General features: G+C 41.0%; 4 protein-coding genes across 23 annotated transcripts; 3 read left to right on the top strand and 1 right to left on the bottom strand.

Annotated features, from left to right (window-relative positions):
• Nucleotides 1–1,835: 1,835 nt before the first annotated feature.
• Nucleotides 1,836–17,340, top strand: nyx (nyctalopin; the record flags this gene model as incomplete). The annotated part of the gene is made up of 4 exons (XM_084361397.1): nucleotides 1,836–1,908; nucleotides 12,784–13,070; nucleotides 14,698–15,002; nucleotides 16,512–17,340. The coding sequence occupies 4 exons, from the start codon at nucleotides 1,836–1,838 to the stop codon at nucleotides 17,338–17,340; spliced, it is 1,494 nt and encodes a 497-aa protein (XP_084217523.1).
• An 8,230-nt stretch (nucleotides 17,341–25,570) lies between these two features.
• Nucleotides 25,571–187,282, bottom strand: caska (calcium/calmodulin-dependent serine protein kinase a). 19 transcript variants are annotated; one of them, XM_084361599.1, is made up of 30 exons: nucleotides 187,016–187,282; nucleotides 121,521–121,633; nucleotides 100,416–100,521; nucleotides 96,432–96,509; nucleotides 96,221–96,293; nucleotides 79,578–79,680; nucleotides 78,310–78,485; nucleotides 76,620–76,742; nucleotides 74,862–74,945; nucleotides 74,312–74,411; nucleotides 73,592–73,609; nucleotides 73,209–73,330; nucleotides 64,595–64,672; nucleotides 58,540–58,587; nucleotides 54,334–54,414; nucleotides 52,115–52,303; nucleotides 51,898–51,976; nucleotides 48,682–48,767; nucleotides 48,380–48,448; nucleotides 45,729–45,797; nucleotides 43,829–43,864; nucleotides 43,275–43,325; nucleotides 41,879–41,920; nucleotides 41,147–41,343; nucleotides 40,905–41,020; nucleotides 32,553–32,633; nucleotides 32,387–32,467; nucleotides 32,080–32,282; nucleotides 31,917–32,000; nucleotides 25,571–27,226 (listed from the first exon to the last, which is right to left on the bottom strand). In XM_084361599.1, exons 1-30 carry the CDS (start codon nucleotides 187,072–187,074, stop codon nucleotides 27,050–27,052), a joined length of 2,922 nt encoding a protein of 973 aa, XP_084217725.1. In that variant the 5' UTR covers nucleotides 187,075–187,282; the 3' UTR covers nucleotides 25,571–27,049. The 19 variants fall into 19 exon arrangements, with proteins under 19 accessions (XP_084217725.1, XP_084217736.1, XP_084217739.1 ...); XM_084361610.1 differs by having other exon boundaries at nucleotides 32,553–32,618; XM_084361613.1 differs by lacking the exon at nucleotides 43,275–43,325.
• gpr34b (G protein-coupled receptor 34b) lies at nucleotides 81,478–83,900 on the top strand. 2 transcript variants are annotated; one of them, XM_084361415.1, is made up of 3 exons: nucleotides 81,478–81,733; nucleotides 82,183–82,789; nucleotides 82,882–83,900. In XM_084361415.1, exons 2-3 carry the CDS (start codon nucleotides 82,227–82,229, stop codon nucleotides 83,462–83,464), a joined length of 1,146 nt encoding a protein of 381 aa, XP_084217541.1. In that variant the 5' UTR covers nucleotides 81,478–81,733; nucleotides 82,183–82,226; the 3' UTR covers nucleotides 83,465–83,900. The 2 variants fall into 2 exon arrangements, with proteins under 2 accessions (XP_084217541.1, XP_084217542.1); XM_084361416.1 differs by lacking the exon at nucleotides 81,478–81,733 and having other exon boundaries at nucleotides 82,063–82,789.
• LOC311262853 (putative G-protein coupled receptor 82) lies at nucleotides 85,510–88,236 on the top strand (the record flags this gene model as incomplete). The annotated part of the gene is made up of 3 exons (XM_084362602.1): nucleotides 85,510–86,340; nucleotides 87,230–87,361; nucleotides 87,477–88,236. The coding sequence occupies 3 exons, from the start codon at nucleotides 85,510–85,512 to the stop codon at nucleotides 87,699–87,701; spliced, it is 1,188 nt and encodes a 395-aa protein (XP_084218728.1). The 3' UTR covers nucleotides 87,702–88,236.
• Nucleotides 187,283–231,945: the final 44,663 nt, after the last annotated feature.

The raw sequence follows: 231,945 nt of genomic DNA, 5'->3' as shown, positions 1-231,945 counted from the left end.
TAGATATTAGCAGAGATGGTGATGGCGGTCACATGAACATGAGGTCCTCTTGGGTATTGAGGAGCTGCCGGAGTTTATTCATGGTCAAACCATAACTGTAACCTGTACTGTACATTTACTGCCACGAGGCAACTTCACTGTTAACTTTCCCTCTGCTCTGATCAAGACCTGACTACATTGAGCACAGCCACCATGTCTCTCTCTGTCTCAACCACACACACACACTACAAGCCAAGCTTGGAGGATGATGCATGACTCCCAGAGTCCACTATATACGTCATTGTACGTCATTATAGAACCAGCTTAATGTGTTAAGTTAGTTTGACCACAAAATTAAGTGATTTATAATTAGTTTTTGTAGTAAGGGTGTGGGTATTAGAGACCTACCTCCCATTGAAAATGTGTGGTGCATTATGAAGCACAAAATATGACGACGCTTGGTGGTAAAAGAAAAGGTGATTGAACACAGTGGTATACATGCTCCTGTCACAACTGTTTTGGACGAGTTGCTTGAATCAAATTCATAATGATTGTATATTTACAAAAACAACAATTATTAGTTGAGCATTAAATGTATTGTCTTAGTACTGTATTCAGTTGAACATAGGTTAAAAGGGATTTGCAAATCATTGCACTGTTATTACTTACGTTTTACACAGTGTCCCAACTTTTTTGGAATTGGGGTTGCACTAGTAACACCTGTGTATTCCCTATATGAGAAGGTTGGCTTGGCAAGTGTTGCAGGAGTCAGACCTGGTGAGCTGAAACTCCCAGATGACCCAAATCTTCAGGTGTTGTCACAATGTTTATATTATTTCTTCCCATGGTAACCAGATGTGCAACCAAAATATGGTAAGATGTGCACTGAACTTTTAAGTGACATCATTTTTTATCTAGTGACTCATTCTGGCAAAGTGAGGGTAAAATGATAAATGAAACCTGACCTGTATTTCATGTCTATAGATGGACGACTCTTTGGCTTTCTCTGGGTTTTTTTTAGGCAGTACGAAAAAAAACAGCCGTACATATCTTTCATCCTTCATGAAAACCATGTTTACCCCAGTTTTGGGAGGTTTTTGACGTTACTCTTGAAAGGTCACATGGTCTCTAATGTGCTGAGTAGGTTTCATAAGCACAGAGCCAGTGACACCCATTAAAACCCTGTTGTATAATTTCTGTCATTTTGAAAATAAGGTTTTAGGGACATTCACGTCGGGTGAACCCAGCTATAGTGAACACATTTAGCTCTCTGGCGAAAAATGGAGCTTTGACAGTATGGTTATCTTACTCAACAAATCGTACTGATCGCCCCTCTCATCATGTCACACCAATAATAGCATGCTGATCTCCTCATCCATTTCAACATATGCATTTCTGATAAGTTCTATGTCCAACTTCATGCTGTGTGTGTGTGTGTGTGTGTGTGTGTGTGTGTGTCTGTGTCTGTGTCTGTGTGTGTGTGTGTGTGTTGGTAGGGTGTAATCTGTGTGTTTCTAAGTTACCACTCTGCCCCAGTGGTTTGATCAGAGCCTCGCTTTACTTCTGTAATCCTGCCAACCGCCCATCTCCATCCATCCCTCCCTCTATCCAGGGGATTTGACTGCCATTAAGAGATGGCTTTTTGATATGTGTGAGTGAGTGTGTGTTTGTGTGTGTATGACGGCACACACACACACACACACACACACATACAGAGTGAAGGGGGAAGAGTGAAGTGTAAAAACACAACCACATACACTAGCTGGAGGACTGTGTCAGGCAGAAGCATCTAGCAAGCAGCTTGCTCTGTTAGACAGTAGAAGGCTCACTGTGCAGACTGATATGGGATGGACACGATGGACACATACACGTATATTTGGACAGTGACCTTTAACACACATGGATGCAACCATCTGGGAAGATCTACAGGTATGTCACTACAATTTCTGCCAGTTGGTCTTTCTGTCTGCTCAGCTCAACAGTTATGATATATTGTATAAGATCGAAACTCTTTGTGATTCTCTGTTATTACCAGTCAAAAAAGCTAAAACTACGTCCTTGAAACTAGATTACGTATGGACTTCAAACAACTGGTTTTGTTACATATTATAATTCATAATAGTTCATCATTAAGTCCTGCTGTGCTCCTTTTATGCCATTTCAGGTCTCCGTTAATCCTGGCATATCCCAGATGAGAGACTACAGTAATGACTGTCATCACTTTCACTGGTCAGTTTCAATCCCTTCACTCCTCTACTGTTTTTTCCTCCTCCTCAGCTGTAAAAATGGTCTCACAACCTAGACTAGCTTGGTCAAAGAAATATTTCCTCTCACTGTGAATCCTCATTTAAGAATAATCAATCATGTCCTAACTCAGGTTGGTTTACTCCTTAACATATATATCTCTTTTAATGAACCATCCAGACATTTGGGTTTGCCTTCATCAAAAACCTTTCATCTATGAGGACTGATTGACTGATTGATTGATCAGACTAAAAGGCAAGACCGAACTCAAGCTAATGTGAACTGGATCGAGGGTGAAATCCCAGGCACGGACAATACCTATTGTTGTGGGGCTAATCTCTGATGTAAGCTGCTCTTTCTTAATCACATCATCGATTCACCAGCAGCTGGCAAAGAGACAGTTTAGCCCTCAACCTGCCATTCAACGTGACTTAAACATCAAATCATAACTCCACTAGTGTCCTTGTTGCTGCACAAATCATAGCGAGCATCTAGTCTTGGGAAACAGAGTAACCGATTTGCATGTTGTTGTTGTTGTTTTGTTTTTTTTGTGCTTTATGCTGCAGATATGATTTAGAGATTAACAAAAGTCTACACTGAGGAGGTCAAATCTTTTTTGCAGAATATGTGTAATTTGTAGTTATCTGAAGTGGGATGCCTGCATGACCAGTGGAATAAACTAAATTGAAACATCTGACATAAACAACATTATCAGAAGGTCCATTAATCAGCTGAAGGAGAGCATTTGATGATATCACTGACTGAAATGTTTTTCACAGCAGACATTACAACTTGTCAAACACAGGTGTCACTACAACTACACTGCTCAAAAAAATTAAGGGAACACTTTAATTACACATCATATCTTGATGAATGAATAATTCAAGTTGAAAATCTTTGCTGATGTATGTTGTATAATTTTTGAGAACAAAATGACATAACAACAGTCAATGGAAACCAAAATCATCAAACCATTGAGGGCTGGATTCAAAATCTCACCGAAAAATCAAAGTAAAAAAAATTAAATCACAGGCTGATCCAACTTGTGTCACATGAGGCCAGGCAGTGTCCTTGCACCAGGAGGAACCCAGGTCCCACTGCATCAGCGTAAGGTCTGATAATTGCTCTGAGGATTTCATCTGGGTACTTAACAGCAGTCAGGGTACCGTTGACTATGACATGGTAGAATCAGTCTGTGCAACCCTCCAAGGATATGTGTCCCCAGACCATCACGGACCCACTGCCAAACCGGTCATGCTGCATAATGGCAGCATAGCGTTCATGACAGTGTCTCCAGATTCTTTCGCACCTGTTACAAGTGCTCAGTGTGAACCTGCTGTCATCTGTGGAGAAAACAGGGCATCAATGGTGGACCTGCCAATTCTGGTGTTCTCTCGCAAATGCCAATCAAGCTGCACGGGGCTGGGTTGTGAGCACCAGTCCCATTAGAGGACGCCGGCCCTCATGCAACCCTCATGGAATCTGTTTCTGACAGTTTGGTCAGCGTTCCTCCTGTTCCTCCTCGCACAAAGGAGCAGATACCGGTCCTGCTAATGAGTTGATGCCCTTCTACGGCCCTGTCCAGCTCTTCTCGTGTACTGGCTGATTTCCTGGTATCTCCTCCATGATCTTGAGACTGTGCTGGGAGACACAGCAAACCTTCTTGTGACTGCACATATGGATGTGCCATCCTGGAGGAGCTGGACTATCTGTGCAACCGGATTGGACTGCAGGTACCGCCTCATGCTACCAGTAGTTTCATTTGTACCAAAGCAGTTGAAAACTGATTCACAATCACTTGTGCTTCCTAAATGGACAGATTGACATCCCTGAAACTGACTTGGTGTTAAACTGTGATGATTAAGTGTTTTTTTGAGCAGTGTTCTACTACTTACACCAGCTGTGTTTGTCCTGCTACGACTAGTCAAAGGTCTGCTGAAGAAGACTGCTCGATAAATCTGATTAATTTGGGAACAACAAGAAGAGCTAAACATGTAAACATGGTGGTTTTTATCGAGTGAAATTGGCAGTCAAATACAAAATACAAAGGCTTGAGTTTTGGCAGTGGGTCAACTTTAAAGACATTGGTTCTATACAGGAATATAGTTTTTAAAATTCCTTAATTTTATCTAAATTTTCGCTAAGCTCTCTCCTTTCAATAAACTAAAAAGTGCTGTCAACAAAGATTGAACTCCTCCTCCCATTTTGGTTTTTCTGCATGAATGCACAACCTTATATTGAGGTACTCAATAGAAAGACACTATCATCATTAAGCCATGATTCTGATAGATTGGGTTTGATGTTAATTTTTGGGTAGTTAAAGTGGAGAGTTGACACTAAACTATTAGAACTAATAGAAACTACTTATGAACACTGAAGTCCTCTTCAGTGTAATACTTGCTAAGATCTTGGGGCTTTCTTTAGTTGAGTAAGTTTATATCTGCATCAATGTACATCATATCTTTTCTGTCATTTAGTTTCTGTGAATAATTGGCCAAGTCGTTGATTGAAATAGAATTTGACTCATTTACATTACACATGACAGCTTCACAAAACTACCCATAATAATATATTCAGTGGTGATCTGTGACATTTGTAACATTAGACAGACAAGATTAACGATAGCTAGGGGAGATTTAACCTGATTGGAGAGGGTGCACAACTAGTTGATCATATTTCAGCAAGGCAATGTTCCCCTTCTTCCTCTCCTCTCTGGGTTGCGGTAGAAGTTCTTTGCATTTCATGCAAACATAATTAAAAAAGTCCTCATTGATGAAGATGTTAGTGCCTTTAGAAGACTTGGCTCTCTTCAAAATGTCCTCCCTGTCTTAGTATCGAAGCAATTTAACTACAGTGGATCTGGGACATCCAAAATTGTCATATTGAGATCATAAAGAGATCATGAGTCATAAATCTTTAAATTTCTATAAGCTTGGAATCTATTTTAAAGTAGTCAGTATTTTCTTTACCTTGATATCTGCCTGACTGCAACATTCAGATTTTGAACCAGGCACTCCATCTTTCAGCAGGTTGTTCCTTCTTGTCTAATTTCCCAAATAAACCATTTTTGCAAACAGATTATTTATGGAAGTTTGGTTATCAGCAAGGCTGTCAGAGATAATTTGGATTTATTTGGTGCTGCATGCCTGGGTGGCTTGCTGGAAAATTGGAGGCTAGCTTTAATGTCTTGAATATCTTTGGACATTTTCAGTACATCTTTAACAAGACTGTCCATGCGGGCAAACATTGAATCAACAATCACTTGTAAACATGATTTGTAGCTCTTATCTTGTTGCAAGTAATTCCATGTTAAATTATTTTGCTGTTCACGGTTTGTTGTTAAAAAAGTGATAAATACCCATGTTTACGGTCTTTATATGAAGTGAGTGAAGTTTTTGCAGGTATGAGAGTGGTATCAATTTTCTCATCTTACTCTCAGCAAGAAAGTGAAAAAGTCTATCCCACACCAATAACAGATTATATCAATAACAGATTCTATTTTTTACTATTTAAACAGACAGTTTTTGTTTTTAATATGTACATATCAATCCATCACTGTCACTATAAATCCTGCATAATATATGCATATAGTCTGTATAGACATGTATACATGCATATACTGTACATAAACATCCAACCCAACCCATCTACACACATATATCCATTGAATATGTATTTCCTTTGCACTAAATGTAGTGTTCATAACATACACTTGACTTGTATATAAACGCTTTATTAATGTTGTTGGTCACTGGTGCTTTTTATGATATATATATATGTGTGTGTATGTATATACAGTACAGACCAAAAGCTCAGAGTTTTCTTTATTTTCATGACTATGAAAATTGTAGATTCACACTGAAGGCATCACAACTATGAATTAACACATGTGGAATTATATACTTAACAAAAAAGTGTGAAACAACTGAAAATATGTCTTATATTCTAGTTTCTTCAAAGTAGCCACCTTTTGCTTTGATTACTGCTTCGCACACTCTTGGCATTCTCTTGATGAGCTTCAAGAGGTAGTCACCTGAAATGGTCTTCCAACAGTCTTGAAGGAGTTCCCAGAGATGCTTAGCACTTGTTGGCCCTTTTGCCTTCACTCTGCGGTCCAGCTCACCCCAAACCATCTCGATTGGGTTCAGGTCCGGTGACTGTGGAGGCCAGATCATCTGGCGCAGCACCCCATCACTCTCCTTCTTGGTCAAATAGCCCTTACACAGCCTGGAGGTGTGTTTGGGGTCATTGTCCTGTTGAAAAATAAATGATGGTCCAACTAAACGCAAACCGGATGGAATAGCATGCCGCTGCAAGATGCTGTGGTAGCCATGCTGGTTCAGTATGCCTTCAATTTTGAATAAATCCCCAACAGTGTCACCAGCAAAGCACCCCCACACCATCACACCTCCTCCTCCATGCTTCACGGTGGGAACCAGGCATGTAGAGTCCATCCGTTCACCTTTTCTGCGTCGCACAAAGACACGGTGGTTGGAACCAAAGATCTCAAATTTGGACTCATCAGACCAAAGCACAGATTTCCACTGGTCTAATGTCCATTCCTTGTGTTCTTTAGCCCAAACAAGTCTCTTCTGCTTGTTGCCTGTCCTTAGCAGTGGTTTCCTAGCAGCTATTCTACCATGAAGGCCTGATTCACACAGTTTCCTCTTAACAGTTGTTCTAGAGATGTGTCTGCTGCTAGAACTCTGTGTGGCATTGACCTGGTCTCTAATCTGAGCTGCTGTTAACCTGCGATTTCTGAGGCTGGTGACTCGGATGAACTTATCCTCCGCAGCAGAGGTGACTCTTGGTCTTCCTTTCCTGGGGCGGTCCTCATGTGAGCCAGTTTCTTTGTAGCGCTTGATGGTTTTTGCGACTGCACTTGGGGACACTTTCAAAGTTTTCCCAATTTTTCGGACTGACTGACCTTCATTTCTTAAAGTAATGATGGCCACTCGTTTTTCTTTACTTAGCTGCTTTTTTCTTGCCATAATACAAATTCTAACAGTCTATTCAGTAGGACTATCAGCTGTGTATCCACCTGACTTCTGCACAACACAACTGATGGTCCCAACCCCATTTATAAGGCAAGAAATCCCACTTATTAAACCTGACAGGGCACACCTGTGAAGTGAAAACCATTTCAGGTGACTACCTCTTGAAGCTCATCAAGAGAATGCAGAGTGTGTGCAAAGCAGTAATCAGAGCAAAAGGTGGCTACTTTGAAGAAACTAGAATATAAGGCGTATTTTCAGTTGTTTTACACTTTTTTGTTAAGTACATATTTCCACATGTGTTAATTCATAGTTTTGATGCCTTCAGTGTGAATCTACAATGTCAATAGTCATGAAAAGAAAGGAAACTCATTGAATGAGAAGGTGTGTCCAAACTTTTGGTCTGTACTGTATATATATATATATACACATATTATTTCACATATTAGTGTATATTACAGTCCTATCCACTTTTTGCCATTATTTGTTCAGCTTTGTTGTCATGAATGCACAACCTTTTATTGAGGTTCTGAATAAAAGACACTATCATCATTGAGCCATGTTTCTGATAGATAGTTCTAGATACTTTTTTTGGTAGTTTAGGTGGAGAGTTGAAAAAATATTGATATGACCTTGATCTAATAAAGTACTGGAGAACATATTGAACTGGTGCTTTTTATGATTTTTTCACAAATTGTGTATATAACAGTCCTATCTACTCTTTGCCTCTATTTGTTCAGCTTTGTTGTCTTTGTTCTTAGCTGATACAGTCGTGGTCAAAGTACATACACTTGTATAGAACAAGTATATCATGGCAGTCTTCAGTTCCAATGATTTCTACAGCTCTCATGTTTCTGTGATGGAATGAGTGGAACACAAACTACTTTGTCACAAAAAACCTTCATGAAGTTTGGTTCAATAATTAATTTATTATGGGTCTTCTGAAAATGTGACCATATCTGCCAGCTCAAAATTAAAAATGGCAAATTAAAAAGTTCTTACAGGTCCAGATCATACTAAGATACTGAAGTGAACTAAAATACTAATAGTAAAATGAAAATAAAACATAATGAATCAGTAAAAAATGTTTAGGTTGTAAAAACATACATAATAAATAAGTAAATAAAATAAATAAATGCAGCAATGAGTAAAAAAAAAAAAAGCAGCAATAAATAATCACCTGTGCAAAATATAGCTATGACTTATTCCTCAGTGTAATGGCTGCAGGGACAAAACTGTTCTTGTGTCTTTTTGTTCTACACCTAGAGATTGTAAACCTGCGCTCAGAGGGGAGAAGCTGAAACTCAGTGTGCAATGGATGGGAACTGTTGAACAACATATGTGCTGTAGCTGATTGATTGTGATTGATAACAGCTGCTGACTTTTCTGGGTCCATTTTAATAGGGCTTGTTTGATACAGCCACTAGACTCAGCCACAAACACTACAATGGGAAAGTCTAAGGAGCTCAGCATTGATCTGAAAAACACAAGACAAGTCAGGAGAGTCACTTGGAGCCATTTCAACGCAGTTACAGGTCCCAAGATCAACTGTACAAACAACTGTTTGTATGTATAAAGTGAATGGCACAGTTGTGTCACTGGCACCATCAGGAAGAAAACACAAACTATCACCTGCTGCTGACAGAAAACTGGTCTGGATGGTCAAGAGTCAAACAAAAACCACCAAAGTCTTCAATGAATTAGAAGCTGCTGGAAGACAGGTGTCAGTGTCCACAGTCAAGTGCTGGGCAAGTAAGAAGCTCTTGCTCTGGACGGGGCACCTTAAAGTTCGACTGAAGTTTGCTGCTGACCATGTGGACATAGAAAAAACCTTCTGGAGGAAAACTCTGTGGTCACATGAAACAAAAATTGAATTGTTTGGCCACAATGACCAGCAATATGTTTGGAGGAGAGAAGGTGAGGCCTTTCACCCCAAGAACACCATACCAACTGTCAAGCATGGTGCTGGTAGTATTATGCTGTTGGGCTATTTTACTACCAGTGAATCTGGTGCTCTAAAGAAAGTAAATGGAATAATGAAGAAGGAGGATTATCACACATCAAAAGTGGTAAAGGAATGGCTAAATCAGGCTAGAATTGAGATTTTGGAATGGCCTTCCCAAAGTCCTGACTTTACCCCATCGAGAACATGTGGACTGTGCTGAAGAAACAAGTCTGTGCCAGGAAGCTAACAAATTTAGTTGAAAATCACCGATTCTGTCAAGAGGAGTGGTTAAAAATTCAGCCAGAGGACGACCAGAAGTTTGTAGATGGTTATCAAAAGCATCCAATTGACGTGAAAATGTCCAAGGGACATTTAACCAAATATTAGAATTAATGTGTGTGTATATTTGAGCCAGCAAATTTGGTAATATTTTCAGAAGATCTATAATAAATTCAGATTTGAACCAAATTTCATTAAGGTTTTTTGCATGACTGTCCGTCCTGGAAGAGGGATCCCTCCTCTGTGGCTCTTCCTGAGGTTTCTTCCATCGTCTTTTTTTTCCCCTGTTAAAAGGGTCTTTTTTCCATCAAGATGGCAAGTTTTTCCTCACTCGAATCAAGGGTCTAAGGACAGAGGATGTCGTTCACTGTACAGACTGTAAAGCCCAAAGAGGCAATGTGATTGTGATTTTGGGCTATATAAATTAAATTTGATTTGATTTGATTTGTGAAAAAATAGTTTGTGTTCCACTCATTCCATCACAGAAAAATGAGAGCTGTAGAAATCATTGGAACTGAAGACTGCCATGATGTACATGTTCTTTATAATTGTATGTAAACGTTTGACCATGACTGTATGTCCATTCCTGAGTAATTGCATTGATAGCAATGAAAACAGTTGAATCAAATTCATTGTATACTTGGCCAATAAAGCAGATCCTGTTTGTTAAACTATTAAGAAACATACCCTAAACAATAAATACGGTTATGTCAGACACACAGTATTTTTATATTTAAATATCAGCTGTATGTACATCATTACTGTACCTAAAGTCCCTACAGGACTGTTTTGAGTGCACAGACTGGCAAATGTTCAGAGATGCTGCCACTCAGGATAACAACATCAGTCTTGAGGAATATACTTTGGATCTTCAGTGACATCATGCATCACAAATGTAATGATGATGTGGTGATCAGAAAGGCAATTAAAAAATGTTCCCAACCAGGAAGCCAGAATGAATGACTACAAAGAGAAATATTTGGTCCTCTGCTGACCCTAGTACTTCATATGTGTGTGTCCCACTGAAATCATGGCTTTCAGGGACAGAGCAGAGGAGGTAAGCAGTGCTGGCTACAAGGTTGTCGGCTGTTCCATAGACACTTGGCATGGATCATCACACCAAGGAAGCAGGAAGGTCTCGGTGCAATGAAAATCCCCACTTCTGGCAGACCTCACCAAGGCCATCTCCAGAGACCACAGTATGCTGAAGGAGGACGACGGCAATGTCCTCCAGGGGTCTGCTTGTTATTGACAACAAGGACATTATGAGGCAGATCACCATCAGTGACTTGCCTGAGGGTCACTCTGTGGATAAGAGATCAGACTCTTCTTCCAGCACACTGACAAATATGGAGAAGTGTGCCCTGCTGCCTGGAATCCCAAGAGGACATCATAGTGCCTGATGCTGAACAGAGCAAAACCTTCTTCTCCAAGCAGTAAATGTGAAGGTCTAGTAGGTGACTTCCTAACACTAGCACTTGCCTTCAGATATGAGGTGTCCCTGTAAATGGTAAATGGATGGTAAATGGACTTGCATTTCTATAGCACTTTTCCAGTCTACTGACCACTCAAAGCGACGACAACACTGGCTGCTCAGCTAACTGAGCAGTTAACAGTTACTTTAGCAACAAAGCTACCGGTATCTGTCCATCAGGAAAGATCAGGTAATTAAAACCATCCAGAACATCATTGATACCCATCTACCAATCATCAGTGATATCACTGAAGTGAGGTGTCTGCACAGAGCCCAAAGGATACTAAAAGACAACACCCACCCCAGCCACTGTTCACCCTGCTGCCATCTGGCAAGTATCTGCTGCCATACCACCAGACTACCTTCTTTCCTCAGATTGTGAGACTCCTCAATTCATCCTACACACTCCACCACAAATAATAGTTTTATAATTTTATTTTGAGTAGCATAAAGGGACTACAATGAAAAAAAAAAAGTACAACCCTGTGTTGTTTAATAAATTGAGCTTGTATCTTGAAAACCTCACCCTAGACTTAGTGTAATGTTACTTCTACGAAAGTAATGTAAGGGGGATATCAGTTCAGGGCACATAAATGGTCAAGTGAGTGCAGAGCCAGGTCCAAAAGTGCATCTCGGAATGTCTGCCAGACATCTCCGCTTGGACAACTGTGCATCATCTCAAGCTCAACCTTAGTAAAACTGAACTCCTCTTCATCCCAGGGAAAGACTGCTCTTATATGGACCTGTCGGTCACTGTCAGCGACGTCACGGTATCACCTTCATCAACTGCGAGGAACCTGGGCGTAATCCTCGACGACGGACTATCCTGCACCTCCAACATCACGCCGTGGCCCGATCCTGCAGATTTGCCCTCTGCAACATCCGCAGCATCCAGTCTTTCCTCACAAAGGACGCAATGCAACTCCTGGTCCCATCGCTGGTCATCTCCCGCCTGGACTACAGCAACTCGCTCTTGGCTGGACTCCCAGCCTCTGCAACTAAACCGTTGCAGCGTATCCAGAACGCTGCAGCGTGCCTTGTTTTCAATCTACCCAAACTCTCCCATGTGACCCCCTCCTCCGTGACCTCCACTGGCTTCCTGTTGCGGCCTGCATCAGATTCAAGACCATGGTGCTGGCCTTCAAGGCCGTCAACGGAACTGCACCAATCTACCTCCAAACACTGGTCAGACCACATGCCCCAGCGTGAGCACTTCGCTCTACTACATCAGCTGGCCAGCTGGTACCGCCATCGCTAAGAGCAAACAAAGGCCGCTCAGCGAAGTCTCGACTCTTCTCTGCTCTGGCGCTCCAGTAGTGGAACGAACTCCCGACCAATGTCAGGACAGCAGAATCACTCGCCATTTTCTGCAAAAGACTAAAGACTCACTTGTTCAGACTTCAGTGACATGTTGTGATTTCTTTCTTGTGACAATTTTGTACTTATTGTAAGTCACAAAAGCGTCTGCTAAATGCCCTCAATGTAAATGTAAATGTAAATGACTTTGGTCTCATTACAAGAAAAGACTTTGATATCATGTTTATGCATTGATTCCTCAACCGTACAGTATAAAACATTTGCTATTCCATGATAATGGATAAATAACTTGTGATTTTGAGAAAAAAATAAAATTGAACTGATTATCACAGGAAAACGGAGGAAATAATATGTTTGGTGGTTGATGGGGGTGGGGGTGGTTTACAACACCCATTTACATAGTGCTGAGCTCACCTGAGCGCTGGTTTTTGAGAAAGGACATTTCCACTTGTTTGTCTGGCTCTAGTGGTTCTTTGCAGTGAAATATTTAGGACTGACTGCTGTGTTTTCACTTCCATGTTGTCTGTGTCCTCCTTCTGTCCTGCTTTAAGTCTCTATGCTGTGCCTGCTGCCTCAGGCGGTGCTGGCACGGTGGGCATGTGTTCGGGCCTGTCCGACATCCTGCTCCTGCACACAGGAGAAGAGTTGCAGCGTCTTGTGCGACCGCTCTGGCCTAGGTGAGCTGCCAAAAGAGTTTCCGTGCGAGGCCTCTGCCATCAACCTGGAAAAGAACAGACTCAAGTTCCTGTCAGAGAGGGCCTTCGGCACCCTGCCCTCCCTCAAGTCTCTCTCTCTGGACCACAACAACATCTCCTTCATTACTCCTGGAGCCTTCAAGGTCAGCTGAGTTTTTGTGCATAAGTTTGTTTGCATTTTTTCTTTTCTTAGAGAGAGGAGGAAAAAATTAATGGCATGGTTTTAGGAATTTTTACTGAAAAAGAAAATCAAGCTATTGTCTGTCCCTTTTCAATTATTTGTATAGACCTTTTTCACAGCAGCCATATTGACATGAAAGAGAGGGTAAACACAGGTTTCATTAGTGAGAGTAAATGAGGGTTCCATTCCATTTAGTGTAGCAGAGACTTTCTAGTGAGCCAACATGCACAATAGCAGCACCTTGACTCTGTCTGACCTGAATGGAACAGAATCTTAATTAGTGTCATTGGTAACACCTGTGTTTACCCTGCTGTTTAATGTCAAAATGGCTGCTGTGAAAAAGGTCTATGGTATTTCATTTTACTTAAAAAGTAAAAGCAAAATTTTGGACAATAGAAATGAGGGAATACAATTTAGAAAAAAACTGTTGCTTGAGCTTTATTTTCTTGGCTACTGTTGACTGTCAAGTCATTTTTTTCTGTCTGTGTGTGACAGACAGGTGTCTGGAAAACCAAAAGCACATATCTGTCAAAGCTGCACATTCTCTAGATTTTGAATGCAAATAATGCTTGCAACTGCCTCGATGTAAATAAATGTATCCCAAGTAGTAATTATTTTCAGTCAATCCTAACCCTCTCCTTGCAGAGTTGCTCGTAGTAAGGGGTTAGGGTTTTATTTGGCTGGATTTTGAGATATTTACTGCAGAAAAATCTGCTGCAATCACAAAACAATGGAGGTGATTGAAATTAAAATGGTTGTACTTGGTCACAAAATTACATTTGAAAAACTAGGTCATAACTAAGTCATAAGGCAGTTTTGTATACCAAAGATGTAAATATTTTATTTTATTTTCAGTACATCAATTAGTAACAATGTGTCTCCATCCATATGTGCTATCATAAATAATGGAACTGGCACTCTGCGCCCACTCAAAGCCCCAAAAGAATACATTTGAGAAACTCAATAGCAATATCTTCTTCAAGAAATCCTGACCTGGTTACACAAGATCAGGGGTGCTCAATCGTATTCTCTTGGAGAGCCAAAACTGAAAATGAATGCTGCTCAAAAGCAAACACCTACCAAAATGATACAAGGATCCCAAGCTCCCATGACTGACCAGCCTCCTGCCTGGCAAACTCACATTATGTTATTTATTATAATTATTATTATTGTTATTATTATTATTATTATTTTGATAGAAGCATCTGGTGGGCCAAACTGAATCTTAAGATGAGCCAACTTTGGCCAGGGGGCCCCATTTTGGATAGCCCTGCTCAAAATAATCCACAGACCTTGTTGTAACCAATTCCATGTAGCCTGTGCGGTGATATGATTAATAGGTATTTGATTTCTGGATGGACTATCCCTTTCAGTGGGATTGTATTTTGGTATGAACTGCCTTGTTAGGAAATCCTTTTAAAACATTCTTATGTCCAGATTTATCGATACATGGCTCAAATTTACATATAAATTCATTTTAACCTGGCTGAAGATAGCTGTAGTTTGGGATCATGTAAATTAAATACTAGCTTGAGAAAGTATATATTCAAATGTGTACATTAACTCACAGCTGAACCTCTATCCTGCAGGGCCTCTCCAACCTAGTGGACCTGAAAATGGCGCACAACGAGTACATTAGTTATCTTCACACACGAACGTTCACAGGACTGAAGAAGCTGGTGCGCCTGGACTTGTCCGACTGTAACCTCTTCAACATCCCTGACCGCATCTTCATAGAGCAAACAGCGCTAAAGGAGCTGCTCTGCTTCCAAAACAACTTCAGGAGAATCCCTGGAGCCATCAGAGGCATGGAGAACCTGACTCACATTTATCTAGAGAGGAACAAGATAGAGGCAGTGGCCTACAACTCCCTGCTGGGCCTGGGTAGTCTCAAGTAAGTCACATCCTGGTAGTTGATTATGTATAGCTAACTTACTGGCGAGCAGGTTAGCATCATCTGACAAAGCTATTAGCAGGAGATAATTTATCAATAGTATACCTATGTGTAAAGGCCACGGGTATTGTTTTGTGATTAAGAATTATAAACAATTCATAGTGGGCTAACTACTAATGCTCACATGGTAGTTAGCTAGCCAGCTAGTTAATACAGTAAATAGCCTTGATCTAGGAACATGATGCTGTCATCCTCTTAAATCTGGACTTCTCAGTGGCTCAAAGGCTCATACATTTGTCTGGAATTTTTTTAAAAATATGACCTAACTAGATGAGTAGACCTTATTGACCTTACTGAGTGACTTTTAAGGGGGGAAAATTGCACCAGACTGATGTCAAATCACAGATTACAGAAAAGGCTTTTACTGAGAAAGGGCCCCATATTATGGTCCCTTATAGCATGCAAACCATACTAAATCAAGGATGTCTCACTGACTTCAGAGCACTGCTCAACTCTGCCACTGCTGGTTGATATACTACAACTATTACTACTACTAAATCAAATAGTAGGATATAGATTTTATACACAATACTACACATTGACTAGGTATGCTGTGGAGTGGAAGGAGTTTCAGCATCCGGGGTTCCTGAAGTAAAAGTCCCGTTTTGTTTCTGTGCAGACAGTCTCACTGTAGGTGACTGGCAGTTGGAGCACTTTGAAGACTTGAATGGACATCAAACTTTCATCAATACAAAAGACGAGGCACTCAATTAGACAACATATGTACACATTTTTTTGTGTATAATGTATTTGTACACACACACACACGTGCACACACACAGCCCCACTGTCGCAGGTAGTGAAAATATAAAGAGAGAAATCCACTGCAAACGTGCATCCGGTAAGAATTTGAGTCATTTTTTTTGTCCTCAATTGCAACTGGGCCCCTCTCATTCTATAAACTCTACTCTCACAGCAAACAAATGAGTATTAATACCAAGCAAATGCACTCCTGTTTCCTCGTATTTTAGTAATATTTGCTAAAAACTGCAGTATTCAGCTGTTTCAACAAATTAAAGAGGCTCTATTATAAATTAAATTATATATTTGTTTTTCACATCTTCAGACGGAGCAGATGGGCTTCCGCATTATTGGGTGTGTTTTCATGGGATTTGTTAACCATAAGAAAAATGTAGCACCAGTTCAGTCCTTGTAGCTACTACCGTGTTAGGGCGGTTGTACATCTCATTTTTAGAGCTTGGTGTTGTGTTTTTCATTTTCTGCCAATAAACCTGGATGCTTCAGCGCATTTATTATCCTCCTCCATAAGTATTCTCTTTTTGTACATTTTAGGTTTCTTTAAAATGTGTGATTTTGCTTTTGCGTGTATTTTGGCTTTAGTGGTCTCCTTACAACCTGATTTAGTTGCTCTATGAAAGGCTTATTGGGAAAAATTACCCCACAGTTTCTAGCTCAGTTCCTTGTAACATGTCTGTCTTCTTATATCAGGTACCTGAACCTTCAGGAGAACCGCATCAACGTGATCCATGATCAGTCCTTCCAGGACCTTGTGCGGCTGGAGAACTTCTACCTCAATGACAACTTGCTGTCTGATCTGCCCCGGAATGCCTTTAAGGGGCTCAGCCGCCTAACGATGCTCAACCTTGGGGGTAACCAGTTGACCAATGTGTCCAAGACCTGGTTTAGTGACCTGGTGGAGCTGGAGGTCCTGTATCTGGACAGAAACCAGGTGCTATACATCGAGGAAGGCACTTTTGAGAACCTGACCAGCCTGATCACGCTCCACTTGAACAGCAACAACCTCACCACCCTCCCCTTCCCTGTTTTCCAGCCCATTTACTTCCTGGGTCGCCTCTACCTCTTCCGAAACCCTTGGGAATGTGACTGCTCCCTTGAGTGGCTGAAAGAGTGGATGGAAAACTACAAGCTGGTGCGGGACATCCCCTGTGCCTCACCTTCATCTGTCACAGGGCTAGATCTCAGTGAGGTGAACTTTGCTAAGGTGAACGGCACGTGTGTAGACCCTGCAGAGCTGAACCTGACCACAGCCTCCTCTGAGATCATCTCCACCACAGAGAACCGCTTCAACAGCCTCATTTCCAAGTTGCTCCAGCAGGAGCTCAGAGAGGAAATGGGGAACAGTACAGAGAGCCTCCGCAATGGGACCCTGCTGGAGCCAGAGGATGGGCAGCTCTCTGCAGGGGTCAGAGGGCAATGGGCCATGGCAAACCAATCATTTCTCTGTATCCTTACAGTGTGGCTCGTCATTGGTCTGATTGGCCAGTCAGATGATAATTTCTGTCTCTCTTGCACATGAGAATCAATGAAATGGGGTTTGCTTCCTTACCCACAGAAACAAGGAGTAACTTTTCAATTTGCAGATGGGATAAAAGATGTTTATATTTATCCAAGAAAGCACCAAGGGAATACTCATCCTTGCATGTGTTGTTACTGGTGTGAGTCTGCCCTGCCAAACATAGTTTGTGGGTTTTTTTCTGCTGAAATGCAAGTGCGGTCAATTGAATATGTTTAGCTATCTTCAGAAAAAAGACTGACGTTGACATAGCAGCATTTATCTTGATATGAGATGTCAATATACAATAATCTATGATATTTATAGATGACTTATATAAGAGAAATCACAGCTACATGCCTGATACATATCTCTCCCAGTTCATAAACAGCTATGCTAAAGCTGTACGGTTGCTGGATTATTTTTCTGCAATTACAGAGACGGGTGTTGATTTCAAACTGTGGATTACTGTGGTGACGTGGTGAAAATGTATATGTGAACCTCCACCTTTTGTTGAATAAACTTCCATTTTAATTAATATTATGTAATATTCATAGCATTACAGAGTCTGTTACGAGTGTATTTTTTTTCAGTTTCATTCACATCTATGTGTTAAGTTAAAGGAGATTAGAGCTCCTGTAGTTATCTCCTAAACAGATGTCCTCTCTGCTCATTTCTATTCATTCAACTCTAAATGTAGCTTCTGCAGCTTTTCCATAAATGCATTAATCCTCTTATTGCATGTGGCTCAGTGTTGTTGCTGCCTCTATATGCTACACCGTAATGGAGGGACATTGTCATTGCTTTTGCCTCCTATGCATGGACTGTTTTCCTCTTATGGGCCTGATCTTTCTCTATACAGGGACAGTGGTGGGTGTGATTGCCATATGTCAGGTTGTGGATGGGGGAGGGAATAGTGTCAAAGCATGTCAGCTCTCTTTGGGATAAAAAATGCTCTTCAACATTACATTGCAATCAAATGAACATGTTGATTTACAACACATTTTTCATACTGCGAAGTTTAGAATGTGTCTTGCGATATGTGCACTGATGTTCTCTGTGTAGCTGAAAAATAATATCCCTGTTGTAAAACCAGCCACTGCTTTCTCTTCACCCTGATAAATGTAAGTAGTTTGGTCAGACAGCCAGTGATCCAATTCAGTGCTGTTGTTAGACAAAACGCTCTGTCACATGATTTATTTTTCTAAATAAAAAAATTGCTGTTGAACTTTCGACATGACTTCTCAGTGTTCCTTTCACTCCTCCTAAATAGACTCCTCCACTGAGGAGTCAACCTGTTTCAGCAGTGAACACCAGTTAATCTGCACACTGGCCTTTTGGCTCTTTAATGTGAGATTAGGCTGGGACTAAGACAAATGGGGTGGCTGGATGCTGCATCTCACCCCTCTCATTTACCATCATTTCATGCAGCTGTCCCCATGCTGTTATCCTGGATCTCTGCAGAGATGTAATAGAGGATGAGTACATGCAGAATGTCTGTAATTTATCTGGGCCAAAGTTGAAATGAGAGGTATTACAGAAGAGCTACTGCTGTCTCTGCAGTCACTGGTATACATTTGACACTTGTGCCTTAGGAAAATCTAATAACACTTAATTTTACAGGTCCAGTAATTTCCTTATAATTTTCTAGGAAACATCCTGGAGAAAGAAAGGAAACTTGGCTTCAGAGTTAGAGCAGGTGGTCCGCATATTGGAAGATTGGTGGTTTGATCCCCAATTCTCCTAGGCTTGCACATCGAAGGATTCTCGGACAAGATACTAAACCCCATTCTGATGGCTGTTCCATTGAGTTGTGTGTGCATGGCTGAGCATAGAGATATTGTGGGGTGGTTTGGGCAAGAAGTACTGTATTGTTCCTGATAAGTACCTTGCACAGCAGTCTCTGTCATGTGAGTATCAATTTGACAGGTGTTGTAAGCAGTTGATCACCTCCAATTTTCTCAAAAGAAATGCTAAAAATGTCTGAAAACTGACAGAAATCTATGTAAACCCAAATAAATATTCAGTCATTGTAAACCTTTTGGAATGATACACTTGCCTGCCCTGGTAGACACATTTTACATCTTGAAGAGGGAGAGAGGGACTACTTGGTGACTGACCCATAATGGGACGTTTGGGAGGAACTTGGACAGAAGCTTTCCTAGGGTTATTATTTAACTACTCGGTAGCTCTTCTATCACTATGACAGTAGTCTGACTTACCAGATGAAGACCGTTGCTCATTTGTCACCTATTCCCTCTTCCTTCCGTTATCTGCGTGTACCATTTTCAAAAATCCCCATCACTATGTGAAAGAACAATGAGTTACCTTTTTGCTTTTGTGAGAACACAATTTTGCAGGGGCACTGTCACTGCATCTCAGTTAAAGTATGGAGTATGGAACTTTTGTTTCCTTGTGGTGGCGGTTAAGTCTTTCTGAAAAAGCTCTATTAAGTGGTTCACCACCCAAGAGGATTGTGATTGGTTTGAAGACATGCCAACAGGCCAAAGCATTTGTTCCCCTAACCCAGAATGAGAATTAGTGCAGCCAGACCTTTCTCTAGCCCTGACACAGCACTGTGGAGGTCTGGCTATGTGAAACTACTATCACAGAGTAGGTGTAAAATTGAGCAAGACTCCATTAGAACCATTATATATATTTACTTGGAAATTTCTTAGCTCACATTTACAAATCATTTCTATTTTAAAATAGACATAATTTCCCCCCTATTGGTTAGAACAAAGACATATATATTAAGACCTTGAGAGTCTACGGAAGCCCTAAAGGGCCATGCAAACAAATAAAATTAACTCATTATCACGGGAAAACGGAGGAATCAAATCAAATCAAATCAAATCAAATCAAATTTTATTTGTATAGCCCAAATTCACAAATCACAGTTTGCCTCAGAGGGCTTTACAATCTGTACAGAGACGACACCCTCTGTCCTTCGACCCTCGATTCGAGTGAGGAAAAACTTGCCCCAAAAAAAAGCCCTTTTAACAGGGAAAAAAAATGCGGAAGAAACCTCAGGGAGAGCCACAGAGGAGGGATCCCTCTCCCAGGACGGACAGACGTGCAATAGATGTCGCATGTACAGAGCAGATCAACGAGATCACAATGTATTCAATTATAAGCGATGGTTGACAGGAGTGAAAGTACATAAAGATGTATTACAGCAATAATAATGAAATGCACATGGAAATGTGATTACTAGTGATAACAGTAGTAGTGATTAATGGTAAGGATGGTATGTAGTAATGCATTACAATAATAGTAGTGGAACGTATGTAACAGAGATGTGACTAATATTAGCGAAAGTAGTGGTGGGTGTCAGGCAGGGCCATAGCAGTAGGCGCATCCACGATCAGGCAGGGCCATAGCAGTGGGCGCATCCACGATCAGGCAGGGCCATAGCAGTGGGCGCATCCACGATCCACGACCCAGGCGTGGCCAGGATCCATGGGAGCCTGTAGGACTAGAAAGCACAAGGACTCCGGGGAAGAAGTAAGTCAGTGACATGCAGAGATGGGGCATGTATACAGGCATAATGTATACAGATGGAGAGGAGAGGAGAGGGGAGGAGAGAGAAGCTCAGTGTGTCATTGTCCCCCGGACTAGGCCTATAGCAGCATAACTAAGAGCTGGCCCAGCCCTAACTATAAGCTCTATCGAAGAGGAAGGTCTTAAGTCTACTCTTAAAGGTAGAGAGGGTGTCCAACTCCCAGACCAAAACAGGAAGATGGTTCCACAGAAGAGGAGCTTGATAGCTGAAGGCTCTGGCTCCCATTCTACTTTTGGAGACTTTAGGAACTACAAGTAATCCTGTGTTCTGGGAGCGTAATGCTCTAGTTGGGTGATAGGGTAGTATGAGCTCCTGGAGATATGATGGTGCCTGACCATTAACAGCTTTGTAAGTGAGGAGAAGGATTTTAAACTCTATTCTTGATTTTACAGGGAGCCAGTGCAGAGAGGCCAATACAGGAGTAATATGATCTCTTTTCTTAGTTCCTGTCAGTACACGTGCTGCAGCATTCTGGACCAGCTGGAGACTCTTTAGAGACTTGTTAGGGCAGCCTGATAATAGAGAATTACAATAGTCCAGCCTGGAAGTAACAAATGCATGGACTAGCTTTTCTGCGTCTTTTTGAGACAGGATGGGCCTGATTTTTGCAATGTTACGTAGATGAAAAAATGCAGACCTTGAAATTTGTTTTATGTGGGAGTTGAAGGACATATCTTGATCAAAGATAACTCCCAGATTCCTGACGGTGGTGCTGGAGGCCAAGTTAATGCCATCCAAACTCGCTATATCATTAGATAATGCATCTCTAAGGTGTTTAGGACCAAGTACTATAACTTCGGTTTTATCTGAGTTTAACAGCAGAAAATTGCAGGTCATCCAGGTCTTAATGTCCTTGAGACATGCATGGAGTTTAGTAAGCTGATTAGTTTCATTTGGCTTTATTGATAGGTATAACTGGGTATCATCTGCATAACAATGAAAGTTTATGGAGTGTTTCTGAATTATATTTCCTAGAGGGAGCATATATAAGGTGAATAGTATGGGTCCAAGCACGGAGCCTTGAGGAACACCGTGACTAACCTTGGTATACAGGGATGACTCATCATTAACATGTACAAACTGAAATCGATCCGATAAATAGGACTTAAACCAGTTTAATGCGGGTCCTTTAATGCCAATTAAGTGTTCCAGTCTCTGTAGTAGAATGTGATGATCAATGGTATCAAATGCAGCACTAAGATCTAGTAAGACCAGGACAGAGACAAGTCCTTTGTCAGAAGCGATTAGGAGGTCATTTGTAACTTTCACCAGTGCCGTCTCTGTGCTATGATGTGCTCTAAAACCTGATTGAAAATCCTCATATAAACTATTTTTATGAAGAAAGTCACATAGCTGGTTGGCGACTGCTTTCTCAAGGATCTTGGAGAGGAAAGGGAGGTTGGATATAGGTCTATAGTTGGCTAAAGCTTCTGGATCAAGATTAGGCTTTTTAAGGAGCGGTCTGATTACAGCTAGTTTAAAGGATTGTGGTACGTATCCTGTTAATAGAGACAGGTTGATCATTTCTAGTAGAGATGTGCTAATTAAAGGTAAAGTTTCTTTCAGCAACCTAGTTGGGATGGGGTCTAGGAGACAAGTTGTTGATCTAGATGAAGAAACCATTGAAGTTAGTTGGTGGAGGTCGATGGGAGAGAAGCAGTCTAAATATAAGTCAGAATTTACAACTGTCTCTGAGGTTCCTGTGTTTAAAGATACAATAGTGCCAGTTGAGGGCAAGCGATGATGGATTTTGTCTCTAATAGTTAAAATTTTATCATTAAAGAAGCTCATGAAGTCATTACTACTGAGCGTTGTAGGAATACATGGTTCAGTAGGAAATAAAATGTATGAATGCATGGCCCTTTAGGGCTTCTGTAAGAGGCTACTGATAAACAAAATCTTTTTTGCATTAATGTAATTACTAAGTAGTCATTACTACATTATCATATTTGTACTCAGTAGTCATTACTACATTATTATATTTGTACTCAGTCATTACTACATTATCATATTTGTACTCAGTAGTCATTACTACATTATTATATTTGTACTCAGTCATTACTACATTATCATATTTGTACTCAGTCATTACTACATTATCATATTTGTACTCAGTAGTCATTACTAAATTATCACAAAGCTACTCAGTAGTCATTACTACATTATTATATTGGTACTCAGTAGTCATTACTACATTATTATATTTGTACTCAGTAGTCATTACTACATTATTATATTTGTACTCAATAGTCATTATTATATTATTATATTTGTACTCAGTCATTACTACATTATTATATTTGTACTCAGTAGTCATTACTATATTATTATATTTGTACTCAGTCATTACTACATTATTATATTTGTACTCAGTAGTCATAACTACATTATATTTGTCTTCAGTAGTCATTAGTACATTATAACATCTGTACTCAGTCATTGCTATATTATATTTGTACTAAGTCATTACTACATTATTATATTTGTACTCAGTAGTCATAACTACATTATATTTGTCTTCAGTAGTCATTACTACATTATTACGTCTGTACTCAGTCATTACTATATTATTATATTTGTACTCAGTAGTCATTAGTACATTATAACAGTTGTACTCAGTAATCATTACTTCATTACACGACTACTCAGTATGGGTAAATGCCACATCTAGGCTAAATCAGAGCTACATTTGGGGCCCAAACCTAGCCTAGCCATGACTTAGCTACAGCTGTTGAAGGACTACATATATACATGTAATAGATGGCCACCAAAATGTCTTCATTGCAAATCCAGCCGCAGTCGGCCTATGTGTATATACTGTCTAAAACCTGTTTTATTTGGCCAGATCATTAACCTGTTCCACAAGTGCATGCATGCATGTCACAGTAGTAAGCGCAATATGTCATTTTACATTAAAGCTGCTGTATGCATTGTGGCAGTTTTAGCTAACTTCCTGTCCGATTTGCAGTCAGCAATCCCCTCCCTCCTCTTTATGTCACCACACTTTACAAATCCTTTCTTTGCCTCTTTCTTTTCCTAATTTTTTCATTACTTGGCAGTACAAGTTGTCACCGGTAGACCTGGAATTGGTGGCTTTCCCTGTTCCACCATTGCCAGTGTAGGTACCAGAACAGTAGGATCCTGCTGTCTGCATGTTCATGAGCAGACAGGGCCGTCTCCTTATGGCATTCTCTGTCCTTAAAATGTATTTTCTCTTTTACTGCATGAGTAGTGAGAGGAGAGACATGGGTTGCTGACCAAACAATCTATCACAGTGACTACTGTTAGAATATAGTTATTCAAAATGTATTTAAATAAGAAAATAAGGCTACAGCAGCTTTAATGTATAGAACTGTTCCCATTACAATATCCTGGAAGATTTTTGTTTGTGGCACACATTTCATATAGTTCCATATTTTATTACTTTTTATATGAAACATAAAATGAATTGAAATGTCTTCATGTATACCACAATCTGCCTGCCAATGCAGTATGACTTTGGGCAAATACCTTCACATTAATCAATATCTATCAAAATCTATCGATAGCCATACCATTTAAGAGGATTAAACAAATTTGTGTTTTGTGACACACTGATGATGTAACTGCATTAAAGCTGGCTGAAAACGGGGCAAATACGGTCTTAGATGTTCACACAGAACCCATCCAGTTTTCAACGCAAAATCTGTGTAAAATAAGCCTAAGGCTCATTTATGCTCCCTTTGTGTAAAAAAATAGATATGTCCGTTTCAACCGTTATAACCGTCAATGCCCACATACTTCCCTTAGTGATTTACTTAGGCATTGATGTTAAGCACTACAACCACTAGAGGGCGCTGTTCAGAGTCAAAATTGGCCTGGCACGTACCTCCACTTTTCCTTTGCCACCGTTCAATCTCCTTCCAGCTGTACTGTAGTGACTGTAACATCACACAGATGCTAAAAACTCATCTAACCTCTATAGATTTATATAGAAGAAATTAGATACCAGATGCCAAAAAAAGTTTACTGGCTTCCACATTTACTTCCTGGTTAAACGGCCAACCAACTTTATAATAATTTTGGCTTAAAGTAGGTCACACATAACTGACTAAATCGAACCCCGTAAATATGAATATTAGCTGGTTTTCTATGATAGTAAATTGTATATCTGCACACAAAAGAACTTGGTATTTGGGTTTTTGACTGTTAGACAAAATGACCTACAGTGTTAATTTGGGAAACTGAAATGGGCATTTTAAAAATTGCATTGTCACATTTTATACACCAAAGGATTTACTAAGAAAATGATCAGCAGATTAATCAATAATTCATTTCAGCATTAATAACTGTAATGGTTGCTGCCCTAATTTAGCTACTTTCCATCACTGCTTACGCATTAAAGCTTGTAGCACATACCCCTATGGAAGATAAATAAATAAATAATGAATTTATGATAATACAGCAAGTATATTTTAACCCATTAAAGGCCTCTGCGGTGGCTGATTTTGATGTGCTCATAGCTAGCTATAAAAACCAGAGTTAACAATCGATAAGCAGCATTGTGAAAGCAGTTATACAGTATCACCACTGTTACACTAAGTTGGACTGGCTTTGTGTGATCTGGCTCACAAGTCTGGATTTCAGGAAGGAGATATTGTTCAAGACATGCTTCTGTGCAGTGGAGAAGAAAACACAGACAAGCCACTCTAAGGTTAAATTTTCCAACACATAAAAGGAAATATATTTAAAAAACTGTTCATACTGAAGAACTTTGATCATTTACACAAGGGGCAGCTGTATGTCAGTCTGTCATATTCATGTACATGGTTAATCATTTTCACACACTGCCTCAATTTCCTTCTCTTGCAAAGTAGTCAGCAACACTTGTTCTGCAAACAGTTACACAATTTCAGAATAAAAATCAGCATTTCATCTCTCATTGATTTTTAAACTTGACCGCAACACTTACAATCTTGGACATCACATTTCTGAAATGGCAAAAGAGGAATATGGTGAAATTGTTCCTTTTTGTGTATGACAAATCAATAAGAGAAAAATCAAGACTTTTATTTGATTTTTTTTACAAACACATCTCACTACATGGTCAATATTTTTTCTTTTCTTTCTTTTTTTCTTTTTTTTTTTAATAAATCTGTGGTTTAGAAATGTCACCCAAAATGCAAGGGATGTGCATAGGTGTCAAGTCAACTCCTGGCTCCGTCCTGATTAGTTTTTTCTTGCTTCCGTTGGCTGAGTTCAGTCTTCCAGACAGCTGGAATGTTTTTTTAAATATAGATATTTGTCTTTTCTTTCTTGGAGGTTTACGGAGGGACACTGGGAACACTGACTGACTTGAAGCATGGAAGCTTGCAAATGTCCACATGCATGATAACCTCATTCAAATCTCAAAAACATTTATGGATTTATTTAGAAGAGACAGTACCTGGTTGGTAGGTAGGTAGGTAGGTAGGTAGGTAGGCAGGCAGAAGATGCATATGTGTGTGCATGGTCATACTATAACTGTACTTAAGACTGACAATAGGATGAAGTCATGAGAGGATGTAACCTAACACAACAGTTTAGAAAGGAACAGGGACAAACATAAAGTGAGGATATGACATGACCTATAGATGAGAAGACATTGCAGTGTGTTTTGTGTGCTTTTACTTCAGTCTCCTGATCTACAGAATGCCCACTGACAGTGTCTTTCTACAGATGATTTAGTAATACAACACCCAACAGGACTACAGTTTGATAGGAAGGTTGTGGTGGAGACATGGAGAGCTAGCAGTGCATCGATATTAAAGGACGGGTAACAGTACTGTCTCTTTAAAACAAACATCTACAAAAATGTTGCCTCCTAGCTAGTACAGACATGACAATATTCACTTTTATTTATTGTTTTTATACAACACTATGACTAGGTTGTCTGTCAGGGCAGGAGCCTAATAATTGGCCACTGCAGGTTGTTTGTGCAGCGTTTAAAAGGATCTGGTTGAATCCTGTGTTCGCTTTCACAGTAGACTGAAGGGGTTTTCCATCAAGTGCAGTGTAGGGAGAGGTTTGCCATTGTTAGTTGCTGTTTCATTGATTCTTATTTTGAAAAGGGAATGATGGGAGTTTGGCCAAGGTGTCGTTGCTGGGAGGAAAGGAGGAGGTGAAGGTGGTGGAGGTCAGGGCTACAGGTCAGTAGACCCAGGACACTGGAACCCACTGGCTGGTGGTGCACACTAGATCAATGGCCTCCTCCAGATGCCTGATGGTCTCATCGATCTCGTTGTTGATGATGGTCTGGTCGAAGTAGTGGGCGTAGGTCTTCTGCAGGATCTCAGACTCCTTCTGCAGCCGCTGGAGAGACTCGTCCTGGAACAGGAGGAGGAACAGACGGTCTTAGATACTGACGAAGGCAGAGATGAGAACACGCACATGACTGAAAGAGAAATTCTTAAGGCCCCTATATAGTATGTGGTTGAGCCTAAGGACAAGAGTTGTTGTGAGACAAACATAGTGAAATCTTTGGTCATCAGTCCAGGACTACAAACCCAATTTAGACCCATTTTACCTTTAATCTTGAGGTCTAACAGACCATTTCAATGTTCAATGAATTTCCTTCCTAATAAAACATTTGCAAAGCCAAAGTATTTTAAATTCAGCATTGTTTACATCCACCCATGCAGTCTGCCACCCTCCCTGGTTCCACCCAAACAGCAACCGCCAGGGCTGAAAAATGCCAGTGTGGAACTGCCAAAAACTGCAGTTGGTCCAATCGCCACACAAGGCTGGCTCTCAAAGTGAGTCAATCCCCATAAGAGCCCATGTTAAAATGTCAAACTTTACAGCAGAAATAAACATGTTTACAGCCTCGTAACAAAAGACAGCTTTAGCCTCTATAGCTAATTTCTCCTTTCAAGACAGCTATTTAGGGGGGGTGAACTCACTCATTTAAATGATATTAAAGGTCAAATTGGTAATGTTTTTATGTAGACATATCCTTTTTTAAAAAAACAAAAATTAATACTTTTAAAGATTTTGTCAGGTCCAAAATGATTTTATGTATTTGCGTGTCAGAATTCTGACAGCTGGTTCTAGCTTCTAACAAGGTTTGTAAGCCACTAGTATAACACTGTTAGTATCACATGGTATCTGTGTTTCGTCAGCGATCAACTGTCCTGATAGTTGCCAGTTTGTGGAAAAAAAACAAACATGGCTGATTTCTGTATGTGCCCAGCATACTGTATTGCTCTATTGTCAGCTAGCTAGCATTGGCAACAATAGCTAGTGCAACAAACTGGCAACCACTTGAAGGGGCAGATGATTCACCTCAGATAATTCCAGTCACTGATCTCGACCTCTCGCCCTTATTTATGGTGTTGTGCCTTCTGGAGAAATTTTAATGCAAATATTGGACAAATAATATGGTTGTTATGCAATTAATTGAATTAACAGACTGGAGCGAGGGACAGCCACTGGTGTTTTGGATTAACGAGCGACCCTGTTAGCGGTGACTGGCAGATAGCAGCTGGAAACGGTCATGGGCAAGAGTCCAGAGCTTCTGGAGGAATACACACCAAGAGTCGAGGAGAGTTTACGTTGGAAGACTTTTGAGAAAAGCCTGTCTGCCTGTCTGTCAAAACCTGTCTGCAGCAATGAGATGTGGAGGTGCGGTTATCCACTGTAATGTTCTGTAATTCTTTATTGACTGCTTAATGGAGGGCAGTTTACTTACTTTTAATTACTGTACTTTACTTTATGGACGTGCAGAGAGGAGATGGGGAAAAAAAGATACTGCAGGATGACAGAAAGATCCAGAGTTCTGGTGAGTGCTGACTTTGGTCAGAGAAAAAACTGAACAAAAACACAGACACAAACACCGTCGGTGCCTGCTGTTGCTCAATATCTTGCAGTTAATGAACAGTAAAGTATTCTGGCTTTTTGGGACGACTAAACCCGCAGTGAAACTTAAATAAATAAAGTAAGGCAAAATGCTTTTATCTTTATGTGTGAACAAATAACTTGTTAGCCCTAGCTAGCTTGGTAGATTCCAGCTAGGCAGGCATGTTTCGTAACCAGGCCTGAGGTCACAGTCAAGCAAATGCAAAATCAACAGCAAATATTATCCTCCCATAAACTTTTGTTCTATGTGACTACCAATATAATGTACATCTGGTGGATAACAGTGGTGAACTTAGCCATTTGGGGGCTCCAGGCGAACAGTCATTTGGGGGCTAATGTACCTTATATCGCATAATGAGATACTCCATACAAGGGATGAACAAAGGTCACTATCCTTCCTTTCTTCCATCACACTCGGCCAGTGTAATCCATATGTGATTAAACATCATTTTCTATGGTTATTGCAAACTCTCATATTGTCCTAAGGCATGGATGTGTGCAAATAGATTTGAATTTGTTTCAGCTTTAGTTTTCCTGATCTTCTTCAGCCCCTGACTAATGCATGTTCTCACTGACAAGATAATCTTGACTCTTCAACTCTTAACAAAGATTCATATGACCTTGGTTATACAATATTAGTAAAGACATTTGTTATTCCAGGGTTAAATAAACATTTATTTAAAAAGTCTCGTTACTTGCAGTTTATACCTTGCAGACTGATTTATCTGGTGGTATAGAGCTATATACTGGTAAAGCTATGCTTGAGCAATCCAAATACACCTTCTTCAAGACATCTACCAGCTCACCAGAAGCAAATATTTTCCTTAGCTTTCATGCAACTGTTAATTATTTCATACAGGGCCGTGCATGATGTGCACTACACAAAGAAATGACCATTATTTACAGTAATGTAATATTTAACTGAATGTGTATGAACATATTTTTAAAACACTGATAGCTTTGGCAGCTAAACTCCTGCCTTTGGTCCCTCTTCTTCTTTTTCTGTGACCCGCTTTCGTATATTCGCTTCATTTCTCTCGATTTATCTCTTCTCTCTCTCTTACAACTATTTACTGTTTTGGATTTTACGCTGTAATCATTTCTGCATACGTGCAGCATGATGAGCCTGATGCGTAACATGGAATAGTCCATGTAGTACAGACTGAAGGGGGGTGCACGGTTGGCAGAAAGACCGTCAAAACACGAGTAACTGATCAAATTAGACATCCCGATGCTACTATTGTGAAGAGGTTTTTATAAAAACAATAAATATGGGGACAAAATATAAAGAGGGCATTTTGGGGGCCCCAAAGGGCCTTGTATGGGGCCCGGGGCTCCAGGCAAATGCCTGGTTTGCCTAATAGTACAGCCCGCCTCTGGTGGATAAGCAAATTTGCAAAGTTCAACATTGGCGTACTTTCACCGGTGAACTTGCAGCCACAGTCACTAGCAAAGACGTGTTTGTTTGACCCTTAAAACACACTACAAACCAGCAAACTGAGTTAAAATACATTTCATTATGCACACATGATTAATGAGAAAAACAACAACAAAAAACCTATTTCTATTTCATCCGGTCAAGATGGCTGTTACAGCAGTGTGTAAGGGCCTTTACTTAGCAATTAATGGGAAAACACACAAGGCAGCACAAACTCACTAGTACCATACCAACAAACATATGGCAAGGAGTACAAACATACAGTACATCATTAAAAATAACACTACATAGTCAGTATCCTCTCAGGTTTTACTTACTGGCAGTGTTCGACACCACCTCGGCATCTGAGGGCAGTGCCAAAGAAACAGAGGCATGCAGCATGCAAAAATATATGAGTGCAGAGGAATGAGTGAAGCAAATACATGCATGAAGAGCAGACAGAACGAGACTTTTGTACATGCATGCTGTGTCATGGAAGTGAAGTAAGAATGTAATAACTTGCCAGGATGTAAAATCGTGTCACTTTAAATGTTTAACACGTAATGCAGGTTAAAGGTGAAACCTTAGTTAAATGACTAGTTGGTCAACATACAATTTATCAGCTGCTATTTTGATGATCAGTTAATCGGGTCAGTCAGTCAACAAGTCAAACATTAATCTGTTTCAACTTCTTAAAAGTGAGGATTCTCTGCTGTTCTTTGTCATATACAATATTGGGCACACTTTATAATAACCATCATTAATAATTAAATTGCATCAACAGGTTTTTATTATGTATTTAAACATTAAAGAAACGTTTCATTGGATTTCTACGTTCTCAGTTTTTCAATTTTTATTCGAAAAGGGATTTACTGTGCTATTTGATTTTTAAATGATAAGGCTGGTGATTAAAGACATGTGTTGATCTTTCAGTGTTGTCTCACTTCGCTACTTTGCAGTGCCCATTTCTTCCTACTGAGGTAAATCTTATAAAATAGGTCAATTAAATAGTCTCCTTCCATTAACAACTGGGCACCATAGTTTTATAGTGCATTTCTGCACTTAATTACTTAATAAGTAATAAAGAATAAAATAAATCATGCAATCCTCAAGTAGTATTTTGTGAGGTTTAACCTCTTAAGATGGCTTGATATATTTATTTTAATTGTAAAATGTATGGAAACCTATCTTTAGAATTAGATAAATGCTGTCGAACAATATAATCTAGTCCCCGTCTTAATACAAATAAATATCCCTCAAATCCAGATAAATTAACAGTAATATTGTAGTAAAACGTGCTGTATAGATTACAAAATGAAGTCATATTAATTAGAACTTGCTATATATAATGTTAGGAGGATGTATATGGCTGTCAGCCTGTTAAGTAATTTCAATATACTCTCCTGGTGGAGAACATAAAGACTCCCCCTTTGGATTGTCCTAAAAACCAGTGCAGCAGTGTGGCTCATCGATTTGTTTTAATACTTTTTGGACAATTATAATAGTCTATGGCACAGAAGAAGAAGATATATAAAACAATAAGAAATATAAAACAAAAAGAAATATATCTGACTGACACATGTTGGTCAGATATATTTCTTATTGTTTTGGACTTATGAGATTTTAGTACTAATAAGTATAAGTAGTGTTATGTTATTAATAATAAATTAGAATATTACCAGCCTTATCCTTTCAAATGTATCACATTTTAAGTGTGTTTGTGTGTGACTGGTCTATTCCTACCTCATTGATGCCTGGTGTGATAGTTGGTGCAGCAATAAAGACAACATACGGGGCAAACTCTGCTGTCCTCAGGACCTTCAGGGCCTGTTGGTGAACAGAAATCAGAGATTAAAAGGTCCTTACATATACATAAATAGACATTCACATCTACACTCACACACACCTGAGGTTCAACATCCAGTATAGCTATGAGTCCCTGTTGGTGGATCTTCCGGATCGTCTCTAGCCGCGTCCCATACATGGCGTCCTCATGGCTGCCGTACTCCAGGTACTCATTGTTGCTGATGTCCTGCATCATCTGGTCATGGGAAACAAAGTAGTAGTTCTTCCCATTCTCCTCGTCCTTCTTTGGAGGTCTGGTTGTGTCTGTGGGAAACAGGAGACATAGGAGATACCATTTACATTTCCTGACATATATAGTGGTGCTGTTAAGTAAGTTTCTGCGGACTTTGACTGATGATTTGTCTTACGTGGAATGGGGTACGCAAATCTGTCAGGGTGTTTGGTTATAAGTGTGTTCTTGATGTGTCTTCTGCCCACTCCATGGGCACCTGACAAAGACACAAAGTCAATCAGTAAGGTCAGTTATGAAGGCTGATGTCCCCATTTCTTGCTGCTCCACATGGCAGAACTTACCTAACAAAACTAGTGTTTTCCTCTTGAAAGCAGGAAGCTTCACAACCTCTTCATATGTGACAAGATCTAGTTGGTCGAACACTGGAAGTGAGAGGAGAAAGAGTTAGAGGATGTAAAGAGGAGGGTGCTCGGACAAACAGCAGTTCGAGGGGCTCTACAGAGTTTGAGAGGAACAAGGTGTACTAAAGAGTCTCAACACATCTGGTCTCTGTGATGAAGACGAGAGGAAGTTGGGTTACATACCAAAACAAAGGAAATTAAAACTCTCACCAGGAACAAGCCTTATGTCAAAACAGTGAGTAAAAATGACAACTTGAGAGCAAAGATGATCTCTGAGGTGATCCTGTGATTTCTTACAAATAACCTCTGTGATCTCAGATGAAATAAATCTGATCAGGCAGGACTTTAGCTAGTGAGAAAAACGTTCATGTGATACAATGCAGAAAACATTTTTAAGAAGAGAGATATTCAACCTAAAATGACTAGTGTTGTGTTCAACACCTGTGTCTAGGTGTATATAGGGTGCTACAAGAGATATTATTTTCCAGCAAAGTTGCCATGTTAATCTATTTTTGCTCGTTATCCAAACCTCTTTGATTTCGTTATAGTGTGGCTCCAAGAATAGGATATGGAAAGGAGCTAAACTGAATTGAGCATTGTCAGATGAGTAAATCAAAAGAGCAGTGGGATCCAGCTTTTCAAATGTGAACATGTGAAGCTTTTTTGACTTCTCGTGACAGTAAACCAAATCTGAATATTCCAGCTTGGCCTTTGGACTATGATGGGCAAGTTTCAACCTTATTTACGATTTATGCACTGAATCAAGAAGATAATTGCCAGATCACTTGATAATGAAAATAACTGTTAGTTGAAGACTTCCTCTTAAGCAACACATGTGGCAACTGGACTTGTTTCAGTTCCTTGAAGACGTTTCACCTCTCATCCAAGAGGCTTCTTCAGTTCTAACTAACTGGAGGGGAGCTGCAGGTTTTTAAACTCTGTGTGGGAGTTAAAAGTTAAAATGAATTATTCTGCTATTTTTATAAAATGTCACAAAATAGTTAATTTGACCATAATTTAAATATTCTTATTTTGAAATGATTTAAGTTGAATTTGTGCAACTATTTCCTCTAAATCAGGGGTTCTCAAAGTGCAGCCAGCAGACCAATGGCGTGTCGCTGGAATGATGTTCTGTCATGATGCTTGTGCTGTATTTAGGTGGACAACTCAGCAGTTTAATGTGAAAAGTGCTGCTTGTAAATACACTGCTCAAGGAATTTAAGGTTAAATGACATTACGAGACATAATTGCAAATACTACAGCTTTGGGTTTTCCTCTGTAGCCCTCAATCACAGACTGGCTCCCTAAATTGGCTCTCAGTCATCAGAACAGAACCACTGTTCTAAATAAATCGCAAGGTTACTTCATAAACTACTTTTTTTTTAAAAATCAACTGTGTATAGTTTTATTTATTATCTTTTAATCCAAATGTAAGAAACAGAGCAAAAGGCATACACTGTAAACCCCAATCCATTCATGACACGTGTGACAAAATGTGTTGTTCAAATATGACATGTCATCACTTTCTTGCTCAATTAAATGAAAAAATTGTGTTTACATAACAAAAATACATCATTACAACAAAAGCTGCAGAGTTATGGTGGACAATATTTCCTGTCTTAACATAAAACTGACCGATTTTCATTGTTTTTATCAATCTTTTACTTTCTAGTACACATCATTTTGTAAATTTGTCAAAGCAACATTAAATTTGACGGTTGCATGTGACTTCCATTACTCTGTTTTTGTGAAACAAAACCTAAAATTTGTGTTGTGTGTTTGAGTCAAAGCAACTTAAATCCTTAATTTTAAAATGGCATATACTATAAGCTTAATGGGCAGCGTTCACTATGTTAAAATTGTATTAGTTGTTTGAACTTACAAATTGGTATGAAGAAATATCTATTCAGTTTTGAAAATGAGTCACTCTTGTTTAAAAATGTGTGTTGACTACATGACAAAGACACATGATTACAACATAGCTGCAGGGTAATGCTGGACACTGTCTTAACGGACATGATGTTTTGTGTTTTTATCAACTTATTATTTTTTAGTACACAAAAAACAAAATCTAAATTTTGTGTTTTATATTTACATCAATACACCTTAAATACTTAAAGTTAAAAATTGCATATGTTGTTAAGCATTTGGTTGAAAATTTGTGAAGTTCAACTGTTCGGTCACACAAGGACATGCAGACTGACGATCGGGAGCACCTGGGAGAATTGCAAATGCAAAACACTAAGTCTTGAAACTGAAGACAAGTAAAATATAGGTTACTGGCCTAAACAGTAGCCTAAACATTAACATTTGTAAATAATAATTCAACGAAATACTTTATATTGTAGCATGTTGGGGGAAGGTAGTCAGTTTCCCAGCATTCTTTGAGACAATGTGATTGGGGCCATACGCCTAAGGAAACTGTTTAAATGTCTTCTAAATGACCACAAATGTTACCTGGTACACAGTTATTAGTGTTACTGCACTTATTCTACAGATGTTCCTAATTAAAGTTGTTGGGTTATAAAAGACACCATGAATGATCTGCACAGTTAGCGACCTGTGAAATTTTGAATACACTTATGCAGCTCCTATAAGGTCATCTCCCTGTATGATTATTTTCTGCATAAGATCCCAGCAAAAGAAGAGAGCACCTGGACTGCTGTAACCATTCCCAGCCTGAAAAATGATCTAGCTGATTTAGATTTAGCTGAGTAATGACACAAATGTTGTTAATTTGACTTTAAATATCAATATATACAATTCTTGTTTGTACATAAATTGACAAAGTAATGACACAACAATATGATTGGGTTTAATAACCACAAAAATAAACATTCAGCAACCTGATCATTTTATGTCATGATAACATAACATACAAAGTGTGTTTTAAGCACCTAATGTCTGTCATAATAACAGGGAATATTATGACATAGAATTAAGTTCTTAAAACACACTTTTTGTTGTAGTTGTTTGATTGAAAACGTTCTGTTGAACTGATTTCCAGTCAGAAAAGGCTCATGTGTCACATGAATTTTGTGTCTGGCATTCTCAAAACTGTCATGTTCCTGTGCTGTACTAACCAAATTTTTTTGACTGCAAGCTTTTTCCAAAAAAATGTTTAAGTTGAGTGAGCGAGTTAGGGTTCACAGTGAACTGTACTTTAATTTAATGTCAGATAGGACTCTCCAAACACTGTGTGACAAACACACAGCCGAATACCTGAGGGAAATCGCAGGTTTTGCAGAGTGTATCACATGTTATAGCACAGCTGTTCTCTGTACAATGTGTTCTCAGCTTCTGCAACATGAGCCTCCATGGAGTCACCATCTCAGGGTGCTGACAAGCAAAATGCAATGCCCATAAGTCAGTGGGTCTCTTGTGCAACAGGCGGCTGCAGATCAGCTGCTGCGCAGACTGAATAACAGTTTCATGGGCTGAATAGAGTTATGTTATATGTTATTACCACACTTAAGTGTTTGGCTGTCTTCACATTACTGTCTGTCTGGGTCTGCTAATGAGCACACTCAATCAGACAAGGATAAAAAATTGGTTAAGATAACAACACAACACACAATGTCTGAAAACACACAAGCTGTTTTAATACCTACATGGTTTCAGTTTTGTGTCAGCCTTCTGTTGTTTGTTGATTGTATCAACAGAAACAAAACTGAAACACTAGCACAGTGACAGCTGATTTAATCTACAGGATTTATCAAAGAAACAGAGAAAAGAGAAAAGAAGAAAGAGAGTCGGTGTGTGGAAGAGAGGAACACAGAGAGAAGGACATGGCTGCTGTCACTGGTTGTTACTTACATGCAGAGAGGCCGTTCAGTAGGAGAAAGCGAGAGAGATGAACAGGAAGGGTCATAACATGGTTCGGTTACAACAGCAGAATTACAAAATGTTACATACAAACAGCAAGATACAACAGTTGGGCAGCTGTGTTGTTGTTGCTGTTGAATGGAATATTCACTTCAACTGGTGACATGTCACTGTGTGAAGTGTGGTGTGCGATCAGTTATGGTTAAAGGTTATCAGGGGAATATACCACTCCTTTATACAGCAGATCACTTTTCTTTTGTTCTTTTTCTTTTTTATAATTGTATAATTTAAAAAAATGTCTTCAAATGGGGTAAATTATACACTATATTTAATCTTTGTGATATCTGATCCTCTGGCTCTTTTAAGAACTCTTAATCTTTTCAGCACATCCCTTACAGTGTTGACCTGACATGCCAAAACAATCCTTTAAGTATTGTACAACACTACAGTACTGAACAGTAAATTATCATAGTTATACTTAATACCTTAGTTTGTGGACCATAAACATATTTTGGCCCATTTTCAGTAGGCAAATTATGCTACACTGCTTAAAAAATCAGTCTTTAATAAATTAGCCTAGATAAAATACAGTTAACATTTTCCTGATTTAGATTCCAAACTATTTGATTATAAAATAAGTCAACAAAACAGATATAGAAACATATTGGTTGGTACTCAGAAAGAAATGAGGTTGAGTAGTTCTGCAATAGGTAAGCTGTGTGCAGTGGCTGTGAAGGAACCGCAGGAATGAATCCTAAGACCCAGAAATAAATGATCAGTTTTGCACTTCTGGTTACCTTGTCTCAAGTCAATATGTTTATTAAATGACTTATCAATAAATAATGATAATAACTTTATTTACATACCATCTTTAACAACAGAGTTTACGTTTGAGTACTTTGACAAACAAGCAAAAGCAGGAAAACCTTTTTTGTCTGAAATAACTTATATAGTTAACACAACCTTAAGATACTTTCATGTTTTGTTCAATGACATAATATTACACCAGTCAATACGCCACATTTCAATTACCAAGCACCTACATGTCTTAAAAACGGCAGCTGGTAACAAGTGTCTAAATGAGACTTCAGAGGTTGTCGGGGACATTAAACATCATCACAGTGAACATGGAGACTGAAGCCATGCAGTTAATTTATACCCTAACCTTTCACTTACACTTAAAAAATTATAAACTTGTGTTTGTCATAGAGCTTATTTTCTTCAATAACCCAAAATCCAATAGAAAAATCCCATTCCCACAGACCCAGGGCGATGCTGGTGCTGCATTTGTTGAATTCTGCTCTGCAGTTGTGGGTGGAGGCCTACGTGTCCCCATAGTTTCTGTATACAAATTTTCACTCTTTAACACTAAAAATCATTAAGTATGGAATAATGTATATAAACACTGCAATAACTACAGGTTGAACCTATTGCTATGATTTTGCTTTGACTGTTGGCGGAGTTGATGCAGAAGGGAACAGATTGTGATATGTTCTGCATTCAACCCTAATGGATGCTGAATGAGACAATGGGATTTAACTGTTAACATGAACTGTCTTTGTACTAATGAATAACGAATCAGTCAATTAAACGGGATGAGTGAAGTTATAGAATTGACTATTTCAGTTTAAACTACTAACAATTAATTGCAGGCGACTCTGAATCCCATGCATTCATGCATTAATCACTACATAACTATGATGATATGTGTTGCATGCTATAGAATATTAAGGCAATCCCTTTTAAATGGACATTAACAGATGTGTCAGCCAAGGTGTCAAAAAGGCATGCTAATCAAATGGACATTCAGATGCACACATACTCTAACATACTGTCAGTAGATAATGTACGCTGCCAAGTACGCATGTAGGGTCAAACCTGCGATCACAGACACCTGTTGCTTGGTGCATATATCATACAATAGGTGTAAAGCTCTGGGTCCACTGACACCCCAAAGCCTGTGACAACGCTGCCCACCATGATGCATCTCCACCCTACACTCTTTGCACTGCTCCCTGCTCTAAACTCCCTCTCTCCAATACCTTATACAAGATTATTCAATTCAATTCAGCTTTTTTTTTTTAGAATACACAGTCTTTTCATCCTAAAATAGATACTCTAACTATTTATATTTTGATTGCAGGATTGTTTGTGTTCAGTTGCTTTACTCACGCAAAATATGTTTTCGTCCCAAACAGCCAGAACACTTTACTGTGCATTAGCCATAAGCTAGCGAGCATGGCACACATGGAGTGTGTGTATGCGTGTTTGAATTCAGTTGAGCCTCTTAATGGCCTCAACACTCACAAGAGACTCCGGTTCTCTCCCGTCTTTCCCTTCTCCTCTTTGTAACGTTAATGTTCATGAAGTAAAGTACATTTCCCCTCCAGCTCCAGTCAGCAATCAACATTACAGAACATAAACACCAGACAATAGCAATCACCTCCACAAATAAACTTGAGTAATTACTAATCCACTTTTTAATTCCAAAAGTTAAAGTAATCTATGAGCTCTCCTCCCTTCAATAAACAGCTCCAGATCAGAGCAGAAACCAATGTGACTCGGTCTGGCTCTGCACCCAACTCTATCCTACAGAACTGGTATATTGTATATTTATGATATCATATTGAACTCTTGTGAGAAATTAAATAGTTTTCCATTCAGTTAACATATTTACTGTAAAGCCCATATCAGGATGTGAGAGGAGGAGGGGAGAATCCCCTTTTGGGGTGAGGGTCAGGAAGTCAGACGAGAGGCAACTGTCTCTGTCTGAGGTGTTACAGGCAGATAGATGAGATGACATGACATTTACATTCTAATAAAGCATCAAAGGATCACTGTCCTGGTAAAGAGACGATCAACCAAACATCAGGGGGTCATTGTTTTTGGAAGAAATGTTGTAACCCCCACTCTGTTTGTATTTAAGTCAGAAACATTTGGAAGACGAGAGAGAACACTTGGGGTCTTCTCTCCATGCTGCATGTATTAAAGAGATCTGATTCATCACGCTGAGTCTACAATTCTTCTGAGATTTAGCAACTCTCAACCTCACGAAGGAGAATTTCCACTACACTCTATACATTCTGTATCTAGTCATCTGTAGTATTGGGACTGGATCAGCAAGACTTTGTGTTCTGATGTAAAAAAAGTGTTCTTGTAACAGGGAATGTGACCTTGCTGGTTTTGTCCGCTGATCAGCACCTGATTATTTAAAGAAACACCTGTTGGCAAATAAGCACAGAATGAATCTGATAAAGCAGAACGTGGTTTGCTCCTTGTTGTGTTTAATTCATCTGTTAATAAAATAGTGTCAATAGTATCCTGGTGTGCACTGGAATATTGATTTAGATCGATTGATTTTGGTCCATTGTGAAATTAGCGTATATTTGTGTCTGTTATTGACATTGCATGTAATCTAGATGTGCAAAAATTCCTTTCACTTTCGTGGGGAACACAGCAGTAGTCACTGAATTGATCAGTTGATCCACAAAAATAAGTAACTACTTTTATAATCAACTAATAATTAATAGAGATAATTTAATAATTTATCAAAGAAAAAATACAAGCTTTCAAATGCAAATATTTTGGGTTTTTGCACTGTTGGTTTGACAAAACAAGACATTTTGAGGTGTCACTTTGACCTTGGGTACTTGTGATAGGCATTTAAAGGGAAAGGGCAAAATTATTACAATGTAACATGACGACATTAAGGAGAAGAGAACTGACGCCTCAGCTTATTGCACCATTACAAATATCTATTTGGTTTCAAAACCAGCAGCAACCAAAAAACCTTTCCTGCTACCTTCCTCTGACTCAACTCTCACACAGACCACACTCCCCCTCCCTACCTCCTGTGTTCACTCACTCAGCTCTGGTTGCAAACACACATGGTGAGTTTTTACCACACAAACACTCAGCCTGGTCACACAACCAGACACATGGCAGTGATGTTCTAGTAGTGCGTCTAGGTGCTATATCTATGTCCGCACACCAGTCAACATATCTGCTGCTGATGCTACTTCAGGGCCTCTGCATCTGATATCACAATTGCTTAAGAGACAATTGGTCACATACCTTGCTACACACATACAGCACACACCCTCATGCAGACGTGTCATTTAAAAGTCTGCCATAAAATGCAGAGATTTTCTGGCTCAAACTTGCCCCCGTGCTCATGTTTCAGCAACACTGGCAGCCTTCCTGTCATCCCTGGCTGTGGCTCCGCCAGTGAAGATGAACGCTACAAGATCCTGTTACATACAAATTCTACCTGCACAAACAGACGGAAGGACAGACACACATGCTCACAGGGCCACACACGCTCATTTAACTGTAAATATTATGTAAAGTGCAAGCATGCATGCAAGTAGGGACTCATGGGACTGAGCAACACTGAAATGTCTGCAGCATGTTGTGTTGTGTGCACATGCATGTGATCAGGAGCATGTGGGTGAGTACACGGTGTACCTGCGTTGTGTTTTGCCAAATACTTGTCTTTGTACTGCTTCTTCTTCTTGCCAAACCAGGTACAGCTGGCCTGCTGCTCCTGCTTGGTCTTCTCCATGGCTATACAGGCCACTCGCCTAACACAAACACATACACAGAGTCACATTAAGCGCTGAGCTGAATGATTGTAGATGTGGAGGTATAGTTTCTCTATAACCTTGTCTGTTTGCCATAATCTCTCAGTGTGTGCATTTCCCTCTCACCACTCCTGCAGCTCTGGTGACGGGATGAGGCCTGCTGTGCCATTTTTTGTGTTCTCCAGCTTGCCCTGCCACCAGTTGTGGTCATCCTTGGAGATGATCTGGATGATGTCGCCCACTCTGAAGCGAATGCCCGCCTCCTTGCAGGGGATGAGTTCGTCTTTGGAGGGGTCATATTCAAATTGAGCCCTCACGTAGATCTGTGTCGAAAAGCGCAGAGGTTAGATGGGTGAGCTAACTCAGCGATGGGTCAAGGTGGTGGTGTTTCAGAAATAAACAGTGGTGTGATGAGTGAGAGAGGTGAGTGCTGGGAGAGGTACAGGGAAGATGAAAGAAAGAGAAATTAGACAGAGTGAGTGGTGTACTCTCTTCTGCATATGCTGACAGCTACGACTGCAGTAATGATCAGTGGACTCTCAGGAGAGGGGAGAGCATGGAGGGTTTTTGGTTGCCTGGCTGAGGAGTGGTTTCCAAGGGAGGGCCTTCTCCAGTGACATGAACCCAGACACAGCTGGTCTATTAAGGAGCCTCTCCACACACTGGTAATTATGGCACAGGCATTGTTTGTGTGTCAATAAGTTCAACACAACATCATCATTATCCTCGCAGCTTTTTGTTGCTGTTTTGCAATCTGCACTCTGTGTGAAAGTGAGCTGGTAAATATGTTTGGGACAATAGTGCAGAAGTAGTTACTGTGTTTTTCTATTTTAGGGGGTGGGAGAGGCTGTCTCTTACCTTAACAGACATTTTGTCCTTGATTGGAGGTCTGGATACAATCTAGGATTTGAAAGCATCATACACATCACGCAGCAAAATGGCTATGCAATGTCTAAACAGCAGTACGTACGCCAAGGTTGGTGGAGGGTAAATAGGTAGGGGTTGATGGTGGTGAGACAGGACAAGGAGGTAAAACTCCAATGTTGGAGTTACAGAAGGTTTCTCTTACCCATCCAATACTTTTTAAATATTTACTTCTACTAAACTATAACACAATTCAATGATTCTGAGATCAAGCTCTGCAACTCTGAGGCTGCTAAGCGTGTGGTATAAGACGATCTGTTGTGGACCCTACTGCCCTCTGCTGGTAGGATCTGCTGTTGGTGCAATCACAACATCCTTAGATGCCATGTTGCTGATACTTGATCCCGCAACATTAAAAGAGTGAGACATGATTCTGGTGAGTAATGTTGGAAAATTGATGAGGTATGTGTCAGGAAGGTGCACACACACATAAAGACTTGATAGGATGAGTTAAGTTGTGAAAGGTTGTTATGCTTAAAAATTATTTTAGTTGGCCAGAGTTCCTGTTCTCATAGCCATAGGTCCATACAACCATATCTGACTGGGTATCAGCGGCTAGAGGTGATCTCTAGGCTCTCCAGAGTTCAACAATGCTTGTGCCATTATTACCATACATACAGTTTAAGTAAAGCTAGTGAAATGCTACATTGTACGGCTGATAACACAACAGTGGTCAGTCATGTTGTTGCAGTGTCCAGGGTATTAGTTTAACATCAATGTCAGAATGAACAAGAAGGTCTCTGAAAAAGAGTCTGGCCAGAACCAAATCATATTTAGTCATAGTGAGTCAACACAGGATCCTGTTCCATTGGTCACTATTTCAGTATGTCGAATGCCTTAGTATAGGACTCAAACGATTAGTCGAGTGACAGACAACTATCTTGATAATCAAGTAATTGTTTTGAAAATGCCAAACTTTCTCTGGTATCAGCTTCTAACAGGCTGGCTACATTGAATTTGTAACATATGCGGACCATCCATGGAGTGGCTGCTGGGTCATAAAGTGTTGATGTTTTTGTTGAATGAAAGCACCTGTAAATAGGAAATGACACACAAATGTAGTGTCACACAACACTACACTGTATGTGAGCTGCAGTTGTAACCAGTAAAAAAAATATTTTGCTGCACATCAGCTGAATGGTCTGCATACGTTGCATCTTTAATACAAGTATTTTCTGCTTTGTTCTATCATTGTAAATTAAATATGTTTGGGTTTTGGACTGTTGCCCAGACGATTCAAGCAATGTGAAGATATGATCATGAGACATTGGAATGCCAAAAAGGTTACTAACAAATCAATTGGGAAAATAATTAGTAGTTGAAGTCCTACCCGAGTCGATCCAGGTGGATGTCCTGTCAACCTCAGATCACATACATCATGCTTATGCAGCACAAGTGTTTTTTGAGGAAAGACAGAGTGTTCAATGGTGGAGCATCATACTGCTGCCATGTGTTGGTTTTCTCTCACAGTGTTGCTCTATTTGAATCAACTACATTTTGGAAAAGGTCTGATTATCTACAGAACTGTCTCAGACTGATTCTTTAGCATTAATGTGAGGGCTCTGTGACCAAATAATTAGCTGCAGAGGTGGTGCTTCATCCACTCAGCAGAACATCAAGTGATCACTGTAGTGTGACTGTTTTGGTGTGTTTGTCTGTGGAGGGGAGGTGTAGTTGTTAGAGTAAACCCCAGCCTGAACAAAACAACTATCTTGTAAATCAATCCAAACTATACTGATACATTTTATAAAGTAGAAAGGAGGGTTAGGGAAAATTGAGACACATACCTCTGTATAAAGTGGAGCGATTGTATGCATTGTATAAGATGCTAGTGAGTACAGATGAGTGAGTGAGTAAGTGAGTGAGTGAGTGGCTTTTATTCACCTGTCGACCCTTGGGCTGAATGGTGGATGGCAGGTCCTGTAGAAGTAAACCATTTATGACAGAAAGGCATGGTTAACTGTGAGACACAAAGAGGCAGTTCACAGTTGGTATCGATATCCGTCCTGAGTTCTCTGATCGCAAGTGGACAGCTCTAAGTACAGATGTGAATGCCCCTGAGATGCATTGAGGACGCAAGAAGAAGAAGAAGAAGAAGAAGAAGAAGAAAAAGAAGAAGAGTAGAACGAGATGAAGAAGAAGAAGAAAAAAAGGAGGAGAAGAAGAAAAAGAAGAAAAAGAGACGAAGGAGAAGAAGAGGAAGACGAAGACAAAGAAGAAGAAGAGACTAAGGTGAAGAAGAAGAAGGCGAAGAAAAAGAAGAAGAAGAAGAAGAAGAAGGAGAAGAAGTAATGTAAACGACATGTTTGGTCTCTCTAACCTGTCTGTTAGCAGTTTCAACCAACCATTGAACTAATAACCATAATATCCCCTTACAAATCGCATGTTTTTAAAAGCTGCTGCGTGAACTTCACAAATTTTGTGAAACAGCTACAACAAATTCTAAATCATCTGAGCCTTCTACTAAAGTCAGCATTTCATGTAATACATTTAGTTGTTTGTTTCCTTGTAAAGTGTCAGTTTGTGTGTCTGCTTATTGTCTAAATTGTGTCTTACCTGAACATTTAGCAGCTGTTTGAACACACTGGTTCAACTGATTTTACCATATACATCAAATTTATGAAAGAAGACAACATTTTATTGACGGTAAACATGTAGAATTTTACAAATACGGTTACATGTAACAGTAACCAATATAGGCAACTTTGTCACCTGTGGAGAAAATCCCCAGACCCCCTTAAAAAAATCCCTCAATCTTGACAGTTGAGTTAGGAGAAATAACCTTTGTGAACCACTGTCTACAGCACATGCTATTTGGGCCTTCTTGTAAATTTGACAAATGTTATACATGAAGATATTTCTTTTTTCATGAACAAAACACTGTCTGTTTTTTCCAGTGATGTATGTGTATATTTGCATACAGAGCGGGGAAGTGAGATCTGACCACAGGTGGTCACTCGAGATGCATGTTAATGCCAGGTGCGGACTGACGGACCTAAAGCTGTCCACTTATTATTGGATCACTCAGGGCGGATGGTTACACTAGGTCTGAATTCCTTCAAATACAAAGTATAACAGTTAAAAAAAGCATTCAGGTATCATTTTGTGAAACTTAAACAATACATGCACATTCATCTGCAATCTGCTCTTGCAAAATGGACAGAGAGAAGACAGTGAAAAAAAGAACAGAGTAATTCTATCTCTTAAAACAGATCTGGCTGTGGAGCAAAACGCGAGCACAGAGCAAGCAAAGCAGCTGCAACATCAGCATGACCACAGTGTCTGTCTGGAGCCTTGGAGTAGAGACAAAGAAACTGCGCAACCTGATGAGGTTTAGTGTAATGCACAGCAGGAGCCCCGAGTGTGTCCCCTGCATCACTGAGACCACAGGACGCCTAGTGTGTTGTAGCAATGAGGCACAGCACGCAGCAGGTTTTATGAGGCACACCAATTTGTTAACTGAGATATCGGACCTGGGGGGTCTTTGGCTCAAACAGATGAACTGGGAGAATGACACAGGATTGACTCAGGAGATCTACGGTATGACCCGCCTACTGTTAATTCTACTGTTACTAATGCTTTAACAGTTACAACTAAGGAAATTAACACAGCTCACGATGAACAGACATCTACACGGACAAGACGATTAACTGACTGGAAGACAGAGACATGTAAAAATACCATGACACATTAACGTAACAAATGAGACGCACTGGAGGGGGGAGAAGAGAGAACTGGTTTGGGGTCTTTCTGTAGGGTTTTTTTGGGGGGTGGGGGTCCTTACCAAGATAGAACTGTTAATGCTGGAGTGGCCATTGGCAGGGGACTGCCTGGAGGTGGTGGGGGACTCTTTCTGAAATAAGACACACAGATCAGCAGCGCACAGCTTCCACACACACATACACACACTCGATCTCATACAAATATCCATGAGCTTGTGGCCATATACACAGAGCTCAGAGACGCGCGCGCGCGCGCGCGCGCACACACACACACACACACACACACACACACACACACACACACACACACACACACACACACACACACACACACACACACACACACACACACACACACTTACCAGACACACACTTCTGGGAAGCAACCACAATAGAGACCCACCACAGTGCTGACGTAATGAAATGCGTCAACAAGACATGGGTGAGAACATGATCAGCAGTCCTCTAGCCTGCACGTCCTTAAATCAGCACAGGGGGGCGGTAGACTTACATTTGCTACTGAGCAGCCAAGCCCATGAAGTCATCCCTTACACAGACCATCACAGCTCAAAACCACAAATAAACATCTCTGTACTCTGAGATATGTGTGTGTGTGATAATATTTATATAAATCTAGTGAAAATGGAGTAGAGGAGATTAATCTACCAATGTGTTTTAAAATCTAAATTGTATGCTGAAAATAAAGCTTCTAATCAAATGAATAAATCAAAAGTATAATGACAAATCACCTTTGATCACCATAGATAAATATAAATAAAAGTATTTTAATGATGATAATTTATACATACAATTTATTAAGTTATATTTGGTTATTGTTTTATTGTCTTCAGCTAAAAATTGCAAAAGTTTGAGCAGGGCTGTAGTTTGCACATCTGACCTTTTAAAATAAAAGCTGTGTTGAGTGGCTGTGGCAGCGGAGCTGTAACTGAGTTTTACCCTAAAGTCAGTTCAATTTTAGAATCTTTGGCACTGGTTTAAAAGAGTCATACATAGCTAGGTGCCAGACTAATAATTAAATCTCCTTCTGTCACAAAAGGTCACTTAGATATACTAGTTTAGCCTGTGAGTTGATCCAGAGTCCATTAAAAGGGCAATAAAACTTCCAGTCCTTCCAGTTAGTTTTGGAATGCTTATATTGTTTTGTGTCTGAATTATTGGTTTGTACACTTCACTTTATGCTGCTGCATTTATAGTACTTTATATCTTGTTTTTGGACTTGAGTTTCTCTCTACAGGGAGCTCTTTGGGCTCTCTAACTGAAGGATGCTATACACTGTATATACTAGAATCAACACCTTTCAGCTGTATGCCTCCGCGCACCAGTCAAGTTTACGTTCATGTCTGTCCAGACTCATAATATATTATATGTTGTGAAGAATTCGAATAATTTGATAAAGTGTAGCTCTGGGCTGATTGGCAGTTCTCACTATATGGACATGTATGATTCCAGTGAATATTTGCCAGTCAAGAACATGCTGTCTTCACTTAGAAACTATTTTTTTATAGAGGAGTACAGAGGACTGATTTTCCTAAGGTGCAAGAGTAAAATCACCTGAATCTCAATATCAGCTAAACCTGAGCTTATGGGGGACTACAATAGTTTAAATATGGATGTTGCTGCATTGAAGCTACAAATTCTAAAATGTGGATGCTTCACACACCTTCAACCCAGTAGCACAGAAGATCTCTACAATCAGCACAGTTTCAAGGTGGACACTCAAGATAACTGTCACAAATTCAGTATCTGGCCAAATGCCTAATATGGTCACAATCTCCCCTTCTTAGGGGGAGTTATGGTGTGTTGCATGTTTTTGCAGAACAAAATGCTGTTACAGTGAAACTGAACTTTGAACTTTTGGATATGAAATGTCTTCACTTCCTCACTTTTATCCCTATAGACATAAGTGTGAAATTTTGAGCGTATGAAGTCGTGAGTTATGGCTTAAAAAACAGTGGCCCCTTGACCATCAAAGCCTGATCAGTTTCAGTTCATCCCTGAATCCAAGTGTGCCGCATGTAATGAAATTCCCTCCAGGCGTCCCTGAGATATTGCATTCACAAGAATGGGATGAACAACCCAAAATCATAATGCCTCTGGAATCGGCTGTCATTAGTGCGGAACCACAATAAATACAACTTATCATACAACAATGTTATATATATTAATATATGCCTGTGTTTTTGTTGCGCAGTGCAGCTTCAACTTGATGGTTATTTCTGAGGCAGTGCAAAGCAATTTCCCATTGTGTCTTTCATCACATCATTTCATCACAAGGAGAGCATATTTTTGTACATTAGGTAAGTCTGCACTGTTTGCACAAACATTATGAGCCTCATACTGAATTTATAAATATTAAATTTAAGATGTTCCTGTTATTTGGTCCACCTTTGTAGTGCGTGAGAGTTTGTACAGTTGTGGTGGTCTGTGGGCAGGAGCAGGGTGGGATCACACAGAGAGGTGTGGCTCATTCCTGGACCAGAGGGGGAGAGGGAGGTTCCGGTATCTTCATTGTGAAATTGGTGTGCTAAATATCTGACCCAGCCCCAGCAAAACACAGCAAAACACATACACACACACAGCACACCCCACACACAACATCCTTGGGTTACACGCACACACACACTCAGTACGGCGGGCAGTTAGTAATATGATCAGCATATCACAATCAGCAGTGAAGAGGAGGAGGTGTTACCTCACACGAAGAGCCCTGCGTCCGGTAACTTGGCACTATTTTGAATGTGATGCTGCCTCTCATCTCCCTCTGTGGACACACACACACACACACACACACACACACACACACACACACACACACACACACACACACACACACACACACACACACACACACACACACACACACACAGTTTGGTCTATTTTAGTTCAGATATGAAGATATGAGATTTTACTGATTAACAGTATGTAGTGATAACAACATCGTAGCACTTACTAAGACATTAAAAGTCAGCAGCTTACACAAACACATGCACTCACCAGCATCTTCTGCAGCTGCTCGACAGTCTGGTTGGCTACACTGATACTGTTGATCTCCCTGATCTCATCTCCAACATGCAACGTTCCTGAAAGGAATGGACAAGTGAGCTTTGACAGAGAGACAAGGGAGGATAAAGACAAATGTGTGATCAAAATGTTTTCCTCATTACAGAGCCACATTTTATTTCATTAGGCTCTGTTGCTGTTTTCCCCCTCACAGCTACAGTAGAGAAAAGTGTGCTTTGTCATCAAGATGGCTTTCCAATCACCACATAATAGATTTAGTAGGGGTTAGTTAACGGTATGCTACAGTCACAAAAAAACAGCAGTGCCTTCAACCTCAAGAGCAGCTGTTGAAAAGTCTGGCAAAATGGATGCATGGAGTGAACTCTTGTCATCTTGTCATTGTTGTCTCCTTTTAAAGTGAAGATGAAGGAAGAGCTTCATTTTTTTAAATTCTCACTGTCCATTTATTTACCTTAAAGGTGCTATTTGTAAGAAAAGTTGATTTTTGAGTCTCATCCCCAGCCGATCAAATAATGCCGCTCTGGGATTGTAGCACGGGTTGGCTGCCATCGCAAAGCACCAGTTTTTGACGAGTTGGGAATAAGACTAAAAAAAACAACTTTTCTTACAAATAGCACTTTTAACAGAAGAAAATCTAAAATGTTCCAATCCCTCTCTGCCGCCTATAGATTTACATAATATTTACATGATGTTTCATGCAAACTTAAGCTGTTTTTCCAACTAAATGAAATATTGAAACAGCCATAGAAGTGATATTGTACCATTTGTCATAACAGACAAAGCTGTACCCTATAGTAAATGCTACTTAGAAGATAAAGTGTTGTCAATCTTCCATTATAATCCAACTTGAACTTCACTCCTTATGATTAAGGTAATTACTGTAGCAATTGAATTTTTAATGCTCAATTTTAGCCTATATTTATTATAGACCTAGATGCTGTATACACAGGCTTATGCATTGCCTATGCCACTGTCATGCAACTGATAGTTGGTAGGACATTAACAATTGCACATTGGAAGTGAGGTTATAATGAAGATAATTTTATTCTTCATCCGATGTGACAAAATCATCTAATTTTCTTGTGTGTTCAGGCTCCCGCGTTCACGCGACTCTCCCTCACAGCGGTTTGCACTACGGAAACTGCGCCAGATAAGATCAACAGAACTCGCGATAGATACACATTTACATTTACATCCTGCTGTGAGCGACCGAGCGACACACAAACACAAGAGGGATCTGCTGCACTAGTGATTTGAAACTTTGAACCTCATAGAGGGATGTAAATACTGGTGTGTATCTATCGCGAGTTCTGTTCATCTTGTCTGGCGCGGCTTCCGTAGTGCAAACCGCTGTGAGGGAGACTCGCGTGCACGTGGGAGCATGCCTCCAGGCAGATGTAGTATAGTGACTGTTTAGGCTGTAAAAATGTACTAAATGACGTTTCGAGTATTCGAGTAAACTCTGGATGTCGCCACTTCAGGACACTTGGATTGCAGCAGACGAGCAGTATGGAGGAATATTACAAAGTTTTTGTGTAGTTTTATGGACCTTTTCGTCTCGGGCACATTGACGCCCGTTATATGGATTTTTGCTGCAGGAGGGTACCCCCGCAGGTCTCCAGCTGCACTTTGAGGAATAAGAACCTACACCGGACTTCTCATCATTTTACATTTTCACAAACACAGGGAGGACTTAAGTAGGTCTGCATATATAGTTCTGTATTGCTACTCTATTTCTATTTATTGTAGGCTACTTCTTTTGTTTCTTAAATGCACCAAAACATGGCATCATTGAAATGAAAATGCAAAGTTCAACTACCTGATACTGAAAGCATAAGTAGCCCTCTGCAGAGTAGCCGCTTCATGTGAAAATATAAATGAATGCTCATTTAGGCCTATTAATAATCTTGACAAACTAATTAAAACTTTCTAGGCTGCGTTACCTTCATTATAAGACACAAATATGTTTTGCGGTTCCAGACAGATTTTTTGGCGCAGGACAGGGGCAAAAATGGTTCTTTTGATAGTAAAGGTTGCTGACCCCTGACCTACACAGAGGTGGCAATAGTGCACATGTTCTTCATTCAAATAAAAGTATAGATCCTTGTGTATAAAAAGACTGTAAAAGGAGAAGTATCGATTCAAGTACAGGCTCTGAAATGTACTCAAAGTATAAAAGTAAAAAGTATCGCTCTGAAGGACATTTCTACTGGCTATTTCTGTCCAAAGCTAACTGAAGCTCTCGTCATATTAATGTCATTCAAAGACTATTAAAGTTAAAGGTAGAATCAGTAGGATTTGTCCCAGCCGTTCCTAAACGCACCACAAAGATAGCTGATTGTTGAGTCTCATTTCCAGACGTAAAGATCGAGTCACATTTTGTGTTGGTAAAGCGTCCCGAGCAGCAACAAAGTGAGAAAATAAGAAACTCTCTGCAGAGACGAGACACTAACAGCCTTTTCTCCCCATTCCAGTCTCCCTCTCTGTCTGTTTACGTCTTCTCACGTCTTTTACGTCATTTAATTTCGCTGTGTCTGCCGTGTGTGATGTGCACTGATAGGTTGAAATCAGTCTTGTGATGTTGGGAAGGCGGCGTGCGATGACGCAAAACAAAAGGAATCCATAATTCCCCTCAAATGCATCAAACTAAAATAACGAGCCTGTTTTGAAAATAAAAGATGTGGTACAGATACCTGAAAAATTACAGTAACAAAGTATTTGTGCTTTGTTGCTTCCCACCTTTGCACCTAGCTAATGTCAATTAAAAATGTCAGTGTTTTTTTTTCTTGCTGCATAAGCGCTTCATCCCAGTGCTCTGCAGTGCACTGCCAGAGCTTTTCTGTCAGAATAAAATGCTATGGACATGGGGCCCAAGAGCGAGATTCACTCACATGGAATTGTAAAATCAGCATTGGATTAGTATTATTTTTTCACTATTTGAATTATATTCAACTCCTGAAATTTAGTACGACAACTCTCAAAGATATAACTGCTTTTTTTTTTTGCTTTTCAGCAGCACGTCTGCAAATGTGACTATTTTACAAGGCATGGCTCTCGGTTCAATTTTGGTTTGTTGATCAGTCAATGAATAGTCAACCTGAGTTTTTATAGATTGTAGGAAGCAATTTATGAAAATCCTCTTATAATGGTGTAGGCATACATGTGAGCTGTGAGAATGAACAAGTGTACCTTGTCTATGGATCATTCCTCCGTGCATTATCCTTGCAACGATGCAGTGGTTTGAGTCATTCATCTTCAGCGTGATACCCTGCATGAATTAACACACAAACACATGCAAAACTAGAACCAGTGGATGATACAGTGAAGGAGCTCTTAACAATAAGTGTTAAGTGTTATCTCAGTGGAAATGTGTGAGTGGGTGCAGCAAGTTTGTTTAACTCTGTACCATTGGCTCGTCTGTATTCTTCTGGAACTGGACCAGGCGGACTCTGGTAACGTTCTCCAGGTCCATGTCTCCGTTGGTGCTCTCTGGGGAGTCTCCGTTTAGGTAGGGCGAGGTGGGTGGAGGGGTCACCCTCAGAGCCTCGTCACTGTAAACCTCGTGGGCCACCACGTCGTGGGCCTGCAACAAGGCCTGTGGACACACATTAGAATGAGGCCACGCTCAGACTTTATATGGAAACAAATACAGTGGAGTGTGAGGTGGTCCTCTTTCAGAAGTCCAAGACAATGTCCTGGATCCGTCCCTTTATCTGGATTTGGACCAAAAATGAATGGGGTCTATTCTGGGCGAGACCCATCCTCCATTGAAGTTTCATGGAAATCCATTCAATAGTTTTTGTGTAATCCGGCTAAGAAACCAACAAACCAACTTGTTAATTTGTTTGCTTACATATATTGAATACACTCGTGAGAATGATGATGTGATAATCACAACACCAGCATCTGAGAGGCAGTGTGTAGAAGTATTTTAGGTTCTACTACAGATGACACAATTACAAACAAATATAAGGGTGTTTGCTGATACAAATCTGAGGACTCACCTGCCAGAAACAAGTGGAACGTCAAATGTACAAACTCTTCTGTATAATATGTAAATGCACAGATGAGAAGCCCTCTACACTTGTTATGTAACAGCAATAATTTTTACATTGACTCAAAAGTGAGCAGTATCCTGAACCCCGGAAATATTGCCTCACTTGAGGATAACACCACTGAAGAGCTGGAGGAATTTACATCACCACTTGTCTCTGTACTCTACTGTAGTTTAAGGTATTCTCCCTTTTCCACAGGTGTCTCTGGTCTGTAGCCCCTCTGACTGTCTGAGCTAAATCAGGACGCGCCTTGTGCCTCACATCCAGTGTTCCACTCTACTTTTCTGACAGCCACAGAAGCCCTTGAGTGGCACTATAACAAACCAGTCCCAGCTTCAGAAGACAGTAATCAAACCTCCACAAAGGGAAAATCTGTCAGTCTTCCAGCGTCATACAAACACGCACGCACACACGGTCAAGGAAAGAGAGCAGATCAGAGAGCCAGAGACATGAAGGCGATGGCAGCAACTCTAACTTCCATGTCAACCTACATCACACACAAAAGAAACTTCAAGTTCCATGACATAGAGGAAGTTAAGAACTGTGTGTGTGTGTGTGTGTGTGTGTGTGTGTGTGTGTGTAAGTTTGTGTGTGACTGCCCCCCAATGACGGCAGGGTTAAGGGGTTAACTAATCCTTCCATGCCTGGGGTGGATGGATTAAATGTTGTTTGTCAATGAATAGTTATGGAAACTAACTCCTCTTAAAACTACTAATTGTTTCTTTTTCTGTTTTTATTCAGAAGTATCCAGATATAAAATGCTCATTTGTGAGCTTCAGAGGAATTTTCTTTTCTCTTTTTTTGTTTTTTGTGATAAAAGAAATATTTGATATTTTGGGAAATACAATTATTTGCTTTCTTGTTGCTTCAAAGGAAAAGATTGACATCACTCTTATATCTGTTGGTTGAATATGAAGCTTCAGCCAGCAGCCGGTTAGTTTGGCTTAGCAGGTGCCGAGTAACCTCACAGTGACGACAACCCTCGCCGTCTCTGTCCAAGATCGAAAACCACAACTTAATCATTTTTACACCTGGGTTTTTGTTCAAATAAGCAGACAAGGTACATGTCTCAGTGAGCTTTAGCGTGCTGATAGGTTTGATAATTTTGTTACCTTTCCCCAATTCTAGTCTTGATGCTAAGCTAAAGCTAACTGCCTCTTGGCCTGACCTCTGCACATAATGCACAGACATTAGAGTTTTTATTAATCTTCTCAACTCAATCTCAGAAAGAGACAAATAATCATCTTTCACTAAATGTTTAACAATTTCAAATTTTTCTTCCCTAAAAGCATTCAAATCCACTAAAACACTCAGAAACAAAACACAGAATCCTCACATGCGTCATGTGGTGTTGCCTTCACTTTGCTCTATCTTGAACTCGTTGGAATGTAGCACACGATGGCGCCTCTTTTTCTCCCTCCCTATGTCAGTTTATGCTTTTGTAGCACTATGAGGGAGCCAGGCCTCTGACCCGACACAGCACATCGCATCAGACACGCCTTACTGACCTCCATCTACACCTCCATTCCTGTCTCACTTCACAGTCTGAGGAACTGTTTTTTTGACTCACCATGAAATGTGGCTGGGTTAGTATCCGTCTGAGTTCTTTAGCTTCGTGGTTCTCTGGGTAGCAGGAGATTTCTTCCAGTACCTGAAGGTGAAAGGAGAAAAAGCATCATAAATGTTTGTTCTTAAGCCACATTAGCTCTTCTTCTTCACGCCCAAATCACACACTCATACCTTTGCACCCTACTGTACCTGCCGCAGCTCAGACAGCGTCTGGAGAGTGACCCAACAACCTTATAGTCCCCCTAAAACTTCCCCTGACACCGCCTCCAACATCTTTACAGCCAATGTGAGACCAACTTTGGATGCCACTCAGTGAGTCAAGGAACTCGGTCAAGGCTTTGCCCCTCCTCCTGCCCTTTTGACGTGACTTTGTTTGATGTCAGCTCTAGTTATGTTGCGCCTGACTGGTGAATGTGGCATTGTCGAGGTGAGGCCTCTGAGGGGGTGTATGAGTACTACTGAAACCTGCATTGTGAAGTTATGATACACTCTCTTCCTTAAGTTACCCCGTCAGTCAGTGTTCACCTCTAAACTGTAACAAATTCAGCCTACTTGTTATGCTCAAGAGCACTCATTGGCATATCCAACCCATATGCTATGACCACAAGTGTGTACTGAACGCTGAAAGGAGAGAATGGGCCCTATTTAGATGTTCTATAGCGTTTAGGTGTGTTTAGGGCGTGTCCAAGTCCATTTTGCTAGTAAAACGGTGGATAATCTGGGCGCAAAGTGTGGTGCAAGTTGCAAAGAGGTGGTATTTAGACTCTGTATTAGTCATGGGTGTGTTTTGGGCAGAACATAAATCAAACCAATCCAAGTGTTTTCTCCCATTCCGTTTAAGAGCCAGGTGCGCCAGGGCCTGGCACATATTAAACAGCAGCACTCTTCAGTACGGGACAGGGAAGTGGTCCGTTTCACAATCATCTGTCCCATCAACAACTCACAGCGCTGCTGTGTCCCCCTGTGTGTGTGCAATTCTCAGTCTGTGGATCAGGCGGGACAGGTCATAAAAAGTATCATCCTGATCAATAACTGGTGGGATGAGAGAGGAGAAATACGTCCTTACTCCTGACTTGCTGACAGGATCAGTTAGTATTTCATGATAATTAATGTTGTTTGTTCTTCTACACATCGAAAGGTCACGCACACACAGTCCAGTTTCCTCTTCAGCTTTTAGTTTGGTTGATTAAATGTGCCATGATATTTGTTACAGTACATTACCGCGTTCATGAAATGTTTAAAATATTTGAAAGCAGCCTCTCAAATCATAAAATCAGAGTGTATGCATGGTGTGAACCTGCCTGAGTAGGCGCATCACATCATAATCCTGTCTGGGCGTGAAAGTGACAGCTGTGTCGGTCTGATACTAGCCATGACACTTGCCTTGGGCCGAGCGGAAGATAGAGCCCAATGTGTTTTATTCCCAGGAATCCATAATTACAGTTCTCACTTCCTTGTGATCCATACATGTAATGGTACTGGCAAAGAAATGGTCTAGTCTTTAAAATACCTGGGACAGCAGTCTCACCTCTAAACAGCACGTGGCACAACTGGCACAGAGATTCCTGAGCACATCTCAGGTCTGTTCAACCCTAGTTTCCCCTCAGGTAAATACTAAAATTGGGAAGACTGCCTTCCATTATTTTGCACCTTATAAATGCAAAGGACTATAGGATGTCTCCTCACACTGGCCAATTTGAAACGTTTTGCCTTTACGTACTTTCTTTGTCTTGTTTTATCCTTTCTCAGGTCTCTTTGGGTCATTCCATACTAACTAACCTAACCCCTGCCATTTCATTTCATGGATTTTTTCTAAAAATTTCAGTACAACAACTACCTACAAAATAAACCATTCAGCGTAATATTACAGTCAGTGAAAAATATGAAAAATTGCTATTTTAAAGCATTAGGATGATGATGATGATGATGATGATGATGATGATGATGATGGTGGGGTTATATAATATCTGCAATGAATAGCAACACTTTCAAATAAAAAAGTTTAAAAAACATTAAAGTAATCCTTCCCGGGAAAATCTACAGTCAAAATATCTTAAGAGGTGTGTTTTCAGGTCCGAAGCTGTGGCACTCACATTTTCATGTAGGACCAAATAACTTGATCAGATATAATAGAAATATATTAATACGACACAAAATCAAAATGTGGTTGCAACAAAGTGAAAAGTAGTGGAGACATGAATTTTTGAAAATGAATTATTCTTCATGATGATGATCAAAATGATTTATTGTGATTAATTAAATTACTGTAAATATTCGGCAATCTATATCCATAAATACATTTTGAACATTTTCTTTAGGGTTTCTTGGATGATCAGTACTAATTTCAGTGAAAAAATAAGCACTTGTCCGTTGAGAGTACAATCACAAAAATGAGGTCTTCTATGACCATATCTGCTGGGTCAAATATAGACAAACAGTAATTCTAATGTCTCTCGGCCATTTTCACCTCAATTAAGGGCACTTTTGATAGCCATCCACATGCTTCTGGTAAGTCATCTGGCTGAATTTTTAACCACTCCTCTTGACAGAATCAGTTCAACTAAATGTGTTAGCTTCCTGACACAGACTTGTTTCATTAGCACAGTCCACATGTTCTCGATTAGGTTTAAGTCAGGACTTCAAAATTAAAGAAAAAAATAAAAATAAATTTAAAATTCCCAAACCTCAATTCTTGCCTGATTGATCCATTCCTTTACCACTTTTGATGTGTGTTTGGGATCATTGTCCTGTTGGAACACCCAACTGCACCCAAGAGCCAATCTTCTGCTGGTGATTTTAGGGTTTCCTGAAGAATTTGAAGATAATCCTTTTCTTTGTTTTTTTCTTTGTCCATGTGATCAGCAGCAAACTTCAGTCGAACTTTAAGGTGCTGTGTCTGGATCAAGAGCTTCTTACTTGCCCAGCAGCCTCTCGGTTCATGTTGATGCAAAACATACTTGACTGTGGACACTGACACCTGTCTTCCAGCAGCTTCTAATTCTTTGCAGACTTTGGTGGTTTTTGTTTGACTCTTGACCATCCTGACCAGTTTTCTGTCAGCAGCAGGTGATAGTTTGTGTTTTCTTCCTGATGGTGGCAGTGACACAACTGTGCCATGCACTTTATACATACAAACAGTTGTTTGTACAGTTGATCTTGGGACCTGTAACTGCATTGAAATGGCTCCAAGTGACTCTCCTGACTTGTTCAAATCAGTAATGTGTTTTTCAGATCAATGCTGAGCTCTTTAGACTTTCCCATTGTAGTGTTTGTGGCTGAGTCTAGTGGCTGTATCAAACAAGCCCTATTAAAATGGACCCAGAAAAGTCAGCAGCTGTTATCAATCACAATCAGTCAGAAGAAGTTAAGAGGCCATGCTACAAAGAACATTTGATTCACATAACTTTCTATAATCACCACAACTGATTGTTCAAGTTACTGTATGTATATTTTTGATCAAGCAGATTTGGTCACATTTTCAGACCCATAATAATTTCAGATTTGAACCAAACTTCATGAAGGTTTTTTGTGTGACGGCCCCTGCTACTGGTGGAGATTTTGTGCAGGTCGGTTATTGTAACCCTTTCCCTGTCTCTCTCTGAGGTTGCCAGAGGAAGATTGCAGTAGCAGCCAGGTCTGGAACACATGGTCTCAGTGCTCTAGGGGATACAAAAGTCCGGCCTCTGACTGGGCTGGGACTCTTTCTTTTCTCCCATCGACTGCACCTGTTCTTGTTTTATTTAAACTATTGTTTTGCTCGACCAACACCCATGCCACACCATCTCTCCACACATCCACATTTACACCACTGATGCCACTGACATACACACCTTATTTAACTGTTTATTGTTTAGTTTCTTATGTTAATTTGAATAAATTACTCATGTTCATTTCGCACTCCGCGTCCTTTTCCCATTTTTTGTCATGGCCTAGAGTCAGGTTAGCAAAGTATGTGTTCCTCTCATTCCATCAAAGAAAAATGAGAGTTGTAGAAATCATTGGAACTGAAGACTACCATGATAAACATGCTCTTGACATGTGTATGTAAACTTTTTACCACGACTGGATTTAGAACAAAAGCTATAATGAATAACCATTTGTGTAGTGACTTGACTTTCAATCACCCTCAGTCCAAACCACCTCCAATTCTGCTCTACTCATTAGCACTGTAAACATGGCAGTGGTGTATTGAGGTCTTGAGGCTTACATATTCCAGATGTTTCAAAGCGCCACTTGCTTCATCTTGGGAGGAACTCTTAAGTGAAGGAAGACACAGGAAGAATGGTTATACAAGCTGCTGACTGTCCTTTTTTGAGAGCTCACACGTGAAGGTTAACTGATGACAGAGTTCAGGGGAAAGTGAATCAAAGATAGCCTGTCTGAATGGGCCTTGGATTAGGGCAATTTGTGAGATTAGTATCTACAGCCAAAGTAGGTATCTTCACTCCCAAGAAAAATTAGTTCCAAAACTCAGAGAATGTATTGAGCAAGTTTGGAGGTAGAAAGTGTATTAGTGCAGTAAGAAATAAACATTGTTGAAGTTTGAAGCACTTAACACTGCTCTGCTGGGTCAGAAACCCAAAAGAGTCCACTGGAAGCTGCAGTCTGATTGGTTCAAAGCATGTCAGTGTCAACCAGAGTGAATCAGTACAGACAGAAGTAAAGAAGAGGAGGAGGTAGGTGTAGTCCCTTAAGGCACAACAGAGGTTAAATGATGAGTTAATCTGAGGTGATACTGTACTGAAGCAGTCCTAGCCTAGTATTTGATCCAGTATCTCACAATGAACCTTACTAAAAGTTTACTTAGGCTTAAAATAAGAAAACTGAACACCCTGAACGGCTGTATGACACATTTTGATTCTAGGAATAAAAAAATTTACGCCTGACAACAAAAATCATCAATATCTTCTTTTAGTTTTTCACATTGATAATGTGATAAATACTGTACAAAATATTCAAACATAGTATTTCCTCCTTTTTCCTGTAATAACTAAATTGTATTTGTTTTTACAGATCACAAGTGATTCATGCCATTATCACGAAACAACAAATGTTTTCCCGAGATAACGTGATAATTAATCACGAGCCACAACTTGACAAGAGTGGACCATGACATACACACACTGCTCTGTTGGTTGGGTTTGGGAGTTTCAAAGCAAACCATATGAACTTTTTATGAACTAATGTCATCTGAATGTTTCACCTATTGATTTGACATGAGTATATTTACATTATGGCTACTGTAGGGAGAAAGTGTAACTGTAGTATTATTATGTTGTGCTTGTTTCCACACTGACTTTTTAAAGTAAGACACTTGTGAGGAGTAACTGGCTAGAGTGTTAGTTATGCCATTTATGTAAGTCTGTGACAGATAATAATAGTATGGTCATAACAGTGTAAACAGCTAAAATAGTTTATTTGTCCATCCTTTGTAGAGTCAGGAGAGAATGAAACAACAGACTTACATACAGTGATCAACTCAAAGCAGATGTGTTACTGTCCAGTAGGCTACAACCTCTCACTGGCCTGGGGAAAAGAATCTACCCACACTGGTGGGTGTTTGAATGGTACAGGCTTATAAAGTATGTACATCATTTAGTCATAATTTTAACCATTTTCATCTTAAAACAGTTGCTGCACTTGTCAGGACACCATCTATGAGTGCTGGCATGGCACTGCAGAGCTAAAAAACACTAGACTGTAAGTAATGAGAGGGATGACCTTTTGTTTTCTCATAATAACAGGTTAATTTGTCTTGTTAAATCGGGATAACAAAGGTTGCTTAATCCAAAAAATATATAAAAGATAAGTCAGACTGAATGGTATTTCTTTTAACCACATGATTGATTCGCTGCTCTGAGTTGTGGTAATGTTAGCCATATTGACTTGACTGGGGTGTCAGAATAAGTGGAAAAATGAGTTCTTGACGGTAAAGCAAGATTTTAGTAGAAACAGCTATTAAGGTATTGTTGAAACGATCTCAGTAATTAAGACAACACATCTTCTTTGTCGCATCCATGTTATTTCCACAATAACAGATAATAAAGCTAATACAATTTAAGAAAGTCAGAAGAACAACCTCTCAGAATGTGTGTTCATTTGTTCCATCATTTGCTGCTGGGAAATCAAATGAGTTGAAGACAAAGCTGAGCCCGTTCAGTCCTGGAGCAGGTATGATTACTTTCCTACATATAAAAAGCTGACAACATTTTTTCACTCCTGTGTTTTTCACTTTTAGAAGTTTAGACTGGCCAGGACAAACTTTCTAGTCTGAGATGATTACAGTAAGGCCCTGGTTTGCTTATAAGAGTGTAGCGTGTTTCTGATGCTGAGGTGTCTATAGGGCCTGGCTCTCTGAAGACACAGCAGAAAACTAATACACCACACAGAAGATTAAAAAAGTCTGTTGTACTCCCTCACACCCATGCAGACAGTGTCGCATCTGTTGTGGCTCCACTCTTGGTCCATCAAGACTGATTTAAGTGGGAAAATGTTAACCAGACTCTATAAGCAGACTTGAACCTCTTGGACACAGTCTACCAGAGCTGTGTTAATTAGCTAGGTCTCTTTGACATACACCAAAGCCACATAAAACAGAGCTCGGCTCCCCTAAAAGGCTTTCCCTGTCTTAAAAGTGCTGGGATTTAAGATGCCAGCCCTCACCCACTCCTTCACCACTCAGACTTTTTAATTGCTCCCTCAACCAAGCACACAACATAAAACACAACAACATTATGTGTAGCCGCCTGTATGCACAGGGCACATAGACACACTCACAATACACACCACTGCTCACGTTTTTCTCATGCCTTCTCTCCTTTCACACTGCTTGTTAAGCACCCGCTCCAGTCTGCATCCTGCTCGACTGTTAGAGTACACTGAGAGGTAAACAAACCAACCCAAAATAACAGAGTGTATGAGAACTCATCATTACCAGGGTCAGACCCTGGAGATCATAATGTAGCTCTCTGTACCAAAACACACTGTTAGAGCACAAATACACTGTTGGAGTGTGTGTGTTCGCTACATCCAGCAGCATCTAATGAGGAGGTCAAACACAGAAGCCAGATATCTTTATTGAAACAGATCTGTGTGAACAGGCCAGTGGGCTTTGGTTTCAGCAGCTCTAACAATGGGCGTGTGTCACAGTGAGTGAGATCATGAACAAATAACCCTCAAGAGGTCACTAAAGTTTGATAGGAAGCTTACAGAGGACTCAGTAACTGAACATAAATAAATGAATAACTCAATCCCTCTTTCCTTGATTCAATATCATTTCAGTGCAGCTGTAAACCAAACTGAGCAGCACAGTGGCTCAGTTAGCCAAACGCCTCAAAACATGAAGGTCTGGACCCCGTATGTTGGGCTTCCTCGAGGTGGTATCGCTGCACTCCAAAGACATCAAAGTGAACAGTGATAGACCCTCTTCATATTTGGTATTAACATCCATCCTGAGTGATCTGGTCACAAGTGGACAGCTACAGTATAAGTACAGATGTGAATGCCTCTGAAATGCATTTCAGATCTGATCAGTCAGACCGCATTCAGACGTGGTCTGGGCTACATGTGACCACATTCTTTTAGCAGTTTGTGCGCATGTGTCCTCGGTCACAATAAAGGACCGCCTACTGACATCCTCTGTGACACAAGGCAATATATGCAATACAGTAAGATGCTTTTTCTTGGAAAAACTGTCCGTTTGTGGCAGCATCACTGTACAAGCCTGTCTGCTTCTGTGTCTGAAGTGCCTCTTACCTGTCAACATTTAACAGCTGTTTGAACGAACTGTTTCAACTGATTTCACCTTTCAAATTAAATTTAAGACAGAAGACAACATTTTATTGATGGTAAACATGTTGAATTTACAGTATACAGTAACAATAACATTAACAAATATAGGTTACTTCTTTGTCACCAGTGAATAAAGTCCAAAGACTCAAAAATTGCTCATTTTTGTGAGTTGCTGAGTCAGGAGAAACTTTATGAGCTTTGTGAAACACTCCCTACAACACATTCTTAACTATTTGGGCCTTCTTGTAAATTTGGCCATTGCCATGCATGATATTTATTTTTTGTTTACAAGATATTTCTTACTTTGTGCAAAAGACATTGTGTTCATTTGTCCCACTATTGTAAGTATTAAATATAATATAGTACGGGGAAGTGAGATATGATAGCAAATGGTCACTCTAGACGCAGGTTAATGCCAGGTGTGAACTGACGAGCTGGAAACTGTCCACTTGTGATTGATCACTCAGGACGGATGTCAATATCAGGTCTGGATTCCCTAAAGGTAAAAGCCCAATGAAGAGGTGCATTAAATCTGCATTCTTTCTAATTGCCAGCAGGGAGCAACTACTGGTTTCAAAAAGAAGTCAGATTTTATGTAAGCTTATGATAAAATGACCCTGCCTCTTACTTAATATATGACCTTAGTAAACAGTTTCCCAACGAGTTAATAGTCTCATGATTGAGAATGTGGCAACCTTGAGAAGTCGCTACCACGTTATGTGCTTGGGTTCTCAGTCAGATCCAATCAGGATAGAGGTGTAGCAATGCGTATCCATCCTACCATCGACATATGGTCACTTCTGGCTTTTGAGGATTCAGAACATTAGTCGACAAACCAATAGGTGACATCATATTGACTCCGTTGTATATCACAGCTACCTCCACAACAAACCTTCTGCTTGCTGCGGCCTCCTCTCACTATCACAGTGAATAAAAGAGGACAGGGACAGGCCTACATTGACATTGTCCCTCTATATCATAAAGTAAATGAAAGAATGCAAGAGCTGCTGTAGTGCTATCACCGTGTTAAATGGAACACTGAAATAACAATCACAACCTACACTTTAGTTATCCATGGCTGGACTGCCATTAACTCCTTGTGTTAAGTATAATCCAGATTCAGTCCTATTGGACAGTGGACCTTCTAGAAGCCACAAAGCAAAAAAGAATCTCCAGTTTGGTCAACATTTCAGAAAATGACTAAACTGATTTTTTACTTCCATCAAATTTAATATTGGAAAATGTTTTAAACCTCCAGGGTCAGGATTACATTAAACTGATATTAACAGTATTTCAGAAAAGAGAAAGACATGATCACCTGTCCACTGTCCTAGAGGGCTGTATACACTTTAAAAAAGCACTCTAGTTATAATATATTACTAGTGTGAGGTCTGGATTTCTTGTAGGTTTTCATCAAATAGACCCTTAAATTCAAATATTATGACGAAGACAATACTGACCCACACTGTGTAGTTTTTGATTATTACATAGTAGTGGTATACATTTACAAAATCAAGATTATCACCAAGGTATAGAATTATAGTTGAAGTACTCTCCATGGCCATCTCGAGGGCCGCTGGTTGTACCCAGACCCCATACTGAGAAGCCCTAACTGAACAGAGCAGGTGAGCAGAAGGATCCACAGCAGCCATGAGTTAGAACTTTAGTGAGCAAGAGGCCAGAAGGATTAATTCAGCTTGAGCACTGACAGAAGTGTGAGAAGTGTTTTAAGAGAGAGTCAGGACAGACATGGCATGCATTGTGTATATGCTTGTGTTAATACAGATGCATATATAAACATATCACAAAAAGTAAGGAAATTTTTGGTTGGTAGATTATTTCTTTGCTGTAACGATGCTTCTTGGCAATAAATCTTATACCGTTGGAAAGCCTGTTTATTTCCCTTTTAAATGGTGCCACATTTGTAAGGAAGATGCATTTGTGGGATGAGCAGCAGAGCTGAGTATGTGGGCTGCGCCCATGAAAAAATTGCCAAATCTTCTCTGCCAAACAGCTTATTCTGCTATTGACTCTTGTTTGGTGGATTGGATGATTGAAGTCTGAAGAAACAAGACATATTGGCAATTTAACAATTTATTAATTTAACAAACAGGAGCCTCAGTAGCGTGTGGAAGAACCATACACAGCCACAACAGCCTGGCTCCTCCTCCTCATGCTGGTCACCAACCTGGTCACACACAGAGCAGGGTTTCTCAGAGACTACCTCCAGAATTTGGGAGTGGAGAGGATGGAATGGCCTGCTCATCCCACAAATGCATCTTCCTTACAAATGTGGCACCATTTAAAAGGAAAATAAACAGGCTTTCCAACGGTATAAGATTTATTGCCAAGAAGCATCGTTACAGCAAACACAAATTTCCTTACTTTTTGTGCAAAGTTTATTTGTTGTATGTATGCAAAGTCAGTGTGTGATTGTGGAAAGGAGAAAATGTGTTTTTGTGTTTATTCACCTCTTTGGCTCTCTGCACGGCATCACTGGGGGGGTTTCTGATCTGTGGAGACGACTTAGTGTTGATCTTATCGTAGAGCTGGAACAAAAGAGAGAAATTAGTCAATCAATCAGTCAGCAGGTGTAACTGTGAGCAGGGCAGCCCAAGTAAGCTTGCACAGTAAGTTCAACATGATCAGTGACTCTTCAATAACAGCTGACCAATCAAGTTTGTCAGATTAGAGAAATAATGGCTGCAAGTATTTTGAGGCACATTGTTTTTCAGATTTTGTTTGTTTTCCCAATATTCCTTCATTTTAACTTGTGTAGAATATAGGGATGGGATTCATTTGAAAATGTTCTACAGTAGTACAGTACAATGCCTGAGTATTGAATTTGATGGATTCCCAAAGTACTTTTTTTTAGCACTTGACATTGAGAAATAAACACAACCTAAAGTTCCTGCACAAACTGATATATTAGCACTTAAGCTAGATAAAATTATCTACAACTGGAAATTGTTTATTTAAACCAGGAACAACCTAAACCAAGAACATCAGTTTATTTAATTTAACCATGAGATGCACAGTTTATCTAATTATTTTGGACAGAATTTTGTTGCTGTATGAGACTGTAGACAATAATAGATTTAACAATCTGATTAGAATAGAGACCCCTGAACCACACTGCAAACAGCAAAAATCTTAGTTTGCGTTAATGACAGTCTTGCTCTGAGCAAGACAAATGTGAAATGCTGGGTGCATGAAGATGTAATCTGGTTGAAAATACAGTATTTTTAAGCTAAAAGTGGTTAAAAACAAAGTAGTTAGCCATATCTATTCCACTTGTCCTCAGCTCTTTCTCTTTATTTGGTTTAGTGTGACCTGAAAGCGTCAATTCCACTTTTTTTTTTTCCCCATGACATCTGTTAACAAAAAGAAACTGTTTTCTCATCTCTCGGATTGAAGGACGACAGACACAAGAGCTCTGTTTATTAAACTCCAAGCTGACTAATAAAGTGCACTGACTATGCCGTGTATGGGCCTAGTCAGAGACGAGTGTGGGTGTTTTGAAGAGACTGTACGTTTGTAGACAAATTGGCCCTGGAACACAGTCTCAACATAAGCAGTGGCTATGTGCTGCAGAGGGAGGCTTTTTTAGATACATAAATAGATTAAAACCACTGTGGCCATCTGAAACAGCTCTGAATAGAGACAACCAGTTGAAGAGTGATGAGCAATTTGTCTGGTGTGTTTTGCATTTAACTTGCTATACAGTGGAATACAGGAATTCTGCATCACTCACACACACACACACACACACACACACACACACACACACACACACACACACACACACACACACACACACACACACACACACACACACACACACACACACACACACACACACACACACACACACACACACACACACACACACACACACACACACACACACACACACAGTCACAGACAAACAGCGCTTTTGTACCAGACAGTTCAATGCAACCCTGAGACCCAACACTCACACTGTTTTCTCTCACAACAGCAGCAGCAGCAATGTTGAACATTATCACAGAACATAATGGATCATAAAAATAGCAACAACGTCAATGTCAAAAATCTGAGTTTTGTATTTAACAGTAAAGATCACTATGGTGGTAAGGGTTGCCTCAGTGTGTCTGTAGCTGTCCCAATGGTCATGCTCGAAGGTGAAGCTAAAAGCCTGCCATCATAAAGAAAGGTGAGACGTGGTGAATTTTACAAACAGGGAAAACTGTGCACACTTTAGAAATGTCCCTCCTGAAAGCATTTTTGTTGTTGCACTCGGTTGTACACATCAAAAATTGAGGGACTCTTTTGCAAACTTTGTCCACCTGCACCATCACTGCATTATCTAATGGAATGGACTGTTTGTCAGATGTTGGCATGCTGTTAGATGATTTGACAATCACTTGGTATGAATCCTGTTGAAGACCTCTGAGTTTGTGTAATTACGGTGGAAGAATTCAATTTTTACCATGAAGATATCTGCTAGTAAAATAAAAAAGAGGACCTCTTGCACCAACTGTGGAGATCGACGTCATGAAACGTCAAGGGCACTGAAGAGGAGATATAAAGAGCACTGAAAACATCAGCTGTCTGTGAAATTCAGACTAAACTAATCACAGCATCAGCTGGGTCTAAAGCATTGATCAGGAGTCTGCCTGAAAAAGATCATTCCCATCTGAGACCAGAGACCACCTTTGAACAGAGAATTCATGCACATGTCATTACGTGACCAAAGCTGAGCCTGTTTCAATCACTAAACACGTTCATGGGATACAGCAGAAAGCTTTGGGAATAGCTAAGTGAACCTCTTATCACAATTTGACTTTGACTTTGCATTCCTAATATCTGGTAGGTAATTGCTGGCCTATGGACAGCCAGAAACAGGAAATGACAAGTACCCTCTGAAAATATTTACTGCAGCGTCACAGATTCTCAGATTCCTGAGATGAAAAGATACTAGACAGAAAGTATGTGTACATTGCAAGATGGACAAAATGTAGGGCTGCAGGATTCGGTAAAAAAATCATGTGATGATTATCTTTGACAGACATTAAGATTGCAATGTGATTCATGACAAGTGGGAATGATCATTTATTGCATCAAATTTGCATTGTCACTGAACAAAAAAACTATTTAATTCATGATGATGTGAGATGTAAAGTGTTGGGGTCTGTACCAAACAAACATGTTTTACGTTCATACTTTTGCAGGATTTTCAGGCTGTTGTATCAACTACAGATTGCTGTTCCGCATTTTGTATGCTGCATCCAAGGACACAAAGAGTATAGTCAGTTCGAGAGAGATGCCGCTCTGTCTCGCTCTCTTGGATGAGGGATATCTTGCTAAACTGTCAAAACCAGGCAGTGCTGATTAACTATAAACCAAGATCCTGTTACTACACTGTCTGTTTCTCAACTTAAATGTTTTTCAGAAACACACTTTAGTTTCTGTTTAGCTGTACAAGAGAAGGGTTGCGTCCTCCCTATTGTAAAAATGGAGGCTGAAAAAACTCTAATCAAGCTGTAAAACAAGGCAGTGCTGATCAAATATAAACCATGATCCTGTTCATTGTCAGTTTCTCTCCTCATATTAGTGTACTGTTTAGGTACCACCAAACCAAGCACTGCCCAACTCGAAGTGTGTCACCCATAAGTAGGAGTCTTTACTGGTTGGTTGTTTTAGGTTTTCAACCTTTTGAGCAAAAAGAATACCACAGCTTTCTTCTCTGTTTTTTTGTAGCACCAATTTAATAATATTTGACCTTTCTACTGCATAGACAGCCCAGCTTTGTGCAAGGGCCAGCTTTACAGTGGTGAAACACTTCTTGAAGTCTCTTTTAACTTGTTTTCACTGTATGCATTGCTTATCATAGATAATGGAGCTGCATAAATACAGATGTCAGTGTTTCCCACGGATAGACTCTACATGGGCGGTCTGACAAGGTATGTTGATGTCCAGCCAATTATATTTGGCAACCTATTTTATCATTTTATAGTTTTATTTTTCAGATCAGTCTGAGAGAATGCCATCCACAACTGATTAACTAGTGGACAATCTGCCCTCACTCTATCCCTCCTGTGTCAATCACACATGCTCTGCAGAGAGACAGACGCTCTCTGTTACTATATCCCTCCTGTAAAAACACTGATTGTGATGCAGCCTCTCCTATTGAATATAGGCAACCTATACCATTGTTTTGTAGGTGCACCTGGTTGTTGCAATGTTGTTTGGTGCACAATGGTTTTAATCATCCTCAATTTACAACAAGCTTCCTCCTCACTTGCTGTTATGATCACAGATTCGCAGGTAAAACAAATCCTTAAAGCCAGGTGTGTTTTTAAGGCAACTTTACAAAACATACTGCTCACAAAGAAAGCAGATAACGTTGCTGATAGAGAGAAACAGACAGGAGAGAGAAACAGAGAGTCGAGGCAGCCAGTGTGCCTGCATTAAGCTGGATGATTAAAGCAAAACTATGTAACGTGAATGTAGGGAAACTCTTAAAGCGATTCTAAAGACATAGAGGCCCTAGTTGCTTTTTGAGTCACATTGTCAGGTCGTCAAATATCGATGCACGCACGACACTGGTTGTCCATTATACATTATGTTATCTTTGTGAAGAGTATGACTGGTGAGGATGTTCCTGTTCTGTGCTATTGTTTTTGCTTTTCTAATAAAACCTGAGGTTGTTAATTGGTATTTAAACGACAGTTCTAAAGGAATCATTGGGGTTTCCTTTACAGTTTGCTATAGTGGAAAAAGATCAGCCAATGCAAGAATGAGCAGTAAAATAAATCTGTTATTTTTCCGTAAAGTGATCTACTTGTTATCATGTGTAATGATCCAAAAAGCCATCCAGGGAGTGAAGGAAAAGAAAAGGATTGTGGGAATATATGCTACACCGTAGATAACATCTATAATAAATGGCAAATTTATAGTTAAACTTAAATTCTAAGTTATTTCACTGTTAACCAACAATCAAATGCTTCAGATGTTTGATGTATAGTTGCAATTGATATATATTTCCGTTCGGAGGAGGATGTTGCATCTCTCCTCACAGAACAAAAAAGTGTCCTAGGAATGACGACACAAACCAAACACACATCTCAAGTGCGCATCTGCATTCCCCCATATGAACAAACTCTCTCAGAAAAACAAACACAACACACTCCTCAGGAAACCCTCATAAGACTACCAAAATAAGCTACAAAGCCTGAGGGCTGAATCGTACGAGTGTGACCATGTACCAGTGTCCCAGTGTTCTGAGCATACATACACATTTAATGGAGAGTTATCCACATCTTTTTTGCCATTGGTGAGATATAAACAAAAATGAGCTGACATCTGCTGGGCTTTATTTGAAAATGAAATAGAACTAGAATTACAAACATACACATTTTCTGCAGCCCACAACAAAACAAACAAACAATATTAAGATCTTTAAAGATAAGAAATGTGTATCACATGCTTAGAACCAGGTAGCTAAATTTGACAGGCACAAGCATGGTTGGATCGAGCCTTTGTGGCTGGGTCTGTGTGCCGACAGTCTCATCACACACAAAGCAGCTCTTATTTTAAGATAAGAAACAGCATGATATCTTAATTTCCTCCTGGTGACAAGTACCTTCAGACACTGTTTCATTTAGGGCAAGTTATTGCCCTGTCTCTATGCCTGAGGAACTCTGGAAACTAGTACATGAGGAAAAGAAAGACAAATGCAATTGACTAAAGTACCTCATGATACATGTCAAATGGCAAAACCAACCACAGGGGGATGCCGGGCTGACTTCAAATAAGCTAGAGGGATCTCTTGACAAAACACTCTTCCTGCAATCACATCAGAAAGAAAAGACACTCACCCAGGAGACAGTAAGTGGTTTGTCAGAAGAACACAGCCAACAGAGTGCAAATGTGACACAAGTTATCTAAGCAGACTCCATCCGTTCAGTGTCTACAGGATTTCAGGTTTCCTCTGCGTGTTTCAGCCCTGTGGAGGCTACTCTCAGTCGCACAGATAGTGATGGAGGCTGTGCTTGAATGGCACCGAGGCCTGACAACAGAAGTCATTGTTCCTTCACAGTCTGAGGCTGCACTCTTCTGTCCTTTTCTGACTCCCCCTCCTCTCAGAGCAGGGAAGGGGGTGTGAAACTGAGGCTGAATGGGAGACATCTGCAGTCCTTGGCTCCCACTGATACTGCTGCACATACACACTTGGCAGATCCACTAGTCTCCTGAACCCACTTCAACCTAGTCAGCCTCTAGCGACTGGGAGAGCATTTAACACATACACACCCACACACACCCACTCATACCCACACACACACCTCTAATAATCCCTTGTCTGATTAAAGTGCCTGTCTTGGCCAGTATCTGCAGTGGCTTACTGACAGTGAGATGAGCTTAGGGGGTTTGAGTCACAGAGCCAGCTCTGCTGACAGTTTGGGCAGACATTCTGGTGTGTTATGCTAGTAGCAGCTAATGTAGTCTAGAGCCTGAAGCAGACAAGTTGGTTACAGAGGTCTGGTAAGCTCATTCCTAACTCCACATCCCATGAGTTTTTTCCATTTTCAAACTTGTAGTCTTCAGAACCAACTAACTCTGACTCACACGATTATCAGACTCATACAGCTCCCACTGGAACCACAAAAGGCTTTCTACAAAGGTTTTCACATATGCACTAGTACTCCCCAACACCTGGAAATACACTATGATGTTAAAACCAGTGCAGTTTCCATCATCCATCACCTGTGCATGATCCATTAAAACAGGCCAATCATGTTTTAATAATGTCATAGCTTGGCAACTTAAAGAAAAAAAAAATGAAAAAAAAAAAAAAAGTAATCCTTTCAAACACATATTTAATGTTGTGAAAGGGTCTATTTCAAACCAATCTATGTTTTCCTAAAAGTAATCAAGTATTTTAGTTCCCTAAACCCAACCAAACAGCAACAAGAAAGTGACAAGAAACAGACTCCTGTCTCCTGTGGGAGAGTCCGATAAATGACCCACTCAGCCACAACAGCTCACTCTAGATGTGGTATTCCTCTACTGTTCTGCAAGTAGAAATGATGGTCCTGGAGCAACATCCATTATGATGTTCCACGAACAACACCAACACTGCCATATCAGATACACACAAAACAACAACTTCTTACTGCTGCATCACTCTTCAGACGTGTCAATGGCAAGAATGGCCACACACACACACACACACACACACACACACACACACACACACACACACACACACACACACACACACACACACACACACACACACACACAAGTTTTTCTCATAATGTCCTCGAACATGTGCGCGCCTGATCAGAAGTATAGATTCTCACTGTATGTTGGGTTTTTTATGAATACCAATGTGGGAAGTGAGCTGAATGGGGGGAAGAAAAGCAAATTTAAGTTAAGGAGTATTATCTTTTATTAGCCTCTGTGACTTCTGATGGACTTTTTTACTCTGTAAAAGACAGGGGAGGAAACTGTCTCATTAAAGAAAGAGACATCCGGGTCTGGTTCAGTGCACAGAGCAGAGGTGATATTACTGACCTTTGAACTTGAAACATATAGCATTTCACCGAAATACAACCATTTACCATGTAGTTTGGTTTTGTCTGTACAAGTATAACAGCAGGTAGATTTCATTTAAAAAATCTTAACAAGTAAGAAAAAACTATAAGATAAGATGTTCTTAATAACAGCATCGCATGCATAATAATGTGCAGAAGACGTCTAAATTCATATATGAATATGAACGTACAGTAAATTGCTGTTTTCTAGTAATTACAGATAAAATCATCTGGTTTTCTAAATGGTCCTGTCCTTTCAACTGCTCAAGTGTCTGCTGATACTCTTGCGAATTCTCTTGTCCTGCCAACAGATCTTCTGTTAACACTCAGAGACAGACACAAACCTCAGAGAGACTGGCCAAGTAAAAACACATGGGAACAGAAAGCAGAGACACCTACAGTAATAACAACACAAAAAGACTAAACGATGCTCTCAGAGTGTTAGACAAAGTGCTTACTTATCTAATATGCTATTTGCCTCTCCGGTAGCTGCTGGTAACTGGGATTATGTGACCCTATGTAGCACTGATGTGGTGAACCAGTTGTTGGGCCATAGGACATGTCAACAGACTGCTGCTGTGAACTACAGCTCAGCTCTGTCAACATAACCGAGTCACAGACACAAGCAGCACAAGACCATTAGTCTAGTTTTCAGCCGTTTGTGTTTAAAACACACATACAGGAGAATTAGGGGAGGAAATTAATGACACATCTAAAGATAACATGACCTTCTGACACTGTACAATGAGCATCCTTGTGTGTGTGTGTGAGAAAGGAAGCTATTTGGTCCAAAGCTCCTGTGCTCGCAGCATAAACACCAACAATCCCCTGGTACACTGAGCTCCCAGTCCCAGTCCCAGCAAGAGTCATCTAGCTGCATGGCTAACTGAGTTAACTAGTTAACAGCTGCTACAGTTAGTGTACTTTAGCAGCAAGTACAGTATGTCCCTCAGGAAACTCATTAAATCAAAGACAGTTGAGACAGAGCAGCAGGAGGACATCAGAGGGAAAACCAGAAAACATTTTAACCATAAATATGATCCAGTTTCACCGACATAGTTGGTTGTGTGTGACTAAGTGCCATAAACTGTACACACTTTTCACAGAGGATCACAACCGCTAAGTTACATAGTGCAAGAACAGACGGTCCCTAATACAAGTTGGTGTACGATCTAAATGATTTTGAAGCCGTCATTTTATGGTAAAATGTTACTTTAAGAGGGGATTCAATCAGGGAATGGCGGGGGTGTATTCTTATGGTACTGGTGAGAAAAAAAATTACATCCAGGAAGTCCAGTTGTAGAAACACATGAATGCATTAAAAACACTGCACAATGGTTTGTAATACTCATTTCACAACTCCAGTGGATTCAACTTGATGAATGCTATTCTGTTTAAGTTATCAACAAAGTAGAGCAGAAAGTAGTAGATAAACCATCATAATAAAAATAAATGATATATTCAAGTGTGTTGACTTGAGTAGGTGTTTGTGTGTGACACTTACATCGAGCAGTGTGTGTAGATGCTGGTCCTGGAAAACACTGTGAAGGAAATCAAGATCCTTTTCACTGCAGTCTGTCAGAGCGTGGATCTCCTCTAAACTGTCCAACACCTGAGACACAGCGCCTGCAACACGCACACACGCACAAACAGACACACACAGAGTTTATAACGTTTAGCAAGTTTTTCTCATAATGTCCTCTCTGAGTGCCTTTGTGGTGAGCATGCATGTGCACTCCACTCAAAGACTGAAACATTCTCTGAAATGTTCATTAAAGCAGTAAAGCTATCAAACACAGAAAGACAAACTTCAGTCTCTGACTTAACAGCTACAGTTAAGAGTAAGTAACTTGTACCACAACACACACACAACCAACGGATACCTACGTTCTGCTGCTAATAGTCCTAGCAGGTGGGAAGCATTAATTGAAACAGACAAACAAACACATTGTTGTAGTTGTTAGTCTCACATACTGGTACTGAAACACAAAAGTGTAAACACATTCTAAAGCCTGAATGTTTTGACTATAAAGCATCTATTAATCTGTGTAATAAGATTAAAAATCAAACTGGAGAGAAAACATGAGGTGGTGTCTCTCTTGTTTTAGTAGTCAATGTGTTCTAATAATTAGCAGATCCCTGTGTGAATAGTTTTCACATTGCCTTTCTGGGGTTGTGTATGGATGGGAACCCCCGCCCGCAAAAGATCTTGCAAAAGTATTAATTTTAATCGAAAACATGATCTATCCCTCACCGTAATCAAGTGTTTTTGGGCCTAAATCTAACCAATTCTTAACCACAGTGTTGTCACATTATAAAACATAGTTAGTCTGTACAATGTGTAAAATGTGCAATAAAGAAGCAATGCATACAAGTCATGCAAGAGTTTTACAAATCTATGGTTACTATCTGGAATGGCCCCTTTCTGGGTGTGATAAATCTAATAAAACTCAGTCAGCTTGAAGTAATAACAGCCTGTACAGGGCCTTACACAGAAACAAATAACAACCAGAGAACAAACCAACGGAAGGAAATTTGAGGGAGGAAGTGTGTCAGTGATGAAAGATTAGCAAATGTAAGTCTGTGAGTGCGTGTCTTTGTGTGTACCTGAGGAGGTGGGGTCGTCTGAGAAGTCATGGAGCTCCTCTGGGGGGTCTCCATAGAACGAATTAAACTTGTGACTGGACACTGCAGCCAGAACAGCTCCCTGAAACACAGCAGCAGCAGCAGCACAGTAGCATCAACATGTGTAACTGTGAACCCTTATCTCATCGTCAGAACATTGATGGTGTCGTGACAACAAGCCTTGAATGTTGCAAAATATTCTATTTGCATGCATGGTTGTATGTACACTGAACAAAACTGCACATTTCAGAGTGGCCTTTTATTGTGGCCAGCCTAAGGCACACCTGTGCAATATTCATGCTGTCTAATCAGCATCTTGATATGCCACACCTGTGAGGTGGGATGGATTATGTCGGCAAAGGAGAAGTGCTCACTAACACAGATTTAGACAGATTTGTGAACAATATTTGTGGGAAATGGTCTTTTGTGTATATAGAAAATGTTTAAGATCTTTGAGTTCAGCTCATGAAAAATGGGAGCAAAAACAAAAGTGTTGCATTTATATTTTTGTTCAGTGTATGTAGATGCAAACCTTGAGCTTCCTCCTGGAGTTGAACTTTCTCAGCTGTTCCACGGTCTCTGGCAGGTGGATTTTATAGGCATACCGGTCTCTCTCCTCAAAAATCCAACACAGGAAAGACAATTAACCTAACAGGAAATGCTGATTTTCAACCAGCTTTGTATCACTACAATGTTTTGCCTGTACCAAGAGCCCCCCATGTAAAAATCAACCAAAAATCAAAATGTGTGTTGGGGATTTTAGGGCTCAACTACCGATTGTTGTGCCAAATTTTGTATGCCTTACACCTCGGAAAAAGAAGTTCACTGAGTACCTGAAATATTGTAATGATGGAGAGCTAAAAAATGATTCAAATCAATGCAACAAAACTTGAAATATGCAGGGCTTAATGTCATGTTGTCTATCCTGTCTGTCAGAAGGAAAGACAGACAGACAGAACATGTCACTTAGTTTGGTTTCTTAGCCTGCTACATTTTGTAGTTGTTTGTAGATCTTTCAGTCTAATTCAATTTCCCCTCATTGTAGCAGTCCACAAACTGAGGGGAGACAGAGCATGTGCAAACAGTAATGTTGATCAATTCCATTCAATTCAATTCAAAAAACTTTATTTGTCCCCGGGGAGCAATTAAAGGCATGTGGATTAGTTGTACACAGACACAAACAAGTCAGCACAGTACACAAGTCAGCATGTGCAAAGTAGCATTGAGGCAGGTTGGGTTGTGCATTAAGAGGCAGCACCCTGTCAGTGTTCTGACCTTCTGGTTTACAAATTAAGCATTATGGTCTTGGCACACTGTCTGTGTTGTCAGTGTGTCAGAAAGCTGCTGTGGAAGTCTGATCACAAGGCAGTGTTGCCATGAGCACTGTCAAAAATACAGACGTAACATTTCAGGATATGAAAAGTGCACTGCGGCTAATGTGAATGGGTCAAAATAGTGGTGTTGAGTAACGTAGAAAAGAGGAAGAAGGGAAGAAGAATTAGGTTTCCTGTGCTGTGTTTTGTTTGCATGTTAATAAAGTGCATGTTTATATGAATGGGAGTATGTCCTGTGGTGCTATATTCAGATTGTTGTGGTATATAAAGAGGGATAATAAATCAACATTGAACAGCCAGAAAGTCTCATGGTGATACTTGAACTGGACCTTGCAAATACAAATTGATCATCTAAATTTTAGCTTTCTACAATTACAGCAAAGACGCCTCAGGAATCATGCAGCATGTAAGCAGGGATGCCCCTTATATTTGATGATTTGATGTATGTGTCACACAGCTCCCGGAGGAACTGCTAGTCTCTCACTTGAATTGTCAAGTAATCATCTTTAAGTACCTCCATCACGGTCCCCAGAAGAAGACACAATAAAAACTTCTGTTGACAACACAAGACAAGCAAGTACACAAGCTGAGCCAACCAAGCGACTGAATATTATGTGATGGCTTGAGGCAACACGGGTTGACTGTTCTACTCTTGTTCTAAAAAAAAAAAGGAAACCAAAAGTTTCAAGTCTAAACTTTGGATGCACGCCTAAGAGACCCGCGCTGCAGCTGAAAACTGTTTATATTTTGAATATTCTTCATGGTGCATTTAGACTCTTATAACTCTATAAGGTCAAACATGCGGTCATTCTACAGTAGAAACCCATGGTTTCCTCAAAACTCTTCCAAAAATGGCAAATTGTTGGATGAACCTGTCAAATCAGACTCGACATAGTACAGTAAAGAATAAACAACATGAACATGACCTAAATGTGCTCCTGAATGATCTGTATTACCTTCAGCCAGGGATGGTTAAGAGCCTCGTAGACAGTGATCCTCTCAGCAGGGTCCAGCATCAGCATGCGCCTCACCAGATCCTTAGCGCTCTCCGAGATGTGGCCCCATTGGCGAGGATTCATCTACACACACAAATATAAATAGACTTTTCAGATATTTAAACCACATTTCTGGGATTGGTCAGTCCTGTGGCCCACACATACGTATCAAGTTCTAATCACTCATCTGCACCTGCTCCCTTTGCAGTGCTAACACTTTTGAACTATGCATGCTTTTAAATTATATCAAAAATAGGATATTAATTACAGACCATGTTAGCTGCATTAATTATATTTCTGGTAAATACAATAGGAATGAGCAGTGATTCATGACCAAATAGTAATTATGTAGAGTGACCAAAGGAGGAGAAAAAGAAAAAAATGACACACACACACACACACACACACACACACACACACATATATATATATATATATATACATATATAAAATTGATAGCAGACTGGGGTTTCAAGATGTGCTGTTCAAGCTCTTTTGAAGAAGCACAAAGAAACGGGCAACGTTGAGGATCGCAGCTGTCGGCCAAGGAAACTTAGTGCAGCAGATGACAAACACATCAAGCTTATTTCCCTTTGAAACCGGAAGATGTCCAGCAGTGCCATCATCTCAGAACTGGCAGAAACCAGTGGGACCCAGGTACATCCATCTACTGTTCGGAGAAGTCTGGCCAGAAGTGGTCTTCATGGAAGAGTTGCAGCCAAAAAGCCATACCTCCGACATGGGAACAAGGCCAAGCGACTCAACTATGCACGAAAACATAGGAACTGGGGTGCAGAAAAATGGCAGCAGGTGCTCTGAACTGATGAGTCAAAATTGAAATATTTGGCTGTAGCAGAAGGCAGTCTGTTCGCCGAATGGCTGGAGAGCGGTACAATAATGAGTGTCTGCAGGCAACAGTGAAGCATGGTGGAGGTTCCTTGCAAGTTTGGGGCTGCATTTCTGCAAATGGAGTTGTAGATTTGGTGGATTAATGGTCCTCAATGCTGTGAAATACAGGAAGATACTTATTCATCATGCAATACCGTCAGGGACGCGTACGATTGGCCCCAAATGTATTCTGCAGCAGGACAACGACCCCAAACATATAGCCAATGTCATTAAGAACTATCTTCAGCGTAAAGAAAAGCAGAAGTCCTGGAAGTGATGGTATGGCCCCCACAGAGCCCTGATCTTAACATCATCGAGTCTGTCTGGGATAACATGAAGAGACAGAAGGATTTGAGGAAGCCTACATCCACAGAATATCTGTGGTTAGTTCTCCAAGATGTTTGGAACAACCTACCAGCCAAGTTCCTTCAAAAACTGTGTGCAAGTGTACCTAGAAGAATTGAATTGCTGTTTTGAAGGCAACACCAAGTATTGATTTGATTTAGTTTTCTCTTCTGTTCATTCACTGCATTTTGTTAATTGATGAAAATAAACTATTAACACTTCCATTTTTGAAAGCATTCTTAGTTTACAAAATTTTTTCACACCTACCTAAAACTTGATTAGATTTGAAATAACATGCACATGCAATCAATGTATGGGTTATCCCTTTTATGGTGGGGACTCTTGTGCTTGTTGAATGGGTATATGAAATCATATTGCTGAATCTTTTGCACTCACTGACTGTAAATAAATAGCTGACCTTGTATTTGCCCTTGCAGATGGCTTCAAACAGACGCTCCTTGGTGCCATAGAAAGGCAGACAACCTGAGAGGAGGATGAAGAGGATGACTCCACAGCCCCACACGTCCACAGGTTTACCGTACGGCTCTCTCTTCACCACCTCTGGGGCCATGAAGTGGGGAGTTCCTACTCTACCTAGGGTTAGAAAGACGAGAGAGTTGTGGGTGCATCGATTCTGAACACTGGGAATGACAGTATACAAAGTAATTGAAATGAAGATCTTAAAGTATGCACACTGAAGCAAAATCACACACACACAATTGCACTGAATGGGACTTCTTCTCTATTCATTTCTATTCTAGTCTCAGAGTTTCCTTCCTACTCTGGAACTTTACGCACTTCATCAAAGTTTATCTCTTTGTTTCGTACTATGAGTACATGGTTACACAAACGAGGAAACAAACCATTACTGTAGCTTTGTTTGCTGAATGGACAGCTCAAATCACTAACACGATAGACTACATGTGTTTTCATTATGGCAGGGCCACACCATTAAGTATGCCAAATTAGTTATTTGCAGTTCATGTTTATAGTGTACTCATGGATGTACAGACAACAATCAATGGATAACTTTGATACTGAAAAAAACTTAATTACTGGGTGATTCCTTGGCATGTTCATCTTTCTTTCTGATTTCTAAGCGGATTTATGGACGCTTATTCACAACGGACAATGTGTGATCCTTGGTTAGGATCCACCCCATCTTCCCTTTAATGTCTACCTAAAGCCCTATCTGAATGGAGCTTTGTACGAGAGCCCAACCGTTACTCAAATTTTATTGATAACGATATTATGAAGTAAGAAATTCCGATGTTGATATATTGGTCGATATAAGCACATTTTCTGCACTGATCCCTTAAATGTGTTGATATATTGGTCGATATAAGCACATTTTCTGCACTGATCCCTTAAATGTGTTGATATATTGGTCGATATAAGCACATTTTCTGCACTGATCCCTTAAATGTGGTTATCAAAAACACAATCTCTGTATTACATATGTTACAGAGAAAGGATATTTAGACTATTTATATTGATGTACAACATCTTTAGTTGTGATAGGCCAATACTGGCTGATAATATCAACCAACAGATACATCGGTCGGCCTACTTTAGACAGTGTTTTGACATAAATATGTTCAGAAACAGTTTAATCCTTTTGTTGAAATGAGCACAATATCTTAAGTAATGAGTGTTTATATTCTAGTACAGTTGGGTTTACTGTACCTCCTGCCACCAGTCCCGACTCTCCAAGCTGGATGGCTACTCCAAACCCCCCCAACTTCACTGGAGCAGAGTTCTCTTTGGATGCCAGCAGCACACAGTGAGGCTGAGAACGAGAGAAGATAGGAGAGAAGTGTCATGATTTGATGGACGTTTTTTGCTAATTAAAGACTGTCACCTCACCCTTCTATAAATAACAGAATCACTTGTGCAAGACACACCCAGACCTCCAAACCATCACCCACCACAACCACACACAAATAACCAATATTGTAAGGGGATCATAGGAAAACCAGTCATCTACATTTTAGGTTCTGCTTCAGTATACTAAGTAGAATGTCTGTTGGTTTTACTTGCAATTTGGTAGTTTCATACATTTTCTAAAATAATTTTGTCAGGCTTTTTGCCTAAAGTGAAAGTTGAAGAGAGATGGGAGGGGATAACATGGAGCAAAGGGGCCAGTGGTGTACCTTCTCGACCAGGTGAGTTATCAGGGCACTAGGTACTTCATACAATTTCTTAGGTTTTGATTCTGACCAAGTTGTTTCCTACTTTCCTAATTGACATACAACTGCAATTCCAAAAAGGTTGGGAGCGGGATGCTGAACGCGGAAATGCGGACGTGAATATAAAAAGAATGCAATCGTGTACAGATTTACGTCTGTCTACCAACAATGCTTTTAAGAAGTGTTCCTGTGGCAATGTAGTAACATCTTTTATACAATCGTGTTTGACAAAGTGGTGAACTTCACCCCATCTTTGCTTATGATTGACTGAGCCTTTAGAGGATGCCCTTTTCATACTCAATCATGATACTATCACCTGTTATCAATGAACCTATTTACCTGTGGAATGTTCCAAACAGCTGGGTTTTTTTTTGTTTTTTTGTTAGTCCTGTCCCAACTTGTTTGAGACATGTTGCTGCCATCAACTCAGAATAAGCATATATTTACAAAAATCAATAAAGTATTTATAAAATATTAAATATATAGTACTTTGTACTCTTTTATATGACAAAAAGCATTAGCAAATTATCACATTCTGTTTTATTCATGTTTAATACAGTGTCTCAACTGTGTCGCAGCTGGGGTTGTAACAGAATCAGAAAAAACAGAATACACAGCAATTGCTCAAGAAGAAATTAATCAACTTAAAAGTTAGATTTTGTTGGACAGTTCTTGTGAGGGGGAAGCTATATGATGAAAACAGAATGAGTGGGCAGGATAAAGTAATAAAACACAATTTTGGAAACCTTCACTTTAGTTTCCAGGCTGGTTAATTTACTCCATGTGTCAATTATTTTGTAAATGGCACACACACATTGACTGATAATATTGCCACGGCTCTGATCCAAAGTTTCACAACTTCATAGCACGATTCACATTCAAGAGCAGGTATGATTCCCTTGACCCTTTGCCTATAAATTCAGCTCTAGAGATTGACAGCAGTTACTGTCTCTTAGGTGAAAATTCAAACCATGGCATTGCTTTATTCTGAAGGCATTTCTTTAATTATTGTGAGGGCATAGAGTGATATTTTGGGAGCCTTTTTTCTTTCACAGTTGGCTACACTCAGGATACTCCATATAATAATCAGGGCCCAAAGTGGAAAGCATATTGTGTATATACAAGTGGTGCATGCTCTGTGATCCTACTGCTTCCCCACATGTGTATAATCAGAAGGTCTGCTCTAAGCCCTGCCCTGTCTTTCTCTCTATCTCAGCCTGAGGTCTGCATAGTCATTGCAAAGAAAGAAGGAGGGGGTTGACCACAGCTTGAAGTTTTCTCCCTACAACATCACCACTTTATGCACTTCAGCATTTCTCTGTCTACTTTTGACAGCACAGCTGAGGAAGGCATGCGTCTTACAGAGAGGAAACAAAACAGAGGTAGACTCTACGCAGTGCTACTCTCATTTGATCTTTTAATATTTGGTCAGTGAAAGATAGACAATAGCAAAAAAGTTGAGCACAGAATGACAGAAGGAAAGGATCTTGAACTTTATGAGACAGCAGATTTCGGATGGTGTTTCCTACAGATTAAACTCAATGGGGATATACTGGAGTGGCTCAAGGACAAGAAAAGGACTGCAAAGACCACAAGTGAGCTACTATTCTTCAGCGAGTAGTGTGCACAAGAAGAAAAAACTTCAATGACTAGGTGAGTACTTTGAGAAGTTCAACAAGTTCAAATATAAGCAGCATGTTTTAATTTGTCACGCTGGCTGCAAGATAAGGGCTGCATACTATGAGAGAGACAAGCTACTACTCTACTTTCAGTTGCTGATCTCTTGATTTCAAGTCCTTGCAGTGTACTGATATTACATAGCTGTTCAAATGGTTGAGTGCATTACCACACTAAAAATACAAATAATCATGAGTCTTTTGACCTGTAGAGTAATCAGCTGTTCTTCCTCAAACTTTCTTCGGTTAGCTGGTGTTATATGTGATTCTTGAGGGCAGGATTAGTGCTGATTTAGGGCTAATCCACACAGCTTGACCTCACAAACCTGCAATAATGAGTAAAAACCTTTCCCATGTGAAGCAAAAAATCAAAAACACACAACAGTTAATCCAAGTATTTCACCATTGTTTCCTTCCCATTTGCAGGGCTGAGGATCACAAATATTACCATGACATAAAACATCCCCACCATGCCTGCCACAACCACTTTACAGCCTCCAAATAGCTCAGTTTTCCTCATTGCCACAAAGACCAGCGAGATGAATTTAACTACGACCCCTGACCCTCTGTGTGTGGATTATGGTGCACTGCAGAGCCCATTGGCAGTGCTCTACTCTATAATCTTTGTGCTGGGTCTAGTTGGGAACATTGTGGCTCTGTGGGTTTTCTTCTGTGTTGACTCTAAGAAGAACTCTGTGCGGGTGTTTCTCATAAATGTAGCTTTTGCAGATCTGCTGCTGGTGGTCTGTCTGCCATTCAGAATACTCTATCACAGCCAAAGTAATATCTGGAACCTGGGTCCCACCTTGTGTAAGGTAGTCGGCAACCTCTTCTACATGAACATGTATATCAGTATCACACTGCTAGGGTTGATCAGCGTGGATCGCTACCTGAAGATCCATCGTAGCACAGGGGTGCGGCACAGACTGCGGTCCACAAGGTGGAGCACGGCCCTCTGTGTAGCACTCTGGATTGTGGCACTTGCCTTGACTTTCGTGTTCCTGATGTCAAACAATGACTCACAGACGACCAGGTTTGTTATAACTATAATCAAAATTTCGTATCTATTAATTTACTTTGTGATATGGGCATTTTGAGCTAACATAGTGCATTTGTTGTCTCCAGATGTTTCCACTACAAGCTGCTCCATAATGCAAAGTGGAAGGCCTATATCAACCTCTTTCTGGTGGTTGTCTTCTGGCTCGTTTTCATCTCTCTTGTGGTGTCTTATGGAAAGATTGCCCTAAAGCTTCTAAGAACATCACAAGAGAAACCAGGCCTGCCCAATGCACCATACTACGCTCGAACTGCCAGGAAGTCCTTCTTCATCCTCTTCCTCTTCACCATCTGTTTTGTACCCTATCACACAGTCAGGGTGTTCTACATAAAAACCCAAATCACAGACACTTCATGTTTCTGGCAGGGTGTGGCTGACAAAGCCAACGAGGTGGCTTTGCTATTTTCTGCCCTCAACAGCTGCTTGGATCCTGTTATGTATTTCCTGTTATCCTCTTCAGTGAGGAAGGAGGTGTTGCGCTTGGTAAGCAATATGTTCTGTGTACGAGATGTTGCAGGAGTCAGCGGGGGCAGCTCCACTGTTGAGATGGACAATAAGAATGGGAGGACTGACAGAGCACAGGCAAGCATGAGCCTATCCAGCAATTTGAAGGAGAGTAGAGTTACTTCCTCCAGCCTAGCTGGGCTGTAAAGATACTCAGACAGTGAACCTCCATTGGTCAAACGTAAACATGGAGGGGGGTCAATGCATACATTGATTTTGAGTCAAACATTACTAATGATATTAGTTAGCTAAACTTGTATATTAATTGTGCCACTTCGCTAAAACCTGCTATGTTTATTGTGTCATATTGTGAAGTCAAGTCTAGTCAGTTTTATGTATATAATGTCAATTCACAACAAAAGTTATCTTGTGACACCTCAGTTGGAGCAGGTCAAGACAGTACTTATTTCTTAACTCATTTACAGAGACCCAACATCACATTGCTTACCATTTCCCTTTATTTGAATAAACAATCCTCCGTTAAGTTACGTGGTTAGATTAGAGTAGGTAGATTACAGCAACCTGTTGTGTATGGTACAGGGAATGACATTAACAGGATTGGATCGAGGTCAAAGGCACATTGAAAGTTGGAATTTGAACTATAACTATATTTCTATATATGTCTATTACATAAATATATACATAAAAGCAAACGTATAATCTGCTCTATTTTTTTCACCAATGGACGCGGAGTGGACGTGTAATGTACCCTTAGTTACTGGAGGCGTGGCGTTGCATCAGACGGCCCTGATTTGCATAAAGTAGCCTCCGTGTGTGTGTGTGTGAGTGTATGTGCATGTGTGTGTGTGTGTGTATCTCAGTGATTAGAGTGGAGGTCTAAGCCCCTCCTCCGCAGCTGCACAGAGCTGAGTTCCCTGTTTATTGAAACTTTCTTAATATCGAAAATGTCAGTTGTCCAAACTGCTCAAAATTCAGGACTGCAATTCCTTGGGTCCTCAGCAACAATCCTACCAAGTTTGAAGGAGATGACAGACAGAAAGACATAAAGACAGACAGATATTCTTTGCTTATAGTTAGATATAGATAAGTCATGATTTTTTTTTATAAATTAGATTTTAAATACTTTTATGTGTCAATCAGTACAGACTATACAGTATGGTGAGAGGACAGAGAGATTTAAGCCCTTGACAAGACACCAAACTCTCCTTGATTGTCAGCTAGAAGTAGAACAGCAGCACCACCCTGAGGCAGAATAAATACAGACAGGAGCTGAAATGGAGAAGAGTGTCTTTAGCAGAAAGGGAAAGATGGAAACTCTAAATTTCATGTGGGAGGAACTCAAGCTGGGGAGAATCACAGATTTACATATTGAAATACATTACTCAATATTTGTGAACAAAAAAACCTAATCAAACCTTGAAAGGGAGGACTGCAAAATGTGTCTTAAACTGCTCACACAATAATGAAGCTATGCAGTACACTGCTGTCATGCATCACACCCACAGACGAGAGAGCCGCTCTGAGTGGTTCACTACACCTCTAAGTTTGACAAAAAGCAGGAAGTTACAGAAAAGCTTTATCTGACACCTCTCTAAATATTTAACTTGAGGGAGTATTCCGTTGTTGATGCCTTTGAATCAACTCATCAGAGCTTCTGTTAATGGTATGTATATTTTGTCACTTGACAAAAGTGGGGAGTAATTTGGGGTTCAGTGTCTTTTTCAATGACTTAAGAATAGGATACATAGTGACAACCTGCTCTATCAAGATTGAAAATAGTAGTTCAGTTTGGAAAATGATTAATGAAATAAATGTGAATCTGAAAAAAAAAAAAAAATCTAAATTCTAAAATATGTTGAAGGTTTTTTAGATTATTTTTATTTTCAAGTTTATGTGCAAGTAACACTGTTTCTAGAGAACGACTTAAGGAACTTTTGAAAAATGTATATGTTATTCATTTAAATTTATTTTTAATTTACGTTAGAGAAATGACTTTCCTGTTGATCATCTTTTCTGTTGATCTTGAATTGTGTGGCACTTTGTAAAGTCTGTTTAAATATGAGCTCCCTAGATTAATCAAACTTTAAGAGATTAGAGACAGTTTTACATACTCTGGCACAGACATAAAACTGTTTATCACTTACTGGATGAATTTCTTACATACAGTATGTAATTAAGCTGTAAATCATAGCAGATCACTTAACCATCACTTTTGTGTTCTTACAGATCAAATGGAGTTATCCACTTTCCAAACTTCTCCACTAGATAACACTTCCTCCTCTGCTCTCTCCCTCTGCCACACTGCTGCCACCCTCTTCTTTCTCCCCTCTGTTTACACACTCCTCTTTCTCACCGCTCTCCCAGGCAATACGCTGTCTTTGTGGGTGTTCTACAGGTGCATCTCCACCATCTCCCCCACCCACATTTATCTGTCCCACCTGTGTATCTCCAATCTGCTGTTGTCCTTCACCACACCCTTCCTCGCAGCCTACTATGCCCTGGGCTCAGTCTGGACCCTGAGAGGCATCATGTGTCAGCTCGTCCTGCATGGTATCACGCCAGTGCTCCACATTAACATCTACATTAGCCTCATGATCCTCACTTGGGTGGCCCTTAGCCGCTTTGCAACCCTCATCCGGCACACCCACGCCTCCAGGCCGAGCATCTGCACAATGCTTCTCCCACAAGGCTTCTACACCTGTCTCACGAGGACCTCTTTTGCCAGCAGGGTGTGCTCTGCAGTGTGGGTGTTTGCAGTAGGGGGCATTGTGCCTGTGACAGTTTACTATTCAGTGAACGAAGCTGCTGCAGCAGACAAGGATGGAGAAGTTAAAAAAGGAGGACGTGTGGAGGTGTGCTACAACCCTGCAGTGGAACTAGGGGGCAGTCTGTCTGCAGCTTTTAATGTGCCTGGTATAACCATGTTCTTTGTGTTTTACCTGCTGGTGCTGCTTTCCTACCTGACAGTGTTGAGACATATAGAACGCTCACGTCGCAGCACAAAGGTCACCACCTCCCAGAGCCTGTTGGGTAGGGTGCGCCGAAACATTGTGGTCATTCAGGTGGCTATGACTTATATTATACTTATATACACTTAATAACCTTGTATTGTCAGCTTTGAAGGGGCAATATGTCAGAAGATGCCAGAATTTTAAAACATTGAAAAAAATGAACTAACATTATCAACAGAGTATGAAGAAACAACAGTGTTGACGTTTTGTCCACGACATTTATCTTGCGTGTTACAGAGATGCGCAATGAAGTTAGCATGCTAACCAGCTAGCCCTGGCCCGTCCTGTCTCCTAATACCATTTTTAACAACGATAATCCGACAGTATAGCACAATTTCATTCAACCTCATAACAAAATAAAATCACAAAATACCTAAAAGGAAATTGTTTTGCACCTATTTTCCTCACTAAAAAGAAAAATACCCTCTGAATTCACATTTCTCTCTTTTTTATGGCACTAAAACAAGCTTCTTTACATTGCTAACTTGTCCTTAAAAAACTAGACAAAAATTAAATCAATCTCAAATCAGTCTTTCAACAATCACCTCTCGTTTGGTCGAAATAAATCCTTGATTCACAGAGTAAGATGTGAAAATATTCTGACTCCTGAACACCGTTTACACCCGCTGCTGATGTCCAATTCTCACTCTGTGTTCAGTCCCATTCTGGTGTCCAGCCGATTACACTGGGAGGCTAACTGCCTGAGCTGCCCACAGTGACTACCCTGTCGTCCGAAGGTTGTGCTGCGGGCAAACTCATGTCAGCTAATAGGGCCACTTAGCTCCACGGCTAACTGAGCTACTTGCTCCATACACTGAATTTGTAACCATAATTAATTTCCATTTCTCAAAAAATCGATATCATAAAATCAGCATCATCCTTGGCTTTTCATAATAACAGGCAGCACTGTTAAAATCTTTTTTTAATCTAATCCTTCCAGGTTGTTTTTTCAGTTTGTCTGCTGCCATACCATATCTTCAAACCCATCTTCATTTCTCTGGCCCATGATCAACGTCAGGCGACATTATCACCTGGACCCAACCACTGTCATCCACTCTCCACCTTTGTTGAGGTGACTAAATTTCACCCAAATGCAAACACTATTCTTCACTACTTAACTGATTTATATCAGCTTACATGAGTACATAGACCACATCATAATGCGTTTCCCTCTACCCTTCCTCTAGTTGAAGAACTGCCTGCTGCTCCTGACTGCATTGAGAGGTTCAACTGACCCTTTGATGTACTTCCTCTTAGACAACACTTTCCGTCATCAAACCCTCAAACTATTAAGGTGCAAAAGGAACGACCCAAGCAGACAAATGTGTTCAGTAACAGGAAGTGCCAATCAGAATGCTGGACAGTCGGGTGATGGACATATGACTACTGCGACTGTGGGAAAGACTGAATGAAAGTGTGACCAGACTACGGTGAACAAATCAGGACCCTTCTCTCTCCTCCCTCTAGAAGCAGACCTGCTGTTTTATATCCTCATTAACTCAGTCCATATCAAAGGGTGTGTTAAAGCACATTAATTAGCAGATTTAGGTTGGATATTAGTTTGTTACTCAGGGCTATCTAAAGTTAGGGTTAGTTTATCGCACATAATGTGTAATCATGCATCGGCTCCATGCCAAGCTGCTGCTGGACAAACCTAGCCTACAAACGAGATCTTGGTGTTGTAAAGCGCACATACACAGGTCTCCGTGAGAGCTTGCCCGTCATCTCCGGGTAAAACAATTACTGTAAAACACAAGTCAAGTCAAGTCACAATTTATTTATAAAGCACATTTAAAAACAACCTCAGTTGACCAAAGTGCTGTACAATTGCAAAAGTACAACAAAGTTAATCACAAAAACTACAATAAACAATTAAAACAACACAAGGGATAGTAGTCAATTTAAAACAAATTTAGATTAAAAAGAGAGAATAAAGAAAAAAAAGAGAGAGCCAAGATTGTTTGGCAAAGCAACAGACAATGAACAAGGCTCAAAATCAATGCGCAAATAAATAAATAAATAAATGTGGTAAATAATGAATCAATGGACAAGACTGAATAAAAGTTTGTTTTACACTTTTCCCCCGCTCTGACTCAGGCTCTTTTTTAAAAGATAAATGTGCACAGTCGGCAAATAGCCTTCTGCGATCAGTGTGTTGTTTTTGCGGGGAAAAAAACAAAGAAAAAACACACGTTTTTTTTATTTTTTACCAGATGTTACGATAAAAATATGAAATGACAACATGCTGTAGCCATGGCATTTAGAGTTCAGGATGAAATAAACACAGGTATCACATGCAATTGTGTACACGAGATCTGTATCTGTTTTTAATTCCTCCCTAGTGATGTGTGTGATTTATTTATTTCTATTTTTGCATTTACTTTTTTATATTATCTATTTTTCTTTTTATCTCATTGTTTTATTTAACTGTTATTTTCTTTCTTCTCCCTCTCTTCCTTTTCTGTAATTTTGCCCGTTTTATCACCTTTATCCCTTTTACTTGTAACTTGTGTGGTGTTTTTACATTTTGTGTTGTGCCTTCTTATTTAAACTCACCTAAGACTAGACTTCCTTGTGTTTGGCTTGACTGTAGCTAAACTCTGTTTGGTGCAATATAAATAAAGTTTATTATAATATTTTTAGACTTTTATATTATTATGCTCTGACAGATGTTGCAGTGGGTGCTAGAATGCTGGTGGTCCTAGCGTTAAACTCAAATAATGAATCAATGGACAACACTGAATAAAAGTTTGTGCTACCTTTTTGACCCTTGCCCTGCTCCGACTCGGGCTCATTTTTAAAGATGAATGTGCACAGTCTGCATACAGCCTTCTGTATGCAATAAGTGTGTTGATTTTGTAAAGAAAAAACAAACAAACAAAAAGAAACACACATGCCAACATGCTGTAGCAATGGCTTAGTTTACTGCCATCCTCTCCTACTGTAAGTAAGGACATCAAAGTAAAAACATCAAAGTAACACAGGAGAAATTGGTTAATTGATTATGAAGTGATGTTAAACTGACACTCTTTTAAGTCTTTTAACATTAAGGTCTAATTATAACAGGTTAATCTCAATAATTTGGCTTTTTTTCCCCAGTGTTGTATTCGGTTATGGTTGACTTACATTAGGCTTTAGCAAAAGTACTGATGTTGCAACTGAACAAAGTGCTTCATTTGCTATGAATCTGAGTTGTTACAACATTGCAATCAGTGCTTATATTATGATGCATATTTTGTCCAAATGTGTACATGCACTGAATAAAGAATTATACATTGACGTAGCTCTGAACTGCACATGCACAGCACAGAAATCACATATTCACTTGTAACAAAGGGATATCTGGCATTGGAAATTTCAGATGGTGAAAAAAACATAATATGAAAAAGAAATATGTTCAACTCAATCTGTCATGTCTGGCACTTAGGTCTTTAAGATAGACCCTATGATAGTTAGACAACAACTGTGCTTAGATCAGACAAACAGCCAAACAAAGACAGCTGTAAATGCATAACAAAAACTGACATGAATGCAATAAGCACTGTGGGAAACAAAGGTGTATTTTTGCCATCGAACCTGGACAACTAACAAGTATTTTAACCCAGCAGTATGTATAAAAAACGATGCAGATCTCTAAGGCATGCATATGTGTGAGTGTGGGAGCATGACTGTGAAACCATAGTTTCATTGTTGCCACTTCAAGGCCTATTGGATGCCATCAAAGAAACTATTAGCTCTGCCAAACAGCCACCCATCATCATGCTGCGCAACACTGTGAAGTGTATCACAAAGAGGTCTGAGTGGAACACAACCATTTTACCTTGTAAAAACAGTTGACATTCAAGTAATCAGTGGGAAAATATGTGGTCTCTCTATCTGTCCCACTTCTACCTATTCATATGTAGAATGCGCCATTTGCTCTGCAGCCAGGTTTGGTTGAAGCCAAGGAGAGGGACTGACATGTAAGTACACAGTCAGTCACACACACAGTCATTCAATTTAGTCAGCTTTCCAAAACTGTGGCTCAAACTGGCTGCCTGTAAGTACAAAAGATGACAAAGGATGTTTGCTTAGCTTGCCGCAAATGACTGAATTAAGATCAAATTCCACAGCTGTATTGAGCCTGGAATATTGGTTGAGACAAGACATTCGTTTAGGTTAAGTTTTAAAAGTGCATTTATCCCACAAGTCTACATCAAGGAAGTGAGGAAATGTTTGTTAAATAGCCTGATGTTGTCAGTTTAACATAAAGATCAGTTTCTGAATGGGTTAGTAATTCATTTGAGAGAGTTTTGGGTAAATTGAGTTGAACTGATTGTCAGGTGTTTATGTTCTGTAATGTTGACTGCTGACAGGAGCTGGAGGGGAAATGTACTTTACTTCATGAATGTCATGTTCCAGAGAAGAGAGGAAGAAAAGAAGAGAGAGAACTGGAGTCACCGGTGAGTGCTGAGTTTAGTGATATCATGATTAACATGAATTTAAACACACAGACCACACAACTATGGTGCGAGTCGGTACTCAATAGCTTAAAGCTAATCTACAGTAAAGTTGAGACACTTGTGTGAGTAACACTAATAACCACAAATGATCACTTGGTCAAACTTGTTTCGCTGGTGGTGAACAAACCATTAAATATTTACTGTTGTTGATGAAAATGTATCTATGTCACTCAGGCAGAAATATTTACCGACAAAGTAAGGTCTTAGTTTTCTAACACACATACTAACACACCCGGAAATGCAAATCACATGACCATTTATGTACACTGGACATGTGTGTGTGATGAAAGTAAGCAGACTGTATACTATGAACAAGGTAGGGAAATGTGAGTGTTCTTCACAGAATCCTCCTGGATAATGCCGTTCTTACATTGTCAGTAGCCGTTTTGGTTTCTTTTCAATGCCTCTTTGTGTCTTTCTAAATATAAAGAATATAACTGCATTCTGTCAATGTACAAATTCAAATACTCCACAATATCATAACACAACATACATTTACAAAGAATGATGCTACATACACTGATAAAAGACCCAATTAGGAAGCAAATGTGGGTGTTTGAGTATCTGATTCTGAATATCTGTACCTTAGTAGGATTTTTCCATTCTCAGTGACCTAAGACATCTGTGTACATGTGTATGAAAGGCCAAACCACAAAATGCTAGGTTTTAAGAACTACCTGTGTATTTGTGGACAGGGCCTAAAAAATATCCCCCAAAGACCACCTTCTGTACCTACTGTACAATGACAATAAGCCAAATGAAGCAGTTATTTGCTATAGTACTTAAAGAATAAGACAGCACAAAGACGGGTAGGTAGCATTGATATCTCTCCAATGAGTGGTGTTTGCTTTTCAGAATTACACTTCCTAATAAGTACTTTGAACCACTGTGAATCTGTAATTAGGAAAGCTAAAATGATCTGTACAGAAGTATAATCTGCACAACACCAGCTTCTTAAATTGTGACACTGCTGCACATGCACAAGTTTAACCACAGTGTACCATGACAAGCGAAACTGCAGATAGAAGATATGAATGCTGATATTTGTACCAACGTTTCCGTGTTCCGGATTTATGCTTTGCTGACCAAACATTCAGCATCACTTCAACTTCAAACAGTATGCTATAGCTCAAACACTGGATGTGTGAACGCTCTCAGAGAAGCAAGTTCACCTTCAAACCTTACACTGATGCCGTCTTTCAGTGCTCACAACTAGTCCAGATAAACTAATTCTATCAGTTTGCAGTGCATTTGCATGCACTCTTTCTGTAGCAATGAGGGCAGCAAAAGCAGACACACTGATCAACAGAAATAGGCACACAAAACCACAAGAGCTGCTGTCACTGGTGGAGGTCTGTGGTGAGGTAAAGAGGAAGATAAATACCGATGCATCATGTTGATTTCTGAACATCAGAACTCAAATTAATTCAGTGACTTTCATGCACGGAAAGATGTGGCACACTCAAGCTGATCCATATTCAACAAGGACAGCTTTGTTGTTAATGCACTGCTTGTTTATATGTGTATGCGCTGGTGTGTGTGTGTGTGTGTGGAGAGACAGGAGCTCACAGAGTCATTGTTAAACAGTGATAACAAAATTGAGCACCACCCTGGGCCAATGTCAGAGCTGCACTCCTATCTGACTGATCTACAGTACAGATGCAGTTTGATTTTCATAAAAATGTCATCATGTATGTATGTACATTGCTACAGTTTAATGAATGTTTCTCAAAATGGGAACAAATACATCACAAGGGTATGCCATTCTTTTAAGTTATAGCCTAGAGAGTGTAGCTACTGTGTGTTGCACTTTTATTGTCAGTAAGTGACTGTGAGTTCTGTTAATTTGTATTGTCACTATGAGGATTGTCACAATTCTCTGAATCCACGATAAGATCACTCAGATAAATTTTAAGGTCATGATTGGATTTGATTTTCGATATTAAAATTGTTTTTTTTCCAGCACTGAGGGCTATGCTATAGTTAGACTACAACATCTACTGGAGATCAGCAGATCACATTCATCAGATCATGATTTTCACATTCTTTTTTAAAAAGACAGTATACAACAACAGCTTGACCTTAGGCTTGACCAGGTAAGGTTAGGCAAGTTTAAGTAATATTCACCAAAAATAAAGATTCCAGAGATCAACAACAACAACAACAACAACAACAAAAGAATACCACTGAATGATTCAACAGTTAAAAAAAAACCAAAAGATTGAAATGAAAAAGTTTGTTTAAAAGTTCAATTTGTCAAATCCGTCCTCGATAAAGGATCATGTTCTTCTCCCATGAGTACACCCTCTTTTCAAACAAATAAATAAAGGATCTATGAAAAAGAAAATACATCCAACTCTAGTTACCTCTGGTACCAGTCAGCTAATCCTTACAGGATATCACTGATACTGCCTTTGGATACAATGATCGAAAATTGAAAGCTAGTTTAAATGTTTAATTTCCCTTTCTATTTAGAATGGAAATCATGACACTGCTAGTGATATCTATATCATAAATGGGCCCTGGAATTACAGCTGCTGGGCCACAACAGTTAATGGTGATCTAAGTGCACAAACTAAATCACATCAGTATCTGAGGTGAGGCTTTCTTAATGTTTTGTGTGATGGTTACAGCCTTGGTTAGGTATGTAACAAACAATTACTTTGTTTATCAATTGAGCTGCAAGTTATTTCTTAACTAACTGACTGGTTTATAAAATATCAGAAAACAGTGAAAAATGTCTATGCCATGTCAACCTCGTCATATTGCTTGTTTTGTCCGATTAACACTGCTAAAACAAAAAATATACAGTTCTTCATCACACAAGACAGAGAAAAGCAGACAGATCCTCACAACTTATACCCCTTTTCCACAGGTCAAAAATCCCACTTAAACCCGCTAAGATTGGGCATTATCAACATCCGGTGGTGCGTAAATAAGTAAGAAATTTGGGATGTGGTCTATTAAGTATGTTTTATTACTGGACACAGTGTTGGAGGTGGAGCCGCAGGTAACTTGAAGGGGGATAAAATAATAATATAATTGTTTTGTTTTTCTATGATAAATATATACAGATACAGAAACAGGGGCAAAATACTTCTAAATGGTCACAATAATGACCTTAAACTAACTGGAAGTGAAGGTTTACAACTTCTTAGTTCCAGTAAGTGTGAAATGCTTCTATAAGGAGGAAGTGTACTTTTTCATTTCTCTATCTTGTGTGAAAAGTGTGTGTGCATGTGTGTGTGTGTTTGTGTGTACACACAGGACAGAGAAGTGAAAAAGAAATACACACATCTTGCCTGACATTTACATGTTTGACTGAAAGACTGAACTAAAAGTGTCAAGTTATTAATTGACATTGTACCAACAAAGTGCACTGCAGCCAACACACTGCACTGTGTGAAAGCTGGTTGACCTATTCAGACTCAGAGGCAGACAGGCTGGTACAGCAACACCACAACAAACTGACACTTTACAAAGAAAGAAACAACTCAATGTATTGCATTTCACTTTTTTTTTTTTGCATTTTTGCCACCTGAGTTTTCACAAAGTTTGTTCTGTTTCTTATCACACAACTCTTAAAATCACGAGATTTGTGAGGAAGTCTGCAAAAGTTGGGCTTACTGATTCAATGGTCAGATCAGTTAAAACAGACAGCATAGGTTCACAAACAACTGCTGATTACATTGGCAGGTTAAGAGAGCCCAAAAACATTGTTTGCATCACAGTCAATTGGATGGAGAATGTGGTCACATGACGCCCAATTAACCTCCGAATGTGGTGATTGGATCTCAAATGCGTCCTCAATTTGTCTTGTGGGTGTTCAAAATTGGTGCTTTGAGCTGCCCATCTGTGACTTTATCAGTCATGACACACGTGACACCAAGTGTGAACAGGGCCTAGGACGCTGTACTTTAAATGTGGCAATATATGATCTCAGTTCTATGTATTTTCTTTTCCGTTCATCTCTTCTGATTGTTGCTATTAAATTCTGTCTTCTGTTTTTGAAAGAATCATTGAGGAGTCTAGCAAGATATACAGTGGCTTCTTTACATGTCAAATAGTGATGCTGCTCCCTGCTCCGAGATTTTGATTTGTGTGTAGGCACGTCACTGTTTTATAATGTGACGTGAAGAAAGAGGTCTGACCTACGGATAGTATAGCAAAAAAAGAGGGAAAAAGATAGACATGTCAGTGCTTATAGGACTTACACATGGCACCGCAGAATGGCAAACAGGTGATGGAAGTAGAGGAAAGAGGAACTATGCAGAGGTGAAATAAAAGATGTATCACCCTAATAACAAGGAGTGCCACTGAAACACACACACTGTAGCTGTGAAGAGCCAGCTTTTTCATCTCGTGCACCTCTGAATTTCCAGACGGACTATCACTGACATACAGACAATGGGCCTCAGACTAAGCCAGTGATTCAGGAGGGATCCAGTGTAGGACTGAAGACAGACACATAGGACTATATAGGCTTCCATAACTAATACCTGAGCACAATGCTAAAGAGAGAGATTGTGATCCACAAACTGGGAGCTGACTGTGGCCATATAACATGCCTTATGAGCTTCTTGGAAAAGGCAATAAAACACATAAAAAGCACTACTACAATTGAGATCTGTTAATATTACATAAAAAACATTAAACACATCACAACTGGGGAGGTTGCTAAGGGAGTTGTGTTTTGCGAGGCTTGTTTGTGAATGTGGAGAGAGTGACAAGAGATGGCACTTTGAATGCATGCTTTGTTTGAGATTTTCTTCCTGGAACCAGGCTGGCTCTACTCATTTAAGAGTGCTACAGGAATGAGACCTAAAACCCAGAGAAAAGTTAGCATTTTTGCCCTTCCTTCTCCCTTGTCTCAAAGTCACTGGGTTTTATGAATTGGTTTTTGGTTAGATGCTTGAAATAGGGTCTCTGGTCAAGACATTTTTTACGTCTTGTTCTACAACAGAAAGTACATCATACAGAAGAAAACTAACTGGAGGGGGGCTTTAATTATGTATTTTATGTTGTAGAACAAAACATGTAAATATCTTAAGTTTTTCTTAAATTAAGTTTAATATCAAGTGCCAAGTGTTTATTACTTTGTTTTTACAGTGTAATTGACAGTTTTATGCAGTTTACGGAGAGCATGGATGGCAGACATCAGCAGCTCTAATGTATCTGCAATCCTAACTGTTGCTGTTACTTAACCTGACTGTAAGTGGTGCAGGTCTGACTTGAACTTTCATGTCTGAAACTGATGGTGAGGCAGCAGCTTTACAATTAGATGATGCTAGTGTTTGGTAATGGGTGTTTTGAATCAATGACTCTTTATGATTATGACTCTGCAATGCACTGTCTTTCCTTTAGTTAAAAATGCTTCAGTTCAGTAAGGCTGCAGTCAGTCGAGGACATTAACTGTGAGTCACAAATACCTTGACGTCTCTGTGGATGACATTGTTGTCGTGGCAATAGCGAAGCGCCTCGAGAATCTGTCTCATGTAGTGACTAAGGAAAAGATATTATACAGTTACTGTTGTATCACAGTAAAGTGTTTGGTTACATTTAAGAAATGATTGCAAAGACTAATATGAAACAACACGAGAGAACATCTTAAGGAAGAAAATTAAGTGTGTATAATCTCACCTGGCCACTGCTTCACTGTAGACAAAGCCAGCATCTGCCCTCTTCACGATCTCAAAACACAGGTCTGCTCCATCCATACTAATAAAGACAGAGATTAAGGACACACACACACACACACACACACACACAAAGGATCAGTGTGGCAGAAAGGTCAGGGCAGGAATCTAGGCAAGAGAGGTCACAATTATAATAACTTGTTTTAATAACTCTGTTTCTCTGTGATTGGCTGTGAAGGTAAAATGGGAGACAAAGTTCAGAAGAGAAGAAGCTGTAATTATGTGTTGTGTCTTTGGTTTGACGTAGAAACAGCTTTAACACTACAACTCAGCTCGTATGACGCTGATTCCAGGGTTAGGGGTGTTATTCTTTAAAGATTGTTCCTGTATGTCCTTTCAAACAAACCTGAGAGGGCTATATTTCCTTTCCAAAAACATAATTACTTATTAACTTATTTTAGAGAGAGGACCTAATGAAGTCCAGGATGTCACAGACACTCCACTGGAGGGAGCTCATTTTGTAACAGGTACATTTGAAAGTAGCACAAGGAAATTATTCACAAATAGGAATTTTGCACAAGATATTTAAATGTGTTAAGAGGAGAAGCTGTTGCTGTAATGGTGAGGTTTAATGCTTTTGCATTTATAAAATCCCTTTGGAGTAATTCACAGTTAAGAGATGGCTCTAACAATGACAGCTTCTCAGCCCAGTTAAAGAAGGTTTCAGTCTGAAGTGACAGCGTGCACAGAAATTAGAGCAATCAATAAGCTACTGGGGATGGACATTTAAGCTATGGCCATCAGCTGGCTGTTTACTTAAACAACACATACATGAAGTGGACTGAATGACAATCCTCACACACACACAAACTCGATTTATAATAGCTCTGCTACCATTCTGCCACCAATTACTGAAACCTACTCTTTTTTGTCACTGAGTCTCTGAGTCATCAATTAAACAGGACTGTTATGTAGGACTTGGCTACAGCACAACCATATCCTCTCTGCTCCCATCACCTTATGATGCTCAGCCAGGAGGGGGTGATATGTAGGGAGGCATGATATGGATTTTTTTCAGCATATACCAATAATTACCTGCTTCTTACTGCCAATACCAATAAAATGACCATTCATTTCACATTTTTGTATTTTAAACAGAAGTTCCTTATCTGTGGATAATGCTCAACTGAGTGTAAGAAAGGCTAAGATATAGTGTGGAAAGATGGATGATTAAATATTGCTTAGCTTTACATTTTCCATCCATCAGAACCCTTGAGGGACATGTATTGCAATTTGCAATTGTGCAGTCTTTTTAGGCAATGAAGAAAGGAGTTGGTTAAGTTTAGTAAAAAGACCAGGTAGAGGCCAGAAGCATAATGACCGTTAGCTATAGGCTACTATGTCATATTATTTACAGATCAAGTTTAGTTCTTGGAATTCTGTGCATTAGAAAGAACAGTTCTTTTAAGTATTATTTGTTTTTTATTCTGTCTGTTCAACGTCCTCCAACAAGGACAGGTGGTGGTGGGGTTCATAATGTTCACAATGATATTTTATTAGTTGTTGGTTTAACCATGGATGAGGTAATGGCTGTTATGTTATTTTCTTTTCAATGACATTCCTTGTTCCATGTTCATTGCTGGATTTATGAAAAAACATCAACCAATATTGCATATCCATAATTATTATAATGGATAATTAAAGAATACTTACACTATAACGAAAATTAGAAATGTAACTAAAAAAATATATATTTTTACGCCTATTTTGAATTTTACTCGAATACAAATACAAATATCGGCTGCTCTGCACACCCCTACTGCCTAATATTGTAAAGGCTCCCCTCTGCCCTGCTGACGGACTGTCTGATGCGCGTTCAAGTTTGTGGGGGCGGGGCTTTGGTCGGAGCACTGACGGGAGGGGGAGAAGGGGGTGGAGCTTAGACGAGGTGCCACTTTCAAATCTTGCTAGCTCTCCAACATTACCAACTATACCTTTAAGACCTCTGAGGGTGTCCTGTGGTGTCTGGCACCAGGGCGTTTTATAGTGGATCCTCTGGGTCCTGTATTTGGGGGGGGGGGCTCCATGGATCAGACCTGCTCCAGCACGTCTTACAGATGCTCGATCAGATTGGGATCTGGGGAATTTGGAGGCCCGGTCAACACCTTGGGCCCTTCATTGTGTTCCTCCAGCTGTTCCTGAGCAGTGTTTGCGGTGTGTCAGGGCACATTGTCCCGCTGAGCGGCCACTGCCATCGGGTAGTGTTGTTGTGATGAGGGGGTGTACTTGGTCCACAACAGTGTTTGGATGGGTGGTGTGGGTCAAGTCACAGTGACATTCACATGAATGCCAGCACCCAAGGTTTCCCAGCAGAACATCGCATTGTGATGAGATGATCAATGTTATTCACATCACCCGTCAGTGGTTTTAATGTTGTGGCTGATTGGTGTAAACTTCTGCGGGTTTTTGTTAGTTCAGCCCACGTGCACAGCCCAGCCTCATAGTTCCGGTGAACGCAGACAAACCAGAGCATGAAGACTCTCCACTGTCACTAAAGTCTGCTGACTGGGGACACTACGGTTTCTCAGTTAACTGCAATGACGATGGACAAAGACAGGTGGATCTTACAAAAGCTATATGCATTGTTCCACTATGATCGGGTATTTAGCTGGTAGTACGTTAAACTTGCTTAGTCATTGGCGAGTGCAATGTCAAGTAAGACAGTCACTTCCATCTTATAACATGTTACAACAGAGTAAAGCCATTTATCACGTAGCTGCAGGCTACATTTTGGGCATCACCATGGCTAAAAAACTGACGTCCATCAAAAGGTATGATCTCATCTTGAAGTGGAGAGTCTCCACTAAAGTAAGACATTATTTGAGCCGCGATCAATAAATCCCCTGTTTTTGTCTGGCAGGAGTGAGGCGGGTAAGCAATTGATATTCCAGTGGGTCACAAAGTATTTGACTGATCAGTACACCCTCAATATTAACATTAACTTAAAAGTTAAATACGTAACGCTTTATCAAGCACCAGGAAGAGGGGCTGCTGAAAAACACACACTCAAAGGCAAACAGAGATATTCAAGTCATCTGGTGAAAATGTCTGTATTTTATAATATTGCGATACAAGTTGCAGAAAAACAAAAATATCGCAAAGTCAGTTTTTCCAATATCTTGCAGCCTTAATACCTGATGATATATATTTTCCAATATCAGATTATTTATTGGTCCAATATATATATGTATAATGCATTTATATACTGTGCATGTTTATCATGTTTACTCAGTTATGCTTTACCACTCTAATGTACCTGCATTTCTGTGTGTGCATTAGTGTGCGTATGAAACTGAAGCTTTGGCACAAACCATGAAAATCCCTTTAAATGGAGCTGACTTGCACTTACTTAAAAGTTCTCTCCCCTGCACTGAGCTATATGATAGAACTGTGTGCGAAAGCCAAGCACTTGCGTGTTCAGCGATAACAGAATTAAATGATAAAGGAATTAGTTCTGGAAGAGGAGGAAAGATGAAGATACAGAGCAGGCGGAGAGGAGCTTGGGGAAGGCGCAGCTTTGACAAAGGCTGGAGGTAGCAGCAAGTGTGAAATCCTAATCTCATCTCTTTCCTCTCATATGCACTCACCCTCTGCACATCGGCTCCCCCTTCCTTTTCTCTTACCCCACCCCCATCCTCAGCTAACAAGCTTTCTCATATCAGTGCTGATTATATAAAACCACCGCAGGGTTCACTCTCTGTCCTGCTATGGCTGAAACCACCCTCCTAATGCTGTCATCCTTTTCTCTGTCTCTTTCCTTTCTATCGCCCTACTGTAAGTCCTCTTTCCTCATCTTCACACTCTCCTGTTCATGCAACTCATTGTGACACCTGCCTCACATCTACAGATGGTGTGTTGGTGTGAGGTTTTTGATGCGACTTGTATGTTCAATCATGCTGTGTGGAATCCTTGCCAAGCGGAAACTTACAACTCGAAAACCATGTAGAGCATCCCATCTGAGCTGTATGTCTCCAGCAGCTCCACAATGTGGGGGTGCTTCAGCATGTGGCAGATGCTGGCCTCCCTCTTCAGATCTGAAGACACACACAAAAGGGAGAGGGAGAGAAAGGGGGATGAGCAAAAATGGCAGCAGATAAGCATGCAGTTCAATATTATATACAGAACATATGACTGGACCTATTTATTGTACACCTGAGGACAGAGTGGATCTATATAAAGAGAAATATAAGATTTCACCTAAATTTTCTCTCAATGTATATTTTCCAATGTCCTTCTCACTGCCAACTCTACTGTTGGTCTGCAAATACATGAGCAGTAGGCAAGGGCGGCCCACAAAATTGGGTTCAGATCTGATACAAGCATTACCCGAACCAGAATCACAGATATCAATCCCAGTATTATAAATTATTAATAATATTGTAAATTATTATATTAAGTGTTTGATTAACTATTATGTGGGGGAGAGTAACGTAATGTAAGTAATTAATAAGACATTTGGACATACAGCCTCAACACAGACAACAGGCCCGATATTTATACACTACATTTATTTATTTTTACATTAAAATGTATTCATTTTTACACTAAATTTTTGCTATTATTATTAATCTCTGAGAATGAATCACACTACATCTTCTTATTAACCTACATTATCTGGCAGGCTACTAAAACACAGGCTTAAACATAAATACAAACGTTTGCCTCAGAATCTTTTTTTCTTCCAATAGTATGTTCCCTTACAATGCCAAAAGAGCTAAAAGTGGTCGAGTCATATTAGTATCTCCTATTTTTGTAATACTGTGATATAATACCGTCCTGCAAAAAAACAAAACAAAAAATGAATAGATAAACAAACATACTGGGATATTAATTTTAGGCCATATCGCCCACCCCTAGGCCACACTATGCCCACCTGTTCCATCTCTACTGACCAGGTGTCCTGACCAGTCCATTGAAGTCTGTAATGCAGCAACAAAGAGGACGACCCAACAAGGACCCTGGCATTTGTCTTCAACCAGGGAGCTGCTACCAGCATTTCTTTTCACCTTTACCTTATACAAGGATCAGTTTTTTCCCTCTCTACTCCATAATGTATGAGTTCAAGGTTCTCTCTGGCACAGCAAGGCCAGCCAAATCAGATTTGACCTTTCTATTGACCTTACCCTCATCGTCATTAAACCATTCCTATTTTGGCTGAAGTTGACGGACCGCTGAGTATATTGAAAAAAACATTTCGACTAATCCACCATGCCTCTGAAACACTTTTTTTTTTTCACACCGATCTAAGTAGATGAACCCTGAAGCTTTACCAGCTCTTCATCTGGGCATCAAACGATCCTGCCTACCTTAGCTCTTACTGAAGAAAAGACAATGGAAAATTCATAGCACAGCATGAGGGTGAAAGCACGATGACTCATCTGTATGACTACCTCACATGCAAATTGGCAACAAGTCTCTGCTCGCCTTTATATTACATTATAATATTATATATTAGTTCAAGTGATGTTTGTTTGTATCCTTCTTATCATTTAGATCCTCTTATTACTGCCCATCAATAAATATCTACCACTTTAATTGGTTTCTAAAGAAGAGGAGGCTTAATAGAGGGGGTTACTGAAGCTGAAAAGAACAATGCAGGCTGGCTGTTTAGAGGAATCACTTGGGAGAAATGAAGGGAAAACAAGCCACACCAGGAACAAAACACACCACCATACAAAGCTCTCCTTCTCATGAGATGAATAGCTGGAGGAAACTGTTCAACATTACATTTTGATTTTAAAAGGATTAAAAAATGGGGAAAAGACAACTAGATTACATTTGATGAAGCCAAAGTGTTGACAAGATTAATGTGCAATATATTCTACTTGATGGTCTTTGGGGGAGTGAAGGTTCAAATGAGACTGCCTAAATATGAATGTGTTGGCACGTTTGTCTGTGTGGTAGTAGAAGGGGTACTGATACAGAGTTGGGTGGGGTTGAGGTGGGGGGTGGGGGGAAAGGAGATGTTCTTGACCAAGGCTCCACTGCAGATTTTAGCCCCATTCAAACTGCCGTTTGCATGTGGGGATCCTGCGCCAATTCTCTACATCCGCCTCTGTGTGAAAGTTCCAGATGCGGCGAGGGGAGAAATTTCCCTCCGCCTCTGATGCGCCTCCAGAGGTAGTATCAGAGGTAGTATCAGAGGTAGTATCAGAGGTAGTATCAGAGGTAGTATCAGAGGTAGTATCGGAGGCGCATTATTGGCAAACTGAACCAGTGTGAACGGATAAGCCGGTGGCGCAGAGCGAGGGTGTGTCAGTCTGATGGTGTTCACTGTGATAACTAAACAGGTCCATCACTCAACAATATAGAGAAATGTCCCACAAAGCAACATTACAGGACAAAACAACAGTAACGTAGTAACTGGTCGTGTCTTTGCCAACTTATGTGAGGAAAAAAATGCTGCAGTTATATGTGGAGAAGTGTCTGTCAGCCTGTCAGTCCGACCGACTCTTCGTCATATTTCTGCCCAATAAACAGCATCTATCCCCTCAGCAAGTGTTTGTCGCGGTGAAAAAAATCACAGCGACAAATGAGAGGGTGTAGGGGGTAGTGTGAGGAGCAGAGGAGGCTAAGGATTTCTGGCTAGGCCTAACTGAACCAGTCCTCAGCCCCTGGGGAGGGACTGCCAGCTCTAGGAAAGAAAAAAAGAAAAGAAAAAGACATCTTAAGCTAATCAATATTCAGTCTCTGTCACACTGATGCAAATTGAAAACTATTTTGCCATATAAAATGGTTTGAATGGCCTAGAATGGAAAGTAGACTGGTTATCACTAGAGCATGTGGTACATTCACTCCCAGAGACTGGGAGACCTACATGAGAAGAGTTTGTTGCTGTATTCAGTGCTTTATATGTAAATGTAGGAGGTCTCATAGCACAGAGAGGGTGCTGCGGCCACAGAATGCATAAAAAATCCACAGTGCCTGCTAGCCAGACGTTGAATGGGCAGAAACATATCCTGCACGTTCAGTGCGTGACGGCTGTGTTGCTTAACTGTTGAGAGGGAGGGAGGAAGAAAAAGTAAAAGAGAGTTCTAGAACAATACTGCCCATCACCTGCTGGGTATATTCTCTTCATCTCAGTGACATATTCTAATAATATATGCTCTCTGCTGCCCCCTGCTGTCTAACTCAGCTAAATGCTGGTGGGCCGCAGGAAAGCTGTGCCCCGCAATCTCCTATCTCTTGTATTGAAAAGGAGCAGACTGTGCATGTACAACTTAGAACGAGTCTATGGGCAAAGATTGTTGCTCTCTCTACCTCACATATCACTAACTTCAGACAACACAAAACATTTTTAATCTACATTTTTTGCAGATTATACATTTTACACACTACCTTAATAATATTTATATTGCTCATTTAAAAATATGGATGATAAACTCATTTCTTAAAGTCTTCAATTAAGGTCTGTGTGATTCTTCTTCATGTAAAGACTATACTAGACTACTAAGGCTACTGAAAAGCTACTGTAAAGTGAGCACTATGTGAAACTTTAATAACCTGACAGTTCAATGCATGCAAATTATATCACATATATGTCTCTCTCCATCCCTAGTGTGCCTTTCTTCAGCTGATGACTGTATCTTCAGAGAGGTAACTTGACAGAGATTTTGTAGCATTTTTATTCTGAACAGACAAATTAATTAATCCGCCTAATAAAATTCAGTTGTAAAATGCAATTCAATAATTGTTTTACAATCTTGACAGCCAAAATATTATAGAATACCAGGAGAAACATTATGAAGTAAAATTAGCTATTAATAAATAATATAATATAATATAATATAATATAATATAATATAATATAATATAATATAATATAAAACTGATAAATTAATTACATTTCATCTAAATGTTTGCTTAAATTGAAACTTGACCTGTTAAAGAGACAATACGCTTCCTAGATAACGACCAGACAGACAGTTTCTTCCCCCAGGCTGATTCTGATACTGTGTAGCTGCAGATAGTGCTGACTGAGACCGCCTACTGCAATACAATCTGTCACCACAAGCCCACTTTTAGTTTATAGGTGCAGAACTTTCCCAACAGCCCTCAATCACATACAAAAAAATTATAACTGATGTTACAGTCTATGGCAGGCAAGCGAACACAGTCTCTGTGACATCTCTAAATCAAATAATGCCTTTTTTGAGTAAGGTAAATTCAATGCCCTGCCATTATACACCTATGCTGTGGTTCAGGAGGTAGAGTGGTCATACACTAATCAAAGGGTTGTTGGTTTGATTTCCATCTACATGTTAAAGTGTTCTTTGGCAAGATAGTGAAGGCCAAATTGCTCTTGTGGTTTTTCCATCGGTGTGTAAGTGTGTATGAATTTGTTATTGCTCCTAATTAGCAGGTGGCACCTTGCATGGCAGCCTCTGTCACCAGTGTATGAATGTGTGTAAAAAAGGGTGAATTCTGACTCATTGTCAAAGCGCTGCGGTCGCTAAGACTAGAAAATCGCTGTATAAATACAGTCCATTGACCATTTTATCCCACATTTAAGTACTGCTTGGTGAGGATGTTAAACAATGCACAAAAGATGGATAGACCTGATACCAGTGCAAAGATGAGACACATGTTAGAGAGAGAGCTGAGAAGTGACGGACAGGGCACAGTCCAATCACCATGACATGTTTGAGGAGATTCTGCAGGAAAGCAGATCAAATATATATTTTATTGCTTTTACATGTACATTTAACTACAATTATTTATGTTACAAACAGAGAATATTTTTATTGGGCTTAATACCTCATTCAAGTAGGGAGTCTTATAGGCTAATAAGGCTTTTGAAGCAGCCTTTTCAAAGACCCTTTCTCATAGGAAAGGTTATATCGTGTGTGTTGATTTGCTTGTCATTTGGAAAAGAATCATTTGTAATCTTCAGCAGCAGTTACATTGACGGACATAAGCAGCAAGCTCACCAGATGACATTAACGTGGCAGGCTGCAATGCCCTTAAGGTAGCCACTTATCCGGCTTTAGCAGCATTAGCATTATGTTAGAGCTAGCCCACGCCTTGCTTGTCCTCAGAGGATTAGCTTAATGTTAGCGCCAAGGCTCACAGCAGCACAAGTGGCTCATGGTTTAAACTCGAAGCTTAATTAAATATCACTGCATGCATAGAAGAACAATACTGTAACTTTTCATCGAAGTTAGGGTGTGTGATGTGTCTGTGTGTGTGTGCATGTATAAATCCTATGGCTAAAGTGTTAGCAACAGAGAATTAATAACCAAAGAAATGTAAGAGAAAGGTAGAGAAGGAGGAGACAAACAACACTGCAGGACAGACTGTACAAAATTGCAAATGCAACAACACATTTTACAGTTCATGACATTACTGTATATAACTTGACCTGTGACTATTTAAATAACATAATTCAATTTCATCAATAACAATTTAACTTTCACCAACCTAATTTTCTTCACATCTTCATCTGAACTTTTTACTACTGAAAAACTACAATTTAAAGTCGTCTCAGTCGTCTCTCTTGAATGCAGACAATGTAAAGTCATTCATGCTAAATGGAAAACCAAACTTAAGGCTACTCCTCAAGGTCCAGTTCTAATTAGGGCAATTAGAGATCTACTAATCCAGTCATTTTGGCCCTGATCCCAATTAACATTTGGTATCTGCCCATTACCAAGTCTTATCCAATACTTACTATTCACCCAGCCTAAATGCTGATTAAATAAGCTGTCATCGTGTACCTGACATATTGAAATAACAGCTGTAGTCCATTTAATCTGACAGACCCTATTTTTCAGGATCAACTCCAGTCTCCAAAAACATCCTGATTCAAATTTTAAATTGAGAATGTGACTCCTAAGAGAGGAAAGCTTTCATTCCCAATCTTTGATCCAGTCCAGACAGCAGCATGCAAAGAGCTCTTTGACCAGACAACAGTCAAGATAAAACTTTGCCTGTTATTAAGAGACTTGCTGAATTTACATTACTTAGTGACAGCTGACCTGCTGTCGAGAACACTAGAAAAAGTGAAAGCACTGGCTAATAATGAGCAGCTCCTACCTGAATGTTTGTACACTAATCTTGGCTACTAGGAAAGAGATAGGAGACACAGCAGATCAAAGTCATTCTCACAGTGCAAAAAATACAACATTTTAGGCATAGACTTGAACTTTATTATTCCCAAGGGGAAATTTCTTTTCACAGCGATGCCTTTGGATGGTGTTTAAAGCATAGCTGAAGTCCACAAGGATAACGGATGTGAGGGAAACGGAGCGGTAGTCGTTGAGTTCTGTCAGCCAGTGTTTTTGGGTACAGGGATTATGTTGTACGTTTTCCAGAGAGAATTGGTGAGAGTTCCGGGGCGCAGGTCTTCAGCACCCGTGTTGGACTGCCATCAGGCCCCACAGCTTTGCCCAGCTAAGCTGGCGTGTACTCCCTCCTCTGTGAAGGGGGCCAGTTCTTCAGTATCTGGTGGAGGAAAGGGCTTTCAGCAATACTTCACATTCAGCTGAGAAATCCTGGGTATAGAACAGGAGTAGACTGTATTGAGTTCCTTTGCAAAGGATTCTGGGTCAGTTCATGCACATATGTTGGGTTTGGGTTCCACTACTGCTTGTTTGGAGTTGAGATACTTCTTTTTTGTTGCAACTGGAATGGTGATGTTTATGTAGAAGTTAATATAATCCAAGATGAAAGAAACCTAGTCATGGCGTCCTCCAACCATTGTGGGCGCTGTAGCAATATGGCTGTGACTCAGCTCATGTTTGTACAGTGGAAGTAGACAAACCTGCAAGTGCAAGCCGTGGATATGAACGAGAATGCTTTGTGTTTGTGTCAGTGTTAAAGATTAATACTGAAGCTCTGGGATACTTAGCCAACATAGCATTAGCATCCTGGGCTATCAGCTCTGCTGCAGTCTTGATGTTAGCACTGCATGGGGGCAATATAACACAACTGACCACAACTGTGTAGAGACGTAGGGACAGGGTCAGCACCTCCAGGTCGAGCCAGGTCTTGAACAGGGCAGTGATACAGATGTCCCTCAAAGCCCTTTTCAGCCGGCATCTGGCATGTAGCACATCCATGTCAATGAGGAGTTAACAGACATTTGACAGGATGATGGAGGGGAGAGGTGGTTCAAATAGATGCTTCCTTATTCTGCTGCGAATACCTCCACAGCGTTCTCTTTTCCTCGGCTGAAGCTCTGACGGTAGATAGAAAGCAAGCATGTTGCCCAGCAGCGAGGTTTGGTGTAGCAGGAGTTCATCACAGCTTGAGGTGAGTAGCCTGTTGCCTAGGTCAGGCTGTAGTGCGAGGCCACCGCAGATCGTACCTCCACCAAGGAGTTCATGCTTTTACCCCTGTCCATTTGTTTGTTGCTTGTTTGGTTTGGATTACACAAGAACTACTGATTTCCACACAACTTGGATGGAGGATGGGTCTCAGCCAGAATAGACACACTAACTTTTGATGCAGATCCAGATAAAGGGACAGATCTGGAAATTTTTTCTCAATATCTTTAAAATTGTGAGATTGGGACTTTTTAACATTTTCATTCATTTTTCAGGGGAGTAATGCACAGATCTTGATTTATTTATTTATTTTTTTAAATCAGGCACAGAGGGTAGCCTTTCTCTGGCCACTATATACTAAGAACTAGGGGTAGAAACCTGCAACTACATAAACAAAAAAACCCACCAATGTATAGCTGAGATGACACCAACAGATTGAATTTACCTTTGCATCAACCTATGATTCTTCCACAAGATAATGGAGATTGTGGTCCCATCTTCATTGTTTAGTTGTCCTGACTCTAAAACTCTGAGCTCACATGCGTCCTTAACGAAGGTAAGGTTAGGACACTACCACACAGAGTTTAAAATCCTGTAACTCCCCTCCAGTTAGTTAGAAGTGAAGAAGCCTCTTGGATGAGAAGTGAAACGTCTTCAAGAAACTGAAACACGTCCAGTTGCCTACGATACAGCACTTAGAATTACCATGACCTGGATGACTGAGAACCTTCATCAACATTAAGTTGTTCTAGTGGTTGGCTGTTAACAGATCTGGTGATCTTAAATTATGGTTAAGCAGTTATGGGTGGTTCAAGAGTGACACAGTGATGTTGATTTTTCGATATAGTGAGCTCCCTGGGCCCAGAGGTGGTCATTTGAGTGGGTCCTAGGGAAATTAAGTGGGTCCCCAATATAATTTGTGATTTCTGGCAAATTGTAGTGTTAGGCTAGTGTTTGATGTCATAAGGTTATAATCATAGTTGTATACAAGTATGTTGAAAATGTATCTGAAAATAAGACAAATATAAACAAATTAAATCCCATATTTGAAAATAAAACACTGGCACATCTAGGGCTGCCCCTGAGAGTTGATGCGTCAGTCGTATTATCACTACAAAAACAGGATAAAACATAGAAGCTTCCAAAAATGCTCAGGGATAACAGCTCAGTGAGTAATTACATATGAAGGGAACCATAAATATACTTTGTATTAGCTGCTGTATTAGTTAAAAAAAAATCCAAATGACACCATCTGATGGTGGTTAACTGATGAAAGAAACTGCAATTTGGGTGCATCAGATCCTTATCTGGCCTCAAAATATGTAGTGTCGGTCCTGCTCTGACAGCACTGACGCTCCGTGGTGTGCTGGGATTTTATAACTGAACTATGAACAGGATGCACATTTTAACTTTTTCTGTGTACAAATCTGATCCGTCTGTTTACACGTCACAGATGACAAAGAAAGGGGCTGAAATGTAAGTCTGAGGCTGCAGGTAGAAACATACTGATGTAGGCTGAATAAGAAGTTTAGTTTGGTGCTAACCTGTAGACAAATAGTTGAATATTTTTATTGAAAGGCAAAATCTGATTCAAATAATAAAATCCTGTGTCAGGTACAGCACCATCACATCATCCTGATACACTTGTCTACAAAAATCAAATGAACCAAATAGTGGTTATTTCTCTGGTTTCAACACAGCATGTCTCCTGAATGGTAAAGCATCATCTGTCATCATCTTAACGAGAGAATTCAGAATCGATCAGAGCAGACTGTTCTTGACGATGGCCAAGTTATTTCAGTTTCAGTTTTAAGTTTGTAGCTTTGATTGTTGAAATCTGTCTGTCAGGATCTGTCTTTTTGCAGCAGAAAGTATCATGTCACAATGTTTGAAATATTCACACAGTGCACAGGTGGTCGGAAACCAGCATTTTTCCTTTTTTTCTGTCTTGACAGCAAGTTTACTTTTATAATTATTTCAATATGGATTTGTTGTTCACAATGTAGAATTATCAGGGATAAAATCTGGTGCATCCCATGGATGCATGGATAGTGATTTCACTGTGTCCTTTAGGATTTTAATGCGTTACAGACACAGAATACGTAACTGGCAACATCACTGATGATACAGGGATATCCAGTTTCATGTTGGGTTAAGCTTGACTGAATTAAAGGGGGCTGTTGGGCCTTGGTGGAGGTATGCACTCTATTGAGTACTAGTTTTATATCATATTCACTGTTTTCAGTGTTGTGCTCTTGTATGGACAACAGTATAGGCTGAATCACTGTGATATCACCCTAACAACAATACAGGTCGAACTTCCAGGAAGGCCAATTTGCATTGAGGAGATTATAAAAAAATCTTTTTTCAGCCATAACTGTATTGTTTAAAGATATAGAAACTTGGTTTTGACCTAGCTGATATTTTGCTGTGTTTATTTGATGTACTGTGTTATTAGCATCATTGATAAACCAAGTCTACCCAATAGTGACATGGGAGATACCACATTTTTGTGAACTCGTGACTTTCGCCAGCTGTCTGCACCAAATATCAAGCTTCCACACTGTTACTTCCATGGATGATCACGTTTTCATGGAGACACATGCGGTGTGCATGGAGGGGAGGGGCTGTGTGTGTGAGATGCGTGAGTGACAGAGAGATGGAGGGTGAGCAGGGAAATGTATCACATCTCTTCCGTTTACATGTTAATTTATTTAATCATGCTTGGTTTATAGGCAGTGCTCGCCACTGCTGAGGGTATCTTCATACACAGAGAGAGATGCTTTGGCAACATTGTTGTTAAACTTTCATGCCAATAAAGCCCCTTTGAATTTGAATTTAAATCTGAGAGCGAGAGCGAGAGATATGTCAGTTGGTACTGAAGCTAACTGCCCCCTCTCAGACACAGTCTGACCAGCCTCACAACAACACTGCTCTCCAAACACCAGTCAGAGTAAAGCAAATTATAACACAATGTAAAGAAACCTATCTGGAACATTGGAAAGAAAAACTAAAAGCCAAAGTAGATCAGAATGTTATCTAGCCCTTAAAAGAGATGAATGAGCAGAATATCTCTCTACTGTCAGAGATAGAAAGCAGAGACAGATCCTCACCAAGTACAGGCTCAGTGACCACAAACTGACAATCCAAACAGGAAGACACAAACAATCATGGCAACCAAAAGAAAACAGAACATGTGGTCACTGCTCGACAGGTGAGGCTGAGGCAGAGATGCACTTTCTCCTACAATGTAAAACATTCAATGAAACAAGGAACATTTATTTTAACAAGTTCAACTCTGTAATCTCAGAGTTCAAAGAGCTGAACCACCTCTCAACATTAAAAATACTCCTGGGAGAAGGAGAGGAGGGAATATCTGCTGCCCAATGTGTGTCAACATGCCACAACCTGAGGGACAGTGAGTGACCGACACACATCGACACACCGAATGTTTGGACAAGTTGGGTTTTGATGCTTTGGCAACATTGTTGTAAAACTGCCACGCCAATAAAGCCCCTTTGAATTGAAAATTGAATTGAAGAGAGAGAGAGAGAGAGAGAGAGAGAGAGAGAGAGAGGGAGAGAGAGGGAGAGAGAGAGAGAGGGACAGACTGTATATATATTCACTGTATATACTGTATATAGAATTTATATAAATCAATCTTGGTGTTGTGTTTGTGTTGTTATTTGTTATGTTATGTCCGAGTGTTTGGACAGATGCTTTGGCAACATTGTTGTTAAACTTTCATGCCAATAAAGCCCCTTTGAATTTGAATTTGAGAGACAGAGAGAGACAGAGAGAGAGAGAGAGACACAGAGAGAGAGAGAGAGACAGAGAGACAGAGAGAGAGAGACACAGAGAGAGAGAGAGAGAGAGAGAGACAGAGAGACAGAGAGAGACAGAGAGAAACACTGATCTCTACAGCAGTGCCTGTTCCTCCTGCTGGAAGTCAAATCCTGCACTGGAAGGAGGCACTGCTACTACAGCTACACCACACAGAGTTCTGAGTGTGTGTGAGTGTCACGCTACTGTGTGTGCAAGACAGAGGACATAATGTCACAACAATCAAATATTACCAGTCAACAACCACACAAACACAGAGTTGTAGCCTTTATGACTTTGGAGGAAGTCAGAGAGAACAATGAAGGAGGTAAGAGACAAACAATTGGGAGAAAAGAGGCGAAAAGGGAAATGAAGAGCAGAGGGCCACAGAAATACAGAAAAGAAATGGAGAGTATGAAGGAGTCAGGGAGGTGGGGGAATGGAAGAGACGGGCGGAAATGAGTAGGTGATGGCACATGATGAATTTTGCTCATTCTCTGGCTAGCTTTTCTCTCATCCCCGCAGAGGGCTGACCTATTCGTCAGACAGACCTCAAAACAGGCTGAAGAGAAGCAAGCTGGTTTGTGTGTGTGTTTGTGTGTCTGTGTGTGTGTGCCTGTGTGCGTGCACGCATGTGTGCATGTGTTTGTGTCAGGCACCTGCTGGCCAATCCATTGCCAAGACACGAACCAATTGACCCACTTCCCTTGGTCTGAGCTCTGCACAGGGTGTTGTGTGTGCGGCTGCTTGATTACTGTGGTGGTGTGTTACAGCTGCCCGCTCAAGTGAAACTGCTCTGCTTTCTACGGGCAACACGTAAGAGGGAAAATAAAAACAAATCAACAATGAGAACAGCCGGCTGGCGTCTGGAGGGAGCATATTGTTTGATGGATTCCTGAGCACTACAGAGGAGGGGGGCTGTGACTGGATAAAAATGACTGGGGAGTGTGCTGACCATGTACCATACGTGTGCACATACACACATGTAGTCACACACTAACAGCTGCACTTATGTGATTGTAAAGGCTGGAAATGAAGAGAAATGGTAGGGGTGCACTGTTAGACAAGCTGCAATGAAAAACTTTCCTTCAGGAGTTTGCTGTGAGCTGTCAAACCAGCTTTCATCAGTACTTTTTATGAGGAGAGAGACAACAAAATACTGTTTTTTAAGGAGAGAACATTAATCAAGATTCCTTGCTCTCTCATGTCTGAAAGCCTTACTACACTGTCCAAAAGGATTGAAGCCAGCATAACAGAACACCAGCAAGTGAGATTACTATGAGGATGGATATCCAGTAATTAATAAATTAACAGTAGTCACAAAGATACCAATATGTGAGTAACTGGAAAGCAATTTGTATTTTACAAATTGTGAAGGTGGTTAGAGAGTTTACAATGATTCTATTTCCTCTCATATCTAAGGTTCACTCTAGTTTACTTCATATTATACACTGGTCTGCTAATCAAGTAGTTTGAGTAAAACTGTCAGTTCATTATTCTGAGTTAATGCTCTGTGGCCTGTACCTTAAATAAGTGAGTGAGTGATTGGCATCAGCTGGCTGCAGACTCCTAGATGTCGGAAATACATTAAATGGAGGAAAAAAACAAACAAACGTCGGAATATTTTTAGAGTATAGTCCTTCTTTACATCATCCTCTGAACACCATAAGATGGCGCCTGTAACACATAACACAACACATAAGCTGCAGGAAGTAGCCAACTCTGTCTGGACACAAGCCATCATCTCAAATCCTATTCACTCTTCCATTCTTTACCTTCAGGCTACAGCAGACACTACACATGCACTACCATTTGTCTGTGAAAATCTTGATACTGATTTAGGGATAATGACATCACTGGAGAGCTAGCTAGTCTTGTTGTTAAACATACCGTTAAATCAGATTTACTGTTTTTCAACCGTTCGCAAAGTTACTAACTGTGAATCTTGCTAGCATAATATAGCGGTGAAGTTCTAGATTGCAACACTCCCTCGCTCACCCCTCCCTTTCTGAAGATGTTGGAGAATCTCCAGAAGCTACGATGGCCCTCACAGACAAATAAATCTTGCCAATGCTACATTACCACCAGTCCTCTGAGAGGCGTAGACAGAGGCTACGGTGTGCTAATATTTAACGTTATACATGCCGGCATTACTTTTCAGCGAAACTAATGTACATTGTACATTATCTAGGTTTTGTACCATAAGCAGCGGAGTGGAAGTATATATTACGGTGTAGGGGTGTAGTGGTATTTGTTTAAGTACTGGAGTGCACCTAAGACGTGCTCATGCATGCGTACACACGCATGGCTAACCATGGGAATATTTTTTCATATTGAATTGACCCTGTGTGAAAAACCTGTACATGTCACGTTTTAAATGAATATATGTTAATAATTTGTTGACTCAGGTCCTAATAGCAGTTGCTGCTTTTGTTCCTGTGCTGTAATTCTTAGTTACGTATTTTGAGTGTGTAGGTCAGTGAAATGCAGACACCTGCACACAGAGAGAATGACAGGACCATACTGTACATGCCCAGCTTGTTACATACAGTATGCGTCACATAATGTAACGAGCTGCACATGCAGAGCTGTTCAGGTTTGCTGATGAGACGATGCCACCTTTGTTCAAAAGATGGCATAGAATTAAGAAGTTTTAGAAATTCATCACTTAATATTTTAATATTCACCCGGATTATACAAAACGATGACCTTTTTTATTCCTCACTTGGAGATAAAAGGTGGCGCAGCAGTGCTCCGATGTACTCCGGCAGCACCACACCCATGGTTCTAATCTTTAACGTTACTCTTACCTGTCCAGCAGAAAGCAGGTAACTTCAGTGTCAGTCTGCAAACATTTCTCTATCATCAGAGATTTCCATCTTGGAAGGCAACTAAACTATGTTTATTCTTGTTTTATACTGTCGCTTGTCCCGATTTCGTTTAGTGTCTTGGAGTATTTTTTTCTTAATGCTCCTGTGCTTTACTTGTACAAAATATGATCCACCATCCTTTATCAGATTTTAGTTGTATTCTCACAATACAAATATTTTGGCAGGAAACAGCAGCCACTCGCTCTTCAAGACTCGTCTTCCAATCAATGCATTTCTGGCGGCTACCCACTAGATTAAAAAATGCGAAAGGCCCTCACTAGTGCCAGGTTTGTCCATTCTGTGCTACTGTAGAAACATGGTTGTGAAACATGGAGGGAGACCCATTCCCTATGTAGATATAAAGGGCTCATTCTAAGGCAATGAAAACAAAAGTAACTGGTGATTACACACTAATTAAAACATACTTATGAATATTATATTCCATTTCTGCCAAGTCTGTTTTGCTAAATGCCACTATGTATTACACACTGTACCTTTAAAGCTCTGGTCTACGATCTGAGAAAGGTTTGAAAAAAGCATCCCCCCGACACACCCCCCCTCCCGCAACAAGCAACAAGAGCAACAAGCCGGCCGGCAGAAACCAAATACAGCCCAGCTTTGAATGCGGAGTAACGATGTTGGATTCACAGGTAAAGTTATTACAATGCCCGTTGAAACTAACGTAAATCTTGTAAGTCATTACAATGTCCACAGCTAAGCTCCACAGCCAAGCTAGCGTAACGTCATTAGCATGTTACAGCTACGTTACGTTACAGTTAGGTAATAAGTTACTATTTATCAACAGCTAAGTTAGCCACTTCTAAATGTTATTGAGGGCCAAGAGACTAACAGATGCTGCCGTCAGCTTTAATCACAACGATCGCTTCCACTTTGTGGCTGAAAAACAAACCTGTGTGAGTCTCGGACCAGCTGTGTGTGTCCCAGCTGCTGTCTGAGTAGCACCAGACCGCGACACAAACGTGTCCGTAAACCGTAATCTCTTGTTTATGACAGATAAGACACACAAATACACACATCGTAACGCCTATATGATAATCCATCATATTGATTTAGCAAAGGCTCCGTTGAAAACAAATGGACAAGACCTGGAGGAGGATTAGCAAAACAGCTGAGTAGTGACCGGGCGAGAGGTTGTTATGGAGAAATAAATCCAGACAAATAAAATAAAAATCCGGAAATAAATCCGAAACCCTTCCGCTTCGAGTCGGGGTTTCATCCATCCATTCATTCAACTTACTTGCTGCTTCATTTAGCTGCCATGAGCAAATAAATAGGCTGATTTGGTGTAAACATGTTAGCAATGTTAGCTTGTTGTTAGCTTACAAAGCTAGCATAGAGCCTAACGTCTCTGTCGAACAAGTAAACAAGTGTTGACAACACTGCAGAGACAGACACCGTCTAATAACACAGAAACAAACTAACGGCAGCTTTCACAGTCATCAGCAGCATCGGCATGAAAGTTATCTGTGTCACAACATCCACAATAGAGACGAAGGTTACCTGCTCAACAGAAACTCCGCTGTATCAGCATCGGGTCCATATCTTCACGGACCTTTCGCCACTGTTCAAACGATGACCCGATGTTTACTCGGGCTTGAACCCTCTGTATTTCACATCTCCGCTTTGTGTCTTTTCAGTGACAGACTTTCTTTCTTTGACTCTTTGTCGGTGGGGCGAGCAGAGGCCGCTGAACTGCTCAGGGCAAAACAAACCTCTTGTCCGCTTGTAGTTTCAAATGCGGAAGTGGGTCGGGACCAGACGTGAGCAGGAGCAGGAGAGTGAGCGAGGGGATTGGATCGGAAAATTGATCCAATAGGAGCCATGTGGCCCGCATGGCTCCTATTGGATCAATTTCTTTCCAGTTTTACAGACACTAGAGAGAATGGATTTATTTGGTTCCTTTTACTCTTCACATTGTGTAGGTGGTACTATTGGGCCATAACCACCATCTAAATGTTGTTAATAAAAATAACAAATCTTTTAAATCGTAGACCAGAGCTTTAAACTAAGTTAGGTTTTTTTTTAACACCATTTTATTTCAGATTCCAATCACAACTGAGGAGTCCTTACATTTTGAGGATAAGACTAAAAATTATAAAAAATAATTTTCCATGGTCTGGATGAAGCAGTTTAAGACTTAACCCTATGATAGTGACCACCAGGACTGTAAATAACTCAAGAGGTAAGAATATCAACATAAAGCAAAAGGGATGATGGTTCGAGAAATCTAGAATACCTTCTTCTTGTGAAAAATGGTCAACTTGTCCTGGATGAGGAACAAAACTTTGCTATCAGATTTGCTATCAGGTTGTTGTGCAGCTGAAAAGAACATTTTCTCAAAACCCCTTTGTTGAGTGGTCAGCATTCAAAATTAGCGGTTAGACAAACCAAAGAGAATTAGAGACGAAAGGGTAGAAGGGGGTGACCGTTCAACAAAGGGGTTGTCATGATCTGTATTTATTCATGTGCTATCAGACACCTCTGCAGGCATGAAATAATGATTGTATCAAGTCCTAAAGCTAGTACCATTCTGGGTAGAATTTATGATCCTCAGTCACCATTTTATACTTCTGCAGGGGTCTTGCAGCACCAATAGAATAATATGTCAAGTACAAAAGACATGTTCACATATAAACAGAGTTTTCAAGCTAATCTGCTGTGGACATGAACTCAATATCATTCTGATGAAATCCAGAAAGGAGAACAATGAGCCTGGGCATTTAAAAGATTTGTGGTCATCAGGGAAGAAAAGGCTGAGTCTTGGTAGAAAGTCAGAGTATCACTAAAACAATCACCACAGCTCTATTTTAGAAGCTCTGACACTTTCTCACCATCTTTCTCCTTTCTTCTCATTAAGCCTTTTTCTGTACTTCTAAGGGCCCTGACACAGACCTAGATGTTGTGGTGTGTTCCTCACCACTGGCACTAGTTGGCCCTTGTCAGCAGCTTTTTGGCCGTTTAGCTAAGAGAATCAGTGCTTGAGAAGAGAAACAGAAAGATAAAGCCCCTTTGAGACTGTCATTGTAGTATCCAGGATTACACCAGTTAGTGCAGTTTCTCCTTATTTTCTTCACTTCTACTTCTACTACTTCACCAGAGCCATTTTTAACTTTTTATCAGACATATTCTTGATTAGAAGTGACTTTATTAGTGAGAGCAGTTTGTATATCACAGTACCGAGTGTTCTGGTTCTGCAAACAGACTACCACCACTTTGTAGTATGGACAGTGATTTCCCCTCACACAGGTGAAGGACGTACAGGCTAGTTGACTGTCGGCTGTAGTTGTTGCAGTTTCTTGGCTGAGACGCAGCGATGTGATGCAATGCAACAGTGAGTCTGCGTCGCCACAAGTTATCTGATGTCAGTTTGGTGCGTCTGGGCCATAACGTTGAGCTCAGGCTCTTCATACTTTTATGACGTCAAAACCTTGAACAAGCGTAAGCATGCATGTATGTAAATGTGCTCCTGTTGGGCTACTGATGTTTAGATCAGGACTTGTGTCACAACAACACAAGATTGAGTCACATAAAGTGTTAAATGGGCAGACTCATGATAAGCAGCTGTTTCTGCTCCTGTCTGACAGATAAGACACACAACCATAACAAAAATGAATAAGACCTATAATTTCCAAATTTTAAAAACCTCACCTTTACGGTGTGCATGTGGTGTTTTGTGGGGGCGTCACTGTACGAATGGCTGAGCACTTTATAACTGTTTTGTAGAAGCTTAAGTAGACTAATGAGAAGCCCTGACATGCCTGCCAAGCTAGATTATGTATTCTCGATCAGCGAGAAAGAATTAGAGAAGGTCAAAAAGGCTACTGTGTAATGTGGCAGGTAAAGCTCTTCTAAGAAACATTAATTATCTTGAACTCACAGCATGTCTGCATGGTGAAACAGCAAATCACCCATAGAAAACATCAACCATAGAAAAATTACAACCGAGTTCATACCACTATGCATAGCCCTTCAACTGTATGTGCAATTCACTTTTTTAATTATTTTTCGGGGCCTTTATTTTGATAGGACAGCTCAAGGTGACAGGAAAGGGGGGGAGAGAGAAAGGGGACATCATGCAGCAAAGGGCCACGGGTTGGAAGTCAAGGAGTCAGTCTTTTGTCCATGGGGAGTATGCTCTACAGGATGAGCTACCAGAGAGCCCTGTGTGCAATTACTGTAACTCTGAGATATACAACCTTCATCTATTCTGAACGTTTCCCCACCATTGGTCCTTTCATTTTGTTCCTTGTTAACAGCTCTCTTATCTCTGGCAATTTTTCAAATAGTTTTAAACATGCAATTATCCAACCAATTCTAAGAAAAAAATAAATATCTCGATCCTTTATCGTTACATAATTACAGACCAATTTCAAAATGATCCTTTTTGTTCAGGTGCAAATTTTAATCCAGTTAATCGATTTTCTGACCATAAACAATATTTCTAGCAGTTTTCAGTCTGGTTTTAGAACACAGAATAGTACAGAAAGGCCTTGAGAAGGTCTCTAATGACCTTCCTTTAACAGCTGATAGAGGTGACTGCTCCCGTCTTGTGCTTTAAGATTTGAGTTCTGCATTTGGTACTGATGATCATGCTCTCCTCCTGCACAGTTTAGAAACATGGGTCAGGCTTAAGGGTACTGCCCTACAACTCCTAAGCTTGTACCGGTCTGTCTTGAGTTACAATTGCTAAATTCCAGTTCCTTCATTTATGATTTTAACTGTGGGGTCCCTCAAGGGTCCTTTCAGGGCTTTCTGTTGTTTTACATATACATGCTCCTGCTCAGCCATATCATCCAAAAACATGGTGTTTCCCATCATTGTTATGCAGACAATAACGACCTCTATGTCTCCCTCAAATCCACATATACATGCACTTTATATAACCTCCTTGTCTCCTGTCTCATTATATCAAATGTTGGATGTAACAAAACTTTCACAGGTTTATGATAACAAATCAGAAGTTAGTCATTTGACAAACTAATTTCACCAACCAGTTACATAGTAAGCTTGGGTCAGTGAACCGAAACATTACTCAGACCACAAAAAATCTGTACATGGTTACAAGTCTAAGAGTACGCATGAGAACGCAAGAGAGAAACTAAAGAGATTCAGTTAGAAGCTACAAAACTGCTGAGAGCTGAAAACAGACATTTTTAAAAACGTGTTGCTCTCTGGTCTCCTACACAGACATCAGTCGGGCATCACAACACAAGCTTGTTTGTATACTGGGGTCCTTAATCTCCTGCATTACAATATGAGAAACAGCTGGAAATTAAGATAAACGATCTACAGCCTTTTCATATTTAGTTGACAGCATAAACTCATTTTTGAAGTAAAACAGACAGAGCAGAGTTATTTTCTTTACCACAGTTTGCTGAACGTGTTGAAAGCTGTGTGTTAGTTGCAGTTGTCGTTAGTTGTAGTTAGCAGTTGTCAGCTGGTCTTGTTTGTTACTGCTGACCGCTGCTCCACTCCATTAATGTTACATTATGATCATAAACATGTGGCCTGCTTAATGTTCTTGCAAAGGTAGGTATCCAGTCATTAAATAAAACAAATGCTTGCAACCACTGCCTCGTTTTAAGATGAACTTCAAGATAACTCTAGCATGTGAGCTCTGTAAATTTTCCGGGTGCTGCACTACCCTCGCAGTTTAGTTCCGCCCTTTTCGTTCTGTCAAAATCACCCCACTTAGGAAACTGATTTTTGACATTTGTCAGTAGATTCTGAATCATGAGAGATGAGAATCACGATTCTTATGTGAATTGATTGATTTTTTAGCCACCCCTAGCTCCATCATATAGACACACATCATTTTAAAACAATACAATGATTATCTTGTTTCTCAATCGAGGTTTAGTTACATCTAAATCAGCCCTGGAAGATATGGCTGCATCCAGTTGGAGAAGATGAGCATTCTGTTGTATGAGCGAGTTCAAAATATTTACTTTATAAAATAGCCTTTTGCTTGAATACTGTAGATCTTGTTTATTATCTTCCAGTGAAAACACAATGCTACCAGTTAAAATAAGAAAGTGGCTGGTAAAAAAGTCAAGTGGCTGGTAGATTTTGAAATAATAACCAGCTACAATGGCAGGTGGACAACAGGCCTAGCTTAGCATAAAACTAGAGGCAAGGGGACAATCAAGGATTATACTATAATTAATGTCTTGTTAATGTTTGTCATTACATGAACCTAAATCAGGAGTATCTTGTTGAAGAAAACGTCTGCTTCTAGAGTGCTCCTGGTTAGCTGTGTTTTTCTCTGTTCTGTTATTTTGACAAGCAAAACATATTTCTCCATAAAGTGCTGGGGAATCAGTTCAGTATTATGGGTGTATTCAATGCTACCTAACAATATCTGCTCAATGTATGCAGTGTAGCAAACCTGTCTCACAGCAGACTGGCCACTTTCTCTTTCACTAACAAAGTCATATAATTCTCTAAATCTCTCTCCAGACTTAGTATAGTTCCTGTCTTATCGCCCCTCACCCTACCATCCAAAAACCTTTCATTCAATCTCTCCTCCTCTCTTGTTCTCTCCATCCCCCTCTCCACTGCTCCTTCAGCCAGGGGGAGATATCTGATAAGACCTCTGCCTGATTCGTCTAGACTGTATTTTAGCAGTCTTTCTCTGGATTAGTGACATACCGACACCTGCATGATTAAACTCTGTATAACAGCACAAAAATATAAGGTTGAATAGTTACGTGTTTCAACCCACTATTTCTTGAAACAAACATGGACAGTTTACTTCTTTCATCACAGATTACTCTCAAGGTGCCCCAGCCATGGTTTAATAATTAACTGCTTCAATGGAACAGCCCACAGACAGCAGCAGAAGACTATGATTGAACCAGGAAAACTCTCAGTCTGGTTGTGAAGAACGAACTGAATAAGAAGTAGCCCAGCGTGGAGAAGTGAAAGTGTGTTTAGTCAACTTCTTTGAAACAAAAAAAACACACTCAAAAAGGACAAGCAACTTCAAACAGCAGAGAGTGAGTAATAGAAATCATTACAGTGAGATACGGTATAGAAATTGTGATGTCTTACCCTCTGTGCTGAGTCCAGGACTGGAGGTGAACTGGGCCACATCTACAATTTTGACAGCAAACTGCTGCCCCGTGTCTCTGTTGATACATCTCCTTACCACGCTGAAGGGACCCCTAATAACACAGATAACAAAATAACACTTAACATGCGGTTTGTTGTACCTGTTCTTGCCAACCAGTGTTAAACCTGCAATAATATATCTTTTGGTTGTGTCTGAGGCAGCAGGAACAAGTTGCAAGTACATATCTCTATCATCTTATAGAGTCAACATGACAAACCTGTTCTTAAACAGTTACTTATTTACACATCCAGCAGTTACAGTTCAAAACCACCACTTATGTGGAGTGAATGAATGAATGTCAGTCCAGTATTTACTCTTTTTCAGCTTGGATTTGGTCTCCAACAACTCCTAATATCTGCCTCATTAGCTGATAAATGGCCCCACTATGTTCTTCTGCTGTACTGAATGTCATTTTTTACATTTGAAGCTTCTACTGAAGTTGAATGTCTGTCAGTATATTTTATGACATCAAAAAAAAAAAATCCTAATTTGGAATAAAGCTATTCATTGGGAAAAATGGAGTGCTGGGTTCCAATTGTATGCAGATACATTATACGTGATACGTTCTAAAACACACACACACAAAAAAAGATTAAAAAACAACGTTTTCATGTGGGCATATATCGGACAACATATACAGTAGGTCGTAACCGATATATTTGTGATAGGCCAGTAATGGCTGATAATATTGGCTAGGTTCTAATACAGGTAACATTGGATTTTCTGAGAGCTTCATTGCTGAAAACAGCGGAGTACAGACACTAGACATGTGAGACTAGAATGTGAATTTGGTGTTTCCATCAGCTCCATTGAGGCAAATAAACTGAGCACAAGGCTCCAATGTCAGAAAAAAAATACTGTAATGGGAAAGAGCTTGGCTGTCAGGTCCTCACTGCAATGGGGCAGGTTATTTTGTCAATATAATACTCCCCGGCACTCTCTCCCTTACTACAACCCCTCCTCTTACTACTGGATGCATCAAAGTTATGTTAAAATGCTAACCCAAGAGGCAAAAAAACAACACAGTACACAGAGCGCATGGGTTATGCTTGCTTCCTGCACAACATGCAGGAAAGCCAAGACTGCACTTTGGTTCTCATCACTGAGGTTGGAGAGCTCACAAATTGAATAATCCCTCCTGTGAAATGAGTCTATCATCCCATTCAGTCAATGGGATAAACAGAGGTCTACCACTCAACGGCTGCAGGTTACAATTAATGAGGCATCAGGTCAGGGTTACAGTGTAATACATGTACCACCTAAAAACAGCTCCTGGCTACAAATACACTCATAACACTGTGGTAATGGAGTTGATCTAACCTGTACGCACTGTGGAATAATATGTGTTGATATGTTTGCAAGTGAATGTGGGTGTTTATGTTGGATAGAGGAGCATCATGGAGGAGGGGCGGGGAGCTTGGTGTAGATACAGATAATTCAAGCAGTGGATCTTATGTAAGAATAGACACATAGGCAGACATGCAGGCAGTAGTGTCTATTTTCTATACTTGCTTATTCCTGGACCCTATCCCAGCGTGCACTGGGTGAAAGGCAGGGAAACACCCTGGATCGGTAAGCGGGCATATACTGTAACGTGACAGATTAAATGGAGAAAAGCACGCTTTAGCTCCCTGGTTAGCTGCCATAATGTTATTTGTGGCAATGATGATGGGGTTTACTGATCTGGGTCATTAGGCCATGAGATAATCATAAAGTCTGTGTGTAAGAAAGTGTTGTAAGTAATGGGATATGAAAGCATCAAACATGCAGTTTTGATGCTTTCATATTACATTTGATGTGGATCTGGTTCTCTTAAGTTATGGTTCAGCAGTTATGGGTGGTTGTATGCCATGGTGGACAACAAATGTAGTTAACAAAAAAAAACATAGTGATAGTTTCACTGGGCCTGTGAAGTGGCAGGAACAAAATGATGATGTCACCATAATTTTGCTGTGCTTTTTCCTCCGTGTTTCTGTGGCTTCTCAACTCTTTCATACTCTCGTCCCTGTCCTGTAGGTGAACTGGGAAACACAGCAGCTGTCTGGGTTTACCAGCGGAGCAGCTTTTAACTTGCAGAGAGACACAGCAACCCTCTAACAAACATACACACACCACAGACACACTACCTGCAGCCTTCTGTGAATTACCCATCTCACAGCAAATATCACTCAGCACAACTGCAGTGGTAATGTGAAAGCCCCCATTTCACAGATGAACAAAATACCATCCCTGGCTGCAGCAGACACAGCAATACTGACTGACTGGGGATTGCACACAAGAGGAGCTGCTCAAGAGTGTGCGTGTGTGTGTGCCTGAGTGGGTGAGGAGTGCGAGGCAGTCTGTGCACAAACACAGACTGGTAACAGATGGTGATCAAGCGAAAGCTGCTTAGCGTCAGAAGGGTGAGGTAGGACGCCACCATGCCCAAACATGCAGGAGACAAACACACACATACACACACTTGCAGTATAAACACAGATCCAAACTCGGACTGAAATAAACACAAGGAGTAGAGTTTCTGAATAAACTGCCCAGAAAATCTTGCAATGTTTCTATGCAGCCCACTCTCACTCTCTCACACACACAGGCCACTGGGTCACCAGTTTAATGAGCAGAAACATTCCTTGGTGTCCCCGGTTCACTATTACGGAAGGCATTTATTTTCCAGGCTGCTTCTGGGATCAATTGACAAAGACAAAGATGGTAAATTCCACATTAGCTTCCCAAATCCATCTGTTTATCCAGCAGTCCATTCAGTCATCCACTGATGAATGATTGATTTCTTAGGTAAATGTTACATACATATACGCCACAGAGAATCACATTGTTCACTACTTACGATCAATGGTACACGTTGACATACAGTGTACAGATTTTAACTTTCTGTATACAGTGACTGCAAAGAAAGGCACGACTGGCAAAAATTATTGCTTTTTTTGTCCGTTTTCTCTAAAGCCTCTTGGAGTGTGAAGAGCCTGGCTCCATGGGGAAATCTACCTTTCCAGCTGAAAGATAACACCATCTTGAAAACAATGCATCTGTCCATTTCAACAAGTTAGCATTTACAGACAAATGAAACATCTATCTTAATCAGAATTCAGAATCAGAATTCCTTTATTTGTCCCGCAAACAGGAAACTCAAACTCCTTCAAGAATAGGTTTCAACCCAAACTTTGTCGGAGCAGGTACATTGGGCTAAACAATTCTCATTAGTAATGCAGTCAAGTTCCCTGCTGCTGCGTTATCTCCCTCCACGCTACAGTCCTGTCACTTCACCTCTGCCCCCCTTCGAAGTGCACCAAATGTCAGGCCTTGCTCAAGGCTGCGCTCTATACGACGATGATCAAGAGGCCCTGGAGGAGTTTGAACAAACAGAAAGGACAGAGGAATAGCAGACGAGATGGGCAATGATGTAAAAATACTGATCCTTCAGTAAGTAGCTTACTAGAGGGAATTTGAAAAAGAACAGGTAAAACCATGAAGGTAAAAGAGTTGGCTTACAGAGACCAGGAAAAGCATTAAGGGAGATAAAAAAAAACAGAGGCATGTCAAGCCGACAAATATATAGGAGCCTCTACAGTGTGTGAAGAGGGCTGAAAAAAGTTTGGAATACAGGAGAAAAGTACGGTGGCCCTGAAGTGCAAATCACAACGGCAAATCAGAAAACACAACAGCAAAACAGAAAGCACAACAGCAAAACAGAAAACAACGGCAAATCAGAAAACACAACAACAAATCAGAAAACACAACAGCAATTCAGAAAACACAACAGCAAATCAGAAAACACAACGGCAAATCAGAAAACACAACAACAAAACAGAAAACACAACGGCAAATCAGAAAACACAACAACAAAACAGAAAACACAACGGCAAATCAGAAAACACAACAACAAATCAGAAAACAACGGCAAATCAGAAAACACAACAACAAATCAGAAAACACAACAGCAAATCAGAAAACACAACAGCAAAACAGAAAACACAACAGCAAATCAGAAAACACAACAGCAAAACAGAAAACACAACAACAAATCAGAAAACACAACAACAAAACAGAAAACACAACGGCAAATCAGAAAACACAACAACAAAACAGAAAACACAACAACAAATCAGAAAACACAACGGCAAATCAGAAAACACAACAACAAAACAGAAAACACAACGGCAAATCAGAAAACACAACAACAAAACAGAAAACACAACGGCAAATCAGAAAGCACAACAGCAAAACAGAAAACACAACGGCAAATCAGAGAACACAACAACAAATCAGAAAACAGCGGCAAATCAGAAAACACAACAACAAATCAGAAAACACAACAGCAAATCAGAAAACACAACAGCAAATCAGAAAACACAACAGCAAATCAGAAAACACAACAGCAAAACAGAAAACACAACAACAAATCAGAAAACACAACAACAAAACAGAAAACACAACGGCAAATCAGAAAACACAACAACAAAACAGAAAACACAACAACAAAACAGAAAACACAACAGCATTAACCAAACCGGAAAAGGTAGGTACCCTCGGGCGACATGAATCGTCGCTGATTGGTCCGTCCTTTGAACCTGAAGGACAGGGTTTACATGTTTTCAAAACAAGAGCGCTGCCAGTGACGACATACACGCTGCTATTAAAGAATATTTTGATGCAGGACATGTATATGGGTCCGTGTATCATCTGATCATGCAATTATATTTAATGTGGCAAACGAAAAACGAAAATACGAGTCAATATTCCGTTTTTCTGTGTTTCTGTGTGCACCAAACATTGAAAACTGGTGTTTGTTTTCCTATTTTCAGCCCAAAATGGAAAATATAATCAACAAGGAAACCGAAACGAAATAATAAATCTAATTTACATTTTCCGTTATTGTTATACCATTTCCCACGGTACATTTCTGCTGTGTGGCCACGCTTTGCACATGCGCAATGTGTAGGGACTCGCTCGGTATCCATGGTGAGGAACAACACACCGGTCTGAGCGTCCCACGGTCCAGTCCATTGACTGTGTACAGTCTATGGTCCAGTCCCAGTAGACCACTGGAGTCCCACGTTCTAATGGCCTCACTCGAGCCAACCATGTCTCTAATTAATGACATGTTTATGAATGGAGTGATGTATCATGAGATCTTAGAAAAGCTGCGAGAAATGGATGTCCTGCTGGGAAGCTCTGAAATCACACAGAGACGCCGCATTATCGCTGCAGCGGTTCGCCAGTTCTCCGCCGTTGGTTGCTCACACAGAACCAAGCAGCTCCGGCGTAGAAGACGAACCAGAGTATAGACTAATTCACACAGAAAGCCGGCGCTGCGGCTCCAAAGGAGGCGTGACATACACGTCATGATGATGACGTATGTGTTTTTTTCAAGGTGTTTCCCGGTGTCCTCCTGTTAATCTGAACATGTACCCGCTGACTGTTTATAATCATATGGATGCCGTTATAATGTGTTGTGATTGAGATCCCGACCCACCAAACATCCTGGAAAGTGACAAAGTTACGTTTTTCAGTCTAAATTACATATTACATAATCAGCATCAGTCAACAGGACGCTGTCTGACTATTTCACTAGCGGGGAGAGAGGCTGTTTTCTGGGGGGAAAGTTCACTGAGTCTCGGCCAGGAGGGCTGACCGTTGCGGTGATTTGGTCTCGTCATCAAAGCCACACTAAATAGAATTGCATGATCAGATGATACACGGACCCATATACATGTCCTGCATCAAAGTATTCATCAATAGCAGCGTGTATGTCGTCACTGGCAGCGCTCTTGTTTTGAAAACATGTAAACCCTGTCCTTCCGGTTCAAAGAACGGACCAATCAGCGACGATTCATGTCGCCCGAGGGTACCTACCTTTTCCGGTTTGGTTAATGTCGTTGTGTTTTCTGTTTTGTTGTTGTGTTTTCTGATTTGTTGTTGTGTTTTCTGATTTGCTGTTGTGCTTTCTGTTTTGTTGTTGTGTTTTCTGTTTTGTTGTTGTGTTTTTTGATTTGTTGTTGTGTTTTCTGATTTGTTGTTGTGCTTTCTGTTTTGTTGTTGTGTTTTCTGATTTGTTGTTGTGTTTTTTGATTTGTTGTTGTGTTTTCTGTTTTGTTGTGTTTTTTGATTTGTTGTTGTGTTTTCTGATTTGTTGTTGTGTTTTCTGTTTTGTTGTTGTGTTTTCTGTTTTGTTGTTGTGTTTTTTGATTTGCCGTTGTGTTTTCTGTTTTGTTGTTGTGTTTTCTGATTTGCCGTTGTGTTTTCTGATTTGCTGTTGTGCTTTCTGTTTTGTTGTTGTGTTTTCTGATTTGTTGTTGTGTTTTCTGTTTTGTTGTTGTGTTTTTTGATTTGCCGTTGTGTTTTCTGTTTTGTTGTTGTGTTTTCTGATTTGCCGTTGTGTTTTCTGATTTGCCGTTGTGTTTTCTGATTTGTTGTTGTGTTTTCTGTTTTGTTGTTGTGTTTTCTGTTTTGCCGTTGTGTTTTCTGTTTTGTTGTTGTGTTTTCTGATTTGCCGTTGTGTTTTCTGATTTGTTGTTGTGTTTTCTGTTTTGTTGTTGTGTTTTCTGATTTACCGTTGTGTTTTCTGTTTTGTTGTTGTGTTTTCTGTTTTGCTGTTGTGTTTTCTGATTTGCTGTTGTGTTTTTTGATTTGTTGTTGTGTTTTCTGATTTGCCGTTGTGTTTTCTGTTTTGTTGTTGTGTTTTCTGATTTGCCGTTGTGTTTCCTGTTTTGTTGTTGTGTTTTCTGATTTGTTGTTGTGTTTTCTGTTTTGCTGTTGTGTTTTCTGATTTGCTGTTGTGTTTTCTGATTTGCTGTTGTGCTTTCTGATTTGCCGTTGTGTTTTGCACTTCAGGGCCACCGTAGTAAAGCTCTAAAATATAAATCAAACAGATGACACGGATGACTCAAAATCAGCTACAGTCAGTAAGCTGCAGTATCAGTGTTATTTTGTGTTCCATTGAAATTCAATTGTGGACTGTCATTGTCTGAAATGTAGGACTACAACTTAACTCTACTTTGAGAATCCATTCAATATAATGACTTCATTGCAGTTGAAATGATCAATTAATCGATTAGTCGATCAACATCAAATTAATCAGCAACTATTTTGAAAACTGCTCAACTGTTTGTCATATTTTTCATTAATTGCATTGGTTCCAGATGTTCAACTCAAAATGTTCTCTTTTACTTTCAATCTCGAATCGAGGGTCGAAGGACAGAGGGTGTCGTCTCTGTCCAGATTGTAAAGCCCTCTGAGGCAAACTGATTTGTGAATTTGGGCTATACAAATAAAATTTGATTTGATTTGATTTGAAATCTTTCAAAAAAAACATTTGGTGTGAAAGTGGTATTAATGTCTTTAAGCACAGGTACAAGCATGAAAGATATTAGATATTATATTTACGTACTGTTGCCAAAATACCTTATAGGTCACGCCTAATTAAGTTTTATTAGTATGCTATTAATCTAACAATTTATTTTTATGGTATACTTCCCACCGGACATTTTTGCAGTCATAATTTTCGTTTGCTGGACAACTACATGTGATACCTGCAAAAAACTGTCATATGCCAGCTAACAAAAGCCCTGCTCAGGGTTCTGCTAGTTTAACAATTTGTAGAAATTAACTCAACATGTTACCATTTAACAGAATCTGCTTAAAATTTTGAATAATTTATAGAACCGCATAATTAGGTATTTTCAATGTAATAAAAAAAAAAAGATTTTTGTCTATTAAAGCACAACATAAACAGAAATTAATTTAAAGTTTTATCTCGGTGTCAGGTTATGGTATGAACTCATCTTTGTCCATATTATATATATATCCCATTGTGTGTGTGTGTGTGTGTGTGTGTGTGTGTGTGTACATTTTGAGCAAAGAAGTACTTCGGAGCAGATGAGAGGCTTATTCACAGCAGCCTGGGCAGGCATTAAGAAAAAGATTGAAGGGGCACAATCAATCTCCCGCACACATCAGGCTAGCAATAGTCTGAAGTGGGAAAGATTAACTTTAGAAATCTGTCAGGAGAGAGGAGGTGAAGGAAGTCAGACAGAGAGGGCATGATGGGGGGGGGGGGGGACAGCTCTGAACTGCAGTAGCTCAAGAGGCGGAACTGGGCATCTTGGAAGAAATCAACTGTACATGGAGGGGCTATTCTGGTTTGAATGGGTCTCAGCTGCACAGCAGCCATTAAAGCTCTGAATAGAAGTCTGCTGCACAGGGGCTGTTCTGATTATTCCTGCAATAACAGGAAGAGGGTGAGAGAGAGAGAAGGGAAGAAGAGAAACATGGAGAGGGAGAGAAAAGTGACAGTAGAGAAGCACGGTGAGGCCCATTTGTGCAAATTCCTTCCTTGCTCATGACTTTTACTGATATATGGTTATCCTTACTGTGAGCAAGACTACATGCAGGGTAGTACCTCAACCAATGGTAATCAATATGTTTATTTTAGCACTGACTTTACATGGTTTGACATGTCTATTTCTAACACCTGGATTTATAACTGCATGAGCTACTGTAAATCTAGTCAGTGAATAATGAAGGCCAGGTCGACCAGGGTTCCTCAAAAAAGCGTTGATGTGGTTATAATCAAGATCTTGACTTAACACAGATTTTTCATTATTTATATGTTTTTTTATTGCCTTCTGATTTGTTATCTCATTATTGTCTAGCAATTACATGAAATGGTTTTTTCAAAGTCACACTAGTTTATCTTATGATTTAGAGTTTGTGCAGTTTATCAAAGTGTTGATCATTATAGTCCCTCCTGTATATTTTGACACCTAATGCTTTAAACTTACAACTGACTGGATAGCTTGGCAAACCATACATTTGTGATGTTGGGATAAGACCACTCCATGACACGCAACTTATAGTGTAGATAAGGGCTGGAGATATAGATTTGAGAGATATAGTTTGAGACGACACCGTTTGAATCAGTATACATGAAGTTGCCTTACATAATCCCTATCCTCCATAAAGCCATGCCAGTGTGTGTGTCTCCTCTCTCACACTCTGTGCAGCTCCATCTCACTCACTCAACTTCTCCTGAAACACTGAGGGTGACAGCGCCACTACTCCAGTCTGTTAATGTAAAAATGTCTGTGCCATGAATTAAATTACCGCAATAGGACCCCGTGCAATACATTTATGCACATTCATGAGGAATAGCTGCTCCTACTATTTTACTCTGTCGTTGTAGTGGCAGTGAGACAGTGCCTGAATACAAACATTTCATACACGAGACATACAACATGGACAAAGTCTCCCTCTCCCTCTTTTTTTTTAAACTACCGCCAAGACAGAATTTCAATAGTCTCAGATTACAATGAACTTACTTGATACTCCCCTACTGTATTAAAGTATACTTTTATACTGTTACTACAGTTTTGTGACCAGTGCTGCAAAAGCCTCAACCTCTGTAGTGCTTCTGCTATGTTCCAAAACTAGTTTACTTACAGTCCTGCTGGTAATTTTATATAGTTTTTCATTTACATGCTGTCGGATGTAGCTGTAGACAAGCTTGTCCGTGCATTTTATTTTGATCTGTTGTTCTGTTCTGATAAAAGGGCTAGTGACATCTCAAATGGGCTTTGTCTTACAACTGAATATTCAGCCCACTTCTTAGAAAATACAGATATATACATATTATACATCATCATTCAGCCTGAATTTACAGATACATCAATTTTGGCCCATATCTCCCTGCCCCACTTTAGGTTAATGTTTTAAAAGAAATATTCTGAAACCTTTACACATGAAGGACAATGCATGGTCACAGGCTCACAGTACCTCCAGAAACACTGATTCATCTTAAAAAAGTTAAATGACATACAGGGTATATTCGATGGTTTATACATGTATAACATGCATTTTACATTTTATGTAAACAAAACCTGACAAGCCCATGGAGACTGAAATAGGGCAGTCATGAACAAGTTCTGCTACTGGCTCTATAATTCATTCTTTGTGCTGGGCCACTTTTTCAGTACTTGCTGTCAACTTCATTAGCGGTAATGGAAACATTTGATCCTGTCTCCTCATGTTCTTACCCTGTCTAAATTATTTCACTCTTCCTTCTGGAGAAGCATTGACAGTGAGAGCAGAAAAGAGTGGAGCAGAGTTGTATGACACATTTATGGCCTATCAGGGTTAATTCTGTGTGTAGAGCATGTTATATGCAGCTATAGCTGCAGTGTGTAAAAAACGTGTGTCCATGTTAACTAAATGTGGGGGAGGGGCGACCAAGTGAATAGTTAGTAGAATAAAAAGTAAACATGTGTGGCCTTTGTAGTCCTACAGTTTACAGCAATAAGCAGATAATGACCACAAATCTCATGACCTGCAGTCTCTGCACTTCATCTGATCTCACATGTCCAAGGTGTTGCTTTAGCTTGGGACTTTAAACTGTTGATACTATAACTCACCTTGTGCAAGGATGTGGGAAAAGGCTTGGAAGAGTGGAGAGTATTTGCTGATTCCATGTCAAGGTAACCAGTGGGAATTTAAAACATATAAAAGATAGGATGCTCAATATCGCATGCCGTCTCCTCTCATCTTTGTGTGTGTTGTCCATAGCATCACTCACACTCAGACCAGGCCTGATGGGCCAACCTGTGATGAGGACAGCTCTACCATCACACACATGTGTCACTCAGTCGGGTCATCGGAAAACAGCAAAGGAGGAAGTTGCACTAAGCTGCTTTACACCAACTGTGTCAGCAGCTCCTGATGGAGATGACTGTCACGTTCTCTTAGTTATTAGATTAGACTGACACTTCTAGTGTGCTGGTTGATTGTTGAATTGAGGGATCTGTTCAATTTTCTAAATATCAGCATAAATAGTACAAAACAATAATGCCTTCTGGGCATAAAGAATAAATAGTAACTGCATTCAGAGGAACATCCAAAGGATTGAAAAATTAGAAAAACAGACAAAAGAGATAATGTAGAAATAATGTTATCAGTGAAAGCAGTGCACAATAAGGCTGGGGCGCTATGAGATTTTCATGACATAATAACCATCTCAGAAAAAATCATGTTTAAAGGATAACTACCGTTTTTTACAACCTGGACCTTTTTTCTAGCAAAATATATGGTCATTAACTCACCAAGATAACTTTGGTGTCATTTGGCGTCGTTCGGACGAAATTAGATCCAGCATAGCGCCGATATATCCATATAATGCGAGTAACGGGGCATCGACACACAGCCTCTATATAACGCATTATCTGCCACGAAACTAGTTCATTTCACCAATATTTTGTCATGATATGCTAGTGCTATTCCCCTCTGAGTCCGGGCTTGTCTGTTATCAACATCCGGGGTCAAACTAGCAGTAGCAGCTACAGGTAAACAAGCCGGCTGTCGTGGGTGCACGCGCAGCTCAGAGATGACATCTTCCAGGTCAGAGGTAGTAGGTCAACCTACAGACCCCGGATGTTGACAATAGACGAGCCCGGACTCAGAGGGGAATAGCACTAGCGTATCATAACAAAATATTGGTGAAATGAACTAGTTTCGTGGCAGATAATGTGTTATATAGAGGCTGTGTGTCGATGCCCCGTTACTTGCATTATATGGATATATCGGCGCTACGCTGGATCTAATTTCGTCCGAACAATGCCAAATGACACCAAAGTTATCTGGGTGAGTAAATGATCATATATTTTGCTAGAAAAAAGGTCTAGGTTGTAAAAAACGGTAGTTATCCTTTAACAAGCACTTTATTATAATTTCACAAAATACTACGTCCTGACAGACATGATACGTGATATAAAGTTGAATTATATATCATTTATATATATATATATATATATATATATATATATATATATTATATTATATTTTTTCGATAACAGAGTAGAATTAAATACAATAAATGAGCAACTGTACATGGAACAATAATTGCAATTTTCATTAAATGGTATACCGTGAAACTGGAATATCATTGCAACCCCCTGCAGATTAGCACACAAGGCGATGGGTCTTTTATCTTCATTGCAGATTCAACATCCCGCATATCCAGAACACATAATAGACTATATGTTATTAATGAGGTTATCATAGGTGAGGTGTGGTTAGAAAGAGCAGAGGAGGACAATTGTGCACTATTATATTCATTTACATTATATTTGGCAAAAAAAGATATAATTACACACATATTATATTTTATTACACACAGTGGTACCTATCAAGAGTATTTAAACAAAGCTTTGTGAAATTGTGTTAAGTACATTTTCACAGGTCTTCCATAAAGCCCATTTCCAATTCACTTATAGTATACTGTACTTTTATGTAAAATGGTTAAACGTGCGGAAAGAGGGTTACCAAAATTAGAGCCCTATGAGATAGGAGGCCAATACTGATAACAATTTACAGGGGGAAAAATATGAAATCTGAAAAAAAGAAGATAGACTTTTCTATGTGGATTTTGCAGCGATTTTGAAAAATGTAAATTAAGTTTTAACTGATCATATATTGCATGTATTAAATACTGATCTGAAAGTAACTCGTGACTATAGCTGTGAAATAAATGCGGTGGAGGAAAATATTTACAATATTTCCCTCTGGATTCGAGTGGAAAGAGTAGCAGAAAATGCCATTTAAATACTCAAGTAATGTACCTATAAAGTACAGTACTTAGTAAATGTACTCAGTTATATTCCACCATTGTTCTCTACTAAACCACTGATTCTCTATCAAGCTAGCTATGAGATTCATGCCGCAGCTATGTAAATTTCAATGAATTTAACTCCAATCAGACAAGCTTTTTTCTTGCTTATCAATACATGTCAATACATCTTTAGCAATATTTCACTGTTAACGTTTAGCATTAATGAGTATAATAAGAACGTTGTCAGGATAGATCTCTCTCTCTCTCTAGATCTCTCTCTCTAGTCCTAGCAACCCAAGTGAAGGCCAGTTGGGTCAACGACCCAAAAGTGGCCCTAACTCAGAGCTCACACATGTCCTTAACGACTCTGTAAGGACACTCCCACACAGAGTTTAAAAGCCTGCAACTCCCCTCCAGTTAGTTAGAACTGAAGAAACCTCTTGGATGAGAGGTGAAACGTCTTCAAGGAACTGAAACACGTACAGTTGTCTACGATACAGCACTTATATGACCTGGATGACTGAGAACCTTCATCAACATCAATCAGCTGCTCTAATGCCTTTTAACTCTCAGATTCAATTAATCATTGTTAAGTGACAAAATATGTAGCCAAATGTGACAGATTTGCAGCTTGACGGTTTGTCAGAGAGCAAGTTAGTGAATACAAATGTACACAAAAAGGACAGAGGGATGGCCTGAAGGGGACACAATAGATTGAGTTCAATACAGGCTAATGAGCAACAAGAATGAGAATGATAAGTTATTAAGGATAAGGCTGCCCTGAATATTCCTGATGTTAAATTAGCATGCACTGATAACACCTAACCGACAAAACAACACTCACTTATCTCACAAACTATAAAGTAAAGCATTGAAACATAGTATTTTCTTTATCAGTCTGACTCACTGTATGTAGACCATTGCTATAAGCCTGCGATATTGCACCTTTTTCAATCATCATTCTTCTACCCTTCCACTATTAGAACAAACAAACTTGTAAATCTGCTGAAAGACATTCAATTCTGTAACCACTGATCTTATATCACTGTATTTAATCTGAAAAATATATTCTGTGTGTGTGTGTGTGTGTGTGTGTGTGTGTGTGTTTTGTGTTTGTGATGTACTGATCTGCGTTACTGTGTTATGTTTGTTATAGTTTATTTGTTTTCATTGATGTCTTATAACTTTGTGAAGTTTTAATTATGACCTGCCAAGGGACAGCAGATGTAAATTAGCATCAAATGGCTACATTTATGTTTAATATTGTACATGGTCCCTCTACAAATTAAATAAAAAATAAATAAATAATTTAATTAAAAAACTCTCCCCAACCTCTGAGCTATAAAAACCTACATACAAAAACCTACATACATACATACCTACATACTACAAAGTCCTCTTACCCTAACCTGGTCACTAAGGGTACAAAAATAAACAAGCTAGCAGATGCTATGTTACCCCAACACTATTTTTGCAGGGGCACCATCACTGCGTCCTGGGCTTCGCACTGCCAAAAATGATTATGATTGGTTAAAGTAAATACAAACAAGAAACATTTCCCCCTGTAAAAGAATAACAATTGGTGCAGCCAGACCTTTTTCTATTGCTGACACAGCGGAGATGTGGAGATTGGACTATTTGATCATAAACCAGGCTTTTTCAGTTTACACTGTAGCCTGCTGACTTCTGTGGGGTTGGGATTCAGAGCACTGTCGGATGAGTTGTGTGTGTGTGTGTTGTTGTTGTTTGTGCCTTGCATGCAATTTAGAAGGGTCAAGTCTTGGCCATAATCATATCCTAAGTCTGATATGATCAGTCCCCTCTTCTCTCCTGGCTTGTAGAAGCATGTTTGTATACAGATGGACCTTGTGAACATTAAGACTACATCAGGATTTCATTTAATTTTTGGGAAGATGATTTAACTCATTTTTTAAATGTCATTCACTCATGTAATTATCTGCAAAACAGAATTAAGTCGTGACTTTGCATATTCTTTTTGAGAGGGACAGGAAGAAAGGTCACAGCCAGCTATAAAACAATAGTTTAAAGTGCTTTAGTGCAGTAACTAAACCTCCAAACCTTTTTTCTGCTGAAAACAAATGTATTTGGGTATGAAGTAGTGTTGTTGATGTATTCTGGTCCAATTCTTGACATTCTAGTCAAAGTATTTCAATTTGGCGTATTTTGTTGTAAAAATGTAAGAGTGACTGCCCTCTATGGGTTGAAACCCAGCTATTACAATCAAATTTTGCTATTGGCTGAGATGGAGGCCAATGACGCTTTGGAGGCAGCTTTCGTCACCAAAGTGTGGGTGTGGGGGGGGCTCTGTTGGAGGCTGCACAGAGTGACTGGGTTTGTCTTCACTGCTCCTGGAGCCCCGCTCAGAATCAAGGCATTTCCAGCCTAGATGCACCTCAGCCAAAACCTAGGGGTTTAGTTACTCTTCTCTTTTCGCCTCTCATAAGAATACTCCCCCTCTGCTCTCAGGATATTATCCGATCATGTTATTTCCTTAGCTGCTGATTGGGTGGTCTGTGACTGAAGGAGTGCAACAAAGCAGCACTGTTTACAGTGGAGGAGACAGCGAGGGCATTTGTTCTTTTTGCTGCACTTCAGATTCCCACTGGTTGACTGGGGCACCTTTATAACCTTTAATGTGACATTCTTAATTACATGTAATCAAATGATTGTATTATCTGTAAAATGTCAAAGACACCCATTTTCAGCTTTGTTGTGAGAATTAGCAGTACTGCTACACTGACTAAATGTAAATTTTAAGGCTTGTGTCATACAGACACAACTGTTACTCAAACTAATTGATGAGGTGATTTCCCCTTTCTCTGTCCAAAACTCTGGCATTTCGACCAGCTGACAGTTTGTAATTGACTTAACCATCTGACTTGGCTACGAGGCGCTGCTTGGCTATTAAAGCAGGTGATGTGCATTACTTTCTAAAACCAGCCAGAGCCGACAGTCACAGGTGACACATCAGCCGTCTTAAGTCGACCTGAGACAGACAGCATGAACTGTTACAACCTACCCGTGCAACGTTCTAAAACAGTTCTGTCTGGTTGCGAGTCATTGGTCTGAACTGGGCTTAACAACAAGAACAGCATTTTCATTCTACAATAAATAGAACATGTCAGTGTTCACTGAGTGAAGAAAACCCATCGATTCAATTTCAAGTCTCGTAGTGCACCACACAGCATATACTTGAGTCAGTGTGTTGTGACACACAAACAAACACACACACACACACACACACACACACACACACACACACACACACACACACACACACACACACACACACACACACACACACACACACACAATGTTTACATCATAGTAGGGTCTCTGTGTGAGGGTGTAAGAGCAGCTACCAATGTCTCAACAAGTGCAATCTTTTACAGATATGTTTGTCTCTGTGTGTATGTGAGCGTAGTGCTGCATGCTGCGAATGATCACTTTAAGGGGATCCAGCAGTGCCACAAATTCAAGTAAATGGCTGACATTTCCCAGCATCTGCCCAGAGGCTTCACTGTATAGACACAAGAAGTGCAAAAAAATGGAAACAGAGAAAAAGAACAACTGAGAGAGCGAGAGAGAGAGTAAAACACTACTAGAGGAAAGCATAGCCAGAGCACATGTGACTGAGTTAAAAAGAAATACAAATGTTTAAATGTTTTAATCAACAACAGCAGACAAGGCAACAAAAAACTACGATTTTGCACCAACACATCCACACTTTCTTTGAATGGTTTACTTCTACCTTCTGTTCCCCTAAAGCTTCCCCTTTCCCTATTTTCTCATCAGTTGTCTTCTCTAACTCCTCCTGTCTCTGTGTCTATGCCGTCATCCCTCTCTCCTCTCTCTGGCAGAGTGGTTATGTAAGGAGGCAGAGCTAGGCAGCCTATTTACGCTCCCATGGGGATTAGGCAGAAGCCTGGACATGCCAGCACCTGCAATGCTCACTGACAGTCCACACACATACACACAGGGTGCACTGCAGCAGAGATGACAGGCTTTCCCTAAAACCCCTGCACAGAGAGGCTAGTCAGAGTGTACGCATGTAGTGGCAGCAGTAGTAAGCCACCAGGCTTAGACGGACAGATTGTGTGTGAGAGTAAAGGCCAAGTAATTCAGTTAAGTGTATATGATCAAAGATGGCTTGAGGCAGCAAACTAAGAAATATTCCAGAACACTGTACATAATCTATATTCTGTGATTCACTTTCTATTTGTGTTGTGGCTAAGAAATGTGTAAACAGACTGCTCTTTAATGTTGCCATCACCTGTCACCTTGTTTTCCTGTAAGGCACACAGTGTCAACAACTCTGCCTTAAGAACTGTACAAAGGGAATTGTTTGAGTTGTGAATGAAAACAAATCTGATGTGTGTGAGAGAAAGAGAATGGAAAATGAACCTAGTGAAAGAAAAAATATCAGTAGAACAAAATCAACTCCCAGAGGTGCATCTCTCCTCTTCCTCTTCTCTAACCTTTCTTGATCCACTTTGAAAAGATAATTCATCAGTTCCTTTTCAACTCTTAGTATCATGCCAACACAGCCATTACAATCTAATTCTATTCCACTCCTGTTAATTACCTTAGTCATAATTGTATTTCTTTGTACAAAAATCTTGCAGTATCAGCTGTTGTTTCTGTTTTTTGTTTCCCATTTTTGTGAGGGTAAGAGCCTGAGGTACAGCGTGCCTGGCATGCACTCCTCTCTCATGCTACGCTTTTTCTAGTGGTTTCTAGAAGTTGAAATATTTTCAACTCTTCAGCACAAGGCACGAAATCGCACCACCTTTTCCATCAAATACATATGCTGGCCGGATGCGCTCACAGACCCGCTCCACAGGCACACCACGTTGTTCTGCCCACAACAGGCTTTTCCAAGGTGTTTTTGAAGTGGCTGTGCCCGTAACAACTTGTCTCTGTCATGGTCTGACCAGGGCAGTCGGGGTTATTTGTGTTTTCTTTCCCCCCTTGTCTGTCTTCCCCCTCCCTTTCTCCTCACCTGCTCCTGTGTGTCTGGACAGGTGGGCATGGCAGCAGTGTCGGCAAGCAGCGGAGAGGCGCACCTGCAGATCATTCCATTCATCACCCCCTGCTATATAACCCCGGTCTCATCTCCACTCCGGCGCCAGATTGTTCCGCCTGTTACGGTATTCACATTGACGGCCGATTACCAAGTGTATTACTTTCTATTCATCTGCGTTCTACGAACCTCCTAGTGTGTTTTCAGACATATCCTAATTGTTTGTTTCTCCCTCGTGGCAGAAGACTCCAGCGCCTCTTCGCCCCAGCTTCCTAAGCTTCCACCTGCCTGCCTGCCTGCCTGCCTGCCTGCCTGCCTGCCTGCCTGCCTGCCTGCCGAACCAGTCAGACCCAGTACTCAGTGCTTCCCTCCAAGAACCCTCCGAGGTCTAAATAAACTGTTTTTGCTTCAAGCCCTGCCTCTGCTCTCCCTCTCTCTGCATTTTGGATCCAAGCCACAGACGCCACATAACAGTCAACAGAAAATAACCATAACTAGGTCTGCACCTATTGATAATCTTTTCATTGATTAATCTAACAATATTTTTTTCAGTTAATTTTTTCAATTAATCTGATGACTAATGTTTCTTCATCCTCAAAATCATCATCCTCGAAAAGACACAGAGCACATTGTAATAAATAGTTACATATTTTATTTACATATTTCCACATGACTGTTTTGTTATATTAACAATAATAGACCCTATTTCTCAGATGCCTGATTAAAAAAAATACTGAATTCAAAAGAATTGCTTTGACACATGAATTGAGTCACTGTGTGTCATAGCAACTCTTTCCCTAAACTGGAGAATCAATATTTTTACTTAAGCACTTGATTTAAAACTTGAAATGATTATGACATGGATTTATGTCATCGCTGGAGTGATATGTAGTTATAATCAATGGTAAATGTATTTCTGCATCAGTGTGGGGCAAGGAATAGAACTGAAACGATTTACAGACTGTAACAACAGGCTGTTCTGTTTAAAATAAACAGAAGATACAAAACAGCTGAACAACAACAATAATTAACGCATGGCTTAACATTATGATAAAAGCAGCAGCAGAGCATAAATTGCTTTTAACTTGTTTCATATATCATGCTCTGGTGTGGAAAGAAAATAAACACGACTACATACATGTGCACCGGTGTGTTTGTGTAGCTGGCGGTGGTGAGAGGATTGCCAGGTGTACTTTTCCTTCAAAACACACCATTGTCTTCGGCTCACAGCTGTGTCTCTGGGTGGGGCAGAGTGGACAGGCTGGGTGCCGGCAGGGAGGGCTGTCCCTACGTTATTAACGATGTCTATTACATCGATGCAGCTCCAACATTACTGATGAAGCATTTTATTAATAATGCTTCTATTTGATAAAGTAGCATCACTTAAAAAGCACCAAAGAAAATGTAATAAAAGAAAAGCAAAAACTTTAAGAAATTGAAAGAAAACTCCAACTTAAAGTGCATTTAAAAAACAACCATAGGCTTGCTCATACTGCCAGCTCGGCTATATCTGCCTTTTTGGCTTATCCACATTCTATCCAGATTGATTTTAGAAAGTCTGAAAACCCAGATGTGATTTTTGCAGATCTGCTGCTATTTTGCTGTGCTTTAGATCCTGAGTCTGCACTGGGTGATTTATTTGGAAAACTGAAGGGACGCTCTATGCCATTCTTGTGTCTCACTTCCTGTCTGGCTTGATCTGTTCTGTTCAGCTTGACTTTCTGTCTGTCTGCTTCTGTCAAAAATAGATTTGGTGTGTATTCTGAATGAGCAGAGTAGAGAGCTACTTCTGGGACGTGCCATGGCATGCTTAGTGGAACCAGGAGCTAGTCTAGAATTGCCACAATCAGCTCTGGCAGCTGCGTTGCAGCCAAAATGTGAAGCAGACATGCCCCGTGGAATCGGGGTAAGAAAAAGTCACAGAGACTCCTGATGCTGTGGCCCCTGCTTTTGCTTTTGCTTTCGCCTCCACTGAGTGAAACTCTGTAGGCCATGACTTTGGACATTTTCAGTTGTGTAACCAGGAACTGGGCATGGTTGTCACTATGAAAATAGATCTTAAGATTGTGACTGTTATAGCAGTTATAGCGTTTCTCCAAAAGTTGAGTTGGCTTCAACTTTTCCGGCCAGCAAAATGGACTGCCCTCATTAAAATGTATGAGGAAATCTGCGTTTTTGCCATACCGCCTGATCCAATGTGAATCCAGCCTTAGGCACTGATGTGTACACTGATACCAACCCATGCAGATAGGTTTGTGATATCTGGACACACAAATGCAATCAGGTCACTTGCAAATAACAATGCTGACAGTCTGTCTTAAAGATCTGATGGATAAATAAATCTGATTGATCTGTCTGAACAAAGCCTTGGATTGCAAGCTGTCTTCTTAAGCTTTAGGCTTTTTACAGTGACCAACGTTTCAGCAATATCCAGCTTCAGTTTGCATGTCAAAGCAGCATGTTGTTGTACTGTCGCCACAAAACACATTAGCATACTGTTAGACCATCTTCTAAAAAAATTACGTCACTCTCATCAACAACTGCCAATCAAAACCTGAGTTTATTGTAAATAATTCCCATGTCACTAACCTCTATTTGATTAGACCTTTTTCTATTTTTCAAAAGAGTCAAGGTCCCTCTGTGGATTGAGGTGGAGGAGTGTATGAAACCTCTCGGCTCTGATGTGTTAATGCAGGATCACAGAGAATGGTGGATAAAATAAAGGAAACAGGAAAGAGATGAAAACATCAATTACAATTCTGAGTCATCACACAGACATACTAAACATAGGAGCTTTTGAAAGAGCAGAGACTAATTGCTATTCTGCTTTAACATCTTGTGGTCACAGTTCCTCCATGTGTTTATAACATGATGGTTCGGCCCAATTGTTTTTCCAAAATACACATGCTTTACAGAGTCAAGACATTATATACCGAGCACAGACATTTAGAGAACAGGTTTACCATGGGAAATTATTTTGCTCTCTTCCTCTCACCCTGCCCCTGTACACCCACACGCACAATGGAGGTTTTAAGCATAAACGTTGCCTTAAATGCTAATGACTTGAGTTATAATTACCCAGAGAAACAGAGAGACACAGAGCAAAACAGAAAAAACAGCTGATGTAAGAGGAAAAAGGTCAGTGCTCATTTGGTCCCCATATTATGTTCACTGAGATTCAACTCCTCCCAACCACCCACGTATCCAGCCCATTAACCACCCTGTTAGTTCCAGGCTGCAGGAGCAATTTGGAAAAATAACCACTATACTGACTCTTGTGGTTTTGAACCAAAGTCTTTTTGTCCAGCACAGCCTAATGTGAATGTGGTCTGGTCTGGCCCTGTCAGCCACCCACTCGGGCTGGTGTCTGTGCAGGCCTGTGAAATGGGGCCAAGGCTTGGGAAGAAATTGTGTGTATTTTCACCAGTGGCGAATCTTCAAGACCTTCAAGGTATTCAGAGAAGGCCCTGGAATCCTCAGATGAAAAAGAAACGTATCTTATTAATTCTATAAAGAAAAGAAAATTACGCCAACTTGTTTCTGTAGTTTTCTGTCCATACACTGCACATTTGAGTGGTTTTGTGTTGGAAAAAAATTCAACCAATCAGATATTTTTCTACGGTGTCTCTAGGGAGAATATCCTCCATCCAGGGTATTCTATTTCCTTTATAGAATGCCCTGACAATTAAACGTAATGAGAGTGTACATTTGGATTGACAATTTGATCAATCAATCATATTTGGATTTGTAGCCAATGGGCGTATTCTTTAAGATTTTCTACGGCTCCAGGGTATTCTAGAAGGCCCACTTGCTCAGTCACACGAGACCTAGCTTAACTAGCGAGACGACCGTTTATTGAACTTAAGGACAGTGGACATTGTTAAAAAAGGGCGCCCAACGCCCTAACACCTTGAGCTCAATCATCAATGTGCGCCATTTTCAAGCTAGCAAGTGGGGACGATACACTTGGCTTACAGGCTCAGTTCAATGCAAGAGGCTCTACTGCTGGGAGTGCCTGTTGTTTGGGACAGACAAGGGTGCGTGGAATTGGAAAGGCTATGATAATCTTAGCAGTAAAGCAAGTTCTCTTGGATCTGAAAACCAGTGATCAGCTTTATAACCGAGTTATTGAAAAATTCATCCAAAAGCACAGGAGGATGGATTTCATCTTTAAGTGATGTCATTGGTGAGTGGAACTGATTTTTATTGCTGGTTTTGCATCTCGTTGAACTGGTTGCATTTTGTTTCCACACACTTGTTAAATGATTGTTCATAAAGTGACTGTCTACCTGGCGTCCGATAGTGTGTGCGTGTGTGGCTGTGTGTGTGTGGCTGTGTGCATGTGGCTGTGTGCGGCTGTGTGCATGTGTGCATGTGTGGTGTCTGTGTGTGTGGCTGTGTGCATGTGTGTGGCTGTGTGCATAACTAGAACAACGCAATCTTGAAGATGGAGCAGTAATTATATTTTGCCTAAAGCTTAAAAATAAGTATTTTTTGTTAGTGTTCTTTTTACAGAAGGCCCAGTTCTGATAGGCTCGGTTCGCCACTGATTTTCACGCAGGTCCCCAAACCACCCCTGCCCCCACCCATAATGTCATATGCCAGTTCGGTAGACATTACCCAATCCAGCTGATCAGGTATCAGATACACACTACAGCAGCTCACTGCACCTTGTTTTGATTGATTGGATGTGTAGAGATGACTGGAGTGGGGATGTTGCTTTAATGTGACAAAGAACAGCTTCTATGACATTTTAATGTGACCTTTCCTGCCGTTATCACAAGGACAGTGGACACAGACCATGACTTATTTAGAAAATCTGACAGTGGATATTTCCATAGACTGCTTACTGACCAGTTACACTATGGGACGTGTAAAGATTACATATGCGTCTTTGAGAGACATCCAGCTCCAGAGGTGGTTTCAACAATAAGGCTTCAAACAGTCTTGAAAGTTTCTTGGATGCATTTACACTTGCTTTTTATGAGATCAGATAGCTATTTTTCCTAGATGCATTGAAGTGACTCAGTTTAATGGGGTCACAGTCAAACATGCACACATTACCTGCTCCCTGATCCAGTAAAAAAGGAACAGGGAGGATGGAAAAGAGGAGCAGAGGAACAGAGGAGAAGAGAGAAAGGGAGAGAGGTTGAGAGTGATGAGTTGTGACAGGAAGACCCACTGTGCTCAGATTCCTTTTTACTCTTCCTTTCAACCTCCCCTTGCACCCCTCTGCTATACCAGATATACCAGATACCAGATCTCAGGTGAGGAGTGAAGCAATGAGGCCACCTTCAATGGAATCCACACATTCATAACATCAGCCATCAGACTGCACAACACCACAGCACCCAGTAACTCCTCCTCCACTGAGACTCTAACCATACACAACTTATACTTGAATGACCCATATTGCACACAAATATAGAAACAGTATGTATGAGTGTACTGCATGTATATCTCAGGAACTTTGGAACATTGCACATTTGCATGAACGTTGTACATGAATATGCACACAGATCCATATATTGTACAGTATATCGTATTTCTATTCTATTTTATCTTATTTTGAGTCTATTTTTTTCTCTCAAACATTTAGACCATTGCGCTACTACTTTTTTCCCTCGTGCAGTGTCAAATTGTATAAAAGTTTGAGTGAAGAGACTAATACCACATACCAGGCAGCAATTTGGAACACAAAAAGAATAAAGAGTATAAATGTCTCTACTTACAGTCAAGAAATCGTAAGTACTGCACAGAGAACCGATCTGTTCAGATGATTATTTTCTGGGACATAACTTAAAATGAAAATAGTGAACTGGTATTGGATGGGGACTCAATCAGTCAATACCTGAGTTTAGTTATCTAAGTCTGCATCTGGAGAGTAAATGTGGAATCAGTGTTTCACAAAATGGTGAACTTCACCTCATCCTTGCTTGTGAATGACTAAGACTTTAAAGGATGCCCCTTTCATACCCAATCATGATACTATCGCCTGTTACTAATAAACCTGTTTACCTGTAGAAAACATGACTGCACTCCTTCAACAAGATTTTTCTCCAACTTCTTTCCTCACAGACAGAACTGCACTGTTATCAAGAGTTCATTCAATCCACTGTGCACAGGAGTGAGGGAGGAAACATACTTTCTGTTTAAATGAAAGCTAACAAGTCTTAATAAAAGGAAAATATGTGTCAGGAAATCACAAGATCATAAAGTCGAAAACTGAATAGACGACAAAGCAAGAGATAAACAGAGAGGGGATGGTGAGGATGTGGGACGGAGAAAAATGAGGTGAAGCAAAAAAAAAAAAAAAAAAAGACAGGAAAGAAAATCCTCTTGTCCAATTTCCTGAGTGTTTTGGGTCATGAGCCAAGTGTGAGATTTGCTGCTGGATGCTGTTTTGAGACCAAGAGGAGGCACTCTCTGGATTAACTGGCTGATTTGTTGCCTAACTTTGAGTAAGTACCTGATTAGTTCAGTGGGAAATGACCAACCTTTAGAGCAGGGGTCGCCAACCCATCGATCACGATCGACCTGTCGATCTTTGGGACTTTCCCTGTAGATCCCGAAAATATTAGGAACAATGATTAATGATTAATGTCCGCAAACGTTTTGTGAGTGCCTTCCTTTCTCTTGAATCAGCTGCAGTACTGTCATAGTAGCGTGACAGTGACCAATACGATTAGAAAAAAGTACAATTATTTTGACCAAGGAGAGAAGAGAAGCCGTCTCCCACAACGACGCAAGGGCTACGTTGCTAGGTAGCAACCATCTAACATGGCTGAGGCTCTGTGAAAGAAGGCAAAAATATACCATTTTCATCCAGAATGGGAGGAAGAATTTATTTTTACGTTAGTAAAAGACAAGTGTATATGTATGTTATGCCACCAAACTCAAGCGCTGAGTAAAAGAGGAAATCTGGAGCAGCACCACGACACCAACCACCCGAAATTCAAGGACCTCTTTCCACTAAAAAGTGCTATTCGTGCTAAGAAAGTTGAGGAGCTAAAATCGGCGCTGAAAGCCCAGCAGTCGCTCTTCGTTAAACCTGCTGTTCGACATAAGGCTGCTACAGAAGCATCATATCGTGTAAGTCACCTTTTGGCTAAACACAAGAAGCCTTTTACAGATGGGGAGTTATTCAAGGAGGCTATGACTATTACCGCCAACACAGTTTTCAAGGATTTCAAAAACAAAGATGACATCAAAGCAGCACTCAGCAATGTCCCACTCGGCCCTGCAACAGTGACAAGAAGGGTCGAAGCACTGTCGGAGGACGTGGATTGACAGGTGTTAAGGGACTTGTCACTTTGTGAATATTTCTCACTGCAATTGGATGAGTCTCTGGATGTAACCGACACAGCTCAACTCGTTGTGTTTGTCAGAATGGCTTTCCAGGATTCTACAACGAAGGAGGACTTTCTCACTCGTTTGCACTTATAGGACAGAACAAGAGGTGAGGATATTTTCGACAAGTTCAAAGAATATGTCCTTGAAAATGACGTTCCCATTCATAAACTGGTAGCGATCACTACTGATGGGGCATCGGTGATGCCCGGTGTGCGCTCGGGTTTTATGGCACTGTGCCGAAATGATCCTGCTTTCCCAGACTTTATGAGTTATCACTGCGTAATTCATCAGCAGGCCTTGGTGGGGAAAGTCGTGGACTTTGACTTTGATTGGTGGTCAAATTGATCAACTCGATTCGAGGCTAAAGCTCTTCAACACCACTTATTCAAGTCGTTAATGAATGAGCTTGATGCCGCTTATGGAAACCTAATTCTCCATGCTGATGAGTCACGGCAAAGTGCTACAGCGATTTGCTGACTTGCTGCCCGAGATGAAGACTTTTCTGTCAATGAGGAATGAGGAGCACAAAGAATTGTCCGATGATGCGTGGCTACTTGACCTGGGATTTTTGATGGATTTAACGGCAAAACTCAATGTACTCAACACTGACATCCAGGAAAAAAACAGACACCGCCCACATGATAAGCGTTGTGAACACATTCATGGCCAAGCTCTGTGTTTGGACTGCACATCTAAACACCAGGAAGCTTACACATTTTCCTAACCTGGACAAAATGGCACAAGTGATCAAAGACAATGATTTCCACCCGGAGCAGTACTGCAATCACCTGGACAAAGTGGCAGCGGAGTTCAGTCGGCGTTTTGGTGAGTTAGATGTCATGGAGGACATTGCTGCATTTGTCTCAAACCCATTCCAGCCCACTGATACAGAGCAGGTAGCAGCCAAATTTCACCAAGTGTTTGCTTTGCAAAGTGGTGTTGACATGGAGATCATTGATTTGCAAAATGACATAGAACTGAAAGGCAGATCAAGGGACAGTGACTTTTGGGGACTTGTAAGCAGAGAGAAGTTTCCCCTCCTCACTACATGCGCACTGAAAGTGAGTGCCTACTTTGGATCCACTTACCTCTGTGAAATGGTATTTTCACAGATGAAAATAATCAAATCCAAGTATAGGAGCTGCCTCACAGACTGCCTCAGATTGGCTGTCTGCAGCTATGAGCCAAACTACAAAGAACTCACAGACAGTATACAATCACAACCCTCACACTGACTTGAGTCAACATAACTGCAAAAGCTTTGCCTGTTGGCACTGTAAAACTATGGTACTACATAAGATGGGTCTTCACTGCATTTCATTTCATTAACTGGGGAAGTTGTTGCCACTCATTCTGCTGTTTAAATGTTAAAAAAGTAAGTGTAGTAACTTACATGAGGCAGGTTCATAGGCTTCATAGTTAACTCTTGTTAAAGAAATGTGTTGATTTTTCCCCACTAGGAACAAAATAACCTAATGTGCATGATTCTGTTCTGTAAATATGTAGATTTATTCCTTGTGTTGGTATGAATCTGTTCATTAAAAAATGTGTAGATTTCTTCCCTAATGTGAACAAAAGTATGAACAAAAGTAAATGTAGTAACTTAAATGAAGCATGTCCATAAGCTTCACAGTTAACTCTTATCAATGGTACTTCATATGATTTGCTGATTACAAAATGTGTTGATTTTTTTTCTATGAGCATAATTCTGTAATGTAAATATAGGCCACATGCCTTTATTCTTTGTGTTATGAATTTAATGCAACTTAAAAGTGATGGTGTGATGTTCACTTCTTAAAGCAAAGGCCAAGACCTGATTAATGCCAGACTTTGCCTAAATAAAAGGCTTTGATTTGAAAGTATTTGGGCTTTCTTCTTGCGATGCTTCAATAGGTAGATCTCTCCTTTGTTCAGGACCGAGGTCAGGGATCTTGGGCTCAAAAAGGTTGGTGGTCATTGCCTTAGAGTATACTAAAAGTAATTATTGTTAGAGAGAGAACAGAGCCAAGATGAACATCTAGCACTTTGGGTACTTATCGAATAAGATATTCTTCCCTGCATTACTTCCAGAACCTGTAACTTCCATGTCAAATGTCATAAAACAGCATTGGTTATGCAGGTATATCATCAGAGAGCTGGAGAATTTTCACTATTGCTTTCATTCATTTCAGACCAAAAGGAGACAGTAATACCATGCTATGAGCCAAATCATACCTTGGCTTGAACAACTCAATTTGCGAAGGATTGGTGTACTCAGTGGACCTCAGTTTTCATATGATTGTTACAGGTAATTCTGAATGGAATTTGTGCTTGACAAACTGCCATTATGCAGGCGATGAAAATCTCTAAAATTATTGCAATTAACTCAAATACGAAGTCCCTAGTGCTGCCTGATGTCATGATGCTATAAGAAACTACACCAGACTTCTCATCAGCATGAGGGTGAGTCGATAATGACTGAATTTCGTTCTAGAGTGAACTATTCCTTTTAGGATATTTTCTCTAAGTGGACCTCACTGAACTTTAATAGAATACCCCTGGTCTAAACATTTTAGAATTTTGGGGGGGAATTAAAATCAAGAAAAAATGTGTGTGTGTGTTGAAACCGCTTGCTTTGTCCGACCTACAGTCCAAAACTCAGGACTGTCACTTACTGATTATTTTTGTTGCAGATGATTTTTTCCGTCAACTAACTAATTGCTTAATTTTTTCAGTCTTATTTACAGCTAATTATGACTAAAGCAGGAAAATGAGTAAATGAGTAAAGCAAGAAATCATTAAATTTAGAGAGATGGAAACACAGGGCCAGTATGTAACACGCTAGCGACTTGCAGTTTGCAAGATATTCCAGCGACCTGTTCTGACGGGATCTCCTCTGTGAGAGTCCTGAGATGTCTCTTCAGTGGAGGCTGACACAGAGCCCATATTCTGCACCGTGACCTCACTGAATCCCAGACAGAAGATCCACTACTTTCATTTGGATGTATAAAACAACATGCATAGCAGAACTTTAGCACAACTGATGGATGGGCCTGCTGCCTGAGCAGAGATGAAAACGATATAAGACACACGTTTCTACAGTCTTACTCTGGCTTTAAGGGTTTCTTCCACATTTTATTCCTTTTTATCACTTTTACATTTAATTACATAAATTTATTCTACACATAACAGACATGTTAAAATAATGTTTTCTGTTGGTTAAATACAGAAAAACTGAGGTGTGTAGCTAAATATAAAGGCTTTCGAAGGAGTTTTTTTGGTCTTCTTCCTTTTTTTTTCTTCCAAAGAGTCCATTTCATGGTTCTAAGGTTTAAGGTTATATCAAATATTGTTTTATAAATTTGAATGATTGAAGATGTGTTCATTCACGGATTGTGTAATGGAGGGCTGAATGGCTTTAAAACAACAGGGAGGGGAAAAAAATTCAAGTTTAAGAGTTAAATGAAAAACCCTTTTCGCAGATTAATTTATGTGACGTGGTCTTAATCTTATTAACACTGTCACAAACAAACCATAGGCATGAGATGAATCCAGTACTAAAAACTGCTGTCCTTACTCTGTCCTCATTTCTGTATGGTAATTAGACTAATTAAGACTAATCGTAATTAACACTTAAACGCTTAAAACTGTTACAAATCTCACTTTTAAGAGCAAAGACTTAAAAAATGATCCCATTATTTTTTTATCAACTGTGCTGATGCAATGTAGAATTTTCTCATTAATGAATAGCTGTGAAATTATAAACAGAAGGCCTGATTTTTTTTTTCGCTCTTTTCATTTAATCTAATTTGGGAGCTCTCAGACTTGACTCCCAGTGCAGACTAGTTACGCATCAAAAGCGAAGGGGGAGGGAAATAATAAATTATGCCAATAATAAACAGCTCAACAGAGCTATGAAGCTGTCATCACAGGTCCAGACGAGACACCAGTTATCTTTACTTTCCATGGTACAGGGAAAAACAGGTTTTAGAATGAGTTGTGTGGTCACTGCTGCATGAGGTCATCAGTAATACAGGAGAAGCTCATATTCTGGGTTCAAATTTAGGACAGGGCTGAACGCAGTGTCCTGTATTGAAACGGCTATAAAACTGACTCATATACAGAACAGAAATAGGACTTTCTAAAGGGCTATTACACCAAGCCAGACCCTCCAGCAAGCCTGAAGCTTCTCTACAGGGAATCCAACCACAGCCATCAGCCTCTGTTGTTCAGATATACTCAGCTGACCACAAACCATTATGATCCTCAGAAATAAGGAGTGGAAACTCTGACACTAAATCTCTGGCGGCCTCCCTGTACTAAATACAACTCCAAAACATAGCACACACTGCAGAGCTTCAGCACAGAGAAATCGATGAAATCAATGGCAGTTTTGATTAACACTGCAGTGCATTTAAATAATGAAAGGCCGAAGTGTGCAACAGAAAAGCTGCTGGATTTTTACCAAGAAAACAACCATGAATTTGTCTTTTAACTGACGAAGAGTCCAATCTTGTTTCAAGAGCCAATTAATCACCATCAAGACAGACAGGAGAGAGTGCAAGAGAGAAAATGGTGTGTGTGTGTATGTGTGTGTGTGTGTGTGTGTGTCCTCTGTGAGGTGAATCTACACAGTGGTCAGCATATTGGCTCGGCCATTTCCTTCTAACCCAGGCTGCAGTCTATAAAAGTTAATGAGCCCACTGAGCTGAGATTTTGTACACAACAATTTACGCACACAAACAAACCTACACACATCAGTATATCCATATGATTGCGGAGACATGTAAATGAGCATGTGTACCATTAACACTCCTCCCACATACAAACACAATTCACAATGCCTTGCAGTCGTGTCCTTTTTGGCTCAGATGAGTCGGGGGGGGGGGGGGGGGGCAGGAGGCTTCCTCCCTGTCTCTGCGAATTTCACACACTTCAGTTGTAAGCCTCCTTACATAACACTGCTCCTGAACTTCCACTGTGCTGCAAGAGATTTTTTTGTGTGTGTGTTTCACTGACAAGTGTCTTAATCACCTGTCCTATTTTCTGTTTAGGACTGCACCTAATGATGAATCTATCAATTATTTTTTTGAATTAATCTATTATTTTTTTATTACTCGATTAATATGTCAACAAATTTAACCAAAATAACATTTTAAAACTTTTTAAATATAAAACTAATTTATATTTCAATATTTTATTCAATCATCAACAATCAAATATTACAAAAGTATGCACTGCAGGGCATTATTCCCCAACAAGAAATAGCCCGGTTTTAACTGGTAATCTGAATAATCCCAACATATAAATTATGGTTGGGTGGGGACAAAAGGTAACTAGTAGTAGTAGTAACTAGTAACCAGTATGCTTAACCTACTGTGGCAGAGGCATGACCAGAGATCATAACCAGAGTACAACGGGCATGTTATTTAGCATGAATAAATACTACAGAGGGAACACAACCGATAAGTTTCACTTTCACTTCGGTTCCGTCTTGTCCCCTAGTTTATACACAGCAATGATCTGCCTCATCCTGGTTATTTACTGTTATTTTTAATCCGTCGATGAGGACAAACAATCACTAGTAGGACCAGTGTGCCAGTAGCATAACAATGTAGCAGCATCGCCTTTTGGCAAACTGAGCAGTCGGGGTTCCCAACACGTCACACACACGGACCATGTAGTGACACTGCCGCACCAACCTGCGGTGTTTCACCACACCACCTGATCCAATGTGAATCCAGCTGCCCCGGGATGCTTCCACAAGTGCTCGAGCATGGCAGTACTACTGCTTACATCCAACGCGTTGACGCACGTTACGTAAATCGATGTTACGTAATTGATTATGTTGTCGCATCGCTCCGGCCCCATTTCTGTTCATTCTTATTTTAATAGTTGATTTCCAACAACCTGCACTCCATCTTCTCTTCCGCACACACACAAGATACACACATACTGTACATACACAATCTATTGCTGCTCTTAGTAGAGATTAGGGGTGTGCGGAGCAGCCGATATTTGTATCTGTATTTGTATTTGTTGAAGGGGGAAAAGTATTTGTATTTGTATTCGAGTAAAATTCAAAATAGGCGTAAACATTTTTTTTTTTTGAGTTACACTTCTAATTTTCGTGTAAGTATTCTTTAATTATCCATCATTAATAATTAATAATTATGGATATGCAATATTGGTTGATGTTCTCCATAAATCCAGCAATGAACATGTAACAAGGAATGTCGTTGAAAAGAAAATAACATAACAGCCATTACCTCATCCATGGTTAAACCAACAACTAATAAAATATCATTGTGAACATTATGAACCCCACCACCACCTGTCCTTGTTGGAGGACGTTGAACAGACAGAATAAAAACAAATGATACTTAAAAGAACTGTTCTTTCTAATGCACAGAATTCCAAGAACTAAACTTAATCTGTAAATAATATGACATAGTAGCCTATAGCTAACGGTCATTATGCTTCTGGCCTCTACCTGGTCTTTTTACTAAACTTAACCAACTCCTTTTTTCATTGCCTAAAACCCAACCAAAGCACCGAGCAAAGAATTGTTTTTTTCTCCCCGGGTCTGCTGTCAGCAGGGTCGCCGGCTGCAGCAGCCTCGCGCCCGTGAAGTGGGCTCAAGCCGCGTTCAGCCACGCTCGAGCGGAGCGGGGGAGAGAAACAATGTGTATTTCTTTTACTCTGTGGAAGATCTCCCAACGGAGTGAGGGACAAAGCAAGTGGGACAGATCTGCCCAGTCCCTGAGCAGCGCGCGTTTCACAGACAAGCCACAACGCAGAGTGCAAACAACGTCACCTGGTTCAGCAGCAGCATGGACAGCTGCGGGGGCGGGGGGGTCGGAACAGCGGTGTTTCGACCCCCCCGCCCCCGACTCCTGAACGTCACTCACTCACTCATCCGGGCATGTACTGCGGTCTCATAAGGAAACGTAGCTTTTTGATATGATGTTTTTCTTGTTCCCGAATACAAATATTTTTTAAAGCATTTGTTCGAAATAAGTATTCGTAAAAAAACACGTTATTTGTGCCTTTCCGAATACTGTATTCGGGTTTGGCTCCACCCCTAGTAGAGATGCATCAATACACTTTTTTGATCCGATTTCGGAATTTGGATGTCTTTCAACATGGAGTACCAATCCAGTACCAATGTTTGATTAAAGAGCTGTATGGCTTACCATGTGGAAAAATTCAGACCAATCTTCTGTGCTGGGCTTTACTTGAACCATCTTTACACCAAAGGGTTTGCAGGTTTTTAAAATGTGGTCAAGCCTGTAAAAAATGGGCAACTGACTTCTGACGAGTTTGTCAGTCTTTTTTTTTTATTTGCTTGTTTTTCTGGTGTGTCACGTTCAACATCACTAAAGCAGGATATATAAGACATTAAACTTTAACGTCCTGGATTTGCCGAGAGTAAGACACAGTCAGCATCTCCAGGACTGGCATACCCTACATTGCATTATGACTAGGGATGCCCCATGTAGATTCTTTTCAGCTGATACCAAGGGCTAGGGTTGCAGTTTGGGTTCACAATACCAATAAATAAGAGATAATATAAATGTCCTAATATCAGAGCAATAATTTATCAGTCCGATATATATCATGCACACCTAATTATTACATAATGTCGGGGCAGCCTTTAAGATTCTAAACACTATGCTCGGCCATAATCTAATAATGCCTTAAGTATATCATGAAAATGAAAGCTTTGGCTACATTTTCATTATCAGCTTGAGTCATCCCCATTATCATTACAGCCAGTATCAGCCTTCCTGAGCCTAGATTGCTGCCAGCTCTGCAAGTTCTCCAAGGCTCAGTGTTCCTGCCAGAGAGCAAGAAAAAACATTCTGCCAGTTTCTGCCAAGTTCTCAGAAAGACTTAAAAGGAGCTGAGCTGCCATTCTGTTCTCTTCTACCAAAGAGAAGTTTAGTGGCCTCCAGGCCCAACAGAGAACAGGGAGGGAGAGAAGAAGAAATAAACAGTGACAGCCACAGAGAAAGAGAGGGATGGAGTGAAAGTACATTTTGACACTCAGTGACCTACAGAAAATGCAGGTCAACCTTGAGGTGATTGAAAAAAAATGGCACAAAGGGAAAACATATCCTTTTATATCTGCAAATGCTAGCCTCCCAACTCTCTTCTCAGCCCCCGGCTACCCATCAGCAGATGAGGAAAAGGGCAGGAATGGTCAATTCCCAGTGTCTCATGTGTTGACACACATGGCTCCACTGTAGAAAACAAAGACATACTGACAGGCCTCGTTTACCAGCTTCACCATGTCTGCTGTAAAACACCACCTCCCTCCTTGAACAATGCCCTTCCTTGCTCACTTGCTGGGATGTTGGTCTACTGACAGCTCGCTGGTGACACCCATCCTAACCTCAACATACTCACTTCCAACTCCTGATTTCCTTCCCACAGTAAAAGGAAAAACCACACAGCAGGGGGTTGTATCTGATTTCTTGTGCAATTTCACATCGATCTACATGCCAGAGGTGCTTCTCCAGGGCCCAAGCCCTAAACAGAACTCCACACAGAGTACACTAAAATCTATGCTACAGTCAATTGTCTGGGAGCACAGCCTGAGAGAATCTGTGTGTGTGTGTGTGTGTGTGTGTGTGTGTGTGTGTGTGTGTGTGTGTGTGAGTATGTGTATGTGTGTCTCAGAGGAGAGGAACTCAATACTCAGCAGAAAGCTCTGACCAAAGCCTTTCTCTGGCCCACAATAAGTTCCTGTGTGCTTGTAAAGGCCATCTCTGATCCTAAGTGCACTGCGATTACAGCCCCCTTATGCAAAAAACAAGTCACTCGGCACTAAAAACAGACCGAAGTGGCAGGGCCTCTGACCATCTCAGCAGGACCTTTGAGTGAAAAGAAAAGCTCTGACCTTTACCTTGTCTGCTGCCTTTCTCATTTCATCATCTGTGGGTGTCTGAAGGCTCCAGTAAGAAGCGCAGAGCTCATTCAGCCATTCAAGCTATTGCACGGTCAAAGGCCAAGGTAGTAATGACAAGATGCTCAGCATGTAGAGAGGATGAAACCACGAGATGAACTTTAGGTTCTCAGCGATCACTCCCACTGTGCTTTGTCTGTCTCTGTAGAGTGTCTTCTCAAGTAATTTATATACCTTTGTAGGCAGCTAAAGGCCTGTAAATAGATGTGTATTGGATAGTCTTAAAGGGAGAGATGTACACCCCTATAACAGAGGCTTACCTTTTATAGCCAGGCCTATCTTAGTTTATATTCCTTTAGTCAGTAAGGTTCACTGATTAGAAGAATGAAAAAGAAGTTTTCATCGAATTAATCCAAGTGGTGAATATTATCCTGTCATGTCAATCGCTCACCGTCTGCCAACTTCATTCATCAAACACAAACAACTTCCTTTGACAGGAGACATATTTTCCATTCTTCCTGCCCACATTGTGCTGTATGTTTCTTTGCATTATGTTGCTGCCAACGAGGTAAAAGTGTCCCCCACCTTTTTCTGTTGAGTTTTCACCTCTAGATAACCCCTTAATTATTGCAAGTGCTCCCAGTTTTAAAGGCCAATTGTCTCTGTCATCTTTGCTGCCATGGTAGAAAGAGCTGATAATGGCTATCTACATATAAGTCTCCCACAACTGTAGCCAATCATTCTCCTTCCTTTTCCAACAGTGTATGAGTGGGTAGTTGAGTTACATGGGAGCCAAGATATTTCAATGCATCATGGTCTTTATCTTTGGGGGCCCAGTCAGACAGAGTACAGTTTTTGCAGAGTTGTCTTTTTACAGCTCTTTTCTAAATGCAGCTGAATGCAGAACAGAACATGATAAAAAATGTTTTCAATAATAGTAAATGTTTTATAGTCACAGAGACCAGTTTAATCTGAGGCTAAAGTAGTGAAACATTACCCTCTTTCCTTTTCAATGTCTAGTTGTACTAGGCGGTTATTTTGGAGAAAATAATGCAAAAGTAGTGTAAGTGTCACACATTACTCTACACAGACAATACTATAAAGTAATGTACTACTTTCAAATGATACCTAGTAGTATTTAATGTGTTATATTTTGCAAGTAACTTGCCCAACATAGATAGTCAAAATAGGCCAATCTGGCATAGTATAATGATGAAATAATGCTTTGTTTTTCAGTCTTTTAACCTTTGAATGTCCTGCCATTCTGGCAAAAGCTCCAATTTTTGTTGACTTCCATCTCTTTTCTTTTTTTTTGCTTTGTCTCCTAAATGTTGCTGATTGAGCTCTCATTTGAAATCAATCAGTCGCCTTTTCTGTTGTTTTCATTAACAGTGTGGACATATGGTCTCACATAAACATGGAGCCATCCCACTTGAAGGTGCCATTTATTTTTTTGTGGACAGCATTTTTGTTTTCACTGTGTCACTGATCATGCAACGTATGACAGGGATGAGGATTCTAAGTGCTCTGGGTTTATGAGAAAAAAGTGAAATGGCAGTTGGATGTTATTGAGTAAATTACTGCTGTGCTGCCAACCAGACATTACGCCTAGACTCTTCTGTCTAACAGTGACAATTACGAGCGAAATTGGAAAAAATCATTTTTAAAAATTAAATCACACTTTTTGGACATTTCTGAAACCAGATCATGATTGATATCCCTCTTTTTGGATATTTTTCAAATTATCATTTCACCAGGAAGGTCTCATTACCTAGGTTTCAATCCAAGTGTAGTGCATATTTTTACAGAATTTCCAGAAAATCTGCAAAAGAAAATGTCTCCACTATTGTTTACTTTTGTTAAAAAGATTCTCTTCAAGGGCTTTTTTGCCTTTATTTAAGCGCCTGTGCCTGGGTCGAACCTTGGCTACTTCAGTAAGGATTCATTCTTAGTACAGTGTGCACAACCAGGTGAACTACAGGGGTGCCCTGCCATCCACAGCTGTTATGTGAAAACTAGTTATTCTTTGTTTAACCTTTATTTTACCAGGAATATTCCCATTGAGATTCAGAATGTATTTTACAAGGGTGTCCTGTCAAGACAGGAGCATAAAAAGTTTCACATAAATCAAACAACAACTAAACATTTTTCACATAAACCAAATCAAAGACAAATCAGATGCAAATGCAGTATGATACATTGAATCATTTAAACATTTCAAAGAAGATAACTTCACTGCAGGTACAGTCATGGTCAAAAGTTCACATACACATGTAAAGAAAATGTTCATCATGGCAGTCTTCAGTTCCAATGATTTCTACAGCTCTCATGTTTCTGTGATGGAATGAGTGGAACACAAACTACTTTGTCACAAAAAACCTTCATGAAGTTTGGTTCAGATCTGAAATTATTATGGGTCTGAAAATGTGCCCAAATCTGCTGGATCAAAAATATACATACAGTAACTTGAACAATCAATTTTGGTGATTATAGAAAGTTATGCGAATCAAATGTTCTTTGTAGCATGGCCTCTTAACTTCTTCTGACTGATTGTGATTGATAACAGCTGCTGACTTTTCTGGGTCCATTTTAATAGGGCTTGTTTGATACAGCCACTAGACTCAGCCACAAACACTACAATGGGAAAGTCTAAAGAGCTCAGCATTGATCTGAAAAACACATTACTGATTTGAACAAGTCAGGAGAGTCACTTGGAGCCATTTCAATGCAGTTACAGGTCCCAAGATCAACTGTACAAACAACTGTTTGTATGTATAAAGTGCATGGCACAGTTGTGTCACTGCCACCATCAGGAAGAAAACACAAACTATCACCTGCTGCTGACAGAAAACTGGTCAGGATGGTCAAGAGTCAAACAAAACCACCAAAGTCTGCAATGAATTAGAAGCTGCTGGAAGACAGGTGTCAGTGTCCACAGTCAAGTGTGTTTTGCATCAACATGAGCCGAGAGGCTGCTGGGCAAGTAAGATGCTCTTGATCCAGACACAGCACCTTAAAGTTCGACTGAAGTTTGCTGCTGATCACATGGACAGAGCTAAAAAAATCTTGAAGGAAAACTCTGTGGTCAGATGAAACAAAAATGTAATTGTTTGGCCACAATGACCAGCAATATGTTTGGAGGAGAGAAGGTGAGGCCTTTCACCCCAAGAACACCATACCTAAGATAAGATAAGATAAGATGTTCACTTATTGATCCCCCTTGGGAGAAATTCACAGGTAACACAGCAGTACAAAGAGAAATAAGTAGCAAAGAGTAAAATAACAATTTAATTAAAATATAATAAAAACTATTAGAATAAAAAATTAGCATACTATATACAGTAACTGTCCTTGTGTGAACATGATGTGTGCAATATGTAATACATGCGAAAAAAATGTGATCAATCAATGTTCTGACAATGCTGATAAGCCACAATGTTAGCCAAATATAATTTGACAAAAAACGTAATTTTGTGCTCAAACTTTAAAAATGTAAGCTGTTGCTAAAATGGAACAACAACGATGACCATGGTGGAATCTGTGAGTCATACTTCATTCATTCATTCTAGAGTTTAAAATCCTTCTCCTCACTTACAAAGCTGTTAATGGTCAGGCACCATCATATCTCCAGGAGCTCATACTACCCTATCACCCAACTAGAGCATTACGCTCCCAGAACGCAGGATTACTTGTAGTTCCTAAAGTCTCCAAAAGCAGAATGGGAGCCAGAGCCTTCAGTTATCAAGCTCCTCTTCTGTGGAACCATCTTCCTGTTTTGGTCCGGGAGGCGGACACCCTCTCTACCTTTAAGAGTAGACTTAAGACCTTCCTTTTCGATAGAGCTTATAGTTAGGGCTGGCCCAGGCCTGTCTTGGACCAGCTCTTAGTTATGCTGCTATAGGCCTAGTCCGGGGGACAAATGATACACTGAGCTTCTCTCTCCTCCTCTCCTCTCCATCTGTATACATTATGCCTGTATACATGCCCCATCTCTGCATGTCACTGACTTACTTCTTCCCCGGAGTCCTTGTGCTTTCTAGTCCTACAGGCTCCCATGGATCCTGGCCGCGCCTGGGTCGTGGATCGTGGATGCGCCTACTGCTATGGCCCTGCCTGATCGTGGATGCGCCCACTGCTATGGCCCTGCCTGATCGTGGATGCGCCCACTGCTATGGCCCTGCCTGATCGTGGATGCGCCCACTGCCATGGCCCTGCCTGACACCCACCACTACTGTCGCTAATATTAGTCATATCTCTGTTACATACGTTCCACTACTATTATTGTAATGCATTACTACATACTATCGTTACCGTTAACCACTACTACTGTTATTACTAGTAATCACATTTCCATGTGCATTTCATTATTATTGCTGTGATGCCTCTTTATGTGCTTTCATTCCTGTCAACCATCCATTATAATTGTATACATTGTGATCTCGTTGATCTGCTCTGTACATGCGACATCTATTGCACGTCTGTCCGTCCTGGGAGAGGGATCCCTCCTCTGTGGCTCTCCCTGAGGTTTCTTCCGCATTTTTTTTTCCCTGTTAAAAGGGCCTTTTTTTTTGGGGCAAGTTTTTCCTCACTCGAATCGAGGGTCGAAGGACAGAGGGTGTCGTCTCTGTACAGATTGTAAAGCCCTCTGAGGCAAACTGATTTGTGAATTTGGGCTATACAAATAAAATTTGATTTGATTTGATCCTCCAAGCATGGCACACTGAGAAATCAGTTTAACAAGCCATAGAAGCCCCAGAGAGACAGAGAGCTGGTGGCTGAGCTTGCAAGCAGGGAGGTGTTGCTCGGAGCAGGACAGTTTAGCAGTGAAGTTGTCTAGTGGCACTAAATTTACAGTACAGGTTAGAGTTTGACCATGAATAAACTCTGCAGCTCCTTAATACCCAACAGGACCTCATGTTAGAATGACCACTTTCACTATCCCTGCTAATATCCATGCTATTGCTATCCATGCTAATATCCCATCCGTGTGCCATTGTAACGGATTATTAACCACGCCCCTGTTGTCTGTTTGCAACATTAAAACCGTCTTTCCTTTTAACGTTCTTTTTCTAAGGTTACATTTTCCTCATAATTCCACACAGATCTGATGTTTCCTTCACTGGAAGTTACGCATGAAGATTTCAGGAACATGCTTCATGTATGTCAGTTATTCACTATTTCCTTTGCCTTTGTTGCATTTTTACTTTAAATGATACAACTTTTCCACATGAGCTCAGCTGTTTATCACAAATGTTATGCACATAAAGACAGGTGAATTCAATCAAGGTAAAAATAATCACTTCCTAACACTGACAACACACACAATCAGAATTACACAAAAATGGGATTATAAATTAAGAATAAAATTTCTAATTACAAAGAATGTTCCATCTTACACACCAACTAAATGGCCCATTTCAATAACACAAGAGCTGTCTAAGAACAACACAGTCAGCAGTGTATTATGTGACACATTTTCTGCATCTCAATTCATGTAATTGTAAAACCAACTTTGAAATGTATTTTTCTGTTGTATTGCATATATTTCACTAGTATGTTTTCCACTGGAGAGTTTCTGTTTGCACACTACAGCGGAGTATCATCTTATAGGGTCTACCTCTTGGTGAGCGTTCTGCTGTTACTACTGAGCTCTGTACAGTAGTATTCGACATGTCTCTTAATCCTCATTGGTGGCTGAAGCCTGTTCTAAAGCTAAGATTAGCCCACATACACACAAATACACACCAAGAGGTCACACACACACACCCTCACACACGCTGCTACAAACGAAGAGATCACATACGCGTTGCATGAACAGGGTGACACAGACTTACACACACATGATTACACACGGACACATGCACATGCACACAAGCACAAGCACTTCCTGTCTTCTCTTTAGCTACACTGCCCCTGAATAAGAGAGTAGCCAACATTCTGTGGTGTCAACACTTAGTCAGAGAGACATGGGGAGGCAATGCACTTATGATAGGTGATATCACTGTCTTGCAAACACATCTGAACAAACGTATGACAAGTTCAAGGGAAAAGTAAATTTCTTCTTTTTTTCCTCTTACAGTCCTGAACAAGGAATGTAGTAAACGCATTAGCCTGGGCTTTTCTGATCTTTCTCACATTAATACTAAGTCTGAAAATGGATCCTCAGTTTAGGCCTTACACACTAAAACCACATCAGACCATATCTGGGGAATTTTAAAAAATGCTATATATAGTGGTTCTAATCAACAAACAATTTACAGCAGATTTGTTGTTAAGCAAAAACACCAAACAGTCTCTTTGGGACTCTACTGACTACTTTTTAAGGAATAGTCGTGATTTTCAAATAGTGGTGAAATTAGAAAACATTTGAATAGGTCATGTGACTATGGTTTCGTCTGAACTTGTCTATAACATGATAAAGGTATTGCATTATTTGGTAGAATAATACAGGCTTTGGTACAAGGGTGTTATTATTACCAGGCTCCAGTAAAACATGTGCAGCACGGCCTTTTCCACACAGGTTCAGAATAAGCTATAAGCTACAGTACATACAAACAGCAGAAACATGCAAAGACTAGAACAGACATCAAAAAGTTCTGTATGCATTTCACGTCATGTTAGGGGGCTACACAAAATGTTTCTGAAGGCCGCCAATGACCCACATGCTGCACTCTGAGACCTTTGGATGGGGTCTGGGAAATTGCAAAAGGTAGTCCTAATTCTGGCTAAACTTGTATGTATAGATGATGATAGAGCAGGTGGGCACAGAATGATGATTTCAGTAGCGGAGTATCAGCAGACTAATGCTGAGGACACACAGGAGGCAAAGTGCTGCAATCAGTCAATTCCCACATGAACAGCAGCCTGGCTGTTCACACCAAAGGGCATTTCTCCACGCCAGTCAACTTTCCTCCTCTGCTCTTTTCTAACCATATGAAGAGTTGATAACCTCCTGAATTTATAACATATAGACTTTAATGTGTTCCTGGATAAGTGGGGCATTGCCTCTTCAACAGTTAAAAGGACCATCACCTTGTGTGATAATCTGCCGGGAGGGGTTCTTTCCTGCCCCTCCTACAATGACAAACAGCAGTGTCACTATTTCTAATAGCAGCGTTTCCCACAAGTAGGCCTGTCACGATAACAAATTTTGCTGGACGATAAATTGTCCTAGAAATTATTGCGATAAACGATAATATTGTCGCTTTGAGACCATTTTTCAACTAATATAATGATAATGGCATAATAATGCAACACCCTTTCAAAGATCAATAAACCTTAATTTCTAAAGAATATTTAACATTGGAACGTGAAGAAGACATTTTAAATATCCAAAGTAAATAAAGATGGAGCTTGTGGCCAGCCAAGATGCCTTATTGCAGCAACAATGTTAGCACCATTGTCTGTAGTGATGCGGAGGCGTGACGGTACACGTGATGATGATGACGTATGTTTTTTTCCAAGGTGTTTCCCCGTGTCCTCCTGTTAATTTAAACATGTACCAGCTGTCTGTTTATAATCTTATGATGCTGTTATAATGTGTTGTGGAGATCCTGACCCACCAAACATCCTGGAAAGTGACAAAGTTACGTTTTTCCATAATTTACATAATTACATAATCGCCATCAGTAAACAGGACGCTGTCTGACTGTTTCACTCGCGGAGTTCACGAAGTTCATTAAGTCTCAGTCGGGAGGGCTGACCGTCAGCCAGCAACAAACACTTGGTGAGTTAAAGTTTTTTGCCGGGGACAGATGCTGTTTTTCGGGCAGAAATGTGACGAAGAGTCGGTCGGACCGACAGGCTGACAGACACTTCTCCACGAATATCTGCGGTATTATTTTCCTCATATAAGTTGCCAAAGACACGACCAGTTACTACGTTACTGTTGTTTGGTCCTGTAACGTTGATTTGTGGGACATTTATCTTTATTGTGTTGAGTGAAGGATCTGTACAGTTATCAGACACCAACACCATCAGATCAACACGCCCTCGCTCCGCGCCGCCGGCTCGGTTCGCCAATACTGCGCCTCTGATACCTCCGGAGGCGAAATTTCACCCCTCGTCACATCTGAAACTTTAACACAAAGGCGGATGCGGAGAATTGGCGCAGGATCCCCGCATGCAAACGGCAGTGTGAATGGGGCTAGTGACTGACAAGAGGGATCTAGTGAGAGACACGAGGAAAACAAACAAGCATGCAAATCGAAATTATCGAGGACGGCAAAATTATCGAGCTCATTTTAATTTATCGTACGATTAATTGATTTATTGACTATCGTGACAGGCCTACCCACAATTAGACTGGACTTGTGTGGTCTGCACCAAAAGGACATTTTGGAACAGAAAATAGCAAACTTAACAAATTCGCTAAAGCCAAAGAGGTTAGTGCTGAAAAAAAAAATAGTCTTGAAGTGTAAATAAAAGCTTTAGGTTGCAATTAAGCCCATTAAACATAGCTGAGACGCAAGCTTGCACAGGTGCGTACAGCAGCAGTGATTCAAATGAGATTGTACCTGTTGTGGCCTAGACATGGGGACGTTGAACAACAGACCATCTATGTGGAGATATTATAGGTTTTACCCAGATGACAATGGTTAGCCCAAGGATATTACAAGTCAGTCCATGTGTCTGTGCTTGGTGTGTCAATATCACAACATTGTGTTCTGTTTACCATTATTATCTTAACTTCAATATTTTATTCCAAATCATAACATTAACCACTTTGTACAACACAATTAAGTGAGTATGAAGAATGGAGATGCAGGATGTCAGAGCCATGGAAAAGAAACTGGCTTGGAATTAAGGATCTAAAATGAACTAGTCACTTGTGTTGATTAACAGGGCTCAGCGGCAGACATTCCTCTCCATGTGTTGTCGGTTAAGATTCTACATATTATTTTATAACATCATAGTTCTGATAGTAAGTTAGCTAAAATTGCCTTTATAGAGGTGTCAATATATGATCTGATAGCCAATCGGTGCAATCCTTAGCCCCACTGTGAAAAAAATCAAACTGCAGACCAGTGACTCCCAAAGTATGGGCCGTGGCCCACTGGTAGGTCATTTACGTTAGAAAAATACATGGACATTTTTTAAATTTTCCATTTTGTAATTAATTCAGAAATGTGTCATAAAATGTTTGTTATTAAAACATTAAATCTAAAAAAGTACTCATAACTGACAAAACAAGGGAGTTAAATAATTATTCTTCATTTATCTGATCCACTTTTGACAGTGACGGGGAGCTGCAACTGCGTGTGCTTTTATGCGTTGAAAGATACAAAGTTTACCATTTGATATGTTTATGTGTATATATTTTCAGGAAATACTTCTATACATTTTAGTCTGGTGTGTTGATCAAATATGTGATTAAAAGTTTGGGTGGGCCCCAGAGGATTTTCCAATTTCAAATTGGGCTGCATCATTCTTAAGATTGGGAATGGCTGCTGTGGACTACACATGGTTAAATATTTGTCTATATATGGAAAATTCCAATCTAGTTAATTTCATGTTCAAACTAGGAAGGCTTGGGCTAGAGTATATTGGCCCGATAATGGGAAATTTATATCATTGGCTATCAGCCTCCTCCTCCTCTCCTCTTGTAAAAAAATAAAAATTCCATCACATTTTAGCAGCACATGTGCGCTGCATATATGGGAACCACTAGATCCACATAGCACATCCCCAGTTCAAACACACAGTATATGGATATGGATATTTCAAGTTTGTGTGGCCACAGTGAGAATCACACACATACTGTAAGTGTTAATGTAATGTTCCACACACTGGCAGAGGCACTTTTACTGGCACAGGTGTAGTGTCAACAATATCTTCAATGTGTTAGTGTGAGGGAGATGGTGACAGACAGGTGTCAGCTCCTCTGCCACGGGCTGTTCACATGCTCACAAATGTTTGATAGAAGGCTCCCTGATGGGACACGACACCCAATCATAACTCACATTGCAGGTTGTCAGCATGAAACCTCCTGGGTGGAATGAAAGCTGCTACTCAGTCAATACAATCAGTACTTATTCAAGTATGACACCACAAGTGTGAACAGTAGCTTTCTCTATGTAAAAAAAATTATTTTTCTAGTTGAGGTTTTTGAAGCATTTTGGTGTTTGATACTGTTGGTTTTTAACAATTTTGAATATATTTCCACATCATTTCTTTAGCTCCTTGACATCCAAGCCGTTTTATTAGTTCTGGAGCCACGGGGTTAACTCAGCAGTTAAAGATAAATCCACTTTGATTTCCGGCTGCCTGGACAACTCTGCTGAGGACTTTGACTTTCATTTCAGCGTGTTCATCATCATTACGTCATTTATAATGGTAATTATCATAATGTAGTAAAAAAGGAGGGAACACGATGGACAGAGAGAGAAAAGAGACATACAGCATGGATTCTACAGATTAGTGTAGTCCCCTGCAGGTTTATATGTAATGTGTGTTAAATCATGTCACACAGTGTGACTGTTTATGCGTTTGTAAATGCAAGGATGTGAGAATATGTTTCTGAACAGTTTTAAAATTTGCATAATTGCACAGAACCGGGAAGGTCAATGTCTACACAGAGCGTGGGCTTTCCCAGAAGTTTAGGGCCTGAGGCATCAACACATTTATCCAGAAATATAGCTGGATGCTATTTAGACACAATTGGTAATGTTAACTCATCATGTACAAATACTATAGCACAGTGGGCATGGCTGGGGACGATGTTAAGCCCCAAATCTCAGGCTACACAAACACACACCACCAAGTGCTTTAGCAAACAGACACATATGGTAGCAAGGCAACACTGAGAGTTGAACAAAACACAGTGATACTGTCTAAGCAGCCATATGGAGTTTGTGTGAGCGTGGTGTGTTTGTGTGTGTGTGTTTGCAAGTGTGTGACAGTGGGTTAAGGAATGTGTGCTGTGTGTTTACCAAGGAGTCACTGTATGTTTACCTGACGCCAACTGAGACAGGGTTCTACCAGGTTCATGACCTAACACGCAGTGAGACATATACATGTACTGTATGTGAGTGTGTGTCATGTAACTCACTGTATAATAAGGTGGGAGCCTGGTTTGGTCGGATGCTTTAGCAGAGGTAGAGCTTTAATACAAGGCCAGAGAAAACTGCTGAGCGCTGCCGTTATCATTGTGTGTGTGTGTGTAAACAGTTGATACCAGTGTGTAACAGCTAGAAAGCACCACTGCCTCCAGCACATTTCAGCTCTCCACTCTCCTCGCGAAAGCTCAGCCCAAATTTCATCATTGTCCTCAACAACTCTCACTAATAATTTCCTCTTCAAGTATGACCTTGACAAAACCAGTAGAATAAAACATAGGTGCTGTTCTGATCTCAGTCGCATTTAAGCTGTGTTTTAAAAATTAACTCAGCCCCTGTAGACTTGGAAAGGTATCTATTTTGTTAAAACATTGTATGTCTAAAGACACTGCATGTGTTTGATGTACATACTGTGAGTGTGCCACAAAAGGAAGCAGCTTACCACACAGGTGTGCAACTATTCACTTTTAGAGCCCAGACGCACCAAACCAACATCAAAGAACGAGCCACGACAAAGTCCGACTGGTGTGTCACCTCATGACACCTACAACCTAAATAAGGCGACGTTGCAGATTCCACATGCTCAATCTGACATGATTATGATACAAGACCAGTCTCAGTGGCGGGTTAGCAATTTTGGACAGAAGATTCGAAGACAGAGAGCATTCAATTGAGTTATACAACTGACCTGTCAGGGGCAGCAAATTGCCTGTGCTGCTGCTAGTCTGCCTCATATGCCATTATCAGTAGAAGAAGAAGAAAGCGGGAGAGCACATGATCTACAATGGCAGTCGGCATGAACTGAGCAGCAATGTGGCATTACATTGCCAGTGTAAAGCAGGTGGCAGATGCCAGCAAGCCTTGTCAAAAGGAGTCAACAGACAATCGGTTAAACAGTGTCTTTTTAATGAGAAGTGGAAAAGAGCTGACAGTGGCGAGTTACGTGACTGGCTAGTTTGCAGTCTCGGTACATCTACTCGTACCGAGACAGGTCAAATAAGGAGCTGCCGTGGAGGGAAGTAAGCAAGAAAGTCAGACTACCTGGTAAGTTTTGGAAATACAGTTGCGGTCAAAGGTACTTGTAAAGAAAATGTATATCATGGCAATCTTCAGTCAAACTGAAGACTGCCATGACATACATTTTCATTCCATGAGTATGTAAACTCTTGGCCGCGACTGTCTAAGCCCTCATCGATCCAAACTCACTTTTTATAAGGCAGCATTGTGATGTTGGGTTAGGGTTAGTAGTTGTTTTGGGTTCATACCAATTTGGTAAGACAGATGAATTCAGTCTATGTCTACTTGCTGGTCACGGTTATTATCTATTGATTTTGAAACGGTACGATTGCAAAATGGTTGCTGGTAAAAAATTTGAGCGGCTGGTAGAATTTAGAATGCTGGTAGACGAAAAAATTTGATTTCCAACACTGTTTCAAGATTTTCAAGACTTTACATCGTCTTAGATTTTGGGCATGTGTTGTCTTTTCCTGGTTTTAAGGCTGCATTACAGTAAAGTGGTGCCATTTTCTGAACTTTCCACACTGTTTTACTTGTTCTAATAATTCTCTTTACCCAATTAGTCATTATATCCACATTACTGATGATTATCATTATCATCATTATCATTTGAGATTTAAAAATATTGAGATGTATATTTTGTATCACAATATAGACTAAATATAAATATTGTACATTAATATTATTTTAATGCCATATCACCCAGCCGTACAAGAATTACCATTAGTGTTTATATTGTTTATATTGTATATATTATAGTCACTGTTTGTTTGTTTATTGTTTATTGTCTTCAATGCATGCACCTTATTCACCAAGAAAAATTCCTCGTTGGTGTAAAATCCCTCTTGGCAATAAATCAGTTTCTGATTCTGATTCTGATTTCTGATTATTACCAAAATCTTAACTCACATCTCAGTATGATTGTATTTATTTATTCATTGTACATATCATTTAGCCCTGGTGTTACAAACCAAATACTACTATTAAAGTTTGGACAACACAGTGGGTGTTTTATTTAATATAAAGTATGATCTTCTGATCTTTCATGACTTCAGGAGCTCCACTATTGAGACTACTCTGACAGGGTACATTCCAACAAACCCTGGCAGGTGATCCAAAAATCAGTTGTAAGACTTCAGCCGCTCTAAACCATGGCTGCCCAGAGAACAAGCTTGTGTGATCATGCGTTACTAGCCCTCCTCCTCCTTCCATCAATGAGTCATTCTTTAAGAGTGCACCTGATCTCAACTCATCCTCTCATAACTCCTGCTCATGCAGCCCAAGCAGCAAACAGCTAGGAGGTGAATCCACAGATCGGAGAGGAGGGTAAATATTTGAGAGGGTGTGTGAGTGTGTGTGTGTGTCAATAAAGCAAGCCAGTCACACATTCTATCCTATCTACAGCAGACCACTTGCTTTGTGAGCACAAACACATCTATACCAGAAAAAATGAAAAAACAAGAAGTGATTTAACACTAACGGGCTGCACACCAGTCTGTCAGAAAATAAAATGACTGTGATAGCTGAGTCATGCTGCTGCTTGTGTGCATGTTAGTTGACAGATTTAGACATGGGGTATTTTCAAGCATATTTCCTCACCACACTTAAAGGAATAGCTCACTCTAGAACGAAATTCAGTCATTATCGACTCAACCTCATGCTGATGAGAAGTCCGGTGTAGTTTCTTATTCCTCAAAGTGCAGCTGGAGACCCGCGGGGGTACTCTCCTGCAGCAAAAATCCATATAACAGTGTGCAATGTGCCCGAGACTATGAGGTCCATAAAACTACACAAAAACTTTGTAATATTTCTCCATACTGCTACAACAGTCACTATACTCTATTTGCCTGGAGGCATGCGGCAAATATAGTATAATGACTGTAGGCTGTAAAAGTGTACCAAATGACGTTGTTTCGAGTAAACTCTGGATGTCACCACTTCAGGACACTTGGATTGCAGCGGACGAGCAGTATGGAGGAATATTACTAACTTTTTGTGTAGTTTTATGGACCTTTTCGTCTCGGGCGCCATTTACGCCCGTTATGTGGATTATTGCTGCCGGAGGGTACCCCCGCGGGTCTCCAGCTGCACTTTGAGGAATAAGAAACTACACCGGACTTCTCACCAGCATGAGGGTGAGTCGATAATGACTGAATTTCATTTTAGAGTGAACTATTCCTTTAAACACACATGTGCACTGACATAGAACATGTGCAGTCGAGGCCATCAGCTCCCAACATTGCTCCAGATGGCAGGGCAAATAAGGCCAAAAAGTGACAGTGGTACCGTTCTTCCATTCATTCTCCATCTTGTTGCTACTATTACAAACACCTCATTTAACTTGTTTACAAGAACAAACATTGCCATTTACACTTGTGGAGAAGCGATGAGTATTGACAGCTTCATTCAAGCTACTGACAGACTGAAAAAAGAAATGTGAGTGGAGACACTGTACAAGGCCATGAGTAGGAGTGACACGAAAAAAGCCCACGGTGCGTGGAGTGTCTGTGTGTATGCGTGGGTCAGTACACGCATAGAAATACCACATGGCATGTGGTGAGAAAGATGAGTGCTGTTTTTCAAATGTTCTATTAACCACTATAGCCAACAAGAATGTTGCACCACAAAGAGTTGAACCATATCAGCACCTACTCACCTTTGGACAGAGTCCTCTGAAATTCGATGAACAATACCTGAATTTTGACTTAAGTGAATTTTTTAGGTTGATACATTTTTTATCTGATAATGATAGATCTGCTGCTATTATATTTTTCACATGAATACATAAGCAACAGACGTAGTACTGGCTAAGTTAACAAAAGTGTAAGAACAAAATGTCAGTGCTTACTGGCAGACAAAATATGTAGCGGAGACATTGTTTATAACAGTTGTCTAACATGTCATCAGCATTTTTTAAAGTGCTAAATTTTTTTACGTACACAACTACGCCAACACTGTATCTTCTAGAGCCCAACAGATATATGCGTCGGTATTTGATCAACTATCTTTTTTCAGAAAGGCTTTAAACGTTTGCCTAGACAGTGTTCTTTAACTGTCCACTTTAATGCACCACACTGTCTTTCCTTGTTTTTCTGTTTCTCCCTCCCTGTATGTGTCTGCTCTATTGACTTTCTTTGTCAGCAGTCAGCAGTCAGCATGTTTTGTAGTCACCAAAAACCACACCTTGAGTTCTGGATTTTTTCACCCAAATAACATTTTCCCAACAGCAAGTGAGCCACAAGTGAAGGAAGCTTGTTATTAATGATGTATCCGATCGAAACTATCAAAACTAAGGGTGCTCCTGGGTGTAAAGTTTGACCGGTGGTCTCTAAAGTGCCCAATCAGATAAACACACAAGACATAAAGTGCCACTAAAATGCTACACATGCAGGACTATGCTGCTCACCTGCTGCTAACAGCTCACTAGCAGTCCTCCTGCCAATATCAATACGAATTTTTGGTTTAACTAGCACAATATAGTCCTGCCACTGCACTGAGAGGCCAGCCAGTGATTCTAAGTAGCACTGACACAGCGCTACGGAGAGAGGGATAACTATGGTAACAGCGTAAGAAGAAGTGCTCTTCTGTAGTCAGCATAATAAGAAGCCAGTTCAGTTTTACATTTGGGATTGTCTGTTTATATTTTCGTCGTCCGGAGTGGGGGGACAGAGTAACTCTAGCTCCATTCACACTGCCCTTTGAGTGCGGGGATCCTACGCCAATTATCCGCATCCTCCTCTGTGTGAAAGTTTCAGATGCGCATGGGTTGAAATTTCACTGTGGCTCTAATGCGCCTCTGGAGGTAGTATCAGAGGCACAGCAGAGGCGAGCCGGCGTCTGTGTGAATGGAAAAGCTGGAGAGCGTGTCGATCTGATGGTGTTCACAGTCTGATAACTAAACAGATCATTCACTCATCTAAATAAAGGGAAATGTCCCACAAAGCAACGTTACATGACCAAACAACAGTAACGTAGTAACTGGTAGTGTCTTTGGCAACTTATATGAGGGGGTTAGGGTTAAAAATACTGCAGTTATATGTGGCGAAGTGTCTGTCATCCTGTCTGTCCTACCCACTCTTTGTCAAATTTCTGCCCGGAAAACAGCGTCTGACCCCGGCAAAACACTTTAACTCACCATGTTTGGATGTTTGGACAATGGCTGTTTGGTGGGTCAGGATCTCAATCACAACACATTATAACAGCATCCATATGATTATAAACAGTCAGCAGGTACATGTTTAGATTAACAGGAGGACACCGGGGGAAACACGTTGAAAAAAACACACGTCATCATCATGACGTGTACCGTCACACCTCTTTTGGATCTGCAGTGCCGGTGTGCTGTATGAATTGACACACTGGTGTGGCTTTACGCCGGAGCTGCTTGGTTTTGTGTGAACAAACAAAGGCGGAGAATTGGCGAACCACCGCTGCGGCGATAATGCAGAGTCTGAGTGTGAAAAGGGCTTCTGTTTGTTTCGAGCCCTGCAGCAACCGGGGCGAACAGCTGAGTGGGCTAACAGCTTACAGCTGACACGGCTCATAGCTTGCAGTGGAGTTAAACACAGCAGAACTGTTCAGAGGAACATGAAGTGTTAAACTGTGAACTGCAGTTAAATGTGACAACACAACAAGTTTACACTAAACAAATAAAATTGGTGATCAGTATCGGCCGATACCGCTTCCAGTGATCGCAGATTGGCCCAAAAATCCTGATCAGACCACTCCTAATGAAACCAACAAGGTACCAGATGACATTGCAACAACCAAGTGCACTTACAGGCTTGTACGAAACAACAGTGTAAGTATGTCTCCATTAAACAGAAGAGGTCAGGAGGGATATGACCTGTAAACAGGAGGGATGTTACACCAGTGGACATGTGTGTGTGTGTGTGTGTGCGTGTGTGTGTGTGTGTGTGTGTGTGTGTGTGTGTGTGTGTGTGTTTCTCTGCAGAGCATGTGTGATTGTCAGTAGACAGGAGGGATAGAGCAAAGACAGATTGTCCATTATTTGATTGTGGATGGCGTCATTCTCTATGCTGGATAAAAAATGCTAAAATGGGTCGCCAAATAAACTTGGGCAACCACTATTATACCAGGACGGCCCTGCCAAAGTAAAGTCTATGTGTGGAATTCACAGTTTTACAAAAAAAAAAATCCTGTCTCCATTACGTATGTATCTTAGTCACAAATGTTTAATGACCCCATTTGAGGGATCATTACAATAACCAACACTTTCATTTAAACCACAAAAATGTAATCACAGAGTAGGAGAAACCGAAAAAGATTTTGACAATGCAATTGATGCCAACTCTTTTAGCAGAGTTGTCATCTTTTGAAGACAAAGTGTATTCATACGTTTGGCTGAGTCAGCATCAGTTATCCTGGTGATCATTAAAGGACATCAAAACAAACTTCAGAGCCCCCATTGGCAGCCAAGTCTGTTTGGCAGTAAGTCTCAGGTAAAATGGCATTTCTTATGTATATTTTACAGCCAAATATTATGTTATATACGCATTAATAGGTTGCTAGAGTAGACCATCTAAAACCTGTCTCCTTAATGCCATCAATTAGCACTCCTGCAATATTATTTTGTAGGAAAGTGTCCCCAAAAATCAAGCTGATTGATGAACTTGTAAATTCAGATGGATTTTGATTGCCGTTTTTTCTATCATTAGTCAAATCACCTTTGAAAGTGAACAACGATATTGTTCATCACTGTTGTTGTTGTCCCAGTTGTGGTGAAGTCACCACCATCCATTTGAGTCAGAACAATTGTAAAACTATCTATTTGGAGTTATAGTTATAGCTATTGGCATCTCTTTTGAATAGTTTGCAACTAAAGTGTGCCTGTATAGAGTAGTGTGTAGATGAGTCTCGAGGTTTGCTGTAATGGGATTGATGTCCCAACCTCGGAAGTCTCATTTAGCCACATTCTAGCAACCGTCTTTAAGATACATAACACTTTTTAATTCACACATGAGGTATTAACTGACGTATTTTATATTGTAGAACAAAACGTGAAAATCTCTGAAGCTTATGTTAACCACAGACCCTAAACACATTCAACAAACCAATTGACTTGCAGACGAGGGATCCAGAAGTGCAAAATGCTAACTTATTTCTGGGTTTTAGGACTCATTCCTGTAGCACTCCATAAGACTGACATTATAAGCAAGGGTTGAGGGACTGCATGGAGACTGAGCAAGGAGTGGAAGAGATAAAGAGGGAACTGAAGTGCTAATTGTGCATTGTACTGTAAGACTGTGGCAGCTTCAAATAAGACAATGTGATTTTCCACCCAGCTCACCCCAGTGAGTCTTGTTCTGTGTCTGTCACTGAGCCTCAGTTGCACTTACAATGGGGTTGGGACACAGAGCATGTGTCACCCATCTGTCAGACAATATGTCAACACAGCCATAATACCCCTGCTAAATGTGGCTGCTGCCGGTTAAGGCCCTTGGCATCCATGCTTCTCCTAATATTCACTGCTTCCTAGCCTCATCCCTATGCTACAGTACTTCACCCGTATCTCTTTCACATCCATCTATTTATGTTGTTTTATGTCTTTTCCAATCACATTCTTTTTTCCATCTTCCTTGGGTGGTGCCTAATCCACAAACGGACAGCTTAACATCTTCCCAAAATGCAGTCAGCAGCCTGAGAAGTGCATCATTAAAATGACTGATTTTAAGGTGAGATATCCCTGTCTCTGCCATGCATATGCATGTGCATTAACCGGCCAACCCACAGAGACATACCATGTGAGCTGTCTTTTCCCTGTGAGCTGCTTGCTCCTGTTTTTCTAAGAGGCTCCAGCTGTTACCCAGGTGACAGTGTGTGCTTTGGCATGCAGCATGGAAATTTGTTTAGTTTGAAAGGGCCCCACTTGAACACCAGTGGGACAAAGAAAATAAACTGGAAACAAGAGAAAATAGGAAGGAGTAGAAATGGATTTAAAATGTAATTTGTTGCATCAGCGACTTTTGGCAACTTAATCCCCAACTCAGACAGACCAAAAACCACCAGTCACTTGAAAAATAGCATGATATTTTTGTATCATTTTTATCTATTAAGCCAAGTAAGCTAGCGCAAAACCTTTGTGTTGCCGAGTGCTGAATGTATGTTGTGGATGACTTCATAGAGATCATCATCACTTCATCAAAATTCCCACCTAAACCCGCTAAGATCGGGCTTTTGTGTGCAATGGGAATGTGTAAACTCTGCATTATATCCCTGTTATCCATCGATTTTCATTTTCCTAAGCTGCTGACAGTTTCACAGTGTGTTTTTGGTGCCGCTGTTTACATTGTTATTGTTATAGCCTAGTTATTGATCTTGGTGTGGACGGCCCTGACAAATGTTAAATACTCTGGAAATACCGCCAACCTATGAGCCCACCTAAAACGTCACCACCCGGACAAGGTAATGTTAACTGAGGAACCCAAGAAGCTGCGGCGTGACCCAAAACAAACCATGCTGAATAGCGATGACGGTTGTTCCCACAAGTTCCCATCTACTTCACCAAGGTCGCAGAAGATTACAGATTCCTGCTCTCGAGTGAGGTCAGGAAGACCAAGAAGGATCTGTGCACACTGACCGAGTCAGACGTGACAACAGCTGAAGAAGTAGTCAGCGCGCTGAAGCCCATGAAGGAGGCTACACAGTACATGTCCAAGGAGAAGACCCCCACACTGTCAGTCGTCGCACCCCTCCAAGACACACTGATCAAACGGACTGAAACTGATCAAAGGTGAATCTGCAGTCATAAAAGAGATGAAGGCTGCCATGGCTGGGATCTTCAGAAGAGGCACATCAACCTCAAGGCAACTCTCCATGCATGTTCAGCGATGGATCCAAGATTCAAAAGTCTTCCCTTCCTGACTGAGAATGAAAGACAGGAAGTTTATGATGGACTGATTGCAGAGGCTGCAAGACTGAGCATGCAGCCATCAGAGGTAAGGCAATGATGGTACTGCTAGGTTTAACCCTTGGCCTTGTATACTATCCGCCATCTCCTGGCGAGAGTAAGCATAGGCCTAAATAATACATTGTTCAAAGTTTAACAGGCAAATCCTACAACATGTACAGTTTAAAATGGATAAATATTAAATAGTTTAAAAAGCATAAATACTATAATGGTAACAGGTTTAAAGGCATAAATATTAAATATAGTAATTAAAAGATTTATTACAGTAGAAGCTCATGAATTTCATTTCATGTTGACCTATTTAATTTAGTTGTCACTTTGGAGTGTGGGCGAAGAGGGGACAGCAAATGCTAGCGCTGATGATGAGGGGATGGCATCCGAAGAAGAGGCTGTAGAAGATGGAGAGCGATTCAAGGAAGGAGAGAGCTGTCAAGGTCAGTATCACCCATTGTTATCCAGTGAAGCGCACTGTGTTGTCTAAACCTCTGTGTAGGAATTATGGAATGTACCTAATTATAAATAATGTGTTTTTGTTTTTATTGTTTATTTATTTAAAGGTCAGCATCCTCCACCCAGGAATCCAAGGCCGCCTTGTCCACTGGCTGCCCTTCTTGGTGAACAATACGGTGGTGGTGCAGCACGACCCAAGACAAATACCCAAGAGGACGAGGACAACGAGCAGATGACCCGCTACAAGGAGGCAGATCTCCTGGAAGTGAAAGAAGATCCACTGGTCCGGTGGAAGGAGCACCAGTATGAGTATCCACTCTTGTCACATCTTGCTAAAAGGTACCTCTGCATCCCTGGCACTAGTGTCTCCTCGGAGAGGGTCTTCTCCACCGCTGGAGATATCATCACTGCTCAGAGAAGTGCACTTCTCCCGGAGCACGTTGATCAGATTCTATTCCTGAACAAAAATCCTAAGAGCATGTAGATCACTTGGTCTGCAGTTATGTGGAGAGGAGACTTTCTGTTTAGTGTTCACTTGTTGGTCAGGGCCTACAGGCCTTAAGCTACTCTGCTAAGACGGGTACAATTTTAAGTTGGCTTAAATGTTGCTCCCATGGACTTGAATTATTGGCTGCCATGGTTTATTTTTACTTTCCTGGTGGCTAGACTGGCTACCTCACATACTTGTAGGCCTACAGGCCTTAAACTACTCGGCTAAGACGGTACATTTTAAGTTAAATGTTGTTCTTAAGTGACTTGAATTATTGGCTGTTTTGGAGAAGCCATGGTACTACGTTTACTTACCTGGTGGCTAGACTGGCTACCTGCACTTTTTAACTCTCCATTGTTCATTGTAATACTGCACTTTATTTACTTTTCAAAGGCTTGTAAGCTACAGTTTGCACTGTTTGAATAAAAGAAACTAATTTTCTCACCACATCTTTGATTCATTTTGTCCAGCATTTGCAAGCTGTAGACTCTCTGTCCAGTCAGAGCCATATATTGTGTAACTGATGCTTTCAGTTTTCAGTTCAATTAACTCAATCCAAGTCAATGGAACACTCACAAGATGTCACCAGGGGTCACTAGGGGTGTAACTTGTGGTATCTGCCCAGATACCAAAAGTATCCGTCGGTACAGGACTTGCAGTTCATTGGGCCTGTCATTTAACCAATTGCTGTCAAAATAGTATATTTGTGTCTACTAGTTGCACATGTGGAATGGAAATTGCAGTGCAACTTTTACCTGGAAAGTGGTTGTGTGGCATGTCAGCTTAACATGGTTAGCCAGCTTAATCAAGCTCATGTAATGTTGTTGCCTCCAGTTGGTAAACACAAATAAGAGAACAGAGCTGGACAATCCTCCTATGACATTTAGATCCACAGCAAAAATGGACAATGATTATTGACAAGTCATGTCAATGTATGTCACACTGTTCAACCTAAGTTGGGTATGTCTGTGCAAATGCTTCAAACATGTAAGTTAGCACATCACCAGAACGAGACTGAAACAAACCAAAAAGTGACTCCTTCTCCTCACAACATCCGCGCAGCTTCTCACTCCAGATTCCAACTGTGCCTAAGCAATAACTACTTCTAGTGTTTATCGTAGCGGTTATTACACTTGCCAGGGTAGTCAGTGGCCCTTTTCACACTCAGACTCTGCATTATCTCCGCAGCGGACGTGTAATGCAACTTGTTCCTTTATCCAACTTGTACAATCAACATTGAAAAAGGAAGTCAAGTGTCGGAAACAGCCTTCAAAGTAAAAGTTGGGCGTTTTGAAGCGTGTTGGCCGCAACTGTCAGTTTAAGGAGAGCGAAATGAAATAAATACAACCTAAAAACAAATAGCCTAAATAATTTAGATAATTCATAACTGTTATACAGTAATATTTTTGCCACTTTCCCACAACTGAGAGAGATAATCACCGGGATTTTCAAAGTAAACACACTGTGTTTGAGACGGAGACTGAGCTGCTGCTGCTACAGTCGTCATGAAGTACGTCAAACTTTTATTGTTGTTCACCTTATCCACCAAACGTCTCCAACCAAACACTGTTTAAATTTGTTGACCTGCCAGGAGCGTAGTTAGCTGTTAACTTCAGAACATAGCCAATGCTAACAATGCTATTTTGTTTGCAGGTAAATTTGCTAGCTGTTGTAGATTAACAGCTGTTGTAACGTTATACTAACGTTACTCGTTTGTTATTATCAGCTGTTTTGCACGTCATTTTAATATTTGTCCATCTAAGTCTGTATGAAATGCCTACAATTATGCTAGAAGTGAGTTAACTGGACCCTGCTCAGTCATATAAGTAAGGCTTAGGGGTGTTTTGATATTCATTTTGATGTATTAAAGTGTGGTGCAGTGTGGTCTGTGTTCACAAATGTATGTTACAAGCAGAAATATTCTAAATAATATAATTAATGTCATGTATCCCTATAATTAGTGAGTAAAAACTAAAGCTACAATTAATACACTGTTCATCTGTGGATGTACAGTTGACACCATCAAAATAAAGAGGAAAGATTAACCTCGGCCATATATTTTCTTTATGCAGTCTTTATGTAAGGCATCTGTTTTTACACGCTTCAAAACACCCAACTTTTACTTTGAAGGCTGTTTCCGACACTCGACTTCCTTTTTCAATGTTGATTGTACAAGTTGGATAAAAGGAACAAGCTGCATTACAAGTCTTACGACAATGAAATAGGAAATACCCCCAAAAATGGGATGTTTCATTATACAACGTAAACAATGGAGATTCATTTATACTTCATGCACGGACCCCCACATCACCCACCATCATTATGCTTTTTTATATCCATACCGAAATTTACCGCTAGCTGTGGCACGTGACTCAGCCACTCCCTACAGGAACATAATGAGAACCCATGAATGAGAGTGTAGCAGCATGTCATTGTTTCACAATGCTAGCTGCAAATGTGGCGCATTTTCGAACTAAAAGGGGCTAGTGACACAGATGCCAGATACAGGTGTAGGCTTTTAAAGTAATGCTAATCCTAGCTGCAGTGTTGTCATTTGGTTGGGTTTTCCTCTGGTTATTCCAGTCATGTTCAGGATCAAAAATACCAACTGATGCTTCAGTGCAGTCTTAAAAAGCAACTGTGGCTGCTGCAGCTCTCCACACAGGGAACAGCAGCTCGGCTGATAAAAGACCTTTCTCCTCTTCTGCAACAACTTAACTAAATTGTTCTTATACAGTCCAACATCAATACGACAAATAAAATAAGATTTCAGCTGAGTGAAACTAGAGGAAGGATAACTGAAGCAAGTCAACGAGTTTTCCATAACACATTCCTGCAAATGTTGCATAATAAAAGCCTTGTTAAAAAAATTAAGGATTTCTGTCCACTGAAACACTAGAGGTGTTTTTGCAAAAAGAAAAAGTGCCTGATTGGCAATATTTTGGATTTAAACCCAATGCTAACAGGGAATCTGATCATGTTAATGAGGAAAAAGGAGTCTATTACCTCACTGAGAAGTTGAAGGTGTGCAGCCTGTCGCCTGCAGCTCTTCATCTAACAGCTCCCTCTTGTTCCATTACCCGCACAGACAGTATAAAGCTACTCCCTGACATAATAAAAACTGATCCACTGTCAACAAATGCTGAAAATGACCAGTCTAGCTCTGGAGATGGATTTTTGATTAACAATAGTGGTAATTGGTCACTGGACACATTGAATTTCCTGTGACTAGGCCTACTGCATAGTAAAATTGTTTCACCAGTTATATGCTTTTAATGTAAAGCTGCAGTAGTGAAATTTTGGGTTTGCATTAGCATTGAATAAACACAGTGCTATACAGATAGTGTCTTTTCTCGTGAAATGCCGGGTAACACCAGTGCTGTCATAAGCGTATTAGCTTGTGGGAAAATTTTGTCACAGCAGCACCATCTAGATCATAGATAAGAAAAATATTGCAATGTCAGTTTATTTCCAATATCATGCAGCCCTGCCAAATGCCCACTGTACACTACCTGCTCAATAGCAAGAGACAACGTATGTGACTAACAGAATAATAAGCTAAACAGATAATATTACCATCAGGATTTGGTAGAGACCAAAACCAGAGCTAAAAGGCAGTGAATATTAACTAAGGTTCAGAAACAGGAAACAAAAAAAGTGCAATTTCAGAGGGAATTTTGACTGTCGGTAAAGAATCTGACAGCTCAAAAGCCACACCATAAACATCAACAAACTGCAGAGGTACGTCAGCAGGTAGCTATTGTGTGACCTGAACAGAGCTTGTTCTTCTGAGGGACTCAACAGTATAACAATACACTAAATTTAGCCTTTTTACTTATCACTGCACACACAGAGCTGCTCGGGTCTGTTCGGCGTGTTTTCTTCAGGATGGATAACCATTTTAGTGGCTGAGTGTGAGATCTCTCTGCTAGATCATCTATGTGTAATTGTGCTTGTCGGAATAAGCTTTTCAGCAGATTTTCTCCTCCAAGCCTCAACAGAGAGGTTAAGATCATATAACATGCTGCTTGCACACACACATACTGTATGCACATACACTTAATGCAGGCAAAGGTGTGTGTATTCCCTTGAGGTCACAGAGCCCACTCAGTCACATCCACTACCACATTGTTGACTTAATGTGACTTTTACATTTGTATTTCTTAATTGATTTGTTGTTCATGATTTTGACTCCCAGTTGAAGAAGTGGAGAGCTCTTAGTCTGTCTGTCACACCTGGATGAATGTGGTTACATGTGGCCCAAACGACCTCTGAATGTGGTCTGAGTAATTAGATCTCACATGCATCCTCAATGAGCCTCGGGCGTGTTCACACCTGTACTTAGAACTGTCCAGTTGTGAGCAGATTACTCAGGACGGATGTTGAAATCAAGCGTGAACAAGGTCAAAAAGAATTCATTGGGATGGAACTGAAGGAACAGCCTGGGTCTGCTGCCTGGCCATCCCTGCCAAGCCGACATCTCAACAATTGAACAGGGACAACACAGTGCAGAAAACCCCACTACTTGGCAGACTCTATTTAAATTGAGCCCCAGTATATTATTTTATTTCAAACTACCGCCATTAAGTTCATTGCTGGTCACACTGCCTTTTAAACACACTTAGGACTTACAATGTAAACAAAGTAGTGTTTAACCTACTGACCCAGCTTCTGGTGGTGCCATGGCATGGGGGGGTTATAAGTAGCATAGGTCTGGCCAGTTAATCTCAGCACAGCAATAGCAAGCCTTGCTTATCACCATTAACAAACCAAGCCCCCATGGACCAACTTTGTCAGACACATGGCTCCAGTAGTGGAGCAAGGTCAGTGTTTTACACATTTTATCAAGGGCATATGTGTGCAAGCATCTACACATAAATACACAAAACCTCAGCAGAGCCTTTATAATACATAATTAAGTAAGCTGCTAGGTTCCACCTTGGCAACAAAGGAGAAGGGTGACACACACACACACACACACACACACACATACATACATGTAGGAACCTTCCTCATTCTCTACATGAGGTATGCAAATAAAGGGTAATTCATTGTATTTACAGTGGAGCATATCAGCTGTACAGCAATGTATGTTTTAGGACAATATCCATTGTTAAATCCACAGTGAGTCCAAATATGGAGGACAGGGAGGGAGGACATTGATCCATTCAGCTGGGTACTATTAACTCCCATCTTTGGCTCCATTAACAGAGGAGATGACAGACACTATGGTTCGCTGCACAACCTCTCAATGGCCTGTGACTGTAATGTTGTTAACATTGTGTAGTCTAGAGGTCTGGAATCTTAACTGACATTACGGTTCGATTGTAATTCAGCTGTCAACGATTCGAATGCAAAACGTTTCTCGATGCAATGCATCTCAGTGTATGGCATGCTCAATGATCTATATTACTGCACATGGCTATTTTTTCATTTAAATTCCCCTTCTATTCAGAAAGTCCTTCCAACAATCAGACTACAGCAGTCTACAAAATAAAAGCAGCATCTTTTCAAAATGTTGATGAAGGTTCTCAGTCATCCAGGTCATGGTAAAACTAGGTGCTGTATCGTAGGCAACTAGACTTGTTTCAGTTTCTTGAAGATGTTTCACCTCTCATCCAAGAGGCTTCTTCAGCTCTAACTGACGGGACCAGTTGGCTGGCTTTTAAACTCTGTGTGGGAGTATTCTTAAGGACACCTGTGAGCTCGGGGTCTCAGAGTCGTTAGGGCCACTTGTGGCCACAAAAGGTGAAACGTTTTCAAGAAACAGAAACAAGTCCAGTTGCCTACGAAACAGCACCTAGATCTTTTCAAAACACAAACATTACAAAACAAAACATTGATCCATCTGTAGTGCCCTACATGTTTGTTGTTATCTACAATAATATTGTTTTCACATGGCAGCTTTAAGATAAGGCATTTATTGACTCTGCTGCACACCTCTCTCAGAGTTGGATGGCAAAGTTGACAGCGCCTCCTCCAATCTTGGCTGATTAGCTGGGCTTGCTGTAACAGTTATTATTTATGGTTGCAGATGTTAGCTTCAGGTTAAAATGGCTAACATGATTAGTAATCATTGTGAGGCAGAAGTCACACTCAGCGTGGGTCTCATCCAGTTCGTGGTTCCCAGCAAGTTGATAAAATCTGACATGTGCCCCGAGATGTCCGTTTAAAAACATACTCGACAAGTTTTTTGTTTTTTTTAAATCACTTGCAAATGATCTCTGCCTCCCTCCAACATACCTCCTACATAAGTAATGTTAGCCTAATTTCCACCCACAATTCAAAGCATGGGAGTAACGTCACAATGTAACTTTATTGTCCAGCTGAGACCAGACAATCAACAATCAGCATAAGCTGCAGACTCTCATTTAAATGCTCTGTCTCTGCATCAATACAGAATCTTCCACGTCAGTGTCGCGATGCATCTTATAATCGAGAAATTCCACACCTCTATTGTTGTCTGCATGCTGATATTACAAACATGACACCATAACATTAACCAAACCTGAGATGCTCTGATGCACTGAAATGAGCATTTTCTGTTGTCACCAACTGTTAACTGCAGTACAGCTTAAAGCTGCAAGGATTATGAAAAACAAAAGGAAAACAACATCTTCGTTGCAGTCCACTTCTTTATGCATAGGGCTGTGTTACATCCCCTACTATGAGAAACACAGGCACACACACACACAACTTTTTTCTGAGGATGAACTAGAAAAGAGCATGGCCTGAAGGCACAGGATGTCTCTTAATGTGTGAGTCAAACAAATGGACTGCTTCCCTCTACTGCGACCCTGACCTCTCCTGCTCCCTCACCAATCCCATATCCTATCCAAATGCAACCTCTCTTTCTCTCTCATCCTCCATTCCAGACTTACCCTCTTTATTCTTGTTTTCTTGGTCCTAACATCTCTATCTACTTTCTCCCACCCTCACCCATCTTCTTGTTTCTTTGCCTCAGGACACAGTAGTAGTAGTAGGCAAGATCAATCTGACAGCAAGGCAGATGTACACAACATACGCAAGCGCATGTGGAGGACAAACGGCTTTTGTCCAAGATTAGTGCTCTAAAAATATGAGCAAAGGACAAAATTTTGTTCATGCATAGTCAAATTATGAATGTGCACACATATGGAAACAATTACAGGGTGGGTCCTGTTTTCCATAGGGCCGTAACACCTACATATATCCAACTAAATTTATGGGATGCACAGAGAACAGTCATCACAACACTACTTTCCACAGCACAGTTCAGTCTGTCAGGGCTGAATATTTTGTTGTAGGGCAAGTGGAAGGAAACTTTACTTGTCCCACTGGACAAGGTAGGTTATAAACAATAACAAAATAACTTAAAACGAAACAAACAAAAAAGGTGCTTCCTCACATTATGTGCCACTCATTACTCAACTGTTTAGTTAAATGCTTACATTCAGAATATCCATTTAAAGCAAGTGCACTTTAGTGTTACTCTTGAAAAGCGTTTCAGGGATGTTTCTTCAGGCAAAATGCCAGGAAAAGCATTAGGAAGAACTACAACTTCAACGTACAAGTGAAAAAGAGAACAAAAATTCATCAACAGCTGGGACATAATTTGACTGGGTGCATTATGAGGACAGGGTAATGTTCTGCAGCGTCTGCTTGGGGCAACCCAACTTGTCTGACAAGTAAGTGACGTTAGCTAATTAGCCTTAGCAGCCTTGTAATTCACAAGATATTGATACTGTTACCTAAACAGCAACCAAGAGAATTGTGACCTGCATAGCTAACATAGCTAACTGGAGGGAGGAAGAGCTAGCATACTGATACTTTACTTTAATAGAATTTATAAATTGAATAATTTATATGTTGACACCATTTGGTTGCTTTCAACTGTATGTTCATCTGAATTATGCATTCACAAATATTATGAAAATGTATCTGCGAGTATGTTGGTGTAACCCTATGGAACATACACACAGTAGCCGTTTTTACACTGGACAGCAACCCACCAATTTGGCAGTCCTTTTTGCGGCTAGGTCCGCGAATTTATACAGACAGCGGCATATTGGGGGTCTGTTTTGGTCCGCCAATATGACGCCTCGGAGGGTACACTTTTCGCCGCCTCCATTGCTATGTAAATCCAAGGCGTCGATGTGCCGGCAACTGCGTGACATGGGTGGAGGTGTCGATGACATGCACTGTTGTGCGACCCACAGCCGGGAGTTTTAAAAGCAGGAAACAGCTGATCACAGCAGTCAGTTCATCACTTCATCCGCGGATGTCAAGATGAGCAACTGGAAAGCCTATGAGATCCGCGAGATGCTAATCATCACAGTCGAGAGAATCGTCAATAACCAGATCACTCGTCACTGTTCCCGCCCAACTTCGTGCTTCACATCACGTCACATGTTTACGCCTACCCCAGTAGTGGCTTTTTTGCAAAGGAGGAATATTACACCTCCGTTTCACATAGACAAGGCGGCAGATTGCAGCCTTTACCTGGCTGCAAATGTGGCGCATTTTCGAACTAAAAGGGGCTAGTGACACCGATGCCAGATACAGGTGTAGGCTTTTAAAGTAATGCTAATCCTAGCTGCAGTGTTGTCATTTGGTTGGGTTTTCCTCTGGTTATTCCAGTCATGTTCAGGATCAAAAATACCAACTGATGCTTCAGTGCAGTCTTAAAAAGCAACTGTGGCTGCTGCAGCTCTCCACACAGGGAACAGCAGCTCGGCTGATAAAAGACCTTTCTCCTCTTCTGCAAACTGTACATCACAGACAATCTGTCAAATGCAATAAGTAAGGCTGCAATTCACAAAACGAAAACCAAGTGTGTTTGTGTGTGCCTCACTCAAAGTTTTAAAGTGTTCTTCCTGCACCACAGAAACCATGGCTGAACGCATATTCAAAATGGTGATTATTGTATTTTTACATTATACATGAAGACACAGGGCTGATAGAGCAGGAGAATTCATTTAACTACATCGTTGTGTGTGTTTAAGTGAGAGAGAAAAAGTTGCTAGGGACTGTGTGGGATAAGAAGAGCACACACCATTTTGAGGCTTGCCTTGACATGTACTGTGCGGTGCAGGTCTTATCGCCCTGTCAAACAGTCAACCATCTCTGTGACACCACAGAAGGTCCCATAACCAGTCAGTCTGCTATGACTGTCTGTTAGGCCTGCCAAGCTCCTGATTCACATGGAGCTTCTGTTTGTACGCCCAATGAAGTGCTTCTTTCAAGACTGGCAGTTTGGATGACACAGTCCATTATTCATGCATCGGTCAAAACAGAAACAGTTTTCCCACAAACAAGATTTTCTCCACTCATTCGACTGTCTCAGCCGAAAATCAAAACAAAGTGACTGTCTCCTGAGGCCTCACTTCTTACGCTCCCCAGTTTCTTTAAAGTAGCTGTGCTATATCAAGTTGGAAAGTCCCAGGTATGGTGCAGGTGCTGCAGCCATTAAGCAGAGAAAAGAGTATAAAGGCTAATGCCAGGACAGGCTGGGTCATCAGAAATAAAGGAAAGAGCTGTACGAATGTGCAGATCTTGCTGTCATTTTAACCAGTGTTAACCGTATGGGAACATTCACAGCCATATCTTCTTTCTACTTGTCTGTCACAACAATCTACTCAGTTGCAATAGAGTAGAATCATATGGGTAAATGTTAATGATATACCAAGCTTTGTTACTGCCCTCACCTCTCAAGCAGGATGACAATAGGAAGGTAATTGTAGCAACCACAGTATAATTCACATTCTGCAAGAAAACTATTATCCTGAAGGGAGTTCACAGAGGTCTTCTTACTCAGTATGTTATGTTTGTTTATATTGAAGCTATAACATCCATATAGGATGCAATGCACACTTGATCATTTTCATTTCATATTTGCATTAACTTTATTATGGGGTTAATGTAACTTCATATTCCACAAGGGATGTTGTTTACTTGACACAACATGGATGAAATGTTAAGACTTCTCTTCTCAAAAAAAACAAAAAAACAAAACTTGCACTGCTATAACCTTACCGTGCAGTGATTATTGTTAAGTAGCCTGGATGAGACCTTCAGTCACTAACGATGACCAGATGTGCAGGGTGCATGATTCATGATGGTCTGTTGCCCTTCCCTTTAATCTCTGCACAGAGTTGCCAACTGCCACTAGGTCAAAGTACACGGTTTCATGCCAAGTTCTGTATGTCTGGGCAACTGTAAAACCACGCAGGAAGATGGCAGATACTGCCACAGCAGCAAAACTGGGAATGCAACAACTGTGGCGTCATGTGCCTATGCCTTCAAAAAGGCAACAATACCCCTGTATTAAATTGCTATGGGATAGGCCTGAGTTTATGCTAAAATAAAAATAGAGTTACCAAGAGGTATACAATAGCATAAACTCATATTAAGGCCACTATACATTCAATTAGGCTATGCTGTCCACGGGCACACCATTAGTTTCTGCACAAATATCACCACGCTTTTGCGGCGTGCGTGCGTGTGCATTGAAGCGCGTGCCATACCCTCAGGATATCATGAGGAGCTAATTGGAAAGCCCCGGTGAGCAACATGAACCTGAAGAACAGTGAAATACATCCGTAATGCAACACTTACTTGCCAATGACCTCACAGAGCTCGTACACATCTTCAAAGAGAATGTCGTCGTCCGCCATAGTCCGACCCCGGCTGGGGAAAAATGATCCCCAAAATATGTGTCCCAAACCTGACTATGCTCCTAAGAGAGGGAGACGAAGGCCACAAGCAGCTGACCGTCTGACAGAAATAACTGACAAAACACCACTCGTATCGTCGGCAGCAGGGTAGTCGGTAAAGAGTTTCAAAGAAAGGTTTCTAGATTCCAGTTGTTGCCTCCTTCGTCGACCCCCGCCCCCCCCCGCCCCCCTCCCCCCAGAAACCGCTGCGTCGCTGTGGGTGAATCGGCACAGTGGGAGCTCAATAATAATCCAGTTTGGAGTTCACCGGTTCCGCCCCGCCTTTCCCACCGCTTCCCGGTGTCGATATGTTACTCCCGTCTCCAAAAGCAAACCATACGTGGTGGTTAGACAAAAATGATAGTAAACTTCTCCGCTGTTGTGTCTGCTTCCGTCATCGGCTTCGACTATAACACTGCTTTAAACTGTGCTTACAGAGGAAGAAATGCCCGAACAGATCCAGCGGACAGTGTACATCAGGCTCGGGTTACAGCACTGATCCAGGTGGGTTACAGTGATCTTCACTTCCCGACCAGCCACGGGTTACACTTTCGTGTTCTCAGGGATGCACACGCACAGTCCTTCTGTCGCGTAGCTGGCGGGCGGGCTTTAAGTCTTCAGGCTTCACTCTCCTCGGCTCGACAACACTCTCCAGCCGACGGTTCCTGTTTTCTTCTACCACTGTCACCCGTGTGCCTGGATGTTTAGCCCCACGGAGCTTCCAGAAAAATAAGCTCCTCCTACACGGTGGTTATGAAACTGCTCCGCTGTCCTCCATGTTGGCGCAAAGCCGTTACCCAGGATTCTCTGTAGAGGCCTATAGGCTTTGAGCCAATATGACGGAGGGGCGCCAAAAAAGGCTTTTCTAAAACCGCAGTTTCCTTCGGACTTTTTCAATGGATAGAAAAGTTGAGTTCCCACCTGCAAGCGAGGAAGAGTACGAATGAAGAATGTCCACAAATATCAAACTGCTAAGCTATTTTTGTTTTTAAGTATTCTTTTTTTAGCGCCCAAGCTTGGCATACAGAACCAATTGGTGGGACAATTAGTTCATTAGTCCAGGTAGTTGATTGACTGAAAAAATAACCAGAATTTAAACCAAAACATTAAGCACGTTTTTTTGATAATCATTAGAATAATTTTTCAAGCAAAAATGCCATATAGCTGGTTGGTTTCAAGGGTTTGCTGCTAATTTCTGTTTCATATTCGTATTAACAGAAAGGGTTGAGGTTTGGGAATCTGACTGAGAATCCATGATGGTCATGTCATTTAAACAGCTCACTCAATAATTGAAAAATAATTGCCTGATTAGGCTAATTTGATAATGAAAATATTCATTAATTAGGATATATCAATCAATCAAAACTTTATTTATATAGCACTTTTCATACACTTCGCTGTGCAGCACAAAGTGCTTTACACATAAAAGACAAAACAATTTTAAAGAAATCCTTTTTAAAGAAAAATATACACTGTTTATTGCATTGTGTAGTACATTACATAAATGCAGACAACTACAAGTATAATTACATAACCATAATTTATTATATGATACTCTAGGGTATGTTATTGCTGATGGAATGTATGGTACATCGCCTGTACATATTGCTGACTTTGCTGCTGTCACTTCGTTTGAGACAGAATTTCACTATTAGTAAAAGTGTGAAAGTGTGAAAAATATCCACACTAGCTGAGGATATTGTATGTGTAATTTTGCTTCTGTGTCTAATTGCTCTTGTACAGTATGGTTTCTATGTTATTCTGTTCTTTATTTAGGCCATTTATTTTTTCTCTCTAAGTGTTTTTTTTTTCTTCTGTCCTTGTGCTGCTGTATCACCTGTATTTCCCCTCAGGGAGATCAATAATTGATTATGTGATATGATATCTAGACAGAAGTTCTAAATACTGGTGCAAATACCAGTCATGTCCTAAAAATGTTTGACTGCACACAAACTGGCATAATATTTATTAATTGAATTGATCATTAAAACTGCAAGCAGTGATGAACGGGCCCTCGACCCACGTACGTCGGGCCGTGGCACCGTCGAAGGGCGCTCGCATCCTACTTAAGTAGGATACATGTCACCCAAAAGACAACAGAGAAATTTGCAGTGACTCCTGTGTCCAATGGGTGGATATGAGACAGTATTGATGCATAGTTGTATTCAGGGCGAAACCCTGTAGATGTGTGAGGAATTTGGTGTAGATTGGAAACTGTATCTTTGAAAAAAGAAAATGGCCGCACACAATCCAAGATGGCCGAGTTCCTGTTGGGGCGAGAAATTCTACAAAATTAATTCCTGTCTAAATCGATGAAACCTATGAGTCCTGCAAATTTGATGAAGATCAGAGAAAGTTGTTGTTCACATGACCTGGCGTTAGGGGGCGCTATAGATAGGACACAATATTGATGCATAGACGTATTCAGGGCGAACCCCTCTACATGTGTGAGCAATTTGGTGTAGATGGGAAATTGTATGTTGAAGTTATAAAGACTTCCTGCTTTATGGCGAAGGATCGACTTTGAATGAAAATGGCTGACTTCCTGTTGGACTGAGGGTTTCGGAGCTTGGAGGTATTTTGTGCGTCTGGTCATAATACATATGTATACCGAATTACGTTCATGTATGTGCATGTAGGAGGCGGGGCTTCAAGTTTGAAATATTTCAGGGGGCGCTATAGAGACATCTAGAGACATCACTTAACACAGTATTATACAACGCGTAGATCCGACCGAGCAATCTGATTGGTCAATCAGACATTATAGACAGTGCTCAAATGAGCATCACAGCACAGCTAGCTGTGCTCAAATGAAAAATGCCTCATCACTGAAAATATAACTCCGCCTGTATTTTAAACTACGTACAGTACACTAGAAGAACAGTAAGATTAATATAGCTATTGTAGCCTATGCAGAATAAGCAGAAGTGATAAATATTTAAATGTAAGAGACAATGTAGTAAATGTTGCCTAAAAATGGATCATATAAACTATCAAATTGCTGATTAATGAAAGCAGTATAACTGTTAATCACTGTAGAAAAAGATCAGCTGTGCTGATGAGTCGTTGACACGGCACCTGCTACTGTAACGTTGCTAGCTTAAAATGACTGTAAAGTCGGCAGACGTAATAACTATATCAGTCCATGAAAAAAAATAAAAAATATTTTTTCTGCGGATATCTTAGTTACAACATGATTGAGCTAGCAAAGCAGTTGTGTGTTGCTATGTGTGGTATGTTATGAATGAGACACACAGTACACACACACCCACTCAGGCGGGTCATTCATTGGCTGGACTGGAAGAGGCGGGGTTGGGTTCCTGAGGGCATACGTGTTCATTAAGTGACGGACGGTGCACCTGTGAAAAGAGAGAGAAGAAGAGAGAACAGAAGAAGTGGCGTCTCGTCTCCCTCCCTTCGTTTTTGGTTTTGTGTTAACGATTGTTTAGATACTCACCTACGCTCGACGAAAGATACTTTTTTTAAGAAAACCTGAACGCTGAGCCACAGAGGCGAAGCAGCCCTTGAGCTTGGGCTCGCCGTGAACGCCGTCGGTGGGAAGCAGGTGAAGGCCTGGCATCCGGTCCCGTCCCAGCCAGCCACAGTGAGTAGCCTAACCATGCTCCTCGATACAGGTCCAGCCATCCACCTCATCACACACTGCACCACACCAGCACTCGCGTAGTGCAGTCGTAACAAGTATTTATTCAGTTTTGGGAAATTGCAATGTCTTGAAAGCATAAGCTGAAGTTGGCTGCAGCTGACAGGGACTAGTTAACGCCAGACGTCATGTATTTCCATTGAAACGGGGACTAACACTAGCAAAACACATACTTTGAGAGCGTATTGTTCCACATTATGGATAAATTTTTCTAATATATTTAATTTTTATTGGTGGTTGTTGTATACCGTCATTATTGTCACGACAGTGATGGTAACGGAACTCGGCGCAAGTGCCTCGTTCCTAACCGCATCACTGTCGTGACAATAATGACGTTAAAGCACACCCTCACTTGTAATAATGCTTAATTGATGCATAGACGTATTCAGGCCGAACCCCTCTACATGTGTCAGCAGTTTTGTGTAGATGGGAAATTGTATGTTGAAGTTATAAGGACTTCCTGCGTATGGCGAGGGATCGAAATTGACCACACCGCCACGGCCATCAGGTTTAACGGAGGCGAAAGCTCTTTTCATTTTCAAGGTCTGAGGATGATACTGAGTGAATGTGAAGTCTTCGGTGTTGAATCTGTAGGACGAGTTTGTTAAAGTACGAGGCAGGAAAGGTGTGAAAACGGCGATGAAATCTGAACTTCGAATCAAAATGGCTGACTTCCTGTTGGTCTGAGGGTTTGGGTGTTGATTCTTGTTTGGTGCGTCTGGTCATGATACATTTCATTTTCATAGTTGAATACACCTATGCATCAATACTGTCTCATATCCATAGCGCCACCCACTGGACACAGGAAGTCACTGCAAATTTCTGTGTTGTGTTTTGGGTGACATGAATCCTATTTAGGTAGGATGCGCGCGCCCTCCGATGGCGCCACGGCCAGACGTACGTCGGTCGAGGGCCCGTTCATCACTGCTACACTCACACTGAAAGATACTGACTCACAGAAATATCAGCCCTGTACATTTAATTAATCTGTAATAACCAGATTGAACATTGCAGTGGATTCAGTGTAGCTATAGCCCTGATATGCCATTCCTGAAATCCATTTTCAATAATATGGAGAGATAGCTTTAACTTTCAGTTTTTTCTCTTTGCGAAATTTTATTAGATGGCAGAGCGCTTACTTTTCACAAACCATCTCTAATTTTAGTCTAACACAACCATTCAACTTTATACATAAAGTCAAAGCTGAAATGGCTAAACCCAACCTTTTGGTTTAGCAGGCCAGTCACATTGTGTCTGACCATATTGTTGATGGCTCTATAATATCATATTACATATTATGGTCATGTACGTTTATGTCTATGACATAAAATGTACTTTTTGAAAAATTAAAGCTGACAAACACCGATCAAACACTTTGAATTGCTTTTCATCACCTGATGTTATCTCGCATCCTCTTCTAAAAAAGCACTCACTGATTATCTGTGCACTATAGATCGTTGGACTCGCGATGCACAGTTTAGAAATGAGGTCAAAATCAATGAAGCACAACCAGAGATATTAAATTTTTCCATGGATATTTCCTTCTTGTCAAAACCTGGCACCTACATTACTTAAAATACATCTTGACCATGACAGTTTGGTCATTGATTCAGGTGTGTTATCATAGTAGTGGCTGTAGCCTGGAGCTTTTTTTTTTTTTTTCCAGACTTGTAGTCTTCAGACCCAACAGATGCTGGTCTATTAGACTTTATACAACTTTTTACCCCAACACTTGGAAACACAATTTGATATGTAAAATCGGTGGAGTTTCCCTTTAAAAGTAGGAGTTGAGCACACCATGAAATTACATACAGATTAAATCTTTTGATCACTTTTAAATATTCTGTTTAGTTGCTAAGGGTTTAAATAGAGAATACATTTAATAAGAATTTACAACTGTTTTTTTCAGCCCAGTGTCATACACTGGTGAACCAAAGGCTGTGGTTGAGGTTGTATTTAGACCAACCAATGAAGCCACTGTGTTGACATGGCGAGGAATCCAACTCGAAGCCATCTAGCTAAAAAGTTGAAGTGCTGTGCAGTAAGCCTTCAAGCTCATGAATGTACTATTCAAACTGCATTTCATCATCTTAAACTGCAGGAAAAGACACACCTATACCCAGCAGCCCCTTTAAAGCTGGGTTGGTAAATTGGAAAAACTGTCAAGCCCAGGCTAGATTTTGAAATCATCCAGCAAGTAAACCCCTGCACTCAGGCCTCTCTACAAAGCCACTCCCCCCAAACCATGAACACGGACTGTCTGTCCATTGTATTGGACTCGATGATGCAATATTTTGCATCTTAGAGCTTCCATGATGAGAGCATCATTGACTGATGACGAGGACACGCCAGAGCGAAGCACATCATCACATCAGAGAGGCCGACAGGAGGACAACCAGCAGTGTCCGAGGAAGTGGAGGCAGAGGCCGTGGACGTGGGAGGACGACATGTCAAGGAGCAGATGTTCATACGTCGAGTAGAAGATCTTCAAGCTCAAAGGATTGCACATGAGCAGGTCTGCATCTAAAGTAGAACATTACTGGTGCTTTTTTTTCTGATAAACAACACCTACAACTAAACTACTTGTGTTTGTACAGTATAATGACCAGGCATGTAACTTGGACACACGTGCCCTAATCAGAATCACTTTTTTTACTCAGCAGTTTTTCAGAATTTGAATTTGTGTTTTGGTGCATAACAATAAACACAGTCAGTAGAAAAGGGTAAAGAAAGACAAAGGGCTGGTACTTCAAATACATGTTATATAAACTGGGACATCTGTACAGTTTTGTCCAGGAATGTCTAAAGTATTGACCATTGAAAGTGTATATGGTCACAGTATGCTGAGGACAGTCGAGCTCTGTTCCATAAAAATATCTTATCATGTTGCTCATCTATTGATTTACAGGCCAGAATTCAAGGACTACGTTTGGAGCGATCACATTAAGTGCTGAACTCTGCCTGACACCTTTTTATTTGTCGTTCTGTATTTACTCCTTGTTTTGCATTATCTCTAAACTGTTTGAATAAAGTCTTGAAAATGATAAATGCCTTTTCTTTACACTTCCAGCATAAACAACCATCCCATTACAGTTCTTACACTTGACATGATGCAATAATAACAACTAAATTAGGTAAGACTCCTGTTTATTGAATTTTTTGGAACACATGTAAATAATAATAATAATAATACATAGGTTTTATATAGCGCTTTTCTAGGTACCCAAAGACGCTTTACAAAAACACAAAACAAAAACAGACAATACATATATACATACATACATACACATACAGGGACTCAAACAAAGGTAGATAAACAGCAATACAGAAAATAAAAGAGTAGACAGGAAAAATAATGAAAGAAAGAGGGTGGAAGATGATTTTGTCAGGTCTTGTAAGTGATGTTGAAGAGATGGGTTTTGAGATGACTTTTGAAAGACGGCAGTGAATCAGTTACGGATGGCCAGGGGGAGGGAGTTCCAGAGGGTAGGGGCAGCAATGGCGAAGGCTCTGTCTCCTAGGGTGCGGTATTTGGTCCTGGTGATGGGGGTGAGGGTGTTTACATCTGCAGAGCGTAGTCGGCGAGGGGGAATGTGGCGTTGGAGGAGATCTGTCAGGTATAAAGGGGCAAGATTGTTTAGGGCTTTGTAGGTGATGAGGAGGATCTTGAAATTTATGCGTTGTTTTATGAGAAGCCAGTGAAGTTGATGGAGGATAGGTGTGATGTGTTCTCTGGAGTGGGAGCGGGTGAGCAGTCGGGCAGCGGAGTTTTGAACATATTGCAGCTTTTGAAGAACAGAGGAGGGGAGACCATACAGGATGCTATTGCAGTAGTCGAGTCTGGAGGTGATGAATGCATGAATTAGTGTTTCGGCGGCCAGGAAGGAGAGGTTGGGTCGGAGGCGTGCTATGTTCCGGAGGTGGAAGAAGGATGTCTTGGTGACATGGTTTATGTGTGACTTGAAGGAGAGTGTGGGGTCCATGTAGATGCCAAGGTTTCTGACCAGGGGGGAGGGAGTGACAGAGTGGCCATCGATGCAGAGTGAGAAGTTCTGGGAGGTGGGGAGGGTGGATTTTGGGCCAAAGATTATGATTTCAGTTTTATTGCTGTTGAGTTTGAGGAAGTTGTGGTTCATCCAGGTTTTTATGTCGGTAAGGCAGTTGGTGAGGGTGGAGAGAATGGCTGGAGCGATGGTTTTGGTGGTGATGTAGAGTTGAGTGTCGTCGGCGTAGCAGTGAAAGTGAAGTCCATGGCGGCGGATGATGTGACCAAGTGGGAGCATGCAAGATGAAGAGGATGGGGCCGAGCACTGAGCCTTGGGGGACTCCGTGTGAGACAGGGGTGGTGTGGGATTTGTGATTGTTTATGGCAATGTAGTGAGATCTTTCAGACAGGTATGAGTTGAACCAGGAGAGGGCGGAGTCGGTGATGCCTATGGATTTCAGGCGGCTGAGGAGGATGGAGTGGTTGACGGTGTCAAAATAAATAACACAACAAAAATAGTATACCTTTTATCATTTAGACAATATACAGTACAATTAGCACAAACAACTATATACAGGAAGGACATCCAGAGGTTTCTTGACTGATTATAAACACAGATCAGTGTTGGCTGCTGATGGCGGTACTGTCTCAATCCTCTACTGTTTTGGCAGTGATTGTCCTGTAGAAAGAATAGTACAATTACTTATCGGACAGTAAATACAGCTTTTCAAGGACCTTGAAATTTCTTTCAATTTATTATTACACCACAACTTTGGTTGCATTTTATGCAGTGACAAATATTCCTGAAAACATCCAGAAATAGCCTCTGTCACATCAGAATTTCACCATTTACAGTCATTTCATATTTATCAATTCTACTTTTGGGGGGGGGGGGTTAGCAAAATGTCACTTTCAGAGTAATTTACAGTTTCACATTCTCATTATTTTTTCTATGCATTTTGACAGTAGTGTGTACAAGCTCTTCTTGCTGGACTTTTTGTTGTACACCTTGGAGTACTTGGCCGAAGAGGAAGGAGTTCCATCATCTCCGCAAAAATGATAATAATTACAGAAAACTGGATAAGGATGGAGAACTAAATGTGTTTACAGGACATAAAGTTACATCTGAATGTGTTTATGGAGCATAAAAATGTTATTGATTCTCTCAAAGACAACACAGGACTGTTGCTGTGTAAAAATGTAAAAACAGAAGTCTGTGGTTAGGTGGGTGATGGGAAGCTTATGTGACGGGTCTTTTTGTATTGTATCCCTGCTAAGGAACTGACTTGATATGAAAGAAGGACGCATGCATCTATGAAATGTATCCATCAAAGACACATATAACATGAATAACAGTGGTCTGATCCATGTTGCTATCAGCATCAAGTTACACTCACCTGTCAGAGAGAGACTCTGCAGAAATAGTGGAAACATCAGGACATGGTTCTGCTGTGAACTGACACTTCAAGGGTTGGATGTGATGCGTCCCTCTAATAACTATAGGACAGAAATAGGCAACATCAGCACATTTGTAAAATGTCTAGTTCAAAGTCTATATGAATGAACATCATATAAACACCTTCTAATGACATCTGCTTACAACTACAATGCAAACTATATTCACAGATATATGTAATCTCCCCAGGACCTCTGAACAGTGGACTTGGCCTTTCACAGGTGTAGCACACAAGAATTAGTCCACCCCTCACATACAGCTCGTCTGGCTAATGTCCAAACAGCCCAGGGTAGCAGTGCATGTGTGAACACTGCTGTATGGATTAGATCCACAGTATGTGTAAACGTTGGCCTGCATGTAAACGGTGACGTAACATGTAAATACATCCACTGTGTAAGAAGGAGTGCTACCGCAGATCATTTATCCCCACAGCCATCAGACTGTTTAACTCAAGCACTACATGAACAGCCACACTCCACTCACTTGTTTGCTTTGGTGAATATCCTATTGTTTTTTGTAAATATCTTTCTTTTTTAAATTTATTTTCTATCTATGCATATTTTTATGATTCTTACTTGTACTGTTGCATCTCGAGCTGTTGTAACGTGAATTTCCCCGTTGTGGAATAAATAAAGCCAATCTTAATCTTAATCTTAAATATGTTTCATACGTCAGTAGTCTATCATAGCTAGCTATCTAACGTTAGCTACAAGTTGATGATGCTAGTGTTGGGCAATACATACGACAGCAACATAAGGAGCTAACTTTAGCTACGTTGACTACATAATAGAGAGTAATAATACATTTCCCCCAACAAAACAAACCAGCTCATTACCTGTCCAACAGAGACACAAGTACCATGGCATCCGTTTTCAGGCCCTCAACTCCATCAGTTGTCTCCATCGTTGAACAACCAATGTTGACTCTCCTTTCACCTCTTGAGCTCTCCAACTTCTTTTTGTTTGTAGCCTTCTCCAGTTTGGTCTGTCTTTTCTTGCTCTGTTTGGCAGTGCTAGCTGCTGTAGGTACAGCTGGTAATGAAAAGTGTGTCTGTACTACACAACAAGCTCACTCCACCACAGCTCCAGCAGTGCGGTGTGTAGACTCCACACCCAATGAGTGACGTGCGGAGACAGTGCAGGGTGGGCATTGCAAGGACAAATTGATAGACAAGTAGGCTGTCCATACACTATCTTCGGGCCACTAAAATTGATTGGATAAAGCTTTTACAGCCCTGTTGCTGCCACAGACCATAGCTTTTTTCCTATTTTTCCCAAATCCTTTTATTTTTTCATTGCTGGCTGGTTGTTAAGAGATTTTATACAAATACAATAAAAAATGTTTCTGGACAGAAGTACCAACTCAGCTTTAATGAGATGACTCTCAAGTTGTTGTTGATGGGATTGTTTTATAGGCTCTGTGTACATATGGGGCACATATGTCTCTGGATTCAGATTAAGCGTAAATAAGATCAAATTGCTCAAAAAATAAAACACAAAAATAATAACATGGTGGATAGGTTTTCAAAATGAAACCAAGGGGCTGTAACAGGTGACAAACAAGAACATATTACTAACAGAAAGGGATGCTGCTGGGGTAAATTACATTCTTATTGTAAAGCATGCTTTAACACTTTCGAGGTAGAGACAGAGCCATGATCACATTCACACCTTTTACCATTACCTTAACATTACAGTCCATATAGGAAATTCTAAAACGGCAGAAAAAAACAGATTGGAACATTAGCAGAATCATTCTGTGACTTACTTGTCTTGGATGCAGAATTATGATGCAATACAAAAGTGAACTAAGATGTCGCACTATCAGCCATGTTTCAGTTCCTTTTCAGTTTTGAAGATTGTAATGGACTGCCTCTTTCATTTGGAACCAGTGCTTTCACAAACTGCTACTACCCCCAAAAGATACAGTCCAACACAGAGCTAGTGTAGACATGTGAGCACAACATACAGACAAGTGCTGTCCATCCATATGTTGGGCTAAATGCATTGCCAGCTGATTGCCTAATTAATGCCAGGTTAATAATTAAGCAGAGTTAGTAAACCCACGATGATGGGCTTGTTCTTTTATTCTTTTATTTTATTTTTTATTTTTTTTTTACAAAAAGGATTCAATGGAAATTATATAAGCCCCACAGCAGCAACTGCTGGTATTTTTTTCCTCCCTTGACACATGGCTGCTTATGGAGCTCAAGAAAATATGAAGATGCAGGGATGTTGTCAGGTGATGAGCAGGGGGCAATTTGGTCTAGGAATAAGAAAAATCAGGACATCACAGAAAATCTTATCTCTTACCAACACACCCTTCTAGCCAGTGGGGCAGTGTGTGTGTGTGTGTGTGTGTGCGTGTGTGTGTGTGTGTCTACCAGATGTTCTTAGCTCCCCATCCTTCAGTTTACCCCCTCACCCAGCTACTCTACTTCAACATGGATAATAGAGCACATTGCCCTTAATGACCCTGTTGGTTGGGCATTTAAGTGGTACTTTGGGGTCAGATGCAGGAAACTTGTAGATTAGCAACTAAAACAGTGTGTGCACACAGAGAAAGAAATATGCATGTGCATCTCTTTAAATGCCTGTGTCTTTTAAAGCTCCACAGTTTGTTGTGCAGAGCTTCGATTATAAATTTTAAGTCAAAAGATCAAGTCGAGATGAAAATCTTGATGACATAATCATTACAGACTTTAGAAAGCTCCACCAAAGCTGCCGATGACATTATACAACTGTTTCCAGAGGTAACCTCCAGGCTGCACGAACGCCAAGGTGCATGAGGGTTGTTTATTGTTGTGTCTTGTTTGTTCTATACTGTACAACTACAAATTTTAACATTTACATGCTTTTTCTTTTTTTTGCTTGAACCTGTCTATGGACAGAAGTTGGATCAACCAGATGCCTTCATGCCCAGGCGCATTTAGGTATGTTTACTTGTAGCTGTAAGCAAGTCTCTCTTGCTTCAAGACACTGAGGATTTCTTTATTAAAACCAGACCATAATATTTCCCTAATCCTAATTTATAATGATACATTATCAATAAGACTTGAATTGCCATGAGCTGATATTAAATTAAACATGGTGTCGCTGAACATTTGACTGATAATCTCAATATCAGCATTTTGTGATATGCTAGTTTGTTTATCATCAACCTATCCTCATTATGTTGTTAAATGTCATGATCCCATAATGCATTTACTAAAGATGTAATATCTAGGGAACAGGTTTATGACCCATTCTAATTGGAAATATGCTTTTATTGGCATTATCATTTAACATTATCAGTTTTAATTAACAGTAGCCTCAGTGGTCAGATCAAACTAATGTTGCTTCCCACAGTGAAATTCATCTTAGCATCTTAGTAAGAAGTAATCTGGTCAATTGTGTATCAGAGGTGAACAAAAAACGACAGTATTAGTAGGCCATCCTCCAAGGTTGGTTATAATTATGATACATTCCCCAATCTGACCCCTAACAGGTAGAGAAAGTCTTAACATTCACCCCTGTGGTCTCAGAAAAATGTTGTCAGTTTCGTCTATAACATAATTACATACACATCATTTCACAAACAAGGGTCTATGAGTTGTGTATTATTGACTTACACAGGGTAACTAGAAGTAATTTTTTGAAGAGATATCACAGTAGTTGTCTTCTAAAGCACTAGCTCAATAAAGTGTGAGTGGTTCCACTGATGCAAGAGGAGGATGATCACAGCCATTTTTGAGTTTCATCAGAAGTGAAGGCCATAGAATTTAGTTAATGGTCTGTTTTTTTATATTGTTTCTCCTGTTTTTTTTTTTTAAGGTCGAACACTACAAGTACAACATTAAAATATTCTCCACAGGTTATGGCTAATGCAAAGATAAAGTCACACAGTTTTACACTTTTACACATACTTTTACACAAACTTGTATTGATTGATTTTTTTGGCCACCATGGAGCAACACAATGAACAATAGTGAATTATTCAGCAGATAGTTGCCGACAATCCATCAGAAATGGAGCACCATAAGTATTAATTTGAAGTTGAATACTGATGTTGGTACAATATTCGCCACCTTTAGTTCTGTTTTGGACCCCGCCAACTTTTTCCAGGGACATATCTGTCTCTATTGAAGCTAAATGCTTCACTATGTTTAACAGCTAGTTGCTAACTTTGTCTGCTATTTGTGGGCGGGTAACCAATTACTTACTACTTGGTTTGACTCTTAACTCTTGACTCACTTCTTAATCTTTGTCCAAAAAGGTTTTTCAGAGTTTCAAAAAGTCACTGTTACGGGGTTCTATTTTAAACTCCTCCAAAACGAAAAACGATGGCGTAATCGGAAATTTATAAAGTGAAAATATCTTTTATTCTCACCAACCACCACAATGCAGCAGTGGAAATATTTACAAAAGTGAAAATAACAAAATAACAAATAAACTGTACAATAAAGTGAAGGTTGAATTCTTCAATAATCCCCAAAACTTCACAGCAATAGAGCAAAAGTTGAGCCCAGCAGCTACATCTCTCTGTCTCAGATGCCACCTTCTCTGTGAGCATCCTGATAAGACTGCCCTTACCCAGCCAAATGGCGCTCTCTTAAATGAAAAAAACCCCTCCCCAGGGCGTATTCCAGCTTCCCAGAATTAATGGTCACCTGACCCTGGAAATGCGTGTCCCACTCTTTTTAAGGGCGGAAGTGGTTTCACTTCCATTTTGCCGGTGAAGCGCGGACAAGGTGAGTGTGAACTGATTGTGTGAGTATGTGTGTATGCGTGGAAATAGTAGAGCGAGCAAGTGTGCACCCTTGATCACGCTACTGAACAGTTAAGGGAATGGATAATTATGCGATGTCTTTCATGCCGACGTAAACGGGTCGAAGACCTGTGTGGCGCGCGCGTGTGTGTGTGTGTGTGCGGACATGTGTGTGTGTGTGTCTGTGTGTCTGTGTGTATGCGCTGCCCGCAGTCAGTGACGGAGCTGCTCCGTCACATCATCCCCCTCCTCCCGGAGATTGGCGATGTATGGCAATCTGGAGAGGTAATCGGCCACCACATTGGTCTTGCCTGAACGATGTCTGATGGTGAACTTGAAGGGCTGCAGTGAGAGGTACCATCGAGTTAGGCGACTGTTGTGGTCTTTCATGCTGTTGATCCAGGTGAGAGCCCGATGGTCAGTTTCCAGATCAAACTCACATCCCAGCAAGTAGTAGCGCAGGCTCTCCAGTGCCCAGTTGATGGCCAGGCCCTCTTTTTCCACAGCGGAATACCTGGTCTCACGTGGCTGTAGCTTGCGGCTCAGATGCAGGATTGGGTGCTCCTCCCCAGGGTCACCCTGAGCCAGAACTGCTCCAAGGCCAACTGCCGATGCATCCACCTGTACAAAAAATCTTTTCTGGAAGTCTGGACTCTTGAGGACGGGAGACGAACACAGGTGGGTTTTCAGGCTCCTGAAGGCTGTTTCACAGTCATCTGACCAGGTGACTGGATTCTTTTGTTCCTTGCAGGTCAAAGCTGTGAGTGGGGCTGCAATGGTTGCAAACTGAGGCACGAATCGCCGGTACCATCCAATCAATCCAAGGAAGGACCGTACCTCCTTCTTGGTGCGGGGCCGAGGGCAGTTCTGGATAGCTTCCACCTTATCCACCTGCGGACGTATCTCTCCTCGTCCCAACTGGTAACCCAGGTATCGTGTCTCTTGCTGTGCCCACTCGCACTTGGAGGGGTTGAGTGTCAGTCCAGCCTTCTGGATCTTTCCCAGAACCAACGACAGATGTTGAACGTGCTCCGCCCAGGTGTTGCTGAAGATCACCACGTCATCAAGATACGCAGCGCTGTAGTTGTCACACCCCTGGAGCACTCGGTTCATTAATCTCTGGAAGGTGGCTGGGGCTCCATGTAACCCAAATGGCATGACGGTGAATTGGAAGAGTCCAGCTGGAGTTCGGAATGCCGTGTAGGGCCGGCTCGACTCCTCTAGTGGCACCTGCCAGTATCCCTTGCAGAGATCAAGGGTGGTGATGTATTTGGCCGCTCTGATCTTTTCCAGCAAGTCCTCAATTCTTGGCATGGGGTAGGCGTCAAACTCCGAAATGGCTTTGAGCTTCCTGAAATCAATGCATATTCGGAGCGAGCCATCCTTTTTAAAGACTATGACCACCGGACTGCACCACTCGGAGTTGGACTGCTCGATCACTCCCAGCTTCAACATCTCCTCCACCTCCCTCTGCAGTTTTCCCACCAGCTGCTGGGGAACCCGGTAGGGACGTTGGCGATTTGGTCGTCCATCCTTGAGGCGTATGACATGCTCCACGAATGTCGTCTTCCCTGGGCTGGCGGCAAATACGGAGGGAGCCTCCTTGAAGACCTGGAGGAGCTGTGCAGCTTGGTCGGGTTCAAGATGTGCCAACACTGGAACAGCTGGCCTAGTCAGGGTCTCTAGTTCAGTCTCTATCTCGTCATCACTGCCGACCTTCCTTACCAGCAGAACCTCCGTTGGAGCCTGGACCAGCCAATCCTTCCACTCTTTCAGGAGGTTTACATGGTAGGTCTGTTTGGGCTTTTTCTTCTCCAGGTGATGGATCTCGTAGGTGACTGGGCCCATTTTGCGGGTGACGAGGTATGGCCTTTGCCATTTTGCTAGGAGCTTGTTGTTTGATGAAGGGAGAAGCAGCAAGACTTTTTGGCCAGGCAGGAACTCACGGTGCCGGGCCTGTTGGTCATACCAGGTCTTTTGGCTTATCTGGGCCTCCCGCAGGTTAACCGCGGCCTCCTCCTGGTACCTTGCCAGCCGATCCCTCATCTCCAGCACAAATTGCACCACACTCCTGTCGCTTTGCATCGTTGACGGTGCCTCCCAGCCTTTCCGGAGCAGATCCAAGGGTCCCTGTACTTCCCAGCCATACAGCAGTTCGAAGGGGGAGAAACCCGTTGATGCCTGTGGAACTTCCCGGTAGGCGAAGAGCAGGAATGGTAGCCAACGGTCCCAGTCCTTGCCAGTATCATCCACAAACTTCTGCAGCATCCTCTTCAAGGTCTGGTTGAATCTTTCCACCAGACCATCTGTCTGTGGGTGGTATGGCGTAGTCTTTATCGCCGAGATGCCTAGTTGCTTCTGGAAGAGCTGCATCAACCTGGAGGTGAAATTGGTCCCCTGATCGGTCAGGATCTCATCAGGTATTCCCACTCTGGAAAACAGTTGCACCAAAACCCGCAGCACTGCAGGTGTGGTGATCGTGCGTAGTGGAAAAGCCTCTGGGAAACGGGTAGCATAGTCACACACCACCAATATGTACTCATGTCCACCGCTGCTTCTCACCAGAGGGCCCACAATATCCATGGCAATCCTGCGGAATGGAGTGGAGATAACAGGAAGTGTCTGCAGAAAAGCTCGATCAGACTTGCGGGCAGCACATGTTTTCTGACATGTTGGGCATGTGGCACAATATGTCTGAATGTCAGTGTACATGGAGGGCCAATAGAAACGTGAACTGATGCGCAGATATGTTTTGTGGCGGCCAAGGTGTCCGGACCATGGGATTGTGTGTGCCAGGTGCATGACAAGTGACCTACAGTTAGCAGGGACTACCAGGCGTTTGTGCCCATTATTCACTGTGTACAACACATCATTATCCACCATAAACCTTTCCCTCCCCACACAATCACCCTTTGTTGCCTCTACCACCTTAGCAAACAGACATTTCAATGTTTCATCCTCCCTCTGCGGTACAGAAATATTATCAGGTACAGCCCACATTTGATTTGACAGATGATTTTTGGTTTTGGGCTCCGCTGACCTCAGCTGCTTCTCAAAGCAGCGTTGGCGACGGGACTTCCTTGGACCCTTGGTGCCACCATCAAACAGACTATTGTCAAAGTCTGGGAGAGGTTGACCACAAGGATCCTCTTTTATTAGCTCCTGAGTGCCACCCTCACACAGACTATTGTCAGAGTCTGGGAGCAATGGGACCCCAGCTTTCGCCTGAACACAAGTGATCACAGTACAAGACACATTGACATTTTCTTCCCCACTCCTCTCAGAGTCTATTTTCGCTGGCCTGTTCTCCAGCAACAAGTCCAGCAGGACAGGTTAGTCCCAGCCTAAGAGGGCCGCAACAGGCAACTTTGCAACCACCCCAACAGTCATCAGGTATGGCTGTCCATCAATAAACACAGTTAGTTCAGCTGTGGGGTAAGGATGCCTATCGCCATGAACACACAGAATGTCCTCTTGTCTGCTGTAATCCACACTACTTACTGGTACCAGATCCTGTCTAACCAGTGACATGAAACTACCACTGTCCAAGAGAGCAGTGACCCGCTGGCCACTAACAGTCACAGTTTTGTAGCGCTGTAACCTCGTTTCACCACCCCCCACCTCAGGCCGGGGTGCATAGCAAGCGCAGGTCAGCTTTGCTTTGCGTATGGGACACACAGAAGCTTTGTGGCCTGTCTGTTGACAGTAGAAACAAACAAGGTCCTTACCAGGTCCACGTTGGTTTGGGGCAGAGCTGGGGTTACCTGGCGGCTCCTGGCTGGTCTCTCTCCTTGTAGGCCGGGGCTGGAGTGGCTGAAACGTAGGTCTGTGTGCCATGTGGTTGGGACGTACAGGTGGTCCTCCCCGCCGAGCATTGAGGTACTGTAGCGCCAGCTTGGCAGCGTCGAGTCCCTCCTCTGGATCATGCTCCTTAACCCAGGTCCTCACCTCAGGGGAAAGCACCCTGAGTAGCTGCTCCAGGATGATGGCTTCACCGACCTCCTCCTTGGTGCGCTGCTCTGGCCGAATCCAGCGTCGATAGAGACCTTTAAGGCGGTGGTAGGTCTCTGTGGGTGTCTCGTCCGGTGGTACTATGGGGGATCGGAACCGCTGCCGGTACGTCTCTGGTGAGATGTCGAACTTGGTCAATAGTGCCTCCTTCAGGTCGTTGTAGCAGTGGGCCTTCTCCTCGTCCATCATGCTTTAGGCCTCCAATGCCTTTCCAGACAGCAGTGGCACGAGTCTGCATGCCCAGTCACTTACTGGCCATCTCCATGTTTTGGCAATGCGCTCAAAACGTAACAAATAGTTCTCAATGTCCTCCCCCATCTGATACTGGGGTATTTTGGGCTCAGTGTAATGTCTCCACTCTGGCCTTGGCTGCTCAGGTCTGCTGTCAAAGTCCTGTACCTGAGGAGACGACGCGTCTGGTGGTGCATCTCATCGCCCACGCCGGGGTGCTGGCGTCGGCAGGCCAAGTCTTGGGCTGCTTGCTGTTACCGTGCTTGGTGTAATAGCGACGTATGGTTGGTTTAGCACCGGTGAGGTGTGGACAGGTGGCTGGGTGGCCGGGTGAGGTATCTGGTCAGCCCGTGGAAGAGATGCTCTCAGGCCTCGGAGCTCTGCCAACAGGCCCTCCTCTCTCCTATTTTGGGCTGCTAGAAAGTCTCATCATAGTCACCATTTCTCCCCCCTGGCCCCCTGTTGATGCCGGGGCTGCAGACGCTGTGGGGCCTGCTCCATACCTGCTCTCCACTTCATCCTCCTCCTCTGATGATGAGGCAGGATCTCCCAAGCCAGGTCTCCAAAGGGTGCTGCATCCTCCTCTGACTGCAACTGCCATTGTGAACGCAGTCCTATGCGCCGCCTTGTGGGGCGGATTGTGTTCCTCCGACTAGCCATCCCACTTCTGACACCATATGTTACGGGGTTCTATTTTAAACTCCTCCAAAATGAAAAACGATGGCGTAATCGGAAAAATTATAAAGTGAAAAAAAACTTTTATTCTCACCAACCACCACAATGCAGCAGTGCAAATATTTACAAAAGTGAAAATAACAAAATAACAAATAAACTGTACAATAAAGTGAAGGTTGAATTCTTCAATAATCCCCAAAACTTCACAGCAATAGAGCAAAAGTTGAGCCCAGCAGCTACATCTCTCTGCCTCAGATGCCACCTTCTCTGTGAGCATCCTGATAAGACTGCCCTTACCCAGCCAAATGGCGCTCTCTTAAATGAAAAAAAACCCTCCCCTGGGCGTATTCCAGCTTCCCAGAATTAATGGTCACCTGACCCTGGAAATGCGTGTCCGACTCTTTTTAAGGGCGGAAGTGGTTTCACTTCCATTTTGCCGGTTAAGCGCGGACAAGGTGAGTGTGAACTGATTGTGTGAGTATGTGTGTATGCGTGGAAATAGTAAAGCGAGCAAGTGTGCACCCTTGATCACGCTACTGAACAGTTAAGGGAATGGATAATTATGCGATGTCTTTCATGCCGACGTAAACGGGTCGAAGAGCTGTGTGGCGCGCGCGCGCGTGCGTGTGTGTCTGTGCGGACATGTGTGTGTGTGTGTGTCTGTGTGTATGCGCTGCCCGCAGTCAGTGACGGAGCTGCTCCGTCACAGTCAACAATAAAAAGGAAATAATCGCCAGGAGTCCTCCAAAGCTGAGTGCAGTAATGTTTAATTGTCGACAATTAAAACATGAGATCATACAGACAAAAGTTCATCCGATAAGATCCAAATTCTCAATACAACATACTCCTTATATTCACTAATTCGGGGGCTGGGCACCATGGTTTGTCCAATCCTGGCTCGTTCTTTTGTACAAATTTTGCTGACTCGGGTATTTTCCGCCCCCCATGTCTGCATTTCCTCTGATCTCCCCTGCTCGACAAATCTCTACACCGGGTGCCACTTGATCTTCCCAGCTCAGCAAAACTTCACCATCGCGGCACCCTTAGATCTCTGAGGCCGGGAAAATCCGAGCTGGCAGCTGCTCTACCTTATCTTCATGTTTGGTCTTGGCTTCTCTGTGCAGCGACTATGGGCACCATTACATGTTCTACTGCCCTATTGACTGCATCTCTTTAACAACAATAATAAAAGTGTGGTATATTAAGTCACATAATTTCACTCTTTCATTTGTGGTTATATTTCACTCCAAGTTAACACAATTCAGTAGTTTAATCATCAATTCAATCAATAGGTGCATGTTCAATCAACTAGTGCAGAGCAATACATGTTTTTACCATTCATTTATGATTCATTCACATTTAGATTCGATCCTTTAATATCTCAGTACTTGTTACCAGTTGTCATTAACCTCTAACTACTTATTTATGGTTATATTATACTACACAGCTAGGGTTTTGCTTTTCCTTCACAACTGGTCTACCTGCTTGAAAGTGTGCCTTAAAGCAATGACGCACTTGTCCCAATCTGCAGTACTATCAAAGAATCACTGCTTACAATGTGGCTCCACTAATTCAGTTACAAACACGTTTCATTTACTATAACTTCTTCACAATTAAAGCCCCCCATTATTAAGTCATTAAAAAGCTTTTATTATAAAGAAGCACTACAGGAAATGTTGTGTTTTCACCAGCAGTAACTAGACATGACTGCTGAATCAGCTGAAAGCAAACACCGCTTGGCCCCACTCCGGAGCAGGTCCTTGCCGGCGTGGCTTGGCTCAGCTTGGCGCAGTAAAACTGGTGATGATAAATCTAAATCAGCGTGGCTCGGTTTGACTGGCTTGGCCAAAAGTGCTAGTGGAAAAAAACGGCATTATAGTGGGTTAATCGGAGAGAAAAGGGTGCCCCAGTAGGGATTTTTGGAGCCGATCACAAACCACTGATTGCTTCAAACAATATCAGCCAACACCATTTGAAGGATGTTTCTTTACTTTAGTGTCATATATTGTTGTTATTTATCTGTGGCATAATAAAACACCATTTGAAATGTTGAGGAAATTAGCAGTAGGCAAACAATTATTTATTTTGCTTGATTCAAAGAAATAGGTTAAAACAAAATGAAAGCTATCGGTTAACAGTAAAAACCGGAATTAAGACAAAATATACAGGACACAGAATTCACAAACACACAATTTAGGAAAAAATGTGTGTCTCAGCTCTGAAATCACTACTCCACCACCTGGTCACTGCATGTATCTGGTTACTGTCATCTCTAAGAAATGTTTGGTAAAACAGTGTTAAGTGTCTAGAAATCCAAACTGAAAGTACTTTTACCTCCAAACTGTATTCATCATTCAGTACAATCTCACCCATGAAGCTGATTGGAAAACTGAAGTCTGGGCTTTGGTACTACACTCACTACATATTGGTAAAAATTGTATGAAGACAAAACATTTTAAAAAAGATAATACATCTACAGAGCTTGTAGAAAGGTGCAGAATAGAAGTATCTCTTTTCCTTAAAAAATATTATTATTATAACTGAATTCATTATTATGAAAAGTTTGTCAGGTCCAAAATTATTGTTTTGTTTATCTCTGTAAGAATTCAGACAGTTGGTTCCAGCTTCTAACAAGGTTTGTGAGCCAAAAGAATAATGCTGTTTGTATCTGTGTTTCGTCAGCAATGAAGAGTTTTGGTAGATGCCAGTTTGCGGAAAATAAATGTTCGGATCAACGTTAAAATAAGTTCTACAGTATGCACCCAAAATACTACACTGCCCGGACGTTAGCTAGCTAGTATAAACAATGTTAACGTTACCTAGCTAGCGTTAGCAATGGTAATGCTAGCTAGTGTTAGCAACATTAATGTTTGCTAGCTAGCGTTAGCAACATTGGCTAGTGCAACAAACTGGCAACCACCTGAGAGGGGCAGATGATTCAAACAAAAGCTGCAATGTAAAGTGCAAATCCTGCAGATCGCGTCTCACTGCTGCAGCATACACTGTCGGACTCCAAATGAAGCCCTGTGGTAAGCAGGTCCAGGTCAGCTGCCGGCCTTTAAACGTGAATGTAAACAGATACTGGCTATCTGGATGCAATGGGAATCAGTGACTGTAGTATTTTGAATCTGGGGGCAGTGATGCGAGGATGAAATTGGTATCTGGCACAATAGGAGCTGTGGGAACTACAATGTTATTTATAGCTTGCAAATCTTGTACAAATCTCCATTCCGTCCTCCAGTCGGTTTGGTTTTGGAATAGACAAAATCAGAGTGTTGCACTGACTTTGTGTCTATCAACACACCCTGATTCAAGAGGGACTGAATTACACCCTAAGTTCCTGCAATTGATCTGTATGGCAAATGGTACTGTCTGATCATTGGCAATTTAGCATTAGCTTTGAGTGTCACGTTATGAGGCGAAGCAGATGTCAGCAATCCCACATGGTTCTTATGTTTAGCCCACAAAATAGCCAGTACCTCAGAAAGGTCTGACTGGGGTCCAAACTGACATAAGGGGGTGGCTGGAGATACGCAAATGTGCTCTGTGGTAGTGTGAGAGAGTCTGTTAGTTTCAACATAAACAATCCATCTCAAGGCTGTTACTGTGTGTGTCCGTCTGTAACGGCCTGTATCAAAGAATGGCACTCTATCACCATATCACTTACTTGTTTTGGTTCAAAGCCTGCAGTAATGGCAACGATGACATGTGGTGGAATTCTACAATCCTGGATATGATAAGATAAGATGAATGTTTGTTTTTTTTCCTCAGACAATTTGACAGCCAACACACACCCTGAAGGACCCATCAGTAGAAACTGCTCACCTATCAAATGATCTTGTGTGTTTAGATACGGACAGCATACACTTTTGTATTCTTCTGTAGGATTGACTGCAGCAACACAACAACAATTTAATATAGGTCTCATGGTAGAGATCAATGACGAACAAGCTGGTGATGTTTTGGCGACGCTCTGAATGTGTGGCACCGTGAAAACTCTGACAAAGTCCAGTGTGGAATTTTGGCTCGCTTGACCATTCAGGAGAGATGAAGAAAACTCAGAGACACCGATGACTTAAGTTGAAGTAGTTCATACAAACTTCATCAAGGAGGAACAATATAACAGCACATCTGTCTGCACAGTGCGATGTCATGTAAAGCCTGTTGAGTCTCCCCAATGTTCAGATTATATCTACAGCTCAGAAAGCATCCCTCCCACACATGCATCTGTTTAACAACAAAGGGAAAAGTTACTGCAGAGCTTCTCACCTCGGACGAGCCCCCCCAATTGTTACGACCAGGGCCTAGGAGAAACCCTGGCGCAACATGAAAATGAAACTCCCCTCTTCCCATCCCTCAAGCACCACCAGCAGCAAAGCATTTTTAAAGGTTTTATTTAAAAACATTTAGCACACAGACATGCTGCTAGTCTGACAGAGAGGAGAGCCCCCAGGAACTGGGAAGAGCCGGCCTTTAAACTCCTGGCTTCAAGGCAGGAACCAATCAGCTCCCTGGACAACCTTCAATCACTCAAACACACCTGCAACCAATCACACACACGTGTAACAGAGAGGGGTATTTAAGCAGAGAGACAATAGAAACATACAACCTCTGGGGTCGTAACACCTCCCCTTAAAACTGAACATTTCTCCCCCAAAGAAATGTTCAATTTCAGAGATGCAATAGGGTGTTCAGCTATCACAAGTCCGTCACTCTGTCGTGCTGAGTCACACAGTCTACATAAAAGCGATACTTCAATCAGTGGGTGCCACTCCCACTAACAAAATGGCTACCACCATGAGGAGAGAACACAAAACTATGCAGAATTACTGTGGACACACACAAAATGAAAGGGTCACTGTAGTCACCACCACACACAAATGTTGCCAGCTTACACCTAAGCTGCAACCACAAGTGACCCAACAAAAGCACACTGCCACTACACAAAATGGACACCTTGTGGTCTCCAACCACACGTTACTGTAATGGAGATCATAACAAAAGAAACAAAGTGACCAGATGAATTGGGAAGCCACACCCACCACTCAAGATCCGCTGATCTGTGGAGTGCCTCCATCCCAAACACACTAACTGTAATTAAATAAACTAACTGCAACAACCACCACACAAAAGGCGTCACTGTGTAGTCAGTACTACACACAAATGTTGCCAGCTTACACCTAAGCTGCAACCACAAGTGACCCAACAAAAGTGGAGTCAAGTTGCCACAAAGGTCACAAACTACTAGTTACTGCACAAAAGTATTAATTACAGCCACACATCACAACGTGACTAAAGTGAACAAAACAAAAGAAGCCATCTCACAAAAAAAACAAGTAGTTGTGCAAAGTATAGAATGAAGGGAAACAAACTGCAGAGACACCCAAACTTTACCTGCCTACCAAGATGGCTAACTCACCTAGCTAGTCTTTAGTGGCTTGCCGAGCTCGAGGCATCTTTAAACGCTGAACTCAGTGCATCACCGAAGACTTGGAATCTAGTCAACTGCAACACACTGAAGCATGCCCCCACTCAGGATTACCACCAAAAATAAGAAAGGCAAAATAATAAAGTGCCAAATTCTTGATCTTGCCCGGCGGCTATCTAGTCAGGGTGCTCAGTCAAAAACACAACTTGACATGCAGCAACAATGACAAAATATCTAACAAACGAGATGACCACTAAATTTAAGTAAAGGCCACTAATACAGACAAAAACTGAACCACATTTACCTCAGCTCATGGGCATTCAGATCCCGGACGAGCCCCCACTTTGTCATGAACCAGCTCTGGGTTCAGACAAAATATGGGAGACACCAAGATATTTGTGTGTGTGTGTGTGTGTGTGTGTGTGTGAAATACCTCTTCCCAAACAAATATAACCCTGCATGCTGGGAAGGAGAAAGAGACTGAGATGACTTGATAGCCAGGTTAAATAGGGAGGAGGAGCCCTAATGTGGATCAGTTTCAGGTGAGGCATCTCCTCCCAACACGCCTCCTCAATCACCTGCACAGAAATGGGCTAACACACAACAAACTGGACAGGGTCATCACACCTAGTGAGGAATAGAAGGAAAATTGGTAGAAGACAGTAAGTCTGCTGCCATAGATAGATCGAAGGCCATCCTTTGAGTTTACACAAACAATCAGCTTTGGGACTGCACAAGTCTGGGGAGCAGACCAGGAGGTCAGGACGAGGGGCAGCTCCGCTGAGCTGGAGGCCTGCGGCAAAGGCGGAGGCCCTCTGGAGGCCTAGTGGGAGGCCGGCGGTGAAGGCGGAGGCCGTCTGGAGGATGGCTAGAGGCTGGGAACCACTGGTGGAGGTCGGCCAGGCCGCCAACATAGAAACACTGGCTGATGCTGGCCAGGACGCTAACGGAGAAACACTGGCTGATGTCGGCCAGGACGCCAACTGGGAACCACTGGCTGATGTCGGCCAGGACGCCAACTGGGAACCACTGGCTGATGTCGGCCAGGATGCTGACCGAGGCTAACAGGCTGGTGGCTAGAAGACACTGGAGCTGACTGGAGGCTAACAGGCTGGCGGCTAGAAGACACTGGAGCTAAAGGGAAGCTAGCAGACTGAGAACTAGGTGCACAGAGCAGAGGTGTAACAAGGTCCATGATAATTCCAGTATGGGAGTCATGCGAATACAATTCGTCCAACAAAGTCTCTTGTAGTATAGCCACTCTCACTCATCTCTACAATGATTGTTCTGCCAGGGTTGAGTTTTTGTCGGACAAATGCAAATGCAGAGAACAGAGACAGATGTGCGTTACAAAAAGTGTTTATTTACACAAACTGAATTGCAGGGAGCGCAGAGGGCAGGCAAGCAGGATGGAGTGGCTTGGAAATGTTATGCGCCTCCGGAGGTAGTATCAGAGGTAGTATCAGAGGCACAGTATTTGTGAACTGAACCAGTGTGAATGGATAAGCCGGCGGCGTGGAGCAAGGGCATGTTGATCTGATGGTGTTCATTGTCTGATAACTAAATGGAGCCATAACTCATCAAAATAAAAAGAAATGTCCCACAAAGCAACGTTACAGGACCAAACAACAGTAACGTAGTAACTGGTCGTGTCTTTGGCAACTTATATGAGGAAAAAATTACAGCAATTATACATAGAGAAGTGTCTGTCCTCCTGTCTGTCCTACTGTCTGTCCTACTGACTCTTCGTCACATTTCTGCCCGAAAAACCGTGTATAACCCCGGCATGAAACTTTAACTCACCAAGTGTTTGTCTCCTTCCACTATTGTGTTGTTGTAGTTACTGTCTTGAAAAAAGTCACTGCGACGGTCAGCCCTCCTCACCGAGACTTCAGTAAACTTTCCCCCAGAAAACAGCATCCCTCGCCGCGACTGACAGAGCCAGACAGAGTCCTGTTTACTGATGGTGATGATGTAATTATGTAATTTAGAGCGAAACATAACTTTGTCACTTTCCAGGGTGTTTGGTGGGTCAGGATCTCAATCACAACACATAGCAGAAATCAATGTTGTTTAACGTGGGCTTGATCAATGAACTTCATGTCTCACAGGATGGATGAATAATTTGGTTACTGTTAGGGCTGACACAATGAATAAGTCCCCCTATTTAGAATTTATAAGCAGTATATAAACATTTGATAAAAACTTAATAACATACTAAAAATAGTTCTAAGCAGATATAAGTGGCCATTCATATATTTGTTAAGAACCATAAGTCATCCTGCTGGCACCCATTAGGTGCAGGCTGCTGTATAAACAGATATTAAATGACAGTATAGTAAAGCACATTTGTAACAATAAATGTCTTTATAGGATAGGATATAATGGTCGACAAAAACTGTACATTAGAAAAACTTAAAATGTTTATTAAAACCAACAAATGGAAGCCAAGGTGTGTGTGTGTGTGTGTGTGTGCGCGTGTGTGTGTATGGCGGTAGAATCGTGTCATAATGCGTGCGCACCTATCAACTGAACGTGTCACACGCGCGTGCTTTGACGCCTGTGCAGCAAGCAGCGCCTGACGTGTAATGTAGTTTCCCCATTGACTTATAATGGTCCCCCGTTCACACGCACGTTCACGCGTATGACTGCTGCACGCCGGTAATCACACGACGCGTAGTGACTACTTGTAACATTCATGCGTTTTTATGCGAACGCACGCATTAACGCTCGCATGAAGATAATTGATCATTTTTGTCACACGCTCACATGTAGGCGGAAATGACGTGCGCAAACTATGTCACGCGTAACAAGATGCTGCGTGCGTATGAAGCAGCGTGCGCACGTCTGTCTGTCACTGTTTGACAAATGTTGTCACGCGTTCACACACGCGTGCGGTCGCAGTTTCTGATGTGCGACCGGAAGTTGATCTGCACCGTGCGCAACACACCGCGTACTTAAGCTTGATTTATGCTTCTGCGTCGCGTCGACGGCGTAGCTACGTCGTCGACGCAGACCCCTACGCGGACCCTGCGCCGTAGCCTGACGTGCGCCTCCAAAAAATCCTGACTACGCGTCACGTCGACGCGTCGAGACGCGAACGGCAAGGACTGGGATTGGTCCGCTCAGACCGTCTTTCCGGCAGTTGCTTTTCCGGTCAACAGTATAACAACACCGCCAGTTACTTCTGCTGCTTGCATGCTTGTCTCCTATTGCTTGTGAACTCCATGCTTTGTGAGATCCCAGCAGGGCAGGAGGAGTATTGGTGTTGTGCAGCATGTAGCTTGTAAGCCCCACACTGTGACCAGAATGCTACACAGCATATCCGCTCTGACCGCAACTGCAGTGCAAGAGAGCAAGAACCCCCCGAAACCAACCCCCCCACCCCCCCTCGCGGCTTGGCGGTGAATTGCAGACCAACGCGTTCCCTCGACGCAGAACTTCGAATGCTCAATGACGGCGTCGGGTCGACGACGTAACTACGCCGTCGCCGCGACGCAGAAGCATAAACTAGGCTTTAGACGCCTCGCGTAGTTGGCCTTTTCATTTTATTGAAGTGTCGTCAACCAGGGGAGGCAGCAGTGAGCCAGACACTGCTGCCAGAATTATAAAAGAAGAATGAGAAGGAGGAGAAGTGTTTTTTTTGTTATATATATATATATATATATATATGTATGTATAAAAAACGCTGCTGCTCGAGTCCTCAGTGGGACCAGGACGGTGGATCATTGATAAAAGTGCGTGCTTCCCCCGCCCCTCCCAACAAAAGTCCTGGGAGTGTGTTGCAGCTGTTCAGGTGCACAAACCTAACGCACCTCTCCAGCGGTCCCAGCAGTTCTCAATGAAGTGATCACCTGCGGGGGGCGTGGTTAGCTTACAAATGTTTGTCATTGATTTTGTGTCTTATGTGAGAAACAAAGTAAAAGAAACAGCAACAGAACACTTTCTCTGTCTTCATGGAACAAATGAATCATGTCATGTAAAAGCCTGTATGTCTGTATCTCGTATTGGATCGATTGCGCCATCTACTGGATGAACATGGAACACAGAACAACTACGCGAGGCGTCTAAGTACGCGGTGTGTTGCGCACGGTGCAGATCAACTTCCGGTCGCACATCAGAAACTGCGACCGCACGCGTGTGTGAACGCGTGACAACATTTGTCAAACAGTGACAGACAGACGTGCGCACGCTGTTTCGTACGCACGCAGCTTCTTGTTACGCGTGAAATACAGTCTGCATGTAACAACGCACGCACGCATAACAAAATTCTCATGCGTGCACACACCCGTTGCTGCGCATCTCTCTGGTTGTTTTGACATTGATATACCTTCATAGTGTGTGTGTGTGCGTGTGTGTGTGTGTGTGTGTGTGTGAGAGAGAGAGAGAGAGAGAGAGAGAGAAAGGGGGAGCTCATCTGTCTAGCTGACTGCAGCAGAGGTGCTGTCTGCAGAGTGCTTATCAGGAACATGGTGAGCAGTGGGAGGAGAAGGCGAGAGGAGGAGACAGGGTGAGGAGGAGGAGGATGTATGAGATGAATGGTAAGTGGTGTTTGAGTGTAGAAAAGCTGCTTCTGTGGGAATCCACAAGGAAAACATTTTTCTTCTGCAGACTGAAGACCATACATTATCTCACAGAAAGCAGCACAGATAGGTAACTGAAGGCTGGAAGAACCACATGTGGTCAGTTTTTTTGTCTTTCCTCTGCTTTCTACCATCCATCTTTACCAAGCTTGACTCTTGACTAGAATGTATTGCAGGAGCCAGTGGCTGAACAGCTTGTTTTAATGATAGCTTATGAATAAGCTTCAATTTTACTCCAAAACAGTGAGTCTTCTGTGGGCGTAGTTTTGGCTGGCATGTTCCTTGAGGAATAATGAATGGCATTTGTATTTTTTATTTACAGGATTAAAGAAACAACATACTGGTCCAATTTTCATGAAAGTTGGTGGAAGGGTGAAGCATGGATCAAGTCAAATTGAATTTGGAACTTCATTATGGGGTGGATACACACATTATTTTTTTTTACTTTTGGCTCTGGCAGAATAAATGCCATACATCTTAAAATCCAGTCGATCATAGTTAAGTTTGATAGTAACAAAACACTGCCAACTGTAGAAATACGATGACTCCATATCACAATCTTTTTAAAGCCCAACAGAGAAACAGACATTTTTAAGGTGCTTTCAAGCTCATTCCAAATCTGTGGACCTCTGCAGGTCACACTAAAACTTGTACATTTGAGTTTGCGTTTCTTACCCCTTACAAGTTAATTTTTCCTAGTTTTTATTTTCCAGCTTAGGCTTTATCAACTTTTAGTATAACACCAGACATATTTTGAGTTTCAATTTTTGTAGAAAAAACACAAGATCTCTGAGCTCTACTGATGACTATTCAGTTACCCAAATTGTTAGTCTCAGCAAATACAGAATGAGCCCACTTTCATGTTTGTTTTTAAATGTACACCCCTGTAATACTGAGTGCATTTTGCATTCTACAAGTTAAATCTATAGTGATCCTGAGCGCTCACAGCACTGCAACTTAAGAAAACACATAATACCAAAATGTTTTCAAAACACAGTTACAAAATGAAATGAAATTTCAAATTGAGAAAAACATTTAGCAATTTTACAAAAGATACGCAGCAACCAAACGCACTGAAGCTTACCTCAATAGTGTTGGAAGAGGGCTGATGACGAAGTTTCATGGATTATATTATTTTCACTACTAATGTAGTTGCTGCTACATCATCACTGTATCGGTGAGAATAGTAGAAAACACAGCTATGAAGAGTACTGCAGCATAAAACAAGTACTTTGTGATAACCAGTGTAAGATGTAAAGTTTTCCAGAAAGTTCTCCTGTGGTTTAGGGTGTAGAGCGGGTCGTCAGCTAATCGGAAGGTCAGTGGTTTGATCTCTGGATCCATGGCTGCATGTCAGAGTATCCTTGGGCAAAATACTGAACTCCAAATTGCTCTTGATGAGCAGGTTGGCACTGTGCATGGCACCCTCTGCCATCAGTGTATGAATGTGTGTGTGTGTGTGTGTGTTTCTAGTGGTTATATTTGGCATATACAGTACAGACATATACACAGATAAAGACTACACATGCACTTCATTTGCCCTAAACATAATGCACATAGTCTGAGCTAATGTTGATTGTCATTAGTAGTTTAATGCAGTTATTTACGTGTAATGACTAAATAGGAAACTTAATGACAACCATGATTTAAAGACAGACAGGGTCAAGAAAATAGATTCAAGCATATTCTAAAAATACAGAAAGAAAGGGGCGGGAGACAGAAAACTAGGGTGATAGAGTACAGTGAGTGGTCAGAGGACAGACTGAGATGTGCCCTTGATGAATCTCTAGGACCTGTCAATGGTATTGTGCCTCTGAGATCACACTCATCAGGTGGAAAGTAATAAGGCATTTTGAGTGCATGCAAGCCTGCCAGTAGATATGAATATACAGCGGGGTCCAAAAGTCTGAGACATGAGTCAAGATACTTCTATACTGCATTTGTTTGAAATGTAATACATTTTTTTTCATTACAAATGACAATATCAGCTTAACAGATTGACTGAAAAGTAGAATTTTTTAAAAATCCATAAATTTCAGAAAATCTTAGTATTTGGTATGTCCCCCTTTTTGCTTTATAATGACATACACTTGAGCTGGCATGGACTCCACAGGTTTGTGTACAACCTGCTGACTCATGTTACCCCAGCATGATCTGACAGTGTTCCAAAAAAGCTTGTGATGTCACATAAATGTTGTGGTGGAGTGGAGTTGAGGTCTTCTTTGGTCTTCAAGTGGTTCTGTCAAAGCTTTGGGGGGTCTTTGGGCTTATTATCCTGCTGCAGTATGAATCCTTCTCCACAGAGGTCAAACCAGAGGGTGGAGCATGTCTGCATGAAGATATCTCTCTGGTCTGAGTGTAGTCAATTTGGAGCAGGTGTCCAAATCCAGAGTAGGCAAAACAGCTCCAGACCTGAATATTCTCACCATGTGTCACTGTTTGTATCATTCTCTCTCCTGTTCGTCTCCTTACATACACCCTTCTATTACTGCCATAAATGTCATACTTAATTTATATTAATCAGTAATTAGTTCCAGTCATCCATTGTGAAAGTCAAGTCAAGTGTTTGGCCTTTTTTCCCCCTCCTAAGAAGTGGTTTAGAAACTGCTGCTTGTCCTCTGAGACTGCTACAAGACAGCTTTATTTTGACAGGACTTTTGCTGATTGGTATAGTTGTTCTTCGTTCAGCAAATTCTGTATCTGTGGCGAAGTAGCTTTTCTTTCTCCCAGGGAACTAAGTCTGATGTCCTGATAGTCTGATGGTGTATTCACTCTGTTTCTACCTAATCGTGCTTTGGATACCACTAATCTAGTTTTTAAACTGTTTTAGGGCCTGTGTCCACATGTTTTTTAAACCGCATAAAAAGCCATATTATTTGTCAGATTTTTGCATTACAAATTCTCCAAAAGGCGCCTACAACACAAAACATGTCTGTGGCCTGTATGTATATCATGATAAACACTGGAGATGATCCTCATTAGCAGTGACATCTTTATAAACCCAGCACCAGCCCGTGGAGATGTCACATTTTAGCCCAGTGGGAACCTTGAGCTCAACATCCTTAGTAACACCCCCCTGATACAGTGCTCAACAAAGGGGGCAGCTTGAGATGAGCTCATCACTTTCATCCTCAATGATCTCAGTCTCAGGCCAAATGGGTGTGTCTCCTACAGCTCTCCACCATCTCCTTTCTTTTCATCAAATCAGAAATACAGTACCATGGTGGTTTTCTTGCTGGGCTGCAGGTGCACTGCAGAACTGAACGTGCAAATATGACCGTTTGCCAAGCTAAATAGCTAACTGCAGCTACATTCAGCAACAGTTAGCAGTTACTGTAGCAATAAAGCTACTAATGGAGCTGGGAGCCGATAGCTGTCCTTCAGAAAAACATAAATGTAACTTGTCCTTGTCTTTCTTGGAAGCTGCATAGAGCCCGAGTCTGGAGATGTTCATTGGGAGACTGTTTGTTGGTGTATTTAAGTGCAGGCATCAATGAGTGAGTACATTTGATGCAGATACTGATCTAGTATGTCTGGTGATCTTAAATGATGGTTCATAAGTGGCTCAGAAGTGATACAGGGTTATAGAGTTTGATATTGGACTACACTTGATTGAATTAGCTGTTACTTTTGAGCCTTGATGGAGGTATGCTCACAGTTGGGTGCCTTTCTAGTTGCTGGTAGGGAGGTTTTGTTGTTTTCCACTGTTACCAGTCTTAATACTAAGCTAACTGACATCTCCTGGCTGTAGCTTCATATAGCAGCCACATTTGAGACTGGTGTCAATCTTCTCATTTAAGTCAAACATAATTCCAATCTTTTTTAGTGAGTATGAATCCACAATTAAAATGTTAAATTGGTCCGTGTCTTTCTCACCCTCAGTACACATACAGCAATCTGACAAAAGAAAACACACACAAGCACACAAAAACAGCCATTTTGCATACTGGTCAATCACAGAGCTGAAACATAAACAACTGGGGATTTAGGTCACCAGTGAAAACAGAGCAGCTAAGGAGATTCCCCACATTGGAATATTTAACAGATTCTGCTGGGGCTTCAAAGGGGAGGAAAGCAATAAGTAAAGATTGGATTTGGGTGCTGTTGGTGTGTGCCACAGTAAAACCATCTCAGAGGGCTCTGAGTGCTTTATCTCCTGGAGTGCCTTGGCAACTGACTTCCTACCCCCCTCTGAAGGGAATTAGGCTATTCAAAACCACACACATACATGCACACACGGTCATGCATACTGGACTCATACACAATCACTGTATGCACACACGCACACACACGCACACACACACACACACACACACACACACACACACACACACACACACACACACACACACACACACACACACACACACACACACACACTGCCAAAATGTGGAGAGTGCAGCACATTTGAAGCTAGCTCACTGGGTCTAACATGCCCCCTGGGTGAAAATCCACAGGGGCCCCATGCCATTAACTTCTAACCAATACAATTTTTGGCGCTTCGTTCTTTCTGCCTCTCCATGCATAGAGGGCCCATGCATGTGGAGGCAGAAAGAACGAAGCATCAAAAATACACCAGTCTGTCAGTAGTCTGCAAAACCCTCCAGAAGTGTTGAGGTGAAAAAATTCACTTTTCAACAAGTCCTCCAAATAAATGACTAAAGAAGTCACTTGCTCTCCATGATCTCTGTGTTGTGTAACAGCCACACTAATAGTGGCTGTAGTTGCTGCAGTAGGCACAGCAGTTTTGTTCCGAAAATTAAAGTGTTGCGAAAAAGTCAGGAGAGCTGTTAAAGTTTTTATGTGGAGTGCACAGTAAAGTCGAGCGTGTGAACAGAAGCTGTGGTCCGCAAATTATTAAACACAATATTGGAGACAAGGATGGATGGAGTGTCTGTTCCCATCCTTCTACCTCCCTTTGTTCCTTGCCCTGCCGATTAGGCAGCCGGTCACATGGAGTTTCTGGCCTAAATCATTTGAAACATTCACAGTGGCCATCGGATTAGTGGATGCTAGCGACGACTGGACCGTTTACCTTCCAGGTCATGAGCATGGACCTATTTTTGTGACCTGGGTTTCTCCCTCTTGGACAACACTGGGACCACCATATTGACAGCTTGCCTTGGTAACTGTGCAGCACTTCTCTGTACAGTGGCTTAGCCTGCCTCGCTGCCTTTAACCACCGGCCCCTCCTAAAACCTGAGGTGCATCACATCGACTGCAAAAGCTCTTGGAGGCAGACATAATGGAGCAGGTTGACAGACCCATACATCAACGTCAAGTCAGTGAACACGGCTGTGAAGTATTCACTACCCACAGCAGAGGAATTAACTGCCACTTCTACCAGGTTTTTCGCTACACCCACATGCCTCATCTCCACTCCCCGATTCTTTCAGAAAATCAATGCCACCATCTTTGCTGGCTTTGCAGGGGTGGTCATCTACCTAGACAACATAGTAGTACATGACGCAACACTGGCCCTCCACCATGAGCAGCTGATTACAGTACTCAACATCCTCTCCAGCCACAACCTCACAACAAACAGAAGTGTTCATCTTCATTGTGCCCACAATTGAATTTGTTGGGTTTCCACTTGATCTCTGACAGCCTCAGCCCACTTGACTCTAATGTGGAGGCCATGCAGTAACTCACTGATCCATACAACTGGCATTGTTCCTTGGGATGACAGCCCACTACTTGCATTTGCTCCCCAATACTCCTCAACCACCATCCTACCACGGAGAGCCTCTGAAAAAGGACAACCTGGACATGGACTCCTGTGCTTGCACATTTTAACCTGGCGAACCCCACAATCCTGACCTGCAATGCCTCCAGTACAGCTGTCAGAGCTGACCCATCAAGCCTTCATGTGGGTTGCTAGGGCTAGGTGAGCCTAGGTGTGAATGGTTGTTAAGCTGTGTGAGGAGGGAACTCAGTACTGCATTGTAGGTGATGGTGGTAGTGTCAGTTCAGTTCAGTTTATTGTCATTCAACATGTTAAAAAACATGAAGGAACGAAATTCAACACCCAATTCAAGGAGTGTAAAGAATAAATAACACTTGTTGTACAGTGTAATAACTACACTAGACCCTATAAGACATCATTTTCCTAAAACCTTTAATAAATAAAACACATAGTTAAAACCAAGCAGCATGTAGGACAGACTTAAAGCCTCACAGCTGCGTATCCTTCTGCCTGTACAGACATTACATATCACCCACCTACAATGCAGTACTGAGTTCCCTCCCCAGACAGCATGACCCACAAATGGCCCTACTGACTCTCAAACTCAGAGCTCACGTGTGTCCTTAACAACTCTGTAAGGACACTCCCACACAGAGTTTAAAAGCCTGCCAACTCCCCTCCAGTTAGTAAGAGCTGAAGATAAGAGGTGAAACGTCTTCAAGCCTACAGTATAGCACTTAGAATTACCATGATCTGGATGACTGAGAACCTTCATCAACAATAAGGGACAACTTCCCCAACCAGCAGATAAAATGTAGTTGCAGGCCTGCTCTCTCCAGCCACTGTCAATCCCACACTGGACATCGACCCAGATGCAAATGAACCTTAGCTTATCCATATGATCCACACCCCAGTCTCCCTTCAGGTACTCCACCATGCATCAGCACAGGAGAGCTTCAATCAGACACACATGGAGAATGGCCCTCCCTTGTTAGATGAACTGCAATATTGAATTGCAATTGATGATAGGGCATATGCTGGGGCTTCCCCTGTATCAGCTGCAGCCACCTGCAGTTGTTGCACCAGCAGCAGTGCCTTAACAGAGCAGCAAGGTCACTAACAGTGAGCATCGAATGAAACAACAGTTTGACAAGAGATGGAGGGTGAAGATGGTTAATAAAGTTAATCGTGTGAACAATAGTTGTAGCCTTGAAGTTATTAAAGTTATGGAACACTCTGATCTGGACAGCAAAATCAGGACATATTTCTCATATGACACTATTATGGCTAAGGCTTGGTTAGGTTTGGGCACGAAAACTACTTGGTTAAGGTTAAAGACACATTATGGTTGGGGGCAAATTTCCAGCTATGGTTTAGTTACCATCATGTTTAATATTAGGGCACGATTGAGGCCATGGTTAAAAAACCTGACGTTGATTTGTCAGTTTCAAATGGGTGTCATGATTCTGTATGTTTGGTTTAGTTTCCTGTTTTATTTTGAAATTGTTCCCTTGTGTGTCGTGTCTTACTTGTCACTTCCTCTTGTGGTTGTTCATTGATTACCTCACCTGTCCGCGTCCGTCTTCACTCACCTGTACCTCGTCTCGTCATTAGTGTCTGTGTATTTAGCCTCTGTTCTCCCTTTTGTCTTTGTCGGATCGTTTCGTTCATGTCCATGTTGCTTCGTTCATGCCCATGTTGCTTCGTTCATGTCCAGGTGTTTCGTATGTTTCCCTCTGTCTTGGTCCGTGTATGCTGTCACTCCGCCGTTCTCTTTGATGTTCCCGTTCCTGTTTCTGTGTCTTCCCGTCCTCCTTCGTATTAGCTTGTGTTAGCCTGTGTTTGTCTTGTCCGTCTTGGTTTGTCTTCCCTGTGTTATCTCCCAGTTTCGTCCTCAGTGTCTCCTCGTGTCCCCAGTGTCTCCTCTTGTTTCCAGTTTGGTATGTTTGTAGTTTAGTTTCTCTTTTGATTTGTGCTTTACTTTTAGTTACTTTGCCTTTTGTTGCTCTTTGTGTTAGCCTTTCGCGCTGTTTGTTTTGTCTTCTGTTATTTTGTCTGTTTTCTCCCCGTTGTGATTTATTCAGCTTTAGTTAAATAAAGCTCGCCTTTTGTTCCCCTTATACTGTCTCCTGTGTTTAGCCTGTGTGTGTTCGTGTGTGATCCTGTGTGTGTGTGTGTGTTTTTCCTGTGTGTCTGCATTTAGGTCCTCTCCTAGCTTTCCCCCTTTAATTACCCCTTAAAACCCTGACAATGGGAATCTAACTAAGGTCAGTCTATAACACCGTGTGATGACCCTGTCCAGTTTGTTGTGTCTTGACTCATTTCTGTGCAGGTTGATTGAGGAGGCGTGTCAGGAGGAGATGCCTCACCTGAAACAGATCTACATCAGGGCTCCTCCTCCCTATATAACCTGGCAATCAAGTCATCTCTGTCTCTCGCTCCTTCCCAGCATGCAGGGCTTTTGTTTGGGTTATGTTTGGTTAGATCTATTTGTTAATCTGCATTACACTTACACACACACACCCATACACTTCAGACACCACTGATAATACTGACCTACATACTTTATTTTATTTTTGTATATAGTTGTTCAGTTAAAATAATAAGCTCTTTTGTTAATTAACTGAAATCTTGGTGTGGTCTCCCATATTTTGTCCGAACCCAGAGCTGGTTCATGACAAATGTCATCTTACTTCCTACTTTGCTCCAATCATAATTACTACAGCCACAAGAGGGCTTAGTTGTAGATTTAGGTGTGATATGCAAGTAGCAAATAATGTAGCCTCAAGCCAGTATAGATGAGGAGTGGGCTACAGAGGTCTGGTAAGAGTTTTTCCATTGTGAAACTTGTAGTCTTCAGCTCCAACTGACACTGACTCAACTGACATCACATAAGGTAAGTTATCTCCTACTTCCCAGTACCTGTACATTTGTAAACTCAGTAGATTTCCCCTTTAACACATCCAGAACATTGGTATTTGTCTTTTTCAGAACAGTGACGGAACACCATGGTGAGCTATAGGTCTACCTAATACGCTTATAAGCTTCATAAACTCCTTCCTCAGACAAAGGCTCAATACACAGATGAACTTTTTATGAAGAGTCTTTCCTTGTTCATGGACAGAGGAGGCTGTTAGGGATTCGGAGGGTTTACGTGAGAATAGGCTGGAGAACAGCAATTAAACCACAACACAACTCTCCGTCTCTTTCTCTCCCTCAACCCCTCTCTCTCCACCTACCTCATCGCAGACTTACACAACTACAGGTTACTATGGAAACTACTTTCCTCCCTCCCTCCCACTTTCCATCTCATCATTCCTCAGTTGCTTTTGGCCTGGCTTTTGCTTGTGTCTTTCCCTCCATTCATACCATGCATTCATCTTGTTCTCCATTGTGTCTTCATTAACACCTCTCAACTACGTTATCACTAGCACTACTATATTTCTCTTCTTGCTCTTCTCAGTGTTCTCCACATTGCTCCCTCTATCTGACTTTCTATCTGTCCTCCTGTTTGCAGCATGAAATCAAATGTCAGGTCTGAGCTGGCACTGACAGGAATCGTAAGGGAGGCAGATGGAGGAGCAAAAATGAAAGGAGAGAGTGACAGAGGGGGGTAAAGAGACAGTGGGAATGAGATAAATGGGTGAGAAAGGAGAGGAAGAGAGAGAGAAATGGGAAAGGTAGAGATACCTTGAGTGGGGAGTTACATAGAGTATAGCTGAGCAGAGCTGAGTAATATAGGGTAGTTCTGGCATTGCTATAACAGAGAAAGAGAAAAAATATATACAAAATTAAAAAGAGAGTTGAGTTTTAAAGCATTCAGAATGCTACCATATATCAACCAACCTTTTAAACACTACTATACACTAAGGGTGTCACGATTTCAATTTTAAATCGAAATCGATCAAAATTAATTCACAATCACGAACTTCGAATTAAAAAATGGAATCGTCGATGCTGCCACGCCCCCATGTCACGTCCGGTCGGCTTGCCAAGGGGAAAAAAACACACACGTGTTGAAGTGCTGCGAGTCAACCTCCTCTAACTTAGCTACTAGCTAAGCCAGTGGCTATTAGCTACAGCCAGTCAAACATTAGCATGGTGTTACACCATTCCTGTTCGGCTCCCGGACCGTGGTCGGGAAGCACAGGGGAGATGATTTCCTCCAGGGCCCAAGTTTCTGTTTACCTTCGGGGTGAACCTTTCACGTGTTAAGCTGGTCGGGAAATAATACCAGGGAGCTCTGCTGTATCTGAGGAGCCGTCGCCTTTATTCAGCCAAACTGCAGCCTATATTGTACACTTTATTGCTGCTGTCGCTGCTGCTGCTACTCCTTTTGCTTCTCCTTCCTTTCCCATTCATTCACTGTACGCACGTAGGGAAGCTCCCTCACTCTCGCTCGCCCACTCATACCTTACGCACCTACACCTCACGCACCGCCCTATTCCAGAAAGGGGCTACGGTACCCTTATGTTCGTGTTGTTGACAAAAAAAGCCACAGTTTGCAGGCTCTGCTATGTGCCTGTACCATATTCTTCCACTGGCAGCTTAATTGAACTTGATTGTTCAGAGAAGACTGTGGACATGGCTGTTTTATTTTTTTGTTTGTTTTGTCGTGAACTTGAATGTCATCTTGTGTGAAGAAGACTGCAGTTACAAAAGAGAAACTAGATGGCAGGTTATTTTGTTATGTATTATTGCATTAAACATTAAATATAGCATAGTGACTGTTTAGGCTGTAAAAATGTACTAAATGACGTTGTTTCGAGTAAACTCTGGATGTCGCCACTTCAGGACACTTGGTTTGCAGCGGACGAGCAGCATGGAGGAATATTACAGTTTTTGTGTAGTTTTCAAATCAAATCAAATCAAATTTTATTTGTATAGCCCAAATTCACAAATCACAGTTTGCCTCAGAGGGCTTTACAATCTGTACAGAGACGACACCCTCTGTCCTTCGACCCTCGATTCGAGTGAGGAAAAACTTGCCCCAAAAAAAAAAAAAATTATTGACCTTTTCTCCCGGGCGCCACTTACTCTCGTTATATGGATTTTTGCTGCAGGAGGGTACCCCCGCGGGTCTCCAGCTGCACTTTGAGGAATAAGAAACTACACCAGATTTCTCATCAGCATGAGGGTGAGTCGATAATGACTGAATTTTGTTTTAGAGTGAACTATTCCTTTAAGACGCCAGCATATTTATGTATAATTAATCTTAAGTAATCCTAAAAAGAGTTATCGTAGTTTAGATTTTCCTTTATTTAATATTAGCGGATATATTTTATATAGTATAAATACTCACAATAGTGTGGGAATGTTAGATAGTTCAGTGGTTAAGTATGTTACCAGCTATTGCATTTTAAACCATGGGACGCTGGTTCACATCCCGGCCGCCACACTCTTGCTAAAAGGAATGAAATCATGCTCTCAAACTGAAAATCTACCCTCTTGAATAAAGATAGGATAATTCTTCCACACAAACCACGTTTAAAAAACGTGTGAATTTTTTTGTTACTTTTGATATTTACCTTTAGATTTAACATTTAGATTTAACATTGACATTATATTTTTACAAGAGAAGTAAATATCACAAAGTTCACAAATATTGCTGAAAATCTGGTCAAAAGTAACATAAAAAAATTCACATGTTTTTTAAACGTGGTCTGTTGCTAAATGTGGCACAAAGTTGCTGTTTATTTTAGCATGCACAACTTTACAATCGGCGCCTCATACAAGTGTTGATCTCACCACAGGTGAGACACTCAGTGTCACATCAAATGATCTTCCTCAGCAGATGGAGAAGTTAGTCCATGAAGTGTAGTAATTGTATTGTATTGTATCCCACAATACTGTATAAGGTACATTGCTGGGTCCTGAAGGTAGAATTAGTCACATACCTCAGGGCTGAGTGATACAGGGGGTTGAGTTAGGATTAGGTGGACGGTGAGGCAAATTTGAGTCGAATTTTGAGTTGATTATTATATATCTATATGATGACTGTTAAGAGGGTGTAATATGTTGAGGGGGAGGGTCTATTGAACCAGACAATGTGACACTCTGAGGATGATGTTGAAAAGTCTGATGGCCATAGGCAGGAATGACTTCTTTGACAGTATGTGTTCCTACTTCTGACCAAGATGACGCATACCTTGGACAGCATCCTCCTTTCAGAGATCACTGCCAGGAGGTCCAGCTCCACCCCAAAAATGTGACTTTCTGATCAGTTTGTTGAGACTGTTATCAGATATATACAACTATAGCAGAGTCATTAGATAACTTCTGAAGATGGCAGGACTATGTGTGGTAGTTGAAGTATGTGTTGTAGAGGATGAAAAGGGAGACAGGACTGTCTCCTGTGTTGCACCCTCTCTGACACATAGGGCACTATCTTACACTTGACACACAGCACAGCGCAAGTGTCATTGCTAGTTTCAGACTGACGCAGTTGTCATTTTCAAGCCCAGTGCCCACGTTCTATAACCTGTGTGCCTCCTGAGTCTTAAAATGAGGTGTGGTCAGGTGCACTGATGGTGGATTGCTATCCTGAGGCAGCAGAAAGCAACAGCACCATAGACCGACAAAAAGCTGGTCTAGAGTCAAAAGCGCAGTCTGTTTACTGCTGTTTAAAGGACGCATTAGATGTGTCTACACAGCGTCCACACCGTTCATAAATTCTGATTTTATGATTTGAGAGGCTGCTTTCAGTTATGTTAAACATTTCCATGAACACACTCATGTCACTGTAACAAATATCGTTGCACATTTAATCAGAAAACTGAAAGCTCTGGTTGTACCCTCTCCAAAGGAAACAAGTCAGGAGTTTTTGTTTTTTTTAATAATCAATGAAGTTTATCATCGGTTCCTTGCGCGCAAATGTGCATGTTAATGTAGAGATACCCATATCGTTTCTGCTGCTGGAGGATCGATGCAGGTAATATCATTAATATTTTCCTTATTAAGGAGGTATTTCTCCCCTCTCATCCCAACCATTATTGATCAGGATGATACCCATCCCGCCTGATCCACTGAGAATTGCGCTCACACAGAGGGAAGGCGCAACAGTGCTCTTCCTCCTCCTCGGTTATTTTTTCATACGCAGTCAAACAGAGTTGTTGATGGGACAGATGATTGTGAAATGGCAGCTGAGGATCACATCCTTTTTTCTCATTGAAGACGAGTGCCACTGGTTAATATGTGCCAGGCCCTGGCGCACACCTGGCTCTCAAAGGGAACGTGAGACAACACTCGGATTGGTTTGATTTATGTTCCACCCAAAACACACCCATGACTAATACAGAGTCTAGATACCACTTCTTTGTGCCTTGTGCCGCACTTTGCGCCCAGATTATCCACCGTTTAACCAGCAAAACGGACTTGGACACTGCCTCAATGAGATGTCTGCCAGTGAGATGTCAACAATCCAGGACATGAGGGGGCCATCCACCTGCATTGCTGTCAGCTTCTCACCAGGTAAAGCGTGCCTGATGATATTAAAGGCACTGGAGTAATCAAAAAACATGACCCATGCAGTGCTCGCTGGATTGTCCAGGTGAGCGTAGACGCCGTTCAGCAGGTAAATGACAGCATCCTCCACTCCCAGTCGGGACTGGTAGGTGAACTGAAGGGGGTCTAAGAGTGGCCTGACCATAGGCTGGAGCTGGTCAACAGCCACAGCAGTAAAAACAGCTTTACTCATTGAGATATTAATATCAATAATACAAATATATAATAATAATAAGCAGGACCGCCCACCATCCATCGGAACCTGGGAGACAAGAGCACAGAGACTCCGGGGAAGAAGCCAGGACCATAACTTGCATTTTTGAGGCGTGAATGTGTACAAAGAAAGCGAGAGGAGCTCAGTGCATCATAGGAAATCCCCCAGCAGTCTAAACCTATGGCAGCATAGCTAAGAGCCTGTACAGGCCCTAGCTATAAGCTCTATCGAAAAGGAAAGTTTTAAAGGTCCCATATTATACTGTTTTTCATCAATTTCACACAGCTGTCAGAGGTCCAACAACACTGTATTTGAAATGTATTGCCCCAAACCCATCCTGGTCCTGAATTTCAGCTGTCTAAGAGTCGCTCAAGTGAGCTCTACTGAGAGCAGGCTGTTTCTGTGCCTGCACCTTTAAAATGCTATTGAGCTCCGTCTGTCAACGCCTGCCTTGCCTGCTACACGCCCCTCTCAGGGAGAGGATGCTGCTTACGCTAGCGGTAGCATGCGCTAATGTTTACGGTGGATGTATCACTATGGCTCGCCGAGATGCTGTCGTTCAACTGGTTGTATAAGCTTAATAAGCCAACACTCAGGAATTTGTGTGTTGTCCACCATTACATGAGAGACTCCCCACTCCCCAACACAACCACTCGGCTCCCATCCCCCACTGACCTGCAACAGGTAACATCTAAAAACAGCTAGCGAAAGCTGTGTTTGTCTCCAACACAGTCTCCAAACTCTTGGACGCTGTTGGCATAGTCTCTGTCTCCAGTCTGCACGTTTCCAGACTTTTTACTGTGACAACCAAGCTCCCTCGTAATATCATTAACATTAAACTCACTTCAAACGCCATTGCATAGCGGACCTAAGTGGAGCTAACTAGTTAGCCAATTTCAAGCTGACTTCACCATACTCGTAAGCAACTGTAAATACTATCAAAACGTGGCGACACTTACCTGTGGCTCCGGTGCAGTTGCTGGGTCCCGTATGGTTGGGACTGATCCTTTTACGAGGGTCAGTGTCGAGGCAAAGCCAGCTTTGTACTGACCCTCGTTACTGACGCAGTCCGATGTGAAGTGGTTAGCACACACAAACAGACTTACAGGAACCGTAGCCGGCACGTTGTCGTTAAAAATGAAACACAACCACTGTCTCTTCTGTTCTTCTGTAGCTGGGACAGAATATAGGCACTTATGTTGATTTTTACAACCAACAACAGAGCAATTTGCATGTCTACCTCTGAGCGACGACATTGCGAAACACTGCTATCTTACCGCTGGACACACTGAACTTCACCTCTGGGATGAACGCCTTATAAAGGCAGGCAGAAGGCACCTGGTTGTCCTCTTGCTTGACGGAGCCTGGGTCACGTCACTTCCTGGCGCCCTCAACTTCCTCTTTCGTTTGGTGGCAGATAGGCTGGCGGCTGCGACTGCAGTCTGGTCTCACGCTGTCCATCCAGTTGTTCATTCTGGTTATTTTATTTCAGAGGTTTGTTTGAGTGTTGCTGCTGGCTGCATGCTGCCTCGCTGCTTTGCTTTGCTGCTTTGCCTCACTGCTTTGCTGCTTTGCTTTGCTGCTTTGCTGCTTTGCTTTGCTGCTTTGCCTCACTGCTTTGCTGCTTTGCTTTGCTGCTTTGCTGCTTTGCTGCTTTGCTTTGCTGCTTTGCCTCACTGCTTTGCTGCTTTGCCTCACTGCTTCGCTGCTTTGCTTTGCTTTGCTGCTTTGCTTTGCTGCTTTGCTTTGCTGCTTTGCCTCACTGCTTTGCCTCACTGCTTCGCTGCTTTGCTTTGCTGCTTTGCTTTGCTGCTTTGCTTTGCTGCTTTGCGTCGCTGCTTTGCCTCACTGCTTTGCCTCACCACTTCGCTGCTTTGCTTCGCTGCTTTGTCTCGCTGCTTTGCCTCGCTGCTTTGCCTCGCTGCTTTGCCTCACCACTTCACTGCTTTGCTTCGCTGCTTTACTTCGCTGCTTTGCCTCACCGCTTCGCTGCGTTGCCTTGCAACTCTGCTGCTTTGTTTCATTGCTATTGCTTGCTCTCATTGCTTGGATTCACAGTGCTTTGCCTTCAGACTTTTATCTGCACACGCTGACGCGGTGCTCTAACGCTGTCTGCCTGACTCCCGGCTGCTCACTACAGCTGGCTAAGCAATAGCTTACTGCTCCTTGTTCAGGTCTTATTTTAGCGTTGCCGTGGCTGAGTTGTTGCTCGGCGACACCGTATTGTGTATTGTTGGACCTGTCACCTCTTAATCCGTGTGTGTGTGTGTGAACAGTGGGAAAGTTATTTTATTTTCTTCATGATTAGTTGCTATTTATGGTATATTCTTTATTTTTCTTTTGTAACAATGTCATTGATTATATAGATTTTGTTAATTCCATTTGATTTGTTATTGTGTTAATTATTAGAGACTTTGTATAGTTAATTTCTTGATTTCTTCTGTGTGTTTTGTGATTAGTTGCATCTAATTTCTTTTGCTTCTCACTTGCTGTCCCCCCATTCAGGTGCTGAGTCTAGGGTGGCGGATTGGTGTCCCGGTGGCGATGTCCCTCCTTGTGTTAGCACTTTTTGGGTTGATTTTGTTTCACTTTCATTTACTTCACGTATGGTGTTCCTGCGATCCCACTTTGTTTTGGACCCATCTGCCCAGTA

The sequence above is a fragment of the Pagrus pagrus genome, assembly GCF_965226575.1.
Source record: "Pagrus pagrus genome assembly, chromosome: 9".
NCBI lineage: Eukaryota > Metazoa > Chordata > Actinopteri > Spariformes > Sparidae > Pagrus > Pagrus pagrus.
The sequence above is the reverse complement of the archived record's forward strand: the minus strand, read 5'-3'. Positions and strand labels throughout refer to the sequence as shown.

What these genes read in the sequence shown, in the direction of transcription:
- gpr34b (XM_084361415.1), top strand. Translation starts at nt 82,227, where the DNA reads ATGCCTGCCACAACCACTTTACAGCCTCCAAATAGCTCAGTTTTCCTC. An exon ending in AATGACTCACAGACGACCAG is followed by an intron (nt 82,790 to 82,881) that starts GTTTGTTATAAC and finishes TGTTGTCTCCAG; the next exon opens with ATGTTTCCACTACAAGCTGC.
- caska (XM_084361599.1), bottom strand. Translation starts at nt 187,074, where the DNA reads ATGGCGGACGACGACATTCTCTTTGAAGATGTGTACGAGCTCTGTGAG. An exon ending in TCATCCACAGAGACGTCAAG is followed by an intron (nt 79,681 to 96,220) that starts GTATTTGTGACT and finishes TCTCGTTCTCAG; the next exon opens with CCTCACTGTGTGCTGCTGGC. An exon ending in GCATTAACAGTTCTATCTTG is followed by an intron (nt 43,865 to 45,728) that starts GTAAGGACCCCC and finishes TTACTTCTACAG; the next exon opens with GACCTGCCATCCACCATTCA.